The sequence below is a fragment of the Dryobates pubescens genome, chromosome 4, assembly GCF_014839835.1.
Source record: "Dryobates pubescens isolate bDryPub1 chromosome 4, bDryPub1.pri, whole genome shotgun sequence".
NCBI classification, from domain to species: domain Eukaryota; kingdom Metazoa; phylum Chordata; class Aves; order Piciformes; family Picidae; genus Dryobates; species Dryobates pubescens.
Window position 1 is genome coordinate 33,585,911 of NC_071615.1, and position 288,358 is coordinate 33,874,268.

The 288,358-nt window shown below is 44.1% G+C and overlaps 3 protein-coding genes across 4 annotated transcripts; 1 reads left to right on the forward strand and 2 right to left on the reverse strand.

The window, feature by feature from the left end:
- Positions 1-65,324: 65,324 nt before the first annotated feature.
- On the reverse strand, positions 65,325-76,790 carry HEPACAM2 (HEPACAM family member 2). The gene is made up of 9 exons (XM_054161385.1): positions 76,721-76,790; positions 73,458-73,808; positions 72,550-72,834; positions 69,383-69,679; positions 68,088-68,213; positions 67,967-67,991; positions 67,809-67,846; positions 66,407-66,480; positions 65,325-65,441 (listed from the first exon to the last, which is right to left on the reverse strand). Exons 1-9 carry the CDS (start codon positions 76,788-76,790, stop codon positions 65,325-65,327), a joined length of 1,383 nt encoding a protein of 460 aa, XP_054017360.1.
- A 3,264-nt stretch (positions 76,791-80,054) lies between these two features.
- VPS50 (VPS50 subunit of EARP/GARPII complex) lies at positions 80,055-129,578 on the forward strand. 2 transcript variants are annotated; one of them, XM_054161080.1, is made up of 29 exons: positions 80,055-80,185; positions 81,066-81,134; positions 85,109-85,231; positions 86,215-86,286; positions 87,109-87,162; positions 88,071-88,141; positions 89,049-89,166; positions 89,254-89,289; positions 91,209-91,291; positions 91,822-91,864; positions 92,331-92,429; positions 94,915-95,055; positions 96,577-96,712; positions 98,501-98,598; positions 99,584-99,678; positions 100,373-100,471; positions 102,138-102,228; positions 103,261-103,437; positions 104,713-104,831; positions 106,535-106,641; positions 110,439-110,560; positions 111,528-111,584; positions 113,417-113,497; positions 119,499-119,647; positions 121,803-121,899; positions 122,039-122,197; positions 123,206-123,327; positions 127,857-128,046; positions 129,282-129,578. In XM_054161080.1, exons 1-29 carry the CDS (start codon positions 80,153-80,155, stop codon positions 129,399-129,401), a joined length of 2,961 nt encoding a protein of 986 aa, XP_054017055.1. In that variant the 5' UTR covers positions 80,055-80,152; the 3' UTR covers positions 129,402-129,578. The 2 variants fall into 2 exon arrangements, with proteins under 2 accessions (XP_054017055.1, XP_009905737.2); XM_009907435.2 differs by lacking the exon at positions 111,528-111,584.
- A 9,741-nt stretch (positions 129,579-139,319) lies between these two features.
- Positions 139,320-185,031, reverse strand: CALCR (calcitonin receptor). The gene is made up of 12 exons (XM_009907455.2): positions 184,949-185,031; positions 175,520-175,673; positions 172,535-172,645; positions 166,652-166,764; positions 164,524-164,615; positions 160,910-161,036; positions 155,543-155,696; positions 151,949-152,009; positions 151,780-151,846; positions 149,211-149,429; positions 145,876-145,917; positions 139,320-140,937 (listed from the first exon to the last, which is right to left on the reverse strand). The coding sequence occupies exons 1-12, from the start codon at positions 184,994-184,996 to the stop codon at positions 140,716-140,718; spliced, it is 1,410 nt and encodes a 469-aa protein (XP_009905757.1). The 5' UTR covers positions 184,997-185,031; the 3' UTR covers positions 139,320-140,715.
- Positions 185,032-288,358: the final 103,327 nt, after the last annotated feature.

Below are 288,358 nucleotides of genomic sequence, written 5' to 3' on the forward strand. Positions count from 1 at the left end.
ATTACCAGTCCTTCCAGATAAGATCCTTCAGTACACACTTTTCTGGACCTCAAGGATGACTTCAGTTCACCTCCAGAAACAGCTCTTGTAGCGGTATAACTGGGAGGGAGTGAATCCAGATTCCCAGCTTGATAGGGTTCTCAAAGCCTGGAACAAGCTGCCCAGGGAGGTGGCTGAATTCCTATCCCTGGAGGTGTTTCCAAGAGGCAGAGATGTGGTGCTGAGGGACGTGATTTAGCATCAGCATTGATACAGTTAGAGAATGGTTGGACTCAGTGATCTTACTGTTTTTTTCCAATCAAAACCATTCTATGTTTCTGTGATAACCTCTTACAATGGAAAGCTAGGTAGGGTTATGACTCATAAAGTGTATATTGATGACTTGGCATCACACACTGAGAATAACTAAAAAAAAACCCCAAACCACAAATATATAGATAGAATACCATGCAAACAAAAATAATTCATAGCAGAAGTAATCATCTAATAGAATTTATCTAGATTCATAGTGCTACTGAGCAGACCTGAAATCCTATAGCTTAAATTAAGGAGGTTTTCTTTGCTTCACCACTGACCCCAGCAATTTTCTGTGCCCTTCCTATTTCTGAGAGGTCTGAGTAGCAGTACCTGAGGGTCTGGTGAGAGCAAGCTGGCTGACAGCAGAGGGGAGACCTCTGATTTCCCCTGGAGAAAAGAGAGAGCTGGTACCACTCATGCCTTCAAGGAAAAGGCTAGTGGCATGTGAGTATTTGAAGGACAACATGCATACTTGGCAAGAACTTAATTTATGGCCACGATACATTTTAGTTCAAATCACAAAAATTCTTCCACAACTTTTAAAGTCCATGATTGATCAGAAAAACAAGCTGCAATGAATGGCAGATCCCATAACCTTTAGATGTGAAAGTGCCAAAGATTCATATAGAGATGAAATCTTTTTCTTTAGATGTGAAAAATCACATTACATAAAAAAGTTCTATCTTCCCTTTGCTTCTCTGCTTTGTAACATTGATGTGTTTATCAAATACATCCTTCTCTCTTCCTCTTTTTCGTTTTTCACCTTTCTCCCTCGCTCCCTCCTCTCTTTCTCTCTATTTCTTTCTTTCTCTTTGCCTAATCTTTAGGCAGCTTGTAAGAAGCTTCCTACAGAACCCCCCTACTCAGGTTCCAGGGGCACTGTTTCACTTTACATGCAGACAGCTTCAATTTTGTGGAAGGAGAAGTGAAATATCTTGGTTGCTGTCTCCCCCTGAAGACCTCTAGAGCTTTAAACTCCAGTCGGGCTCTGCTAACTGAGCAGGGACTGAATGGCACAGGGTCCTTTGGCCAGCTGAATGTAGAGCTGCATGTTCACAATGAAGGTGGAAGGGAGTTCTCTGTAGTCCCCTGACATTGACCTCCATGCCCCAAGTGTGCTGATCTATCATTCTCCGAATGACAGAAGAGCCGACACAGCCTCACCCTCTCATCCCTTGCTCCCTAAACATCTTGAGCAGAGTACCTGCATCAGTCCTGTCCTGCTGGACTGTTGTGTCTGCCTTTCAGCAGACTGCCATGCTCAGGCTGTCAAACCGAATGCATTTAAAACATAAATGTGCCATGGGGTTAATGTGGTTTTATATGAGCCTATTTTTTTCCCCTATATTTTTTCCCCTCCCAAAATGATGTGACTATTTTTTAAAATTTCTTCTACACCTGAGGAATCAAAGTACTTTGTCTCCCATGGCACAAAGAAGCTATGCAACCCCCTAAAATTACCTAAACTAATTTTCTCCATTTTCTTTATATACAAGTGTTGTGGGGTTTATTGTGTTTTCCTTTCCCTTTCCCTTTCCCTTTCCCTTTCCCTTTCCCTTTCCCTTTCCCTTTCCCTTTCCCTTTCCCTTTCCCTTTCCCTTTCCCTTTCCTTTCCTTTCCTTTCCTTTTTTCTTTTTGGAATTTCCAAAAGTGATTAAATCTAAACAGCAGCTAATCCAGAGGATATGACAAAGAATTTGTTGTGGAAGCTGAAATTACTCACCTGAACTGTCAGGATTCTTTGAAAAGAGGAATTCTCCTAATTTGTTTTCAAGCTCAATTAATTTGTTTCCAAGCTCAAAGTCAAGAAGATGTTTCAAATAATTCCCATTTTAGAACAGCTCTAAATCGCCCTAAAACATACTTTAAATAAAGTGGTTTGTTTCTTTTCTTTCCTTACAACCTTTAAACTTTTTAATCTTTTGTTTTCATGGAAGCTTGTAACAGTTCTGATTGAAAATGGCTAAGTTGATAAGTGCATTTATTTTTTATCAACAACAGATGTTTTCCTGAGCAGAAATTAATAAATCCTTTATTTCCTTCAGAACCGAAAACATCTTTGGAGAAATGTGCAGCTCTTCGAAGAAATTAATTTTTCAAAGAAGCTTATTAAATGGGATTGTGAAACTAACTCTAATCAAATCTGTTGCTAATTCTAAACTCACTTAATTCTAAAGTGTGGGGGTTGTTTGGGGGTTTTTGTTTGGTTTGCTTTTTGTTCTGGAAAAATAGAAATTTGGGGATGTGTTGCAAAAGAGGAAGAAAAAAATATTTCTTTCTACAGAAACTATTTCAATTTTTTCTTTGTGAAAATAGGGGTTTCAATCTTTTTCAATTCTGATATTTTTAATTCTAGTGGTGGTGTTAAATCACAGGGAAAAACCCCACCAAAAATCCACCAAGAAAAAAAAAGCTTATAGTGAAATGCAGTCAGGAAGGAAAATCCTTCCTGTAAATTGGAATGAGATTCCTACCATAAACCCATGAAAACGAAAAAGTACTTTGCATAAATCATTTGGATACGCTGAGCACTGTAATGCTTTGCTGCAAATAATGAGTAAGGCAGTGGTGTGGGATAGGGTAGCAATCAATGACCAGAATGAGTCTGAAGGAGCTGATGAAAAGAAGCTGGTAGTGGTGGGCAACAGCAACAAGTGTGGTGAGCAGACTCAGACCTGCAGAGAGGATGAGGCACAGGGTGTTGTTTTGCTCTGCTTTATCTATGTTTTGGGAACAGCCGAAGCTCTGCTGGGCATTCAGAGTTTGATCTTACAAGCTGCAAAGCAGCACAAAACTCCCTTTTCAAAGGGCAGATTCTTTGCTTTCCAAAGCACATCAATTCTTTTGAAAGGAAACATTTTCATAAAGCTTTTGGAGGATGTTTTCCTTTGATTGGGGGGGATGTGTGTGCTGGCTTTGTTTTGCTTAGCATGTTGAGATTTTTTATTAACTTGTATCTTCAGCTGCAGTTCATATGATTTTTAACTAAATTTTCTGGGCATTTACCCTCAAGAAAACACCTGAACTGATGAGTCCAGCTAGAGACATTAGTCACTATTGGCAATATCAATATGAAGACTCTGCTGTAGGCAGAATTTGGTTTAAAACAGTAGCATAAACGATGGGGGTTTTAAAGTTCCCTTCAGCAAGCCAAAAGTGGCTTTAGAAACAAAACAATTAGGATTTACACTGGCAAAAAAAATTATTTCTCACAACACCTTTCAGGTATCACGTCTCATATGAACTTGGGAAAGAATTATTTTCACATCTCATTAGCTGTGTTAGAGGTGTGTGAAAATGAGCTGCACACAGTCAATATTTTAAAGCTTCTTTTAATGAAACTTGGGAATAATTTTCACCTCTCATTATCTGTGTTGGAAGTGTGTAAAAATGAGCTGCAAATGTATTTAAAAAATGAGCTGTAAATGTATTTTTTAAAATGAGCTTTAACTATATACTACAAATTTTCAAGCTTCTGTTAATGAAACTGGGGAAAGAATTATTTTCCCCAGTCATTATCTCTGTTAGAGACTATAAATGCATGCTAAGTATTTTTAAGGCTTCTTTTATCAGGCAGAATAAGAGATCTGATATAACTAAACACTAAGAATTAGTTCTAATATTAAAATATTTTCCAGAGTTGAACACCACCAAAAAACCCTAAATCAGAGACAGGAAAACAATTCATTAGCATTCCCATAAAATATTTTCCATGTGTAGCTTCACAGAGTTGAACACCACCAAAAAAAGAGAAAAATCTAAATTACAGAGACAGGAAAATAATCCATTAACATTCCATCATGTTTTAACTAATTCAGGTGAGAGAAAATACTGCCCAGTGTATGTAAAATGTGTGCAGCCACTGCATAATTGGCACTGATGAAAGTGTCTAAGCCTATTACTGGAATCTTGTTTAGTTTATGTTTCTTTCAGTCAGAGCTTTTGTTTCTAGCAGGTAATTTTGTGTTTTACAAGTTGTATCTTTCTGTTATTGCAGTAATAAATGGTGCTATGGGGCTTCTTGTTTCAAAGAACCAGAACATAGTGTTGGCATTGACTCACACAATCGTTTGGGCTGTAAAAGACCTTTAAGAGCATCCAGTCTAACCACTCTCTACCAAGGCGGAGGCTAAAGCACGTCCCTCAGCACCACGTCTCTGCCTCTTTGACACACCTCCAGGGATGGGGATTCAACCATCTTCATAGGGAGCCTGTTCCAGGGTTTGAAAACCCTTTCAGTCAAGAAATTTATTCTAATTTCCAGTTTCTTCTAAAGTCCAAGAACTTGCAGCCTGAGGGCAGTTCAGTTGTTTAAGCTTGCCAATATTTCCCTATATTTGTGGGTGCTTTAGATAATGACCAGTGGCAGAATGGCCAAGAAAGGTGCGGTGCCTCCAAATAAGGCAAGCTTGCTTGCACCAGAGTCTCTGAAGACTCCCAAGGAACACACCTGAGTGGATCCACCAGCTGGATTTTCTTATTCAGCTCTTAAAGCAGGAGCCGGTGAACCTCTCTGGCTTTCTTCAGGACCTTGATTTTGGGGAGTCTAGAAGTCTTTGCACCAAAGTGCTTGCAGGCACAGCCAGGGAGAAGGAAGCACAGAGAAAGGGGAACATTTACTGAAGATCATGCTGCAGATTGGTAGGGGAAAAGCAGAGTAAGAACATGGAGATTTATCGAGCCCCAATGCTGTGACCTAGCACAGGGGTAGCTGAACTTTGGCATGCATGCTGCAAACACTGCCCAAAGTGCTAGGGCCCTGGTGGCACATTTTACACCATGGGATTGGCAGTGGAATATGCTTGGTAATTCAAATCCCTAGCAGGAGTGACAGTGGGGAGGCAAGCCAGTGGGCTCTGCTGAGATGGGCACTGCCAGCTCATTCTGGGACCTCACAACATGCAGCATGAGGAGCTGGTGCCATCTCCCATCTGTGGTATCTTGCTGGCATTCCTCCTTTCAGCTCAGAGTGCTGAGCCAAGGTGTCTCTGTCTTGGGCTCACAATGAAGATTTTTTTGGAGTGGGGCTCTTGGGAGCAGGAATATTGGCCACCCTGAAGCTGGCAATAGCCAGAGGGACACAGTAGAGAAGGGATCTGTGTTTTGTTTTCTTTCAAGTGCTTTCCTTAATCTGCAGTCATTGTTCACTGGCATTGGATTCTATGCTTCTTGATAGTAATATTTGGCATGGGTGAGGTTCTCCCCTCTTCACCTTCTGCTCTCTTTACTAGAGTGGCTTTTTCATCTGCTTCAGTAGATATTCACACGCGTGTGTGCATATACTCAGTGCATGGATGTATCTGTTTCCTTCACACCTTTTGTGAACACTCATTCTTCATCACTCTTTTCCCTTCAATGTAGGAGAGAAGCAGAAACAGATCTTGAGTTGTCTGTGGAAGCTTCCAAAAAACCCTACTTGATTTGTACACCATAATCCTTGAGTCTTTCAGGACTTAAAACATGACTCACAGGCTGACTTTTAGAGTGTAGCTGTGATCAGGAAAGTTGGCAACAGAAAACAGGACTTTACTCAGCTGATCTGGCCCCAAGTAAACACAATTTTATCTGTTGGTAACAGGGACTAACACAAGATTTTGTAATTTATTTCTTCTGTTAGTGTTTCACAGAAAGAGAGCAGACTTCAAATGGAGATAATGCCTGGACCAAGTTCTCAAACATCTTCCAGTTATGGCTTTCCTTCTGTCATGCAGAAAGAACCTGCCTTATCCCAGATCCCACGTGACATTCATTCGGTGGGTGGCCAGCAAGCTTTTCTTGTGCTGCCCTTGGGAATGAAGCAAATTTGATATGGAAATTGCCAGCTCACCCAGAACCCCAGCATGCCATCCTCAGTGTCCCATTTTGGAGAGAAATGACATATTTGCTCCAGCTTAATGAAAATACAGCAACGTGTGCTAGAAAAGATGGCGCACGAGGTGGAAACCTGCCCAAAGTATTATATCACTGTAATCTAGTGAACAGATAGCAAGAAATCAAAGAGAAATGGAATCATGGCATCATAGAGTGGCTTAGGTTGGAAGGGACCTTACAGATCATCTACTCTGACCTCCCTGCCACATACAATCTCTGGTGTCAGTAAGAATAAATGCAATGAAAATTAAGTTGAAATGATGCAACATTTGCCTGTAGAAAACAAAAATGACTGGTGTGAGACTGCTGGGAGATGGTAAGAAACTGCTGTAAAGGAGCATGGTGTGATATCAGTCAAGGGATGAAGGGGCTGAGGAGTGGCTGCTATGCAGCAGCTCCAACAGGGAGCTGGTTTCATTATTCATAATTGAGGGTTTCGTCACATCATCGCTTGATTTACAGAGGTCTATCAGACCTGTGCTGTTTCTGATTCATATCAAGAAGCAATTGGCTGAATGTACAGTCTAGATCTTGGTTAGACATTAAACCCCACTTCCTAAAGACAAGCAGGTTGTGAAGTACAAGTATTCTAGCACAGAGTCAGGTGACCCGCAACAGATAACAGGCTTTTGGGAATGATCTAGTCCTGCTCCAGAGAACTGGGATGGACTAGAAGGATATTAGAAAAAAAAAGTCTTTCTGAAAAAGTGGTCAGGGATTGGAACAGGCTGCCCAGAGAGGAATCACCATCCCTGGAGGTGTTCAAGAAATGTGTTGACATGGCACTTTGGGACATGGTTTAATGGCCATGGTGGCCCATTGACCACCCATGGTGGTGGGTTGATGGCAGGACTCAATTTTAGAGGTATTTTTCCAACCTTAATTGTTCTATGATTCTATGATTCTGAGATCATCTCCCATCTAGCTGTATGAGTTTCTGATTCTCTGCTGCTCCTGAGCACAGAGCCAGTAGCAGTATATCAGCTATAGCCCTGACAGAATGCATAACGTTTTGGATAAGAAGAAATTTTTCCTAGTATCCAACCTAAACCTACCCTGGCACAATTTCAGGCCAGAAAGCTGGGATAAGAAGGAAGGCAAAAGTCTAAGAGTAGATGCAGCAACAAACTATACCATTCAGTATAATTCACCTGTATTTGGCATCCAGTGATGGCATTTGAGTGTAACCTGTCATAAGTGACAAGCACAATGCTGTGAGTCTTGGGAAGTGATGTCAGTAAGGCATGGAGTGACAGGACAAGGGTAGTGACTTCAAACTGGAAGATGGTGGATTGAGATAAGACATGAGGAAGCAATTCATCCCCATGAGGTTGGTGAGGCACTAGCATAGGCTGCCCAGGGAAGCTGTGACAGCTCCAAGCCTACAAGTGTTCAGTCAGGTTGGCTGGGGCCTTGAGCAACCTGATTTAGTAGGAGGTGTCCCTGCCCATGGTAGAAGGATTGGAACTAGATGATCTTTAAGGTCCCTTCAAATCCAGTCTATGATTTTATGAATATACTTACTTATCACACCATCTAAAATAGCCATGGACTTTAAATGAGAATTATTATTAGATAAAGATTTCCATTTCTACATTATCTATATCAGAGTACCTGCAAAACTGCCTATTGTGTTCTTATCTCTGTGAAGTTCTACCCATGTAATGTTGAAGGGATAGTTGCCTTTTCAACTGGTATGGAGGCTCACCCTAGTGCCACAGGGCAGGGACTGATGGCTTCTGGTAAATAGGTCTTTAATGATAGCCACAACATAGAATTGGAAATACAGATTCACAAGATTGCATCAGGTTGGAAGGGACCCTCAGAGGTCATCTTGCTCAACGCTTGAATCCAAACCGTTGCTGTTCTTGATTTTATTGTAGTGCACCTTTATGTAGAGCTCAATGGTTCCATAACAGGCACAAAATGCAATGTAGGCTGAAGTCATGTGGATGACAGTGGCTATCAAATCATAGAATCCTAGAATGGTTTGGGAGGGACCTTAAAGATCATCTACTTCCAACCACCCTGCCATGGGCAGGGACACATCCTGCTCAAAGCTTGCTCAAAGCCCTGTCCAACCTGTCTCTGAACACCTCCAGGGAGGGGGCATCCATGACCTCCCTGGGGAACCTGTTCCAATGTCTCCCGCCCTGCCCCCCACCCCGGTCAAGAATTTCTTCCTATTTCCAGTCCAAATCTTCCATCTTCCAGCCCAAAGACATTACCTCTTGTCCTATCACTACAAGCCCTTGTCAAAAGTCACTTCCCCAGCCATCTTGTAGCCCCCTTCAGATACTGGAAGACCACTATGAGATCTCCCCCAGAGCCTTTTCTTCTCCAGGCTGAACAGCCACAAGTCTCAACCTGTCCCTATAGCAGAGGTGCTCCAGCCCTCTGATCATCTTTGTGGCCTCCTCTGGATCTGTTCCAAAGGTTCCATGTCCTGTTGTTGTCTACTGTTTTTAAAGGGCAATGAACCATTGCTAAGGCAGGTGTGTCTTCAGGATGAAAGCACTGCTGCCAGTATTCTGCAGAGTACAAAGTGATCTCACTGCACATGGATGTACAGTCATAGCCTCTATGGCAATCAATCAGTGTAACTTCCATAAATGTCTTTGCTTGTCCCCAGGAGTAATGTATCCCCTCCAGGATGCAATGCAGTGCAATCTGGTTAGTAAATGTAGCACTGGAGTATGAAAGAGACTTGGGAAATTCATGTGGAGCATGCATGAACTCATTTTAGGAACATTCCAGATTCAGAAACACATAATCTGGGTCATATCCACACATACCAGAATGCTTCTATCAAATATAATTATGCAGTAGATTATCTACAGTGGATGCCTGCCAATATTCCATATTTCTATGATCACTGTTATGGGATGGTCAGTTCTGAGTGTGCAGTCTGCTCTTCATCAAGAGATCAGACAATCACAGAATGGTAGGGGTTGGAAGGGACCTTGAGGGGCCACCCAGTCCAATCCCTTTGTCAGAGCAGGATCACCTAGGGCAGGTCACACAGAAACACATCGAGGTGGGTTTTGAATGTCTCTAGAAAAGGAGACTCCACAACCTTTCTGGACAGCCTGCTCCAGGGCTCTGTCACTCTCACAGTGAAAAAGTTTTCCCTTCTGTTCATGTGGAACCTCCTCTGCTCCAGCTTGTACCCATTGCCCTTTGTCCTATTATTGGACATCCCTGAGCAGAGCCTGGCTCCATCCTTCTGACACTGCCCTGCACATCTTTATCAACATGAATGAGGGCACCCCTCAGGCTCCTCTGCTCCAAGCTAAAGAGCCCCAGCTCCCTCAGCCTGTCCTCAGCAGGAAGATGTTCCACTGCCTTCAGCATTTTTGTGGTGCTGCACCAGACTCTCTCCAGTAGTTCCCTATTCTCCTTAAGACCCTTTAGGAAATCAGGGTGTTGGTTTTTTCATGCTCGATGCAAGCAATGTGCAGTAGATATTAAAAGCCAATGTTGATGTCAGGATGTTGCATTTCTAATTTCTATAGCAAACAGAGGAGCTAAACATGGGATTTCAGGTACCTTAAAATAACAACAGTCAATTTTGATTAAGGGGAAAAAAAAAAGGTGGGGGGAGAGTGGATCAGAGGAAAGATCTCTGTAGTGCAATCTCTGACAGCATAATGTCTGGCTAGGAGAAGAGTTTAAGCACAGTACTATTAGTTCCCTGCTCTAATATGACTTCTTCAAGACAAAAGAAATTGTCTGAGGCTTAGAACTAAGGATTAAATTCCCAAAGTTCAAGTTCTTTATCTTGCCTCTGCTATTTGTGCATAAAGCTGAGCAAAGAAACAGTGTGAGCACCAGCCCAGCCATATCTAACATGACTTCTGTGGAAGGTCCTACACAAGGAAGCACTGGCATTATTTATGCCAGTGAAATAAAATCCTCATTTACCTCCTCCTATGTAAGAATATCCCAAAGTTTAAAGGGAAATTGCATCACCTCTCAAGCGTGGGTGTGCATAGGTACACATGCATGTACACACACAGCTCAACTATTTCCCTCTGAACAAGATCTAACACCGCTGGCAAATCCCCACAAGGGACTGGAAAGGGATGACATTAAAAGGCAAAATGATCACCTGGGGGTTAAGCTGTGTGATTGCATATTTGGGGATCATATAAATATATTGAAATCAGATTTAATAAAAGACAAAGGTATGCACAAAATTGTTCCAAATGCTTGGGCTCCTTCTAAGCTGAGAGACCTGAGAGTGCTGCAGAAATCCATGTCAGGGCAAGACCAGGGTGTGGACAACTCCCTCTTCCTCCTCCTTTCCCTATTAGCTGTGCCTCACTTTCTGCAGAAAGTCAACTCAGACTTCTGGGCTGGACAGGACCTTTGGCACCTTTCCCACTAGGACAGAAGCAGAACCCAACGAGTTACTGGGGTTCCTCACTGCAGATCAGTTCAGACGTCCTTCTGAGATTCCTACCACTCAGCTAACACAGCTATTTTATTGCTTTTTTATTTCCTGAAAGCTTTGCCATGACTAGATTTACTGCACACATTCTCAAAGTATTAAGGAAAAAGGAAACCAGAAAGGAGGAAAAGAAAGCAATCAAGGAGGTAGGTGTGCACAGCTTGCTTCATCCAGCCTGCCCATTATGGGCTCTCATTGAAATCCAAGTCTCTCTGCTTCACTGATTAAACTTCCCTGATCTGTTTTTATGTCACATCTGAAAACATCACCCAGACCTACCCTTTGGCACAGTGCAGAAGTGAACCTTTCCATACTAACTCTGTGCTTGAATGCTTCACAGAATCACAATTTCTTCTTATATATGTCTCAATGCCAGGAAAGACCAAAGCATCGCAATGTAACTCATCAGGCATTTGGATGTCCAGATTTATAATCACAAGCCCCAAAATTCCCACTCTGCTGCTGCCTAAACTGAAATACAGATTGCCCAGGGAGGTAATGGATTCTCCCTCCTTGGAGGTGTTCAAGGCCAGGTTGGATAAGGCCTTGAACAACCTGGTGTAGTGGAAGGTGACCCTGCCCATGGGAGGGGTGTTGGAACTGGATGATCTTGAAGGTCCTTTTCAACCCAAATCATTCTGTGAATCTATCAGTGGGGTTGGAGATCGAAGATCTCCAGAGGTCCCTTCCAATCCCTAACATCCTGTGATCCTGTGAACTCAGTAATTCAGGTTTCTGTGTTTGGGCATACAATTATTTCCAGGAATCACAGAATCACAGAAACAAATGTCCTTCTCTCTTCTGGTCTTAGTGATCTCTTGCTGCTGATTTAATACATCTCTAGCACATAGAAATCTTTCCCAGGACATGAGTGTGTTCTCATCCCCCCAAAAGTTATCCCTAAGGATCGGAATGACAAATAAAGCATTTTTCTGAGCGATGGAGAGAAAGGGAAAGCAGATTTGTGCATATCAAAGAGTCTTTCACTTCATACAAGGCCCATCCCAGAGTAAAAGGAATTATTCTTGAAGAGTTTGGGTTCAGCCTGCCACAAAAGTACACTCAGGGGAGCAAGGAGGGGTTGAACTGCCATTCACTGAAGGCAAAGAAAGTTCAAGGCTCTTGCACCACCAGAAGATGCTCAGTACCTTTTAGCACTGCACCAACAGTTAATTACTGGGGCTATTTTCACTCACAGTTCTGATGTTTAAAATGTTTGTCTTTTTTGTAAGTAAGCCCCATCATAACGAGGGCAGAAGGCACAGCTGGAAATCTGCAGACACCAGGATGCATCCAAAGTGACAGCTTTTTTGTATGGGATGTGACAGCTCCTTTAAAAAAAAAAGAAAACAAAACCAAAACTGTTTAAGGTTTGAGGGAGAAAAGCATGCAAATAGGATGCCTGGTTTTCAAAAGTCCATCCAGCAGTTTGCATGAGCTTCCAGGGGAGCTGCTGGGAACTCAGAGGCTTTCAAGGCCTCTAAAGATTTTTTAAAACAAGTCTATTATTTAGATGTCGAACTTGAGGCTCCTGCTTCCAAAGTCATGTTTTATATCTCCATAATGGATTGGGGGCTTATTCATGCACAGAAAGAAAGAGATCTGAAGGTAAAGATTATGGATTCATTTCACTTATTAACCATCAATGGCATTTTTGGTGCTCATCATCCAAAAGAACAAATAAAAAAGAGGGAAATTTAAGAGTGCCGCAGCAGCCTCACTGTTCAGTAATGTTCTAGCAACTCTTAACGATTCAGCACACAAAAAACCCTAGAGGAATGAAACCAGTAGCTGTGGTTATTGCTTATCAGCTACACAACAAGAAATTTGACTCAGCAAATGAGTTGTCTCTGCCATACACATCAGATCAAGCACACAACTGCCTTTTGCTGCAGGGGAATAACCAAGGTACAAAGTTAAAATGAAACTACAAAGTGGTTATTCTGAATGCCCATCATAGTACAAAAAGAGTAATAAAAATTACTGATGTGAAGTCTTTTTGTCTTCCCATGCACTGGGCTTTTGAAACTGATTTGCATTTAGTTGTTCAGTCATTTAGCAGAAAAGAAAATAAAGGTTGTTCTTGCAAAGATGGGGTTTAAGTGGGGTATTGCTAAGGCTGCCCATTATAATGAGTCTGTACAACGAAAATTTAAAGTAAATGAACAAGGTTGCTGTGAATTCAGGATTTCACTTGGCAGCAAAAGAAGCCTCAAAACTACTCCTGCAGTGTATCCACACCAGTTATTTGGAATATAGAAAGAGAGCAATTTGCTGTCTGTTTTCCAGTTGGGAACAGTATCACTGGAGACCTGAGTCACAGTGTGTGAAAGCCTGTCACTGTGAGCGCTGAACCCATGAGGCACTGGGATAGCTTGCCCAGAGCAGTTGTGGAGGCTCCAAGCCTGGAAGTGTTCGAGGCCAGGTTGGACAGGGCAATTAGCAAGCTGGTCTAGTGGAAGGTGTCTCTGCCCATGGAAGTGGGGTGGAACTGGTCCCTTGCAACCCAAATAATTCTATAATTTTATGACTCTGATTCTATGCTGTGAGCATCTCTCTTTCTAAACTTAACACCTATCTTTTAGATCACCAAATGTAGGTGAGACAAATGCCATCTTTGGTGTAGGGGACATATCTTTATGGTCCCTTCCTAAACCATCTATGAAAGCCTTGAACTATGGGACGTGGTACTTGGTGCCATGGTCTAGTCATGAGGTGTATGGTGATAGGTTGGACTTGATGATCTTTGAGGTCTCTTCCAACCTTGGTTATACTGTGATACTGTGAATGTGCCTTTCCTTAAGGGAACTGCTTCACCATGAATGCTCTGTGCCTTTCAAGTTGGAGGTGAGGGCAGTGGTGAAAAGCAACTCATCAATTTTTTGGGATGGCTAAACTATAAAACGGGAAACCAACCTAAGCAGTTCAGCTTTAGAACCTTATGACCAGATCACAGAATCACCGGATCATAGAATCACAGGATCATAGAATGGCAAGGGTTGGAAGAAACCTCTCAAGATCATCCAGTCCAACCCTCCTGATAAAGCAAGGTCACCTAAATGCTAGATCCTAAACCCCTAATACCTGAAGTCTCACAGAATGTTAGGGGTTGGAAGGGATGTTTAGAGATCGTCAAGTCCAGCTCCCACATGAATAGTAAGACTGTGCTTAGGAGCCTTAAGTGGAAGTTGAACCACTGGATGGTTTTGAAGAAAAAAAAAAAGAGACTTATTGTCACAGCGCAAACAGATTGTTATGCATGATCATAGATGAATTTTAAGTGCCTAAAATCAGGTTTATTGAGAGTAGCCTCTGGGATCCTGTGCTCAAAGCCTTCTGTGGCGTTCTGTTCCCTTCAGACATCTCTAAATTTTGGGCTGCTTCTGATTTTAATTAAAGAGGAATAATGATACAACATATCTTTTTTCATGGAGCCCAGAAGGGAGAATGAGAATTATAAAAAGTAAAGGAATACTTGAGAGTGAAGGAAGCAGGGATTATGAATGACAGGAAATATACTATTATATTAAACATTCTTTTAAATCAGCATGGTTTGTTTCTTATCAAAGGCTGGCTTTCAGCTCCTAGTTTCACTAACTACCTTTTGAAATGCATGCCAGGACTCTCTGTTGGGTTTGAGTTTGCTCATTTTATCCAGGGGTGGGAGATTAATGTTAGAAAACAGGAAAAAAAAACTTTGCCTCAAAGCATGCCAAAAAAAGGTAGCTGAATGGAATCATAGAATTGCCTGGTTGGAAAAGACCTTAAGATCACCAAGTCCAACCTTAACCTAACACCTCCCTGTACACAAGTGTTGGACCATGTCCCTGAGCACCTCATCCAAATGTCTTTTAAACAGGGATGGTGATTCCAACCACCTCCCTGGGCAGCCTGTTCCAGTGCCTGGTAAAGAACACTTTCATATGTAATCTCAATCCAATTACTAGCACTGTAGGAGGTGTCCTTGCCTATGGCAGGGGGATTGGAGCCAAATGATCTTGAAGGTCCCTTCCAACCCAAAGCAGTCCATACTCTACTTTAAGGGTAAAAAGCTGTACTGACTGCATTTTAAAGAGGTCCACTGACTGCTGTAAGAGTTGGAATTAGCACACTGAATATAAGAAGGGAACCTCTTTTGCTTAATATAAATTTCCAGTGAATTACAATAATCTGGGTCAAGTAATTTTAGCATTTTTGTTGGTATTTTTGTTTGGGGCAGGCTTTATCTAACTCAGCAGAGCTTTTAAACACAGTTCAAGCTTTTCATAGATGGTTTAGGTTGGAAGGGACCATAAAGATCATCTGGTTCCAACCTCCCTGCCATGGGCAGGGACACCTCTCAGCTGGAGTTGGATGCTCAAGGCCTTATCCAATCTGGCCTTGAACACCTCCAGGGAGGGAGCATCCATGACCTCCTGGGCAACCTTTTGTGTAGAAACCAGACTTTAATGAAAGTGATTCCTTCACCTTCCACCCCCCCTCAGCGCCCCCAGGCTTTTTTTTTAGTGAAAGTTACAGGGTAATGATTGGGAAGGAGAGATCTTGCCAAATGTGATGATATTGCAAGGTACCACAGTAGCACACAGATTATGAAATGCAAAACTTTTGTGTTAAACCGTGAATTCAATTACATTGAGCATTTGCTTTACTGTTGAAGTTGGTACCACATTTGATCTAGAAATCCCCCTGAAATGTGGAAGAAAAGATTTCTACATGTTTACATTTTCAGCTGGGTCAGAAATACCATCAGAGAATGGTTCTTGGGGCATATTGAGATCTGATATCTAAGGAAAATAAGAAGTAGAGAAGCTAAAACTAAACAAGAAGTGAGAGAAGGCTGAACATATTTTTCAAGAAAGTAAAGCCCATAAACCAACATGAGTCAGGAAGAACAATAATTACCTTTCCATTTCAATTAAATTCAAATGATGTCTACAAACTGCAGTTGGCTCTTTTTATAGCCACAGAATCACAGAATGGTTGAGGTTTGAAGATAGCTTTGGAGGTCATCTGTTAACAACTGCCTTGCTCAAGCAGGCTCACCTATGGCTAGCTGCTCAGGACCACACCCAGATGGCTTCTGAGTATCTCCAAAGATCACAGAATGGCTTTGGTTGGAAAGGACCTCAGAGATATCTACCCCCAACCTCCCTGCCATGAGAGGGATGCCTCTCAACTAGACTTGGCTGCTCAAGACCTCACCCAGTCTGGACCAAAACTCTACAACTTCTCCATGCATTTGTTCATGAAAAGGAACAAATGAGAAGACTTTGTTCTTGGTTCCTGCCAGGACTTGTAGAGGTACAACTCACTTCTGCAGGCTGCTTCTTCCCCTCTATTTTTTCACACTTGATTGATATTGATGATCTAATGATCCCAAGACACACAGAAAAGTGACTTTACTGAACTTCACATCTAGTCTAAAGGTTCTTGTTCCTTGAGAAGTGAACATTGGCTCGCACCACACAAAATAGCACTGAGTCTGTAGCTCTGGAGCCACAAATACAGTTTCACAGCATTGTGTGTGGCTCTGATGGAATCCAGAGGATGAGGGAATTCCTCCCTGTGGTTGGAGACTGTGGGAGGGCCGTGCTTGTTACAAAAGTGATCCCTGTGACCCAGATGAAAAAGGACAGGGACAGCTGAGAAAACATGGCACCAGGGAAGACCCTTCCCTGTTTCTTTAAATGGCCAAAATGGAAAAAGGGGCAAACCCCAAAACCCTGTGCTGTAATAAGGGTTTGGAGATGAGACCAGGGATATTGAAGATCATGAGTAGAGATGCTTTTTATTCTCTGCCAAGATCTAGAAAAGAAGGTGGGAGCATGATGAGTGGAGTGGCTGAGATCCACAATGTGCTGAGCTGTGCACTGCAGCAGCTGTGTGTCTTCTCCAAAGCCTGTGCTCAAGGGTCAATGCATTCTGCTCTTTCATGGTCAAGTGAAACTTGAGGAGGACAATTATTATCCCCATTTCTCTGCCCTTTTGCACATCTCTCATTGAACAATTATTAAAGAAATCAAACCAGGACAAGAAAAAAAACCCAACCCAGATTTGAAGTTGGTGGTAAACAAACAATAACAATGTTTTGCTCTCTAGGCTCCCTCTTCTGGCTCTGGTCTAGTAGTTTTCACATGAGCATTGCTCCTGGAATCTTATTTCTCCTAACTGAGGGATGACTTCAGTGCAGAAATAAAGAAATACTGAGGAAATGGGAAAAACTCCAACCTTGCCCAAGGAAAGAATGGAATCAGTAGCCCAGTGAAAGTTCAGCATTTTCAAGGTTGTATGTTAAACATGGTGAATGTTTTAGCTGGAATGCATTGAAGCCAGCAAAAGAATAAATCAATATCCCTCTGCAGCTTCCCTGACTCATCTGTCAACAACAAACCAAGATGATCAGAGGGCTGGAGCAACTCTCCTATGAGACTGGCTGTGAGACTTGGGGTTCTGCAGCCTGGGGAAGAGAAGGCTGCAGAGAGGCGTTAGAGCAGCATTTCAATATCTGAAGGGGACCCACAGGAATGCTAGGGAGGGACTGTTTGGAAGAGCCCATGGTGATAGGATGAGGGGCAATGGTTTGAAACTCAAGCAGGGTAGGTTTAGGTTGTACCTAAGAAGGAAGTTCTGCACAACGAGAGTGGTGAAATACTGGAACAGGCTGCCCAGAGGTGTGGTTGAAGCCCCATTCCTGGAGACATTCAAGATCAGACTTGATTTGATTCTGGGCAGCCTCCTCTAGTTGGAGGTGTTCCTGCTGACTGCAGGGGGTTGGACAAGAAGACCTTTGAGAGTCCCTTCCAACCCCACACAGTCTGTGATTCCTGCTCCAGTTGGGGATGTCCCTGCTTACTGCAGAGGGGCTGGACTAGATGACCTCTAGAAGTCCCTTCCAACCCAATCTATTCTATGATTTTATGACTCCATGACTCCCCAATTCCATGAAGGGTTGTACTAGGACTGAAATATTTCTGTAGCTCACATATGAGCTTTTCCACAGTGGCTTCAGCAGACCATAACAAACTCTTTTGAAGCCTAGAAGGTGTAACTCTGGTCTGAAGAGTTCAGAAAGAAATATGCTTCCATGGTTTATAAAATCCAATCAATCACCAAATATATTTTCAAGACAATCACAACTAAAAACCTAATGATACCAATGAGGGAATGGCACAGGTCTGCAGCAGAGCACAGGAGCATATTTGGGTCAAGGTGTGTCCATATATTTTTTTTCCTGTGGCCACAAAAACTAGGAAACAGGCAGTTGCTTGAAGAAAATATAAGGTTTGGGGTTTGAACATATTTCTCCCCTGCCCCCCCTAAAAGTACTTGATGTATGTACAGAAACAGAGGTAGAGACTCTCATAACAATATATCATTTTGGTTTTATGTTCACTTTTTCCACTTAACAGCAGCTAAACAATCAAGATTGCAGAGTTTGCGCCCCCCCCCCAACTCTTCTCTCATTGCAGGTTTTGTCCCCCAAAAGCTCTTTCCTGATTGCAGGTGTCTGCTCTCCTCCCCACCACCACCCTCCCCTACCCCCCAAATCTCTTTCCTGATGTGGTAAATCTTAAGGGGTGGGGGGGTGGGGGAAGAAAAGTGCCCCAGAAATAATTTTTAAAAGCTTCTTATAGTATGGGAAATTTTACAATTAATCACTGGCCAGGTTTTGGGAGGTGCTGTGTGACAACTGCTCCTCCAGGAGTCAGCAGGAGCTGACGGTAGCTCTGAAAAACAGGTCAGATCAGAATTCCTTCAAGGCCCAACTGCCAGATATCAGGTCCAGGATTCATTCCTGGTTCTTCATATTAAGGCACAATAAATAGCGTATAATGAGAGATTAATTTGGCCAACCTTTGTTGGTCTGTTTCAGCCCCATCATTATTGAATCCATCTTTCTAACCTGCAGGAGAACTTCTGTCCTGATTGGAATTGCCAAGCAGTTACAAAGCTATCCCAACCACTTGGCTTCCAGGCTGCTGGGCTCCCACTGGGAGAAATTGAAACCCATCCTGTCCTTTCAGGAGGAGGGGGGAAAGGGAGGACAATGACCTCTATAAAAGACATTGATTTCCAAATAAAAGAAAAGAGGGGACCCCTTCTTAAAGAGAACCATGAAATATAGACTGAAAGGGATCCTTTTCACTGCAAATTCCCTCGCCATCGCCTGATGTGCTTGCTGGTAACTATCTGAAAGCAAAATGTTCTTGACCTAAAGGAGTTTCATCCCTGAGATTTTAAGAGTTTGAGAATCTATCCTTTCACCTTCCCTCTCCACCTGTATCTTCCACTGCTGCACACAGTTACATATGAACAGCAGGGCTATACAAGAATATGTCTATCACAACATGCAAAAGGTTGGAATACTGGGTTGTTTACTCCTGGATTACAACACGGATACACCACCTGTTGAAAGGAAATCTAACTTTACTCTCCAAGGATCTCTGCTGGAGTTTTACAAGCAGTTGAACTGCAACACACGGGCGGTGTGAGCTCCCTTCATCCCCAGGATATTTTCAGGCCTGCTAAAATATAGTTTTTTAAAGAAATTTTGCTGTATCTCCATGGTTTTCCAACTGGCTTTGATACAGGACTGGAGAAAAAACAACAACAACCAAACCGACAATAAAATAATAATTTAAAACCAAAACACAACACAAAACAGAACCAAAAAAAGCTTTTTGTGGGAACTATGTAGATCTATTTACAACTAGCCAAAGTAAAAGCTGTCAAAATCCTGACTTTTCCTGTCTTTCAGATGGCTCAGCTTGGTTTTGGCTCTGTACCAGTGTTCCCAGAGATCTGCTAATGCTGAATGTGCACTTGGCCAACCCCTTAGCCTTGCTGTCAGTCCCCAGAACAGATACTCAAGATGGGACCACACTAAACAGATCTTTCCTCCTTCTCCTCCTCCTTCTCCTCCTCCTCCTCCTCCTCCTCCTTCTCCTTCTCCTTCTCCTTCTCCTTCCTTTCTCTCCTTTCTCCTTCTCCTTTCTCCTCCCTCTCCTCCTCCCATCATTTTCACATGCCTATCTATTTTTATCTTGTCCTAATGAAAAAAAAAAGGCTCAGAAAAATCAAAATTATTCCTTTCTCAGGTCTTATCAAACCCTTTGGAAAGCCAGGAGGCTTTCAAAGTAGCCAATTACACCTCCCATTCCTTCAGTTTGTGCACAACTTTGAATCTAACAATTTTTCTAAATGGAAATTTATTTCCTCTCCCATGGCATGAATTCTACGTCTATCAGGTAACACCACTGCCCATAGCAGCAACTGACATAGCTTATTAGCTGGGGTTGTTCAGCCTGGAGAAGTTCTGCACTATGAGTGTACTGCAACAGCTTGCCCCCAGGGAGGCAGTTGAGGCCCCATCCCTGGAGATATTCAAGGTGAGGCTGGAGAAGGCTCTGAGCAAGCTGCTCTAGTGGAGGATGTCCCTGCTGAGTGCAGGGGGTTGGACTGGAAGCCGTTTGGAGGTCCCTTCCAACCCAAACCATTTCATGATTATTATTTTTTCATCATCATTACTTCATTACTACTTTGATTTTATAGTTCAACAAATTTTGACTCCAGACAAGCTGTTTGCCTGATGATCCAGGATTATTTAACTTCCTTATTCATTTCTTATCAAACCTCTTTGAAATCCAAGGAAATTGCACCTCCCGGGTTGGTTTTATCTACAGATTTATAACGTACCTAAATCTTCTCAGGGGATCTGATGTTTACTTGCACTCTGCAGTTTCCATAGGACTGTGAGGAGGTTGGGGAATTTGTTTCAAACTTCTCCTCAGGTAATTTTTTTTAGCATGCATACTAATAGAGCAATAACAATGCACCAGCTTTTAAGAGTAAGGTAGGAAGAAATTATTTACAGAGAGGGTGGTGAGACACTGGAACAGGTTGCCCAGGCGGGCTGTGGATGCCTCCTCCCTGGAAACGTTCAAGGCCAGGATGGACAGCCCATTAAGCCAGCCTTGTGGAAGGTCTAGCTGATGTCATTTGCTTTTCAGAGTGGAGGTCATAGCTAGAATCATAGAATGGTTTGGTGGGAAGGGACCTTAAAGATCACCTAGTTTCATCCCTCCTTTTACTAGACCAGCTTGCTCAAGGTCTCAGCCACCCTGCCTTTGAACATTGCCAGGCTTGGAGCTTTGACAACTTCTCTGGGCAACTTACTCCAGTGCCTCACAACCTTGGTGGGCAAGAATTGCTTCCTAATGTCTCAATCCAGTTTCTTCCAGTTTGGAGCCATTATCCCTCATCCTCTCACTCCATATCTTTGTCAAAAGTCCATATTTCCCAAGGCCCTCTTGAAATCCTGGAAGGCTGTTCCAGGGTCTTCCCAGAGCCTTCTTTTCTCCAGGCTGAACAACCCAAATTCTCCCAGCCTGCCTCCAGCCCTCCAATCATATTTGTGGCCTCCTCTGCTCTAACAGTTCCATGTCCTTCTTGTGTTGGGGGGCTCTAGAGCTGGACACTCCATGTGGGGTCTCAGCAGAGTGGAGGAGAGGGGCAGATTCCCCTCCCTTGACCTCCTAGCCATGCAGCCTAGGTTTAACTTTAGCAAGGCCATTTGATGGCAATCAGTAGTTACTTAAACCTTTGTGAGTTTTCTAGCTCTTGTCAATTGAACCAGATAAGGGATTAATTTGACTAATTTAATAACATTGGTGAAAACCTGGGGCATATATTATCAGTTCCCTTAACAATTGCATGACACAGTACTTTTCTGTTTGAATTTTTTCTTTCTTTTCTTCCCTTATATTTTTCTCTTTCTCCTTCTCTTTCTCTCTGATTTTGTAATAAACTGGAGGTCTGAAAAGCATAAAAACTCCTCTGTAAGAAGCAAAAGAGTGAAAACTAAAGAAAAAAAAAAGAACAACAACACAGGACCTACAAACAGAGGTGAGATCTACAGAAGATTTTAGGAATACATTAGGGAAATTAATTAGAATAATTAAAAAAAAAAAAGATTTAAAATGTACTCAGAAATTCTCCCTTGACTGCAGTAGCTAATTGCCTGAGTCTCAACATTTGGCATCTAACTTTTATCTGGAAATGCTGATGCAATGTGTGGTGTAGTTACAGTAAGGCAGAACTAACATCTGAATTCCACAGTTACTCTCCCAGCTTTCTGGAGGGGAAGTTAATTAACAAATATCCTGGTTTATTTGATGTACTTTCAAGCATCTGAGCTTTAGAAGCACTTCCTGCTATTCACCCAAAGATCACTCTAATAAATAATCACTTTATAAAAAATTAATTAACTATTATATCCCCAGAAAATCAGCACATATTTCCAAAACCAATCTGATTCATGCATCTTATAGAGCCCCATGACATTGTGCATTGTGACCTGGAGCATGAGGGGTGTCACGCTTTAGGACCTTAAAGCAAACTTAGAGGCAAAATGATTGTAAGAGGCACCCATGTTCCAAACCCTAGGTTTAAATATGGAAATAATTATTTGTGAGCAAACACAGAGACCCTTGAGCCTAGTTCTGTGTTCAAGAAGGACAAGGACTTGTTGGAGAGGGTACAGCAAAGGGCTACAAAGATGCTGAGAGGACTTCTCTCTTATGAGGAAAGACTGAGAGAAATGGGGCTGTTTAGTCTGGAGAAGAGCAGACTGAGGGGGGAGCTCATAAATGATGATCAATACTTAAAGGGTGGGAGTCAGGATGGGACCAGGCTTTGTCCAGTGGTGCCCAGTGACAGGACAAGGGGTAACAGACATGAACTTGAACATAAGACGTTCCATCTAAACATGAGGAGGAACTTCTTTAATTTGAAGGTGCCAGAGCACTGGAACAGGCTGTCCAGAGAGATAGTGGGGTCTCCAGCTTTGGTGACATTCCAAACACACCTGGATGTGTTCCTCTGTGGCCTTCTCTAGGTGAACCTGCTTTGACAGGGGGCCTAGACTTGATGACCTCTAGAAATTCTTTCCGACCCCTACTATTTTGTGATTCTGTGAGAGTGAAAGCAATTGTTAAAACGTTGGTTTAAGTTATTAAACAGGTATGTGGGTAGAGATTTCCATCACAGTATATTATTTTCCACTTCACCTTTGAAGGGGATGTCCCACTCTAATTTGAAATAATAGAGTAGCTTGGTAAAGAGGTAAGTGACCTGATCTAATGATTGCAATCCAGATGGCTCCTACAAAGCTCTCAGAAGAAAATTTTGGCTGAAGTCAAAAGCACACTGCCTGTCATGCCAGCAGCTTGGGAGATTAGCTGTTATTAGCAATCATCAGGTTTTTGGCTTTCTTCAAATGAGTGACTGAACTGCATAATGATAACCAAATGGTGAGGCTCCTTTTTAATCATGATGCTCTTGTAAGAAATAATAATAAATGACCTAACTGGGGATTAAATGAAGGTCTTTTGGCTACTGTTCTTCTGCTGTTCTTCAACCAAACTGTTCAAGCCTCTGTGTGATCTAATGTTTGTTTTGTTGGTATCATTCACCAGGCCTATAACATCAGATGCAGTGTGCAGGAGACAGCCTGATGCCTCAGAATAGCCTAATTGGGTAAACAAAAGAAGCCCAAACAACATAAATAAACCCTTTAAAGAGAGGTAGGCCTCCCCTCCTACCTCATTTATTAAGTTCAGTTATTTCTTGGTATTAGGCAAAGATTCTCAAGGGCATCCACAGTTGAATGTTTGTTTGTGGTGCTGAGGGACATGGTTTAACTCCAGCCTTAGTAGAGTTGGAAAGTGGTTGGACCTGATGAACTTAAAAGTCTTTTCCAACCAAAATGTTTCTGTGAGTCTGTGAAAGTAGGATGTGAATGAAGGGGAACATTCTTTTTCCTCATGTTCTTGCCATTTGGACAGGAGTAAGTTTGACTCAAACTGCTCTATGCATGCCTGGAACCAATCTAAGCACTAAACACAATAAAATAAATACATTAAATTATATTTTATTTTGTGTCCAGGATTGGTAAGGAGCATTCGTGTGGGAGGTGTAGCAGATTCATTGATTAGCAGTGCCTTCCTACCTATGATAGCTTAGTTACCTGCTTGTACTACACAAGGTTCATCACAAAGTCACTGAGGCATAGCAGAGCTCTGTGTAGACCAACCCTGAGCAAAGAAAAAGACAAATCTTCCTCAAAAACCTTCTTTGAATGGGGCCTATCTGATGACCTGGACTAGAAGAAGGAAGGAACCAAAACTGTCAGTCAGCTGCTGACCTCCATCTCCTTAAATACTGACCAGCATGTCACATGCAGCTCATGGTGACTGTAAAATTGGGACTTCCTCCATACCTCATAAAGCTGGAGTTTGTTTTCCCATTATATTGCATCCTGGTACAAGCAGGTTCCACCATGGCCTTTTTCATGTGACACTAGAGGTTCGATTACCTGCTGATCATAGAAAGGTTTGGGCTGGAAAGGACCTTAAAGATCATCCAGTTCCAACCCTGTGCCAGGGGTAGGGTCTCCTTCCACTAGACCAGCTTGCTCAAAGTCCCATCCAACTTGACCTTGAACACCTCTAGGGATGGGGCATCCACAACTTCCCTGGGCAACTTGTTCCAGTTGGTCCTATGATCATAGAATTGTTTCAAATGTAGAAGACTTTTAAGATTGAATCATGATGACCTCAATCCTGTGTGGTGGAAAAGAAAGCAGCTCAGACTCCAGCTCTCTCTGGGTGAAGCTGAGTTTGAAATCAGCACTTACAACCCAAGCAGTCGGAGAGATGAACATCAATGTCTCATTTGTGTTGAACTCCATTATACTCTCTGCTGGTACTAGAGGATCTCAAATCCAAATGGCAATCAGACTCACTGTTTCTTTTTGCACCCTGCAGTACAACTTGTCCTGCTTCCTATTTAGATCTTATTTGCCCTTCCTTTTTTTTCTTCAGTGTCACAGGAGCTCGGATTAGTCAGCCAGGACAAACCTAATCTTGTGACGCTTTGCTGTGATTAGTTTGGCAAGCTCCAAACCATTCCTCAGCAGTGCAATCTTGGTTAATAAAACCCTCTCTGTTTTCCACAGACTAGCCAGAGGAAGGTAAGAACCAGCCAGCCTGGAAAGCCAGCAGAGGAAAGCTGGTGTCCAAAAATGGCCAAGGGGTTTTTGTGCCACGTTCTGTACCTGCAGACTTCCAGCAACTGCATTGTGGCATCAGGGTTCCAAATGACTTTTATTTACCTGTGGCTGTTCTTTTTGCTTGACCTGCATCATATCTTCAACTGAAAAACAGAGCTGGAAGGATCTCATCTAGTTTCTGGTAACATGCCACTATATTTGATTAAGGTTAAAAGAAAAAGAATCTATTTGTACTACTAGGACATGTCCAGCTGAGGTTATCACTCAGATGATTTATACAAATATTTGGAGGAGGAAGACAGCAACATGTGGAATAAATCAATGTCAAGCCAAACCCTGGTTTTTAAACATCTCTCCATGCATGAGCATTATTTATTGGACTATATAAAGCATCCCTTTTCCTCTGCTCTCTTCCCCTTAAGGGTTAAGTAATTTCCTCAAGGATTGTCAGGAAGATGCTTCCTTCCCTTTACAGCTGAACCCTCTATCAAAGGTGGCGTTGTTCTGAGAGAACATTGCTACAAATTTACTCACTCAACATCTCACACCCCTTCCTGACCAAACTCTACCTAGTTCTCTTTCACAGGCTTCATGACAACAGTCCCACAAGAAAACGACCTCCCTTGCAGAAGGGTCAGTACCTGGCTTCTGCAGCTATAGACAGAAAACCCAGGAGATCAGTGTTATCTTTTGCAGTACACATCTATTTTCTGCTTAACAGGAATATTGGAGAAAGCTTAAGACACAGATTAGGCAATTCTAACAGCAAGGCAGAGCCCTTGGCCAAGTGGACAAATTCCCTCTACCCACCACATACTTGCAAGATCTTCCAAATTTCAGAGACCCCAAGCCCAACCACCAGGAACCCACTTCCTTCCCTTCTAAAATGAACTAAGTTCACAAAAAGAATTTCCTTCCCTTCTAGTGTGACTCCCTATCCTCCAAGGCAAAGCCTTTTTATAGCAGCAGCTGCAATTGCATACAGCTGGTCAGCTTCCTGCCCCTCCGTGGGGCTGCACTTAACTCCCTCACTGCCTCTCTGTGGGCTGTGTCCAGCTCCTCATCCTCAGCCTCAGCCTGGTCTTCATAGCTCTCTGCACATTCACAAGCACTAGCTGCACCATCACATGCAACAATGACAGAACAAAAGGAAATTGCCTCAAGTTGTGCTAGGGGAGGTTCAGACTGGACATGAGGAAAAGTTTCTTTCCAGAAAGGGTTCCCAGACACTGGCACAGGTTGCCCAGGGAGGTGGTGGAGTCACTAACCCTGGAGATATTCAAAAGGCTCGTGGACATGGTGCTGAGAGACATGGATTAGTGGCAGTGGCTTAGCAGTAGTAGTGGAATTATGAACTCTAGGTGAGTGGTTGGACTTAATGATCTCAAAGCTCTCTTCCAACCTCAACAGTTTGATGGTTCTGTGATTCTATGATCACACTGCTATCTCCCAGCTAAAGACTACAAGTGTAACCCCTTGTATTTTAACATGGTGATTAAGAAAACATCTTTTCCCACTGAATTTTGCTCTTTGAGAACCCTTTCAGTGAAGACGTTTCTGCTAATGTCCGACCTAACCCTCCCCTGGTGCAACAGGGTCAGTTCAGTTCAGCCCAATCCCTGACACGCATGTGTATGCTGATGTACACATCTGCAACATCATTGCTCAAGGAACAGAGTATCTTCAGATGTGTTATTAGGGGTCATTAGAACCCAAGGCGTGGCAAGAGTGATGTTTTCAGGGGAGACTGTAAATGTGCTAAAGAAATGTCTTCATCTGTTAGGGAGGGAAATCTCCCCCCTGCCCATATCTTTTCATTCCGATTCTGCTTCAATCCCCAAACCCACCAGTTCACTCTGGGGGAGAAAATACTGGGAATTTCAGTCTGGTGAGCAACTGATTTTTAAAGGCAGAACTAAGTGGGAAAAGAAAAGAGCAGTAGGCATGGATTTAAAACTATAAAGCTATCAGTAGGAAAACAGCCAACCACTGTCACATCCTCACACTCATCCTGCAGTCTCTCACATCTGATAACTCTGATGAACACGAAGAGTGCAAACTCTCCCCCACAGTGCCCTTTGTGCTTGGGCAATTCCAGGAAGCCTGAGCTAATTTGTCACCCTAATATCTCCAAAAATCTAGACTTGAGTTTCTGCAAAATGGATGATTGTATTAAAATGGATAACTTCTCTTTATAAACACTTAGCATTTGAAGAAGCACTCTTAAAAGGAGGAATGAAATTTACACAATTACAGAATAAAGCCAAGTCAGTGTTTGCTAATGGACACTGAAATCTATGTTATTGCACCTAAAAGGGCAAAAATAACACTTAATTATCTGCTGGTTATTTCCAGACACCCCAAGTACGGAGGTTTTGTCCTTGTTAAGAAGATTATCTTCGCTTTTCCCTCTGGAATGCATGTAAACCAGCTCTTGCTTTGCTGCAAGCTCACTGCTAAATTACCTGTTGTCTGGGGACTCACATTTTGCCATGAGCTGCTGAAATTGTATTTTAATAAGGAGTCTTGACCTGTGCTGTGCATTTCCCTTCAAGGCTCCACAAGTAATTTTTTTTAGGGAGGTCCTGACCCTGAGAAGCTCAACCTGGATAACCAGAGCCAGAGTGGGATAACATGCAACACCTAGGAGATTTCAGTAAACAGTCAAACCATTCCCACTTAATCTGTGCTAAAATGCTTGGAATGTGGGAGCCACTGATGATGCCCCTTCTCTGTGTGTCTGACTGAATCCTTTCTTTTCTGGGAGGAAAGCAGAGCCTGGGAACTAGGCAAAAGGCCTGCCACTTACCTTAAATTGATCAGCCACTTTACGATTAAAAACACTGCAAGCTGCAACACCAGGAAAACAAGGCTGCCTTCACATTCAATGCAAAATGTATCATTGGGCTTGCAGGATCATTTTTCCATGTTACCCAGCAGACACTTTCTATTTTTTTCCATTGCTGCTCAAAGGTAGATGCCAATAGTTACAGTATCTTGGCCAAGTATTCATTAGGGTTTGTAAAAAAAATAAGGAAATTTATGGTTATTTAGGAGCTGGCACCAAAGCACGTTGTTGTTGGAGAAGAAATCTAGCTTTGAAGCAGCCTGAAACATTGGATGTCTTATTGCAAGTCAAAGGTATATTCTGCCTTTGCCTCTTACTTTTAGAGAAGTATTGAAGTAGGTGCTTGGGATAATTAGTAGGGAAACTTCATGGTTTTAAGTTCTCTAAATGGTCAATACAACAATTTACTTTGTTCTGCAAAAACCATTTTGTTGTTACAAAAAATCATAGAATCATTAAGATTGGAAAAGAGGGTGGTCAGACACTGGAACAAGTTGCTCAGAGAGGTTGTGAATGCCCCTGGAGGTGCTCAAGTCCAGGTTGGATGAGGCCTTAAGCAAGATGGGCTGGTGGGAGGTGTCCCTGCCCATGGCAGGGAGGTTGAAATTAGATGATGTTTAAGGTCCCTTCCAACCTAAACCATTCTATGAATCATCAAGTCCAACCACTAACTCAATACCAGCATAGCCACTAACCCATGTCCCAGAGGGCTATGCTTTTTGAACACTTCCAGGGATGGTAAGTCCATCACTTCCCTGGGCAGCTTGTTCCAATGTCTTACATAAAGATAAGTGCAGTGTAAAAGTAATGGACCAAAGTCATCTCTCATTGGAGCAGGTGCAACTACATGAAAGGAGGGGTTGGGGGTTGGGGTTTCTGTACCTGTCCTTCCTGGAAGAACCCAATGGTTGGCCTAATGATCTTAGAGATCTTTTCCAACCAAAATATTCTGCGACTCTATACCTGATGTACAGTATCAATGGCCTCTTTGACAGAAAGCAATCAGCCTGGATCCACACTCAAATAAGGGTATACCCAGACCATGGTACTGGCAAAATCTTCTGATAAAAAAAGTATCTTGGCTTGTAGATTGACTGTCACTTCCTCAAGCTAAACGAGTCAGTCAAGGAAAACACATTAAAGCGAAATTCCTGCGTCTATATTTGGGTTTTTCTTTGTGGGAGGGTAGCTGGAAATCCTTTCTTTCCAATACATGTTGGTAGCAGTGCCAGTGAAACCTGATGTCCTATAATTCCAGCTGTTCTCAGGGTGCAAAGCCTTCATGAAATTATTTGAACTGCTTCTTTCTGCTATTTCTTGATGCAGTCATAAAAAACACCATCACAAAATATGTCACTCATTCAGGTAACATCACAGGGTAGCTGCTGTGCATCCTCAGCCAGTTCTGTGGGCCTGCCAGTGAGCTCATGCTAAGTGAACTGTGGTGTCCATGCAAGCTCTGTGGGGACCACCCTGAGTGTTCACTCAGGGGCCCAGGATGAAGGCAAGGGGGAGCATACTCCTGCTCTGCTGCTGCTGTGTGCCTGCCAGCAGCTGGATTTTCTCCCTTCTCTCTTAGGAGAGTCATTTGCTTGTTTTTAATCCTTTTCTTCTCATTTTAAGGTCAGATCAAGCAGAAAAGACACATGACTTTCTGACTGTGCATGTCTTAGAAGCTATAAGATGCTGGAACTCCAATGGGTTAGTTTAATTAGGGGCAGGTCAGCCAGCAAAAGGCGGCCAAAAGTAAAACAGAGTAATATAGTCCCTTGGAGACAGATTAGATTGGTTGAAAGAGGAAAAGCTGATGGTAGATCTACAAAACCCAGCACTCAGCAGGCCCAGGAGAGCCGGTTCATAGTCACAGAATCATAGAATCACAGAATCCTTTTGTTTGTAAAAGATGTTTGAGATCATCAAGTCCAACCAATCTCTAACTCCACCAAGTCCAGTTAGGGGTACCACACTAGTACAGGTGAGGGCCTGACATGATGGAAGGTGGCACTGCAGAGAAGGACTTGAGAGTGCTTCTCAGCCAAGAAAGCTGATGCTGTCCTGGGGTGCACTAAGAGGGTTGTGGCCTGCAGGTTGTAGGAGGTTCTCTTCCCTCTCTATTCTGCCATTGTGAGGCCACATCTGAAGTCCTGGGTCAGTTCTGGGCTCCCCAGGACAAGAAAGACAGGGAACTACTGGAGAGAATCAGAGGCCCTAAAGATGCTGAGGGATGTGGAGCATCACTCTTATGTGGAAAGGCTGAGCAACCTGGGGCTGTTTAGCCTGGAGAAGAGCAGTCTGAGAGGGGATGTGATCAATGCTGATCAATAGGTACAGGGCAGGTCTCAAGAGGATTGGGCTGGACTCTTTTCAGGGGTGCTAGTGACAGGACAAGGGGCAAAAGGCACAAATTAGAACACAGGAGGTTCCATCTGAACATGAGAAAGAACTTCAAACCTTACAATATGCAGAAAACATGTCTTGTGATTTCTGCTGAGGTGCATTGTGGCAGTAGATCTCTCACCATCAATGCAAACAGGACAAGCAGAAACCTGAAGTTGCAGTACATGTAATAAAGGAAAGAAGGGATTGATTTATGAGGGAGAATGTTTGAATAAATAGAGCAGGAAGGATGAACTTCATGTAAACCAGCATGGAGTCAGGCTGCCGACACTAAAAATAGAAAAGGTCACGAGGAGACTTGTTAAGTTTGAGGGGAAGCTGGCAGGTGAGGTAGATGTTGGAATCCTCTAGATAGGCAGTCATCAAGCCCTGTATCCATGGATGAAAGATAGAGAAGAAGCTGAAACAGCTGCAGAAGGAAATGGTGAAGAACAGGTTCAAGTCTTATTTAAGCAGAGGGTGTAAAAGCAGCCAGGCAGCCTGGCAAGGACCTTTGGGTATGGATTAATAACAATTAATTATTTACTTAGAGATTTCAACATATATACTACAAGTCTCATTTTCTAAATTCTTAGCATCAGTGTTAGGACAGCAACCTTTTGCTCTTTCAAAAGAGAAGACTGAGAGGGGATCTTCTCAAAAAATACATTTATAGGGGGTGTGTGTGTGTGTAGAAAAAACAGAGTAACTGCTGAGGACTTGATATTTTTGTTATCAGTAAAGCCTGTATTTTACTAAGCTTCTCTCAAAAGAAACAAATGCTTAACCCTTGTGTTTAGCTGTGATGGATGTCCAGCACAGAGGACAAAGCTCATAATAAAAGCTATGCATTAAATAATTGAACATTTTCCTGTGCACAGCAGAGAAATAAAATTAATTCTAAAAAAACCCCAACCCCAAACAGTAGGCACCAACTTTCTTCTCCTACAGCATCACCCTCTTTGACTCCTGAAATTTGGAACAAAATGGCCTTTTCTACCTCAGAAATTAAAGAGATGGTTCTATGTCACAAACGTTTAACTGCCAAACTCCAGTAACTGTCACCTCTGATGGCTTCCCTGTGTGAGCTGTGGACAGGAAGGCAAGATGAATGTGGAAAGAGTCTAGCAGGCTGCTGAGTCCTCTTTGCTTTTATCCCTGTTCCAAGGTAGCTTTAAGAAAAGAAGTGCCCCGTACCTTCCAAGTTAGCTTTAAGAAAAGGATTGTCCTGTACCTGCCTCAAGGAGGTAAAGACAGCAAAAAGCAGATTTGCTTTACGCAGCAAACCACGATTTTTCATTAAACTCATCACTCTCTTACTAGTGATGAATCTAATTTTTTCCTACTTGGGGGAAAGAAGGACAGGAAACTAATAAAGGTAAGAAAGCTCCTTTGGCTTCCTTCAAAAACAAACTCCTCCAAAGAGAGTAAAGCTGAGGTTGTCCTGTGTTTTCCCAAACGTTTTGTTGACATATGTCTAGCCTGGTGTGATTATGCCATGTTTCACTGAATTAATCAGTAGGAATGACAGGAATCATAATGAGAATTGACAACCTGCTCTGTTGTCTTTGTGGAGGCTGCAGGATTCAGCAGTGAGTAGCACTCAGAAGCAGGGGGCTGAAATCACACACAGGTTTTGGGCAGTCATGAGCATGCACAATTGAACACACAGAATGAACTTTCAGAATGAATCTCAACAGTGAACCAATTCTTCCCATTTTCCCAACACCAAACAGAGCTCTAGACATGATGTGGATGCCATTCTCTAGTAAGGGTAAAACCAAGACCAGAGAGAAGTCTGAAAAACATTCTGTCTCCTTTCTAATTCATGCTTCTTCCAAAGGAATATGGAGGTAGGTCAGAGCAGATTCCAAACTGGATATAAGCAAATGTTTGCTTTAGAAAGGGCAGCACCTTGGATCCTGTGCATTTACGAATCTCCAAAATTATCTTAGTTACAGATAAGCTCTTAGAATCAAAATTTGACTGCTCTCAAATATTCTTATATGAAACAAACCAAAAGTTTTCGCTGATTTCTCCATTACAAAAATAGGTCTGAAATGGGTCCAGACAAGAAACAGTTCCACATCCAAGTCCCTTCATCATGTGACGGTGTTTAGTAAAGAACCATCCTCAAAGCAGTGTCAGTGAGACTTATCACTACCAGACATTGTCTAGCCTGTTACTTCATTCAACAACAGTGATTCCACACTTTCCCAGGACAATCCACACTAGTGCTTCCATAAATGCAGAATTTTTTAACTTCCCTTAAGTTAGATTTTTTGTTTGTTTCACTTCCCTTAAGGCAGATTTCCCCCCCAGATCTCTGTATGAAAATTATTCTTTAATTCCTTTTTATCATTTTTGTCCTTAACCATCCTTCTATCCTTTTGTCTCAAGACATCCTTCTGTCTTTAGATATGCTTTAGTCATCCTTCTACCCTTCTGTCTTTAGACATCCTTCATGAAGCAACTGGGATTGTTTAGTCTGGAGAAGAGGCGGCTGAGGGGAGACTTCATTGCTCTCTACAGCTCACTGAAAGGAGGTTGGAGTGAGGTGGAGGTTGGTCTCTTCTCTCTAGTATCACTTTGTAGGAGAGAAAATGGCCTGGAGAAATTTAGGTTGGAGATTAGGAAACACTTCCTAGCTGTAGGAGTGATCAGGGATTGGAAAAGGCTGCCCAGAGAGATGGTGGAGGCACCATCCCTCAGGTGTTCATGAAATCTGTGGCCATGGCACTTGGGGACATGGTTTAGTGGTCACAGTGGTGTTGAGTTGATGGTTGGACTCAATGACATTAGAGGGCTTTTCCAACCCAGACAATTCTATGATTCTATAAAGCCATGAGGCTCCACACTGAAACATTCCTCAAAACACAGCCCTAGCAGAGGTCCTCCCCAGGCCAGCTTGCTTCTCAAAACAGACTTGTTAACCAAAAATGAGACTAAACTAACAGTTAGGTGTAACAAAGCAAAACTAAAGGCTGCAGAATTAATGAGCTGTGCTGTTTAATTCTCCCTCTTTTCGTGATCCAGTGCTCATTACCTAGCTTGCCTGTAATCTCCAACATATATAAACACCTGCTCCAGGCTCCTGGCTGCTTTGGACAAGGACATGATTTTCTTCTCTGTAAATCCCTCGGTTATTGTTGGCACCTTCCGGTGACAGGAGTAATGAAAAATACATATTTTATTTGTATTGTGATGGGCTCCTTGTCCCTCCTCTGAAGCACTGCGGAATGTGACTTGAAAATGCAGAGAAGCAGCCTAGACAGCTGTACTGGAGGTGAGGCTGCCTGATCTGTGCTTTGAGGGTTTCTGACTGCACTCAGGGTGGTTGGATTTTTATTTCAAAGGTCCCAAGAGTTCCAAATTTTAGACAAAACCCCATGTTTTTATCTTTCCATGGTTAAAATAGAAACCCTGCAGGATGGCCCTGTCTACAACTCCCTGTAGAGAGGCTGGAGCCAGCTGGGGGTTGGTCCCCTTTCCCTAGTAACAGGTGATAGGAGGAGAGGAAATGGCCTCACATTCCACCAGGGGAAGTTTAGTTGGATACTAGAAGAAATTTCTTGACTGAAAGGATTCTCAAACACTGGAACAGGCTGCCCAAGGAGGTGGTTGAATCCCTATCCCTGGAAGTGTAAAGATGCAGAGATGGTGCTGAGGGACATGGTTTAGCCCCAGACTTGGTGCAGGTAGAGAATGATCTGAAAGGTTTTTCCGAACCAAAACGATTCTGTGATTGTATTCTATGGTTCTGTGACAATCAAATCACAGAGGGAAGTGAAAATACAATGTCCATTTCTGCCTGGAACCTTTTGGAAAAGCCTGTGACAACCTCTCTGCAATACAACACAACACAAGAGCTCTGAAAGTCCCACACTGGAAGAGGCTGTGAACAAGAACTACGTAAAAGCAAGGAAGATGTCTCTGCTGAGTAGATTTACTATGTTTAGTAAAGCAAATAGAATCATAGAATCACAAAATGGTTTGGGTTGGAAGGAACCTTGAAGGTCATCTAATTCCAGCCCTCCTACCATGGGCAGGGGCACCTTCCAGAGTTTGCTCAAGGCCCCATCCAACCTGCCTTTGAACACCTCCAGGCAACTCATCTTAAATTTTTTGATCCACTCGAGTAAGACTTGCTTGGATGGCTAATTGCTAATCTGAGCTAGAGAAGAACCATCAACAAGGCAGGAAGAATTGCATAGCAACAAAAGGTTTTGTTAATAATCTATCACTGACAGCACAATAACAGGCATGGGTTTAGTACTTGATTAAATAAGTGAACAATCAGAACCATTTTGATCTGGCACATTTGCTCGGTCCCAATCACCCCTTCAAAGGAACTCCGCCTGATAAAGTGGCAATAAAGTGCTGCTGTTCAAGCATATCAGATTGCACTTGATTATGTAGAAAAGATAAAATATGTATTTGCAGTTGGGGTTTGACACACAGTAAAGGGAAGTTACAAAGGAGACCGGTTTGCTGTTTGCTAGCAGCAGCTGCAGATATTAAACCAGCTGCTCCAAGAAGAGCAAAGCTCATAGAGCACTTGAGAATACCTCGTTTTTCTCCAACCATCTACAAAGTGTTTGAACCAACTAATTCAAAACCTTTCAGCTTTTTGCCATGGATAGAAAGGACAAGGAATGAGGTGAAGTTCAAAGTAGATCTGGGACCATAAAGGCTGAGAAAACAAAACTGTTTCAAGGTACTGTGCAATTAATAAACTGCGCCCCGGTCAGCTTCCTTCACTCTTGGAAAATAACAGTTTCCCCACCAACCTAAATTACTGCAGCGTGTGCTCTGTATGTGGCAAAGCATGTTTCTTTTGTTCAATCTGCAAACGCAGATTAAAATTCTCAATGCCTCATTTCTATGTGGTTTGTTCTCTACAACTCCCTGACAGGAGGCTGGAGTGAGGTGGGGGTTGGTCTATTCTCACTAGTATCAGGTGATAGAAGAAATGGCCTGAAACCAAGGGAGGTTTGTGTTGGAGATTAAGAAATATTTCTTTGCTGCAAGAATGGCCACAGATTGGAGCAAGCTGCCCAGGGAGGTGGTGGAGTCACCATCCCTGGAGGTGTTCAAGAAACGTTTGCATTTCCCTTTAATTTGTAACAAAATTACAGGTGGCTGGCTACGGAAAGAAGAACAAGTTGATTTGATGCCAAAGCAACAGTGATGCAAATAACTTAAACCACACACTTGTGCAGTTAACCACATGCAGTTTTTCAATTTCTTTTTCTTAGAATCATGGAACTGGTTTTGGTTGGAAAAGACTTTTAAGATCTGAGGCACTGGAACAGGTTGCCCAAAGCAGCTGTGGAGGCTCCAAACATGGAAGGATTGGCTGGGGCCCTGAGCAAGCTGGTCTGGTAGGAGGTGTCCCTGCCCATGGCAGGGGATTGAAACTAGAGGCTCTGTAAGGTCCCTTCCAACCCAAGCCATTCTATGAGTCTATGACTCTGATACTTTGTCACCTGTTGTAACCTGTGTTCACCCTTTAAATTAACAGTCATGGGGTTTGTATCAATTCCATGTGCACTGCTAATTTCCCGTGGTCAGTAATTTTATGCCTGTCTAAAAGCTGGCTATATAAAATAATAAGGAAGTGACATTTTTGGCATCTTCCTCTACAGAGACTAAAAGATTCAGTGTTAGCCCCTTTAGATATACACATGAATATGCTTGTTATATACAAGTCCAGTCCTATAAAAGAAGCTCTTGTGAGGAACTACTCACCAAAAGATGCTGGATCCACCGTAATGTGAAAAGACCGTAATGTGAAAAGCTGAGTCACTCAAATGCCTCTTCAGGTTCAGGAGACAACAGTTATGGGCTATGCATTTTTAATTTTTTTTTTTCTTTTTTAAAGTATTTCACATTATTACAGAAGAATCTACTATCAACTCAGGAAGGCCACAAAGGGGTGGAGCACCTCTGTTGTGAGGACAGGCTGAAGGAACCGGGGTTGTTCAGTCTAGAGAAGAGAAGACTCCGGGGGGCCCTTAGAGCTGCCTACCCGAAGGGAGCCTACAAGACAAAAGGGAGTTTGAAGCTGAGGGAGAGCAGGCTTAGTCTGTATCTTAGGAAGTTCTTCAGTATGAGGATGGTGCTAGTCTGGAACAGGTTGCCCAGGGAAGTTGTGGATGCCTCCTCCAAGACAGTGTTCAAGGCCAGGCTGGATGAGGCCTTGAGCAGCTGAGTCTAGTGGAGAGGTGTCCCTGCCCACGGTGGGGAGGTTGGAGGAGATGAGGTCTTTCCAACCTGAGCCATTCTAGGATTCTATGAATTCTGCTTAGCTGAGATGAATGAAGGCCCTGAGGATCATTTCAAAACTGTGAGATTATCTGCTGTGAAATTAGAGTCTGCATTTATTAATGACACTGGATATTTGCTTAAACAAATACCTTGAATGTACCTCTGGTACATTCTGGTACAGAATTCTTTTAAGAAGAGTTTTCTTAATTTAGCTTGTAAAGGTGCATCATCCAACACTGATTTGCTTATTTAAGACCATCCATTAGCACCAATTTGCAAACCTAATTAAAATTTGCCTGGGATCTCATACAGTCTGAAGTTTTCCTGACTTTCACAGAATGCTTTGGCTTGGAAGTTCCAACCTCTGCCATGGCCAGGGACAGCTCCTGCCAGACTAGCTTGCTCAAGCCCCATCCAACCTGCCTGTGAACTGCCAGCCTCCACAACTTCTTTGGACAACCGTTCCAGTGCCTCACCACCCTCATGGGGAAGAATTACTTCATGATGTCTAATCTTAATCTAGCATCTTGGAAGTAATATCATCCCTTATTTTTTCTGCAATGTTCTCATTGAAAATGTATTTTGAATCTCCTTCTAGACAAGGACACTGAACTGAAGTACAGCAACTGCAATATTCTGTAGACTTCACAGATAATGTCTTAATATTGATTTATTTTCTTATTTGTGATCAACTCAGTCCTATTAGGGCTGTGTTTATAATAACTCAGCTTTGACAAAACCTGGAAAGAGCTCAATTCTCTTACCACACTTTTGATATTAAGTTTTGACTGTACAGCTCCCCACACACATACACTAATTCCCCACTGATTTACACTGTTGACAGAATTTAAAGCAGAGTGTTGACTATCTGACCCAATGCCTCTTACTCTACCTGAGCAGTACAAACAATGGGCTAGAATGCCCTCTGGAGGAACTTTGCCAATCACTATCTACTTCAGCCATCATCTTTTCAAGAAGGGATCTGAAAAACCTCCAATTTTAGCTCATCTCACTTCTGACTGCAGTGTTAGTTGGTTAGAACAAGACACAGCCTGTTTGGAACAGGGACAATACAAGGAGGTAAGATGCAGATATCCAGGTCCCTGTTCATAGATTCATAGAATGGTTTGGGTTGGAAAGGACCTTCAATATCATCCAGTTCCAATCCTTCTGGCATTGGCAGGGACATGTTCTACTGGACTAACATGCTCAAGGCCTTGAGCACCTCCAGGAAGGGGGTATCCATAACCTCCCTGGGCAACCTCTTTCAGTGTCTCACCATCCTTACTTTCTTTCTAATCTGCAGTCTAAATCTGCCCTCCACAAGCTTCAACCCATTTCCCCTTGTCCTATCACTACAAGCCCTTGCAAAAAGTTGATCCCCAGCCTTCTTGCATTTCAAAAGGTGTCTGCTGGTTTTCTGTTTTGTGCAGGTAGGAAAGGTATCTAGAAGCTCAGATCAAGTGTGTTCATTGCTTGTGCAAATTCCCAGCTTTACAGCCCAGATTTCAGGCCCTCACCTCTCACAGATGTTAGTGAGGTTAGTGCTAGAGTGCAGTTTAGATAAGAAGGTCCCTCCTCTCCAAATACATTTTTTGTTGGCCACATGGCTGGCGCTGGACTCAAAAAGTTTCACCCTCTAATGGAATGGAAGAGGCAGGGCAAGTGTGATAGAGGTTGCCCCTGACATGGAGTAAAATGGGAATCAAGAAGGTTTGCGTAGATGGAGAAAGCATGACAGAAAGTTTATGTGTTATTTCTATTAATGGCACAGGGTTAGGAAAACACACTGGGGGCACTGGGAGATTAAAAAATTAACTTAAAAGAAGGGGAAAAACAAACCTGTGGTGACTGGACACTGTCCTTTGCTGATAGGACAAGGGCAATAGTTTTAAACTAAAGCAGAGCAGATTGAGATCAGACATTAGGACAAAGTTCTTTACTATGAAGGTGGTGAGACATTGGAACAGGGCACCCAGAGAAGTTGTGGACACCTCTGGAAGTGTTTTAGATCAGGCTGGATGAGGCTTTGAGCAACCTGATCTCGTAGGAGGTGTCCCTGCCCATGGCAGGGGATTTGGAACTAGATGATCTTTAAGGTCCCTTCCAACTCAAGCCATTCCAACTCAAGCCATTCCATGATTCTATGAACCAAACAATTAACAACTTTTTTAAAGCAAGGCTGCAGAATACAACGACCAAAAAGCAGCCTCACCTCAGCCCAGTATCTCCTAAGTGACCAGGACACCACCTGCTCCCCAGGTGCAGTGGAATTGAATTGCATTATTCAATAAGAAGGGTAGGATTATTCTTTGGAGGAACACTTAGGGCTGTTAGAAGTTTTTTTCTGACAGATCTTCACACTTTGTCATTAGAGAACAAAGAAAGGGTAGAGAAATGCTGAAAGTGGAGGGTTTGCCTTTCCTGTAGGCATTGGTGTCTCATTCCTGTGAAGCAGCAGAATAGTATCTCAGACTGTAGCCTACATCCTCAGCAGTCACCATCTGCTAGTAGAGACAACAACCTCCCTGTCTGCCTTCTTCTACCGATACCTGGCATGATTAATGATGCCATCAATGGAGAGAGCACTACAGTTCGGGGACACAGAATAGATTCTGATAGTGCTGATTTACACCAGAATAAGACTCAGCCCAGTGCTCCTTACTTAGGGAGCCAGCAGGAGATAACCTGGTCACTTCTGAAAACAAAATAATTTAATCCCCTGAATATTCTAATATGTGATTCCATATGACATAGCTGGATGAGGTAACCAGATTCCTAAAATGGATCAACCTACCCCAGCTGTCTCATTTAAGGATGATTTAAAACTAAGGAAATTAGCATTTTTTTAAACTTTAAACTAACTGTGACCATCCAGTGGCTGGTCACCAGTGGTGTTCCCCTGCACTCAGTACTGGGGCCGCTTCTCTTCAATATCTTTATTGATGATCTGGATGAGGGGATCAAGGGCACCCTCAGTAAGTTTGCAGAAGACACTACGTTGGGAAGGAGTGCTGATCTGCTGGAGGGTAGGAGGGCTCTGCAGAAGGGCATGGACAGGCTGGATCAATGGGCTGAGGCCAACTGTATGAGATTCAGCAAGGCAAAGTGTTGGATACTTCACTTGGGTCACAACAAATCCATGCAGTTTAATGAGCATGCACAATAATTTTTAGGAAACTGGTTAAAGTTGGTGATCTGAAAGCATTCAAAGGAATACTGAGTTCATAGTTCCCACCTGCCTTAAATTTAACTTGAGCTCTCATTTTGAACACAGGTGAAGGTGCTCAGACAATGCTTTATGGAAATGGTGGTGAGACACTGGACCAGGTTGCCCAGGGAGGTTGTGAATGCCCCCCTCTGGAGACATTCAAGGCCAGGTTGGATGAGGCCTTGAGCAAGCTGGGCTGGTGGAAGGTATCCCTGCCCATGGCAGAGGGTTGGAGCTGCATGATCTTCAAGATACCTTTCAACCCAAACCATTCTACAGCTCTATGAATCTATGATTTAAGGAGATTTTTAATCAGAAGGGAAGAAATACAGCTCACATCTCCCACTAAAAAGAGATGACTTGTTGAAACCTTTTAAAGGACACTGAATTCTCTTCTGGAGAGTCAGAGAGAAATGAACCCTGGCCAGTACAGATACTATTAGTTGTTTGAGCATTGTAGCCTTTCCTTTCACCTGTTTTTCACACAACGGTTTAGGTTGGAAGGGCCTTTAAAGACCATCTAGTTAACGTACTCCTGCCATGGGCAGGGACACCTCCCACTAGCCCAGCTTGCTCAAGGCCTCATCCAGCCTGGCCTTGAACACCTCCAGGGAAGGGGCATCCACAACCTCCCTGTTCTCCTTTAGAAGAGAAAATAGCAAAAAGATTGAATTCTTCAGATATTTCTCCACTATGGAACTTTCTCAACTATGGAACTTTCACTGCTTAAACTCTGAAGACAGTGAAGAAGAGAGGGCCAACATAACCCTGAAACACAGCATGAGGCAAAAAATATAGCTCAAACTAAAGCACCTGTGTTTTCTGGCTGGACAACACTGCATCAGCCAAAATAGATGCTCTAACAGTTCTGGCTGTGCTCAGCTAGCTCCCCATAACTCATTTCATAACTGGGAAAAAATGTAGCATTTTCTGACATCATCTCAGGGTAGTTTTGGACAGATTGTACTGCGGAGAATCCAACAATAACCACTTCTTTTTCCTCTCCATGATTTAAGAAGAATTCAATGAGCACAACTGCAGAGGTCACCCAAGGAGGCTATGGATGCCCCCTCCTTGGAGGTGTTCAAGGCCAGACTGGATGAGGCTTTGAGCAGGCTGGTCCAGTGGAAGGTGGCCCTGCCCATGGCAGGGGTGTTGGAATTGCATGATCTTTAAGGTCCCTTCCAACCCAAAACATTCTAGGATTCTGTGAATTCTATGGTGGCAATACTTGTTCTTCTGGACTTTTTTGGGGTTCAAAATCTCATCACTAATAATAATAATAATAACAACAACAACAATAAAATGTGCATTTGAATATAAGTTATGATCTTGGATTCTTTCTCTTTTCCTGCTATTAAACACGAGTCAAAGGATCAGACCTACAAGTTTCAGAAGCCAGATTCTGAAAACTAGATGTCAGAGTCTGTGGGAAAGGAGAAAGGTGTCATCTTTCCATTTTATAGCTTGGAGCTCTATTGAAATTTTATCACTCAGTGGTTCATTTTTTACTCTCCAGTTGCTATCTCAGTGGTAACTGACTCGTATCCTATTTATTGCTAATTTTAAACCACAGTCACACAATTGGGCTCAGAATTCCTGTCACTGATGAGTACAATCTGTGAACTTCAGCTGGCAGGTCTCCCTCTGCAGCTGAGCAGGTCGCTGCAGAAGGAATTGTTTTTGCAGAGGAAGTTGATCTTCCTACCAGAAACTGACAGCAATTCTAGGACAATAATCACAACAAAGATGGCAGTAAAATCCTGCTTCTGACCTTGGCCTTGATGCAAAGCCAGAGCATGACCCCTTGAGTTTGAATGTTTAGACCAAAGAACATCATCTGATTTTTTCTTTCTCAGGGCAACAGGGACCTGTTCTGAGAATGTGCTGCTAGTTTTCATCATAGAATCATAGAATTGTTTGGGTTAGAAAAGACCTCTATGGTCCCCAAGTCCATCCATCGACCTAACACCACCATGGACATTAAACTATGTCCCACAGTGAGCTTTCTGCTGAGAAAGTAGCAGGTAGCAGCCAGACTGCCATTTCTGGCTGATTTTGCTTAACTTAGCTGATTGAAGATCAGAGAGTGATGCAGATTGTCATCTCTCTGATTCTTAAAGGATCTACCCTTAACCCACAACACAGATGCATGCAGGTGAAGAGAGGGGAAGGGACAGGATGCGGCCAATGCAAAAAGGGCAGGAGAGTGCCCGTTCAGTTCCACCTAGGTGCCTGTCTCCAGGGTGTTTGTCATTACCAGGGAACAAAACCAAGCCCTGGTTTAACTGGAGTAGAAAAAGCAATTATCCTCTATCTTATATTGAAAACCAATCCACAGAGTCATGGAATCATAGAATGGTTTCAGTTGGAAAAGACCCTCAAGATCAACGAGTCCAAGCATTCCCTAACTCTCCAATTGAATAATAACTCCTGTTTGGGAGGGAATGTCTAAGATTCTGCACAATGGGCCTGTAGAGAATGACCCAAGAATTACAAAATCTAAACAAAACCTCACTTGTCTATTGCCATCAACCTTTCCAGACTCCTTCCAAGTCCCTCTGCCTAGTACCATTTAGAATTGAGTGGCAAGGGGATACGGAGACAGGAATGAAAAGGAAGGGAAGGGAAATGGACACAGAAAGGAGAAGCTAAAAGTAGAGAGCAGCAGAAAGAGGTGGACAAAACAAGTGCAAAATTCTGCTAAAAAAGATACTGAAAACTGCATGTCACATCCAATCCTTCAGCCATGACCCATGACAGAGCAGCAGGGAAAACTTTCTGAGGATCCAGCCTTCACTTTGCTCATGCACTGCATAAAGTGGAACATTCACAAAGGGATTAGAAAGACTCACAAGCGATTAAAAGCTATTCTAGATATGCTGCAGACCTGAGTGCTGTGTGCTACATCTGGTTTTAGGTACAGCACCAGATGTTGTAGACAGGTACAAGCCATCTTACAGACATAAAATCCTTCATCAGGAGCTTGCTTGATTTTGCAATTCAGCTTTCATGCTAATAAGGATGAAATAAAAATTGTCAGAGATGACAAGTCTCATTTGGAGAAGAGGCTAGAGAACAAGATCATTTAGGCTGGAGGAGGCTGAGGGGAGACCTCATTGCTTTCTACAACTACCTGAAAGGAGTTTGCAGTGAGGTGGGGGTCGGTCTTTTCTCACTAGTATCAGGTGATAGAACAGGAGGAAATGGCCTGAATTATGTCAGGGGAGGTTTAGGTTGCAAATTAGGAAAAATTTCTTTGCTGCAAGAGTGGTCAGGGATTGGAACAGGCTGCCCAGGGAGGTGGTGGAGTCACCATCCCTGGAGGTGTTCAAGAAACGTGTGGACGTGGCACCTGAGGACATGGTTTAGTGGCCATGGTGGTGTTACACTGAAGTGTGGACTTGATGATCTTGGAGGTCTTTTCCAACTGAAACAATTCTATGATTCTATGGTCTCTTATCATCAGCTCAGCAAGATTGCTCAGCACTGTAGGCAAAACCAGTAACATCCCCTACAGCTGAAGGATTCTGGTATTTTATAAAACTACAACTGCTGGTGTATAATTTTATAAAAATATGATTTCTGGAATTAAATTATCCATCTCCTCTGTCTCAGTCTGCTTATTCTGGGTTGCAACAGGAACATTTCAGGTGTTTCCAACAAACAGATCACCATCAGCACATAATCTTTCCATTAGAAACCTGTCAAAGTGCTTTTATGAGCAGGTCTAGTAGCAAATGACAACAGGAAACAGCCCCAAGTTTCAAGAGGGGAGGTTTGGGTTGGATGTCAGAAGAAACTTCACTGAAAGGGTTCTCAGAGCCTGGAACAGGATCTCCAGGAAGGTGCTTAAATCACCATCCCTGAAGGTGTGTTAAAGAAGCAGAGATGTGGTACTGAGGAACACACCGGACTGGGAAGTATTAGGATAATTGTTGGACTCAATGATCTTAAAGGGCTTTTCCAGCCTAAATAATTCTGTAGTTCTAAGATCTCTGAATGCTTGGGGTTTTTTTTAATACTGATATGTGTGATCAGTCAACAACTGGCAAGGAATAACATATGGAATAAGAAAGCCATCAATAAATGTTTCTCAAAGAAATTTTGTATAATAGAGTGTTTAGTAGAGGCTGTTCAACCTAGAGAAGACTCCACTGGGGAACCTTAGAGCTGCCTTCCAATACCTGAAGGGAGCCTACAGGAAGGCTGAAGAGGGACTTTCCATGAAGATGTCCAGAGACAGGACAAGGGGGTATGGTTTGAAGCTGAGGCAGAGCAGGGTTAGACTGGAGCTTAGGAAGAAGTTCTTCCATATGAAGGTGGCAAGACTCTGGAATAGGTTGCCCAGGGAGGTTGTGGCTGCCTCCTCCCTGAGGGTGTTCAAGGCCAGGCTGGATGAGGCCTTGAGCAGCTGAGACTAGTTGAGAGGTGTCCTTGCCCACAGCAGGGAGGTTGGAGTATCTACTTTGATGTCCCTTCCAACCTGAGCCATTCTGTGATTCTATGACAAACTCCACTATAGTAGTTTAATGATTTTTAAAGTCAGGCTATTTATAGAAGTCAACAGAATTAACTGGCATAAAATCCACAAAACACACTGTGCCTATATTTGGAAGGAGGAAATGTCAATGGTGAAAGAGCTGCCTTTGGAGGCTTCTGAACATGTATAACACAAATCCAAGACCTTTAACAGAGATTGTTAAGGTTTCTATCTTTTGTTCCAGACAGGCTAGGGCTACAGACACAGAGCCAACTGTGTATGTGGCCTAATTCCACTTATGAAATTTGGCCAAAGATAAGCTGTCATATTGATTTCAAGTTCAGATCCTGTGTGGTGCTCAAGGCTCTTCCAGAACAAATGGGAATACAGGAAATCTGTAAAACCACAGCTGGAACTCAAGGCTTTCAATTACTCTTCTTTCTATGACTTGCACAGAAATGACTGAGCTAGCATTTTTCCAGGGTAATTACAGCTGTCTGTTTCTCCATTTATCACAGCTATTTACAAAAACAAATCATCATTTTCTTTTCATGGCTATTATACAAACACCAGAAGTGTCCTGTTGTAAAGACTGCCTGGGCAGACTGAAGGAGGAAAAGGAAGTCCAAGTCAAGTCACACTGCAGCCAAACATACCTTGACAATGCTGATTTTGAGAATGTTTTTCTAAAACTAAAATTGAGGAGACTTCTAAATTCTCCTTCAAGTTTGCTACTGTCAATCCTTTAGTTTATTGCAGATAAACACCAAGTCTTGCAGAGTTAGAGAGCAGAAAATACAGGTCCTGTGACCCAGCTGAGCAATAAAGCTTATGAAGATTACATGTAGGAAACACCAGGGAGGAAAGCATGGCAAACAGATTTGAGAGAGGCAGATCAATAGAAAACAAAGGCTGGCATCTTTGATGCACCATATGGAGTCAGGGGGTGACATCAAAAGAGGCAAAATAGTCCAAAGAGTGTGGACTTGCTAGGAAAGGCCAACAAGTTTGTTTGCAGTGGTTATTTCAGAGATTCAGATTGGAAGGATGATAAATATTTATGAGGAGGCTTTTAAATTGCCATGGTGAAAGAACATGGTCAGGCTGTTAAAGGAATCAGTGTTTGGTGGCAGCCCTGGCCATAAGATACTCTGTTTAGCCTGAATTTTCTGCCAGATGGTATAAAGTGTTCTCTCATTGGAGGAAGAAAGATGTGATCTCTTCACAATTACCCATTCTCCAATTTTTAGTTACATCTTCTGAGTCTTTGACGGGTCCCACATATAATTAAGATCTCAGCAACAAACACAGTTGTGCAAAAGAGTGTGCAAGAGTCCTTTGTTTCTTGCTACTTAAATGTTTCTGCAAGGAAACAATGGAAATCTTTCAATTCGGTCCAGGGAAGGTACAAGCTGTAGAAACCCACCCCTGCAGAACTTCAGTTTAAGCTACTGCACATTATCTTTACAGCTCTGATAATGCTTTGTGTGAGGATCTGAAACACAGAATCACAGAATCATTTTGGTTGGAAAAGCCCTTTGAGATCATTGAGTCCAATCATTCTCTAACCAGGCTGGCGCTAACCCATGGCCCTCAGCAACACATCTACACAGCTTATACATACCTGCAGAGATGGGGATTCAACCACCTCAGAATCACAGAAACATTCAGGTTGGAAAAGACCCTCAGGATCACCAAGTCCAACTGATAACCCTACTCTACAAGGTTCACTCCTAAACCGTATCCCCAAGCATCATATTCAAATGACCTTTAAACATATCCAGCGTTGGTGACTCAACCACCTCCCTGGGGAGCCTGCTACACTGTCTGCAAACCCTTTCAGTCAAGAAGTTTCTCCTCATATTCAACCTAGAACTCCCCTGGTGCAACTTTAGGCCATCTCCTTCTTGGAGTGAGGGGCCCAAAACTGAACCCTGGACTCAAGGTGTGGCCTCACCAGTGCTGAGTCCAGGGAGACAATCACTTTCATGGTCCTGCTGGTCACACTATTGCTGATCCAGGTCAGGATGCTGGTGGCCTTCTTGACCACCTGAGCACACTACAGGTTCATCTTCAGCCAACCATCACCCAGCACCTCCAGGTCTTTCTCTACTGGGCAGCTTCCCAACCATTCTGCCCCAAGCCTGGAACATTCATGGGGCTGTTGAGACTGAAGTGCAGGACCAAGCACTTGGCTTTGTTGAACCTCATACAACCAACATCAGCCCGCTGATCCAGCCTATTCAGGTCCTTCTGCAGAGCCTTCCTACCCTCCAGGAGATGAACACTTTCCCTGAGCTTAGAGTCATTTGCAGACCTCTTACAGACTTTGCATTTGTTTTTTCACTGATATTAGTGGATTCTCTTCTGAGACACAGAGGTCTAAAGCCAGACTCAGCTCCTCTGATTCACAGAATGCCACAAAGCCTGCTCTGCAGAATGTGACAAACTGCTCACAGTTTGTTATTTGCTTCATTTCCAGCTATTAGGTATAAAATTATTTCAGCTCTAGTTGGCTCTTACACGTTGCATTTAAACTTGTCTTCGGTTTGCTGGACTTCCCCACACATTGCTTCAAAAACCAAAACCTACTATCAGAAGTGAAAAGAACATTTAAAGACATTTCTTTGGCCTGACTCTGATGAGTAATGAGGATACAGATTTCCCTCCAGACAGATTTGTAAGTTTAATGTTACCCTTGGGAATTGTATTTCAGAAATAAATGCATGAACTACTTCTACCAGCTGGACACAACAGACAGGCTGGGCAAGAAGGAGCATGAGGTTTAAGTCATGTACCTCTAAAATAATATCACTCAGAATCAAATAATAGTTTGGGTTGGAAGGGACCTAATGGATTCTCCCCTGCTTCACAGCCCTCAAAAGGCCTTCTAGCTCACTACAGCTCCCTGAAAGGAGGTTGGAACCAAGTGAAGGTTGGTCTCTCCTCCCTAATAAGTGATAAGATGAGAGGAAATGGCCTCAAGTTGCACCGGGAGAGTTTTAGGTTGGACATGAGAAGAAACGTCTTGACTGAAATGGTTCTCAAAGCCTGGAAGAGACTTCCAGGGAGGTGGTTGAATCCCCATCCCAGGAGGTGTTTGAAAGAGGCAGAGATGTGCTGAGGGCTGTGGCCAATGTGCTTGTGTTTGCCTGTATGGATTCTAACAAAACACCTTGCTTGCATGGCCTGTCCCCAACCAGGGAGGTGATATTATTTTTCTTTGGATTAAACACCCACCACAATGACCCATTAGATGAAAGGATCTTGTACTGCTAATAATGAACTGCCTGAAGGAGTATTGACCACTAACCATCATATTTGTCACTCTTTGTGGGGCTTTCTGGAGGACACTTCGTTCCCAGCTACACCAGTATCAAATGTGCATTGATGTGACTAAGTGCAGCTGCAACAGACTCATCTTCAGGCCAGCAATGAACCTGTCAAAGCCAGTGTTCAGACTTCTGCTCATCACAGATGCATGTTATTCTTGTCATAAGAAAGAACTGTCACCAGGAAGGCCTAGCTGTGCCATGAGGCCACTGGTGGTAGCTAAACAAGGGGCAAACTAGTAAGGGGAGATAGAGAAATATGTCTGAAGAACAATTCAATATCTTTTTAGTATACATAGATTAGCTGAAGACAAGAGGAGTGGAGAATGAGTGAAAAGCAATGGCCTGTGATGAGAGTGGATGATCTAATGATCCCTTGTGATCCTAACCTTGATGAGACAAAGAGCTTCTCAGTTTGACTGCAGGAAAGATAAGCTTCTGATGTAGAAATGCTCTCAATAGAAGCACAGAGGCATGTTTATTGCCAAATAAAGTTAGTTAAGACAAGCTGTAAATCTGTGATTTAAGGTTTATTATGTGTTAGTTAATAGCTGTTGCCTTTTTTTTTTTTTTCCAGAGAGTTAAGTTTCACAGCTTTTTGTGAGTCTGCTTGGTGCTAAAGCTATGGAACAAACAGGAGTTTATTATGGGGCTGGGACCATACAGAAGGAAAAGCACAATGATTATATGAGGTTTTTAGAATGTAGGTGGAAGACAAGTGATAAGAAAAGGCAGATAACACCCATGTGGGCTTGTCTTAACTGAATAGTTATGACTGTTAACCCCTTGCCTATATCCTGGAAATGTTTGGTTAAAGACAAGCAGTCTTCTGAACTGTTAATGCATCAAATAAAGCATTACCAAGGCACAGCTTTGACTCGTGTGCCTAGAGAGCTACAGCCATACCTCTTCAGCCTTCCTCATGGTGCAGTGTGTGTATGTCCATGCTGAAGCCTGCCCCAGGTTTTCCAACCTTAAAACGGGGCAGGTCAGCTGAGTTGGTTGCTTTACTGGTAGATGAACATCCTAAGGCTCAGCTCATTCTAAGACACTGAACCAAGCTGTATTCATATCCACAATGCTCACTAAGGTAGTAAGGAAATGTGTGGTGGGTAGAAAAAAGCGCAGAAAAGATCTGAAGAGGTACGTTTGGCTTTAACTTCATGCAACACATCAGGAAAGAAAGAAGCATCAGCACAGAGTGAACCACTTATCGCCATCAATTCCTAGAACATGAACAGAGGTCTGGGAAGAGGGAATAAAGATGTCAGCAGTGAGTGCAAAGATCAGCAGAAAACATATCTGAGTGTGATTGTAGAGTCATAGAATGGTCTGGGATGGAAAGAATCTTAAAGATCATCTGGTTGCAACCCACCATGGGCAGGGATACCTTCTCTTAGACCAGCTTGCTCAAGGCCCCAGCCAACCTGGCTTTCAACACTTCCAGGCTTGGAGCCTCCACAACTTCTCTGGACAACCTGTTCCAGTGTCTCATCACTCTCATGGGCAAGAATTGCTTCCTAATGTCTCATCTCAGTCCTCCTTCTTCCAGTGTGAACCCATCACCTCTCATCCTGTCACTCCATGTCTTTGTCAAAAGACCCTCTCCAGCTCTCATGGAGGCCCCTTCCAATACTGGAGGGCTGCTTTGAGGTCTCCCTGGAGCCTTCTCTTCTTCAGGATGAACAGCCCCAACTCTCTCAGCCTGTCTCCACAGAAGGGGTATTTCAGCCCTCTGATCATCTTTGTGTCCTTCTCTGGACCTTCTCTTACAGCTCCATCACCACAGCACTAACAATGTTCAAAAAGTGAGGGGGCCAACTGCTAATGCAACATTCACAAAAGCCTTTGCAGGTTTGATCCAAGCTGCATCCCTGTCCAGCCAGTGAAAATGCTGTAGCCTCCCATCCAAACACGCCCCTCTAACCCTTACTAATTCCCACATTTTTCTCATTCCTCTGCTGCAATGTGAGTTTGCTTACTGAAGTGTGGGCACCCAACTTGAGATCCAGCTGCTACTGTTTGTGAGCCAATCCATAGGCCTGTGCATATTTTTGAAACACTGAGGCTGCTGTTTGCCTGTGGAAAGTGTTTCACTGATAAGGCACAACCAGCTGGCTGAGCAGATTTTGCATGTGTATCGTCCAGGTTTATTGTTCTTCACTTTGCAGTGTTCTGAGAGATTCACCACTCAGTGTCCTTGCAGAAAATGCACCATCTCTTTCCATCCATTCACTCAGAATTCCCAACAAGCTTTAAATTCTTCATGCCCATCAGATCCTAAGAGAAAACAAGAGCAGGAGATGTATTCCTGCCTGGCCTAAATGGATTTACTAAAGATACTTTATGAAGGCTTTAAATAGATCATTATAAAGCAAACTATTTGAAAGCAGTGACTTTGTCACAGATAACTATGGGTAGATACATAAGGGAGAAGAAATAGCATAGCATAGCATAGCATAGCATAGCATAGCATAGCATAGCATAGCATAGCATAGCATAGCATAGAATAGAATAGAATAGAATAGAATAGACCGGGTTGGAAGAGACCTTCAAGATCATCGTGTCCAACCCCTCAACCAATCCAACCCACCTAAACAACTACCCCATGAACCACGATGATGAACTATGGTATGATGGTATGATGGTATGATGACGAACTATGGTATGCAATGCTCCAGCTTTCATTTAAGCTGAGTTTAATGCATTAAAAAGACATTTTTGTTGTGGTACGTTCCCTGGATTGAATATCTATGTTATATAAAGGCCACTGAAGTGCTCCCTTCCCCCTTCTGTTTAAAGCCTTTTTAGTTTAGATCGATCACCATCCACCTGAACACAAAAAGCCACTTCTGATCTTTTTTCCCCCTCAGTGTTTTCTACAGCAACCAATAAAAGACATTTAAAAAATGTGAAAAAGAAGAAATGACTGAAATTGTATCAAGCATGAAATGGTGTTTTAACAAAACAGGGGCTTTTGCTGAAGTAATGTTTCAGTGAGGAAGGAAATACCATTGACTTTATTACAGCTGCCTAATGTTTTCCACGAACTGCAGAAAATAATTCATTGTATCTTAGTGACCTACAATAACAGCTGACTGCTTGCACTTGATGGAAATGTGATTTGTGCCTACTAAAAATTAACTATTTAACTTCTCCACATTCTTCTCCCTGCTAATGAGATAGTTTCCTTTGCATTCTGTTTCATAGATTCATAGAATCATAGAATGGTTTCAGGTTGGAAAGGACCTTACAGACTATCCAGTTCCAACCCCACTGCCATGGGCAGGGACACCTCCCACCAGCCCAGCTTGATCAAGGCCACATCCAGCCTGCCCTTGAACACCTCCAGGGAGGGGGCATCCACGACCTCCCTTGGCAGCCTGTTCCCGTGTCTCACCACCCTCACTGTAAAGAATTTCTTCCTAGTCTCCAGTCTAAATCTGTCCTCCACAAGCTTCAATCCACTCCCTCTCCTCCTATCACTACAAGCACTTGTATAAAAAACCCCTTCCTGGCTTTCTTGTAGGCACCTTTCAAACTGCTTACTTCAATAAACACAAACAACAATGGTTGTGCAATATTTTGCCATGAGAGAAGGAAGATAGAGGCAGCCCTCATGTTTCTGTGACCTGTAAAACCTATGCTGGGCTCTAAAATACTGCACTTAGCTGAGGCCCCTTCTTTTTAACAGCAGTTTTATCACGATGGTTCAATAACATAACAAATATGAGGCACTGGAACAGGTTGCCCAGAGAAGCTTGTGGAGGCTCTAAGCCTGGAATTGTTCAAGGACAGGCTGGATGGGGCCTTGAGCAAGCTGATGTAGTAGGAGGTATCCTTGCCCATGGTCGGGGATTGATAGCAGATTATCTTTAAGGTCCCTTCTAACCCAAACCATTTTATGATTTAGGATGGTGTGCGCACTCTGTGTGTGTGCTGCTGTGTGGTACAGCAGATATGCTGGAGGGAAGGGAGGCCATCCAGAGGGACCTTGACAGGCTGGAGAGGTGGGCACAAGCCAAACTCATGAGGTTCAACAAGACCAAGTGCAAGGTCTTGCATCTGGGTCAGGGCAATCCCAAGCACTGATAGAGGCTGGGGAGGGACTGGCTTGTGAGCAGCAGAAAAGGATCTATGGTGCTGGTGCATGAGAAGCTCAACATGAGCCACCAGTGTGCACTTGCAGCCCAGAAGGCCAATCAGATCCTGGGCTGCATCAAGAGAAGCATAGCCAGCAGGTCAAGGGAGATGATCCTCCCCCTCTACTCCACTCTGATGAGACTGCTCCTGGAGTGCTGTGTCCAGTTCTGGAGCCCCTATTACAGGAAGGATCTGGAGGTGCTGGATCATGTCCACAGAAGGGCCATGAGGATGATCAGAGGGCTGGAGCTCCTCTCCTATGAGGACAGACTGAGGGAGTTGGGGCTGTTCAGTCTGGAGAAAAGAACGCCCCAAGGAGACCTAATTGTGGCTCTCCAGTATCTTCAGAAGGCCTACAAGAAAGATGGGGAAGGACTTTTTAGGGTGTCAAGTAGTGTCAGGACTAGGAGGAACAGAAGGAAAATAGAAATGGGTAGATTCAGATTGGATGTTAGGAAAAGGTTCTTCACCTTGAGGTGAACAGGTTGCTCAGGGAGGTGGTGGAAGCCCCAGCCCTGGAGGTTTTTAATGCCAGGCTGGATGTGGCTCTGGGCAAACTGATCTAGTGTGAGGTGTCCATGCCCACAGCAGGGGGGTTGGAACTAGATGATCCTTGAGGTCCCTTCCAACCCTAACAATTCTATGAATCCATATATTCCTAATGTAAATCTAACACTGCCAAGTCCAAGACCCCTTCCAATCCAAACCTCTGTGATTCTTTGGCTCTGTTTCTGTAGCCCAGTTAGATGCATGTAAGTGCAGTTGTGCCAACTGCAGTACTGTGGGTGTGCAGCAAAACACACCTCCAGAGTTCTGCTTGGCTGTCTTCAGTGAGATGCCGGCTTTCCAGACAAATGGGAAGGTCTAGAGGGGACTATAGCAGGGAAAGCACTATGGAACTGGACTCCAAAGGTCCTTTCCAACCAAAATGATTCTATGTTTATCACAGAATCATGGAATTGTTTCAGTCGGAAGAGATCTTTAAGATCATTGTGTCCAACCCTCGACCCAACAGCACCATGGCCATTCAATCATGCCCAAAGGTGCCACGTCTACATGCTTCTTGAACACCTGCAGACTCTGAATGCTACAATGAAAGAGTTAAGATCAGAAGCCCTATAAAATGGAAACCATTAATAATTATAGTACAAAAGGCAAAGATTGTATTGTAATCAGCTGTATTTTTGCATGCTACATTAAGTGACCTTCTGTGGAAGCAGATGCTTCTCTCACACTTGTTAAATCTCTCCAGACAATGAGACAGCTTACTTGCCAGATGCATTTTCCTTGTTGTTTTAATCTTGTGCAATAGCAGAGATGAATCCATACCTAAATCATCTCATTAACTGCAAGTCCATATAAGTAAAATATCTGCATTGCACTCTTCAGGGCCCTTAGCTAAAAGGAGCTTGAAGTACACACTTGACAGCGAAACTGGAGTTTTCCAAAGGGAATTGGAATTTGTCCCTCTCAAGAGTTCCGTGGATGGTGCCTTCCATGTATGACATCACAAGTGGGACACCTCCTTCTCATGTGCTAAGAGGTCTCAGAGTATGCATCTTGCCAGGAGCTGGTGCAGGCAAGCAGTTCCTGGAAGAATGAGACAGCTCATCTGTAAATTGCTTGTGCCTCAGTTCCACAGCTGCAAGAGCAGCAAGCTCTGGAGCCAGATGAGTCCAGAGAAGAGACTTTGCTAAAGGCTGGCCAGGAAGCCAACCCACAGGCAGAGACACTGGTACATAAAATGCATTCCAGTGGTTGGCATCTGGAGCCTGCAGCTGCCAAGCACACCCAGTGTGTGGCCGTGGGTGTTGGCTTCAATACTAGAACATTTTGAAGGAGGAGGCCAACAACCAGCAACCACAGAAGACAGGGCCAAGTTACTGCAGAAATTACATTCATCTGCCAATTTGCTTGCTATTTCAAAGGACAAAATTTTATCTCCTAAGCATTGTTTTGAACATACCCACATGACAGTTAAGAGAAAAATGCTGGTATTTGCTGGTGGGGGGAGGAGTAAACCCCTTACATAAGTGAAACAATGCTCCTTGGGGCACTGCTTAACAAAACAAAACCAGCCCCATTAGACTATTCCTTAATTAATGCACGAGTTTCCTTAGAGACCACAGCTCTGTTGGGGACACAAGCCTGGTGTATTTCTTTCCAAGAGACAGTGTGAAGAGAGTTACATAAAACAAAGATAGAGGTGAAATGAAAGATATGCAACAAGGCTGAGCAAGTTTCAGCTCCAAAGACAGGCTTTGTGCGCTGTGAATGTGGGAGGCAGGTCAGGGCATCCACAGCAAGGTTGTGTTAAAGCTTCAGAATAGAACAGAACTGAACACGTGGCTTGGAGCACAGGATATCTAATGGGTGCATGCCACACAGTCACAAGCTGTGTCAGGCTGTGTATCACAGAATGGTAAGGGTTGGAAGGGACCTCTGTAGATCATCAAGTCCAGCCCCTCTGCTAAAGCAGGGTTACCTAGAGCAGGTTGCAGAGGAACATGTCCAGGAGGGTTTTGAAAGTCTCCAGAGAAGAAGACTCAACAACCTCTCTGGGCAGCCTGCTCCAGGACTCCAGAAACCCTCACAGTGAAGAAGATTTTTACTATGCTTAAGTGAATCCTCCTGTGTACTAGTTTGTGCCTACTGCCCCTTGTCCTATCACTGGGCACCACTGCAAAGAGCCCTGTCCCCTTCTCTTGACCTCCACCCTTTAAATATTGATCATCATGGATAAGACCCCCTCTCAGTTTTCTCTTTTGCAGGCTAAATGGCCCCAGGTCTCTCAGCCTAAAATGCAGCACTCTTAGTAGAGATTCTGTCACAGCAGATAACTGCATGTAGGAATGTGTTAAGGGTCAATGTATAAACTGAATCTTTGCCTCCAACCTGGCAGATTTGTCTTTACAAAATAAAAGCCCTTCCACACTCAAAATACTTGAACTGTGGGAGCAAAAACTTCCTATCAGCTAATTAACCAATCAGACCCTGTTAATTATCTAGAGCAAGGACTGCTTTAAACGCAGTGCTCATTTTCATTTGAACCAGGCTTGAGCACACTGCTCCTGGATGTTTCTTTAGTCCCTGTTTCCCCAAACCTCAAAGCAACGCTGGAGTGCAGCTCTCCTCTGAAGAGAGCCCTCTGAAAATGTGAGGGCAAGAGCCCACCTCAAAGCCTCCCACAGACCTCCCACCAAATCTTCTCACTTCGCAGCATCTGCAAATTCAGTTAAGGATCTGAATGTCAATCAATGGTTTTCTCTGGCTCAGTAATCACTCACAATAATGATTTTGTTATTGAAACTTCAGCACCCAGCGCTGTTGAAGATTTACTGGCCAGAATGGAATCCAGCTCTCTGGCCTTTAATTATCCTAGCTCTATAGTGCTAAAAAACCTAGAGGAAAAAAGACCCAAATGATATCAAAAGCCACTGAATTAGACAGATACAACTTTACAAGCTCTTGGGACATATTAACTGAGACAGACAATGTGACCAGTTGAAATAAAATTTCCTAAGTTTCCAGCATATATGGACTTGAATAAAAATGAAAACCAACAACAAACAAACAAAAAACCCCAAACCAACCAACCAAAACAATAATAACAACACCCCCCCCCCCCCAAAACAGAACAAGAAACCACAAATTGCACCAGAAACCTGTCAACAACCTACTCTCATCATTTTCCTCCAAGATCTTGGCTTCAAAATGCCTACCTCATTCAGACTATAAATTAGTGGTGAACTCCTCAGCAGTTAAAATGGAAAGATGTAACAGTCAGCCCAGTGAAAAGGAATGTTTTCTTAACTCAGTTAAAGGCTACAAAATGGGAAACAACTGCCTCAACTCCCAGTTTAACTCTCTAATTATTTTGCCTTGAACATAGCTTACTGCATATCAAGCATTTGATTTTAATCCCTTTGTTGTAACCAGGAATTTACTCACCAACTTACCACCTTCCTGTCAATATAAAAAATATTGCCTGTGTATCACCGGAGAGATGGTGAATTCAAATGGTAATGAGAGCTTTTCTTTTCTCTTGCTGTGTTACTGGACTAGATTGTGCTGTACTGGGGCTTCTTAACAGTTTGATGTCTGTGGAACAGATGGCTGAAGAGAATGAGTTACTGATGCAGATGCAAAGTTGACACAGAACCATCTCCAGGCTGTGATAATAGAGATGGATGGCTCTGGGAGGGAAAGTTCACACACCAGTGTGTCTTAGAGGCACACTGTAGACCCTAAGTCCTTGACTTTTAAGCTCATTCTCACAAAAGATGATTTTTTTTCTTTGCTATTACACTATTTTTATATATATATATATATATATACACACACACACTTGCATTTTTATGACAAGAGCAGGCTGAAGAAATGGAAGCATGAAGATTAGTTGTATTTTCTTGTTCTTCGGTAGAAACCCAGATTGCAAGACTCATTGCAAACAGCTTACAAGGCAGGATTTTAAAACACTATTTTGTTTCTCCTTTCAACAAGATTCTCATTTCTGCTCTACAGAACCACAGAATTGTTTTATCACACTATCACAGTTTTGGTTGGAAAAGACCTCCAAGATCATTGAGTCCAACCATCAACCCAACAGCACCATGGCCATCAAAGTGTATCTTTACCTTCTACTTGGCCTTGTTGGATAGCACATCCATAGACCAACACATCACTCCCAAATGATCCCTGTGGCCACAATGATCATCATTACCTTGATATCTTCTATATGCTGATGCCAACACGAGTCTTACCAAGGATCTCAGCTCTTGTTTCTTGTGCTCTTCTGGTGTGCAGTCTACTGCTCAGTCCATCATGAGGTGGTAACTGCTGCAACATTGCATTTATAGTTTTGAGCATGTCTGAGGTGGTTTTTGCAACTTCCATGCAACCCATCACATGTGTAAACTGGATTCACCTTGACTTCTTGAACCAGAACAGTAAGTTTGTTCTCTTTTCTCATTTCCCTGAGGAACAAGAGAGGAATCTATCATGGGGACAGGTCTTCTTCATTCCCTTCTTTCTCATTTCTTCTCATTATCATTATTCATTCATAACTGATACTGCACTCTTTGCTATTGCAACTGTCTTCTTCAGTCTCCCATCTGCTGCAAAACCAGACCCCTCCCAGTGATAGAGTTAGGCTCAGCAAGAAGTCATGGAGACCTAAACTCCTTTCAGCTCCTGAGCAGCAAAGAATGTTTTTCATTTGAGCTTTTAAGCAACAGCCAGGAACAAGCAAGTGCCTGTGAAGAGGAAGTCAGAAGTTGTCTTATGACAAGCTACATAAACTGAAGGTTTGTGGTTCCAAGACGCAAAGGAAAGCCAGAAAATGAAAATGCTTTTTGCAGCAAAGAGTCCTCCAATTAAAGCAACACAGATCTGTCATAGCCAACACTCCCCTCACTGGAGGGTGGGTTGTTCTTCCAGATGGGATAAACCCAAAGTAAGAAATTCCCCATGGTGCTGGCTTGCCTCAATCCCCTTGGGCAAGGGTAAGTGCCTCCAGCTGAGCCTGGCCCCTCTCCTCCCATGCTTTTCACTCAGGATGCATTAACTCTTGACACACTGCTGGCTGGATTGTGCCCTGTGTGAGGCATACCAGCTTGGGTGTTCTGTGGTTAGACAAAGTCCAAGTTTCTCATTGCAGGCACATCAGTATCTGGTCCTTCTGTTCAGCATCTGCCAAAATGGTGGCAGTGAAAGGGAGGGCCTGCCAATGCCCTGGTACAGGTGACATCCTCACACAAATGCATGTCTCCTCATGACACCACTGGTGGTTACCCTTGCATGGGTTCACAGAATCATAGAAACACAGAATGGTAGGGGGTGGAAAGCACCTCTGGAGATCATCTAGTCCAACCCCACTGCTAAAGCAGGGTCACCTACATCGGGTTGCACAGGAATTTGTCCAGGAGAGTTTTAAAAGTCTTGAGAGAAGAAAACTGCACAATCTCTGTGGGCAGCCTGCTGCAGGACTCCAGCACCCTCACAGTGAAGAAGATTTTTATTGTAAGTGAAACCTGTGTTCTCGCTTGTGCCTCTCAGTGGGCACCACTGAGAAGAGCCCAGGCCCGTCCTCTTGACCTCCATCTTTCAGTTATCAATCAGCATGGAGAACGTCCCCTCTCAATTTGCTCTTTTGCAGACTAAACAGACCCAGGTCTCTCAGCCTCTCCTTGTAAGGTCAGTATTCCAGTCCCCCAACATCTTTGTAGCCCTCTCTTGGACCTTCTCCAGTAGTTTCCTGTCTTTCTTTAAGTAGGGAGCCCTGAACTGGCCCTGAGGGCCCACTGCTGGTTCATGACCAGCCTGTTGTCCTCCAGCACTCCCAGGACCTTCTCTGCAGAGCTGCTCTCCAGCAGGTCAGCCCCCAGCCTGTCCTGGTGCAGGGGGCGGCTCTTCCCCAGACACAGGACCCTACACTTGCCCTTGCTGAACTTCACGAGGTTTCTCCTCACCCAGCTCTCCAGCCTGGCCAGGTCTGGCTGAGAGGCAGCCCAGCCTGACAGGGCGTCAGCCACTGCTCCCAGTTCGGGATCATCGGCAAACTGGCTAAGGGTCTGCTCTGTCCCTTCAGCCAGGCCGCTGATAAATCAGTTGAGCAGGACTGGACACAGAGATGACCGCAGAAGACCCCCACTCGCCACGGGCCCGTGGCCGTAGCTCCTGGAGCAGCTCCCCACAGCTCCCGGGGCCTCAGGACGCCTCAGCCCCAGCTCCGGCGGAGCAACAGCGCCGCCTGCTGACCCCAGCCCGCGCTGCCTCACACAGACCTGAGCTCCCCCGCGGCTCCCTCCGCTGCCATTTTGTGTTCGGAGCTGGCACGGGCAGCAACTCTGCTTTCTTTGCTTTACCTCTTCTGTGATTGAGAAGGATCTGTGGCCCTGGTTTTTTTTTTATGAAGGAAACCAGGTCGTTTCGGTTACCAAAAGCTTCCAGATTCCTGCCTCCTCCCTGACAGTGTTCAAGGCCACTCTGTATAAGACAAGTTGAGAGATATCCCTGCCCATGGCAGGGAGATTGGAGTAGATCATCTATAAAGTCCCTTCCAACCTATATCCGTCTATGATTCTGGGTTCATCAGACACTACAGAGGAATCTGGCTGGATCAAAGGCTGGAGTCAAAGCCAATTGTGTGAGGTTTCAACAAGTCCAAGTGCTGGGTCCTGGCCTTGACTCACAACCCTGTAAAATGCTACCAGCTTGGGGCAGAGTGGTTGCAAAGCTGCCCAGTAGAGAAACACCTTAGGGTGTTGGCTGACAGCAGGCCAGTGTGCCATGAGCCAGTGTGTGCCTGGGTGGCCAAGGCCACTAGTATCATGGCCTGGATCAATAATAGTGCAGCCAGCAGGATCAGGGCATGGATTATCCTTGTAGATTCAGCACCGGTGAGGCCACACCTTGAGTGCTGTGTTCCGTATTGGAGCCCTCACCCCAAGAAAGATATTGAGGTGGTGGAGCAGGTCCAGGGATGGGCAACGAAGCTGGTGAAGTGTCTGGAGGATAGGTCTGATGAGGAGCGGCAGCTCCATCACAACTCAGACCTGCAACTTCTGGGGCTGTCATCTGTGTATAGACTGCAGTTGACACCCAAGTTTGCATCGCCCGTATACAAATGGGAGTCTTGTCAGGCTTTGCACCTTGAGAAAATAAGACCTGTGTACCAAATTTCCTCTCACACCCACCTTTTTTTCTCCTACTAGAGTAAACCCTTTATTAAACACTACTCTAAAGAATTCCTGAGTGTGCTGGAAAACAGCTAGTGGAGTTGTTTAACATAGGCAACGCTGCACTTTTTTTTCTTGACCTCACACTTGGATGCTACTGAGCCCTTTGGCTTTAATTAACACAAAATACATCTGAGGCAGTTATTTGGTATGGGAGAGCTTAGTTTTCAGAATACAAAGAGTAACAAAGTTATGAGCCATGAAAAAAATAATGGCCTTGCAAAATACTGGAAGGTAGGAAATAATCGTAAAAAGCATTTCTGTCAGCTTTTGCATCTGATGTGTAGCATCAAATACAGTTCCACTCTATGCAGTTAAAGATGTAATCAAAGATCTCCATTTATTAATGAGCTACTGCTGATGAAAATGCAATTTTGTAACAAACAGCTTGATATATGCAAACAATAAAATCTGTGTTTGTGTAAACTCATGCAGGCAGTGCAGTGTCTACCATAAAAACATAGATTCATAGACTGGTTTGGGTTGGAAGGCACCTTCAGGATCATCCAGTTCTGAGCCTTACACCATGGCCAAGGACACCTTCCACTAGAGCAGGTTGCTCAAGGCCTCACCCAACCTGGTCTTGAACACTTCCAGGGAGAGTGCCTCCCTGGGCAACCTGCTCCAGTATCTCACCACCATCACTGTAAAGAATTTCTTCCCAATCTCCAGTCTAAATCTGCCCTCTTCAAGCTTTAGTCCATTCGCTCTTCTCCTATTACAAGCAGAAAGCACAGGTGTGGGCACCATCCAATATGATAAAAAAGAATGAAAATTAGATAATGATAACTGAATGATGATAATAAATGATAACTGGAAAAGTTGTGATGGAGTAGGTCTTCAGGGGCATATTTGGCCCTTTGAAATTAAATCACAGAATCACAGAATCATAGAACTCCAGCTAAACCATGTCCCTCAGCACAACATCTCTGCCTCTTTGAAACACCTCCCAGGATGGGGATCCAGCCACCACCCTGAGTAGCCTGTTTCAAACATTGAGAACCCTTTCTGCTAATCTCCAGCCTAAACCTTTTCTGGTGCAACTTTAGGCCATTTCCTATCACTTTTTAGTAGGGAGAAGAAACCAACATCCACCTGGCTTCAGAGACCTTTCAGGGAGCTGCAGAGAGCCAGAAAGTCTCCCCTCAGCCTCCCTTTCTCCAGGCCCCTCAGTGGCTAATCTCAGTGTTAACATCAGGCAGTACTTTTCCTTACAAGAACATGTGCTTGGTTTTGGTCAGGGCATGCTATGGTATAGAAGTGCTGTAGTTTGGAAGCCCTGTGTTAAATTGTGTCTGAATTGTGAGATGCTCTGTGCTGGCCAGCAGCCCTGCACTTTGCCCTGGAACGCAGCACATCGCCTGCAGAGATCCATACATGTTATCTTTGTAGGTGGAGCAGGATTTCCACCACGCTGCTATTTGCATTGCTTAACTGAACTGGGATGCAAATTTAGACTTCAATGGACTTCTTAGATGTCTCATCTTTTATTTGTCTTCTACACTCCTTGTCTGTTGTTTATTGTAATAAAGAAATGATCCTTTGTTTTGTTCCTTGTGCTTTTAACAGCACCACACTGTCACTTTCCATCCCCTTGCTTACATTGTGATCCCTCTGGATCTCTCTGTGAAGTGTTGGGAAACTTCTGCTGCTCTCTAGGAAAGCCTAAAGGCCTCCACAGAAAGGCAGTGAGGAAGGAGGGCTTCTGCTCTGCAGGAGCTGGGCTCATTTCATACACTCAGGAGTCTTTCTGATCAATTACTCATTGAGTAAACATCTCTGTGATGACTAACATGGACTGTTGAATTGTCAGCCAGTGATAAAGATTGGATCCTGCACTTGGACTTCTCAAAAAATTGCTATGAACAACATTCTCTAGTTTTTCATGTGTTAGGAAGAAACCAAAGGATGACTTTACACCCTTCCAACCCAAACCAAGCAAACTAAAAGACATCATAAGGAGAACAGCCTAGCCTCCAAGATAAGGACTTTGCTTCTTGGAATCTCAAAAGCTGTCCATGAAGGGTAAAATATATCCCTGGCCAACCAAGATAAGGCCAGCACCCTAGCCCCTCTGACACATTTTTGAAACCCTCCCATTGTGTGTCATCATAGATAACCACAGCAAGACCATCTCCAGGGCCATCTGATCAGCAGAGGAGCAGGTGCATGATGACACCACAGAAATGCAGATGCTTTGCAGAGTTGTTTTCTGATTAGTAAATGGCAGTGTGTGTTTGATCAGTAGCAATTAGTCCTGCTGTGTTGCAGCAGAAAGCTTCAAACATTTGTGAAGCTACATCTGAGGCATCCCAGTTTGAGGGACACCTCCTGCCCATCAATAAAAGAATTACTCTTGCAATTCCAAGCCTCTGTCTTTAGTCAGCATGGTCCAGTTGTGAATTCTCGTAACAGAGGTCAGCTACAGTGGGTTGCTTGGGCCTGCATCCAGTTGAGTTTACAGTATCTCCAGGGATGGAGGTTCTACAGTCTCTCTGGGCAGGCAGTTCCAGTGTGTGACCTCCTTGACAGGAAAAAAAGATCTTTCTTATATTCATACAGAATTTGTTGTCTTCCAGTTTGTGCCCATTGCCTCCTGTCCTGTCACTGGGCACCACTGGAAAGAGTCTGGCTCCATCTTTCAGGTATTCCAGGGAGACCTTAGAGCAGCCTTCCGATACCTGAAGAGGGCTACAAAGAAGGTGGGGAGGGGCTTGTAGTGATAGGACAAGGGGCACTAGCTTTGAGTTGGAAGAGAAGAGATTTAGATGGGATATTACAAAGAAATTATTTGAAGTGTAAGAAAGACACTGAAATAGGCTGCCCAGGGAGGTTGTGGGTGTCCCCTCCCTGGAGGTATTCAAGGCCAGGTTGGATGGGGCCTTGAGCAAGCTGGGCGAGAGGAAGGTGTCCCTGCCCATGACACAGGGGTTGGAACTGGATGATCTTGAAGGTCAAACCCACACCATTCTATGGCTCTATGATTCACAAGCTGTAAGAATGTGTAAGATGAAGGATTTCCCACATTAGCAGTGGTCATATAATGCACTTGGGCACAGGCCAAAAATGCCTATAGCGAGCTTCAAAGAATGAGGAATGGAACTGATATTGAACTGATTTATTGTTGTTTGTCACAAACATACTGAGAACAATGAAGGCTCCTGGCAGTTTGAAATAGAGGCTCAAGAGATAAAGAAGCAGTTCTCTAAATCCACCTGTATTTTTGTCCTGTGGCCCTGCAGTGTCATCATGTGGTAAGATGGGAAATGGTGTTGAGCACTTCAGAAACCTGCCTGCTCATTTCACAGCTATTCAAATTTCCACTCCTGCAAGAACAGGAGGAAAGAGAGCGAAAATCCAGCACTGCGCATCCCAAATGACAGTCCCAGTTTGAAATACACACATGAAGCCAGCTTTGACAACAGTCAGCTTAAGGCAATGAAGCTGCTGAAGGGTCTGGAGAATCTTATGAGAAATGGCTGGGGAAACTGGGGTTGTTCAGCCTAGAGAAGAGGTGGCGGAGGGGAGACCTCATTGCTCTCTACAACTCCCTGAAAAGAGAGTGGAGTGAGGTGTGGGTGGGGGGTGTCTCTTCTCCTTAGTACCAGGTGATAGAACAAGAATTGGCCTCAAGTTGCTCCAGGGGAGGTTTAGATTGGACATCAGGAAAAAAATTTGTGCAAGAGTGGTCAGGCACTGGAACAGGCTGCTCAAGGAGGGGTGTTCCAGAAACATGTGGACATGGCTCTTTGGGACATGGTTTAATGGCCATGGTGGTGTTGGGTTGATGGTTTAACTCGATGATCTTAGAGGGCTTTTTCAACTGAAACAATCCTGTGATTCTATGAATGATGAGAGGCATTTGTGAGGATGGCCCCTGAAATTCTTGATCCTTCAGGACAACTTCAGTACTTCAGAGTTCTGCTCAAAGTTGTCCACTCATAGCTTCTGCCTGATGCCTTCATGCCAGAGTTTCTTAGGGAACAAATCTGGTGACTACATTATCTTTGAGATCACCCCAGCACTTCTCTCCAAGGTGGGCAGCACCGGCTGCCTCTGTGAGGTGCCAAGCCCTCTTTTCCTCACACACAACACTGAAATGGTCCTTTCCCCTTTTTTTCATCACCAAGAGAGGAGAATATGTTGGGTTTCCTCATCTTTGAAAGGAGGAGGCACAGAGATGTTTTAAATAAGATAGGATACTTGCTAAGAGTAGCTTTTGGAAGAGGACTCCTCTATTTGACGAAGGACTTGTAGCCTCCTGTCTGTTTAACCACAGTAAGATTGGTTTCATTTGCAGTGGAGAATTAGAAGTTTGGTGTATAAATGTCCTGAACATCCTGCAGCTTGCAGAAATTACTTGGATACTGACTTGCTCTTCTATTCAGTGAGAAACAGGCTCTTTGGTGGCAAACAGAAAACCAGTACAAATGCAAAGGGAGAAGAGAATTTAATGAAAACACATTTACACTATTATACATATGTACACTTCTAAACTGTAACTGCCTAGTAGAGCACTTTCTGGGTTTGCAAGATGAAATTGGTACATTAAAATAGTTTAAAAAATGACTTTCTATTAAACCCCAAATGTGTTTTGCAGTCTTGAGATTTTGCATTGATTACTTTTCACACCAGTATGGAGACCTTCTGTAAAAGCCAACCCAGTGAAAAACTCCCATACACATTTTTTTGCCATTTTGTAAATAAAACAAGAGTGGAAGGCATCTTGGACCTGACTTCTCCCATGCCTCTCTCCTGGCTGAGTTGAACCAGGACTAATTCTGGTCAATGATGTGACTTCCCAGCTCAGTCTCTGCTCACTGAGGCACTTTGTGCAGCTCAGGGGAGTTTGCACAGCCAGTGGCTGCTTCTGGCAGTGAAAGTGCTGATGGTTGGTTAGCACCAAGGATTGGGGTGCAGAACAAGGTCACTGCTAAATCTTGTGTGTGGTGTTGGGGGTGCAGTGAGTCAGAGGTGGCACCGATGAGGAGGAGAGGACAGCTCAGGGGACCCTAAACTGACCAACAAGGATGTCACATTTGGTATAAAGCTGAGGGATCACCAAGGTCAAGCCTCTTCTTTCATGGCTGGTGTCCAAGGAGGACTCTGTCCATTCTGCCTCTGATCCCAATCCATGAGTTCCTGAATCCAGCTTCTGAATCCAATTCCCATCTGCTGCTGAGTCCAGTTTGGGACTTTGGCCACAGCATCAGGGGTGATGGTGACCAACTGCCATCAGATGTTGCTTTGTATCTATTCCATTTTGTTATGATTATTTTAACTAAAGCAGTTTTAATTTTCTTTCCCAACCCATCAGTCTCTTTCCCTTATTCCCTTTCTCTTCCCTTTGGGAAGGCAGAGGGGTTTGTAGAAGGCGTCTGCCACTCATTTATTGACCATCTCAGCCCTAACCCTTGAGAGTCTCCCATCCATAATTTTAGTAAAACATACAATGTCATTTTTAAGCTGCCCCTTTGTCTTTTGTATTCATAAATAAGGGGCATAAAAAAAGGTGTAAGGAATGGAAAACACCATGTTTTTCAAGAAACCATTCATTTAAAAGAAGAAAAAATAATTAATTAGAAGATGGGCAATTTGGAGCACCCAGACTGCTCAGTGGGAAGTACTAGTGTCTCAGTGCCATGAAACTGTAGCCACCTTCTTAAAACTTTGAGGAATTTTCCATTGAAATCATGTTAGAAGATCTTAGCTTTTGTTTTCCCTCTTTAGACAAAACTGGCATGATGGAGTAACAGGCTGGAGTCTTGAGGAAAAGTGAGGGGCTGGGTGGGAATGGGTGGAGAGAGTGATGCAGCTTTATCCCTGTTTTTTCTTCCTCTACAACTACCTCTTCACCCAGGTAACAAGTGATAGGATGAGAGGAAATGGCCTCAAGTTGTACTGGGGGGTGTTCAGGTTGGATATTAGGAAAAATTTCCTCACCAAAAGGGTCATCTGGCTTTGGAGGAGGCTGCCCAGGGAAGTGGTGGAGTCACCATCCCTAGAGGTTTTTAAAAATTGTTTGGATGAGGAGCTTTAGGGACATGGTCTGAGAGTTGTGTACAGGGACATGGTAGATTATAGTTGGACTCCATGATCTTAAGGTCTCTTCCAACCAGGCGATTCTGTGCTCTGTGATTCACTGGAATCAAACATCCGTTCCCAAATGTAAATTATCCTGGATGCAAAAGTTTCCTTGAGTTCCTATGTGAGAGTACACAGCCTTTGACTTACTGTTGATGGTCTTGTTGTGGTTGCTCAGGAATATGATGAATAACTTCATAAATTGTAGTAAAAACATCCTGGCTTGGGCCAAAGTCAGAGCCAGAAGCAGACTGACTTGAAACCTAAAAGATGCAAAGAGTATTTCTATTGTAAGTACAATTGGGAAAGGATTCAACAGAAATGAAGCTGAGAATGTAACCTCTCCTTTTGGGGACTCTTTCTCTCAGTGATTTGTGTGTGGGTTTAACAGGTTGTCTTCTGGACAGACTAGAGATCTCGGCAAAGGAGTACCTAACGAGTTTCAACAAGAGTAAGTGTAGGGCCCTGCACCTGGGGAGGAACAACACCATGCACGAGTACAGATGAGTGGCTGGAAAAGGATCTTGGAGTCCTGCTTATGTCCTGCAGCAATGTGCCCTTGTGGCCAACAAGGCCAATGATATCATGGGGTGTATTTAGAACAGTGTGACCAGCAAGGGAGGTTGTCCTCTCTTCTACCCTGCCTTAGTGAGACCACACGTGGAGTATCATGTCCAGTTCTGGGCTCCAGTTCAAGAGGGACAGGGATAAACTAGGAGTCCAATGGAGGCTATGAGGGTGATGAAGGGACTTGGTACTTGGTAGATATAGTAGAATTTTTTCTGCTAGGAGAATTCCTGTGCTTAAGTCCTCCTTTGCAACACATGAAGATATAATAATTCTTTACAATGATGAATTTAGGTTTCCCTCTGAGGCTTGTCTGTGCTGCCAAAGTTGTGTTGCATGAGCAGCAATATTAGGGCCAAGGGCCACAATAAATAATTTGCTTGTGTGACACAAGTAGTTCAGTGCTACTCATCTACCCAACACTACCACTATTCTTTGAATATGGAGTGCTGAACTAAGATTGGTGTCTTCAGAGCTTGATTAGGTCTTTACTGCTCCATATTGACACAAGTCCTGGTGAACAACAGCCATGAGTATGGTGTCATAGAGGCAGCTGTAAACAGCAACAGGAGCAAACTGACAGAAGGGTCTCAGTACAGATATTTAGGGTACCTCAAGAAATAGAGGAGATACCATCAATTGATGATGTGAAATCACATACCCTGGGACCACCAGCAAGATCAGGAATAGCGACAAATTCATATATCCCAAAATCATCCAGAGCACTTTCGTGTCCTACAGGGAGAAGGGACAAACATGAGAAAGGTATTGAGGTGCAATTACAAGCTGAATAATAATGACTGACAAAGTAGTTTGGCCCAGTTTTTAAGACAACTGAATATTGCTTGGTTGATCAGCTTTGAACCACTTTCCTGCCAAACTCCCAAGCTGGTGTTGTGCAAGGCAGGAAAAGTTTCTCAGTGCTTGGCTACTTCCAACACCTTCCACCAAGTTCAAAATTTCTTGCTAACCCAGTGACAGTTTTGGTAGAGCCATGGAGACCCTCTTTGCTGGTTGAGACATAGGAAATGGAAGCCCAGCATATGCCCAGCACAACTGCATTGTAGTGAGGCAGCATCACCTGAAGCTTTTTTATACTGCTGAGAATAAAGAAAGGGAACACAACACTAAGAAGTGCCAGTTATAATAAACCAGTTGGCAGATTGTGTCAAGAACTTGAGATGCAACTTGTAGTTTAGAGTGGGAGTCTCCTTCTCTACCCTCCCACTGTCCAGGACTCTTGCTTGTCCTTTGGGCATTACTCCACAGCAAAGGCTACAGCACAAGAGACAGTGCTGAGATGCTCTGCTCCAATACCACTTGCTGGGGTGAAGGACCCTCTGAGCTGAAGTGATTTTCCTACATTATTCATCTTGATATAATTCTCTGTTCTCTCACATGTAGCAGCTCATGGCTTGCTCTGATGCTCTGCTAGAAAGGGATGGGAATAAAACTGCTGTCTTTTCAAAGGATGGCCACTCTTCTCACCAAGATGATGTGGGAAGAATTGTAGAGGGAAAAGGAGCAGTGACAAAAGCACACTGGGTACTGATGGCACAGAGAAAGGTGGTACAGAATGTGGTGGAGGTTAAAATGTCTGTAATGTCCTATTAACATCTCACACTTTTGTTACTGATTGGTGCTATCAACATACAGAAGTGTGATCCTGCCACGGTGTGTCACCTCTCACTGCTATCCTGTAGTAACACTGATTCATTTCATAGAGGTGAGAAGAGCAGAATGCAGGTGATGCTACCTGGAATTAGCAGCCAGAATCCAAGCCAAGAAGGTGCACACTCCAACCATGAGCTAAACCCCTGCTGAGCTGTTGTCAGTTTGGCTTTATCTTAAGTAAGCTAATGTAGAGGTAGGTCTGTGACCCAAGTGAACAACACTCTTCCCTCCCTTTCCTTCTTTCTTTTTGCAGTTTTGGTTTGTCTTTGGACACAGATTTGGACCTGATGAGATCATCTCTTCTGATACCACTTGCTGGAGTAAAGGACCCTCTGTGCTGAAGTATTGCTTACCTTCTTCAGCTTCTGAATTGCTTTCATTAGCATTACCTGAAAATGTTTGTGCCTTCCTGTAATCAGCCTCTGGCCTAGGAAATAGAAACATGTTTGTCACTTTGATGTTGTAAGCCAAGAAAAGAAAATTAATGATAAAATGTGGTTCTCTTCATGGGAAGGGCTTCAAGACTTAGAGTGATTTATTTTTATACCTGCTCTGCAGCTTCTGTTGTATCACTGAAAAGAATTGAAAAAAAAAAAAAAAAAGACAAATCATTCTTTCTGCTCTGATGGTCAAAAAGAAGAGCTGGGGTGTGCTTAACTTTTACCTACCTTTATGTGGCCGATACCTTTTCCATATGAATAAAAATGCCATAGCTAGGATCAGAAATAATGAAATTCCTGTTATTACAGCAAGAGATGACAAAGATTTTCCCTTCTGGGCCAGCTTTTCCAGTCCTGTGACAAAGAAGATGAGTATTGTAAGTTAACCTCTTGATCTCTATTCTGTGCTGACACTAAACAATAAATCTTTGGAAATTCACCTGAAGCAGAGAGATACAAAAGAGATACAAAATTTTGGTTCTTGGGAATTGCTAATATTTGATTACTTTATTTTCCCCCCATAACTGGTAATTTATTTACTCCCCACCCCCCAGCAAAATCTCCTGAACTAGAAGACCAATGCTTTTTGTATTAGAAATTAGTCCAGAATAAATTGGTAGTATCTAGAGCTAATTGAAGGTCAAGGAGTGGAACATCTCCCTTGTGAGGAAAGGCTGAGGGAGATGGGTATCTTTAACTTGGAACAGAGGAGCATGAAGGGTGACCCCATTCATGTTTATAAAGATGTGAAGGGCAGGAACCAGGCTCTGCTCAGGGATGTCCAGTGATAGGACAAGGGGCAATGGGTACAGGCTGGAGCAGAGGAGGTGCCATGGGAACAGAAGGGCAAACGTTTTCACTGTGCGGGTGACACAGCCCTAGAGCAGGCTGCCCAGAGAGGTTGTGGAGTATCCTCTGGGCAGCCTGTTCCAGTGTCTCACCACCCTCACTGGAAAGAATTTCTTCCTAGTGTCCAGTCTCAATCTCCCCTCTTGCAGCTTAAAGCCATTGCCCTTCATCCTATCACTACCATCCCTTGTAAAAAGTCCCTCCTCAGCTCTCCTGTAGCCCCTTTCAGGTACTGGATGGCTCCTCCAAGGTCTCCCTGGAGCCTTCTCTTCTCCAGGCTGAACAGTCCAAAGCCTGCCCTCACAGGGGAGGTCCTCCAGCCCCCCAGTCATCTTCATGGCCTTCTCTGACACTCTCCAACATTTTGATGTCCTTTTGTGTAGGGTCCCCAGAACTAGATGCAGTACTACAAATATTCAAATACTGAGCCCAACCTAACTCTACCAAGCTTGGTGCTAAATCACGTTCCTCAGCACCACACTTCTGTGTCTTTTCTTAATGACAGTCTTGTCTCACTGCAAATAAAACCTGGATTCCACCACATGTCCAAAATGCCCTTTAACACGTTATTAGCAGGACTTCACTTCTGATACATATTTTCTTTGTAAGAATTATTTCTTCTCCTGGAGCTGACACCCTGCTCACTCAATACAGGAATGACTTCGTGTCCTTACCTACAGAGGTAACGACCACTGTGAAGTGAGTTTCATCTCGCTTTCCTGTCACATTGTTGAAAGCACGACAAATGTAATCGATTGTCTTCTGGGCCACTTCATCACACACAACTTCCAGGTGGGGCCCATATTTGACGACATGAGTGGTGTTGTCAGCCCTTTGAATCCAGGAGTAAGTGTTTGGTGGGTTTGAATCCGCTGAGCAGTCAAACAGTATAACTTCCCCCATGTCCACTGTAAAGACTGCCCCTATGTTCACACCTTTATCTGACTTAACTCTAAGTCCATAAGGTCCATCTGCAAACAAAACCAGCAAAAACAGCAGAAAAAATATCAAAGGATATATTAATATAACTTGAAAGAGAAGCATATCCCTAGACTCAGATTTTTGAAGGTTGACTAGCCATTAGAATGCTGGCATTGGGTCAGTAATTTCAATTACAAGGCTTTCAGTTGAATGGTTTGCAAAGTTTGTGGAGGTTTATCTGGGTTTATCTCAGACTGTCCCCCACCCAATGCTGATCTAATCGCTGTTTAGGGAAAAAGCACGGCCCTGTGCATTGTCCAGTATGAGAAAAAGAAAGAAAACTGGAAGCAACTGGAAAAAGCCATGAAGGAGTAGGTGGTGGAATATTGCAACAGGTTGCCCAGGGAGGTGGCCCCATCCTTGGAGATATTCAAGGTCAGGCTTGATGAGTCTCTGAGCAACCTGATCGAGTTGGGGATGTCCCTGCGTACTGCAGACCTTTAGAGGCCCCTTCCAACCCAATGCATTCTATGATTCTATGATCCCACTTAGACTTTTAAACTCAACTCCATCACCACAGTACAATAGTTTCTGCTGCAGCCTCCATGACAGTATCTTGACAGTCTTGAAATAATTGGTTTCTGTGTCACACCACTGCAACAGCCACATTCTGGGGTGCATTATCACAGGGAATGGACAAGCAGGGTAATATTAATAAGAAATGAAGAAAAAACCACATTTGATTGTCAGCAAAAAACCTCCATCATGATAATCTTCATGGATCCCTCCACTCTACTTCTTCTTTCCAGTATTGTTCTCATACAGGAGCCTGCCTCTCGTCTCAGTGAAGCCAGTTAACTAAATGACTTGTAAAGTAATAAATCACCTGTTCTGAGCAACAATTTACTGCTCTGTGGGAATATTTCCAATTGCTCCTATCTCCAGGAGGCTGTAACAGTTTCCAAGCAGATGGCAGGTATTTGCTCTGAGTAACCTTTTCTTTATCACCTCTAGCAACTCCCTTGCAGCACTGACATATGGCACACAGAAATCCTGGGACCTGCTCTGGATTGTTATTGGCAAGTGGGAGCCAGGAGACAAACTATCCCTGCAGGCAGAGGGCGGACCAAATGATGTGACTTTGGACAGCTCAGGGAATCATAGAATCATAGAATATTTTAAAGTCATCTAGTCCAGCCTCTGCAGTGAGCAGGGACATGTTTAACTGGATCAGGTTGCTTAATACCCCATCCAATCTGACCTTGAATGTCTCTAGAGATGGGGTATCCACAATCTTTCTAGGCAACCTGTTCTAGTGTTTCATCACCAGTTATATAATGGTAGGGCCTGATGAGCTTAAAGTTCTTTTCCATTTGGAACAACTCTATGATTCTGTACTCAGAGATGGAAGGAGGAGGAAAATAAGACGTAGGTTCTGAATGTGCTGGTAGTGCAATCATACGAGGTCTAGGACATGGGCTGGCTACCAACTGCTAGATTACAGAGCCCAGGAAAGCAAGAGCAAGTACCAGCCCTTGGCTGGACAGGAATCCAGTTCCAGTCCTTGCACTGGTTATGCCTGAACAGGACTGGTGGCAAAGGAGATCCTAACCTGTCTGAAAAGGACACTTCTACCCCCAGGAATAAGAGGATCAGACCCTGCCAAGGTCATGTATGTAACATGTGCTGCTTGCAGATCTTGGAGGCACTGGGAGCTGATGTTGCAGGAAGGATAAGGAACAAAATGCAAATGTTCTTTCTAAGATTTAAGGTAGAATTGTCAAATGTTGACTAAACCAATCTTTTGTTTCCTCCAGCTTGTTTCATTCATGAACACAATCTATGCTCCCAGTTAGTTTCCCTCCACTATCATTTCCAGTCAATGTGGCTTGCTTGGGTCCGCTGCCAGCTGCTGCTGGTCTTTGTGCAACTCTTCTTGCTCCCTCACATTTCCCACTTGATGTGGAAAGCAAAGACTCCTTTCACTTCTGACTTACCTAAACCAGACTGGGGGGTCTTCTCCTCTATTTTAAACAATATTTTAATGTATACCCATCTGATTATTTTTTCTCTTTGAGTCATACAAAATCATAGAATGCACTGGGTTGGAAGGGAGCTCTATAGGTCATCTAGTCCAACCTACCTGCAGGAATCAGGGACATCCCCAACTAGATTAGGTTGCTCAGAGCCCCATCAAGCCTAACTTTGAATGTCTTCAGGGATATGTGGTCTCCTACCTCAACGGGCAACCTGTTCCAGTGTTCCACCACCCTCATAGTAAAGAAATTCTTCCTAATGTCCAATCTAAATCTACCCTGCTCTAATTAAAAGCCATTGCCCCTTGGCCTGGTGTTGCTCACTCTTGTAAACAGTGCCTCCCTAACCTTCTTAAAGGCCCCATTCAGCTACTGTAAGGCCACTATAAGGTATCCCTGGAGCCTTCTCTTCTCCAGGCTGAATTATTCTCTCAGCCTGTCTTTGTAGGAGAGGTGTTCCAGCCCTGTGGTTATTTCTGGGGCCCTCCTCTGGACCCTCTCTATCAGGTTCATGTCCTTCCTGTGTTGAGGGCCCTCCACACAGCACTCCAGGTGAGGCCTTACCAGAGCAGAGGGGCAAATTCACCTCTCTCCATTTGCTGGCCACACTGCTTTTGGTGCAGCCCAGGAGGAAGATGCCTGTAGTGTGGAAATTGTGACGTTCCTATTTGAATTCTGCAGTTCAGACTCATCTTCCTAACTACGTAACTCTGAGTAATTTTTTATTACACTGCTGTAAGTTACAGCTGTTAGAAACCAGCTCATTTTGAACCAAGCTCTTATCTAGTGTTAACTCAACAGTTCTGTCTCCTGTCATTGTTAGAGGGACTTCTTCCAGACAGACCCTTTAAACAAAGCTAATTATGAATATTTCATATACTCACAATATATGGTTGGTGCAATTATCTCACTTTCCATTGCACTGACAGGGTTAGATACAAGACAGCTGTAGTTCCCAATGTCTTCTTTTACCACAGGAACAATCAGAACTGTTGCATTGTTTGATGAAAAAGTATAATTAGGACCGGCATGGAGAGGCTTCCCATTTTTCATCCACTGGTAAACTACTCTCGTTCCTTTCTCCACAGTACATTTCAGTGTAATATTGCCTACAAACTCCACCACCCCTGAAGATGGTTCTGTATGTACAGCTGGCTTTGTGACAGGAACTGAAAAATAAAGACATACAAAGAGTTATTAGAGTGATGAACTGATGTATTACAGTCTTCATAGAATGGTTTTGGTTGGAAAAGCCCTTTAAGATTATCAAGTCCAACCATTCTCTAACTCTGTCAAGTCTGGTGCTAAATCATATGCCTCAGCACCATATTTCTGTGACAGATATGTTCATTGCCACATGATTCAAATAGCAGCCATCAACCTCTCTGGAAAGTACTCAGATTTCAAACTTAATTTATTAAATATGGATAAAGGTTGAAAAAAAGGAAAGCCCTGTGGCCAGGGAAAACATAGAATCTTAAAATGGTATGGGCTGAAAGGGACCTTCAAGATCATCTGCTTCCAACCCTCTACCATAGGCAAGGACACCTCCTACTAGACCAGCTTGCTCAAGGCCCCAGCCTGCCTTTGAACATGACCAGACTTGAAGCCTCCACAACCTCTCTGAGCAACCTGTTCCAGTGTCTCACCACCCTCATGGGGAATAATTGCTTCCAAATGTCTCATCTCACTTCAGTTTCTTCCAGTTTGAAAAGAAAGTGAAGCCAGACAGCACTTCAAAACTCTTGCCATTTTATTTTCAAAATGAAGATCCTCCATTTTACCAACTCACCATCAACAGCAACTTGAATCTTTTGACTGGCAGTTGTCGTTCCATTTCCACGGACATTGACTTTGACAATGTAATTGCCCTCATCGCTGGTATGCAATGGGTTGATTGTCAAAGATGCACTTGGAGGTATGAGGGTAAATTTGTGCTGATATTCCAAGTCTGGAACTACTGTTTGATTCACAGAGCCAAGCAGGTATTTTGGATTACTTTGAGGCCTCTCAAAAAGCCAAATTATCTGGATTTCTGACGCTGTAGTGTTGAAATTGTAGTCAACGGTAAGATGCAGTGGCTGTCCCTCAATACCATGGATGGTATGAGATGGCACTGTCAGCTTTAAGGCAGAACAAATACCTGCAGAAAAAATGGAAGAAGAAAAAAACTGTCAAAACCAAGCCATAAATGGAAACACTATGAAAATCAAATTGTGAGAAATTCTCACAAAGAAAAAAACCTCTGAGCTAGAGCTGACACTTGTTCTGTAAGATCGCTGGAGGTATTTTAAAGGTGTGTAGATGTGGTATTTAGAGACATGGTTTAGTGGTGGACTTGGCAGTGTCAGATTACAGGTGGAAATGATGATCTTTGGGGCTGTTCAGCCTGGAGAAGAGAAGGCTCCGAGGTGACCTAATTGTAGCCTTCCAGTATCTGAAGGGGGCCTCCAAGAAGGCTGGGGAGGGACTTCTCAGGATATCAGGTAGTGATAGGACTAGGGGGAATGGAATGAAGCTGGAGGTGGGGAGATTCAGGCTAGATGTGAGGAGGAAGTTCTTCACCATGACAGTGGTGAAGCCCTGGAATGGGTTGTCCAGGGAGGTGGTTGGGGCGCCGTCCCTGGAGTTGTTTAAGACCAGGCTGGACGAGGCTCTGGCCAGCCTGATCTAGTGTGGGGTGTCCCTGCCCATGGCAGGGGGGTTGGAACTAGATGATCCTTGTGGTCCCTTCCAACCCTGACTGATACTATGATACTGCTATGATCTTAAGGATCTTTTCCACCCTAAATCATGGAATCATAGAGTGGTTTAGGTTGGAAGGGACCTTAGAGATCACCTGCTTCCAATCCCCCCTGCCATGGGCAAGGACACCTCCTACTAGCCCAGCTTGCTCAAGGCCTCAGCCAACTTGCCTTTGAACACTGCCAGGCTTGGAGCCTCCACAACTGCTCTGTGCAACTTTTTCCAGTGCCTCACCACCCTCATGGGCAAGAATTGCTTCCTAATGTATCATCTCAGTCCAGCTTCTGCCAGTTTGAAGTAATTACCCCTTGTCCTGTTCTTTTCTATGAGACTAATTTTGATTTTTTAATTAAAACTGAAGACTGTTATGAATAATCCTTGAATTATTGTTAATGGTGAAATCAAATCAATGTGCCAAACTTTTACTTCATTCTCATCAGGCACAACTTCCATGTAATTTAAACTTATCTCTATAGCTTTCTAAATAAAATACACACTTTTCCAAGAGAATGGATTTCCCCAAACCATTTTTTAAAATATAATGACCATAAGGGTTCCACTAAAACGACCTCCAGTGATCTGTGCTTTGCTTACAGCTCACTTTGCTATCATCACCAGTATTAGCAAGAACAACAGAGTTGTTGTTGACATAAAACAAGGGCTGCAGCTTTAGTTTAAAGAAAAAACTCTGACATAACTTTGGAGTTTATGGCATAAACTGAAACCTGTTCAGCGAGGTTTTGTCACCGTCTGGGTTTAGCATGCACATCTCCTTGTCAAAGTATGGATTCTCAACTGCTTTTCACCCATGTGTTCATTTAGCTTTTCTGCTCCCTAAACCCCCTGAACTTGGAGTAAAATGTCATTAGATCACTGATAACAGTTTTGACACTTACAGCAAATAGGTTCAGTTATGAAAAAAAGAAAGATCTATAATGGACCAGAAAACCTGTGATTCCTCATTCCTGGAGTTAGAGCAGCAGAGACTGTCATACTCTTCCCTATTTGAGGGTTTGTGCCTAAGAACAAGTGCCACAGAGCTTCGTCATTTGACCTGATTCTTGTCTCTGCGGTTAGTATCTTCAGTGGGCTTCATGTCATACCCCAGTGCATCCCATTCTTGTCATGATAGAAAGTTCAAGCTGCACATTTCCCATTCTAGGAAATGTCTCCGAGCAAGAGTCTCAGGAGACTTCCTGGTGAGTGATTGTGCACAGTAAAGCTCTCTGCTTGCACACCAGTATCTCCTGCAGGGTTTTAATGAAAAATGTTGAACAAAATTAGATGTGGTGCTGAAGGACATGGTTTAGAGAGAGAGAGTGGTTGGAGTTGATCATCTTAAAGGTTTTTTCCAACCACAAGCATGCTATGAAAGCTGAAATTAGATCAAGGGAATATTCACTGTATGTTTTTTCTAATCAAAGAGTGATTTCATTTTAAAGAAGTAATCTGATAAACTTCCTATAAAACTGAAAATGGTATGAAGACAAAACTAACTCTTGACAAAGCATTTAGCTTCACATCAAGGAAACTACGTGACAGCATCTGAAGTTCTCAAATGAGATAAAAGAAAAAGTCTTCTTACACGTGGATGAGTAGAAGATGCACTACATTGGCATTAAAATCTATTCCCTGTGTTGATACAAACCCAAATCAATACAGGAAAAGTGAACAAGCAGAGTTTGTAGAATCAGAAGTTCGTCTAACTCTAGCACAGAATATTCCTGCCAATGCATCCAGAACATCTATTTTTTATCAGATGCATGGTTAACAAATGCATATTTCTGATAACAAGTAATGCCAAGCACATGTGCTGTTAATGGGAAGACATTCTCCAGTTGATTGAAAGCTTAAGTTAGTTTTAATAACAAGCATATTTAAATATTACATATAAATGTTATCTGTTAATTGTCAGGCATCACAATAAAGTGACAAATAATGCAGCAAGGCTGTCTGAAAGCGATGGATTTTTAGAGAGATGTGTCACAGCTGCTAAATAAACCTTTGTCCAGAATCTGCTCAGCTTTACTTAAGAATGTTCAAAGTGTACATCACTTCAGAAAATGTGACACTAAATATGCTATCAACCCAGGGTTTAGTTACAAATTATGTAGAGCACTAAATTTTGCCTGTTGCTAAATGTTTGTAGTTCCACTCCTAACCCAGGGTGATATTACCTGATTAAAAGCTTTCAGGCTACCTGAGGAGAAAACATCTGACAGTACAACAGAAATATCTTCACATTTAGAGCTCTAAAACTACTTCACATTTCCACAATGGCAATCAAACAGAACTCATATAATTTCTTACCTACTAGCAGAAAATATATTTTGCACTGCAAGTCCCAAAAGAATTTGGCTAAAGGGCTCCATGACAGCATCTTGCTCCACACCAATCCTGCCTTCTCCTCAGTGCAAAGCCAGGGCTGGATCCTGCAGCTGCTGGTTTATTTGCTAGGGAAATCAGCCCTGAGTTCCCAGGCCCTATCCTGTCCCCTGCCTTGTGTGATTTGAATATGTGTATACAAGGAACAAAGGAAGTGGAGCACCTGGTAGATGAGCACCCATCTCCATTGCCTCTGATTTTATTGTAACCCTTCCCCAGCAGCCACAGCAAATATGACACAGAATGTAATAAATGAGGTGCAGAATACAAAGTACAATCAATTAATAAAAATGCACAGGTTGTAGAAGTATTAACAGCCTGAGTTACTCTTTTTTAGCAAACCCTCTGCTGTTAGGTGGTTCTGCTTTTTTCAGAGGAGCATTCACAAGATTTTTCTTTTGGCTCTTTTCCACTTCTTTTCTGTTACATAAAAAAATATTATCAGCGAGAGCCTTGCTTTGTTTTTTCTCTAGCATTTTCAAGCCCACAGCTTTTGTCTACTTTTTTCCTTAACATAAGGCACGGATTTTGTTTCCCCTCTCTAAACATCTAACATGAAGTGTCTATCACACAGCTTCCAACAAAAAATCCTGTGGCTAGAGCAGACTGCTTACTGCAGTTGTTGAATTATCTGCTGATTAGTTTATTCTCCATTAACTTATATTGATCTAATTAATATTAGCATAAATGTATGACTTGGATTCTGTCCAAGGCTGTCACTCATTGTACAAACCTAATCATCATCAGCAAACCAGCCAACCTCCCACAGGTAACAGTTTGCAACAGCAAATATTTGCATAGACAGGAACGGCGCAGCCAGAGAAAAACACACCAAATTTTCACTCCACAGACTACTACAGATTAACAAAGATTAGGCTACGCTGCGTCCTACCCTGTGCAGGAGGGGCTGGCACCAATGAGTAGCCTCCCCACCACTGCAAGGGTCCTGACAGCTGCTAAACCACCACCAAAATGGCTGAACATTAATTTTTCACTTAAGGGTGGTGAACACAAACTCAGAGAGTCAGAGAATGGTAGAGGTTGGAAGGAACCTCTGGAGATTACCGAGTCCAACCCCGCTACAAAGGCAGGATCACCTAGGGCAGGTCACACAGGAATGTGTCCAGACTGGTCTTGAAAATCTCAAGAGAAGACCACCCTCTCTGGGCAGCCTGCTCCAGGGCTCCAGCACTCTCACAGTGAATTTTTCCCCTCATGCTGAGGTGGAACTTCCTGGGTTCCAGTTTGTGTCCATTGCCTATCACAGGAAACCACTGAAAAGAGCTTGGCCCCTTCTTCTGGATACCCACCCTTCAGATATTTATAAACATTACTAAGATCTCCTCTCAGTCTTCTCTGGACTAAACAGCCCCAGTTCTCTCAGCTTGTCCTTATCAGATGTTCCAGTCCTTTCATTGTCCTCATAGTTCTAACATGTCCAGATCTTTCCAGAACTCTTAGCAGCTCATTACAATCCAATGTAAGAAACATGAGTTTTACTTCAGGTTAATAAAAAGATCAATACAGTGATCTCAGCAGAAGTAATACCACCATGTGACATGAGCCAGGAGGTGAAGAGGGAATTTTGTATATTCCCAAAGGCTTTCTGGGTTCATTGTCCTGACTCTCCTGAATGCTGCTCTTTATAATCTTCTTAATCCACTTAACGTTAGGGCAGATATATCAACTTGTGGTTTGGTTTCAAAACATCATAAAATACTGGTTCCTATTAATTTCTAACTGAAATGAAGAAGTTTTTCACACAGGGATCAGTCTGTGCTGGTATTTTAAATACCAGAAGTGAGCAAAGAAAATAAAATTAATTAATTAGCCAAGGTCCTTTTCTTTCTTTCTTTTTTTTTGAGTGCATCCTGTTATTTCCAGCATTTGCATGCTGCTATTTTTAACACTGAATAACTTAGCAAGGTGCTGAGGGACATGGTTTAGCACCAGACTTGATGGAATTTGAGAATGGTTGGACTTGATGATTTTAAAAGATCTTTTCCAAGCAAAACCATTCTATGATTCTATAAAGTGGATGATGAAAAAGTGATGTTTCTGTAGAATTGTAGCTTGTGATGGTTCTAAAATGGCATCTCACTCATTTAATATAGCAAGTTCATTATAGCAACTTTATTTGCAGCAGTAACATCTGAATTACTTTCACTACTTCTGCAAATATTTGTTATTTTATTACTAACAATTAACACAGGAGTGTTAAGGAAAATAACTGAGACTGGCAGAGCACTACAGCAGGGTGCCCAGAGGTTGTGGAGTCTCCATCTCTGGAAGTATTAAAATCCCACCTGAATGTTATCCCGTGGGGATCCTGCTTTACCATGGGGATTGGACTACATGATCTCCAGAGGTCCTTTCCAATCCCATACCACGCTGTGATTCTGTGAACTTTGCCATGTGCTAAACTTGTTAGATATTTTCCACAGAAATAACTATGGGCAAAGGTAGCCAGAAGTAATGAATTCTTCCTAAAGAATGCAAAGAGGTGATGACTGACCTCAGAGCTTCATTTCGTTATCTAAAGGGGACCTACAGGAAGGCTGGGGAAGGCCTTTGGAAGGACCTGTGGATGAGGGGAAACTGAAACTGGAGCAGGGTACATTCAGATTGCACATAAGGAGGAAGTTCCTCACTGTGAGAATGGTGAAATACTGGAACAGGTTGCTCTGGGATCTGGAGACATTCAAGGTCCGCGCTCCATTTCCCTTCACAGCTCCCCGGCTCTGCCCGCACCCCGCTTCCCCTCACGGCTCCCCCAGCCCGCGCTCCATTTCCCTTCACAGCTCCCCGGCTCTGCCCGCACCCCGCTTCCCCTCACGGCTCCCCCAGCCCGCGCTCCATTTCCCTTCACAGCTCCCCGGCTCTGCCCGCACCCCGCTTCCCCTCACGGCTCCCCCAGCCCGCGCGCCATTTCCCTTCACAGCTCCCCGGCTCTGCCCGCACCCCGCTTCCCCTCACGGCTCCCCCAGCCCGCGCTCCATTTCCCTTCACAGCTCCCCGGCTCTGCCCGCACCCCGCTTCCCCCGGCCCGGCCGCCCCCGCCCCTCGCAGCGAGGAGGCAGCGCAGAGCTGCCGGCCGCCGCCAGCCACGCCGCGGCTGAAGGAGCCGCCTCTCCACGCCCCGTTACTGGGTGCTCGCTCGCTCGCTCGGCCGTGCTGCCGGGAGTTGTAGTTGGGCTGCGGCTCCCGAGAACTACCGGTCCCAGCGAGCAGCGGGAGCGCTCTGTCAGGTGGCGTCCAACATGGCTTCCCCGTGCGGGCCGGGGCAGCCGCCGGAGCCCGCGGCTGCGCGGGGCTGCTGAATGCTCTCGCGGCGGCAGTGGCTGTGTCAGTGGCATCATGCAGAAGATCAAGTCGCTGATGACCCGTCAGGTGAGCGGGTGGGTTCAGGAGAAGGGTCCCGCTGTGGGACGTCTCCGGCTCTCACCGTGTCTGGGCCCGCGGTGAGGGTGGTGCCGGGGCGAGGGGGCAAATGCCCGGGCACCCTGATGGGCCTCTGGGGCTCAGGCATCGCCCTCGGCCCTGCGTGTGGGAAGAGGGAAGTCCCTGCCTTAGCTCTTGCTGCGCATGGATCCGGCCTTGCTTTCTCTTTAAGTCAAGAAATGTAAGCGTGCAGAGATGCCAGCACCGATCTTGTGCGATAAGGGGCGACTTGCAGTTAAAGATGGCTCTTTGCTCTCTACAACTACCTGAAAGGAGGATGGAAGCCAGCTGCGGGTTGGCCTCTTCTTCCTAACAACAAGTGATAGGACATAAGGAAATGGCCTGAAATTGTGCTGGGGAAGGTTTAGACTGGATATGAGAAGGAACTTCTTGACTGAAAGGGTTCTCAAAGCCTGACACAGGCTGCCTAGGGAGGTGGTTAAATCCCCATCTTTGGAGGTGTTTCAAAGAGGCAGAGATGTGGTGCTGAGGGACATGGTTTAGCCCCAGCCTTGGCAGAGTTAGAGAATGGTTGGACTTAGTGACCTTAAATGCTTCCCATAAGGGTGGTGAGGCACTATAACAGGTTGCCCGGAGAAGCTGTGGAGACTTCAGCCCTGAGAGTGTTCAGAGGCAGGTTGGATGTGGCTTTGAGCAAGCTGGTCTAGGAGGAGGTGACCCTGGCTGTGGCAGGGGGTTGAAACTCAATGATCTTTAAGGTCTCTTCCAACTAAAACCAATCTGTGACTTGTAGGTCACCAGGTAAGACTTGCTCAATTTGCTTGCAAGCTAAAGTATCAATCTTAACTGACTTAACATTCTTTTAAAGGGTCTAAGAAGTCCTCAGGAGAGTGTTCATGACCTCAGTCCTATTGAAAGCTTTCGGATTCCTTGTAAGGTAAGAGACACAGTTCCTACATTCCAATCCCCTTCATTCTTAGGTTTTCATGACACTGAGTTGTTTGGTTTTAGTTTTTTGAGGGTTTCTAATATCAAGTTTTTAACAGCAGTTTTATTTCATGCTGCAAATCTTTCAAAATATTTTAATGAAAGAATTAAGAGCTGTAGGCAAAACAGTTCACTCGCTCAGAATGAACTTGTAGTAAAATTTCTTTCTTGGAACTTTAGAGTAGCCAGTGGAAGCTGTTCTTAATGTTATCTGGGTTTCCTCCTGGAAAAGTGAAAAAAAAAAAAAAAAAAAAGGAAAAAATGCCTGGTGGTTTTGGTTTTTTTCCCTTCCTTTAAAAATGAAATACTCTATGGGTGTCCTGTAGAGTTCTAGTCTTGATATTTAGACTTCTGCCTATGGTGCCTTAAGTATATTTTGACCATGCAATAGTCTTTATGTTCTTCATGACTCGTGGAACTGTTAGGGCAGGTCCAGAGGAGACCATGAATATGATTTAGGGACTGAAGCATCTCCTCTGTGGGGACAGGCTGAGAGAGCTGGGGTTGTTCAGCCTGTAGAAGAGAAGGCTCCAGGAAGAATTTCTAGTGGCCTTCCAGGATTTGAAGGGGCCTCCAGGAGAGCTGGAGAGGTACTTTCACAGAGGCATGGAGTGACAGAGTAAGGGGCAATGGCTTCAAACTGGAAGCAGCTCAGTTGAGCTGAGATCTTAGGAGGAAATTCTTGCCCATAAGGGTTTTTCCTTCCCAAATGTTTTTGATGGCTACTTCTCAAAGTTCTGAGGTGCTTACATTAACTTTTGCCTTTTTCAACCAGCTCTGTCAAATGAATCTCTCAAGTTGCATGACTGTGATTAAATAAAAGCTTTAGATCGCAAGAATCTTGAGGGAAAATACTGTGTTTTGATCAGTTTTACTCTTGGCTCCTGTCCCAAGCCATTTGTCACAGTAACTTCACTTCTAGCCCTTTAATTTTGGAAAAAGGATTTATATTGCATGCCTCCTTAACTTTGCTAAAACCTTTATTGTTGGATTTTATTTTCCACATGATGAGTCATCAGATTAGACACTGTAAGGTGCCTCCTGCCACTGTGAGCACAGATTTCAGATAATCTTTGTTGAAAGCAGAAGGTTTTGGAGTAGAAAGGGGGAGATATGGTATGAGAACCATGAAGAAATTAAGAGTTTAAGTACTGCACAGAAGTTGGAAGTCATTGAGCTCTTGGATATTGTTGTTTGTTTTGAACTGGAGCTATGTTCACTGCCATGGAAACCTACTGATGTCACAAGTCAGAATTACATTCTAATGACAGGATCAAGCAGCTTTGCTGGATATAAGCTGATGCCCCTCAAGAATTATTTACTAATGGGCAAGCTTCATAAAGGGAATTCACTTTTGTCACATGAAGGCAAATGAGCAGTGAACTTCTTGGAACCTTCTGTTGCAGTACAGGTTCATGCCTCCAACTTGGTCACACAGAGGAAAAAGTGTAGGATAGATGAGGTCTGTGATAGAATCTGGACAAGGCAAATCTGAACTGCAAGTGATATGATGAGAGGAAGTGGTTTTAAGCTCAGGGAGGGCAAATTTAGACTGAATATTAGGAAGAAATTCTTTACAGGATGATGAGACACTGGAACAGGTTGCCCAGGGAGGCTGTGGATGCCCCCTCCCTGGAGGTGTTCAGGGCCAGATTGAATGAGGCCTTGATCAAGCTGGGCTGGTGGGAGGTGTCCCTGCCCATGACAGGGGGTTAGAACTGGATGACCTTTAAGTCCCTTCCAAACTAAACCATTCTGTGGCTGTATGGATTTCTAAAAGAAGAAGCTGTCTGCAGATGGGGTTTGTATCTTTTTTTTTTTACTGTGATAGCTCCTCTCCTTGCTCTGATTGCCCTGGGCAACAGTGATTCTTTTTCAAGCATTCTCTTATTGCCAGCTTTGTTGTTTCCCAAGCTGATAACAGGTTTTAGTAGATTCTGTCACAAAAGGGTGAGGGAAGAATTTTGTACACTTGGAATTGAAGTCTGTGGCGTTAATAATGAGTTGATTTCAAATTAGATTATGTTTATCTTGATGATAATCAGTTCACACACAATATATTACTTGACTTTGTGGCTTGTGGTGGTAAACATATAGAAGGTAAAGATACAGAAGTGTGGCTTTCTTAGTTTGTGTGGGTTTCTGTTTCCCCAACAGTAGCTGAGGGCTTTTGAGGAGTGCATTAAGAGGTGATGTGACTAATAATCTCTTCCATGGATCACAGTTTGTTGTTCTCTCCACAAGGAGAATTATTTTCCCAGTGCCTTGTTTGTTTTGGTGGAGTGAGGGCTTCTATATAAGCACTTTGTATAAACATACTGAAGGAGGAAAGATCAAAAGAAGGTTCTCTGTGTTCATGTGAGAGGTAAGGGAATCCCACAAAGTTCCCTGTGGGATTGGCTGTCTTCCCTAGCTGTGGATTAACTGGGGGGAGAGAAAGGGGGGAAGGGGAAAAGAAAGTGTTGAGGTGAGATTACAGATGTGGTTATACATATTAATATTTTTATATAGATAAAATTAAAAGAGTGTGTGTGTGCAGATGTAAAAAATACTTTAGTAAGTTAATGATAAGTTTAATTAGGGGAGATGTGGACTGGAGATTAGTAAGAAATTCTTGACAGTGAGGGTGGGGAGACAGTGGAACAGGTAGCCCAGAGAGGTTGTGGATGTCCCCTCCCTGGAGGTGTTTTAAAGCCAGGCTGGATGAGGTCTTGAACCACCTGGTCTAATAGATGGTGCCCCTGCCTATGGCAGTGGGAGTGGAACTAGATGACCCTTCCAACCCAAAACATTTCATGGAGGCAGGATGCTGCAATGGAGCTGCTGATCGAATCTGCTGAGCAGGGCCCTCAGCTTTTAACATAGGTGTTATTCAGGCTAGGAATGGAAGGACATAGATTGCAGTATGTTCCCTGGTGTGCTTTTGGATCATTACAAAGAGAAGGAGGCTATGTCCAAATGAATTCAGCCACGGCTTGGCCCCTGGCGCTCTCTGGGTAGAGGTGCAGAGGGTATCGCTGACCTGCAGCTTTGAATTATGTTAGAGACTAAGTGCTACCAGTTAACTCTTTCCTATGTCTTTGCTTCCCGAGATTTTTCATAGAATCGTTTTGGTTGGAAAAGACCTCAAGTCAACTGTCAACCCAAGACCACCATCATCATTGAGCCATGTCCCAAAGTGCTATGGCCACACATTTCTTAAACATCTCCAGGGATGATGCCTCCACCCACCTCCCTTGGCAGTCTGTTCCAATCTCTGACCACTCTTTCAGGAAAGAAATTTTTCCTGATCTCCAACCTTAACCATCCCTGGCACAATTTCAGGTCATTTCTTCTCATTCTATCACATAATACTAGAGAAAAGAGACCAACCCCCACCTCACTATACCCTCACTCACTCACTCACTCACTCACTGCAACCTTTTGTTTGATAGTGACTGGAATGCAGAAGGTGTTTGCTCCAACTCTCTACTAGTAATGCTTCATTCAAGAGTGCAATGCTGGTGTTGGTGTTACAGGCAGTGTAGAACAACACCAAGTGTGACTCACTTGGGAAGTAGCTGGGGAAGTTATTGCAAACTTGCTGAACTGCCTTTCAGGTGAGTCTGCAAGGAAATGACTCTTCTGAAATATATTTCTTTTATAGTTGCTACAGGCTTTTAGACCTGTAAACTTCTAGCTCCATAGAACAGGAAGGAAAATATGTGGACAGAAGTATTGGTGTTGGTCCAGTTCTGGTTCCTGGAAAAGGTTTTAATGTCTTGTGGACAGAAGAAGCTGTAATGTACTGATGTTTCTGTTCATTGCCTTTTTTTTTGTGCTAATGTTGTAAATGGCTTTTGAAAAATACATATTTTTGGTGAAACATGCTTATTGTGGTGTGATATTGCATCATAGGAATAATTTTTGTTTTGTTTTGTGAAGGAGGAGCTAAGAGAACTACATGAAGAGCCAACTGATCCTCAAGCTCAGCAAGAAATAATTAACAGCATTGAAGAAGTTTATTTCTCCAATGATTCATTTGATATTGTGAAGTATGAGTTAGAGGTGAGCTGACTTCTTAAAAGAAAAGACAATAGTAGATCAGGAGGGGTTGTCCTCTGCCCTGGTAAGGCCACATCTGGAATATTGTGTCTAGTTCTGGGCCCCTCAGTTCAAGAAGGACCTCAGGGAACTACTTGAGAGAGTCCAGCGCAGAGCCACAAAGATGCTGAAGGCAGTGCTGAGGACAGGCTGAGGGAGCTGGAGCTCTTTAGCTTGGGACAGAGGAGCCTGAGGGGTGCCCTCATTCATGTTGATAAAGATGTGCAGGGCAGTGTCAGAAGGATGGAGCCAGGCTCTGTTCAGGGATGTCCAATGATAAGACAAGGGGCAATGGATGCAAGCTGGAGCAGAGGAGGTGTCATAGGAACAGAAAGAAAAACTTTTTCACTGTGAGGGTGCCAGAGCCCTGGAGCAGGCTACCCAGAGAGGTTGTGGAGTCTCCTTCTCTGGAGACATTCAAAACCTGCCTGGATGCCTTCCTGTGTGACCTGCCCTAGGAGATCCTCTTCTGGTAGTGGGGTTGGACCCAATCTTCAACCCCTCACATTGTGTGCTTCTGTGAACATAACAAAAAAATGAGGCTTCCTAGAATTAGTATCAGTTGTGCTAGCAGACAGTTCATAATTTAAACTAGATTGAAAAAGCTAAAAAAGCTGGAAACAAAAAAAAGCCTTTCTATGTTTTGGGTATTTTTATAGCAAACTGAGTGAGACACAATAATTTCACATATTGGGGGGATTGTGTGCATATATATATGACTTAAAATAAGCTTGGATGTAATGATGATATGATGTGATGTGGTGATGGTAATATATTGTTTAACACTGGTTTCTTCATCCACCATTTGAAAGAATGGATTAATTCTGCAGCTTAGATTGCAGAAGCAATAGGAATGTTTCTCTGAAGGAGCTGATTAGTTAACACTGCTTTTTATGTTTCAACAGCTTCTCATTTCTCACTGAATTTCATTTGTTGTTTACATACAGAGGCTTCCTCCAGTACTTAGTCTTCAAGAACTGGAAGAGTACAGAGACAAATTAAAACAACAGCAAGCTGCTGTAAGTAAAATGCTTTCCTCTGCACCCTCCATCAATTCTGGTCAGAAATCTAACTGAAAAAGATCTGATTTCTTAGACACATTAGATAGGAAGCATTTCTTTCTTTTAGTTGCGTGTGATGTGTTTTTATTGTGAACAATCATGAAGATGATCAGAGGACTGTAGCTGGGGCTGTTCAGCCTGGAGAAAAGAAGGTTCTGGGGAGACCTCAGAGCAGCCTTCCAGTACCTGAAGAGGGCTACAAGAAACCTGGGAAGGGACTTCTTTCAAGGGCTTGTAGTGATAGGATGAGGGGGAATGGATTTGAGCTGGAAGAGGGGAGAATTAGACTGGAGATTGTGAAGAAATTCTTTACAGTGAGGGTGGGGAGACACTAGATCAGGTTGCTCAGGGAGGTTGTGGATGCTCCCTCCCTGGAGATGTTCCAGGTCAGGTTGGATGAGGCCTTGAGCAAGCTGGGCTGGGGGGAGGTGTCCCTGCACATGGGAGGGGCTTGGAAATAGATGATCTTTAAGGTCCCTTCAACCCCAAACCATTCTGTTTTCTATTGTGACATGTTCCTTACAAGCAGAGAGGTAAGGAATTAATTACAGTAAGCCCACTAATTCCTAAATGGAACTGCAGATATTTCTCTTACCTTGTTCCTATGAAAGTTACTTGTCATTTAGCAATTTTTACATAGTAGTGGAACATTTATTCATCATTTTGAGAGCTACAGAACTAAATGATACAGAACCACAAACATGTTGTAGAAGTTTAGTATAGGGATGGCCTACTTAATTGAAATTGCTCTGTATCACATGGAATATCCTCCTTTTTAAGGTATCTAAGAAAGTGGCAGATTTGATTCTTGAAAAACAGCCTGCATATGTTCAGGTAAGACAACCAACAGTCACTTCCTAAGAGTGAACCACTCCATTTTGTGCTGTTAGGATGCTCCACTTGTTTCACTGGGGATTAAATGTAGTCATTTGTTAGTGCCTGATTTGAACTTGCTGTCTCTGCATGCTAAGCCTGTATCCATAGGATGAAAAGAACCAAGGGCATATTGAGCTAGAGGCCTTTAGTCATATGACATTTTAAGAAGGCTTCCTGAAAACATGGATTCATAGGATTGACTAATGGCTGTAATAGACCTGAAGAGGAGTTTTATTAGTGCTTGTCTTTAGGAGTGGTTTCAGATCTCTTTCCATAGGGAAAGCAGCAATGGCCTTTCTTAAGAGCACTTAATCAGAAACATGCCACTTATCTCAGGCAGTTGTGAGAAGAAAACCTCTAAGAGTAAGCTGGAAATAGGGCCTCAGCATGTCAAAGATCTCCAGGAGCAAAACAAAGCACTGCTTTAGCTGCTTGCAGTAGAATGTTGGCATGGCTTCTCTCCTTGCTTCCAAAACATCACTGGAACAGCTGCCCTAATGAGTCTCAAAAGGAGGCTGAGAGGAGACCTCTGGCTACAGCTCCTGGAAAGGAGGTTGGAGCTGGGAGGGTGTTGGTCTTGTCTAGTACCAAGTGATCAGATGAGAGGAAATGGCCTCAAGTTGCTCTAGGGCAGGTTTAGTTTGGAAGGATTCTCAAATTCTGGAACAGGCTGTTCAGGGAGGTTGTGGATGCCCCCTCCCTGGAGGTGTTCAAGGCCAGGTTGGAGGGGCTTTGAGCAAGCTGGGCTGGTGGAAGGTGTCCTTGCCCATGGCAGGGGCTTGGAACTGGATGATCTTTAAGGAACCTTCCAACCCCAGCCCATTCTATGATCTCTGATATTTGTGTAACCTGTTGTGTCTCTGTAGGAACTTGAACGTGTCACATCATTGCAGACTGGCCTTCAGATGGCAGCTGTTATCTGCACAAATGGAAGAAGGTATCCTGCTTAAATAGTGGCAGGGGGGGTAAAAGTGTGTAAGAAGAAACCTCACCAGTTTGCTTACTGTTGGTATTTTCTGTTGATGTGCTGAATGGAATTAGCCATTGTAGGTAAAAATACTGAAACAAATGCCACCTGCTTTCTGCCTTGCAGCTCTCACTTTGTCATTTGGGAGTTCTCTGCAAAACAAGCACCTTTTGGGATACATCAGTCATTGACAGACAGGTGCTGCAGAAAGGAAGACATCTTAGCGTAGTCTGTTGGGGTCATCCCAACTTCTGGGTTTTCCTGATGATTCTAACAACCTTATTTTCTAGCTTGAACTTATTGGGAGCCCCTAGCACAAGAGGGACATTGAACTGTTAGAGCACATCTAGAGGCCATGAAGATGATCAGAGGGCTGGAGCACCTCTGCTGTGGAGTCAGGCTGACAGATTTGGGGTTTTTCAGCCTGAAGAAGAGAAGGCTGTGGAGAGACCTTAGAGCAGCCTTGCAATATTTGAAGGGGGTCTTCAGGAGAGCTGGTGAAGGACTTTTGACAAAGGCATGGAGTGACAGGATGAGAGGTGATGGCTTCAAACTGTAAGAAGCCAGACTGAGTTGAGACATTAGGAAGCAATTATTCTTCATGAGACTGATGAGGCACTGGAACAGGTTAGCTAGAGAAGTTGTGGACGTTCCAAGCCTAGCAGTGTTCAAAGGCAGGCTGGCTGGGGCCTTGAGCAATCTGCTCTGGTGGTTAGTGTCCCTGCCCATGGCAGGGGGTTAGAACTCGATGATCTTCAAGATCCCTTCCAAGCCAACCCATTCTGTGATTCTACATTGATGGACAAGTTAGAATGTTGTAGCAGTAAGTTTTATTGTACATAGCACTGAAGACTCTGTTCATTTTTGTCTTTTGCAGACACCTCAACATAGCAAAGGAAGGCTTCACCCAGACGAGTTTGGGGCTTCTTGCCAATCAAAGGAAGCGACAGCTGCTTATTGGGCTGCTGAAGTCTCTGAGAACAATAAAGACACTGGTATGTCCAGTTGGCTTTGTTCAGTGGCAAGAGTTTTTTCTCAATTTCTGTGTAGTTTATTACTGTTTTTCTCTTGTTTCCTTTTAGCAAAGAACTGATGTGCGTTTGAGCGAGATGTTGGAGGTAAGGCCCTGCCAGACTATGAGAACTTGAAGCTTTTCTACATCAGCTGCTGTCACGCATCTTGATTTTGCCCCTTCATTCCTTCCTCTTGCAAACAGATCATGGGTGTGTGCATGTGGTGAAATATATGTTGGTTGTTTTTTTTTTAATGTTTGAAAAATAATTCACATCCAATGCAGTAGTCCCTGTGCTGGGGGAGGGGGAAGTATTTTCTGTCAAAGCCTCAGTGCTGCCATAGATCTGTGCACTGAGCCTTGAGTTAGTTCAGTAAAGGTGCAATGGAGTCTTCACTCCCCTCCCTACTCTCAAGTGATAAGGAGGAGGGGTGATGGCTTCAAACTGGAAGAAGATCAATTGAGGTGAGACATTAGGAAGATATTAGGAAGCAATTCTTGCCCATGGGGATGGTGAGGCACTAGAACAGTGCCTCCATAACAGAGAAGTTGTGGAGGCCCCAAGCCTGGAAGCGTTGAAAGCTTGGTTGGAGTCTCCAGGTTTTGGAGGTGGCCTCTAGGATGGCTGGAGAAGGACTTTTGACAAAGGCATGGAATGACAGGATGAGGGGTAATGGCTTCAAAATGGAAAAAACTGAATTAAGATGACACATGAGGAAGTGATTCTTCCTCATGGGGCTGGTAAGGCCCTGGAACAGGTTGCCCGGAGAAGTTGTGGAGGCTCCAAGCCTGGCAGTGTTCAAAGGCAGGTTGGATGGAGCCTTGAGCAAGCTGGTCCCTGCCCATAGCAGGGACTCTGTGAATCTATGACTCTATGAAAGATGCAGAGAGCTGTAAATGCAGCAATCATTTCAGAGCAATGGACTCTCCTGTTTTCATCTAATGGATAATGGATGTGGGGGCTTTTTGTGTTCTTAGCTGAACTTGATCTGCATTAGAATGCTGCTCTTCAAACCAATTTTTTTTTCAGAAACTCTTTTGTGGTAATAGCTGCATACAAATTGGTCTTGGCATTTTTGCTTCGATCTGTGACTTTGAAATTCCAGTAACAACTTTGTGTTTGAGCTCTCTGGAGCATGAAATGGAATGGGGATAGTTAGGACAAAACAGGGAAGCTCTTAGCTTCAGAGTGGGTTTTCCTTCCTCCAAGAGCCTTTCTGACCTCACTACTAATAGGATGCAAAAGGAGTAATTATACCAAAGGCACTGCCCATCTTCTGTTGGCAAGGTCCTGAGGTTTTACATTTTTGTATGTATGCTTTGTTTTGATTTTGTCCTGACATTCTCATGTACTTCTGTCACCTTATTTCCATAGCAGAGGTGCTCCAGCCCTCTGATCATCTTTGTGGCCTCCTCTGAACCCTCTCCATCAGGTCCATGCCCTTCTTGTGTTGGGGGCACCAGAGCTGGATGCAGTAATCCAGGAGGTGTGTCACCAGAGCAGTGTGGAGGGGCAGAGTCACCTCCCTTGCCCTGCTGGCCATGCTGCTTTGGATACAGCCCAGGATTTGGTTGGCTTTATGGGCTCCAAGTACACGTTGCCAACTCATGAGTACATCATGTTGTACTGAGCTGAAAAATCAAATCATTGACCAGAATTAGATCTGTTCTAACTCAGACCAGGGCATTTATTAACTAAGATTTGAAAGCTGATTGAGAACTTGTAAATTTTGTAGTAATAGCTTTCTGGTATGTTTCGTATGAGTGCATAAGAATGCAAACCAGCAAGTCCTTTGTGTAAGTGAATGTAACAATGTTGTTTTCAGATGTTGCTAATGTGTCTCTTATTAATTCTAAACTATTTACATTAAATTCTGCAGCAGACCCTCACTGATTTCCTTTAACTTTATATCTGTAAGAGGCAAAATGATTTGATTCTTAAGGTACAAATATGCAAGCAGAAATTGGTGTTGCAGTGTTTGCTTTAAAAAGCTGAACTAGCTTTCCTTTCTATTTTATTCTAAGGAAGAGGACTATCCAGGAGCTATTCAGCTGTGCTTGGAATGTCAGAAAGCTGCCAGCACTTTCAAACACTACAGCTGTATAAGGTAAGGTGACACTGTGGAGACTTCAGCTTCCCTACATGATAGTAGAACAGTGAGCTTTAATTCTCATTCTGTAAAGTAGCTTCAACTAGAACATTAATTATGTTCTAATTAATTAATTATAATTATTAATCTAATTAATTAATTATAATTATTAGAAAAGTAAAATTGAGGAATTTGTAAAAGCAGAATTCTCTCTCTCCATCTCTGGCTACTCTGCTTTTGATGCAGCCCAGGCTGCCATTGGCCTTCTGGGCTGCAAGAGCCCATTGCTGGCTCATGTCCAGCTTTTTGTCCACTAGAATTCCCAAGTCCTTTTCTGCAGGTCTGCTTTCTATCACCTTCATCCCCCAGGCTGTATTGATAATGAGAAATATTCCAACCCAGGTGCAGGACCCTGCCCTTGGTGTTGTTGAAGCTCATGAGGTTCACCTGGGCCCACCTCTCCTGTATTGTGGTTTTTTGCAAAGAACTTTGGTGTGAGATGTTAATATGATCAATAGTTTTAATCTTTTCCTTTCTTTCATTAATAGTGAATTGAATTCAAAACTGCAAGACACCTTGGAACAAATAGAGGTAAAAATGAATGTGTTGATGTTTAGTAGATGTTGGTATTTAACCTTTAGATGCAGGAGCTTTCTCAAACAGTGTTATTAGCAATCACAGAACCTGCACAGAACCCCGAGATCTGTGTGTCTCTTTGGGATGGGAACAGACCAAGTTAGAAATCCCTGCTTTCTCATATTGTGCTGCTTCTCAAAGTAAACATTGCTTTGGACTCGACCTCAGTGAAGTACTGGGCTTGTCCTTGGAAATGATGGCACTCTTTGGCTGACAAAAATTTCAGGCTCAAGTACTATAGGCAGCAACAAGTAATCTTTGAGCACCTCAGAGTAGCTGGGAAATTTCCACTCTTGGCTATTTTACAAGCATAGTTATCAGATTGTTTAAATAAATGTCATCTCCTCACTTGCTGTTGTTAAATGTGTTCCTTAGGCTGTTTTTATTTAGTGTTGAAGATGGTTTTTCTTCATTTATTTAGGAGCAGTTGGACGTGGCACTCTCCAAAATATGCAAGAACTTTGATATCAGCCATTACACAAAGGTTCAGCAGGCTTACAGGCTGCTTGGGAAAACACAGGTTGGTGCTCATCTTCTGAGGAAGTCCCAGCAAACAGTGGGGTAAAGGATTTAAAGCTTTGAGTACTCTGAAGAAAATTTCTTTTCCTTATTGTCATGGTTTAACCCCAGGTGTCCCTGTCCATGGCAGGAATTCGGAACCAGATGATCTTTAATGTCCCTTCCAACCCAAACCATCCTGTGATTCTGTATGATTATTGAAATGTCTTACATTTTCATCACAGAATCATAGCTTGGCTCAGGTTGGAAGGAACCTCAGAGGTTTTCAACTTCCCTGCCTTGGGCAGGAAAGCCTCTCAACTAGACTTGGTTGCCCAAAGCCTCATCCACCCTGGCCTTGAACACCCCCAGGGAGGAGGCATCCACAGCCTCCCTGGGCAGCCTGCTCCAGAGTCTCTCCACCTTTGTACTGAAGAACTTCTTCCTAAGATCCAGTCTAACCCTACTCTCCCTTAGCTTTTAACCATTCCCCCTTGTCTTATTGCAAGGCACCCTTATGAAAAGTCTCTCTGCAGCCTTCCTTCAGGTTCCCTTTGGGTACTGAAGTCTAAGATCCCCCCAGAGTCTTCTCTTTTCCAGGCGGAACCACCCCAGCGCCCTCAGCCTGTCTTCACAGCAGAGGTGCTCCAGCCCTTGGATCATGTTTGTGGCCTCCTCTGGACTCACTGCAACAGCTCTGTGTCCTTCTTATGTTGGGGACACCAGAATCGGAGGCAGTATTGGAGGTGGGGTCTCAGCAGAGCAGAGTCAAGGGACAAAATCCCCCTCTTGCCCTGCTGACCATACTCCTCTGAATGCAGCCTAGGATATGATTTGCTTCTGGGCTGCATTAAAGAAAATAAGAAGATAATTCAGTATCTTTAGTACTTTTCACGTTTCCATCTGTCATTCTCTTTTCTTTGACTAATCCAAGTTAGGGTTAGCTGCTGAAGATGGCTTCTTGGTGACAAGATTCAAGCAGGATTGCTTGTTCATTTCTTATGGGGTTGATAAGAGTCCTCAGCATTCTCAGGCTTTAAGCATGGCAAAGAGCAAGCAGTGAAACTGAACATTATCACACTTCAGGATCTGATGACTTCATTGTGGCATAACAAATAATTTTTTATCAGCTCTCGTGTACCACATAATCCAATTATCAGCATATCTTGAAACAGTGAGAAAATCCAATTTCTGAAATGAACTGAACTTATCTACACTTTAATGACAAAGGATCAATAAGATAATCAGTCTGGCCTGAAACTCAGGCATGGTTCTGGCAAAATTTCCATAGTCAGTAGCATTTAGTACCCCTGCTGATTCTTGTTTTTCTGGAAAAAGGGAGGTTAGTTAAAGAAATCTCTCTATTTATTTATTGTTATTGCACAGAGGAGTTTTGTAAGAGATTTATTGATGTGATGTGCATGCCTTCCTATGACACTGAATCCTACTTTATGTTCTCCAAGGAAGAAGCCAGAGTGGCAAAGTGGATGAAGGCTTTAGAATTTTGGATTTAGTTCTATTAATTAAATTGTATTCATGAAATTGCCTTAAATGGCATTAATTAAATGCTATTAAATTCTATTAATTCATTGCATCCAGTTCTGGAGGCCTCAATACAGGAAGGACATGGACTTGATGGATCAGGTCCAGAGGAGGGCTATGGAGATGATCTGGGGGCTGGGGCAGCTCTGCTATGAGGACAGGCTGAGGGAGCTGGTATTGTTCAGCCTGCAGAAGAGAAGGCTTCAGGGAGACCTAATAGCAGCCTGCCAGTACTTGAAGTGGGCTACAAGAAGGCTGCAGAGGGACTGTTTGCAAAGGCTGCAGGGACAGGAAGAGGAGCAGTGGTTTGAAATGAGAGCAGAGCAGATTTAGATTGGATGTGAGAAGTTTTTTACCACGAGGGTTCTGGAACACTGCTACAGTTTGCCCAGGGAGGGAGTTGAGGCTCCATGGCTGGAGCTATTCGAGGTGAGACTGGACAAGGCTCTGAGCAAGCTGCTCTAGTGGAGGATGTCCCTGCTGACTGCAGAGGGGTTGAACTGGATGAGCTTTGGAGGTCCCTTCCAACCCAAACCATTCTATGATTCTATGAATTGCAGAAGATCTGTTTTTAAATTAGATGAAATGGTTTCCCTTGAGAGCAGCGCTGGCCTCAACTAATTTCTTTTTGACACTTTAATCAATGTTTGGGAAGGTGAACGAATGTAAATCCTGTAATTCTGTGATAACACATGAAATGAATATTTGTTTTTAGTAAGGTAAAAAAAACACCTGCTGAGTTATAGATGGAAGATGATAGATAAGCTCATTTTACTGGTAATACCTGAACCCTTTAACATTACCATATTGTAATACTGCCAGCACCTTTGCTAGAGATTCTTGAGTCGAAGATTGGAGGCCTTGCTCACAGTCTCCTGTGCCCAGTACTGAATAAAACTAAGATTAAAAGGTGACATAGGACAGATTTGAATTACTGTTTGATTTTGTTACTCTCTTTTTTTCAGACAGCAATGGACCAGTTACACATGCACTTCACTCAAGCCATCCACAACACTGTGTTTCAAGTCGTGCTGGGATACGTAGAGCTGTGTGCAGGGAACACAGACACCAAGTTTCAGAAGTTACAGTACAAAGACCTCTGCACAGTATGGAATTCTTACTTATATCTGTATATTTGAAACTGAATTTTCCTACCCTTTTAAGTGTACCTTATCTAAGTAAGGTTATCAAAGTAACTCTGCTGCTACTATGGTTTCTTAATTTATAGGCTGATGGAGAGATTGGTTAGCTACAACTTGATGCTGGCTTTTTATTCACAACTTAATTCTGGTTTTTATTCACAACTTAATGCTGTTTTTTATTCATAACTTAATGCTGTTTTTTTATTCACAACTTAATGTGGGTTCTGACTGCACCAAACTTTAGCCCTTTGGGGTTAGCGTACACACCATCTAAATAAACATAAAGAAGGAATTTGTGGGATATAAACAGGAGACCAACATTTCATAGAGTCTGAATGGTTTGGGTTGGAAAAAACCTTTAAAATCATCGAGCTCAACCATTCTCTAAATCTGCCTAGGCTGGGGCTAAACAATATCCCTCAGCACCACATCTCTGCCTCTTTGAAATGGCTCCAGGGATGGGGATTCAGCCCCCCCTGGGCAGCCTGCGCCAGACTTTGAGAACCCTCTCAGTCAAGAATTTTCTTCTAATGTCCAAACTAAGCCTCCCCTGGTGCAGCTTGAGGCCATTTCCTCTCATCCTATCACTTGTTACTAGGGAGAAGAGATCAACCCTTACCTGGATCCAACCTCTTTTCAGGGACTTGTAGAGAGACAGAAGGTCTCCCCTCTGTCTCCTTTTCTTCAGACTAAACAACTCTAGGTCCCTCAGCTGCTCCTCACCAGCCCTGTTCTCCAGACCCTTCAGGAGTTTCATTGCCATCAGTTTGACTCAATGATCTCAAAGGTCTCTTCCACCCTCAACAATTTTGTGATTATAGTTGTGTTCTGACCCATTTCTGCTCTTCCACTTCTCCAATCTCCTGGGTTCATGTAGCATCAACTAGGAAACAGCATCTGCATGGAAAACAGCTTTATTTTAAAGAGGGGACCCTTTGATTTAAAGGGCTGACATAACCCAACAGCCTTTATATGAGCAAAAGTGGAGTGTGAGAAACTAATTTAATTGGAGTAATTGACATAAGGATTAATGAAGAGAATGAAATACCACCTATTTGCACTGCAGTGAGCAAATTTGAGTTGAAGAAAGCCAGCGAAGCCTGATCTCTGCTCTCTAGACTGTAGCCCTTGTCATCTTTCTGCTTTAAGTCTTCAGGGAGTGGTTTTCTTTTAATTTCTTAGTTCCTAATTCACTTTACTTCTGAGGTTGGTGTTGGGCTTTTTTTTTCCTTTCTACTCCTGCACATCTCTCAGTTTATTTCTCACTAAGAAATGCTCTTTGCACTTCAAGACAGCAGTTGCTTAGGTGACTAAAATCAGGCATTTGTCACCTCTGGGATATTTCAGAAAAGGAAATGGATAAATGTGAAGTCCTTGAGCTGCATGAATATGGAGGGGTTTGGATGGTTTGTTTTGCCTTTGCCAAAAATGAACACAACTGTTGAGTCTCACAGGGTTGGGTTTTTGTTTTGCTTTTTTCTGCAGCATATTACATCCGACAGCTATATTCCATGCCTTGCTGATCTCTGCAAAGCCCTCTGGGAAGTCATGCTCAGTTACTACAGAACCATGCAGTGGCATGAGAATCATGAGCAAGATGAGGAGGCAGCTGTTTCTTCTGGTAAGAAACCATTCTGGGAACAAAGCTCTCGATATTTGGAAATATCTTTTCTTTGATTCAGGTTGTTAATTTGTGTCTTGGAACCTCTGTGCTCTTGGCTCAGTGCCTTCACCAATTTGATGCTAGTGTGCAGTAAGGACTTAAGTACTCACTGGATTTTTGGAGTCTTCAGAATAAAGTTCACTTTGTAATGAATATCTGAATGTGCTGTTAGTGCAGACAGAAGCAGTGTGATTTTAAATAGACCTTATTGCTGAGTTGGAAGTTGGATGGGGTAGGTTGTAGACAGGGAGTTGCAGAGAGCCAGGTCTCCCCTCTGCCTCCTTTTCTCCAGACTGAAGAACCCCAGGTCCCTCAGCTGCTCTTCACCAGACCTATTCTCCAGACCCTTCAGCAGCTTCATTGCCCTTCTCTGGACCTGCTCCAGCACCTTAATGTCTTTCTTGGAGTGAAGGGCCCAAACCTAAATTCAGGACTCAAGGTGTGGCCTCACCAGTGCTGAGTCCAGAGAGACAATCACTTCCCTGCTTGTGCTGGTCACACCATTGCTGATCTCACAGAGTGATTGCCCATTGGAATGGGCTGCCTGGGGAGGTGGTGGAGTCACCATCATTGGAGGTGTTTAGGAGGAGACTTGATAGGGTGCTTGGTTGCATGGTTTAGTTGATTAGGGGGTGTTGGATGATAGGTTGGATGCGATGATTTTGAAGGTCTCTTCCAACCTGGTCCTATGCTATTCTATGCTATTCTATGCTATTCTATCCATGCCAGGATGCTAGTGGCCTTCTTGGCCACCTGGGCACACACTGGCTCATCATCAGCTGGCCATCGACCAACTTCCTCAGGTCTTTCTCTGCTGAGCACCTTCCAGCCACTCTGCCCCAAGCCTGCAGTGTTCATGGGGTTGTTGTGACCCAGGTGCAGGACCCACATTTGGCCTTGTTGAACCTTCTACAATTAGCCTCAGCCCATCAGTCCAGTCTGTCCAAATCCCTCCTTAGAGCCTTCCAGCAGATCAACACTGCCTGCCAGCTTAGTGTCATCTGCAAACTTACTGAGGTTGCATTCAATCCCCTCATCCAGATCATTGATAAAGATGTCAGAGAGAACTGTTGGACAGCCAGAATAAAATGTTCATATGGAGGAAGGTGATTGTCCCCCTCTACTCTGCTCTGCTGAGACTCCACCTGGAGTCCTATGTCCTTCTTGTGCTGGGGGCTCCAGAGCTGGACATAGAATTGTTAGCGCAGGGCTCTCATCAGTTGTTTCAAAGGAGAAGAGACCAACCCTCACCTGCCTCCAACCTCCTTTCAGGGAGTTGAAGAGAGCCAGAAGGTCTCCCCCTAGCCTGCTTTTCTCCAGGATAAACACTCCCAGTTCCCTCAGCTGCTCCTCACCAGCCCTGTTCTCCAGACCCTTCACCAGCTTCATTGCCCTTCTCTGGACCTGCTCCAGCCCCTTACTGTCCTTGGAGTGAGGGGCAAGAGCAGACCACACAGAGGAGCAGTTTGCTGTGCATTGCAGTGCTCTTTATTTCTTTTCTATTTGAAATACCTGCCTCTGTTCCTTTATCTTTCAGTTTTTATTGAATGTGGTACCTTGCCTATGTTGTGGCAGCCTTCCTGGTTGGCGTTAGCATCTAGTATTTATGTGTGTTTTATTTATCTCCTTTCAAAAGTTAGGAGCTATTGAGCTCTCCTGGAGTTTGCAGAATGGATAATGTGAGATTATTATGGGTAGAAAACTTGGATACATTTGGAGATAATCTGTGGTACCTTTCACTTTCAGCTTCAGATGGCAGCAATGTGATTGGAACTGAAGAGGACAGCTTTGACCGCAGCTACGTAAAAAAGAAACTGGAGCATGGGCTTTCAAGGATATGGCAGGTAGGGTTTGTTAATGGTTTTGCCAGATATTTCTCTCCCTTTGCCCAGTTTTAATTACAGTTTCACTGGTAGTTATTTCATCTTGGTTGGAAAAGAGCTTGAAAATCCTCGAGTCAAACCATTACATTGATCTTCTTTCTGGAGACTTTTTTTTATTGAAGTGATTTGTTTGAAGCTAAATATATCAAAACCTCAGCTGCTACTCACTTCCTCAGTTCCTCCTTGGTCACTGTGCTTACTACAGAATCACAGAATGGTAGGGGTTGGAAGGGACGTCTGGAGATTACTGAGTTCAAGCCCCCTGCCAAGGCAGGGTCAACTAGAGGAGTTCACACAGGAATGGGTTTTGAATATTTCCAGAGACGGAGACTCCACCACCTCTCTGGGCAGCCTGTTCCAGTGCTCCAGCACCCTTAAATTAAAAAAGTTCCTCCTCATCTTTAGATGGAACTTCTTATGTTCAAGTTTGTGCCCATTACCCCTTGTCCTGTCACTGAGCACCACTGAAAAGAGCCTGGTCCCATCCTCCTGGCACCCACCCTTTAAGTACTAATGAGCATTGATGAGGTTCCCCCTCAGTCTGCTCTTTTCCAGGCTAAAACCCCCAAATTGTCTATCCTCCTAAGAGAGATGTTCCACTTCCCTCAGCATCTTTGTACCCTTTGCTGTACCCACTCCAGCAGTTCCCTGCCCTTCTTGAACTGGCCAGTCCAAAACTGGACACAATACTCCAGATGTGGCCTCACCAGGGCACAATAGAGGGGGCGGAAAACCATCCTCAACCACACTCTTCTTGGTGCACTCCAGGATGCCATTGGCCTTCTTGGCCATGAGGGCATATTGCTGGCTTGTGGTAATCCTGTTGTCCACCAGGACTCCCAATCAGTCCATGATTCTATGAAGTTAGAGGCACAAACCTGAAGTACAAATGAAGCTTTTTGTCATTGGTGTGTTAAGGATACAAAAACTTCTTTGTGTTTTGTAGGATGTTCAACTGAAAGTGAAAACCTATCTTCTGGGAACAGATCTGTCTAGCTTCAAATATGATGACTTCATATTTGTACTTGATGTTACCAGCAGGTATGCTGATGTGGTCATAAGACCACTTGATATATGTGCACAAACCTGGATTCAGAAAAGACAGCAGAGTTAATTAAGGCTGATATTTACATTCTGATGCCAACTTTGTTCCTATCTACTCATACTTTGAAGAGTACTTCTTTATGTGGGAGTCTGAGTGAATGCCAACCTCTCTTTCTTGTTACCTTCTCCAAGGGAAAGAGGTGGAATAAGATGCTTTGCTGTTTAAGTAGTACTTAAGTGTAATATTATTTCAGTGTTGGCTACCTTTAAGATTTGAAATCTGCAGATTTCACAATTTTGATGTTTCTAAAAGTTTTTAAGGGGACTCTCAGTCCAGAGCAGTAAAACCTTGCAGTGCTGCTAACCTGTTCAATATGATGTCCTTCTGTCTGGGGAATAAAATGTCAGATTCAGGCTGTGATACAGTTTGCCTAGGGGGCAAGGGGATCTCAAAAAGACATTTATTTTGCTTAGACTTGTTATCTCTATGTGTATAAACATTGTGGTAGGATTTGGTGGGAAATGAGACAGGGAAATTATGGAGCGAGTGAAGTCTTTTCACCTTAACTTTGGTGCTCTGCTTTTATGGAGATAAATGGACACTCATGGTAATGATAAAGGATTTGTCATTCAGATTGGAACAGCAGTGTTAATAAAGCAAGAAATATTTAAACATGTTTCATTCTTACAGGCTAATGCAGGTTGGAGAGGAATTTTGTGGCAGTAAGTCTGAAGTTTTGCAAGAATCCATCAGAAAACAAAGTGTTAACTATTTCAAAACATACCACAGGTAAGATTGCTTTGGGTGCAGGGGGTGACTGCTCTGTGTGCAGGGAGTGACTCTAATGGCATTTAACTTCTGATGCTTTCCAAAGGAATTCCACTGCAGGCTGGTCCTGCATTCAGGTTAACAGGGGGTGGAAGGGGAGTGAAGCTTTTCCATCTGTTGCAGTTGTGGAAGACTAGTTCACAGAATGGCTGAAGTCAGAAGGGACCTCAGAGATCATCTACTCCAACCTCTTTGCCGTGGGCAGGGACACCTCTCAGCTAGACTTGGATGCTCAAGGCCTAATCCAGCCTGGCCCTGAACACCTCCAGGGAGGAGGCAGCCACAACCACTCTGGGCAACCCATTCCAGAGTCTCACCACCCTCATACTGAAGAACTTCTTAAGATCCAGTCTAAACTTACTCTCCCTCAGCTTCAAACCATTCCCCCTTGTCCTGTTGCTAGACACCCTTATGAAAAGTCCCTCTGCAGCCTTCCTCTAGGATCACTTCAGGTATTGGAAGGCAGTTCTAAGGTGCCCTCAGCTCCTTCAGCCTATCCTCATAGCAGAGTTGCAGAGTTCTGCAGCAGACAAGCTGTAGAACTTGACTGAGTTTTCAGGCTCCCTCTTAAGCTGTCTTATGGGATCCTGAGAGCAAATGCCTCTGCAGTCTGTACTTGTAGCAAAATTGTTTCTGCTTTTTCTATACCATTATATAAAAAAGCTGATTATCTGTGGCTGTGAAAAAGCTTTCTTAATATGCAGTTTTGTCTCACACCAAATGAGATGTTTAGAACTGAACTCATCCTTCTGAGTCATGTTCTCATAGGTTTTTCATTGGCAATTCATTAATTACATTTCAGTCTGCTGTCATATCTGAGGCCAGTCATATGTCCTGTCATGTGCAGGCTCAGATGTGATGCATGCTTATGACAGCTTCAAGACTTATCTGTCTGTATTAGTTGTCTTGATTTCCCAACTGTTTATGTTGGGGTGATTGACAACTCTTTCATTGCAGTTATCTTTCTGAGTGTAAACAGCTAGAAAGATAGGAGAAGAAATACAACATTCCTTGCTCTGAGAAGCTCTTATTTTGCCAGTCTTGATCTGTTGTACTTTGTTGTGTGTTGTCCAAGAAGGACCAGACAGAACACTGCATGGATTTTTATTGAACATTAGCAGCAATATGACTGGAACTAGATGATCTTTAAGATCCCTTCCAACCCAAACCATTCTCTGATTGTCTGATTAAGAAGGAAAGACACAACAATCCTGGTGAGGAATAAATGTTCACTGATGTTCTTTCCAATGAGGTCCTCCTAATGTGGCCACAGATTTTCTCTGAGGTATTTTTGCTTATGGCTGAATGGAAGCTTTTCTATAGATTCTAGAGGAAAGAACACCCAGGATTACTGCAGAATCATCCTCTGTGTTTTCTAATGATTTTGTCAAAACCCCTTGTTTCTTAAGTTTGGAGACTGACATTCTCTGAAAATTAATCTAGAGGTGAACATCCTCTTAGTAACTTCTAAGTGGTCTGTCAGTTGATACTATGAGTTAAAGATCTGCTTTCAAGCCTGACTTTTGATCCAGTTGTTCAAGCTGTTTTTCACTGTGTAAGTTAAATAATTGCCTGTGTTTGCTTTACTCTTGCTGATGCTTAAGAGGATCTGTTGCTTGTATTTCAGAACCCGCCTTGAAGAATTAAGAATGTTTCTGGAGAATGAGACCTGGGAGCTTTGTCCTGTTAAATCAAGCTTTAGCATTCTGCAGCTTCATGTAAGTTGTATGAATAACACACACAGATATATTCATGTTTTAGGAGCCCAGGTCTTTGGAGAAGTAGTAAGATCCATAAATTGCTCTTCTGCTATAACAACCTTACTGATTCTATGATTCTGTGATTCTAAGAGGCTACTGGGGTACTAATAGAAGAGAGGGAAAAGGAAGGAGATCCCTCAGTAGCATTTGGTAGCTAAAGAACTAGTATTTTTGGTAGAGAAATGGGATTATAAATCCACAGATACTGCACAAGGGGACTGGAGCAGCAGAAAATGGCAGAAAGTATCCAATTCATTTAAACAAGCAGAAGTCTAACACTGTTTAAACAAACAAGTCTAACAAGCTGCATACACTTTGATCTTTAAACCTTTAGATGAATAATAACAGACATTTAGCTACTTATGAAGAGCAATTGCAAGAGTTAAATAGATAAAAATGAGATATGTCAATGTTTTTAGGTAAAAGTGTCTGAAATCATACCCTTATGTGCCCTACTTAGACCATATATTTGCAAAAAAAAATCTGTGCTATTGCCCAGTTACAAGAAACTTCCTGTGCAAAGGATTTGGAAAGTAATAAATTTTGAGAAGAACTTTTAAAAAATAAAATGAAGACAAAATATTGAGCTTGATAAATTACTTCACACAAGTTTGTGTGGAAAAAAAACCCAAACAACAGGTTTTGGTAGAATCTAGCTCATTTTGTCTCCTAATTTCTATGAAATAAAAAAACCCACTTGGTTTTCACCTGGTTTTAGACAGTGAACACTTAGAAAGCAGGAGAAACCCTGTGCTAATGCTGGCAAGATAAGCACTGTGAGATTGCCAGTTTCAAGAGTAACTTGAGCCAGCACAAAAAGCACCTTTAAATAAGTATGAAAATATGCAGCAAGTTTTGGCTAAAAGTTTTCCTGTTAAGTTAGTTGTCTACAAGTTTGTGGTTGTGTTCTGTTATTTATGTAGCCAGAGTCATGATAACACTGAAGCTGCCTTGTTGGTAATTAAAATTGTCCTTTCTTCCTATTAATAGGAGTTTAAATTCATGGAGCAGTCACGTTCCCCTTCTGTGTCACCTAGTAAGCAGCCTGCTTCAGCAGCTTCAACTGCACTAACATTGTTTGAGCAGTACTGTAATGGAGGAAACCCCTTTGAAATTCAGGCTGAGAGCAAAGATGATGAGACAGAAGACGTCTTGGCTTCCAATGGGGTATGGAGTGCTTCAGGAAAACTTACTCTCAGTAAATAGAATCACTGAATGATGAAATTGTTTTCTTAGGAGAAGACCTCTAAGATCATTGACTGCATTGTCAAGATGTTTCTTTCAGCCTTCACTGGTTTCATAATCATTGTATAGCACAGCCTTCAAGACTAGATTACCTTTGGAGTTCCCTTCCAACCCAGACTGTTCTATGATTCTATGACACACAGATCTGCAAACACAACCCAAATCTCCCTTGCAACTTTCATTCTGAGGAGGTCCTCAGCTCCAGTAGCATGAGCCCTTAGATTTCTCATTTTGTTAATCAAATGGCTTTAGGTCTGAGCCAAAGTAATTGTATGTCCACAGATAATGGCCCCACTGTGACTGCAGAAGTGTTTGGAGCAGCAGAACAGAGCAGACAAAACCTATGGATCCATAGCTGGGGATGTCCCTGCTTATGCAGGGAGGTTGGACTAGATGATCTTTAGAGGTGCCTTCCAACCCAGTACTTTCTTTGATTCTTTGATCATGAAAATGACTGGGGGGCTGGAGCAGCTCTGCTATGAGGACAGGCTGAGGGAACTGGGGTGGTTCCGCCTGGAGAAGAGAAGGCTCCAGGGAGACCTAACAGCAGCCTGCCAGTACCTGAAGGGGGCTACAAGAAGGCTGCGGAAGGACTGTTTGCAAAGGCCTGCAGTGACAGGAAGAGGAGCAGTAGTTTGAAATGAGAGCAGAGCAGATTTAGATTGGATGTGAGGAACAAGTTCTGCACCATGAAGGTGCTGGAACACTGCTACAGTTTGTCCAGGGAGGTGGTTGAGGCCCCATGGCTGGATATATTCAAGGTGAGGCTGGCCAAGGCTCTGAGCAAGCTGCTCTAGTGGAGGATGTCCCTGCTGACTGCAGGGGGGTTGGATTAGATGACTTTTGGTGATCATTTCCATCCCAAACAATTCTATGATTCTGTTATATTTGTTCACACCTGGATTGTCTAATGGTAGGCAGCTTTTAATTGTATTTTAAATGCTGAGGACTCTGTTGTGAGATCTTCAATAAAACTGAACAAGAACTTTATCTATTTTTGTATTCAGAATTCTGTCAAACTCTAGTACTGGTCATTTATGTTTTAATGTATACTTTGTACCATTCTCTTAAAAGTTGTATTAGAATATTTTTGGTTTATCCCTTTGATGTATAATTCTTTCTTCAGGTTTTTTTCTCACTGTAAGGATTGGTTTAAATTTCTTTTTGCTGAATTTCTGGGTTTTTGTTTTTTAACAGTATGAATCAGATGAACAAGAAAAAAGTGCTTATCAAGAATATGACAGTGACAGTGATGTTCCTGAAGAGCTGAAAAGAGATTATGTGGATGAGCAGACAGGAGATGCCCCTGTGAAAAGGTACCCAGACTCTGTGAGCCCTTGGACTCATTGACATGCTTTTCATCTCAGTACTCTAATTAGTTCATTTTCTGTTTAATCTGTGCTCTGTCACAATGGGGTAATAACCAAATTATCTTTGTGCTACCTGCACAGTCAGAAAAGCTCAGCACTTTAGACCACCAGAATAGGGAGGGAGGATAAATTGGTCTTCATTATTGCAGAGAGAAACTTTAGAAAGTGTGAATTTGAAGGAGGATGAAGACTGACTGAAGCAGGTAGTGGAAAAATGATCAGCAAGCATTAAACAGTAGCTAAAGGTTCTTCTACAAGTGATGTTGTGCACATATATAATTTCTGTTGTGTCAAATGCAGTTGTTTGCAGACAGAAGCCTTTGCAGAACAACAGGAAACCTCTGCAGATTAACAAAGAATTGAATTACTCCATAGATTGAATGCAGTTATTTGAATTTTAAATCCTCTTTTCTTTACTAGTGTGTACATACAGTACACACACACAGAGATACACATGAATTTACATGCTCTGTTTTGAGGAAATGAATATTTGATTTATATATATTTATGCAAACAAAGCCAACTCTGTAGCCTTTAAAAGGATCTGTGGAGGGCACTCTAGTGCCTAGGTGTGCATTCAGATTTTGTGAAGCAGGTTGGCATTGTTTGCCCATAAAGGATTAGGAAGCCATCACTGGCCTCAAAGCAGGGGATCTTACATGTCTCTGAGGCAAACACTAAAGGGTACTGAGGGAGCTGCTGGTGTAATGGCCATGGTGGTGTTAGGTCGATGGGTGGACTCAATGATCTTGGAAGTCTTTTCCAACACCAATAATTCTGTGATTCTATGCATGGTTTTGAAGAAAATAATTATTTTGGGGGGGATAAAATATTGTTAGCATGTATTCATAAGACATAGATTCATTGAATGGTTTGGGTTGGAAGGGAGCATAAAGAGAGCATAAAGATCATCTTGTTCCAACCCCCCTGCCATGGGCAGGGATGCCTTCCACCAGCCCAGCTTGCTCAAGGCCTCATCCAGCATGGTCGTGAACAGCTCCAGGGAGGGGACATCCACAGCTTCCCTGGGCAACTACTTCATTTGAAGCAAGTGACAAAAATTAATGGAACAAACCACAGTCACTGTCCAAAGCTTTGTCCTGGGAAATGGAAGCATTCTGAATTTTTGGCAAGAGTATCATTTGGAAGGGTGGCACCTGGAATCATAGACTGTCTCACAGGATCACCTAAGGCAGATCACGCAGGAACACATCCACGCAGGTTTTGAATGGAACTCTACGGATCATTGAGTCCAGCTCCTCGCTTCTGACAGATAGCCTTTTGCAGCTGTATTTTGGGAGTCTGCTGCTGTGTTGTTGTGACCTGCACTGGTTTAATTTTCTTTATTTCCTAAACTATGACCTTGAGTCAGAGTGGTTAAAGTGATTACTGAAGCCAGACAGAGGCCTGCAGGCTACAACTCAGAAGCTCCTTTCTCTCGCACAATTTTATGTAGATTAGTTCAGGCTTCTTTCTTTAAATGTTAGAATCCTAACCCAATTATGCTCTGGCGTAAGTACTGTGCTGGAAGTCATACTTCTGTGTCAAAGCAGTTGGGGAGGAAGAATTTCTTTGCTGCTACATTTTAATTTATGTCCTTAAATATAAGAGGCTGTCACTTCTGCTGTGATTTGTTTTGTTTTCTTCAGTATTTCTCGAGAAACTCTGAAGAGCAGAAAGAGATCAGATTATAACCTCAACAAAGTCAATGCACCCATCCTAACAAACACTACACTGAATGTAATCAGGCTTGTTGGTATGTAGAACAGTTGCACTTTCTTTTATTTTAGTGATTCTGCTGTGAATGTTTTTTGGGTATCATAAAATCATAGAATATTAGGGGTTGGAAGTGACCTCCAGAGATTCATAGAGGGGTTTGGATTGGAAGGGACCTTCAGGATCATCTAGTTCCAACCTCCCTGCCATGGGCAGGGACACCTTCCACTGGACGAGGCTGCTCAAGGCCCCATCCAACCTGCCCTTGAACACCCTCATGGGAGGGGGCACCCACAACCTTCCTGGACAACCTGTTCCAGTGTCTCACCATCCTCACTCTAAAGAATTTCTTCCATATCTCCAGTCTGTTTTCCCTCTTCCATCTTAAGGCCATTCACACTCATTCTATGACTACAAACTATTGTAAACATCCCTCCTCAGTTTTCTTGTAGGTCACGTTCAGGTACTGGAAGGCTGCTATAAGGTCTTCCCAGAGGCTTCATCAAGTCCAACCCACTTGCCAAAGCAGGAAGAATCTTTTAAGCTTTTGCTTGCTTTCAGACCCATGAATGTTAAAAAAAAAATAATGGTGATGACAAATCTCCCAGCAGAAATCTTGTAGCTGAATGAAATGATGGGTTACATAGCACAGAATCATTGAATGGTTTGGGTTGGAAGGGACATTAAAGATCATCTAGTTCCAAACCCTCTGCCTCCAAACCCTCAAAAATCTTTCAAAATGATGTAATTACAATGAGCTTTTCACTTTTTCTTTGTAAATAGTGGTTTAGCTCCTAATGCCTGACAGAGAATACTCTCAACTTACTGTCTTTAAGGACAAAAGGAATGCTGGAAATTCTCAAAAGCAACCTGGCAAATGCTCAGCAATTTTAGCTATTAACAAAGAGCCTCTAGCAAGTCAAACTGTTTTGAGTTGCTCAAAATCTTTTAAGTGGTGTTTTCAAAAGTTTCTAGCACAGTGTGGATTTGGGCTGTTGTTGCTGTTTGGAAATGTTCTCCTATCCCCCCTTTTCACCCCAAACAGGAGCTTTAGTGCAACTAGGTAGCAGTGTGTAGAAGCTAGAAGTTGGCATCCTGCTAGAGCAACAAGGAGGAAATGTTCTTGGAACACGTGTTATGTTGTGTCAAGATGCTGAGTGATGTAGTAATAGAGAAATGTTCTTGGCATCAGAAGATCTTTGTAGGGACAATACTTGGGCAGTTTAGAGAATGTAGCCCTTTGGAAAAACATAAGATACTGCCTGAGGGATTACCTTGAATATTCCTACCAGCTGCACAGATACTTGGAAATCTAACAGTCCAAAATGTGACACATCACCCTTGTGTGATGCATGGGTTGCAGGCAAGCTTAAAAATGTGTTTACCACACCAGTAGGTGAAAAAACGCAGCTTGTGGCAATAGAGACTATTCAGATAGCACATAGGAAGGTGACAGCTGCTCTGATTTGGTTACCATCCTTTCCCAAACATCTGAAAATCTCCACCTTGGGCTGCACTGGAATTGGCTTCATTTGGCTTTCCCTTTTTGGAAGACAAACTGAATTTTTCAAGGCTACTTTTCAGTTTGCTTATAATGCTGTGGGTCAAAACATTAATAGTTAAGCCTAGAATTAACAGCTGGGCTTCAGTGCCAAAGATGTATTGCAACCTGTGTCAAATCTCCCAAAATAACAAAACAGATGCTTTTGTGTATCAGGGGCACAGATCCATAATATCCAAGCAGGGAATCTAAGCTGGATAGAAACCTGGAAAGGAGCAATGTCAGATTATTGCTTGATCGTTACCTTAATAATGCTCTATCATCTTCCCAGGTATGCAGCTGTAGCATTTATTTCATAAATTAAAGTTATTTTTACTGACCTACACAAGTAACTGCTTCAAAAAAATCCAAATAACTCCCTGATACCAAAAGCTGATTTTGTCCTTTTGTTATTCAGTTTCTCTGCTTAAAGCAACATTTTCTGTATCGACTAGGAAATTACTTTGCTGGGCACAGCATTAACTTGAAAAACAGTGTTGTTGACTACAGGAAAAGGGAATTACTTTAGCATCCTTCTGTCCTTTCCTCCCCTCCCCCCCAATCTATCACATCAAAACATGCCTAGAATATGACAATTTGTTAAATGATCTGGTAGCTCCTATTTGCTGGGTGGACTGCATTTACATTTTGGTTCCAAAATTGCTGGCTCTTACTATTAGCTATTCTTTTAGCTTTTAGAGATGCTAATAGCACCAGCAGTCTGTCAGGTTTGAGCTAACCAGCAGGATATTGGAGGATGTAACCCTGCAACAGCGGGGTTTCCATTAGGTCTACTTTTGGTATGGTCCTGTGAAAAGAGCTGTGCCTTATGTTCATAGATTCATAGAGGTTTGGGTTGGAAGACACCATAATGACCATCTAGTTCCAGCCCCTCTGCCACCTTTCATTAGGCCAGGCTAGTGGCCTTGAACACCTCCAGGGAGAGGGCATCCATGTCCTCCCTGGGCAACCTGTTCCAGTGTCTCACCACTCTCACTGTCAAGAATTTCTTCCTAATCTCCAGTCCCAGTCTGCCTTCCCCAGGCTTCAATCCATTCCCTCTTGTCCTGTCACAATGTTGGAAAACAAAATAACTAAAAGCTATAGGCTTTTAGGTATTAGACACATAAGGAAAAGTTTCTTTCCCGATCATATGATCAGTTTGACTCAGCTAACATAGACATCAAAGTCTTGAATTTGTTTTAAATCCTTTCAGTGTCTGGTGCCCATGATAAGAAATCACTAAATATTTTTTTTTTCTCAAGTCAAATGCAGAACAGCAGAGAACAGAAAGGAAGGGAAGGAATTTTCTTCTCCCTGGATGTGCCAGAGTCCTGACACCTTCTGCTGTCAGTCTGTCCCTCTAGGAACATTTCAAACATCCATATTAAAACTGTTTGGGTTTCTTACACTGGCATATAAAGGAAGGAGAGCAGGAAATGCTGTATCATTGACATGAAACACGTCCTTCCCAGAGTTGTTGGGTGTGTGTGATTTTTATCCTGTCTCTTTCTGGTGCTTGAATAATATCTATATGTGCATCTGTAAACACACACTGACCCTTAAAATCTTAAGTAGCTCTGTACAGCACTTACCAGAGACTGCTGAAGGGAACTACTTTGTTGTTGTTTTTTTGTTAAATGAAGCAGAAATACGTAGAGGATCCAGAAAGTTGTGTATCTTCAGTTTGGTACCAGGAGGCCGATGGCTCAAGACACTTTGGTACAGACTAACATCCACATTAGGGAGAAGTCTTGAGGCATTTGTGGTGTCTTAGTCATTCACAGATTGCTTTGGGTTAGAAGGGACCCTCAAAGTCACCTTGATCAACCCGCCCTGCAGTCAGCAGGGACAGCTCCAGCTAGATCAGGCTGCCTAGGGCCACATTGAGTCTGAACTCGAATGTTTCCAGTGATGAGGCCTCAACCACATCCTTGGGCAACCTGTTCCAGTGATCCACCACCCTCATTGTGCAGAACTTCCTCCTAATGTCCAGCCTAAATCTCCCCTGCCTCAGTTTCAAACCATTGCCCCTCATCCATTGCCCCTCATCCTGTACCTACAAGCCCTTCTAAAGTCTCTCCCCAGCCTTCCTGTAGGTGCCCTTCAGGTCCCCTTCATCACCTTTAGCTTTATTTGCACACCTCCCCATCTCTGAGAGGTTACTAAGTTGTTCTTAAGCAATATTCCAGACTAAAGAATAAACTTTGTAAAGCTGGTTTGGAGTTTGTCAGACTCAGCCTTCCCTTTGCAGCACTTGTGCTGAGGAAACTGATGTTGTCTGTTTGATTTTTCAGGGAAGTACATGCAGATGATGAATATTCTTAAGCCAATTGCATTTGATGTGATCCACTTCATGTCCCAGCTCTTTGATTACTACCTGTACGCAGTCTATACGTTTTTTGGCCGCAATGACACGGTAGGTAGAAACATTCTCCATTTCCAAATATCACTGCACACACAGAATGAGAGCACAGATGAGATCATTTGAGTTAAAATTTGCTGTCTGATAGGTAATCCCCAGAAAAATTAATGGCAATGGGATAGACCTGAATGCAGGAGGAAGAAAAGGCTGATTAAGTCAGCACTAAGGGGAATAACTACTGGGAGCATCATTATCACTGGGACATGGATCCTATCATGTTTTGAATAGCTTCTGTCCTCTCTTTCTGGCAGTGTTTTGAAAGGGAGGGAATACAACCTGAAATAGCTAAAAGTAGTGGCAGAAAGCGGAGAGCAAAGGAGCAGTCTGCAGGAGGAAGGAGGTGGTTTGAAGCCTAGGGAGTATGAGGTGACTGAATTTTCTGTGTGCATCTCTCTAACTCAGATAAGAATAGCAAAAAGGAAGAGGAGAAGCAGGGCAGAAAGGCTAGGTAGTAACTCAGGTTTAAGAGGTCTGAAGTACAGTTTTTCAGGTCTAGTATTCTGCTATCCAACTAATTGCATTCATGAAAACAAGGGGGTTGGGAGTGATCTTGTAATTGAAATCAATGCTTCTTGGCAATGTCTGTACATAGATCAGCTTCCAACAGAATTGTCTTAAAGCATTTAGGAAAAGCTGTGTGTGAAACCAATTTACTCTTCTCTTGGCCCTTAAATTACTCCGCAAGTAATAATATTGTGGGACTCCAAATTCCTCATCATCTGTTGGCAAATTGTAATGGATTTTCAGGCTCAACATATGGTTCTAAATGGGTTTGAGCTGTCCTCTTTGGCAGGACTAATGTATTTGCAATTTGTGTTTAGAAGATGGGCAAGTTTGGGATTCATTGTTTTGGGTTTTGTTAAGAGAATTGATTTCCATTGGCTGAATTTGCTGCTCTGGTATTCACATTATGTTGCATTTCTGCATTTATTTTCCACCTCCCCTTTTGTGTTTTTTAAAGCCCATCCTGAGTTCCTCCCTCTCTGCTTCTAACAGAGAACAGCCCAGTGCTAGGCAGGTAAATTTTACAGCAGATGGGGGGTCAAAGTTGTGATGTTTTTGTAGTGTGCCTAATTTTTGTTTCAGCAGATGATTTTCCACAGGAAACACTGATGCTTACAAAGGGTCTGTGAATGCAATACACCCTTTTGTAATGCTGCTGAAACATCCTCACTCCCCATAGTGGTTCTGAACTTTTAGAAAGTAGAGATGGGTGATGGTATGTGATTTAGACCACTGAGAGTGTTTCTGGTTGATTTTTATGTACAAAATAACATCAAATGGGAGCCTGAAAAAATATGTTGGTAATGTAACTTCCTTAAGTGGTTAAAATTCTTTGTGAATGTTGTGCTTATGTTGTATGTGTTAAGTTAGGACACACATAAAAAAGGTGATTCATTATAAAGAGCTCATTGCCAGTTCAGTTTAGGCTGCTTTTCCTCCTCTTAAATTATGCAGCAACATATCTTGAGGCAACCCTGGGCAGCAGGGGAGGTTGTGCTATGATTCAAAAAAGTGAACTGACACCAAACAGTTTATGAGCCTGGTTTGGTAGAGCCGATGAAAACTCTTGGTAATGGGCCAGAGCAGAGGGCAAATGGGAAGAAAAAGGAGTGGGGGAAAAAAGAGAGAGGGAGAGATAAGGAGTAAGAGGAAGACACTATCACCGCTCCTTGGATCCAGTGAGTGTACCTCCAGTGGGAATTCAGCTCAGATGTAAATTGTCATTGAGTTTGTAGGGCTGGGGGAGATGGACATCTTAAGGTTAGTTGCAGTAAATGGGGATTTAAATGATAACCACTTCATGTTGAAAAGGGGTGGAGGAGATGACTTGGCCTCCCTGATTTAGGGCCCTGAAGGAAGTCCAGTGAGACAGTGCACAACAATACTCTAAATATTCTTCAGTAAATTGCCTTTTGGTGTGAATCACATACCAGAACTGTGTTCAAACACTCCCAGATTCTTGACATAAATGTGTGTTTCTTAGCTGTCCCATTTCCACTGCCTTTTTTGTCTTACTTCTTGTTTGCTTTTCTTAAAACTGAAAGTGGAAGGTAAGTAGCCACAGTCATGATGCATGTGAAATCTGCCCCTCAGCTGGCTGGGATAATTCATTGCATTTACCAGGACATCAGTGGAGCTGTATTGATTTATTCCAGCTGAGCATCCACCCCATAATACTTTCTGCTGTGAACATGAAGATGGCACATTTCTTAAGGAGACCTTTCTAAGCAGTACTAAAAATGGCTGTTTTGTAAAGATCAGTGGATATCATTTTGCTTATTCAAATTAGTTAATAAAGAATTGTACAACTTGAGAGAGGAGTCAAGGCCATTTGGCTTGGTTGTGGTGTGCATGCAAGTCCTGGTGGGGACATCATGATACACCACTCTGGGCTCATCACCCAGATGAGAAATTCTGGAATCCTACACCCAAATACAGCTTTATAACAATCATAGACTGATTTTGGTTGGAAGAGACCTTTAAGAGTCCAACCATTCTCTAACTCTGCCAAGGCTGGGTCAGCACCACATCTCTGCCTCTTTGGAACACCTCCAGAGATGGGGATTCAACCACCTTCAGTGTTTGAGAACCCTGGATGCTGGCTGTTTATTGGTGTGAATGGTAAGCTGTCATCTTCATGCAACGTACTGGGGTCATTGTTCACACCAGTGCAGTCATGAGTGCCCTGACCACTGTTGATTTTGTATGGTTGTGTTTATGTGCTAAAATTTCAATGTAAGGAAAATGTAGCTGATGTTTACAAACTCAGGCTCTTGTTGCATCACTGTAAAGATTTAAACCAATGGATTTTCCCTTCCCAAATAAAACAGAACCTCTTTCTTCCAGTTTGAATCAACAGGCCTGGGCCTCAGTAGCAGCAGATTACGCACCACGCTGAACAGAATCCAGGAGAGTCTGATTGATCTGGTGAGTACCTGGATATTGTTAATGCTTAGTGGGACAGAGTTCTGGGGAGGACATCCAGGAATTGTATTGTGGCTTTCTGATTTTTAGCTTCATATACAGTGGAATGACAAAGGTTTAGCTTCATAGTGCATCATGATGTAGACATTACTGCATGAAATCACTTGTTTCTAATCTACAACAAAACTGCTTCACTGGGCTTTGCTAGATGTGACAACAGAATGATGCATTTAAATCAGGTTTAGGTTGGACATCAGGAGGGAGTTCTCCACAATGAGGGTGGTGAAATACTGGAACAGGTTGCCCAGGGATGTGGTTGAGGCCCCAGCCCGACCCCTGGAGACAATCAAGACTAGACTCAATGTGACCCTGGGCAGCCTGATGTAGTTGGAGTTGTCCCTGCTGACTGCAGGGGGGATTGGACATGATGACCTTTGAGGGTCCCTTCCAACCCAATGCAATCTGTGAATCTGGTTCATGTTATAGGGCCACTTACAATCTGATATTGTCCTCATTAAAGAAGGTGTTTTATTGAAATAATCCTAAGCAAAACACACAGCAGCCTTCTTCCTCATGAGGGTGGTGAGGCACTGGAACAGGTTGCCCAGAGAAGTTGTGGAGGCTCCAAGCCTGGAAGTGTTGAAAGGCAGGTTGGAGGGAGCTGTGATCATGTTGGTCTTACAAGATAATAGAAGTAATTTACCAAGTCCTTTGTTAAGTCATTTCTGAACTATGGGGAACATTTCCTCACTTATTTGATATCTTATATTCTGTTGACCACTTCTTGAGTTATTTTCAAACTGTGGAAAGTAAATATGGTGCTTGTGCCACCCTACTAGTAGATAACTGTCCTTCACATCACATCATTGAGAATGAACAGGAGACTGGGTAGATTTTTGGGTTCAGCTGAGCAGGAGAGCTTATAAAGACAGATTGCTAAGAACTGTGCAAAAATGGCAACATCTGGTTCTTTTTTCCACTTAAATATAAACCCCTTGAAACATTATGAAGAAATTTCCAGAGTAACAAATTCCATTGGGTAGGAAGGGACCCTCAAAGGTCATCTTGTCCAACCCTCTTGCAGTCAGCAGGGACACCTCCAACTAGATCAGGCCGCCCAGAGCCACACTGAACCTGACCTTGAATGTCTCCAGGCATGAGGCCTCAAACATATCCCTGGGCAACCTGTTCCAGTAGCTCCCCACACCCATTCTGAAGAACCTCCTCCTGGTGTCCAACCTGCATCTGCCCTGCTCCAGTTTCAGAGTATCATAAATGGTTTGTATAATAATTCCATATAATTAATTCCATGGATGTTGCAGGCAGGATTTGTTTTTAAGGATTCTCCCTTAGAATTAGTAGACACACCCTTTACTCTGACTTTCATAAGGATTTGGCCTTCCACAAAATTGTACTTTAATGCCTTTTTAATTCCTTCAGGTATTACATGGAATCCTAAACTTTCAGAGGAGCTTCTTGAGGGGCTTTGGGGACATTTCTCATAAAGTCAGTAGAGGGAGCCTGAGATAACTAATAACCCCAGGCCTCTGGGAAGCAGAAAAAAACAGTCCTATTGATATTCACCTCAAAGGCAGGGTACTCAGAAATAAATATTAATTCCAGGAAGATCTTACAAATGAATCAGTTAAAGGTTATGGAAAAATGGTAAGTGATGGAAATGATTCTTTAAACTTTACTCTGTGCTCTGAGTTCTTGGCAGTGCTTTCTAGTCTTGATTTTTTTACATTATTTTTTTAATCAGTCAAAATAATATTTAAAAGGTCATTTCTAGGAGTAAATTGGAATTCCTCAGTCATTTAACAATGCTGTTACAGGTAATGTGTCAGTTGAAATTAATAGCTGTTTTCCAGCTAAGATTTGAAAGGAGGAAGAAATCTTAGCTAACCGTTAATACTTAAAGACATTTCGTGAGGTTCATTAATCTCTCAGGAACTTTTGCTGATCTGCTGCTATAAATAGGATTTGTTCACTTTTTGATTCATGGTGAAAAAGTCTTCTGGGTATTTTTATTGTTTGCTTATTTTTAAGAGTTAATAAAAGTCAAGATGAATCTTTACTATGTCATCAAATGGGTGTTTCTCATGTATGGATTGTTGGTGGGCTACTCACAAAGTTCACAGAATCATAGAATGGTTTGGGTTGGAAGGGACCTCCAAAGGTCATCCAGCACCCTCATGGTGCAGAACTTGTTCCTCACATCCAATCTGAATCTGCTCTGCTCTCATTTCAAACCATTGTCCCTCGTCCTGTCCCTGCAGGCCTTTGCAAACAGTCCCTCTGCAGCCTTCTCATAGCCCCCTTCAGGTACTGGCAGGTTGCCATTAGGTCTTCCTGGAGCCTTCTCTTTTCCAGGCTGAACAACCTCAGCTCCCTCAGCCTGTCCTTGTAGCAAAGGTCCTCCAGACCCCTGATCATTTTCATAGCCTGCTCTGGACTTGCTCCATCATGTACATGTCCTTCCTGTGTGGGGTGCTCCAGAGATGGACACAGCACTGCAGGTGTGGTCTCCCCAGAGCAGAGGGGCAGCCTAGGATGCTCAGAGCCCTGTCCAACCTGGAACATTTCCAGGACTGAAGCATCCACCACTTTTCAGGGAAACCTGTGCCAGTGTTTCACCACCCTCAGCATAAAAAAATTTCTTCCCTATGTACAAACTTCCCAAGATGTAACTTAGCCATGGGTACTGCCATTACCTGGATGCTTGTAAACATGACATTTAGGCAAATAGCTGCCTTAAGTGATGCTGCTGCTTCTTCCCAAAATGAGAGTTTTGCAGCAAATAACCTTGGAATACTCCTTCAAGGGGAAAAAAATCCCCCAAAAAAAGAGAATTTGTGAGGGTTTTTTCCCTTCCTCTTTCTGCAAACATTTGTACAATATCCATAGTAGCAATGTTTGAGGTGTTGTGTGAACTGCTTGACAGTGGAAGAACTTTGGGTATGCAAAAGAAACTTCTGACATGACACTTTGAAAACCTGCTAGGACTTCTGCAGCTGTTTTCCTTCCTTCCATTATTCATGTGGAGCTCTTCACACCATTTTTTCTTTGTTGTTATTTGACTGTATTACCCCAGGAGATTGGAATGATTTCCTGATGTTTTCAGGCTTATTTAGTTGAAAACATTTACTGGGCTTTGGCAATTGCTTTGCCTCTCTTTGGCAGTCACTGAGCCATCTCCTTCTACTCACTTCAGGCTCTTCTTGCTGGGCACTCAAAACTTGGGCTGATTTGTAACCCCAGAGGTGTGCAAATGTCCACAGGGTGACAACTGAGCACCTGGGAAGCAACAGCAGGTCCTGCTGAAAATCACAGATTCATAGAATGGTTTGGATTGGAAGAGACCTTAAAGATCATCTGCTTGCCATCCCCCTGCCATGGACAGGGACACCTTCCACTAGACCGGGTTGCTCAAGGTCTCATCCAGCCTGGCCTTGAACACCTCCAGAGAGGGGACATCCACAACCTCCCTGTGCAACCTGTTGAAGTGTCTCACCACCCTCACTGGAAATAATGTTTTCCTAATCTCCAGTCTAAATCTGCCCTCCTCAATCCATTCCCCCTGGTCCTGTCACTACAAGCCCTTGTAAAAGGTCCCTTTCTGGCTTTCTTGTAGCCCCCTTCAGGTATTGGAAGGCCACTCCAAGTCTCCCCAGAGCCTTCTTTTCTCCAGGGTGAACGGCCCCCACTCTCGCAGCCTGAGGATCCTGTGAAGATCCTTCGAGGCTCCCTACTCAATCCACTCTCTACTCTGTTACTTATTAATTGATTTTTTTTTTCAGAAGGCTGAAGATTCCCTCACCCTTGGTAATGAGAACTTCTCTTTCTCAGTCTTCACTTCATTCCATCTGCTGTAACCAATTTTTCTGTTTGTGTTTGACATTTTTGGGAGCCGCAGAACAGAGTGAGCCATTCTGATTTAACAATTCCACCTCCCTGTTGCCTTGGGCTGTCATATCACAGGAGGCAACTGTCAACTAAAATCCAAAATAGTTAAAGTGGATCTTGTGATCTTTTTATTCCCTCACATCTCACATCATTTTTAACAGCTTGGACACTATTACCTTCCCAGTTGTCTTGTATTCTTAGTGTCACTTTTGGCTTGGCTTTCAGCCAAGCAGTGAAAACATTCTGGTGCTGCTTTGTCTGTAGCGACGAAGTTTTGATCGGTTCTGCTCACTCTGTGTCACTTAAATTCTCACCAAGGCCTCACACATTTGGACATAAACCATTTTCACCTGTCCTGCCTTTAATTGCTGCATTATATCCACAGTGGCCCTGTCAGATGGTTTCCTACCAGAATAAACCTCCCTGTCTGTCTTTGTTTTCACCTGATCATCCTTGCAGTGCCTTTTCTCTTGACATCTACAATGCATATTCTTCCTGGTCTTAGTTTTGATGTTTAGAATGAGTTCATAGAATGGTTTGGGTTGAAAGGGACCTTCAAAACCATCCAGTTCCAACCCCTCTGCCATTGGCAGGGACACCTTCTACCAGAGCAGCTTGCTCAAGGTCTTGCCCAACCTGCCTCCAGGGAGAAGGCACCACCACTTAGACCACCACTGAGTTCCATCAGTGTTTCTTGTGCTCACTGCTCTTTTCTTCTTAGGCAAAACTGCCTGTAGAACATGTGAAGCGCAATTATTGGACTTGATGATCTCTGAGGTCTTTTCCAACCTTATTGATTCTATGATTCTAAGCCATTTTCTGTCACTCCTCATAGCTTTTCTCTACTATGAAGCCTAGAAGAATCTCCTGGTGACTACTGTGGTCAGCTTGACTCTATTTTTCATCCTCCAGCTCCTGATTCTTCAGTTACTTCACTGCAATTTCCTTTTAGTTTATTTCTATCTCATCTTGGGGTGAAAAAACAACAGCAAACAACCTGCAAACAGCAAAGCAGCTTTATTTATTATCATGGTTTTGGCTTCATCTTTGCCCAGATTTACAACAACCTGAGAATTATGCCAATTTCTCTTTTGAGTCCAGCCATAAATGTCATATTTAAGCATTGAGCATGTTTAAGTATTGCCCAGTGACAGGACAAGAAGACAAGAAGACTGCATCCAAATCAGTGCGGGCAGCAGGTGGAGGGAGGTGATTGTGCCCCTCTGCTCTGCTGAGACCCCACTGCAGTGTTTGGGCCAGCTCTGGAGTCCCCAGCACAAGAAGGACATGGAACTGTTAGAGTGGGTTCAGAGAAGGCCATGAAGATGATCAGAGGGCTGGAGCACCTCAGCTATGAAGACAGGCTGAGGTTGTTCAGCCTGGAGAAGAGAAGGCTGTGTGGAGACCTTAGAGCTGCCTTCCAGGATTTGATAGAGGCCTGCAGGAGACCTGGAGAGGGACTTTTGACAAAGGCATGGAGTGGCAGGACGAGGGGTGATGGCTTCAGACTGGAAGTTCTATCTTTAATTTCATTTTTGCAACAGGGCACTGTTGTAACCTGTTCTTTAAGACAGATTCTTTTCCTGTGCTGTGAAGATTTCTGTGCTTTCTCCAGTGAAGATGCCAGCAGGATAGAAGCTTTGCTAGAATGATAACTCATTTAAAAACATAATTTCTATTTTACTTAAGTTAGTCACAGCTCACAGAAGCAGTAAAACCCATGCATAAATAATATTCCCTTGCCTTGCCTCCTTGTTTGCTTGCTGTCAGGTTGCAGATAACATTCCCAGGGTGGGAACTCGGTCTCCCAGTAGGCAGTTTGTTCTCAAGGTGTAGTAAGGAGTTTGTTCTCTGGTGTTTTGGCTTTCCTGAGGTAGATACTGATCTACATGATGTGATTTATTTTCTTTTCCACCTATTTGACCACCACCCTGTTCAAACAGAAAACTCTGTGGTTCTCTTTTGATTCAGGCTTCATTTAAATTACACTTCAGAATTATGAACATTCTTTCATCTTATCTGCCATTGGAAACTGCTTAGCTGGAGCCACACACAGCCTCTTGCTGTGGTTTTTCACTTGTTTCATTCTTTGTTTTAGGAGGTCTCTGCTGATCCCACAGGAACTCTCACAGCTGCTGAAGAGAGAAAGGAGAAGGTGCCAAGCCCACATCTCAGTCATCTCGTAGTCTTGACGTCTGGCAACTCGCTTTATGGTTTGGCAGAGAGAGTGGTGGCCACGGAATCTTTGTAGGTTATTTGCTGTACACTGCATTTTGTGGTCACTGTAAGCTATGTATTGTTTAATAGATTGTGTTCACATGGCAAAAACCTCCTCGAGAGGTCAAATAATTCTAATTCTCAATGTGGGTTTAAATAGATAGAAATAATTTCTTAATTAAAGGTAGCGGAGCTTAACCATCTGGTCTAAGCACCTGCAAGCAGAAGCAGTGCAAATTGACTGCAGCTGGCCCAGTAATTCATAACAGGACAAGGCCAAGTCTGACAGGGAAAAAAGTTCCATTTTAAAGGGGCTGCTGGGAGTGTTTAATCTGTATGGTTCATTTAAACCTTCTATTAAGCACTCAAAGGGTGATGGCTGAGACTCGAAGCTGCTCAGTTCATGTTGGGTTGGCTTGGGTTGTGATGTTCTTTGTGTGCCTGTGGAGACTGTACTGAGACAATAACCCCAAACTTACAAAGTGGGTTTGTTTGGTCTAAATAATAGTAGGAGGTGGGCTTTTTGCCCACAGAAGTTGACACTTAAAGATTCAAGGTTCAGTAAAAATTGTATCTGAAAGGAGCTTTTTTTAAAATTTATTTCATTTTGCCTTCACAAATGGTTAGTTAGACATTTATTTGTTTGTAAAGTTGTTATCAACAAATCCTACCTTTGGGGAAAAAAATTCATCTCATATGGAGGATGGAATGTCATCCAGGTGAACCTGGACAGGCTGGAGAGGTGGCTGAGGAGAGTCTCGTGGTTCTCGGGGCAGCCCTAGATATCACAAGAGGCTGGGGCTGATGAGATTGAGAGCAGCCCTGCAGAAAAGGACCTGGGGGTGCTGGTGGGTGAGAAGCTGGACAGGAGCCAGCAAGGGGCACTTGCAGCCCAGAAGGCCAATGGCAGCCTGGGCTGCATCAAAAGCAGTGTGGCCAGAGATGGAGAGAGATCCTGCCCCTCTGCTCTGCTCTGGGGAAACCTCACCTGCAGTGCTGTGTCCAGCTTTGCAGCCCTCAACACAGGAAGGACATGGAGTTGATGGAGAGGGTCCAGAGAGGCCATGAAAATGATCAGGGGGCGGGAGGACCTCTGCTACAAGGACAGGCTGAGGGAGCTGAGGTTGTTCAGCCTGCAGAAGAGAAGACTCCAGGCAGACCTAATAGCAGCCTCCCAGTACCTGAAGGGGGCTATGAGAAGGCTGCAGAGGGACTGTTTGCAAAGGCCTGCAGGGACAGGATGAGGGCAATGGTTTGAAATGAGAGCAGAGCAGATTTAGATTGGATGTGAGGAACAAACTCTGCACCATGAGGGTGCTGGAACACTGCAACAGGTAGGTAGCTGAGGTCCCATCCCTGGAGATTCAAGGTGAGGCTGGCTAAGGCTCTGAGCAAGCTGCTTTAGTAAAGGATGTCATAGGACTAGGGGGAATGGAATGAAGCTGGAGGTGGGGAGATTCAGGCTGGACGTGAGGAGGAAGTTCTTCCCCATGACAGTGGTGAAGCCCTGGAATGGGCTGTCCAGGGAGGTGGTTGGGGCCCCATCCCTGGATGTGTTTAAGACCAGGCTGGATGAGGCTCTGGCCAGCCTGATCTAGTGTGGGGTGTCCCTGCCCATGGCAGGGGGGTTGGAACTAGATGATCCTTGTGGTCCCTTCCAACCCTGACTGATACTATGATACTACATCCCTGCTGACTGCTGGGGGATTGGACTAGATGACCTTTGGAGGTCCCTTCCAACCCACACCATTCTATGATGTCTTTTAAAGATTCACTTCTATATAAGTAATCAGGAATGTTAGTTGGGAATTCTGCCAATAATACCAATGTTGACTGCCCAGCAGTATGGAAATGAGGGCACACTTCACTGATTTTACTAGCCATGGGCTCAGACTTTTGCAGTGTTTCTTGAGTAAAACAGGAATAGGAATTGTGGATATTCAAGACTCATTGTTGATAATCAAGTCCCTTTATTCAAGCATTTTCTTGTTTGCAGTCATATGTTAAAATTGGCAGAATGCAGACCACTTGTTGATGTTCTGGCACAGAATTCTTGGTCCTTCTCAACTGAATTTTTAGGGTTCCATATTGTTACTGCCATATATGTCAACTGTAGAGTAAAAGTTGTTCAGAGACCTGCCAAATGTTGCATTTAGTTCACACTTGGTTTTCTTTGCTTTCAAAGGGTATTTCTGGCTGAGCAGTTTGAGTTCCTTCAGCCTCATCTCGATGCGGTGATGCCAGCTGCTAAGAAGCCTTTTCTTCAGCAGTTCTATTCTCAGGTCAGGATTGCATCATTCCCAGCTGATTTTCAAACAGAAATTTGTACAATATGGTGCCAATACCTGTACAGCACAGTTAGATACTGCTCTTATTAGCCAGACATCTGCTGAACTCAGTTGTATTTCTGTTCTGTTTCAGACAGTGTCAACTGCCAGCGAACTTCGTAAGCCAGTTTATTGGATTGTTGCTGCTAAAGCCATTGACTATGAACAAATGCTGATACTCATGGCTAATGTGAAATGGGATGTGAAGGAAATCATGTCACAACACAACATCTATGTAGATGCTCTTTTAAAGGTGAGGGCAGGAAGCCTCTCAACTAGGCATCATCCAATCTGGCCTTGAACACCTCCAGGGAGAGGACATCCACAACCATTCTGAAAAACTTATTCCAGAGTCTCAGCACCCTCATACTGAAAAACTTCTTCCTAACATCCAGTCTAAATCTACTCTGCCTCAGCTTAAAACCATTCCTCCTAGTCCTGTTGCTAGACACCCTTGTGAAAAGTTTCTCTGCAGCCTGCCTGTGGGCTCCCTTCAGGTATTTTCTGGGAAATGGTGTGCTAGGGTTTATACAAACATTACAAGGTTTATATAAACTTTATACAAGAGCTTGTAGTGGCAGGAACAGGTTGCTCAGGGAGGTCATGGATGATCCCTCCCTGGAGGCTTTTAAGACCGGGGTGGACAGGACCTTGAGCAACCTGGTCTAGTAGAAGTTGTCCCTGCCCATGGCAAGGATCTTGGAAGTAGATGATCTTGCAGGTCCCTTCCAACACAAACCATTCTATGGTTAAGTTCTTGTAATATTTGACTAAAGCTGTTGCAGTAGCATGGTCAGAGCAGTGCAGCATCCTGACAAATGATTATGAGGTCTTACAAGGAGCTCTGCCCCAAGTTTTCAATATTCTTGCTGCCAGCAGATTGTTTTCAGTGAGGATTTTTTGTCTACATGGAGGGGGTGAAAGTGACCACAAAAGTTCAGTGAATTTCATGTCTAAGCCTTGAATGGTAGCTAAACACCTAGTAAGTAGAGTAAGTAGAGTTAGAGAATGGTTGGACTTGATCATAAAGGTCTTTTCTAACCGAAGTAATTCTGTGGTTCTATGCAGGAGGCAGTGAAATGCTTTCTGCTTTACACTTTACGCTTCTTTCTACAGTCTGTGCCTATTAAGCTTCTCTGCTTGGCTCTTATATTCCACTATTCTCTTTCATGCCCATTTATAATTTCTTGTTGTTGCCAGAGATGTGTAGGGAAGGATCCCTTTTGTGCAAAGGGAATAATGATCCTTTGTGTTTCCTCAGGAATTTGAAGAGTTTAACAGAAGGTTGACCGAGGTGTCCAAGAGGGTCCGCATTCCACTGCCAGTCTCCAACATCCTCTGGGACCACTGCATACGTTTGGCCAACAGAACTCTTGTGGAAGGGTAAGGAGTTCAGGAAAGCTTTGCTTTGATTTTTATGGAGCTGAAAGTTCTAATTTTGTAGTGCACTGGTAGGGCCTTATGTGTTTGGGAGCCTAAAAAAGCTACTAAGACTTACCAAAGATTTATAGATTCACAGAATGGTTTGGATCGGAAGGGAGCTTAAAAATCATCCAGTTCCAACCCCACCTGCCATGGGCAGGGACACCTTCCATTAGACCAGCTTGCCTAAGGCCTTGAACACCTCCAGGGAGGGGGCATCCACAACCTCGCTGGGCAACCTGTTCCAGTGTCTCACCACCCTTACTGTGAAGGATTTCTTCCTAATCTCCAGTCTATAAATTTCCCCTCCTCAAGCTTCAATCCATTCCCTCTCATCCTATCACTACAAACCCTTGTCAAATCCATTCCCTCTCATCCTATCACTACAAACCCTTGTCAAATCCATCCCCAGCTTTCTTGTACCCCCCTTCAGGTACTGGAAGGCTGCTCTACGGTGTCCCCAGAGCCTTTTCTCCAGGTTGAACAATGCCAGCTCCCTCAGCCTGTCCCCACAAAGGAGGTTATCCAGGCCTCTGATCATCTTCGTGACTTCCTCTGGAGCTGTTCCAGCAGTTCCATGTCCTTGTGTTGGGGGCACTGGAACTGGATGCAGTGCTCCAGGGGGGTCTCACAAGAGCAGCAGTCCTTAGCAGTCGTTTCACAGCGTCAGGAACAGCATTAAACCTAAAGGAGATGGTCTTGTACCCAAGATACTGCTGAAGAATCACAGAACTGTAGAGGTTGGAGGAAACCTTTGAGATCAAGTCCAGCTGCTGACCTAGAGCTCACAAACCCACCACTGCTGCTAAGCCACTGCCACCAAACCACATCTCTAAAATGATATTGAGTGTTTTATTGAAGCATTCAAATCAAATTTGTTCTCTTTCAAAGCACCTTCTGTCTGAAACGGATCATTTCCTGGCAGAGCTGCAGTGTAATTGTCAGCATCTCTGTGGTGATGCCATTTGTCTTTGCCAAGCAGAAAGATGGAGATGTCAACCCCAGCAGTTCTGTTAGAGGAGCCTGGAGCAGGATTTTTCCCAGCTGCACAGAAACAGACATTGCTTAGTTGGCTTAGTCAAAAGAGGCTCAAGCACCTGAGTCAGGAGCTGCTAAACCTTGCTCATCCCTCACCCTCTCTGAGTCACAGTGCTTTCAGAGGAAGTATTGTAGCCTGAGTGTTGTAGGCTTTTCATCCACTGCATTTCTTCTTCTGTTCTTGTCCCTTTGATACATCTCTTTGGGGTCTCATCACAACTTTGTGTGAATCACAGAATACATGCTGTCTCCCACTCCTTCTGCTTATGTTTCCATACTTATTTCCTAGTTATATTTACTATGCACTACCTATTTTACTCCTTCCCATCCCACTCTCCTGCTGTCTGCTCTAATTTAGGACCTCAACAATATCCTTCTTCTTTAAGTGTTAGCTGTCTCTTGAGGATCATCAGCTTCCACTGCTTCCCTCAAGTCCTCATTTTAAAACTCATGCCTATTTCTTCTTGTGCCATCATAATTTTATAATCTCCTAAGGGATCAATTTCATCTTTAGAGAGGCTAAAACCAGCCATGATCTCCCTCTGGCTTCCCAGTTCCTTCATGAGACACATGACCTATACATCTGTCTCTTCTTTCTGAAAGTTTTATTTTCCCCTTATCGTAGCTCAGCTCGAAAGAAGTGGAACAAAAGCATTTTTCTTCTTCTCCCCCTGTCCCCTTTTCCTTTCAAATGGATAACATTGTCATCCTCCTCTGCCTCAGTCCTTGTGCCTGTTCTGGACTTGTTTCCTTTTCCATCGTTGGTGACTTCAGTGTTCATGAACCACTTAACTCCTAGCACTGAAAATCATCATTTATATGCCTTTCTCCCTGCTGCAGTTTTGGTTCACACTTGTAACTTACCATGAAACTTTCACCCTTACTTTGACCTAAGCATTTCACTGACTGGTCAGAGTGGACTGGGAATACCTTGCCCTTAAGATGTGTCCTGTGCCCCTTCTTAGGACTGTAAAGAGTGCTCATTATCATCTCCTCCCAAGTGTCTGCCAAGTAATTTCTCATTCTTGCCCAATTCTGTTTTTTCTTGGAATTTCTTTTTCCACTAGGGAAAGGGAAGGAGGTTCCATCTTAACACGAGGAGGAACTTCTTTACTGTGAGGGTGATGGGGCACTGAAGCAGACTGCCCAGAGAAGTGGTGGAGTCTCCTTTTCTGGACCCTTTCAAGACCTGTCTGGATGTGTTCCTGTGTGACCTGCCCTGGGTGATCCTGCTTTGGCAGGGGGGTTTGACTAGATGATCTCTAGAGGTCCCTTCCAACCCCTACCATTCTATGATTCTGTGAAGGTGTTCTGAACAGCTGACTCTGAATCCCTTCATAACTTCTTTGGTCTCCGAATTTATGAAGGTATGGAATTAAAAGCCACGAAGGAGGTTGTTCTCCTCCAGTTAGCCAGAAATTGCTCTCATCAGGCTCTTTGTTGAGTGAAGAACCATCTCCAGTGCAGTCAGTTGTATCCTTCTTTACATTTTGCCCTAGTTCCATGTTCTTTCCTGTTTCCCATCTGACTTCTTGGAAAGCTTTAGTAGGTCCTATTGAGAATCACCACCCAATCATCTTTAAGGTCCCTTCCAACCCAAATCATGCTATGATTCAGCTCAGCTCCAGAGTGCTCGTGTCTTGGGCCCCTCTCTGTGTTATTTCTGCATTCTACATGTTCTTTCTGCACACTACCTGCAAGATGCAGCTTCTTCTTATCCTGGTACTGATCTTGCTCTGCATCCAGTTTCTAGATGTACGCTTCTGCTGCCTGCTTTGCATCGGACCCAAGAATCATAGAATCATTGAATGGTTTGGGTTGGAATGGACCTTCAGTAATCTGGGGCATGTATAATAATTAGAATCAACATCATCATGAGCCAGGGGCAGAGAAGCTTGCTTGGAATTTGGAGCAAGGGAAGAGGGGAAACAGTGGGACAGGATTGTTACTTGTGGCAGCAGCCTGTGAGTGGGGTGAATGAAGTCTATCAAGACACTGTGTCCCAGACCAAAGCTTTTTTATTCCCTGTACACAGCTGCAGTTGGCACTGTGAGGGGCACTGCAGTATCCTTTCCTTTTGATCTTGACAAATGCAACTTCTTACCCATCTGAAAAACAGCACAGATCATTTTCCTCATTTGTGATCTATCACCCTGCTGCAGGCCTTCCTGGTATTACCCTGCCCTAAGCTCATCCTCTCTCTTTTCTTCTTTGAACTCAAACCTCTCACTAGATTTCTGTCAAACTCCTCTCATTAAAACATTAACCTCTCACAGGGATTAACCAGAGACACCACCCTTTGTCCTCTGGCTGTTGTGGGTGGTTTAGAACAAACAGCTTTGTGCCTTCCACTGTTGGCTGAGCTCCTGCTGACCATTCCTAAAGCTGCCAGGTTACCTTTCAGACCTCAGTGGTTGTCATCACTTGACAAAAGCCACTGTCTAGTGTGCTGGTCAGCACTGACTGAATTTCCTTTATCCCACTTCTATTAAGCTATTCAGTGTATGGTGTTTAGTGGTTTTTGGCAGGGGGGCAGTGGGGTTTTAGGTATTACTGGGTAAAAGGAGGTTCTGTGCTGCATCTGGGGAAGAACAGCCCCCAACCTGCACTGATCCATGGGGCTTGTGTGTTGGAGAGCAGCTCCAGGGAAAAGGATCTGGGCATCCTGGTGGACAACAGGATGATCATGAGCTAGGAATGTGCCCTTGTGGCCAAGAAGGACAATGTCTTCTTGGGCTGCATCATGAAAGCTGTGGCCAGTAGGTCAAGAAAGTTTCTTCTCCTCTGCTCTGCTCTGGTGAGGGCACATGTGGAGTATTGTGTCCAGTTCTGGGCTGTGCAGTTCAAGAAGGACAGGAGATGGTACAGCAAAGGGCTACAAAGATGCTGAGGGAACTGGAACATCTCATATGAGCAAAGCCTGAGAGAATTCTGGGCTTTTTAGCTTGGAGAAGACTGAGCGGCGATTCCAGCAATGCTGATCAGTACCTAAAGGCTTTGTTCAGTGGTGCCCAGTGACAGGACAAGAGGTAATGGGCAGAAACATAAACATAAGAAGTTCCATCTGAAGATTAGGAGGAGCTTTTTACTTCAAGGGTTTCAGAGCACTAGAACAGGCTGCCCAGAGAGGTGGTGGAGTCTCCATCTCTGGAGACATTCAAAACCCATCTGGACGTGTTCCTGTGTGACTTTCTCTAGGTGACCTAGCATTGGCAGGGGGGTTGGACTTGATGATCTCCAGGCATCCCTTCCAACCCCTACCATTCTCTGATTTTGTTCTGTAAGTGGGGCTAAAACTCATTATGCTAATGAAAATAAAACTCTACATCTGATACCCTAAAACCATCATCACATTCCTCCTTAAGGTGTGAAGGACTGAAGTTAAACAACTGTGAGCAGATGAATTTTTATTCCCTTCTCATTTTTACTCTCCACTCTGTTTCCCTTTGCAGTTATGCCAATGTGAAAAAGTGCAGCAATGAAGGACGTGCCTTGATGCAGCTGGACTTCCAACAATTCCTGATGAAACTGGAGAAGTTAACAGACATCAGGCCAATTCCAGATAAGGAATTTGTGGAGACCTACATTAAAGCTTACTACCTGACAGAGAATGACATGGACCGCTGGATCAAAGAGCACAGGGTAAGAGTCCTAAGCCATGTCCCAAAGCACCATGTCTGCACATCCCTTAAACACCTCCAGGGATGGTCATGCAACCTCTTTCCCTGCACAGCCCCTGCCAGACTTTGAGAACTCCTTCAGTGAAGAAAATGTTCCTAATGTCCAACATAGAATCACAGAACTGTTTTGGTTGGAAAGACCTCTAGGATCAGAGTTCAACCATCAACCCAACACCACCATGGCCACTAAACCATGTGCCCAAGTGCCATGGCCACACGTTTCTCGAACATCTCCAGGGATGGTGACTCCACCACCTCCCCAGGCAGCCTGTTCCAAAGCTTGCCAACTCTTGCAGCAAAGAAATTTTTCCTGTCTCCAACCTCAACCTCCCCTGGCACAATTTCAGGCCATTGCCTCTTACTCTGTCACCTGATACTAGGGAGAAGAGACCAACCTCCACCTCACTGCAACCTTTTCTCTACTATAACATCAAGAAGTACAATTTGAAATCACACCATGAAGTTTTACTGTGCCTTTAGGAGTAGCTTAAGCTAAGTTGTAAGGCTACATGGATAACAGCCATTACTTTTTTCCTCCCCTTCATTTAGTAGTAGTGAATCAGGATCAGCCTTGTCCTCCAGCAGAAGTCTTCATTTGTGTTTGACTGGTGTTAGGTCTAAAGGTAGTGCTGGCAAATGTGGTGTTTTGACAGGTGTTAAGAATTCTCATGGTAGTTTTTGCCATTTTCTCCTCCTTTATCGTATTTTATCTCCCCTAGAGACCATGTATTCAGCTCCCTTTGTTTGGAGACCCTGTATTCAGAAGCATCTAGTAGCTTACTGGGAATGAGAAGTCAAACTAGAAAAGCTCATCATCATCTGAGATAGCATTTAGGAAAAGGATGTGTTAACAGCTTATCCTATTTGTATTTCCCATCACATCTCCCCAGGAATGGAAAATGCATTAAAAATTTATTTATATTCCCAGAATTACTTTCTATCAACTCAGTCCAACACTCCTAAAGTCACAAACATTTTCCATTTGGATCTGCCATGTAGCAAAACATACTTTTGTCCTCTGCCTCAATTATGGAAACTCTCCAGACCTGACTTCACTACCACTTTGTATCTCCCTGGTATGCTGACTGCTTCTGTCAGTTGAAAAGTCCCCAGTGTGGACTTGGTCTGGGCTGAATCATTTTCTCTCTTTGCTTGCTGTTTTGTTCTATCATAACATGATCTGCTTTCATTTGTCAGGAATATTCCACTAAGCAGTTGACCAACCTGGTGAATGTTTGTCTGGGCTCCCACATCAACAAAAAGTCAAGACAGAAGCTGCTGGCTGCTATTGATGACATAGACAGACCTAAAAGATAACTGGGGACAGCTGCTTTCCTTGTGACTTGTACCTTCTTCTGTTGATCTGAAGCATGTAGATGGATCTCTCATGGACTAATGACAATACTCTCTTCAAAAAAATTGTGCATGACCTTTCTTAGCAGTACTGGAGACACTCTGAAATGGTGTAATGTTCTAAAACACGGGCAAAATGTTCTAAAACATGGCATAATGTTCTAAAATGTGGGGAAAGGGTTCTAAAATGTGGGCATAACATTCATCAATATGGGCAAAATGTTCATCAGTATGGGCAAAATGTTCATCAGTATGGGCATAATGTTCTCAAACATGGGGAAAATGGTTCTCTATGGGCAGGATGTTCTAAAATATAGGCACAATGATCTAAAATATGGGCATCATGTTCTGTAATAGAGGCAAAATGTTCTAAAAGGTGGGTAAAATGTTCTGTGTGGGCATCATGATCTAAAATGTGGGATAAAGTAGGTAAAATGTTCTGAACTATGGGCATGGTGTTCTAAAATACAGGCAGAATGTTCATAAACATGGGCAGAACATTCATAAATATGGGCAAAACATTCTGAAGTATGGGCAAAATGTTGTGGATGGGCATCATGTTCTAAACCATGGGCAAAATGTTCCTTGTGGGCATAATGTTCTGCCACGTGGCCATGATGTTCTAAACCATGACTTCTCTAATTCTTGTCCCTTGTATTTCTTCTTCCATTTCCCCCTTGCCCTCAGCAGAGGGATGCTCCGTGTGTGGGTGGTGAGCTGTATATTTTGCAAAGCTGTATCCTGTAAGTAAAATCCAAAGCAGAGAGAAACACATTGGCTCAATATACAGGTGATGCTCTTCTTTTAAACAAGAGGACTACTTGATTTCTTGCCTCCTTGCTTCCACCCTCGGAAATTGTGCTTTATGATGGACCAGTGTGAGCCAGAAGTCAATGTCCAGTCTTTGATCGGTGTCTACTTTGCATGTGGTTTAAGAGTGCAGACCAACTCATCTTAAAGCCTCTCATCTTCATCTGTATTTCAGAATTAATTCAGTCATATCAAAACTGATCAACTTCAGATGAATAGAAGGTAATAAATACTGTACACTAATGTAGTTTCTTGGTGAGACTTTATTTTCTAATTCACCAATGCAAAAAATGTCATTAACAAGAGAAATTAGTCCTGGGCCTTTAGTATTACTTCCCTTTGGTTCCTCTGCCAAGTCTTCCATCTTCTCAAGCAATAATGCCAGGGAACAGGAATAATGGGGTTTAGGCTGAAGTTTTGAACTAATACTAAGATGATTTTACTATTTCCTCCTCTGCTGTAGACACCCTGAATCACACAGAGTCACAGGATGTTAGGGCTTGGAAGGGAATTCCAAAGATCATCCAGTCCAGCCTCCCTACCAGAGCAGGATCACCTGGAGAAGTTCACACAGGAAGGCATCCAGGTGGGTTTTGAATGTCTACAGGGAAGAAGACTCCACAACCCCTCTGGGCAGCCTGCTCCAGGGCTCTGGCACCTGCACAGTGAAAAAGTTTTCCCTTCTGTTCCAATGGAACCTCCTCTGCTCCAACTTGCATCCATTGCCCTTTGTCCTATCATTGGACATCCCTGAGCAGAGCCTGGCTCCGTCCTCCCAGCACATCTTTATCAACATGAATGAGGGCACCCTTCAGGCTCCTCTGTTCCAAGCTAAAGAGCCCCAGCTCCCTCAGCCTGTCCTCACAGGGAGATGTTCCACTGCCTTCAGCATCTTTGTGGCTCTGCGCTGGACTCTCTCAAGCAGTTCCCTGAGGTCCTTCTTGAACTGAGGGGCCCAGAACTGGACACGATATTCCAAATGTGGCCTCACCACAGCCCTTCTAATACACCCCAGGATGCCCTTGGCCTACTTGGCCACAAGGGCACATTGCTGGCTCTTGGTCATTCTTGTCTACATCAAGACAACTTATACTGGCCCATGGAATGTCCCTGAGCGTGGAATGATGCTGAACAAAGCTTAATTGCTTGCCTGCCTGTTTGTCCTAGAAGTGGGTTTGTCAGAGCGTCTCTGACTCCCTTGAAGTGTCCAGGCTTCCTTTGATTTTCAATATGGAATAGTTTTGAGTTTAATTTGATTTTTTTATTCCATGAGACACTTTTGGTCACGCTCTCTGAGCTTTTAGAAGGAAATATGTAAGCACTGAGGTGAAATAATGGGGAAAATCATAGAATCACAGTGTGGTTTGGGTTGGAGGGGACCTTCCTGTAGGAAAAACATCTCTGTAGGGATTTTCCTGTGCTTTATTCCCCAGCAATAGAAGAGGTGATGTTATCTATCATGGTTTAGAAAGTGAGATATGCTTTATTGGGAGACAGACTTCTGAAGAGCCACAAGCTGTAAGGAGGCAAGACACTCGCAGATGAGAGCTCATCTTTATGATGATGTTCAATATGATTTCTAAGTAAAGGGAAAAGTGTTTTGGGGACCTAGTCAAGGCATTTTTCACTCAGGATTCAAGCCTTTATCTTCTTCTACATCACAGACTTTGTGGTCTCAAAAGTGTCTTCCAACCTTGGCAGTTCTGTGGTCAGAGGGCTTCATTGCATCAGTTCCTCATCCTATTCACATGTACCTGGAGCCTGTATTTTCCTCTCTAGACATCCAGAAATCCTGGGTTCACACAGGGACCCGGTCCAGAGCAGGCTGATGTGGGGAAAGTCTGCCTAGAGGAGTCCGTGGCAGCACTGCTGGCAAAGCTGATGTTGGGAGAGGTGACAAGGCTGCCACAAAGGCACCAGGCTCTACATGGGACATCTCAGGCCAGTTGTAGATGATCTGCTGGCTTTCTGAACCAAATGTTTGCTCTTCTGCCAGCAGAATAGCTTACCTCTGGGAAGAAAACACAGGAAACTCCAGGGACCACATGGACTTTATTGTCCTTGAAGGCTAAGTTGTTTTTCTTAAGGCACTGAGGTATGATCCAAGTGCCAGAATCAAGACAGGAAGGAGCTAGACCAGGAGAGGCAAGAAGGAGAGAGACAAACCCTACAATCTTGTTTGTTTACAGAACCTACAAAGCCCCTAAACCTTCCTTGCTTTATAAATAACTTTTTAATATTTTTTTCCTTAAGCCCAAGTCTGAGACTGTTCCAAATACAAAACTCAGGTGAAGAGATATGGAAGGTTTCTCTCCAGTGCCTGGCCAACCTTTTAAGAAAGCTATCAGTTCAGTGGGAAGTGATGAGATAATATCTCTAGAGAGGTTTTAATTATTGCCTTGAAGGCACCGAATGGTTTGATCAGCTTCAGTTGTCTGGGTGAATGGTCAGCCCCTAAGCTGGTAGGCTCTGATTAAGATTCCAGGTGATAAGTGCACACAAGTTGATGGGAACTAATCTCCTGTCTTGGGGCTGAGATGAATTTGTCTTTCAAAGGAGTGAACTGCATGCATAATTAAAACACATTTATTCACCTCTAATGAATGGTCAGCCTGAGTGACATATATGAGGGAAGGTTGGAAGCCTGCTCTTTGTAGAAGTCCTAGAACCATAGCATTGTCTTGGTTGGAAAAGACCTCTGAGATCATCAAGTGCAACCATTCTCCAGCTCTGCCAAACCTGGCGCTAAACCTTGTCCCTCAGCACCACTTCTCTGCCTCTTTTAAATGCCTTCAGGGATAGGGATTCAACCACCTCCTTGGGCAGCCTTGTGCTAGGGTTTGAGAACAACCTTCCTGCCCAAGGCACCTAGAGAAGGTCTCACAGGAACATGTCCAGGTGGGTTTGGAATGACTCCAGAGATGGAGACTCCACCACCTCTCTGGGCAACCTGCTCCAGTGCTCTAGCACCTTTAAATTAAAGAAGTTCCTCCTCATTTTTAGATGGAACTTCCTATGTTCAAGTTTGTGTCTATCACCCTGTCACTGTACAGCACTGAAAAGAGCCTGGTCCCATCCTCCTGACATCCACCCTTTGAGTATCAGCATTGGTGAGATCCTTCCTGAGTCTCCTCCAGGCTAGAAAGCCCTGATTCTCTCAGTCTTTCCCCATCACAGAGATGTTCCACTCCCCTCAGCATCTTTGTAGCCCTTTGCTGTACCCTCTCCAGCAGGTTCCTGTCCTTGAAGTGGGAGCCCTTAACTGGACACAGTACTCCAGATGTGAGGGCAGAGCAGAGGGAGAGGAGAACCACCCTTGACCTGCTGGCCACATGCTTCTTGCTTTACCCCATTCTGCCAAACCAGCCCATACCAGCTCTTGGTATCTATCTCAGATCACTGACTCACATTCAGGTTTATGGAAATGGGAAGGAAGAACAGGTTGAGTGCTTCCTTCTGGAAGGTACAGCAGGTGTTGTGTTTACAGAATCCATCATTCTTCCCTGTGAAGGCTATACCCACCTGGGTGCCAGGGAAGAATCAGAAGGGCTGAATGTGCATTGTCTGCTCTTTAGGGTGCCTGTTGTAGTGAAAATGATGCTGCTCCAAATAATTAGGGTGTACCAAAGAAGAAATACACAGATGCTACAAAGTGCTACCAAAAAGCTACATTTGCTCTGGAAGAAGACGTCTCTGGAAGATGTCCTTCCAGCCACTGCCGTCTCTGGCAAGCAAAGGGGCTGCTTGGACAAATCCCTGGTATTTTGCTTCCTGCAGTAACTCAGGACAGAAGGCAGACTGGGTTTTCCATGCATTGTGTCACAGAATTCTCATTTCTGGCTCAGCTGCCCTCCCCCAGCCCCCAGCTGACTGAAGTGGCAGTGTGATTGTTGTCAAGGCTCAGGGCTGGGCTGGCCACTAAACGAGTGGCAGAGGCTCTCCATGAACGCCTCTGCCTTCCCACAGGGAAGAGAAAGGGAATAAGGGAGAGGGGCTGATGGGGTGGGGAAGAAACTAAACCAGCTTTATTGAAAATGACAACACTAAAATGAAAGGGCTACAAGAAAGCCAGGAAGAGACTATTGACAAGGGCCTGGAGTGATAGAATGAGAGGCAATGGATTGAAGCTTAAGGAGGGGAGATTGAGACTGGAGATTAGGAACAAATTCTTTACAGTGAGGGTGGTAAGACAAAGGCTGCCCAGGGAGGTGGTGTTCAAGGGCAGGCTGGATGGGGCCTTGAGCAAGCTCAGCTGGGGGGAGGTGTCCCTGCCCATGGCAGGGGGGTTGGAACTGGGTGGTCTTTAAGGCCCCTTCCAACCCAAACCATTCTGTGATTCTATGAACTAGATACGAATAGATACAAACTCAGTAGTGGACCCAAACCCTGATGGCAGCTAGTCACTGTCGTCACTGATGCTGTGGCAGAAGTGCCAGACTGCACTGAGCAGCAGATGGAGCTTCAGGAACTTGTGGATCAGGATTGAAAGCAGAATGGACAGAGTCCTTCTCTGCTGGATATGGTTTAGTCAAGGACTTAACCAGTGTTAGGCTAATGACTGGACTTAATTATGATAGTGGTTTGGGTTGGAAGGGACTTTAAAGATCATCCAGTTTAAAGCCATTGCCTCTTGTCCTGTCATAGAATCATAGAATTGTTAGGGTTGGACGGGACCTCAAAGATCATCTGGTTCCAACCCCACTGTCATGGGCAGAGACACCTCACACTAGATCAGGTTGCTCAGAGCCACTGAGCATCTAAGTGACCCAGAGCACTGAGCCACTGTGCCTGCAGGCCTTTGCAAACAGTCCCTCTGCAGCCTTCTTGTAGCCTCCTTCAGGTACTGGCAGGCTGCTCTAAGGTCTCCCTGGAGCATTCTCTTCTCCAGGCCGAACAATCCCAGCTCCCTGCTGTTCCCAGAGCAGAGGTGCTCCAGCCCCCTGATCTTTTTTAAGATCTCTGGACCTTCTCCAACAGATCCAGGTCCTCAGTGATGACTTAATGATCTTGGAAGTCTTTTCCAGACAATAATTCTGTGATTCTGTATCAATGTTCCCTATGTTTACTGCAGATGAATACAGGAAATCCTTGACAATAAAGTCTAAACCCTTCTAAAAGAAAATGTTCTTCCTGCTAGGTTTTTATGCTCCCCTTGCAATGGTCCTTTAGGTGCCAGGCCAAGTGTCAGTGTATGAACCTATGCAGGGGTCATGAGGAGCTCACAGAGCCCTGCCACCATCACTGGGGAAGAGAAGAATGTTTCATGCTCTTTAGTAAGTGTTCTTGCTCCAGTGCCTTCAAGCCATATCATAGCTTCCCTCATTATGTTATTAGAGGAGTATATTTTCCCCTCTCTTTCCATCCGATGAGGAAAAAAAATGTCTTGTGTGGAAAGGAGCAGCTCCAATGTCCACCAGCTGAGAAAGAGCACTTGTGAAATTCATGTGCACCTTGCTGGGAAGGGCTGGAGCTCCTGCTTCAGATATTTTAGCCTTATGATGAAAGACATGAGACCATTAAAGATGAAAGGAATTGACTGCAGGTGTTTGTTCAGGGACTTGGCTGAAACAGGGTATGGTTTAAGTGAGGAAAAGTTATCTAGTGACTGGTCTTCAGAAGGCTTCATTGCAAAAGCTGTTGATGCTGAGGCAGGAGGCAAAACTGAGCAGTGATGGCCCAGGTCATAGAATCATGGAATTGTTTCAGTTAGAAGAGACCTCTAGGATCATCGAGTTCAACCATCCACCCAACACCACCGTGGCCATTAAACTGTGTCCCAAAGTGCCATGTCCACACCTTCCTGAACACCACCACCTTCCTGGGCAGCCTGTTCCAGTGGCTGAATGCCATGGGCACTGCTGGGCAAAGCTGCTTCCTCAGTCCTGCTCTGTGGATTTGAATGCCATGTGGCACACACAGGATGCCTTAGAAGCCCACAGGGCTTGGCCAGGCAGGAGGGAAATGTCCTGGAAAAGGGCTGGACTCAGATGGTAAACCCAAGGACCAGCCTCTGCTGTCCTCTGCTTTTTACTGCTGTGGACCTGGGTCAGACTGGATGACCTTAAAAAGGCCTTTTCTGACCAAAATGATTCTATTTTTCTATGAGGAGCTCAAGAAGCTGGAAGGTGTTCACTTTTCCTGTTTGCTGGTAGAGCCATCAGTCTTGATCTGAGCTGGCAAACACACCAGGCCTTTGCACCACTGTCTGGAATGATTTTCCTCACTGACTGAGCAACGGAGCCTCTTGGGAGCATCTCTTGGAGACAAACCCAACAGCTTTTTCTCCTCAGCCTATTAATTAGAACTGCCACATTCTGCCTGTTGAGATGTCCTTTGAAGGCAGTGGGAACATGGACAGCTGATTTTGGCCTAAGGAGGTGTTAGATCCAGAAGCAACATGATGCTCCTCTTGCAGAGAGTTTGAGTCCTAAGGGTTTGTCCACCTGGCTGACAGCAGAGTCAGAAAACCAAAACATTTTTCCTACATCTTTCCACTGAGTTTATCTACAAATGATCCAAAGACAGTTAAACTTACTCTGCTCTTTGTAACTTCTCTGCAGTGCCTCAAATTTGCAAAGCTTCAGAGAAAACCAGAACTTGTCCTAAGATGCCCTTCTGGCTTACATCATTTGCTTACTGAAGGGACAGAGAGGACACTCAGCCAGTTTGCTGATAGCATAGAACTGGGGGCAGAGGCTGACACCCCACCAGGCTGTGCTCCCATCCAGAATGACCTGGGCAGGCTGGAGAAAAACCTCATGATGATCAACAAGGGCAAATGTAGAGTCCTGGACAGGGGGAAGAACAATCCCCTGCACCAGTACAGGCTGGGGGCAGGCCTGCTGGAGAGCAGCTTGTTCATTTACTTGTTCATTGCTCTTGAAAGCAGGGGGAGAAGACTAAGTGAGCTCCTGCAGCAACATTAAGTAGCCTCAGAAGATTTCTTTACTGGTGCAGATGTGGGGCTTCTCTTTGAGGTGGGGATTGGGCTTTTCTCCTAGTATCAGGAAATGCCCTGAAATTGTGCCAGGGGAGGGTTAGGTTGGAGATGAGGAAGAAGTTCTTTGCTGCAAGAGTGGTCAGGCATTGGAACAGGATGCCCAGAAAGGTGGTGGAGGCACCATCCCAGGAGCTGTTCAAGAAGTGTGTGGCCATGGCACTTGGGGACATGGTTTAATGGCTGTGGTGGGTTGATGGTTGGACTGGATGATCTTGGAGGGCTTTTCTAACTGAACCAATTCTGTATTTCTGCAATCAGCTTTAAAGCTGTTCTGCTGCAGGCAGGGCAGTGCCTGCTCCACAGCAGCATCCACATGGGGATGTTCTTGCTATGTCTGAAACAGAAACTGGTGCTGACAGTGTGATCATCTCATCCATCTGGTTGTCTGCTCCTGTATCAAACACCTGTGTGGCTGACTCCAAAAGCCCTGTCAGACTTATGAGGACATATTTGTTCAAAAGGTAGCCAAAAGATCTCTGGAGCCTTCAAGTGAAAGCACTGGGCTCCCATGGGGACCTTACACCTCCCAGATGTCTCTTACCTGCTGTCAGATGCCAGCTGGTATGTGTTTGGCATCTCAAACACAGCTACGAAGAACTGCAACACCAGGACAGGACTGAAAGGAGTTAACTGTTGTTTAGTTGACTCAGTTAATTCACTTCTATTGCTTATTTCTTGAAACCTCAGCTTTAAGCATTTTGGTTCAGGTGGCATGAAGGGGCAATGCTAGAGGGGCAATGAAACCAGTGAGGGGTCTAGAGAACAGGTCTAGTGAGGAGCAGCTGAGAGCCCTGGTGCTGTTTAGCCTGCAGAAGAGGAGCCTGAGAGGGGATCTTCTGAATGCTTATCAATATCTAAAGTGTGGAGGTCGGAGGAGGGGGCTGGGCTCTTTTGAGTTGTGCTCAAAGACAGGACAAGGGGCAGGGGGAACAAACTAGAACACAGGAGGTTTCACTTGAACTTAAGCAAAATCTTCTTGACTGTGAGGGTGACAGAGCCCTGGAGCAGGCTGCATGGAGAGGCTGTGGAGTCTCCTCCAGAGACTTTCAAAACCTGCCTGGACACATTCTTGTGCAGCCTGCTCTGGGTGACCCTGGTTTATCAGGGGGATTGGACTCAATGTTCTGCAGAGCTCACTTCCAACCACCACAATTCTGTGATTCCATGTATGCTAAACCAAAATTTTCATAGCCACAAACCTCCATCACTGTCCTGAAGCCAAAGCTGCTACCAGGACTGATGCAATGACAGCGTTTCTACCACCTGAAGTGCAAAGCAAGATCCTAAATCCCACATCCAAATGTGGCTTTTCAGAAGAACTGTACTGACCAGAACAAGAAAATCTCGCTAGTGAAGAAAGCAAACCACCACTGGAAGGGCGAAGTATTTCCATTTGGTACGTCCACATGAACAGAACAAACTTGAAAGGAGCTTGGACTGACATGTTGTAACCATGTAGATGTTAAACCAGCATGTTCCTTATTGAACTGTCTCTACTGTGCCCCCTTCTACAATCAGCTCATTTGTGTCTTTAAACAATAAGAATGCCTTCTGGAGCTCTCCAGGGAAGTGTGGTGTGCCCCAAAGCTCTTCAGAAACCAGCATTCACTGCAGAACTGCCAGTGATTGAATCCTCCTCTGCCCATTGTTTGCTGGCAAAAGTAGAAATAGGATAATGTAGATAAGTGATAAGTAGTGCTGTTGTCTGAAAAAAATACCTGCCTGTGTTCCTTGGAGGCTGAAAAACAGCTGGGTGGCTTCCACAAATGCACAGCATCCTGTCCTCTTGGCACTGACCCACTGGATTAACCACGCCATGATCTGTGCTGTTGGGGACAGTTAGTTCTTGTTCCCCAGATCCTTTCTTCTACTGTTGCAGCACCAGCAGCTCAGCCTTGGCCACATGGATGCATGCTCTTGTAAAGCTGGGTTTACACCTGTCCCTCATCTCCAGAGGTCCTTTCCAGCCCCTGCCTTTCTCTGATTCTGTCATCAGGTGCAGGTGTATTAGCAGGAAAACCAAATGGGGACTGACAACTTTCCAGCTTCCTTCAAAGACTGATGAAGATCTTGAAGCTGTTAGCATGTGAAATGGCCCACACACATCTCAGCCAAGGGCTGGAGTGGGAAAGCTGCTGGGAATTTTTTTCAGAGGGATGCAGGCAGGAATGGCATTAACTTCATCAGACAGCTTATGCATCAAACTCCATAGGAGTCACAGCCCTTCCAAAGCCTCCTTGGTGTTGCAGGTTTTTGCATTTAGCTTCCTGTGGGCCAAGCCAGATATTCCATTTATTCCGTGAGCTGCAGAACCTCTGCAGGGACAGCTTTGTAACTTCTCACTGCAGATTAGCTTCTCTCTGACCTGATTTCTGCCTCAGTAATCACAGACTAACTATGCTTTGAACATGTGCTCAAAGGTGCTTATTACTCACAAAACTCTGCATCGTGTTTTGCTGATGACAGCCTCACACATGAGATCATCACCATCAACAACCAGGGACTCAGAGCAGCAATCAGACTCTAAAGATAGCTGCTTCCCGTGCGCAGACATCAGCTTCTCCCTTCTTCCCTGGGATTCTTTACTGCCTTGATCATAATTTTATCCCAGCATCCATCTCAGAATGGCCAGGAAAGAAAAATCACCGTTTCCAAACTAATGTCCCAGTTCATTCAGAGTGAAAGAATTGTGCCTTGGTGATGAGCTTCTGGGTGCAGCAGCAGGTTGACAATTTTCTCTATAAGTATTCAGGAGCCACCAATATTGTTAAAAACTCTTCTGAGATGCCTTCAGGACTTGTGTGAAGCAGCCTAAAGATCCAGCTTGTTTCTCTGGGGGTGTTGTGATCCTGGTATGCAATGACCTCTTCACCTTGATTTCCTTACGTGCTTGCTGATAGGATGGTAACATTTTGGGATAGCCTTTGGGGATAGCAAATTTTTGGTCTGTCCTTTGGAGACCATCAAGATTTGACTACTTAGGAGTGACTCTCCTCTTTGATTTGTCTTGCAGCATGCAAAATCTTTTGAGGTGTTACCAAGCTCATTAAAAGGGGACAAGTGAAAGACTCCAAGCCAGTTACATCTTCTGAAAGCTGATAGGTCAAAATCTGCTGTTGAAGAAAAGAACCAAAAGCAAAACTTGCTGGAAGTTTCCAGTTGCCACTTCCTGGTTCTTCCTTTGCTGTTTGCTACCTGGCACTGTTGTCCCTTCACACAGTTGGTATCAGGAGGTACGGAGATAACACAGCCTGGTGGGCAGGCCCACGTTTCCTCCCTGCTGCACAGCACAGGAAGAAATGCTGTTCACAGGTCATTACTTGCAGAGGCTGATGTGGTTTGAGCAAGGTGTACCTTTCAGCTGGTCTTGCCCTCTCCCATGTGGCTTGGATTTCCACTCCTACCCTTCTTCCTACTTTGTTCACAAGCAGAACATGAAATGGTGTGTTTACAGTGGATGGTGCTGAGCTAGGCAGATGTCTCTCCAGATTTTAGTGCAACGAGTTCAGAGTCCTCTGTGTATCTCCCATTGAACTGTTCATTGTTGGAGTCATGGTGGTAGAGGTAAACTGGGACCTCTGAGATGGATGTGGCAGTGCAGGAGGTAGATCGCGTGGAGCAGTGCTCTCGGCGCCTTTGGCCCCACTGGGTTTTGTATTGTGTCCATTGCCTCTTCAGAGCTCCTTGTACCTGGGAAAGATACACAGAGGTGGGCTGAGGCAGGATCATCACAGCCATTTGAAAATATGCTGCATGAAATAGAACAACATAAGAAAGGGGAAGAGGGCAAGGAGGAGAGGAGAAGAGGGCAGGGAAAGGAAAAGAACAACAAGAAGAAAAGGAAAATGAGCAAGAATAGAAAATAAAAAGACAAAAAGAAGAAAAAGACAAAGAAGGAAACAAAAAAGAAAAAGGAACAAGTACCCCATGAGGCAGCAATGTTCCCTTGTGATCAAGAAGGACAGTGGTGTCCTGTGATGTATCAAGAAGAGTGTAGTCAGCAGGTTAGGGAGGTTTTCCCCCTCTGCTCTGTCCTGGTGAGATTGCACCTGGAGTCTGCACCCAGTCCTGGGCTGCCAGTTCAAGAGGGACAAGGGAACTACTGAAAGAGGCCAATGGAGGCCCAGGAAGATGCTGAGGGGACTGAAGCATCTCTCTGATGAGGAGAGGCTGAAAGACATGGGGCTTTTCAGCCTGGAAAAGAGCAGCCTGAGAGGGGTTCAAGTTTCACTTGAACTTAAGGAGAAACTTCTTTGGTGTGAGGGTGTTGGAGCCCTGGAGCAGGCTGCCCAGAGAGGTTGCGGAGTCTCCTTCTCTAGAGACTTTCAAAACCTGTCTGGACATGCTCCTGTGTGACCTGCTCTAGGCAAACCTGCTTTAGCAGAGGGGCTGGATTAGGTGATCTCCAGAGGTCCCTCCCAACCCTTCCCTCTTAAGTTTCAATGACTTTTGCCCAAGGACCAGTCTGAAATCACTCTCCAGGCCCCGTGCAGCACAATGTCTTTGACTCCTGCAGATGAACCAGGAAGACTTTGATCTTTACCAAGCCTCTGCAGCTCAAATCACTCTCAACAGGTATGGAACAAAATGGCATCTATTCCCCACCCACAGCTGCCTGCAGGAAAGCTGCTTCATGTCACGTAAGGACAAAGCTCCATAGGAGCTGCTATGAACCCGAGATGCTCAGTTTCCAGCAGGCTCATGCAGCATGCCAGGAGTGGATATTTCAATGGCTTTGGCCTTTTGTTTTTAATGCAAGATGCAAGCCAAGGTTTGAGGGTTGATACTATAAATCCTAACTCTTGCAAGTAGCTGCACTGCCTTTGGTATGACTGCTGCCTTGAATAAACAAACCTTGGCTGGACTAGGCCTTTGAAACTAACTCAAAATGATGTCCATGCACTTTTCCCATCAGTAGCTCTTTTTTTGCTATTGGTTAGCTCAAGACAAAGTGAAGAGTTCTTTTCCTAGTCACTTTCTAACCCATAAAGAAGGAAAAAAAAAATCTGAGTGTAGGCTCATTGGGTACCAAGAACACAAAAGGCTTCTGATTACAACAAAGGTAACAAAGGTTTCATTACTGGGGCTGGGAGGAAAGCTTGTGATGTCAATATTCAGATGTAAAGTCAAACAGCTTCATGCTGGGATGGACTCACAGAGTCATTTAGGTTGGAAAAGCCATTTAAGGTCATCAAGTCCAACCATTCTCTATCTCTATGAGGTCTGCTCTTGCATCTGCTGTGAAGGTGATGAGCTGCTACTGAGCTCTCAAACTGCTCTCAGTTGAACTGGAGTCTGATGGGCCACCAAGGCAACCATGAGTCAGAAGATGATAACATGGTTAAGTGCAGAGGGAGGAATAATGTCCCTGAGCCTTACAAAAGCTTCACTGAAGAGTTTATTTTTCTTTTAAAGTAGAGCGGGGTAGATTGAGATGAGACATTAGGAAGAAGTGGTGAGACCCTGGAAGGAGTTGGCCAGAGCAGGTGTGGAGGCTTTATGCCTGGAAGTGTTTAAGACCAGACTGGATGAAGCTTTGAGCAGCTGGTCTAGTAGGAGGTGTCCCTACCCATGGCAGGGGGTTGGAACGAGATGATCTCTAAGGTCCCTTCCAACCCAAATCATTCTGTGATTCTTCTCAGAAGACAGTGATACTTGAATTGTCTGTATGGTCAGGGGGACAACAGGCACATCTCTCCCAGTTCAGCCCATGGTTGGAAGTGGCATTAGTCAGGTTTAGAAGGCTCCATGGACCAGTAAGAGCAGGTGGTGGAAGTAGCTGTGTTTTCATTCTCCCCTGAACTGCTGGCCTGTACAGAACCCAGCCACAAAGAGATGATGGATGGCAGAAGCTACTGCATTTGAATGAAGCAAGGTGCTGACCTAGATTTCTGCCATGATGCCAAGGACCTCAGATGATCACAGGTCAGTGCCAACTAAAACTCTTCAGGCATGCATTTGAACTGTGTAAGCAGCATTGCTGACAATCACATGCAAAACCACAAGGTCTTAATGACCAAGGAGGCTCCTGGGGACCAGGAGAGGTAGGGTGGTGCCTGTCACACTTTCTGCTGTGGCAGCAGATGGAAGAAAGGCCAAAGAGATGAAGAGCTTGTGGTTGGTTGCTCTCCAGGACTTTCCAGTTTTCCTGTTCTCTGTCAGCCATTCACACCTCCTTGGCACACAAGAGAGCTGACTGATTCTTTTCCAAACAGACTTTCCAATTTGTTGGCCAGTCTTGCAGTCTAGAAGAAACCTCAAGCCTGGAAACATGGTCTGGTGAGTAGGCTATGGCAGAGACCTTGTACTATCTGTACAACACTGTTGTTGTTGGCCAGAGAATTCACTGAAGTTCTACATGAAAACAGAGCAGATCTATCATCTTAGAAGTCCAGACCCAATGCATTGTTGATGTCTTCTTCCACATGAGCACAGGCATCAAAACTGCTTCTTAGTACTCTGTTTACATCTGTGTCTCTAAGATGGGCTCATGGTTCTGAAGTGATGGTGGTGAGGCAGTAGGTGATGAATGCAACATAAACCACTGCCTACTGGTACTGACCTTACCACTGTTTGTCCTGGCTAAGCTTCATGGATTTTAGCCTTCAAGTTAAAGGAAAAAGTACACCCCAAAGTATCCAACCACTTGTGGTACTAAAATTAATCTGCTTGCCCCACATTGAATTTTTCTCATGAGGAATAAATTTTGAGCTCCATGGCAGGAGATGTATACACCAGCTTGGAAACAATGTCCTACCATGACTAAAGACCAGGCTGGGGCTTTGGTCCATGTCCTACCACACACAGGAAGACTGGGGCAAGTTATCTCAGTTTACATCTCTTGAGCAGCCAAACTCACCAAGGTTCTCCCAAAGAGGGAGAATCAAAAGCCTTTCTGAGATTCCAGGCAATGGAGACTGGACTTTTTTGGAAAGTGATGACAGTAAGGGAGATGGAGAAAGGTGGTGGTAGCCTGCAGATCCTGGGGACAGAAATGTGGTAGGAAAAGAGAGCTGGACATCTCTCCAACATTGATTAATTAGACCCATGACACCACAAAAGATGCAGGTGCTGAGAGACGTGGTTGAGCACCAGCCTTGGAGGACTTAGAGAATAGTTGGACTGGATGACCTTAAAGGGCTTTTCCAGCCAAAATGATTCACAGAATCACAGAATGTCAGGGGCTGGAAGGGACCTCTAGAGATCATCTAGTCCACCCCCCCTGCCAAAGCAGGATCACCTATACCAAATGACACAGGAACTCATCCAGGCAGTTCTTGAATATCTCCAGAGAGGGAGACTCCACAACCCCCCTGAATGGCCTGCTCCAGTGTTCTGTCACCCTCACAGTGAAATAATTCTTCCTCCTGTTTCCATGCCTCAACTTTCACCCACTGCCCCTTGTCTTGTCACTGGGCATCACCAAGCAGAGCCTGGCTCCATCCTCTTGGCACTCACCCTTTACATATTTATAAACATTAGTGAGGTCACCCCTCAGTCTCCTCTTCTTCAAGCTAAAGAGCCCCAGCTCCCTCAGTCTCTCCCTGTAGGGAAGATGTTCCATTCCCTTAATAATGTTCATGGCTTTGCACTGGACTCTCTCAAGCAGTCCCCTGAAGTTCTTCCTGTATTAAGGGTCCCACAGCTGAATACTCCAGATACTCCAGATGTGGCCTCACCAGGGCAGATCAGAGAATGAATAGAACCTCTCCCAACCTACTGACCACACCCCTTCTAATCCACCCCAGGATACCATTGCCCCCCCTGGCCACAAGAGCACATTGATGGCTCATGGTCAGCCTTCCATCCAGTAGGACCCCAAGTACTTTTCCCCGTCACTGTTCTCCAGCAGGTCAGTCCCCAACCTATACTGGTAGAGAAAGCCGAGAAGGTGATCTGATCAACTTCTAAAAACACTTGAGGGGTAGGTGTCAAGATGAAGGTGCCAGGCTCTTCTCAGTGATGGCCAGTATCATTCTATGCTTCTATCTCATTTGGTGCCATCTGAGACAGGGATCTGCTGGAGAAAGTCCAGCAAAGGCTAAGAGGATGATTGGGGGACTAAAACATCTCTGCTATGAAGAAAGACTGAGAGCCCTGGGGCTGTTTAGCCTGCAGAGAAGGCTGAGAGGGGATCCATTCAATGTCTGTAAATATCTGAGGGGTGGATGTCAAGATGTAAGTGACAGGCTCTTTTCAGTGGTGCTCAGTGATAGCACAAGGAACAACAGATGCAAGCTGGAACACAGGAGGTTCCATCTCAACATGAGGAGAAGCTTTACTGCGAGGGTGGCAGAACACTGGTGCAGGCTGCCTAGAGAGGTTGTAGAGTCTTCTGCAGACTGTCAGAACCTAGCTGATCCTGCTCTGGCTGGGGGGTTGGACTGGATGACCTCTGAAGGTCCCTTCCAACCCCTTCCATTCTGTGATCTGCTTTGTAATGGCAACACTCCTGATTCACCTGCACAAAGCTTTCAGAAATGCACACTGCTGCTTTTATGTAGAGAGTAAGAAGTGGGCTAGTGTGGTTGGAAAGCCTGCAGCACAGCACGCTTTATTTCTGCGATAGTGCCCAGCACAGTGACTACTCATCAGGTCCTCATCCTGTGCTCCATTTCAGGTACTCACCTCACCATTGAAGAAGCAGAATATAGTTGCCACAAGTAAGCCCTAAGAGAAAGGAAAAGAATTTAGAGATCAGAATATACAAATTGATTGGAAATTTGGACTTGATGGATAGTAAAGAACAGCATTCAAATCATGGAATTGTTTGGGTTGGAAAAGCCATTTTAAGATCATTGAGCCCAACCATTATCAAACTTGACCAAGCCTGGTACTAAACCATGTCCTTCAGCACCACATCTCTGCCTCTTTGAAACATCTCCAAGGATGGAGCTTCAACCACCTCCCTGGGGAGCCTGTTCCAGGCTTTGAGAACCCTTTTGGTCAAGAAGTTTATTCTAATATCCAACCTAGACCTCCCTTGGTGCAACCTGTGGCCATTTCCTCTCATCACTTGTCACTAGGGAGAAGAGACTAACCCCCAGCTCACTCCAACTCAACCAGGTCCGTAGAGCTATAACACAGCTCTGTTGCTACGCCATGGAGGTCCAGTTGGTGTGGTGGAGAAGTAGCCCCTATAGCCCCCAAATCATTAACTGATGATCTAAAACATCTTTTCCAGCCTAAACAATTTGAAAATGGACTTAGCAAAGTTAGACTTCATGATTGCAAAGGTCTTTGCCAGCCTAAGTAACTCAAATACTTTTGCTTAAAATGCACTTGGTAGCGTTAAGCTCATGGTTGGACTTGAGGATCTCAAAGGTCTTTTCCAACCAAAATGATTCTGTGATTCATAGAATGGTTTGGGTTGGAAGATCATCCAGTTTCACCCCTGCTGCCATGGGTAGGGACACGTCCCTCTAGACCAGGTTGCTCAGGACCTCATAGTGCAAAAAGAGCAAGACAATTCTACAGCAGACTGGCTCCTACTATTCAAAAATGACTTCAAGCAGAGGAAGATTTCCCAGTAAGATCTCAAAGAGTTGCTTTTCAAAAGGGGAAAACCACTCTCTGAGTGAAATAACCACCAGACAGCTCTGTGTAGGAGCAAGTGCTCTCTCATTCAGCATCTTAAGTCTCTGATGTTCACTGTGGACTGCAGTGCTTGTTTGCACCTTTTTGTGTACATGGATGGTGTAGCTAATACAGCAAACCACGATGCTCACTTACAGCAGCTTCAGTTCTAGAAGATGCATGAAGGAAACAAATCTTTTCATTTTGGCAGGAATGGAGAATGTATTTTATTTCCTACCAAAAAAAAAACCAACCAACAAACAAAAACCCCCAAACACACACACTCCTCCCCGCCCCCATAAGTGTACCCAAGATGCCTGCTTGTATATGATGGACATGCCCTGGGATGCAAAAACTAATAGGCTGCTGCTAGTTGCTGGAGATTCAATCTGTGCTGTATAGTAGCTGGTGGGGAAATAGAGCCATGACACAAACTAATAGAACATCAGCTAATTGCTTCATCATCCCTAGAAGAAAATGAGCACCAGAGGAGTGCTTGGAGAGCTGGAGCTGGCTGCCTTAAGTATGAATACAAGTAATGTTTGGGAAGGCATTAAGAAAGCTAAGGACTAAAAAAATCTGCTCTGAGTAGAAAAAGAAGCATCACAGTGGGCTGCAGGGAGCAGGTCAACTTCACAACCCTCCTGAAAGGACCAAATTGATGTTCTGGTGGGGATGACATTGAACCAGTGTATTCAAGAAGCCCAACAGCATCCTGGTCTGGATGAGGAATAGTGTGGCCAGCAGGACCAGGGAAAGGATTGTCCTCAGGTACTCAGCACTGATGAGGCAACACCTTGAGTCCAAGATTCAGTTTTGGGGCCCTCACTCCAAGAAAGACATTGAGGGGCTGGAGCAAGTCCAGAGAAGTGCAATGAAGCTGGTGAAGGGTTTGGAGAACAGGGCTGGTGTGGAGCAGCTGAGGGAACTGGGGTTGGTTAGTCTGGAGAAAAGGAGGCTGAGGGGAGCCCTTCTGGCTCTCTGTAAGTCCCTAAAGGATGTTGGAGTGAAGTGTGGGTTGGTCTCTTCTCCCTGGTAACAAGTGACAGGAGAAAAGGAAATGGCCTCAAGTTGCACTGGGGCAGGGTTAGGTTGTATATTAGGAAAAACATCTTTGCTGCAAGAGTGGTCAGGCACTGGAACAGGCTGCCCAGGGAGGTGGTGGAGTCACCATCCCCAGCAGTGTTCAAGAAACACGTGGATAGGCACTGGGGGACATGTTTGGTAGGTGTGGTGGTGTTGGGTCAATGGTTGGACTCGATGTTAAGGGTCTTTTCCAACCAAAGCTATTCTGTGATTCCACACATTAATTTAATTTCAGCATTTAGCTTCTGTCTGAAACAAAACTGTCAGTTTTATCTTTTCATTTAAACTGCCTAATAATGGAATTTTAATTTCTAGAAGAAGCTTCATTATCTCAGCCTTCTCCTCCATGTGTTGACATTCCATCTCTACAAGTTTGCCTACACAGCTTCATCATCTTATTAAACTCCCAGCACCAGCTGCAGTCGATTGGAGCACTTCACCAGAAACTGTTGGAGCACAAAAGCCCTCTGTGATCTCAGTTTTCCCTCCTTAATTTAGAAATCTGATCAGTTTTGCTACATTTTTCATTCTTTCCCCTATCTTGTGGTTGCTCTTTAGGCAGCGGCACTCCTCGTGCAAAGGCAGCTAAGACAACAATGTTTAAGTGGTGGGAAGAGAGCTGGACAGCCATGGTCACACTCAGTTTTCACTGGTCACAGACTGCACTGGGTTAGAAGGGTCATCATGGCCAACCCCCCCCCCCCCCCCCGCCATGCTGTGAGCATGGGTAAGGGAAGAGCAACTGATATCATCTACCTGGATGTGGTGGGTTGGTGGGTGGGTGGTGTTCAAGGCTGAGTTGGACAGGGTCTTGAGCAACCTGGTCTAGTGGAAGGTGGCCCTACCCATGGCAGGGGATTGGAACTAGACACTGCTTTACAGTGAGGGTGCTGGAACACTGGAGCAGGCTGCCCAGACAGGTTGTGGAGTCTCCTTCTCTGAAGACTTTCAAGACCCATCTGGACATGCTCCTGTGTGACCTGCCCTAGGTGATCCTGCTTTGGCAGGGGCATTGAACTGGATGATCTCTGGAGGTGCCTTCCAACCCCTACCATCCTGTGATTCTGTGATGTTTAAGGTCCCTTCCAAGCCAAACCATTTGATGATTCTATGATGTTCCACTAGACCAGGTTGCTCAGGGCTCCATCAAGTTTGACCTTGAATGTCTCCAGGGATGGAGCCTCAACCACATCTCTCAGCAACCTGTTCCAGTTTTAGGGTAAAACAAGTGGCCACAGCATCTTTGGCTAAATTAACAACAAGCAACTCACCAAAGCTGCAGTTGCTGGTTCACAACATACCTGGTAATGCATTAATATATGCATGATGTAATCATAGATCTCTCCAGCAAGTCTGTTTTCTGGTCTCCAGGGTATGATAACAAACTGAATTCCTAGCAAGGGCACCAGGATTAAAGTGGCTCTGACAGCTTTCATATACATGTTGGACTCAGCACGGTGGGTGTCTCTCAGCTTCGTCACCAACACGCGCACGATGTTAAGAAGAAAGAAAAAATTGACCTGCAAAAGCAAAGCTGCTATGGGTGAAGGCAATCAGAGTCAACAGGCATCCAAAATAATACAGAGGGCATCAATGTCTTCATCACTGTGACTTGCCAGCTTTATTGTAGCTCAAAATATCACTGAATCACAGAATGGCTTTGCTTGGAAAAGACCCTTAACATCATTGAGTCCAACCATTGACCCAACCCCACCATGGCTATTAAACCAGGTCTCCAAGTGCCATGGCCACACGTTTCCTGAACGCCTGCAGAGATAGTGACTCCACCACCTCCCTGGGCAGCCTGTTCCAATCTCTGACCACTCTCACAGCAAAGAAAGTTTTCCATATCTCCAACCTAAACCTTCCCTGGTGGAACTTGAGGCCATTTCTTCTTGTCCTATTACCTGATACTAGGCAAAGAAGACCAACCCCCACCTGGCTCCAACCTCCTTTCAGGGACTTGGGAGGGAGCCAGAAGGTCTCCTCTCAAGCTCCTTTTCGCCAGACTAACCCCAGGTTCCTCAGCTGCTTCTCACCAGATCCATTGCCCAGACCTTTTACCAGCTTCACTGCCCTTCTCTGGAAGGGTACTTGAATGTCCTTATAGTGAGGGACCCAACCCAAGCTATGAGAGAGCTGCGCTCTCTCTCTCTCTCTCCAGTACAGCCAGCTCACTCTTTCCTCCTCTGTTACTGGACTATTAAGCACCAAATTCTTTGGAGCTTCAATGGATTCCTTTCTCAGATGATTTTCTGGAAGAAGTATGTAAATTGTACACCTTACACAGATTTTAGTAACCGAAATTCCAGAGTTATGAGGGAAATTTCATCTGGACCTCTCAGAACACTTAAACCTGTCTCAATAAGCTTCAGCAGAGCATTTCAGCACTTCTTAACTACTTAAGAGACCTTTCAACTGTTTTACATTTGTGCTCTGCTGGGAGGAAAAGAAAAAAAAGGAATAATAAATGACTTCTGAGGTCCTATCCTGCATTAAATCCAAGCCCTATTCTCCAGCCTGCTCTGACTTCACTCACTCCGCTTAACCTCCGCTTTCAGAATTTCTGAAACTAACAGTGGCAAGTGGGAAAAAGGCTTTGCAGAGGTAAAACTCCTCAGCTCTTCTGAGTCAGTCTGTCACTGGGGGATTTTGATAGCAAATCATGCAGGGTATTTTGTAGACATTGACATTTTCACATGAAAATAGAACTGGAAGGCATGAGTGCAAGGCAGAAATGAGAATGCTTTGTTTGGAAAGCAGGTAAAGATTGGTCTTCTTCCATAAAACACAGCCCCCCCCCTTTTCCTTTGTGGCTAATATGCAGAGTCTTGGAGCATGGTGATAAAAATAAAGGTTGAATCCTCTTCTACAAGTTAGTTGGCACTACAACAGCAGAAGTGATCAAGATTGAACCAGTGAACCCACCATAGATGTGATGGTATGGGAACAGCAGAGCAGCTGTATGGAACATCTGTCTGAGGAGGAAAGGCTGAGAGACCTGGGGCTGTTCAGTCTGGAGAGGGCTGAGAGGGGATTTGATCAATGTCTATAAATATCCAGTGGGTGGCTGTCAAGAAGCTGGTGCCACTTTTCAGTGGCGTCCTGTGATAGGACAAAGGGCAATGGATACAAACTGCAACACAGGAGGTTCCACCTCAACTACTGGAAAAAGTTCATTGCTGTGAGGGTGCTGGAGCCCTGGAGCAGGCTGCCTAGAGAGGTTGTGGAGTCTTCTTCTCTAGAGACTTTAAAGACCCAGTCTTTCAAGACCTATCCTGGACAGGACAAGGAGTGATGGCTTCAAACTGGGAGAAGCTGGATTGAGATGAGACATTGGGAAGCAATTCTTGCCCATTTGGGTGGTGAGGCACTGGAACAGGATGGCCAGAGGTGTTGTGGGGGCTCCAAGTGTTCAAAGGCAGGTTGGCTGGGGCCTTGAGCAAGCTGGGCTGGTAGGAGTAGATGATCTTTAAGGTCTTTTCCAACCCAAACCATCCTATGATTCTGTCTTCTCTGAAATACTGTACATCTGTACAAAAATCATTATTCTGGGAAAGAGTGACCATCCTTATTCTCCAAAGCTGTCAGTGATTTGTTTGCCACAAAATCTCATTCTTAATTGTGAGGTTTCTTTACAGGACTCCTTTTTGAAAAGCACTGAGAACTTGGCATTGTAACTCTGAGTAGAGAAACCCCTCAGCTGTTCCTGACTTTTGACCAAAGGAATGGTTGATCTCAATAACTTTAGACTAGTCTTTTTCACCAGAAATGACTCTATGATTCTCCTTAAAAACCCAGAAGAAAAATCCTTCTGTACAGGTTAGCAGCATTTCTGAACTAATTATTAATAGCATATAAGATTCTTACCAGTAAAGCTGCCATTACAGGTCCATGAACAATGTAGAGCAAGTGAGTGTCAACACTCATCCAGCAGCTGGAGGGGAAATAAACCATTACAGATGGTTAACAACTGAAAGAAAATGTGTCCCACAGCTGAAGAAGGGCAAGTGCCTTCCAAACCAGCTGTGCTACTTACTTGTCATTGAAGTATTTGGCTCTGGCAACAGCATGGATAGATGCTGGTACTAAAGGGAATCCTGGAATAACCAAAGTTAGAGATCAGGCTTGGTATTTTGTTAGTTTGAATTTCATTTCACACACACTACTCGGAGAATCACAGAACAGAAAGGTAGCAGTTGGAAAGGACCACCAAAGATCATCGAGTCCAACCCCCCTGCCAAAGCAGGTTCACCTGCATCAATTTGCACAGGAATGTGTCCAGGCAGGTTTTGAAAGCCTCCAGAGGAGGAGACCTCACAACCTCTTTAGGCAGCCTGTTCCAGGACTCTAGCACCCCCACAGCAATGAACCTTTTCTTTAAGTTCAAGTGAAACCTCCTGTTTTCCAGTTTGTGCCCACTGCCCCTTGTCCTGTCACCAGGCACCACTGGAAAGAGCCCAGCCTCCTCCTCACAACCTCTACCCTTTAAATGTTGCTCAGCACCAAGAAGATCCTCTCTGTCTACTCTTCTCCAGGATAAACAGCCCCAAGCCCCTCAGGCAGATGTTCTAAACTCCTGAGTATCTTTGTAGCCCTTTTTACCCACTCAAGCATTTCCCTGACCTCTTGAACTAGGGACCCAGAACTGGACTCAATACTCCAGATGAAGCCTCATCACCTTCAGGGACCTCTTGTGTCCCTGTCTAATAGGCTTCAAACCTGGACCTGAGGAGTGTGTACTAAAACACTGACCCTACCTTGTAGATACAGACAGCAAGCCAGTGGGGAGCTGATCTACTGCCCTGTGTGTCCTGAGCAGGGAGCTTTATGGGCACCTTTGATGTTACTGCTGCCTGTCCCCCTATAAGCCACAGACATTTCTTCTGAGCTTTGGATATTCTTTAGCCATAAATAAAACATGTGCTGATCCCATGATCAGTCACAGAGGGAAAGACTTGGCTCCTTGTTTCTTTTGGTCTTGGTGATTCCATCAACACTTTTAGAAGAGACAGAGAATCCTTAGCCAAGTTCTGGAGAAGCCTTACCTCAGAGCAGAGGCCAGCCAATGCTGGAACATTCTGATGTCTTTAACCAACAGCCAAAAAAAGTTCTTACTGCAGGTCAGCTTGGGAGGAAGGAAATGCAGCTGTGGGACAACCACCTGGGTTGTCTTCTCTGTTATAGGTTGTTAGAAAATGATTACTTGGCCTCTGGCTGCAGAATGTTGGGGTTTTCTGGGGTGATGATGCACAGTAGAACAACAAAAAAGCTCAGAGCAGAAAGAAAGGAACTTCCAACCTCAGGGTAACCTTTTGAAACTGACAGTTTGAGAAAATCCTTCTGATTTAGAACCAGAGGCAACCTGGGCCAGTTTTGATGACAGATTGAAGGGCAGTTTTTTGGGGGCCTTTCTGTAACAGCAAAAAATCTTCATCTGAAAGCTCTGGCCTGGAGCATCATGAGTAGAGAGCCAAAGGATCTAATTTTCTTCTGCTAGATGCATTAGCCTAGAATATTTGGCTCAACAAACTCCCAAGCAAATCTTAAGGACACCACAGAAAGTTTTCATTAGTCAGAGGGTAAGGAGCTCATGCCTGTCTACAGCTCCAGTTTCCAGCTGCAGGCTCTGCTAGGGCTAGATGTTGCTCTTCTCTTGTGAGGGACCAAAAGAAAGAAGTGGAACAGCAAGGTCTGTTGGATCTTAATGGTACAACATGGGTCACTCCAGGTGTCCCCCACCAACACATAATGAGCAGTGGGTAAGGTAGCAAAGATCTCACTCCAGGAAAAGGTAAGGCATAGCCCTTGAGGTCATGCCAGGTCTTTTCTGGCACAGACTGGCAATTATGTTTAGTTGTATTTCCAACTGAAGTCACTATTTCACACTGTCCAAAAAGATTACTCCTTTTGCACCTCTTATGTGGATGAAGCTGCCTGAAGCAGCCAGACAGCTGTGTACACACATCTGAAATTCCTGCCTTGCCCTGGACGAGGGCGAGTTCCTGACCCAGGGCAGCAGCAAGTGAGAAATGGCATCCCCAGCAGCAGTTCCCAGAGAAGGGCTCACCCGAAGGCATCAGCCTTGCAGAACATCTGTCCATGTCAGACTCCATTCAGCCACCTCAAACCTTTCACAGAAGTCATTTACAGTTGCTCAGGTGTTTTATCAAACAGATTTGTAACAATGTCAGCACTGATTTTCCCAGATAAAATAATCTAGACCTTCTTGCTCAGGGATTGGTTATAAAAATGAATAATGACTCACTTCATCTCCTGTTGTGCCTTTACCTTGATCTTTTGAGTTTTAATTTACTGCACAATGCAGAATTCTAAACCAGAGCAGAGTTCAGAATTCTAAAGCAGGGCACAAGGCAGAATTCTAAAGCAGAATACAATTCACAATCAGAATTGTATTGCAGAGCACAACTGCTTAACTTAACTGACTCTTTAAAGTCAGCCTGTGCGATTGCTTCCAGAATCAGTGGAATACCACTGATTTATGCAAGGTGAATCAGAGGGTCCCACTTAGATCACTCTGCTCTTAATGACTTCTGCCTTAGTTAGGAGATGCTGAAGATAGATTCTGTTTTCTTTTTTGTGTGTGCAAGCCTTCCTCTAGTTTCCCTAAAAAGGCTGCAGATTTCAGTCAGGAGCTGTGGCCAGATTTATTAACCTTTTCCTCCTCAAGATACCATCATGCCATTACCACAGCCCACATGCTATTTACTTTTGGGCAGTGCTGCAGGTGCTGGTAACTATCTTATCAGGTAACTACTCAGTACGATTCTGGTGCTGATCTCAGCACCATTTGAGCTGCTCACAAGCTTTCTCTGCTGGCCAGCTGTCCCAGTTGCATTCCATTGCACTGCCTAAGTTGACTGTCACCTAAACAAACACACACTTATGACTGCTTGGCTCTTGCATAATGGGATGTGGAATGACTCTATTTTGGGAAGGCTTGTGTGGCAAGATGTGTTCAGTCTGGAGCAGAGAAGGCTCAGAGGAGCCCTCATTGCTCTCTACAACTCCCTGAAAGGAGGCTGGAGTCAGGTGGGTGTTGGTCTCTTCTCTGAAGTAACTAGTGATAGGACAATCCCAAGGCAATGCAAAAAGTACCTACCGACTCCTGCTGAGTTTTCTAAGTCTCCAGGTCCATCCACCTAAATGAATCCACATCTAGGACCCAAGAAATCAGTTTTAAGCTGTGATCTAGTGGTATAAATGCATATAAATATCTAAAGGATCAGGAGGATGGGTCTGGGCTCTGTTCAGTGGTGCCCAGTTCTAGGACAAGGGGCAGGGGGTACAAACTGGAACACAAGAGGTTTCACTTAAAACTTAAGGAAGAACTTCTTTTCTGTGAAGGTGCTGGAGCCCTGGAGCAGACTGCTCAGACAGTTTGGGGGGTCTCCTTCTCTGGTGACTTCCAAAACCCACCTGGACGTGTTTCTGCACAACCTGCTCTAGGTGAACCTGTTCTATCAGCAGGGTTGGACTAGATGATCTCCAAAAGTCCCTTCCAACCCCCAGAATTCTGTGTACCAATACAAGAATTCAGGTGTACAAGTGCTAGAAGAATTCAAACATCTGAAACAATTGTCCATCTTTCTGCAAATCATAAGATACATACCCCAGCCCAGCAGGTAATACCAGTGCAAACGCTGCTCCTCAGCAAAGACTGCCACCACAATCAGGGTGTGAAGATAAATGCCTTCACACAGCATCCAGAAGTAGTTGCAGCCCAGCATGTACTGATGAAAGAATTGCAGCACTTTGCAGCTCACCTGTTAAGACAAATGAGATGATGCCACACACTTGAGCAGCACTCTGCATTCAAAGAGAGACAATTACTCTAGGCTGCAAGAAAGTGAAGTGGAAGAAAAGTTCTCCATCTCTTGCTGGGTTTGTTCAGCACCTAGCAGTGACAAGGACTTAAAACTTTCATAAATGAGATGGAAGGAACAAAGAGCCTTCACAAAGCAGAAGAAATATGTGATAACAGCACTCCAAAAAGTACTGTGTAAGAAAAAAATCTCTCAAAGCCAGTCAGCATGTGTTAGAACTGAAACAACCAACTTGTTCTTGATGCAGGGTGGAGTGAGGTGGGGTCGGTGAAAGAAGAGGAAATGTCCTCAAGCTGTGCCAGGGGAGGTTCAGGTTGGATATTAGGAACAATTTCTTTCCAGAAGGGGTTCTCAGGTACTGTCCCAGCCTGCCCAGGGACATGGTGGTAGAGTCACCATTCCTGGAGGGATTTCAAAGGCATGTGCATGTGGTGCTGAGGGATGTGGTTTAGTGGTAATAGCTCAGCAGCAGTGGTGGGACTGTGAGCTCTAGGTGAGTGGTTGGACTTGCTGATCTCAAAGGGCTCTTCCAACCTCAGCAGCTTTATGGTTCTATGTACAGGACAGGCTGTGAAAAGACAGTAACTGAGGGCTCTATCTAGGTGACTTACTTCACTTTTGATCAAACTGTCCTAAGGTTTGCTCAGCTCTCCCATCTGAGCTGGAGCCACTTGCTCTTTAAACTCCAAAGTCCCTCCTTCATGGAGGACAAGTGCTGCTGGCAGTGGAGATGGTTGTGGTCAGGTGCCAGAGATACTGGCCTCATGTCTTTGTGAGAAGACAGCTTTAGCTTATTTTGTCCAAATAACAAAGTGAGATGTGGAGCTAAAGGGAGTTGGCAAAGCTGGGAAGGGGTTCCCAGTGGTTCACATGAGACTGCAGACATAGACCTGGACAAAAGTCTGTGGCTTTGAGACACTGGGAAGAGGCAAGCAGATGGTGATGTGTGTTGTGTCTGCTACCGGGGTGCCAGCTGATGAGGGACAATGCTGTTCACCTTCTGAGAGGATCTCATGTCCATTCACCCCCTTGGAGAGGGCAGTGAGGTCCTCCACATGGGCTTCCATGCCACCAGCAGTGAGGAGGGCCAGGAGGAGTGGAAGGGCATTGCTGTACCAGCAGAGACCCACTGCTCCTGGGGAAGCACCAGAGGCTACTCAGAAATCTGAGGTCACAGCAATGATTGCAAAGCAACAGCCACCATCTGTGGCTGCAGGAAAATCCTGCTTAACTTCTCCAGATGTTTTCCAAGCTGAATACCAGGACTGTAAGATGCCTTCAGGATTTCTTGTCTCTAAATAGACATTTTGACAGTTCAGCAGGTAGAGGACTTCATGTTCTCCATCTGTTTGGACTGCCCCTTTGGACCAGAAAAGCTTGTTAGCCATGCAGTGCAGCACCTTCTGCTGCTGGAAAATACTCCCAAAGTGCCTACCCAAACATGTGCATTCAGATCTCTTTCAATATTTGCAGTGCAGCTTGGTGCCCATGAAAATACAGGAGTATTGACAAGCTGGAATGCAGGATCCTGACAGGATTAACTTCAAATTCTGATCTTTATTTTTGGTGATTTGTTTTTTCTGTTCACCACACAGGGCAGAGCAGACAGCCCCATCTTTTATCATAGATTCATAGAATGGGTTGGGTTAGAAGGACCCTTAAAGATCCTCCAGTTCCAACCCCCCCTGCTATGATTTCATTTTTAAAGCCACAAGAGTTAGTTGATAGACTCATAGAATCATTTTGGTTGGAAAAGACTTCGAAGATCATCAAGTCCAACCACAGAATGGTTTGGAAAGGACCTTAAAGATCATCTAGTTCCAGCCCCCCCACCATGGGCAGGGACACCTCCTGCTAGCCCAGCTTGCTCAAGGCCTTGTCCAACCTGCCCACCATCAACCCAACAGCATCGTGGCCATGAAACCATGTCCCAGAGTGCCATGTCCACGCATTTTTTGCCAGGAATGGTGACTCCACTACCTCTCTGGGCAGCCTGTTCCAATGCCTGACCACTTCTCAGTAAAGAGACAAATTTTTCCTAATCTCCAACCTAAACGTCCCCTGGCACAACTTGAGGCCATTTCCTCTCATTCTATCACCCGATAGTAGGGGAGACACCAACCCCCACTTCTCTACAGCCTCCTTTGAGGTAGAGAGCAAGAAGGTCTCCCCTCAGCCTCCTCTTCCTCTTCACCTCTTGAACCTCCCCACTGCACAGCATAAAAGAACCCTCCTCAAGGAGAGTTTTTAGTTCTTGTCATGGATGCCAGACTTAAAATTCATCTGGTTCGCAATAAAGCCTGTTCTCAGACACCCTTCACTTTGCATTTCAAAGCAGTACCTTGAAGTCTGATTACTGCTCTGCCTTACATATTTGTTTGTTTGGCTTTCTCCAGATATTAGAAGGCTACTCTATGAACATATTCTTTCAAATTCCAAGCATCCCTGTGTTGCACAAAAAGAAATAAAAGGATTTTCCAAAGCAAGGCAGGACTGTGGCTGTAAATCACTGCCTGTCAGAACCTCACACCGCTCTACAATTGATCTACAATGAGTCATCCATTAAACTGTGCTCCAGTCAGAAGGCTGGCACAGAGGGGCTTGGGCTGAGATTAATGTTTTAATATACTTTTAACCCATTTACAGAACAGAATGTACACAGGTGCTCAGAGGGATCCCATGTCTGTGTTACAGGAAAGCAAAAGATGGAATTAAAGAACAAGGGGGAATGATTTTAACAGCCTTTGTGCCCATGGCGACACTGCAGCAAAGCAGCCAGCCCAGAATCAGGCCCACTGGACAGGAATGCTGGGTTCAGTTGTGGGGACCTCACTTCAAGAAGTACAGTGAGGTGCTGGAGTCCAGAGAAGCACAACAAAGCCAGTGAAGGGTCTGGAGAACAGGGCTAGTGAGGAGTGGCTGAAGGAACTGTGGGTGTTGAGTGTGGAGAAGAGGAACCTGAGGGGAGACCTCACTGCTTTCTACAACTCCCTGAAAAGAGGCTGAAGCCAGGTGGGGGTTGGTCTCTTCTCCCTAGCGACGAGTGCTAGAGTAAGAGGAAATGGCCTCGAGTTGCACCAGGGGGGGTTAGGTTGGACATGAGAAGAAACTTCTTCACTGAAAGGGTTCTTGAACCCTGGGACAGGCTGCCCAGGGAGGGGGTTGAATTCCCATCCCTGGAGGTGTTTCCAACAGGAGGCAGAGATGTGGTACTGAGGGACATGGTTTAGCCCTAGCCCTGGTAAAGTACTTGGTACTAGGGATATTAGGAAAATTTTCTTTCCTGCAAGAGTGGTCAGGCATTGGAATCAGCTGCCCAGGGAGGTGGTGGAGTCACCATCCCTGGAGATGTTAAAAAAAAGTGTAGACCTGGCACCTGAAGACATGGTTGAGTGGGCATGCTGCTGTTGGGTTGAGGATTCAATTGATGCAGGTTTCTTATAGAATCATAAAATTATTTTGGTTGGAAAAGACCTCTAAGATGAGATAAGATGTCTTTTCCAACCAAAATGATTCTATGATTCTAAGTCAGTGCTTCCCCAACAGCCAGGTTTCTAAACATAAGCTGCTTGATACTCCCAAAGGAATATCCAAACTGCAACTGCTTTAATGCTCTCTTCATGTGGGAAGGCTGGTGGAGAAGCACAGGAGCAGGAGTTCATTAGAGGACACCACATCCATAGAGCATGGCACAAAAGCCTCCAAAAAGGCAACTGTTAGCATTTGTACTTGTGGCTCTGACATTTAAGAAGTCACCAGGTGACATTTTTCCATGCCTGTGTTTTTAGGGGCTAATGACATCTCCTCTGTTTACTTTTCAGTCTCTCAGCTGCAGAGGAGACTCTACAATTAACAGAAATTTATGGTCACCCAGGTCCCACACTATGCTTTCAGGTCATGTTCACTTTGTAGTTACAAACCTGTCCTGTCTCTTGAGGAACATCAAAGGGGAAAAAGCCAATAAAAAGCTTCAGTAAAGCATGGAATATTGAATTGGTGTCAGAACTGAAGGACAACTCCAGGCCATGGAAGACCAACAGCCTTCCAGGGACTGCTGTAGCTCAGTTCTGAGGATAAAATAAGAACACCTGACTTGAGCAGCACATCTAGAGGCAGGGCATGAATTTCAGCAAATCTGGAGTGTATTCTCTCATTTTGCATTTACAACCAGTGTTGCTTTGCTATGACAGCCTCAGAAGAAAATGCCAATGGTTCCAAACAGCCACTGTGGCCAAACGGGAGAGCTGGAGTTGATGACAACCATGCACAAGGCTGCTGAGGTTTTGCTCACATTGTAAACAGCTGTCCTGAGGGGGTGCACTTCTCACTGCCACAATGGCAGAGACTGAGGGTCCAGAGATGGCGCAGATTCACCAAGGATAGGTTAAACCAGGCTTTTCAGAGACATTTAATTCTGCAGTTTGCTCTGTGTGGTGGGCATTCATACTCCAACCTTCCTGTGGCTCAGAGTGCAGATCTTCCTCACCTGAGCAGAATAGATGCAACCTGAAAACTTGGGAACAAGCCCCAGGACCTGACTGAATATTAGGAAACGTTTCTTTACTGATGGTGTGGTCAGGCACTGGCACAGGCTGCCCAGGGAGGTGGTGGAGTCACCATCCCTGGAGGTGTTCAAGAAGAAACGTGTGGCCATGGGACTTTGAGACATGGTTTAATGGCCATGGTGGTGTTGGGTAGACAGTGGGACTTGATGATATTAGAGGGCTTTTGCAATTTTAATGGTTCTGTGATTCTGTATCTCTTCATCCTTGCCCCCTCACCCCTGTCCCTTGAGAGGTTTTGTTGGGAAAAGGCAGTAGTTAGTGCTGAGAGTGGTGGAGAACTGGCACAAGAGCGGTGAGAAACTGGAACAAGAGTGGTTAAGGATCTGGCATGAGAGCGGTAAGCACACAGGTGTGTGTGGACGGTCTGTCTGGAGTAAGTCTGAGGCTTCTCCTTCTTGGAACAGGTTCAAAGTTTTTTATTGCTTGTGAAAGATCTGAGCAAGCTTCAGGGAGATTCTCAGCATGTTCACTCCATGCCTGTTCTACCAGATGGCCACCATTACCTGGTGAATGGGGCTGTGTGGTGTCAGCAGGGCTGTAGCAGCTTTACTCAGGTGATGAGATGGAGAGGACTCATGCAGTACTTACAGGATCCCTTTTCACCAGGCCTGGGTTGGGGACGACAGCGATGAGGTGGGCAATGGTGAAGACAGAGTTCAGCACGTAAGAAAAGAACAAATTCTTGTGCAGAGTTATCCTCTGACAGCTGAGGCTCCTGAAAAATATGCAGCACACATCATAAATCAGGATTGCTCTTCTGCTGTCACTTGAACAAGCTCTCTCTGGCAGCAGTCTCTGGAATGCCTTTTGGCAAGGCGTGGTTGGAAAATCCACGCCTTGCTTTGCAGCCATAACCTCTGCCAAATCTGGGGGGTTGTTTTGACACCTGTTCAGCACCACACACTGTTTAGACCATGTTTTACGGAGCCATCCTGCCACATTCTCAGCCCTTGATGCTTTTCTTTATGTCATGGTCATTGAGATATGAAGTGGCTGCATTCTCAGCCTTTGATGCCTTTCATTATTTCACAGTGATTGAGATACAGAGTGGTGAAGCAGAACCCTGAGAATTAGGAGATGTGGATGCTGCAAGTGCTGGACATCAGGAATACCACTGGGTGAGGAACTTGTTCCCTGGAGACTCAATTTCTTGACTACTCAGATGAAAATGATTTGCTGCTTTAGGAATTAGCTGTGAGACAGGATGGGAACTTTGGGCAGGAATCTCCTGAAATTACAGGGGGATTTGGGTTGGTATCCTGCATGTTTCTAACTCCATCTGAGATCCCAAAGCTGGAGAGGTTGTTTTCCTGCTCAGAAGGAGCAGCAATCTCTTCTGAATGTCTGGTTTTGGAGGGGGTGGGATTTCTGATGTTGTGAGGACCAAAATTTCGTAGATTCATAAAATGGTTTAGGTTGGAAGGGACCTTCAAGATCATCTAGTTCCAATGACCCTGCCATGGGCAGGGACACCTCCCACCAGCCCAGCCTGCTCAAGGCCTCATCCAGCCTGGCCTTGAACACCCCCAGGGAGGGGGCATCCACAACATCCCTGGGAAACCTGTTCCAGTGTCTCCCCACCCTCACTGTCAAGAATTTCTTCCTAATCTCCAGTCTAAATCTGCCCTCCTCAAGCTTCAATCCGCCCCTCTCATCCTGTCACTACAATCCCATGTAAAAGAGAAAAGTTCCCAGCATTCTTATGACACCAAACCATGGCTGCAGTTTCAGACTTTCACCATCTCCCCTTTCTCAATTATGCCCAAATCCTCATGGCACATCCCCAGCTATTCCTGACACAGGGAACAACACTCCCCAGAGCTCCATGCCCCACGGCACTGCCTGAGGCTGGCAGGAGGGGAATGCACAAAGGCAACCTGGAGTATGCTGTCTGTATGCAGTGATCAGTAGGAGCAAGCAGGCAAACCCAGCAGGCAAACACCTTTTCCAGTCTGGGAAGGAGCACAAGCTGAGTTTCTGATCTGTGCGTGTGGAGGTCAATGCAGGATGCACTTCCTTCAAAAACCCAGAGCTAATCTAACCATCCTTTCATCTGGGCTGCTTTGGCTTCCAAGGAGCTGTTAGCACTGTTTTCTTCCTAGATCTGCAGTATGAACCTCTCACTTCTTCCCCCTCATGAATACAGACAACAGCAATCTTCACTCCCAGCCAGTTATTTTCCACCTCCTACCCACTCATTTAGTTTGCAAGTTATTTTCATGCTTTCTGTCATGTTCTCCCTTACATCTGGGGACAATCCCCAACAAACTTCCACCAATGATTCTGCTGCTCTGCTCTGGTGAGACCTCACCTGCAGTGCTGACTCCAGCTATGGAGTCCCCAACACAAGAAGGACGTGGTCCTGCTAGAGCAGGACCAGAGGAGGGCCATGATGATGATCAGAGGGCTGGAGAACCTCTTCTACAAAGACAGGCTGAGAGAGCTGGGGTTCTTCAACCTGAAGAAGAGAAGGCTCAGGGGAGGCCTGTGGGAATAGGACGAGGGGCAATGATTTTAAACTAGAGCAGGGTCGATTTAGGTTGGACATCAGGAGGAAGTTCTTCACAGTGAGAGTGGTGGAACACTGCAACAGGTTGCCCAGAGATGTGGTGGAGGCCCCATCCCTGGAGACATTCAAGGTCAAACTTGACAGGGCTCTGAGCAACCTGATCTAGTTGGAGGTTTCCCTGCTGACTGCAGGGGGGTTGAAGGGGCCATTAGAGGGCCCCTTCCAATCTGATGCATGCTATGATTTTAGCATTATCCTTTCACCCATTATCCTTCTTCAACTCCCTTTAGAAGCCTTGGCAGCAACAAGATTTTGCAGGTACACACAACACACTCATGTTCTTCTTGTACTCCCCATCTGCCCTTATACAAATGCCTTTGTTTTAATGATTCAGTTAGAAGTGATTTAAAGCTAGGTGTCCCTTTTTGCTTCTGTGCTTTGTCATATGAGATACTATAAAAATACTGCAATAATGTGATGATGCCTGCCACTGCTCAACATTCTGCAGATACTTTGTCTCCTGTTGTCACTATTGCTTCCTGATGCTCATCACCACTGATCCCCTATCCCCTTCCAAAAGTACTGCAGTATCTGTGATGCCAGGTTGTCATGAATCTTGATACCCCAAGCTGAAAGGAAAAGACTTCTGCCAAGGAAGACTTACACGTGGCAAACAGCAAACTCTGCAGGCTGCTTCTTGCTGCCTCTACAGCCAAAGGCTATTCTACATTCCCCAAATCACCCCTTCCTAGCTGACTGACTGGCTGATGGACAGCTTGTCTTTCGCTGAAGGTCAAATAATATATTGCTGTCATAGCCAGATGACAGGAGGTAACATGAACCCTGCTCCCACACAGCTTTATCCTCACTCTCTTCTGTGTCCTCCTGTTTTGCAGCACTTTGTTTTAATTCCTTTCTCTGCTTCTTCCTCTAACCTTTATGTCACGGATTAGTCATGGAAGGTGAAGGAGAAGTGGAGGAGGAAAGCGAGGAGGAGGTGTGTTACTGTCTGGAAGGCTGCTGCAAAGATGAGTCTTTCAGCATGACCTGGGACTGGTCAGGATCGTGCATTGCCCATGACTCAGAGATAAGAGTGAGTCAGCCTGATCCTGCCTCGCTCACTGCAAGGAATCACCTTCCTGGACCATTTGGGTAGCAAATTTAACCAGATCCAGTCTTTACTATCCCAAAGAACTCTGGAGCCTGGGGTTAGGATTCCAAATCAAATTCAGTTGTGGTCTTCCCAGTTTTCTCTTCCCAATATCTGAAGGGGAACCCACAGGAAGGCTGGGGAGGGACTGTTTAGAAGGACCTGCAGCGATAGAATAAGGGGCAATGGTTTGAAACTGGAGCAGGGGAGATTTAGGTTGGACATTAGGAGGAAGTTCTGCACAATGAGAGTGGTGGAACACTGAAACAGGTTGCCCAGGGATGTGCCCTGAAGACATTTAAGGTCAAACTTGATGGGACTCTAAGCAACCTGATCTAGTTGGGGACGTTTATGATCACTACAGGGGGGTTGGATTAGATGACATCTTGAGGTCCCTTCCAGCCCAGTGTGTTCTCTGGTTCTATAAAAAGGCACTCGAGAAGAGCTGCTTCTCCCTGCCATGTCCCCTTCCAAGCTTTTTCTTTGTTCCCCACTTGAGATCCTTCAGGGGAAGAACAGAGAGTGTCTGTAAGAAAGACTTACTTGAAATAGAAGAATATTGCTAAGGAGATCAAGAGGGATGTGATAGACAAGGCATGGCCAACGATTGCCATGTAATAAAGGATGAACGCCATCTGCAAGTGAACAGAGAGAAAAGGCAAGGGTCAGCAGCTTGCAGGCACACAGGTTGTTTTTTTTCCTCATAGCAGAAGGATCTACAAAATCAACCTCCCATTTTGTATTTTTCTTTCAAATGTTCTTCTCCAATACACTTTTAATATCAGCAATCCATTAAATGGCAGGACTCATGGCCTCAAGATGAGCATTTCTGACATGAAATCATCTCCTGTTTCAATTACATTATCCACAGGTACATGGAAGCAGGATACAAATGAATCATAGAATCACTGAATGGGTTGGGTTGGAAGGAACCTTGAAGATATCTAGTTCCAACCTCCCTGCCATGGGCAGGGACACCTCCCACTAGACCAGCTTGCTCAAGGCCCCATCCAACCTGCCTTTGAACACTTCCAGGCTCGGAGCCTCCACAACTGTTCTGAGCAACCTGTTCCAGTGCCTCAGCACCCTCATGGGCAAGAACTGCTTCCCATGTCTAATGTAAACCCAGCTTCTGTTAGAAGCCCTTATTCCTCATCTTCTCACTCCATGCCTTTGTCAAAAGTCCTTCTCTAGCTGTTCTGGAGGCCCCATTCAGCAGAAATACAGCTCTAAGGTGTGCCTACAGTCTTCTTTTCTCCAGGCTGAACAACTCCAACTCTCTCAGCCTGTCTCCACAACAGAGGCATTTAAACCCTGGGATCATCTTGGATTCTCTGGACCTGCTCTAATAGGTCCATGTCCTTCTTGTGTTGCGGGCTCCAAAACTGGACACAATATCCAGGTGGGGTCGCACCAGAGCTTGGATTAAAGGGTCAGACCCTATCTTGTCATTTCTGTAGATGGTTTCTTTCTGTCTTTTCCATTCTTTATTGTTTCAGAAGAACCTCAAGGTACGTAGGATTTTCCTCTGTGTTCTTTGCTTGAATCGTGTTCAGAATTGTTCTTCTGCAAGGCATGGATAATAAGGAACAGAAGTACATTTTTTTGCCTCCTGACATGGGCCAACATCTGGAAGCATTGTATTTTTATGGCACTTCCATTTAATGTGAAGTCAGATCTGCTACTCTTATTCTCTCTTTGTCACATAGGTGAGCTCTATTTTCCCATGCTGCAACACCTTTTAGAATTCGCCCCCCTCCTAGTCCAGTAAAATTTTCCATGGCCTTCTGGGCTGGATCATTACTAAAGAACAACCACATACTGCGTTTTTGGCTGCATAAAAAAAGATCCTCCAACACAAAGCCCAAATCAAATAACTCTTTTTTGGACTCTTTTCATTCCGCAATTCCAAACAGTCACAAATTATTCTGTCACAAACCTGTAACCAGATTTTCCTGGAGCTCCACATGCATTTGAGAAATACTTCTTTTCATGAGCTTCTCTAAATTGATTTTGTTTTTTTAAAGCTTTGCTCAGATTTCTCTTTGTTTCTTCCAGTGCTTTTATATTTAGCTCTCCTCTTTCAGCCTAGCAACTTGATTTTGGAAATAGTGATGCAACTGCTTAATTCAATCTTGTAAACAGTCTCAATGACTTGGGTCACACTGTTAAATGTGGTCAGGCTTGTAGAATTTGCTTGGTACCTTCAGACATGTTTCCTTTCAAAGGGACTGAGCACAGGGTGATCTACTTTTCCTTGCAAAAAATGTTTTGACCGTGTTTATATTTCTAGCCCTGCAGGGAAGACATCAACAACCTGGAAGATCCTTATTACAGAAAGTTAAATGGAATTTCCAAAGGATCATTTTATAACTATTGGGCAATCAGGGAAAATCATAGGAATTACAAAATGCATTTGAAAAATAGTGCAAAGCTTGTTGCATGAATTGCTACTGAATTATTCACCTTGCAGCAAACCTACACTTAGGCTTGAGCGCCCATCAAGTAATTTTAATAATCTGAAATCCTAAGGAAAATGCTATTCAATTCTTGTGCAACAAATTAAGCTAAAAGATAAGGATTATTCTGACCTCCTTTTTTGTGTCTTACTGCCAGCCCAGCCCAAAGCCATTCCCAACCAACCACTGCCTTTTTAAACCTGGTAGCATACCTTCAGCTTTTCAGAGGTGAAAGAGTTGCACAGGGTATAGTTGGACCAAGTTCGGTTGCTCTCAGGATGGCGGAACCAGTTCCCAGTCTCATCACAGTATTTTGAGGCCCTTTCTGATGAGAAATTGCAGTAATCATTTATTGTAGCATAGGCACATTACACAGTGAGAAATCAATTGAAAAGAATCACAGAATCATAGACTTGTTTCAGTTGGAAAAAGGCCTCTAAGATCATTGAGTCCAACCATCAGCCTAACACCACCATGGCCATTACACCAAAGTGCCGTTAATTTCTATGTTTGGAGTTAAAATGTCTGTGCAACACAGTCCAGTTTCCTTAGATCGAGACACGGCTCTTTATTTATGGAAAACAGTCTTTTCAAGTCTGACTTTTAAAATAGCCTCATAAAATACCCTAAAATAGACTAAAAGCTTTAAAAATAAGGTTTAAAACTAAAAGCTCTCTTGACTTCCCTTTGCCTATTCTAGCTTTGTAACTTTATTGGCTTTGTACCCTGATTATCAGCATTTCCAGTCACAGAATCACAGAACCATTCAGGTTGGAAAAGACCATCAGGTCCAACCATGAACCCTCCTCTACCAAGCCCACCACTTTCACAGGGCCAATTACCATTTGAACACACCGATCTTCATGTTTGTGTTTAACACTTGCATTTCTTTTTCTTAACTTTGATGATTAATGATTCTGTTAATTTGGAAGGTTCATATTCCCTCCACAGAGCCTAAGAAAAGCAATCAATCACTCTGGAAGAGAGGGTTTGCATAGCCTGAGCTACCTTCCTCTGGCTCGAGATACACTTTCTATAGTGCTATTGCAATCCTCCAGAGCACAGCAGAGTTCCAAAATTCTTGAGAGCTTCAAATCACTGTTTTGGGAGACTTACTGAAAATCAATCTTTGCATCAACAGCATCAAGAAGAGCAGTACATGTTATCTCAACCTCCACCACTGCAGCTTGCAGATCATCTCAGCCTGCCTGTGCAGCAATGTTCCTCTTGTATTCTCTGCCAGATATTATCTAAAGCTGGAAAAAGTCTTCTGTCACAGATAAAAGATTAATGGTTATGCTACCACGGAACACAGTGTAAAAATATTGTACCTGCTATTCCGTGCACTCTGCAAAGTAGGAAGGTTTGGTTCATGTGTTGGAGAGAATGCTGCTGGTATCATCTACCATCTATCATCTATCTACTATCTGTGTCTCTGTGGTTTACTACCTAGCTGGGTACCCTACTGAAGTTTAACAAGGCCTCTGTAGGTTAGAGACAAACCCTCTTACCTCCTCCTTTTCCATGAAGCCAGACAAACACAACTGATTTTGTTCTGGAAGCAGCCACAGCCTAGATTTCTTGCTGTGATGTTGTCAGAAGATGGGACTGGGGGATAAGGAACTCAAACACAGAATCACAGAATGCTAAGGGTTGGAAAGGACCTCCAGAGATCATTGAGTCCACCCCCCTGCCAGAGCAGGATCACTTAGGACAGACTGCACAGGAACACATCCAGATGGGTCTTGAAAGTCTCCAGAGAAGATGACTCCTCAGCCTCTCTGGACAGGCTGTTCCAGGGCTCTGTCACCCTCACAGTAAAGAAGTTTCTCCTCATGTTGAGGTGGAACCTCCTCTGTTCCAGCTTGTATCTATTATGGGACATCACTAAAAAGAGCCTGGCTCTGTCCTGTGTTCCAGTTTGTGTCCATCTTCTCTCATCCTGTCACTGGGCACCACTGAAAAGAGCCTGGCCCCTTCTTCTTGACACACACCCTTCGGGTATTAATAAACATTAGTAAGATTGCCCTCTCAGCCTTCTCTTCAGGCTAAACAGCCCCAGGTCTCTCAGCCTCTCCTCCTCAGAGAGATGCTTTAGTCCCCTCAGCATCTTCATGGCCTCCCCTGGTCTCTCTCCAATAGTTTCCTGTCTCTCTTAAACCAGGAATCCCAGAACTGGACACAATACTCCGGATGCTGCTTCACTGGGACAGAGTAAAGTTGGAGGAGAACCTCCTTTGATCTGCTGGTCACACTCTTCCTCATGCACCTTGGGATATCACTGGCCCTCCTGGCCACAAAGGCATATTTTTCTTTCATGGTCACCTTACTGCCCACCAGGACTTCTTCATGGAGATGCTTTCCAGCAGGTCAACCCCTAACCTGTACTGGTGTAAGGGGTCATTCTTGCCCAGGTGAAGGACTCCACACTCGTCCTTTTTGAACTTCATTAGGTTCTTCTCGGCCCTACTCTCCTGTCTGTCCAGACCTCACTGATTGGCAGCACAGCCTCCTGTGTTTTCAATTTACTTTTGAGTTATAAACTGGAAGAAGAAGGAAGTTTTGCTGTGTTGCAGTCTGTGCTCAGCACACACCACATACTGGGCTCCTCATGAACTGTTTGGGGTAGTTGTATAGCACTTGGTTTTGCAGGTGAGGGACCACCTCATGTAGCAACATCTGACTGACTTCTAGAAGAAAATGTTTGAAAAATGAAAAATTCCTTTTTCAAACATTCTTCTGCTATAATACCATGGAGACCCTAGAAAACATTCCAGTGTCCTAAGAAAGAGTTATCACCATCATCAGAGTGCCTCAGTCAGCAGAACTGGGATCTGTAGAATAAAGTAATTTTGTCACCATGGGGATAAGGATTGATTTTTAAAACACAGCTGTCAAACCTGCTAAGAAGCAGGAGAGAAGTATACAGAAGGGGAGGAAGAAAAGAAGCAGCTGGACAAAGAGGTCAGTTTATACACTGCTTTTGAAATGGAATCACTTCAACACAGGAAAATAGGACCTGCAGAGAGTCCTGGAGAGGCCATGAAGATGCTGAGGGTAGTGGAGCATCTCTCTGATGAGGGGAGGCTGAGAGCTCTGGGGCTGTTTAGCCTGGAGAAGAGCAGCCTGAGAGGGAATCTGATCAATACTTAAGCAAGAGCTAAAGGGTGGATGGAGCTGAGGTCTTTTCAGTGGTTGCCAGTGATAGGTCAAGGGGCAACAGGTGCAAGCTGGAAACCAGGAGGCTTCACTTAAACATAGAGTCAAAAATCTTTTCCTTTGAGGGTGCTGGAGCCCTGGAGAAGGCTGCCCAGAGAGGTTGTGGAGTCTCTTCTGGAGAGCATGTTCCTGTGCAACCTGACCTAGATGATCCTGCTTTAGCAGAGGGGTTGGACTAGATGGCCTTCAGAGGTCCCTTCCAACCCCCACCATTCTCTGATTCTGTGACATACAGAGCTGACTTTTTAGCCAGTCGGGAAATCTGTGTCTGTGGCAGCAGGAGAAGGGCTCTGCCATGCCCAGTCCTCCCAAAGCCTGTCCCTCCCTATGCTGTTCTTTGAGGCTTTTCCCAACTGAAACAATTCTATGTCTCTATTCTGTGGCTGACATGATTTTATTCCAGGACTCAAAACTATACATGGCCTCAAATAAAAGTAACTTAGCCATCAGTGAGCTGATACACAGTGGTTCTGCAGATCTCAGTGCAAGCCCAAAGCAGCACAACATGACATCCTCACCTGAGAAGTCTGTGGATCTAACTGCATGCCTAAGATACCTGCTCATTTAACATCACAGAAGGAAACTGGACAGGCACTGAATTTTTCATGGTGTCAATCACCCCCTTTCAGATGAATTTTCTGTTTCCCAGCAGTAAATCTGTCTGTATTGTGTTTAGCAGACAGAAGTTACCAAAGGAAATAACTTGTGACACAAAACCTGACAGACTTCTCAGGACAGCTGAAGCTGTGCTTTTGCCCCCCTGTAAGTGTCAGCCACTTCCATTAGCAGCTATAAGGCTTCTAAGTCACCCCCACTATTTCTTGTCTCCCTCATACTTTGTCTTAATACAGACTAAAGATATTTTCCTGGTGTGACAATCAGCAGCTGAAGCTGGTGACCTGCTGGTTTGATGCTGCAGCTGGGCAATTCTAGGGAAGTGGCTCTGGCTCAACCAGGAGATGCTGATCTGCTGCTGAGCCAGGGAAATGGATGTGGGTCTCTTCTCCCTTGTGACAGAATGGGAGAAAATGACCTCATGGTGCACCAGGGCAGGTGTAGGTTGGATGTTGGAAGAAAATTCTTGACTGGAACAGTTCTCAAACACTGAACAGACACCCCAGGGAGGTGGTGGAATGCCCATCACTGGAGGTGTTTCAAAGAGGCAGAGATATGGTGCTGATGGACATGGTTTAGCACAAGACTTGGTAGAGTTAGAGAATAATTGGACTCAGTGATCTTAAAGGTAATTTCCCACCAAGTGATGCTATGGTTCTGTGGCACTCTGGGTCTCTGATGGATTTAGCACACTGTGGCATCAAGAATCACCTACAAGCAACATGTCCTCAGCATGGAGCACACAACTCCATGTGACAGGATGAGAAGGAATGAATTGAAGCTTGAGAAGGGCAGACTTAGACTGGAGATTAGGAAGAAATTCTTGACAGTGAGGGTGAGGAGACACTGGAACAGGTTTCCCAGGGAGGTTGTGGATGCCCCCTCCCTGGAGGTGTTCAAGGCCAAGCTGGATGAGGCCTTGAGCAGGCTGGGCTGGTGGGAGGTGTCCCTGCCCATGGTAGGGGGGGTTGTGAATAGATGATTTTCAAGGTTCCATCTAACCCAAACCATTCTATGAATCTAGGAACTGTATTTTTCTTCAAAAAATATTCTTTATGGAGTTACAGTTGTGTCTAATATATCCTCAGGTCTATTTAGCAGTATCTCTCTCCTTCATTTCTCCTTCCATTTGTCCTTTTAAAGATTCTTGATTTACTTCTCTTAGTCTGCATGGATGCTGGTATTTGTATGAGGACTTCAATGGACAGCTGAAACTTGGAGACTGAAAGAACATTATTTCTGCTCCTCTCATTCCATAAAATGACATTTTTCCAATAAAAAAAATGAACAAAGAACATGCTGATGCATATTTCATGCACATAAGCATTTTTATCTTCCTTACAAAAACTGAGAATGAGGTGGTAAAAATGCTTTGATATGATAATTAAGTAGTTTATATTTTCATAAAGTTGGTTCCATAAACCTGTGGGCTGTATTCACAGAAATAGAAATACATAGAATATATTTGACCAAGGCAAACAGATAAATTAGGCAACCCAAAAGGTTGATTTACTTTAATTTCAGCCAAACTGTCTGAGATTTTACAGTGCTGCAAAAATGCCACTGGAAACATGCTGCCACCCAATGTCATTCATGGTCTGAAGACTTTCACAGAACCATACAATTATTTTGGTTGGAAAAGACCTCTAAGATCATCAAGTCCTAACAGTACTATGACCATCTTTCTACAAGAGAGATCACAGGATGTTAGGGATTGGAAGGGACCTCTGGAGATCTTTGAGTCTACCCCCACTGCCACAGCAGTATCACAGAATCGAGTGCAGGTCACACAGGAACATATCCAGACAGGGCTTGAAAGTCTTCAGAGAAGGAGACTCCAAAACCTCTCTGGGTAGCCTGTTCCAGTGCTGTGACCCTTACAGCAAAGCAGTTCTTCCTCATGTTGAGGTGGAACTTCCTGTCCTGTAGTTTATATCCATTGCCCCTTGTCCTATCACAGGGCACAAGTGAGCAGAGGCTGTCCCTTCCTTCCTGACACCCAGCCCTCAGATATTACCCAGCCCTCAGATATTTGTAGACATTTATTACATCCCATCCCAGTCTCCTCTCCAGACTAAACAGCCCCAGGTCTCAGCCTTTCCTCATAAGGCAGTGCTCCAGTCCCTTAATCATCCTTGTAGCCCTCCATTAGAGTCTCTCAAGTAGACCCCTGTCCCTCTTGAACAGGGCAGTCCAGAACTGGATGCAATATGACAATATGATGGTAAATGATGATAAAATGACATAAAGAAACACAATACCAGTTGGATCAAAGTCTGGGAAATAATCTGGACAGTTTTGAGCAGTGGTTCTTCCAGCAGGAGTATCATCCCAGCACAACCAGCCATCCCACGTTCGGTTGCAGAACAGACCTGGAGATTTAAGAGGAATGCAGTAGTTAAGTCAACACAGAATCCATCCTGAACCTGCTCTGCTGAAACCTCTCAAGGAATATTGCTGTCTGCAGATAATCATCTTTTCTTTTTAGCAGTGTAAACCCTTTGAGTGACATTCAGGTGCTCCAAGGTAGGTATTTTTGCTGACCTGATGTTAGTGGTGGTGTCAGAAGGTATTAGCAAGGTGGAGGTTGGTCTATTCAACCAAGCAACAAGAGAGAGAACAAGAGGAAATGGCTTCATGTTGCATCAAGGGAAGTTTAGATTGGATATTAGGAAGAATTTCTGTACTGAAAGGGTTAACAGGCTGCCCAGAGCAGTGATGGAGTCCCCCCTCGGAGGTATTTAGAAGTCATGTAGATGTAGTGCTTGGAGAAGTGGTTTAGTCCAGGAGCTGTCAGTGTTAGGCTGATGATTGACTCAGTGATCTTAAAGGGCTTTTTCAGTCTAGGCAATTCTGTGATCCTGTGTGATTCTGTGTTCATTTTACTGGAAAGTAATGTTCCAAAGCCTGTTTAGCTTTGAACATAGGGTCTGATCCTACAAATTCCTCATTTTGATCATCCTCCCATCCTTACCCATATCCATGTGCATTAGTGGTACCCAAATACACTATAGACACCCCATTTTCATTTCACCTTCTGCTGGACAGCAGGTCTGAAAATCAAATCCTTGAAATGTAAAGCCAGGAAGGGCTTGCAGGGATGTCCCAGTTCAAAGCAGCATCGGCAGAAACAGTTCCTTGTAAGGTTGCTGCATTGCTCAACACCAGTGAAGCAGGTGCAAGACCAATTTGTAACGGGTCAGTTCTGCTGATGCTGTCTGGGCAGATATGCTGTGACCCTGTCCTTATCATGCCCCTTTTGGGAAGGTAGCACTGCTAAGGCTGTGTTCCCTGCAAGGACCATTCCTAGCCCCAGAAATGATGGTCCTAGCAGGAGGGCAGAACACAGCTCACTCCTGATTCCCATTACAGAGGTGTGACATGCTATAGTCCACAGAAACTGTACTTGCTGGAACACCTTGTCCTGATCCACTGTGGATTTAGTCAAGTAACATATTAAAAAACTCTACTTCTTAGTTATTTTGTCTTTTAAATCAGTTTATGTAGGGAAAGAAGTATCTATCTTCATAACTATCAGGTTAAAGGGAAAAGCAGTGCGGGGTGGTGCTGAGGGACATGGTTTAGCACCAGACTTGGTAGAGTTAGAGAATGGTTGGACTCAATGATCTTAAAGGTCTTCTGCAACCACAGTGATTCTGTGATTCTATAAGATACATGTTGCCTTTTTTGGCTTTGGTCCCAAGGGAGTTTCCGAATGGCTGCTATGACCATACAGGTTGGTTTTGAAAGCATCATATGGAAAGCACCTAATAATCACTGGCAGTTAATAAAATATGGGCAGCTAATTGCTTCTGGTGTTTTTGAAATTATCCACAGGTAAGCTTTATCCCAAAGCAAGAAAGCTGCAAAAATCCATCTGAATTGTTCCAGTTTGCACCAAGAATTTTGTAGTCAAAAGGGTTGAGGATTAAAAACTGAAAGCATAAAATGTTCCAAATTATTTTTTTCCAGATTGCATATCTAGCAACCCCCCCTATTTTTATAACCCCTTTTTCTCCATTAGCTGAGATTTTATGCACATCTATTTTTCCCCTGCCAAGTTAGCTAATGCTAATTATCCACATAATTAACCAGCCATCACATTAGCAGTTTGTTCTCTTTCCTTCAGGCACTCTCATGTTCTTCTGTAGTTTGAAGATGCATCTAAAAGACTTTTAGGAATCATTTTGTAATATCATAGAATCAAAGAGCAGACTCATTAAGGTTGGAAAAGACCTCCAAGATCATCAAGTCCAATTGTCAACCCAACATCACCATGGCCACTAAACCATGTCCTGAAGTGCCATGTCCACACATTTCTTGAACACCGCCAGGGGTGGTGACTCCACCATCACCCTGGGCAGTTTGTTTCAATACAGGAGCGAGAGAAAAATGGCAGAGCAATGCAAACAGAATGACATTTATATTTAAGAGATCACTGCTCACAACCAGGTCTTTGTGTGAGCTTGCTGGAAGGACCTGGAGAATGCCAATTCCTAAGCAAGCACAAGATACTCAAGTAGCAAAGCACTGAGGCAGAAACATCAATGACCAACATACTGTCTGTGTGGGGAGGAAGGGCTGTGACTGGATGACCTTTAAAGGTCCCTTCCAACCCAATGCATCCTATGATTCTATGATGCCCTGGGATCATTGCAGGCTCTTTTTATTTCTTAGCACTTAGGATGCCAAGTTAGTGTCAATTTGACAACTGCTTACAGGGAGGAGGCTGCACTCCAAGGAAGGACCGTGAGTTAGTAAACTGAAGAAAACAAGACAAAGTGCAAGGTGCTGCATCTGGGTTGGGCCAGTCCCAGCAATAAATCCCATGTGGGTGCAGAGTGGGTTGAGAGCAGCTCTGAAGAAAGAGACTTGGGGGTGCTGGTTGCTGAGCGGCTCCCCATGAGCCATCAGTACGCTCATGCAGCCCAGAAGGCAGCTGTGTGCTGGGCTGCATCCAGAGAAGTGTGGCCAGCAGGGCAAGAGAGGGGATTCTGCCCCTGGACTCTGCTCTGCTGAGACCTCACCTCCAATACTGCCTCCAGTTCTGGTGTCCCCAACACAAGAAGGACACAGCCCTTAAAACCAAAGGGGTCCAGGAGAGCTGAGCTATTCTATTCTATTCTATTCTATTCTATTCTATTCTATTCTATTCTATGATCTACTCTGATTCCATGACAAAACCTTTAGAGCCATATAAGCATGCATGCCAATACACAAACAGGTGCTTTTTAGAGCTTTCTTACCTTTTTTCTTATATGGAGGAGCTCTGTTCATCCTCTCATAGCATTTGAACTGCGAATCTATGATCTTCTGCCGTATGACTGAATTCTCAGTTACTAGAGGCTCTAAGGTAGTATCAGTGTAATTTACAGTAGAAGAAAGACTTGGAACCATTCTCTGCACAGAAAGGAAAAGCTGTTAGTAAAAGTAAATAAACCAGGGGGATAAAATGACAAAGTGAGGATCAGAAATCACCATTATCCATGCTTCAAAAGCCTTTTATTTGCACCTGTGTAGCATTCTGGTAGAACTTCCACTGCTTGCCCAGGAAATGCTGATTTTTTCACTAGTTTGACTTACTATAAATGTAAGATTTTAACCAAGCCCTTTTTTTCTTGGCACAACAGAGGACCATTAAATACTTAAGCATTTGTAGCTGTTCAAACGGAAAATACAACAGGTTTGGAAGTTACATTTTGCTTCGCTTTTTTCCCCCTTCTTGAACATCACAAGCAGTTGTATCTCCTTAATACATTATTTTTACTTCTTTTCCCCCATTTGCATGACTAAAACACCTTGGTAAATTCCACAGCAAAAACAGAGTATGTTTGACTTGGCTGAAAAAAAACCCCAATTACCTTCTCCCGATAATTCTGTGTCAAACCATCTCAGTTTAATCTGTTTTATGCTCTTATAACCACAGAAACTGTTTGTTCTCAATCTCTTTTGATCCAAGCATTATCATTTTCAACTGTATACAGCTACCACCTGAAAGCTGGAGGATTGTGAAGGCATTTTATTTTGTTGCAGCCAAATAGGTAATTGAAATAAAATGGGAGGACTTAAGAAGGAAGATATCTTCTGGCAGAAATAACTTTATAAAAGTAATTGAATTAATTAAAATATGTGGTTTAATTGGTTATTTAATTTGCATATATGTATAGGCATACACCTAAAGATATACTTGATCAGGGAAGCCATCTGGAATGTTTCATCTGGCCAGCCAAGTGAAAAACTAAGCACCTAAGAAAGCCAGAACTGGAAATACAGAAGCAAAGCCAATTGTAGACCCCTTGCTTAGGAAAATAATCAAGGGAGCAGCTGGAGCCCATGGGGATCATTCAAAACCCAAGCAATATCCTAACTGCAGTATGTAGTGTAGGAAAGCACAGATGAGGTTCTTCAGATACTCTCAGGTCTGTCTTTGTGTCCATGTGCTGCCACAGAGTTTGGTCCTTCTCTGAAGTAACTCTCACAGATACTCCATGCTCCCTTCTAATCTAATGCTCCTTTCTAATCCTGAGTAATTCCTCAGTGCCAAGATCTTGGCTTTCAACAGAGGATTAATGGTATCATCAAAGCAAGCTAGGAGGAATTCCATGGCATTGCCTACGTTCTTGATGATTCCTCTGTTACTCTGGGTCAGCTTGGGATCCCACCCAGGGTTTGGAAGCATAACCATTAGAGATGTACTTTTAATAGATACTCTGGATGTAATCATCTAGCTTGTATGTGAAATCAAGTCAAGGGGTTACAGGTAAGTGTGGTAGTGGCATTGTTCTTCTGTGATAGACCTTTTAATGTACTCTTCCCTTTGTGTCTGTAATGAAACAGACTAATTCTCAGTGAGGTATCTCCAAGCCTGGCAGTGTTCAGATGCAGGTTGGATGGGACCTTGAGCAAGCAGTGTCCCTGCCCACGGCAGGGGGGTTGGAACTAGATGAGCTTTAAGGTCCTTTCCAACCCAAACCATTCCTTGATTCTATGATTGCTATTTCTCATTTCCTGCCATGGAATTTTGACCAATATTTTCTTCTCCCTTAGAATCAGCTGACCTTCAGCACACTACTGAAAAATGGATTTGTTGGATTGCTGGAGGCTGAGCAGTCACACCTCTGCTTGTAATTCTCATGTTCTCTATCATGTGTAGTCACTCTTGGACTTGGAGCCTAAAGCCTGATCTCCCCAAAGTCAGCCCAGTGGGCTGATGATTCCAGGGGCTCAGTCAGACAAAAATTTGGTACAGTTTGTGATGTCAAATATTATTATTTTGTTCAGTCTTCCTGTGCTCCTTACTGCAGGTGTCAGGAAAGGGCAAACAGGGCAGAAAGAAATCTCTGAGTCATGATTCTTTCATCAGAAGCAGCAGGGACCTGCAGTGATAGAACAAGGGGCAATGGTTTTAAACTAAGGCAGGGGGAGATATAGATTGAACATTAGGAAGAATTCTTTACTATGAGGGTGGTGAGACACTGGAATAGGTTGCCCAGAGAAGTTGTGGATGCTTCATTCCTGGAAATGTTTAAGACCACCTTGGATAAGGCCTTGAGCAAGCTGTCTAGTAGAAGGTGTCCCTACCCATGGCAGGGGGTTGGAACTAGACGGTCCCTTTCAACTCAAGCCATTCTGTGATGATGATTCTCTGATGGCAACAAGAGGGGGAAGGCTTAGCATGCGTTGAGGTAATGGGAGACACTGGGAATGTCCCAGGAGGCTCTGCATGTCTCTGTGTGTATTCTTATGGAATCATCCATTAGGAATCACCTCGGCTACTAGGATATAATGATTGCATCTAGATATTTTAGGAGTTAAGTTACAAACCATGTTTTCACCATGTAAAATCCAAGATGAAATAATTTCCACAATGTTACTACCTCTGGTATTTGCAAAGTTCAAATGTTCAGAGCCCATCACTGCACATTAAAAACCCTTCCCATCCATCCATCAGTTACTTCAGATGGAAATAGAAACGGTATGGGTACAATAAAGGAATGCCTCACTTACTTATAAATATTCTTTATTAAAGAGAAATAAATAATACACAGCTTAATCATCAGGGTGTGTTCACAGCCTGAAAAAGGACTGTCATGATTTCTTCAGAAGCAAACTGTTTAAGTGATGTCCCATGCAGCAGTTTAGCAGCCGTACATATGATGTCACTCCTAAAAGTCCAAGTAAATGACGTCATACATACGACCACCAAGCCACCACCTGACAAATGACTGTGATAAGAAAATGAATTATCATTGCAAAGAGAAAAAAAAACCAAAAACCAAACACAAGCAAAACACACCAACAGGCTGCTGGGAAAGCTGAAGTTCATTTTATACCTAGAATTAACAGAAGAATCCAGAGAAAGCAGCTTGGCTTCATTATTAAACTGCAGGGAAATGAACAAATCATGCCCTGCATTCTGCCAGACAAACACCAGCTATCAACTCTGCCCATTTCTGCAAGAGAGAATCCAGATAAACAAGCATAAAATAATTTCTTTTTATTGGGTTTTCTACAAAATATTGGACATGATGAACCAACAGCCCCACTTTTCTTCCATCAAGAAGTTTGAAGTATAGTCAACCGTGGGGAAAAGAAGGCATTTGGAGCTTGCTTTCCTTTTGATTTTCCCCTCCATCCACTGCATACAGTAATTCTGCAATGTTTATTGTTGAGCTCAGTCAAAATGTATTCAAATTCTGGATGCTCTAACTGATTGTTATTGATTTCATTTGGCACAATATTCATTTGGCACAATCCCCTTAAAAGTGCTGTGTATAGTCACTGCTTTGTGGGTCACTAACCTGTCCTTCACTACATCACATTTCTCAGTGAGAGCTCAGCATCCTTTAGTCTGGCTGCAGAGCTCCTCTTCCAATACTTCACTTACAATGGAACTACTTTGCACAGCTTTTAGTGTTAGGACAGAGAGAAAAATGACTGCGATATCCTGGGATGCTCATTAGTGCATAGTAATCAGGAAGCAACAATAACTTCTTATCCACCGTAAATGTTCTAAGAAGCAGTGGACAATTTCTTTGGGGAAATACCTCCCCAGGACATGTTTTAATAACCACAGAATGTTCAAATCTTCCAATGCTCAACTGCTGTTGAAGCAAGATGGAAATTATCTCACAGTGAGATCACTTCAGAGCATGCTTTAGTGGCTATGGCAGTGTAGGGCTGATGGTTGGACTTGCTCTCAGAGGTCTTTTCCAGCCTTAATGATTTTATGATCCCGTATGACTTAGATGGTAGGCTTTGGCAGTTTTTTAAACAAGCATTATTTTTTTAAACAAGCAGATTATCAGCCTCAGCAGATGAAGACAAGGCATGTGTCATGGAAAGCAGTATGTGAATCTCACACTTCTTTAACACCGCTGCAGGATTTGCTCACAGGATGAAGCTTTACTCCCAGAGCAGCCTGAAGCAAACTGCAGCCTTCAAGGAAGGCTGCAGAACACCTCATGGATTTTTGCCTGCAGCTCTGATTATCATTTTGCAAGAGGCCTCTTTAGCAAATCAGCTGCTCTTTTATTTCTTTAAAAAGCAAAGAGAGAGACAAAAAGTCCTGACCACCCCTGAAACTGAGTTGAACAGATCAGAATGCAGCATTCCTCCCCCGAGTCTCAAGTTCTCACACTAATTCTCACCACCTTCAATCAGCAGCAGCTTGTCTCACTGAGCTTTCCTTAGGTGAGAAGAGCTCCAGAACTCGAAAGCCCACATCCTTACATCTTGAAGCAACCCACAGTTACAAAGGGAAATGTGCACTTCAGAACAACAGCTTTCAAAGGCATCATCTCAGGTGATGAGACCCAGGGGAATCTCATCACCCAAGGCTTGGGAAGCCCCAGGGCTCCCAGTGGTGCCAGATAGCAGACAAGGCTCTTGACATAGCACGACAGAGGAGGCTGGGAGAGGAGGCTGGGAGAGATCTTCAGCAGCTTTTTTGGCTCACTGAAGTGGGGGAGCTGCTCTGGACCAGATGCTGTAAGAGCTGCTATCTAAACAGGAAAAGGCTTGTGCTTACAGACACAGGTTTGGAGACTCTTACTGAAAGCTGCTGAGCTGGGAAGGTGGCAGGAGCCCAAGGGAGCCCACAGCCACCCCCACCCCACCAGTTCATATTCTGCTCCCAGCTGGGAGGATCAAATGGTGGAAAGCATCCAATGGATGTTCAAATGGTGGATCACGGTGAAAAATATTTTACTAATTGGCTTCTGGAGACTTAAACCTACCACAGCTGTGCTGCAGAAAAGCCCAGTTTGTGCAGATAATGAGAATTCAATTTAGGCTTTCACAGAACTATTTCTCCATGTTTTGTGAATGGAGCTGACAGCAGGTAGCAGATTCTTTACAGCTTAGTGGCTGAGGTTTGGTAACAATTTGACAGATCAGGACTCAATGAACTTGTACAATTTGGTGGGTTTTTTTACTCAAAATGAATTAATTTTAAAATGTAGTCTTAATCTAATGGACCTAATTGAATAATAGTGTGGTCCTCAGCTGGAGCATCCCTTTTGTTTTCAGTGTGCACTTTGTGGTTGGCTCAGAACAATAAAATTGGAATGTGTGAGAAAAGCTGCTCCATCAATCCTCATTTACAGGATAAGATCAAACTCCCATTTGTAGGCACTAGATGACAGTTGCTACCTGACAAAATCATGCAGAGAATTCTTTTCTCAATGTCCTGCAAAATTGATTGTTCACACAGGAAAGAGACTCATGCATATTTCTTCTTCCTCCTCCTCCTCTGCAGCTTGTTGCCCCGGACACAGTGTGCTGATGCTCCATCTTTCTTGGGGAGAGAAATGTGCACTTAGGAGATGCTCCAGCATCCAGGGCCTCGTGTATTGGAGGAAACAAATCTCAGTCACATTCTGTTGCTCAACAACTAGAGAGCACCAGGAATAAAATGAACTAAGAAATGATGAAGAGCTTAAATTTTCTGATGGAATTCGCTTTGAATTGCAGAGGACAATCTGGTGATGCATTCAAAAGCAAGGGAAGCCATCAAAGAGAAAGACAATAAGGAATTAGTTTTATTTCTAAATGAGGTTTTGGAACAACTGGTGCTTTGGTTTTTGTTTGGTGAAGGTGATTTATTATGGGGTTGTCAAAAAAAGAGGTGGTTTCTATCAGAAGGTATCAAAACTCCTTTGTGACAAGTTCAAAGGATGTTTATGGACACCATGTAACTAGGGTCTTGACAACACATTCAAGGACAGGTATGGGATGAATCTGAGGAAGTGACTCCATGACCTTAAAGGTCATTTCCAACCAAAATCATAGAATCGTAGAATTGGTTTGGTTGGAAAAGCCCTCTAAGATCATCGACTTCAGTCATCAACCTAAGACCACCATGGCCATTAAACCATGTCCTGAAGTGCCATGTCCACAAACTCTAAGCCTTCTGCAAAGCACAGGCACTCCATACAGGGCAGGAAGTGCTCCAGCACTGAGAGTGTGTTAGGGAATCACAGCTACCCCAAGAAAAGAGATTTCAGGTAAAACCCATGCCCTTCTCAGCAGTGGTGACCACCAGAGTAGACTGGCACCTACAGTGGGACAAATGGCATGACCTCAGTAGGTTGTGTCATTTTGCATCAGCTTGCAGTCACCAGCTGGGAGTGGAGGACAGAGATGAGAGGATGACAACAAACCATCAAAGATGTCAAAGGAGGAAGATCTGGAGGCTGGTTTGTGGGGCCGGTGGAGTACAGGAATGGAACATCACCCCTGTGTCACAAATCACTTTAGTCACTCTACCTTCCTCAACCTCAGACACTGGCTGAGACAAAGTCCTAGGGGCTCATAGCTCTGGGATCAAGAAGTGATTAGAAGAACCAACAGAGGGGCATCAGTCCTTTTGGAAGAGAAAGAAAGACACTCTTTCCTTGTTCCAATTCACAAATAAAATGAACAAAAATGGAAGTTTTCCACCAGCTGCAGATGGGAAAACTCTTGGAAAAATGACAGATACCAGGTGCCATCAAGAAACCAGAACCTATTCATAGTCTACTTCTATGACCATGGCTTAACACTTACCAGAAGAGAAATTAATCTTGGAAGGGTTTAAGTAGGCCCCAGTATGGCCACTGCAGTGGGGAAGGAACCAATCTAGAGATTGAAACAGTGACAATGTGAGGCAATTTGTGCTTAAGCACCGAGGGCAGAAGTTGGAGAGCACACTGGTGCAAAGATACCAAGAAGGAAGGGGGTGCAGATCTCACTGCAGAGTTTGCTAAATAAATCCTGCTCCTGGAGTCCTGCAGGAATGAGCAGAGCTGACACACATGATACCAGGAGTGGGAGAGTTCAAAGGTTTGTAGACAGCAGGGCAAAGATCAGCCCAGTCCTTCTAGGCTGACCTGCAAATTTATGCTGTAGGCCAGAGCAGTGAATGCTCAGAAATGCTGATGACAGTTTTAGTTACCACAACATTTACAGTCCTGTCACTTAACTGGAGAAGAAAAAGCAGCTGGAACTGCTCCTTCAGTCAGGAAGAGTTGCTAGTCTTTGCCAAGGCCCCTGTCAGGCTCTGCAGACCATTTGAGACTCACACCCAGAAGAAAGCTGGTCTCTGTCAGGCTGGTTTGTAAGACAGATGTCTGACCATGGGTGATTGCACAGCCAGTGTATTGTTATGTGCATCCCTTGCAGGGCTGTGTAGAGCAGTCACAAAAGGTCACAAATACCAGAATACTCCAAAATACCTCAAGGCAGAAGACTTCTGCCAAGCACAAGGATGATTCCTCAAAACATTAACTGCTCTGGACAATTTTGAAGAGACCAAGTTAGCAAAAATACATTAACTCTTCTCTGCTCCTTCTCCTGATCTCCAGCTCTTTGGCTGAGGGTGTTCTTTCCTCTTCTTCTCTGTTCTCCGTGATCTCACGGTTCCATTTTTACTTCCTTCTATCAAGCTTTCTCTTGAGCTTCTTTATTTTCCTTCCCTCCTTTTTATCCATATGAATTTAAGTGGTAAACAGCACTGTGGGAAAGTTATGCTAAGCTGAGAGAAAAGGAAGTGTGGCCTGCAGATGGAGAGAGGCGATTCTGCCCCTCTACTGTGCTCTGGTGAGACCTCAACTGGAGTGCTGTGTCCAGCTCTGAGGCCCCCAACACAAGAAGGACATGGACCAAATGGAGCAGCTCTAGAGGAGGACCACAAAAATTATCAGGGCCGGAGCACCTCCCTTATGAAGACAGGCTGGGAGAGTTGGGGTTCAGCTCCAAGGAGACTGTAGAGCAGCCTTCCAGTACCTGAAAGGGGCCTCCAGAAAAGCTGGAGAGGGACTGTTTACAAAGGAATGGAATGATAGGATGAGGGACAATGGTTTGAAACTAGAGCAGGGAAGATTTAGACTGAACATTAGGAAGATGTTCTTTACTAAGAGCGTGGTGGAACACTGGAAGAGGTTGCCCAGAGATGTGGTGGAGACCTCATCCCTGGAGACATTCAAGATCAGGCTTGATGGGGCTCTGATAAACCTGATCTAGCTGGGGATGCCCCTGCTTACTGCAGGGGGGTTGGACTAGATGACCTTTAAAGGCCCTTCTATGATTCTATGACCCAACAAGCAAACCAAGGAGAGCAGTCTCTCTCCCAACGTGTCTTCCAGCCTTGTTTCTGTAACTGTTTCTATAATTATGTACAAGTCCATAGAGCCAGAAAGGATGAGAATTGATGAACAACTGCTCCATGTTCAGGTGTTGGAAGATGGGAAGCAGAGAGGCATGATGAGCTAACCAACAAAACAGAAGAAGGGTAAGAACCAATGCTTTCTTCAGGAACACAGAGATAAACGGTTTGGGAAGAAGGTGGCATCCAGCATGCAAGTAAGTTACTCACACCAGGGCAGAGAGGGGCCTGTTCCCAACAGCATCACTTGGACACATTCTGACCCTATTGTCACTGAGGCTCTGGGCTGTATTCTCCCTTCTGACTACCTGTGATGTCTATGATTTTATTACAATTGCTAATAACTGTAGTTTTCACAAGTACAGATTCAACTTTCTTAAGAGGTATTCAGTCAGGCAGAATTTAGAATAGAATAGAATAGAATAGACCGGGTTGGAAGAGACCTTTGAGATCATCACGTCCAACCCATCATCCAACCTACCCGATCAACTAAACCATGTAACCAAGCACCCTATCAAGTCTCCTCCTAAACAGTATTTAGAACACCAGTTACTCAGACACTCTGCAAACATTGAAATAACTCTTAATATTGATATAAAACAGTTGAGAATAGAATTGGAACTGAATAATTAAGCTTTATACTGTTATTTTTCTCTTTCAGTTGCTTTCTTAAGAGCTATAAACAGTGAAAATCCACAATTACTTCAAAAATGTTAGATGAAGTTTTCAAACACAGTTTCCACATCACTGGTATGTTGTGGCCTGTACAACACAAGAAGGAACAATCACATGCACCAACTTCTTCAGACTTGCAGTTCTGTCCCACCAAGAAACAACGGTTTCAAGTTCAAACTTGTAGGAGATATCTTATTTAGAAGTTTATTAACCTCACTTTGAAGATTTATCAGTTAAAAAATTGGTTTCTTCACCTGTCTAGTGTAACAAACATCAGCCACTCCTCATTTTCCTGACCTTCAGCAGAGGTTAAATTTGGCAGGGGTCATGAGCAGCTCAGTTTTCTCATACTTACAATTAGAAGGATGACCAGTAGGAAGCAACCATGGGTTGTTTTTTTCATTGTGGATTCTTCCTGGAGTCACACGTTGGAGCTGAGCCTTCTGGGAATTAAAGAAAACCAAAAGCAGTATTAGACTTAATCTGCTGCGATGAATTCCTTGTGTTTGTGTATGAGCACCTTTTGAGACTCACTACAAGAAAGATATTGAGGTGCAAGGTAGCACATGTGGATTTGCATCTCCTACCAGATCCTTACAGGAGAGCTGCAGTGGTGTCACTGAGATTACACAAAAACCCAAGTGATGGAGAAGAGAGCTCAGAAATTTTACTTTTAAAAAGAAGCAGCCTCATTACTGTCTGAGCCTTGTCAGAACCATTCTGGTGTGCCAGGGGTAATGGGACAGGCAAATGACACAGAAATAAGATGTAATTACACTCACAGCTATGTATTTGTATTTGATCAGCAGTGGCAGAAAACTCCACTGAAGCAAAAATTGGACAGCCAGATCAGAGGGAAATGCCTGCAATTGTCTGCATTTTCTCCAGGTTATTCACTGCACTGTCGGGTTCAGAACTGCCAACAGGACTCAGGAAGAAATAAACAATGGATCTTGCTCACCTGTGCTGTGAGCAGACACATGATCTCAAGTATACTGGAGGTGTTTCAAAGAGGCAGAGGTGTGGTGCTGAGAAATGTGGTTTAGCTCCAGCCCTGGGAGAGTTAGAGAATGGTTGGACACAATGATCTTAAAGGGCTTTTCTAATTGAAATGATTCAGTGATTCTGTGGTGTTCATACAGTTACACCCTGTGCTGTGGGATGTAAAGCCAGTCTGGTGAGTGCCTCCATTCTTCTTGCTAGCCTCATTATTTCTGCTGCATCTATAGGGATTGGGTAAAAAATGGGCACAGGAAGACATTGAGGTGCTGAAGCAGGTCCAGGGAAGGGCAATGAAGCTGGTGAACATTCTGGAGAACAGGGCTGTTGAGGAGCAGCTGAGGGAACTGGGGTTGCTCAGCCTAGAGAAAGGGAGGCTGGGGGGAGACCATCTGACTCTCTACAAGTCCCTGAAAGGAAGCCAGAGCCAAGTGGGGGTTGGTCTCTTCCACCTAGAAACAAGGAATGGGGTGAGAAGAAATGGCCTCAAGTTTCACCAGGGGAGGTTTAGGTTGTGTATTTGAAACAACTCCATGACTCAAAGGGCTCTCAAAGCCTGGCACAGGCTGCCCAAGGAGGTGGTTGAATCCCCATCCCTGGAGGTTTTTCAAAGAGGCAGATGTGGTGCTGCTAAGTGACATGGTTTAGCATCAGCCTTAGTAGAGGTGGATAGTGGTTGGGCTGGATGATCTAAAAGGGCTTTTCCGACCAGAACAATCCAATGATTTTATGAAGGACTTTGCCTTGTAAACTGTTGACAGGCTTCAAATACACATTGCTTCCCACAAATGGCAGAGAGGTCAACCCAGTATTGTCAGCTAGAGAGCATAAGCAAAATCAATAGCAGCTGAAGCTGGCTGTGATACATCTACTTCTATACTCTGCGCTGGGAGTGTTTGCGGCACTATGCTGGGTTATACTGGAGCTGCAGGTGAACCTTATCCTCAGCAGATGTTGTGAACATTTGTTACTGTGTCCTGAAAGAGTGACTGAAGGTGTTTCTTGCTCTTAAGCCCTCCTCATCAAACAAAACAAAACAACACAACACCATCTATAAAATATTTAATACATTATTTTCCCTTCCATTAGTTGTGATGACTCTGCCATATGATGCTACATATGAGTAAGAATTATTTCCCACACTAAATCTCACACAGTCTTGACATTTCTAATCTTTGATCTTCTAGCCAGCTCTAACCACAGGCATGGCTGGCATGCTGCAGAAAATCCTGCTCCTCTTTTGCCTTCCTCTTTCACAGGAGTCTTTCCCAGTGACAATGACTTCAATGACGTTTTAACAATCCAAGTACAAAGCACCTGACTAAGAGGTGACTTTTCTCCACTTGAACAGTATCTTGGAGATTATTTCACTCTCAGGGAAGCAAATCCTCAATTGTTACTCAAGCAGACCACCATTAATTTCCATTAGCTTGCCTGGTAGAGACGGTGAACTGTGTCCTGTAGAGCTGAGTGTGTGCTGTGTTAACAAATTGAAACCATTAGCTGTTGCAAATAGGCAATCTGAGAGCTACACAGATCAAGTGACCAAATAAATCTCCTTTCATTTGGATTCATTTAAATTCAATAAATCGATTCATTTGGGTTAGGTGGGAGCTGCAATGTTAGATGATTCATTCTCCCCCTGAAAACCCGTCAGCAAGAAAGGGCTGGTTTACCTCAGGCTTCCTTTTAACCAAATCCTTGCCAATAAACTGGACAAAATTAGAAGGAAACAGAAAGTAGCTACAAAATTTTCTGTGTTTACTTTTAAGGTGACCACAAAGATTTGAGAAGCCACCACACTAAATCTGGGAGCAGCCAACAGGATGATACACACCACAGAGAGACCTGAAGGTGGTTGTCATTAGATTGGGCAATGTGACAGATCAAACAAACAAACAAAACCCCAGCAAAACAAACAAACAAAAAACCAAACAACAAATCAACCAAGAAATGAGCTTTCAATGACAATTATTCACCTGAGGCTTGAATCATTGCTCCTGGAAGTCCTGCTAAGGCAGATGAAAAACAATGAGGGGACTGCTAGCAGTCAGCATGGTTTCACCAAGGGCAAATGGTGCCTGACAAATTTGGTGGCCTCCTCTGATGGGCTAGCAGTGCTTACAGACAGTGGAAGAGAAACTGATGTTGTCTACCTGGAGTTGTGCAAAGCATTTGACACTGTTCCCTGTGACAAGAAAGTCATGGATTTGATGGGTGGACCACTCAGTGGATAAGGAACTGGCTTAATGATCACATTCAGTGATGATCAATCTTTTGAGGTCTAAGTGGAGACAAGTGACGAATCCTTGGAGCTCACTACTGGCACTGGTGATGTTACCTTTATTATATGCAATGAAGCTGGTGAGGGGTCTGGAGAACAGGGCTGGTGAGGAGCAGCTGAGGGACTTGGGTTGTTTGGTCTGGAGAAGAGGAGGACAAGGAGAGACCTCCTGGCTCTACAGCTCCCTGAAAGAAGGCTGGAGCCAGGTGGGACTTGGTCTCTTCTCCCTATTAACAAGTGATAGGGTGAGAGGAAATGGCCTCAAATTGCACCAGAAGAAGTTTAGGTTGGATTTTTGAAGAAACTTCTTGACTGAAAGGGTTCTCAAAGCCTGGCACAGGCTGCCCAGGGAGGTGTCAGAATCCTCATCCTTAGAGGTGTTTCCAAGAGGCAGAGGTGAGGTGCTGAGGGACAAGGTTGAGCCCCAGCTTTGGTATAGTTAGAGAATGATTGGACTGGATGATCTTAAAGGGCTTTTTCAACTAAAAGTATCTGAGGACTATATGAAAATGTCCAGACAGCTAACCCAGCAGAACCTGAGCTCTGTAGTGCATGAGGTTTTCTGCCTCTGCAACTCTCTGAGCTTACTGCAGGTTCTTGTGGTACAAGCCATAGTACTGAAGAAGTTTCTTCCAATACCCAGCTAAACCAAATCTAAACCTCCCGTGGTGCAACTTGAAGGCTGCTTCCTCTCATCCCAGTGTTGATATCTAATGTTAACATCCATATCTAACATTAAATACCAACCTTGCATTTCTGAAGTATCACTCAAGGTTTTACTAGTTCTGCTTTCAGTAATGGATAAAAGATAAAACCAGCAGTACTTCAGAACAAAGTTACAACATGGCACTAAAAGTTCTCATGTTTAAGTCAAACGTTTACAAGCTATTGAACAAGGAGGATGTAGTGAGGTGGGGTTGGTCTCTTCTCCTTAGTATCAGGTGACAAAACAAGAGGAAATGGCCTGAAATTGTGTCAGGGGAGGTTTAGGTTGAATAGCAGAGAGGTGATGGAGTCACCATGCCTGAAGGAGTTCAAGAAATGTGTGGACACACTCTGGGGACATGGTTTGATGGCTGAAATTTGGACTCAATGACCTATATAGTATCTTCTAACTGAAACAATTCTATGATTTTAACAAAGCAGCACACAGCTGTGGAACAAAGCAGAGGAGTCAAACCTACAGCAGAGCATTACTGCTATTCTAGGAGGGCTGGAATAACAGGGTTAAATGAAACAGCTTTGACGAGTGCTCTGCCACGAGAGATGAAAGCAAGCAGACTGCAGGAATGTCATGTTCATCCCTGAACATCCTCAAAGTGGAAGGCTTCTATGTGGTTTTGCTGCACTGTGAGGCTGTGGTTAACATCTCACACAGGAGAACAAGAGCATTTTAGCCTTGAAAAGCCTTTTGGAAAGCACTTGCTGGTTTTGGAGGGCTTTGCAGCAGTGCTTGAAAAAGGAACAAGCGTGGAATTATCTGTTCTGGGTGACACTGCAGCTTCAACCCATCCAGAAGGTTGGGATGAACGTTACTCTGCTACAGAGCAAAGACTTCAGAGGAGCTGCAGACATTTCTGTATGCACACATACAGAATCCCAAGCACAAATACAGAACTTGGAGGTGTTTGTGGATGAGCAGCTCAGTATGAGCCAGCAATGGGCACTTTCAGCTCAGAAAGCCCTGGGAATGAAGGGAGATGGCATCCAACTGGAAGAAGCCGGATTGAGATCAGCCATTAGGAAGCATTTTTTTCCCAAGAGGGTGGTTAGGCAGTGAAATAGGCTTCCCAGAGAAGCTGTGGAGGCTCAGAGCCTGAAAGCATTGAAAGGCAGATTGGATGGGGCCTTCAGCAAGCTGGGCCAGTACAAGATGTCCCTGCCCATGGCAGGATAGCTGGAACTAGATGATGTCTAAGGTCCCTTTGAACCCAAACCAATCCATCATTCTGTGATTCCATGACTTTAACTGGGCCAGCATCATGACTGGCCTCACTCTGACGGACACTACATGCTCAGCAATGCATTAAAAACTATCCTAACAAGTATTTGAGCTCAGTGGAACAAGGACATAATGACAAAGCAGATCTGGGTGAACTTTGAAAGCACACATGAAGAGTTAGGGAGCAGCAAGGGAAAAAATGCAGGATGGAGGCTGACTATCAGGGCGTTCCTTTTTCCAGTTCCCAAATTCCTTCTGCATCACACAGGAAGAATCTTCACCTAACTGTACAGATGCCACCTCATACCTTACATTCTTCCCTCTTGGAGCAATACTTTTTTGGCTCAGTACTTTTTTGATTCTTTATATTAAGACTCTGTATATTGTTAACATTTTTCTGTCGACTGCAGCACATACTGGAAAGAAACATAGTTATTTCATATGTACTTGTGGCCAGTTTCCTCTCAGTTTTCCATCTGATCCCTCCCCAGACAAACTCCCACTGGTCTTTTTTTTGTTTTGTAATCATACATTCCTATAGATTTTTTGAATCAAGTGAGTATTTTATGGGGTGGGCAAAACTTCAAGCAAAATAAAATACTTTCTTAATCTGTCACTGGTTTTCTATCAATCATAAAAAGTGCGAACAATCCTGGGAGTGGATTGTTATAAATCGAATGTACACGACGCACATTGAAAGCATTTTGTTCCTATCTGGCAACAGAAGAGGCCATGCTACAGCTGGATGTAGGTTTCGTTCCTGCTCTGGCAAAACTGAGGCTGTTTTGGAATTCTGACATTTCTTCTTTTTTTTTTTCCTTCCTGATTTTGTTTCTAATTTTATAGCAGCTCTGCTAATAATGAACAGAAATTCTGATTAGGGTTTGAAGTGAGAATATGGCACAATCCATCTGGAAGGGTTGTATCTAAATGTCCTAATACCGCGATTGAGAGATGGAGACGAAGCTTGATGCAAGCAAAGTGTCTACTTTATTGTACAAAGTCATTTCTTTATATAGGCTAACAGATCAGAAGGCTACTTGTGATTGGTAATTAGATGTGTCCGTGCGGCAGTTACAGAATCGTGGTTGGCTGCCGAGGAAATGCCAGGGAACACACATCCCTGAGCAAGATTCAGACAGATGTTAGACAAATGGCAAACGGTCAAGCATCTCTTATCTAAGTTCACAGTATCACAGTATCACAGTAACTAAGGTTGGAAGAGACCCCAAGGATCATCAAGTCCAACCTGTTCCAACAGACCTCACAACTAGATCATAGCACCAAGTGCCACGTCCAATCTCCCCTTGAACACCTCCAGGGACGGCGACTCCACCACCTCCCTGGGCAGCCCATTCCAATGACGAATGACTCGCTCAGTGAAGAACTTTTTCCTCACCTCGAGTCTAAACCTCCCCTGACACAACTTGAGACTGTGTCCCCTTGTTCTGGTGCTGGTTGCCTGGGAGAAGAGACCAACCCCCTCCTGTCTACAACCACCCTTCAGGTAGTTGTAGAGGGCAATGAGGTCGCCTCTGATCCTTCTCTTCTCCAGGCTAAACAATCCCAGTTCAGAGAAAGAACAAAAGACTTTCTTGCAATGTTTACCCGCACTCATTAACAGGTAGTTGTGTGCTCCTTCCTGAGTCACAATGGCCGTTGGTAATTGCTAAATACTTTTTTCTCTTCTACATAATTGCAGTTTGCTCACAGGGTTTGTGGCCCACAAGAGTAAAAACTTTTCCTTCTATCAGTTGACCATTGCTTGAGATTATTCCCTAAATTCAGTGCATTATCCTAACAGAGAGAGACAAGCTTTGGGACATACAAGCCCACCTGTGGCAGCCCCTGAAGAGGACTTTGTGTGTCTGAGGTCTTGGATAATCTTTACAGACACAGCAGCTGTTCTACTTCAAGAATAAATCCTGCTTTATTCATTCTGTTACACTGCTGTATTTTTGTTGCCACACCTACACCGCAACAGCTAGAAAAGTGACCCACAGCTGCCACTGCATTTTATCATTTTTACAACTGATGCTTCACACAGCTACAAGGAAAAGAAAAAGCAATGTGGAGAAGAAAAAGCAATGCTTCAGTAGTTGTGGTGGTTTTAAGCTATGCCTTTAAAAGTTAGTTACAGATTTTGAGTAGAAAAATATAAATAAATGACGCTTGGGTATAAGAAGGAAAACTAAAGATTATTCTAAACAAATTCATTGGAGCAATATCTGCTATAGAATAGAATAGAATAGAATAGAATAGAATAGAATAGAATAGAATAGAATAGAATAGAATAGACCAGGTTGGAAGAGACCTTCAAGATCATCGCATCCAACCTATCAACCAATCCAACACCACCTAATCAACTAAACCATGGCACCAAGCACCCCATCAAGTCTCCTCCTGAACACCTCCAATGATGGTGACTCCACCACCTCCCTGGGCAGCCCATTCCAATGGGCAATCACTCTCTCTGTGTAGAACTTCTTCCTAACCTCCAGCCTAAACCTCCCCTGGTGCAGCCTGAGACTGTATCCTCTTGTTCTGGTGCTGGTTGCCTGGGAGAAGAGACCAACATCTGCCTGTCTACAACCTCCCTTAAGGTAGTTGTAGAGAGCAATGAGGTCACCCCTGAGCCTCCTCTTCTCCAGGCTAAGCAACCCCAGCTCCCTCAGCCTCTCCTCATACATAGGGCTTGTGTTCCAAGCCCCTCACCAACTTTGTTGCCCTTCTCTGGACACGTTCCAGCAAGTCAACATCCTTCCTAAACTGAGGGGCCCAGAACTGGACACAGTACTCAAGGTGTGGCCTAACCAGTGCAGCGTACAGGGGGAGCATGACCTCCCTGCTCCTGCTGTCCACACTGTTCCTGATGCAGCCTAGGCTGCCATTGGCCCTCTTGGCTGCCTGGGCACACTGCAGGCTCATGTTCAGGTCCCTCTCTACCTGGTTGCTCTCCAGCCACTCTGACCCCAGCCTGTAGCTCTGCATGGGGTTGCTGTGGCCAATGTGCAGAACCCGGCACTTGGATGTGTTAAATCTCATGCCTTTGGACTCTGCCCATCTGTCCAGCCTGTCGAGGTCCCTCTGCAGAGCCTCTCTACCCTCCAGCAGATCAACTCCTGCCCCCAGCTTGGTGTCGTCAGCAAACTTACTGATGATGGACTCACTGCCCTCATCCAGATCATCAGTAAAGATGTTAAAGAGCACAGGGCCCAGCACTGATCCTTGGGGCACACCACTAGTGACTGGCTGCCAGCTGGATGTGGCACCATTCACCACCACTCTCTGGGCTCGGCCCTCCAGCCAGTTCCTAACCCATCGCAGTGTGCTCCTGTCCAAGCCATGGGCTGATAGCTTGGCCAGGAGTTTGCAGTGGGGGACAGTGTCAAAGGCCTTGCTGAAGTCCAGGTAGACTACATCCACAGCCTGCCCCACATCCACCAGGCAGGTTACCTGATCATAGAAGGAGATCAAGTTGGTCAGGCAGGACCTGCCCTTCCTAAATCCATGCTGGCTGGGCCTGCTCCCTTGGCCATCCTCTAAGTGCTGTGTGATTGCCCTCAAGATGACCTGTTCCATAATCTTGCCTGGCACTGAGGTCAGGCTGACAGGCTGGAGAGGAGGAGACTCAGGGGTGACCTTATTGCTCTCTACAACTACCTGAAGGGGGGTTGTAGTGAGGCAGAGGTTGGTCTCTTCTCCCAGGCAACCAGTACCACAACAAGAGGGCACAGTCTCAGGCTGTGTCAGGGGAGGTTTAGGCTGGAAGTTAGGAGGAAGTTTTACACAGAGAGAGTGATTGCCCATTGGAATGGGCTGCCTGAGGAGGTGGTGGGGTCGCCGTCGCTGGGGGTGTTCAGGGCGAGGCTTGACAGGATGCTTGGTTCCATGGTTTAGTTGATTGGGTAGTGTTGGATGATAGGTTGGACACGATGATCTTGAAGGTCTCTTCCAACATGGTTTATTCTATTCTATTCTATTCTATAATTCCCTGGCTCATCCAGCCGGCCCTTCTTGTGGATGGGCACCACGTTGGCCAGCTTCCAGTCTTCTGGGATCTCTCCATTGAGCCAGGACTGCTGAAAAATGATGGAGAGTGGCTTGGCCAGCTCATCTGACAGCTCTCTCACTGAACCACATCCCCAAACAGCGCATCTACATGTCTTTTAAACACCTCCAGGGATGGTGACTCCTCCACCTCCATTGGCAGCCTGTTTCAGTGCCTGAGAACCCTTTCTATATCCAACCTGAACCTCCCCTGGCACAACTTGAAGCTGTTTCCTCTTGTCCTGTCCCTTGTTGCATGTAGAAGAGACCAACCCCACCGCCTCTTTTGAGGTAGTTGTAGAGGGTGGTGAGGTCTCCCAAACTCATTTCAAACTCATTTATCTGGTGTTGCTCTCCTTTCATGCCTTACTTGGCATGTGACATTCTAGTCAGGCAGATAATACATTGCCTAATTTTGTGCTGGGGGAAGCAGGGCTGGCTCTGAAGCACCTCTACCATGCTGAGGGTAGGACATCAAGTGGTCTGGCTCCCACCTGCTCCATCCTTAGGACTGAAAGCCTCTGGGGCCATCACAATTCTTAAGCAAGCCAGTTAAAGTCCATTTAAGATCACTTTTAACATAATGTATTTCTTAAGGCTGCCAAAACTAACTCTGAACACTTACTTATGCCAAGCAAGGCTGGCTTTTGGTAAAATTTTGACACTCACTGCCTAAAGCCTAAAGCCTGTCTTTAGCAGGGTTTTATTTTTGATGAATTGAATTACTAGCTCATTACCCAAGGAATTCAGACCCAAGCCCAAAATGACAGCTGAAGTCACTAATGAGGACAAGTGTCCAAGGTTTGAGTCAGCTGAATATTTTATAGAGTCAGTTTAGCTTTCCTGAGCAAAGCCCAGACCCATGCAGGTGTCATGGGATTGTTCTTCAGTTTAGAGCTAAAACTTGGACACTTCTATCACTGCTAGGCTTAGGGTTGCCCCTAATCTTCTGACCAAATCCAGTTGCCAAGACAAAGGATAATCTGGACCAGAAGTGAGAAAGTTAAACAGGAAAAGAAAACACAGCAGCCTATTTCTAAGGCTTTTCAAAATAAAAAGCTGGAATTAGTTTGTAATTCTCAGCAAGATTTTTCCTGTTACACCAGAAGCTGCCAGCTTCAGTATTTATTTCACTGGCAATGAGTAAAAAGACCTGAAACTTGAGCCTGTCTGTGCTGTTAATAACTTCAAATATCCATCCTTGATCAAAGCTTCATGTGCAAAAATAATAGCTGGTCTCTTCCATGAATTCTGTTGCCAGACAAATTGCTTTTGTATGGAAACTACTTTCTAGAGCAGCTGGAGGACAAGAGGAAAACCTGTTTGGATGAGTACTGAGATTCAGAAAAGATTTCTAGAGGCTTTGGGAATAAGTCAGCAGAGTCTAGTCAACAGCAGCTAGGGCTGACCTTGCTTGACATCTTGTGTGTCTCACTGAATCCAAGCATGTGTGCATGCCTGAATGTGTGTCTGCTTCTGCAGAGCTGTGGAATTCAGACACCCATAGATTCACAGAAGCGTTTGGGTCGGAAGGTACCTTCAAGATCATCCAGTTTCAACCTTCTTGCCATGGACAGGGACCCTTTCCACTAGCCCAGGTTGCTTAATGTGTCATCCAGCCTGGCCTTGAACACCTCCATGGGTGAGGCATCCATGACCTCCCTGGACAATCTCTTTCAGTGTCTGCCCACCCTCACTCTAAAGAATTTCTTCCTAATCTGTAGTCTTAATCTGCCCTCCTCAAACTTCAATCCATTCCCTCTCATCCTGTCACTACAAGCCCTTGCAAAAAGTCCCTTCACGACTTTCTTGTAGCCCCCTTCAGGTACTGGAAGGCCACTCTAAGGTTTCCCCAGAGCCTTCTCTTCTCCAGGCTGAACAGCCCCAACTCCCTCAGCCTGTCCCCATAGGAGAGGTTCTCCAGCTCCCTGCTAATCTTTGTGTTCTCCTCTGGACCTGCTCCAGCAGTTCCTTGTTTCTCTTATACTGAGGGCACCAGAACTGGATACAGTGCTCCAGGTGGGGTCTCAGGATCTCAAGACATAGGGAACTGACAACAGCCTAGCTCTGATGGTGCCTGCAGAGGTTGTAGCTTGAGCTTTTTTTGCCACCCTTCTGGTATTGATGTGGCCTTCAGGTGATGCAAAGAGTTCAGGCTTTTATTTGCCATTAAGCAACTTGCAGCTTTTGCCTAAAGCTTGCCAAGCATTCACCCTGATGAAGCACTTGACCTTTCTGTCATTCATGCATAATTTTCATGCACCACCAAATTAGAAAGCACCTAAGGAATATTTTTTCTCAAACAAGCTATTTTTTTTCTAATTATGGCTGGATTTTGAATCTTCTGCACTGTACTTCAATAGCTGCCTTCACCAAGGTTCTTCTGGTTTCTTGGAGTAAGCTCAAGTTTTGCATATCAGACAGCTCAAATACTTCTCTCTCTGCAAGCACCTGGAAGGAGGTTGGCGCCAGGTGGGGGCTGGTCTCTTCTCCCTAGTATCAGGTTACAGGACAATAAGAAATGTCCTCAAGTTGCACCAGAGGAGGTTTAGGTTGGAAATTAGGAAAAATTCCTTTGCTGCAAGAGTGGTCAGGCATTGGAACAGGCTGCGCAGGGAGGAGTCACCATCGCTGGAGGTGTCCAACAAATGTGCAGACATGGCACTTCAGGATATCTTTAATGGCCATGGTGGTGTTGGGTTGATGGTTGGACTTGATGACCTTTGAGGTCTTTTCCAACCGAAACAATTCTATGACTCTCCAACATAACACACCACTGATGAAATAAGAATAAACAGGTGGCCCAATGATGGTACATGAAATGTAACAACTCTTAACTACTATCAGTTTTGAAGTTGTAAGAAATACTTTTTCTGGTTTAACCTTGGCCTTAATTTGGGCCAATGTTGCCATCCAAAGCAAGCCAACGTTTGGTATCAATCTTGAATAAAAGAAGTTTGGAGCTCAGAGAGGAAAAGAATGCTGCTGGAAAGAGAAGGGCAGGCTCCTGTGGTGAGCAAAGCTGACAAAGAGACAAAACACTTTTACTCATCACAGATCCTCATTAAAACATCCTCCCTGGTAACAGCAGTTCCAAGCTGGTGCACACAACGCTGGCCACACAACCTTCCATGACTTGCTTGAACCACATTTAAAAACGAGGGCTTGGGAAAAAGCTAACTACCCTGTTTCGTCATAAGTCTTCCAGACCTTCACAAAATCTCTGTACAGACTTGTTACTGTTGGTCTCTACAACTCCCTGAAAGGATGGTTGGAAACAGTTGGGACTTGGTGTCTTTGCCCTAGTGTTAACTGATAGAATGCGAGGAAATGGCCTGAAATTGTGACAGCGGAGGGTTAGGTTGGAGATTAGGAAAAACTTCTCTACTGAAAGAGTGGTCAGAGATTGGAACAGGCTGCCCAGGGAGGTGATGGGGTCCACATCCCTGGAGGTATTCAACATCTAAAGTTATCAGCAGAGTACAGGAATGTGCATCTATGGAACCCAAGGCAGTACCATGAGAGGAGCTTAGTTCCCAGAAATAAACCCCTGCTTTTTCTGTAAGCAATTCACAGTCTGTTTACTGATTCTTTTTTACTTTTTAGCTCATTTTTTCAACTGATATTTAAAAACACGATCAAAAGTGAGTCCCCTTCCATCTGCAATGTTAAGGGTTCACAGTGCTACACACAGAGTTAGCCATGCTTCAAATTAAAACTTCTCCTGTCATGCTTCTCTGATGATGTGGATGGTCGTTACTTACATAGAATACATAGAATACATAGAATAAACCAGGTTGGAAGAGACCTTCAAGATCATCGCGTCCAACCCATCAACCAATCCAACACCGCCCAAACAACTAACCCACGGCACCAAGCACCCCATCAAGTCTTCTCCTGAAAACCTCCAGTGATGGCGACTCCACCACCTCCCCAGGCAGCCCATTCCAATGTGCAATCACTCTTTCTGTATAGAACTTTTTTCTAACATCCAGCCTGAACCTCCCCTGGCGCAGCCTGAGACTGTGTCCTCTTGTTCTGGTACTGCTTGCCTGGGAGAAGAGACCAACATCTGTCTGTCTACAACCTCCCTTCAGGTAGTTGTAGAGAGTAATAAGGTCACCCCTGAGTCTCCTCTTCTCCAGGCTAAGCAACCCCAGCTCCCTCAGCCTCTCCTCGTAGGGCTTATGTTCCAAACCCCTCACCAACTTTGTTGCCCTTCTCTGGACTCGTTCCAGCAAGTCAACATCCTTCCTAAACTGAGGGGCCCAGAACTGGACACAGTACTCAAGGTGCTTAGGTGACTGTACTTAGTGCTTAGGTGACTGCTGACTCTCCTCATTTGTACATAGTGCTTAGGTGACTGCTGACTCTCCTCATTTGATTTTATTTACTCACACTACACAGAACATTATTTTTTGTTTGGTAAGGCTGGGGAAGGCACAGCCTGTAAAAAGAGATTCATTTGGGGCTCATCTGAGAGAAACAGACCCAGCTGATATTCTGCATACACAAGCTGCAGGGCAAGGGATGGAAGCTGGCAAACTCCTGCCCTTTTGGACACAGTGTGAACAAAACCAGTGCCAGGTTTCCTACATGTCTCTGGTCCATATTGAACTCTGTTCTGGAGGACAGCAGCCATTGCTTCCTCAAAAATGTCAGCTGCTGGTAAAAGCTGCAGACAAGTCACCAAACTAGAGGAAACATGGCTCTGAGCTAGGGCAGCAGGTTCTGAATTACTGATTCTTGGACATTAGGAGGGAGCTTTGGACATTAAGAGAAAGTTTGGACATTAGGAGGACGTTTGGACATTAGCAAGAAGTTTGTTACAATAAGGGCAGTGAAATACTGCAAAAGATTGCCAGAAAGGCTCCAGGGAGACCTTGGAGCAGCCTTCCAGTATCTGAAGGGGGCTACAGGAGAGCTGGAGAAGGACTTTTTACAAAGGCTTGTAGTGATAGGATGAGAGGGAATGGATTGAAGCTTGAGGAGGGGAGATTGAGACTGGGCATTAGGAAGAAATTCTTGACAGTGAGGATGGGGAGACACTGGAACAGGTTGCCCAGGGAGATTGTGGATGCCTGGAGGTGTTCAAGGCCAGGCTGGATGAGGCTTTGAACAAGCTGGGCTGGTAGAAGGTATCCCTGCCCATGGCAGTGGGTTTGAAAGCGGATGATCTTGAAGGTCCCTTCCAACCCATCTATGGATCTATGATTTCCTTTTGGCAGCAGATCCAACAGAGCTAAAGAGAGCTCCTCAAAGCACTCACTTCCTATTGAGCTGTAAAATATGTCTATGCTCCTTCTCCCTAACATTTCTTTCTGATTCATCTGTCAGACCCTCAAGATCTGTTTGTTTAGAAACACAGTTACACAGCTCTGAACTGAGTAACTCTATTTTCTGTACACCCAAGCTAAAGTGAATTGCCGGCACAGAAATCTTACCCCCGTGGGTTTATGAAATGCATCAACTGATGTGCTTGATTCAATTTCCTGCCAGTGCTATCCCACCAAACTGTGAGATCAGAAGCCACCACAGTTCAGTGCCAAAGCCTTTTTACACAAACGAGCACCACAACCTTTAATAAAGTAACTGCCCCTCAGCCCCAGACAGAATCTTTGCCTTGGGGACACAGGATATGAACAACTTAAAATAAAATGGGAAAGACCCTCAGCCTTTATTGTAGGTAAATGGGAGATAATCCCACACATCCCAGTGCTACCACTGCACACAGAAATACCCTTTTTACAAGGACATGAAGCAACAGAAAAAGCAGCAATGGCTCTAAACTAGAGCAGGGTAGATTTAGGTTGGACATTAGGAGGAAGTTATTCACAGTGAAGGAATTCTGCAACAGATTGCTCAGAAACATGGTGGAGACCCAATCCCTGGAGATATTCAAGGTCAGCCTTGATGGGGCTCTGAGCAACCTGATCTAGTTGGGGATATCCCTGGTCACTGCAGGGGGGGTTGGACTAGATGACCTCTAGAGGTCCCTTCCCACCCAGTGCATTCTACGAGTTCATTGAAAGCAGCTTGCTTTATTTACTTGCAATATCATTTGCCAGTGATGTCAGGCCACTTCTAGGAAGGGGTCTTATTGAAGGGAATTTTGCTCCTGCTAGTATCTGATTATTCTGGCTGTCTGAAATAGCTAATGGTTGGACTCAATGATCTGGAACAATTCTATGATTCTACAATTGATTCTATGATGGTGGGATGCCACTGAACAGAGTAAGAGCAATAAATGACCTGCATAAGCAGGCAAAAAGCAGTGGACAAATCTTGATGATTCATAGAGGTGGGAACATAGATATGAAAAATCACAGTCCCTGTCCAATTCCAAAAGGTATGAGCAGGCCAACCCAATACTGATGAAGGTTTCCACACGCAATAAAGTGTAGGTGTCTTCTTTGTGCTCTTCTTTGTAGTCTCCTTATCTGGAGACTTTCAAAACCCACCTGGATGCATTCCTGTGCAGCCTGCTCTAGGCAATCCTGCTCTGACAGAGATCCCTTTGGAGGTCCCTTCCATCCCCTATCATTCTGTGATTCTGTTTTTGTGCCCTGTCTGACTCAGATTAGACCCTTCCAATCTCCCCTCAACCCAGCCTTGGCAAAGACATATGGGATTTTTACCTTTTTCTGTTTGATTGCAAATGGTCTACCCTGAACCTGATAAACTTGTCCATATAAGAAAATTATTGTCACATGTATGCTCTTGCAGGGGTTTTATTTCAATAAATTGGCATTGCCCAGCAGAATAATGAGGCAGAAAAATACATTTTGATACAAACAAGGCAGGCAACATGAGAAAGGCCAGAATGGCTCATTATCAGCTATGCCTGATTCGCAACACATTTACGTTCTCTTGTAGTACCCCCAGTTATTTAGGACACATCCAATAAACCAGAGAAATTTACTATAATGCAATTTTATGAGATTGAATCCCTCAAATGAGCTACCTGTAGGATCCCACATGAAAGAAATGATTGCATTGTGCCACCAGCCTATTGTCAAAGTGGCTGGTGACAATTTGTTTGTTGGTTACAGCAAAAATGTCCGTTTCATGTTCTAAAAAGACTCCCCACCACAGAAGCTGGATTTCTATCAGACACTTCCAATACCCTTTAGACCTATTTTGAACTGAGCTTTTACTCATTCCTTTCACCTGGCCCATTATGTTCCTAGTGGAAACAATTTCCATTAGAATTACTTTTTTTCAGGAGTGTTGCAGACAAGAATCTCTAATAAGCAAGCAGCACTCCAGAGTTCTCAGTATTAATTCACAAGGCCTCCCATTTCCATATTTTACAAATAATTCTAAGAAATGCAAAGAAATGCACAACCTGGCAATGTTCTTACTTAGTAAGGGTAGGCTGAGGGAGTTGGGGTTGTTCACCTTGGAGAAGAGAAGATTCCACGAGGACCTCAGAGCTGCCTTCCAGTACCTGAAGGGATCCTACAGGAAGGCTGCAGAGAGACTTTTCCTGAGGGTGTCTAGAGACAGGACAAGGGGGAATGGTTTGAAGCTGAGGCAGAGCAGGGTTAGACTGGATCTTAGGAAGACGTTCTTCAGTATGAGGGTGGAGAAACTCTGGAATAGGCTGCCCAGAGAGGTTGTGGATGCCTCCTCCCTGGGGGTGTTGAAGGCCAGGCTGGATGAAGCCTTGAGCATCTGACTCTGGTTGAGAGGTGTCCCTGCCCATGGCAGGGAGGGTGGAGCAGATGATCTCTCACGTCCCTTCCAAACTGAGCCGTGTTGTGATCCTTTGATTCTCTGTCATTCAACACTCAGGGCAGAGTTCAAGCCTTTGGGACAGAGTTTAACCTTCTGTTTCATGGATAGGTTTACTTTAAGCTTTTCAGTGTGTTAAAGAGTGGGATGTGTAACACTAAAACCCAGAGATGGTGGCAATGATGGCATTAAGTTTCCCAGGAAGACCAAAATGTGCAAAGGAGTGAAAATGACAGGACCTAAGACAATCAGCATCACAGGATCATAGAATGATTTGGGTTGGAAAGGACCTCAAAGATCATCTAGTTCCAACTCCCTGGACATGGGGAGGGATACCTTCCACTAGACCAGGCTGCTCAAAGCCTCATCCAACCTGGCCTTGAACATCTCCAGGGAGGGGGAGTCCACAACCTCCCCAGGCAACCTCCCACTACCCTCTTTGTTGTTGCTGCTCCTTGCTGCTCCTTTTTTAAAAATCAGAATATTGGTTTCAAGCTCTCTTTGCTGCTGCTGAAGAAGACAAAAGACAGAACAACAATGGCTGTTCAAATAGTTGTACATAAAGATATTGGCAGCCTTAACGTTTGCTTTCATCTCCTGCTTGATAGGTGGAAGTGCATGGCATGCAGCACATCCTTTCAAGTGAACTTATGAAATGTAGCTGCAAATAGAATGGTTTGTGAACAGCTCTTTTCACTCTGTCAGATCAGATTGAGAGCAAAGGTAAAGATTCTGCTGCTAATTTGTGGTGAAACAACCCTGCAATAAAACTGCACCCCCTGTGTATTGTCTCCCAGGCATTTGGATTGTTTTGGGCACACTGCAGATCTCTGCAGAACCATGGAATTATTGCAGTTGGAAAAGACCTTTAAGATGATCCAGTCCAACCATCATCCAAATCTTCTATGTCTAGTGCTAAACCATGTCCCTCATCACCACATCTCTGCCTCTTTCAAACACCTATAGGAATGGGGATTCAGCCACCTCTGTGGGCAGCCTGTGCCAGGCTTTGAAAACCCTTTCAGTCAAGAAATTTCTTCTAATATCCAACCTAAACTTCTGCTGGTGCAACTTGAGGCCATTTCCTTTCATCCTATCACTTGTTACTAGGGAAAAGAGACCAACCGCCACCTGGCTCCAGCCTCCTTTCAGGGATCTGTAAAGAGCCTGAAGGTCTCCCCTCAGCCTGATTTTCTCTAAACTAAACAAGCCCAGTTCCCTCAGCTGCTCCTCACCAGCCCTGTTCTCCAGATCCTTCAGCAGCTTTGTCACCCTTTTCTGGCCCCACTCCAGCACCTCAATGTCTTTCTTGGGATGAGGGCCCCAAAAGTGAGCACAGTACTCAGGTAATATAGGTACTCACAAACCTGTAACATTTGAGTCACAGACAGAACTCTCTAGATACACAAACACACAGAGAAGCAGTGTGCCACAAGCTACCACACACAGATGGCAAACTCCATGTTTTGGATTTGGATATGAAATACTCACATATTTCCTTTTTTGGATTCATGTATTTATAACAGATGTTTGTTCTCACTGCTCAAAGGTATGAACAGAGGTTTGGGCTGCCCCAACTTCAGCACCATTGCGATGATGCTGTCTTTACCCAGATGTCACTCAGAATCCCAGTGGAAAAGTTGTCTCTTAGGCAAAGACAAAAGTGGATGAATGATCTGCAGTCAAAACAAGGCTATGAAGAGGAAAATTTTGCAAGACAGAGCTGGTGTGAGGCCCTGTTAACAAGGGAGCATTCAAGACCATGAGTCTGGAGCCATCAGTGTCAATTCTTCTTTTGCCACAAAGCTAGGCTGCAAAACGTAGCATTTCCCCACCAAGACACGTAACTTATCTCAGCATTCAGTGAAATCTGGTTCCATCTTCCCAGTTTTTCTCCCACAGATGCTTGGAGAGCCATGCATGACACAGGACAACATGATGTCCTTTGTGGGATCAGCTGTGAATCTCTCAAGACACATTTCAAGAAGGACTGGGGTGCGGGCTTCCAATTAGTAACTTCCTTGTTTATGTGTATTTGTGTCAGCTGGAGAATATTTGCGGGACATCTGCTCTACCCAGCTTATTGACCTAATGTCAAATAATTATCTAGTTACTTCAATCAGTCATTCTCCTTCACTGGGATTGGGACAGTGAAGGTTACAATGAGAGAGGTGAGACAATTTAGAGAGGGGAAAGGCTTCTTGAATCCCCAGAGAGAAGACAGCTTTATCAGAACTTCTTCTTGGTTACTTCAAGCTTTGTCTTAGAGTCAGCAGTGCATAGTGTACATGGATATCAGAGACATGCCCCCAGCCTTATCCCCAGGGAGCAGTGCTTGCTTTTATCCTGCTAGAATTTAATTAGGTGAAACACTAGATTAGAATCCTCTAGAGCAAAAAAATCAGCAGTTGTTTCCTCTGTAATTGGCTCCATCTCAGGAGAATTACAGGAACCCAGTAAGATAAAGCAATTCTTTTTGCCTGCTAATAAGAGTGCATAAAGCTGAACTACCACCCCCAAAATCAGTAAGCCACTTCTAACCTTCTTTCATTTTCTTAGTCTTTCTTTTTCTCTTGCAGTCCAACCTCTGCCTTTCAGCTGTTAAGATGTGAGGAGTGAAAGGCAAACAGTACTAAGTGACAGCTGCACTCCAGAGAACAGCAACATTCCTGCTGGCATCAACTGCTGCATTTCATGAATCAGTTGAGTGTCCTCCTAGGAGCCCTCACTGCAGCCCAGGCTTGGGTATATTTATTTTGAAGTAAACAAGAGAACATATGTTGGGATACTGAACAGCAGCATTTGGTGGCTAACAGACTGTAATAGAATACTCTTGTTCTGCACCTGCACTTTCACAGGGGACTGAGCAGTGGTAGGAAGCCTGCAGACTCTCCTTGGGATGCTGCACAACCAGGTTGCCTTGAACTACATCAGCAGAGTGCTTGGCTCAGCCCAAGAACATCGGGTCTCTGCTTTGCTAGCAGGTAAATGAGAGATCAGAAATAATCACAGAATATTTTCTGTTGGAAAAGACCTTTAAGATCAAGTCCAACCATTCTCTAACTCTGCCAAGGCTGGGGCTAAACGATGTCCCTCAGGAGCACATCTCTGACTCTTTCAAACACCTCCAGGGATGGGGATTCAATCACCTCCCTAGGCATACTGTGCCAGGTTTTGGAAACCCTTTCAGTCAAAAAGTTTCTTCTCATATCCAACCTAAACCTTCCCCGGTGCAACCTGAGGCTATTTCCTCTCATCCAGTCACTTGTTACTAGGCAGAAGAGACCAACCCCAACTTGCCTCGAACCTCCTTTTCAGGGAGCTATTGAGAACCAGAACCTCTCCCCTCAGCCTCCTTTTATCCAGGCTAAACAACTCCAGGTCTCTCAGCTGCTCCTCACCAGCCTTGTTCTCCAGGCCCTTCACCAACTTTGTTGCCCTGCTCTGGATCAGCTCCAGCCTCTCAATGTCCTTTTTGGAGTGAGGATCCCCAAACTGAACCCGCACTCAATGTGTGGCCTCACCAGTACTGAGTTCAGGGGGGCAACCTTTCCCTGGTCCTGCTGGCCATGCTATTGATGATCCAGAGCAGGATGCTGGTGGCCTTCATGACCACCTGAGCACACACTGGCCAGCTTTTGACCAACATCTCTGTATCTTTCTCTGCTGAGCAGTTTCTAGCTACTTCGCCCCAAGCCTGGTGCATTTGTGGGGTTGTTGTGACTGAATTAATTGCAACTATGGTTTGACTGAACAATCTGAAGTTCAAGAAAACCACACTTCTACCAACAGTGCATAACAAATTTCTTGTGGATAATGCCAACAGGAGTTCCACTCGTTAAGACTACCTCTGTTCTGGGTCCTTGACATCACAGATGAACCTGTGCCTGAAGCAAGAGCCCTCCAATCCTAAGGGTTCTGCAGGAATAAGGAACATTCTCTGCTTCTTTCAGGAGAACAAATGTTGTAATGAAGCCCTACTCTAGCTTTTGCATCCTGATTATCAGCAAGCAACTACTCCTAATGCCACTTTGTGTTCCGACAAAGAAGATTGGAAGACAACGGCCAAATCCTAATGTCTTTACTTAATCTTGAAGCCAATCTCAGCAGGAGTTCAGTGAAATCTGTAAAGGCTGAACAGAATCTAGCCAGGAGCATTTGCAGGCACCAAATCTGTGAGTACTTTGCTATTGAATATTAGGAAGGTGAATAATCATGGAGACTGCCCAAGTTAGCTGGAGTGGGGTTTTGGTCCACCTCTTTTTTTTTTTTCCTTTTCTTGCTTATAAATTCAAGCTGCCTATTTTAACTGAAAAAGCCTTGAGCTGCTAAAGGGGACAGAAAAACAGAACGCTGCCAAGTATGATCACAAGAATTCAGAACAAGCCAGAAGCAGCGCATGGGCTTTCTTGGATTATGTTTCTAACATAATACATGACCTATGTTCCCTTTGCACAGCAAGTCTTCAGAAAGTTGACCTTTTCTTGGTTGCAAAAGGACTGAAATACTTTCAAAAGTCTAATGAAAGAAATAAATATTCAGTAGTGACAAAATAACCTGTTCATTTTTTGAGCCCTTACTCCAAGAAAGACATTGAGTTGCCGGAGCAGGTCCAGAGAAGGGCAACAAAGATGGTGAAGGATCTGGAGAAGATAGACCCTTCCAGACTTGTTGCTGTTCTGTGGACCTGCTCCAGCACCTCAATGTTTCTTGGAATGAGGGTCCCAAAACTAAATGAAGCTCTCAAGGTGTGGCCTCCCCAGTGCTGAGTCCAGAGACACAATCACTTCCTCAGTCCTGCAGGCCACACTATTCCTGATCCAGGCCAGGGTGCTGGTGGTTTTCTCGGTGACCTGGGCACACACTGGCTCGTCTTCAGCCTGCTGTCAACCAACATCCCAAGGTCTTTCTTTGTTGGGCAGCTGTCCCAAGCCTGAGGCAGTCACAGGTTTGTTGTGATTCAAGTGCAGGACCCAGCACTTGGCCTTGTTGAGTCTCATAGCAAGACATAGTACCAAAATAAGTTCAGCTAGCTGATATATGCTGGGTGCATTCAACATGAACACTCTCCAAAACCTTGGTGAGAGGCAGAGTGGTTTGCAAAAAGAGAGGAAGCCCTTCCTGATGGGCTTTGTGGGGCTCAAACCCTGTATGAAGACAGTGAAAGGGATTTGCTGACCTCTGGAAAACCATCACTTGGATGTGAGTGTGTGCACTGCCCTGACAGATACTTTCCTTGCATTCATGCATTCAGCTTACCTCATAAAAAATTAGAATTCATGCCTTGTCCCAAAACTACAGCCAAAGCCAGGTCTGAGTCACCTGTTCCAGGGAACAATCTTATAAAAGTAATGGCTAACAGGATTAAAAACATTTACTTGTGCCAGACCTTCCATCCTTTTCTTTGAGGTTGCTTTCCATAAAAAGCCCATGATGATAGCACTTAGCCTACTCCCTAGAAGAGCACTGGAGCAGACATGGGAAGAAGGTCAGAGAAATCAAATGAGATTTGTTTAGCACATTACCCTCCTTTTAACACTTTAGGGAACTTAGTGAGAACCTGTAGAGAGAGGAGTAACATCAGCAAAACATGGCAGTGAGCAGAGTTTTCAACAGCTATTGATCTGTGCCTCCAGAGTTCAGCACTGAAGTTTCTATTTTGAAAACATCCTGCTTCTTAAGGACTTTTTCCCAGCACCTGAACACTCATGCAAAAACGAAGAGAAGTGTCTCAGCAGCAGGTTAAGATGAGGTTTCAAGGGAAAAGGGATGGATGAGAGCCCTCAAAATAGGTACAAACAGGTGAAATAGAAGCAATCAGTCTGGTTGCTCATGCTTAAAATGCTGAAATCCTCTTTCCAGAGCCAGCCCTCCCAACTTAGCCGACTGAAGTCAATGGCGTTTTGCATTGATTTGTCTCAGTTTGCACTGACAAAGTCTAGCCCAGCAGGAAATATGTCTCCTTCACAGGTCAAAACAGCCCTTCAGCTACACAACTCCTGTCTTTCACCATGCACTGATCCAACATCCATCCATTCCCCAAGCCCAGCACAGCCTCAATTCAGTCCTGTGCCAACGGGAACATTTAAGGAACTGAATCACTGCAGTATGTTGCAGCTCAGTAGATGTAGATTGATATCTTCTAAGTCTGGTATTCTGTGATTTTTCCAGTGTAAAAATGCCTTGCTCTACCACTCAGTGTGTCATTTTCCTGCTAAACATGACAGCAGTAATTCTAGGAATCAGAGAGGTATTTGCTATAAACAAACTCAAAGAATAATAACATGCAGCACCCACTGCAATCCCCTCTTCCATCACTTATACACATATTATTCACATAGCATAACCAGAAGCCATAGGGCCTTCACTCCATGAAAGACACCGAGGTGCTGCAGCACGTCCAGAAAAGGGCAATGAAGATGGTGAAGGGTCTGGAAAACAAGGCTGGTGAGGAGCAGCTGAGGGAACTGAAGTGGTTTAGCCTGGAGGAAAGGAGGCAGAAGGGAGACCTCGTTGCTCTCTGCAACTCCCTGAAAGAAGTGGGGATCCAGGTGCAGATTGGTCTCTTCTCCCTAGGAACCAGTGACAGGATAAGAGGAAATGGCCCCAAGTTGCATGAGGGGAGATTTAGGTTGGACATTTGAAGAAACTTTTTCCCTGAAAGAGTTCTCAAAGTCTGGCACAAGATGCCCAGGGAGGTGGTTGAATCCCATTCTCTGGATGTGTTTCAAAGAAGCAGAGATGTGGTGCTGAGGGACATGGTTTAGCCCAGCTTTGGTAGACTGAAAATGGTTGGCCTGGATGTCTTAAAGTTTTTTCCCAACCTAAACAATTCTATGATTCCATGATTTAAAAAGCTGGAGGTGATGCCTCTGGCAAATCAGAGTTGTAGAGCAGCATTTAGTTACTCAAAGCAGCTGCACCCATCCACATTTTGAGCTACAGGGAGAACCCAGGGTCTTGCTGGGACTGGAGGAATGGTGGTCTCAACAGTGGGAAGTCAACCCTTCTTGATCTTCTGAGCTGCCAGAGAAATGAGCTGGGGCAGGTGAGCAGTACCAATGGTACCAGCAAGTTTGCACCAGAGACTGACAAAGTTCTGCAGAGATCAAAGCTCCAGCCCCACCTTGCACAAAAGGCATGGCCAGGGGCTGAGAAAAGGGCGTTGTAACACGATGGGAGCTGAAATCTGTGACTCCTGGAAGAAAGGATGCTCCCTTTCCAGCGGCAGTTGATTACTGCAAAGCTGTTGAAGACAAAAGGAAAACATTACTAAAGGGGAGAAGGTGATTGGAAGAGGAAAGGACCATGCTCATCATTTATGAACTGGAAAAGGCAAGAGTTAGAGATATTAAGATTATAAGGGGCAGAAAAATATTTCCTGTTTTCAAATTGTGATTAAAAAGAGCTCTGGCACAGGATTCAAGTACAGCTCTTGACCCAGGTTTTTCATAACCCTCTGTATTATTCACAGATTCACAGAAGCTGGAAGGGACCTTGAAGATCATTTAGTTCCAGGCCCACTGACATTGGATGAGATTTAGACTGGATGTGAGGAGCAAGTTGTGCACCATGAGGGTGCTGGAACACTGCAACAGGTTGCCCAGGGAGGCAGTTGAGGCCCCATCCCTGGAGATACTCAAGGTGAGGCTGGCCAAAGCTCTGAGCAAGCTGCTCTAGTGGAGGATGTCCCTGCTGACTACAGGGGGGTTAGACTGGATGACATTTGCAGGGCCTTCTATTATTCTGTGATTCTGGCAAGGTAAGATCTACTTCTCCTCCTTCTAAGAAAATAACTGACCCATTTTCATATTTATTCCTCTTACCAGCCTACTAAATGCAATATTTTGGTCTTCTATATGCTATTTAGATGTTTCCTCAAGATTTAGTTGGTTGGTTTTCTGTCCCAGTTGGTTACTGGGCTAGAGAGTGAACTAGGAACAGTGTCCAGTCAATGCCACATGCTGTAGGATATTTTTCTAATTTCTGTTTTCATATTCCTTTATGTTATTATCTTTATGAATTTTCTTTCTACTACCAAATGGTAAAGTTGTGCACAAAGGTCTCACTGAGGGATCTGCATCTCCAAAAACAAATTTATAGCCAAAGAAATATGTGTCACAGAATCACAGAATCATAAAATGGCTGGGTTGGAAGGGACTTCCAAAGGTCATTTAGTCCAACCCCTTCTGCAGTAAGCAGGGACATCAATATATCAGAAAGGCAATAAACAGATTTTGGGTCATTTTGGTTTGGATATGCCCAGAAACAAATATTTCCTTTTATTAGTGCTAAAGCTAACTGATGAAGAAAGCTTCCTTCCAACTAGACATCAGTTGTCTTTAAATGTGATATACTCAGTGCCCACAGCACTGTAATAAATGATACATTCAGAAAGGGCTAAAACATGCCAGGAGGCTGAAGGAATGGTTGTTGACAAAGCACTTGCAGAGATTTGCATGATCTTATCACAGCTGAGAGCACTTGAACCACATGAGGAACTACAAAGTCCATTAAAAACTTCAAACTGACTTAATCTGCAGCAAATACCGATGCTAAATGACATTAGTGAGTCCACGTGGAAAGAAGGGAGGGACGTGAAGGGCATGGCTTTAATACCTTCTACCTGCTGGCACCTTGAAATCAGAAGGGTGAATAAATTCTGGAGGAAAAAGCTGTCATTCTCATCAGGTGAAGAACCAGGAGGAGCTCAGATGATAACCTGCTTCTGTATTTTTCATGCCACATCACCTCCTCAACCTAACATGCTATGCTTGCAAGGCTTACACCTCCCCATGTGCCAGTTCACCCACGGTCCCGGCGCTGGAACTGAGTTCTGTCCATTAGGGGTGGAGTCAGCTGTGGCACACATGGCTGAGTGACAGCTCCAGCACTAAGCAGTCTGTCACTGCTCATACAGTCAAAGAGAGCAACTAACCTGCCCCATACACTTGTTTTTGACGTGTTCAGTCATACCTTCTTATTAAAACTGCATAAATTATTTTCTTGTTTCTTAGGAAGAAAATGACCATGTTGGAATTGTTCTGACAGATCACTGGAAAGAGTAAAACCTTCTCATTGTTTTACATACAGTCCAAAGATCTTCCAAAACATGTTTAAAAGAGGCAGAGATGTGGTGCTGAGGGACACAATTTAGCACCAGACTTGGCAGAGTTAGATAAGGGATGGACTGGATGATCTTAAAGGTCTTTGCCAACAGATAGGATTCTACTTCTCCTTTCAGGGAGTTGTAGAGAGCAATGAGGTCTCACCTCAGCTTCCTTTTCTCCAGATTAAACACCCCCAGTTCCCTCAGCCACTCCTCATAGGACTTGTTCTCCAGACCCTTCACCAGCTTCATTGCCTTTCTCTAGACACGCTCCAGCACCTCAACATCCTCCCTATGGTGAAGGGCCCAAACCACAACATTCAAGGTGCAGCCTCACCAATGCCAAGTACATGGACAAAATGATGACTGACTCATTTCAGCCATTCCTGATGCCTTCCATGGAGCACTGACCTGAATGAGAATTGCTACATCCTGACAGGCAGCCCCTGGGGAAGCAAAAGTGAAAAACTCACAGTTTTTCCATGAAAAGAATTAAAACTTTTAACATGGGTTTTAAGATATTACTTCTGATTTGGAGTGACTCAGTCTCTAGACAACAAATGTAGGCAGCTGACTAATGTCAGCCATGGATGCAGAGCTTGGGAACACACACTTGATTGAAAATGGAAATCCTGCCTAAAGCACTGTCCTAAAACCTGCAATGAAGAGCCTTCAGTGATTTGAAAAACTCCTCCTCTTCTCCCTCCCCTCCTCCCTCCCCACCGAGTCACAGGCACTCTTTTTTTTTTTTTTTTAATCTCTTTAATTTGTTGTGGAGATGGAAAGAAGGCTTCTTAGCACTGCCATGCCAGTGCATTCAAATCAGTTGTCAACAAGGCCACTTTCATTCAGAAGCAAATTTGCATGCTATTTGGAGTTGCTCCACACACAGCAATCTGAAGACTCTAATCCATGTTTCTCTATTCCCAGGAAGGAAGAACATATTTCTCAGATCACAACAAAATAAGCAAAGCTAAAAACCAACCAACCAAACAACTCCTGGAACATACTGGGGTTTGAAATGCAAATCCCTGAGCCAGGTAGTAAATTCAAGTGTTGACGAATAATTTCCAGCTGAGTATTTTTTAATTACATGAAGAACACTCTGCAGTTTCCATAAAGAGGGAGGTCAAGTTTCACAAGGGATAATCAAGAAATTGGTTGTGGATTGGCCAGGCCAAAGTAGTCACTGTCCACATACCCACACACATTTAGAAGATGAGAGTGAATGAAACTTTGAGGATGTTTGGCAAATCCCAATTAACTCTATCTAGAGAATAGAGAATGCTCTATCTAGCATTCCATGAAGATTTTGATCCTAAGGAAGTAAAATGTTCTTAGCAGAGAAGGGTTCCATCAAAAACTGTTTGAGACATTTCATCCAACTGTTTCTTACAAGCATGCGGTTCACAATCTTTTCTAAACCTAACCTAAACACTTTGATTACAGGTTTTTAAATCTTTAAAAGAACCAGTACAGGTTAGGAATTGCCCTGCTGGAAAGTAGCTCCATGGAGAAAGACCTTGGAGTCCTAGAGGAGAACAAGTTCTCCATGGGACAGCAATGTGCCCTAGTGGCCAAGAGGGCCAATGGTATACTGAGGTGCATCACAAAAAGTGTGTCCAGCAGGTCTAAGGAGGTTCCTCTACTCTGCCCTGGAGAGACCACACTTGGAATACTGTGTCCAGTTTTGGTCTCCCCAGTTCAAGAAAGAAAGGGATCTGCTTGCGAGTCCAACAGAGAGCCATGACGATGATTAGGGGTCTAGTGAATCTCCTCTGTGAAGAGAGACTGAGAGACCTGGGGCTGTTTAGTCTGGAGAAGGCTGAGATAGGATCTGATCAATGTCTATAGCTATATGAGGGGTGGGTGTGAAGTGGAGGGGAGCAATCTCTTTTCAGTGGTGTGCAGTAATAAGACAAGGAACAATGGATATAAACTTGAACATGGAAGTTGAGAAGAAACTTCTTCACAGTGAGGGTGACGAAGCACTGCAACAGGTTGCCCAGCGAGGTAGTTGAGGCCCCATCCCTGGAGATATTCAAGGTCAGGCTCGACAGGGCTCTAAGCAACCTGATCTATTTGCAAATGTCCCTGCTAACTGCAGAGGGGGTTGGACTAAATGACCTTTGGTGGTCCCTCCCAACCCAGACCATTCTGTGATTCTCTGATTCTCTGTCACAATCATTGTGGAAAGCAAGAGTACATACAGGGAATGAGATTAAATAGAAATGCCAGAAGAGGGGCACATGGTAAGAAGTTTGTTCTCTGCTGAATAAAATGTTTTTCTACTTGGCACTTGATAGATCACACCTGGAATACTGCATGGTTTCAGGCTTCTTCCAAAAAAAATAGGTGTTCATGAGCTGAAGGGAGTTCAGCAGAGAGCCACCAAGATGGTAGGAGAAGAGATTATGTTCATATAAACTGAAACGAGAGAGTTTCTGACAGGAGAAACTTTCAGCATGAGAATAGTTAAAACAGGTTGCCCAGAGAAGTTGTGGAGGCTCCACACATGGAGGCATTCAAGGCCAGGCTGGATGGGGCATTGAGCAAGCTGGTCTAGAAGGAGGTCTTTGTGCATATGGCAGGGGGTTGGAACTAGATGATCTTGAAGGTCCCTTCCAACCCAAACCATTCCATGATTCTGTGACTGTAAAGGATCTAGTCTTTTTACTGGCCTCCTGTAAAGATTTGTAGTCTCCATCCTTGCAAACTGGATGATCTTTGAGGTCTCTTCCAAGCAGATATATTCTGTGATTTTCAAGCTGAAGAAAGCCCCAAGCAACCTGGCTTGATCTCCTACCTATCACTAATTTAAGTAAGATGTTGGACTGGAAACCTCCTGACATCTCCATTCTCAACTAAGCTGTGATTCTGTGTCTGTGTGACTCTTGATTGCTTTGAAGCTAAAGTTTTACAATATAATTTTGTGGGTGTTACTGACATAATTCAACATTCTTCAGGTTTCTTTCAGGTCATGCAGCTGGAATTAGAATTACCTTATTGTTCCAAGGCTCAGTTGAATTGCTCTTTTCACAAAGGGGACTGGAAGTGCTAATTAAGTTGATGCATTATGAATTGTTAGTTTGGATGTCTCAGCTGTCACAGTCATGTTGAAATAAATTATATGCATTATTAAAGGATGAATATCATCACACCTGTGTTATAACTCAGGAAGTCTCCAAAGAAAAAATTTCATTTTCTCATTCACCTGAAGAAAAGGAGCTGTGTTCCCATACCACAAAACATGAATTTTAAACCACTAACCCAATTCATCCAACTTAAATACTTAAAAAGGGTAGTTTGAAAGAGCATAGGAATGTGTGCTTAGAAGTTTTAAGACAGGAAAATCTGCTAATATTAGCAAATGTGCTGATGCAGACAAATTATGTCACTTAAAAATCAGCATCTAGGGAAGAAAAAGATGAGTCTCATGGCAGTGGAAAGATGACAGGCATCATGACATCTAGGCAATAAAAGGATTCAGGTTTATGCTTTTTGTTACTGGATTCAGTATGAAAACATCCACTGCTGGCCACATGAACAGAATTCGTAGAATTGAAGAATTATATAATGGTTTGGGTTGGAAGGGGCCTTAAAGGGACCAACTCCCCTGCCATGGACAGGGACACCTTCCACTAGACCAGCTTGCTCAAGGCCTTGTCCAGCCTGGCTTTGAACACCCTCAGGGAGGGGGCATCCACAACCTCCCTGGGCAACCTGTTCCAGTGTCTTACCACCATCATTGTAAAGAGTTTCTTTCCAATGTCCAATATAAACTGCCTCTCATCCAGATTAAAGCCATTCTTCCTCATCCTATCACAAGAAGTACCTCTGCAGGCTTCTTGCACCTTCAGGTACTGGGAAGCTGCATTAAGGTCTCCCCAGAGCCTTCTCTTCTCCAGGCTGAACAGCCCCATCTCACTCAGCCTGTCCCTGTAGGCGAGGTGCTCCAGCCCTCTGATCATCTTCAGGGCCCTCTTCTGTATCTGCTCCAACAGTTCAATGTGCTGTTGTTTCTGTTGAATTGGTTAGAATTGATAATCTTAAAGGGCTTTTCCAACCATAATGATTCTGTGTCCAAGGTTATCACTTTCTTAATTGTGATGCTATTGGTATTATTTCCCTACTAAAAAAGCAGCAGGTCCAGCACCACAAAAGAGCTTCTCCCCAACTTTGCAGCTCATTCAACCAGTATTACAGCCACAGGAGGGTCCAAAAAACCCCATCAAATTCCAAAGCATCAACAGAGACTTGTACCTGCACTGGACTAGTTTGTGCTAAAAAAAGAACTGTCCTCAGGGTTTGTTCAGATTGCAGGGTAGAACCATAGAATGGTCTGGGTTGGAAGGGACCTCCAAAGGTCATCCGGTCAAACCCCTCTGCAGTAAGCAGGGAGATCCTCAACTAGACCAGGTTGCCCAAAGCCTTGTCTGGCCTGACCTTGAATATCTCCAGGGATGAGGCCCTAAACACCTCCCCAGGCAACCTGTTCCAGCGTTCCAGAATTCTCATGGTAAAGAATTTGTTCCTCATATCCAATCTGAATTTACTCTTCTCTAGTTTGAAGCCACTGCCCCTCGTTCTGTCCCTGCAGGCCTTTGCAAACAGCCCCTCTGTAGCCTTCTTGTAGCCCCCTTCAGGTACTGGCAGGCTTCTATTAGGTCTGCCTGGAGTCTTCTGCAGGCTGAACAACACCAGCTCCCTCAGCCTGTCCTTTTAGCAGAGGTGCTCCAACTCCTGATTATTTTTGTGGCCCTCCTCTGGACCTGCTCCATCAGCTCCATGTTCTTCCTGCATTGAGAGCTCCAGAGCTGGACACAACACTGCAGGTGAGGTCTCAGCAGAGCAGAGGGGCAGAATCCCCTCTCTCCCTCTCTGGCCACACTGCTTTTTATGCAGCCCAGCCTGCCATTGGCCTTCTGGGCTGCAAGCTCACAATGTCTGCTCATGTCCAGCTTCTCATCCATCAGCACCCCTAAGTCCTTTTCCACAGGGCTGCTTTCTATCACCTCATCCTGTAGTCTGTATTGATAGTGACAATTATTCCAGTAGATGGTGGGGAGAACTCTGAGACTTCAGTGTTGCACACAGAGACAAGGCCCTACAGGTAAAAGATTCTAAAAAAATCCAATAAACCTCACTGCTTGAACACAGCAAGCAACCAGTTAACTGTCAAGTCCAAATGAAGGAGCCAAGCTGTCCTACAAAGAATGTTTAGAACAGCAAGCAGACACTGTGTGTTGAACCCCTTAAAGAGAGGGCAGTAAAGAGAGACATGTTTAACATCATTCTTTTCTTTAAAAGATTGAGATGGGGAAGAAAAGATAATGTCAGCTAAGGTAGCAGCAGATGAGACCAAATAATTGCAGATGGTTGAATATAGAAGGTGCAGGATGCACTTTACCATCAAGTGGGTACTTGATAGGAGCTATTTATGCATGAAGTGTTGCCTGAGAGAACCCACAGGAAAATAATTGCCTGAGTGCTAGAGATGCAGCTGGAAATCATGATGGAATTCAGGCAGGATCTGAGGGCAGGATGAAGGGAGCAAGATGGTTCAGCATAGAAGGATACCTGACAAACATGGCTGAATACCATCATGAGGAAGAAGAGACAGGCTGTGAGGAAGGAATAAAAAATAATAAAAACCTGCAGAAATAGTTTGTTGCTCCAGAAAACAAAGAAAAGAAAAAGAAAGAAATAGAAGATGGATAAGATGGCGAGAAGGAGTGGAAAGGGATACTGGGAGACTAGAAAACTAGTTGGGAAAAGGATAATTCATTGAAAACTGTGCAGGAGCATTGAAAAAAACAAGGGAAAGAGGTGCAGAGATCCACAGCAGCAGCAGATAAGGCAGCTTAGGAACTCACTGGCCAAATCTGCATTACTGTTTCAGTTTAGAGCAGCAGAAGAGCTTGGAAACAAATCCTTTGATTATTTCCACCCAGTGCATGGCAGTTTTGTTGGCAGAGCTGCTTGGGTTTCCCCTTCAGGACAAAGCTGTGCCCTGTAAATGACAGGCACATCTGCACCTAAGAGGATTTGAAGGTCCAAGCTGCACCATCGCAAAGCTCTACCCCAACATGCATGAACATCCAAAACCTCTGAAACCGTCAAGTGGGTCTGCCACAATCTGAGGTCCTTCAAGTGCTACAAAATGAACCCAATGCTGCATATCTGCTGCCACCTGTATGACCAACTGCCACTCATTGAATCTCTGGTGCTGCCTCCTCCTCCACTTTCTGTGCCTAATGAAGACGCAACAAACATAAGCCCCAACTGCTTTGATTTCCTGATTTATTCCTGTTGTAACAAATTACCTGTTAGGATAGACACAGTGTGAGAACTCTGCAGATGCAGCAAATGGAGAGAGAGGTTTGTTGTGTGTCAGAAGCCAAGAGAAAAAACCAGGCTTGTCAGTGAAAGTTCCTACAGCTGTGCAACACAGCAGGCAGGAAAAGCAGCTCGAACTGCTGTTCTTCAGAATGCATCACAAAGAGAGTCTCCTTATCTGTTTACTTAGACAGAAAGAAAACACAGATCTACACCTGGTATCCTCCGCAAACACAAAAAAGAATGAAAGTCAGCACAGTTTTATGGAGGTACATCAGTTGTCCAGTGTCAGCATTCCTGTCAGAAGCACCTAAAAACATGGCCTGGATGAGAGAATTGAGTGCACCCTCAGTAAGTCTGTAGATGACACTAAATCAGGTGGAAGAGTTGATCTGCTTGAGGGTAGGAGGGCTCTGCAAAGAGGTCTGGACAAGCTGGATATATGGCTATGGCTGGCTGTGTGAGGTTTAACAAGGCCAAGTGCTGGGTCCTGCACTTGGGTCACACTGACCCTATGCAACACAACAGGCTTGGAGCAGAGTGGTTGGAAAGTTGCCTGGAGGCAAAGGACCTGGGGATTTTGACTGACAGATACCTGAACGTGAACCAGCGTGTGCCCAGATGTCCAAGAGGGCCAACAGCATTCTCGCTAGGATTAGCAATGGTGTGGGCAGGAGAACCAGGGAAGTGATTGTGCCCCTGTAGTCACCACTGGTGAGGCTGCACTTCAAATACTGGGTTCAGTTTTGGGGCCCTCACTTCAAGAAGGACATTGAGGGGCTGGAGCAGCTCCGGAGAAGGGCAACAATGCTGGTGAAGGGTCTGGAGAACAGGTCTGGTGAGAAGCAGCTGAGTGACCTAGGGTTGTTTAGTGTGGAGAAGAGGAGGCTGAGGAAAGAGCTCATTGCTCTCTACAACTCCCTGAAAGAAGGTTTCAGTGAGGTGCAGGTAGGTCTCTTCTCTCTAGTATCAGGTGATGGAACAAGGTTTCAGTTGGATATTAGGAAAACTTTCTTTGCTGCAAAAGTGGTCAGGCATTGGAACAGGCTGCCCAGGGAAGCAGTGGAGTCACCATCCCTGGAGGTGTTCAAGATGTGTGGACATGGCACTTGGGGACATGGTTTAATGGCCGTGGTGGTTTTCAGTTGATGGCTGGACTTAATGATCTTAGAGGCCTTTTCCAACCAAAACAATTCTATGATGCTATGGAAGATCTTTTCTATAACTGTGCTGGGAATGATCAAATCCAATTTCTGTGCAAATACCAGGAAGAAATAAAGGATGTGTGGATCAAGGGAAGCAAAGGCTGGCATAGGGTGCTGAAATGCCAGCTGGAACTACAAAAAGAAAAAATAACCAACAATTTTCACATGCATTTCAGGGTTTAGTCACAGAGCTAAGTGCATCTTTATTTTATGAGCTCCCCTATTATCAGCCTGTGCAACGGCGCCATGAAATTAACAGTCAAATACAGACGTTAATCCCCACATAAATAACATTCCCACAGGCAGTGCTGGGAGATTTGTTCAGAATTTGTGTGTTCAGAACTTGACCTCTAAAAATGAACACAGTGTTAGTGGGTCCCTAATTATAGTACCTGGTTTAGCTACCACAGCAAGGCAGCTGAAGCAGCAAGAAGCTTAAAGGAGTCAATCTCTGCCAGATGTCTCAGCCTTTGCAGGCATTACTCACAGAAATAATATTTGCTCACACAAGAAGCTCCACAGAATTCACTGGAGTGTAACAGAAGTATGGGAGGAATTCAAGCTCCATGATAAATCTTCTTATAAACAAGTAGTGGTAGAGAATCCATCTATTTTTTTCCAAGCACAAAGTTTTTGGGGGCAAATTCACTACTTTTCACAACAGTTATCATGGAAAAATGATTTGTTTCAGCACATTGAAGAGTCGGTGATTAATTTATGACTCAGGAAAACTTTAAAGAGTCCTTTAAAACTAAACAGCTGGTTTGCAATCAGTAGTTGATGTACCATTAAATATCTTCTTCCAACTCATCAACAACAAAAGTTCCCTAAAACAGGAGTCTCCAGACAAATACTACCTTGATTATTGTCAAATGAGGTGTTACACTTTGTAAGCAGTTTCCAGACATAAGTGGATGTTGTTACCTGGCTTTACTCTAGAAGTGCTCAAAACTGATTTGAAGCTCAAATCTTTTATCTGGCTTTACTAGCCTTCGGATTACTCCTAGAAGAGATCTGAACCAGTCAGTACTCCTGTGGGAATAATGAAACAATTATTTTTGTTGGAAATGACCTTTAAGATCATCAAGTCCAACCATTCTCTAACTCTGCCAAGTCTGGTGCTAAACCATGGCCCTCAACACAACAGCTCTGCTTTTTGGAAACAACTCCAGAGATGGGGATTCAACCACCTCTGTGGGCAGTCTGTGACAGGCTTTGAGAACCCTTTCAGTTAAGAACTTTCCTCTAGTATACAACCTATACCTCATTTTTCATTACTGTTTGCTGTACCCTACATTGTACTTTCAAAAGCAAGATATCAGAGGCTGCTGATATCTTGTGAAATAGTTTTCAGTATTGGGGCCCTCACTCCAAGAAAGACATTGAGGTGCTGCAGCAGGTCCAGAGAAGAGCAACAAAGCTGGTGAAGGGTCTGGAGAACACATCTGGTGAGAAGCAGCTGAGAGAACTGGGGTTGCTTAGTCTGGAGAAAAAGAGGCTGAGGGGAGACTTCAGTACTCCAAAATTCCCTGAAAGGAGGCTGAAGCCAGGTAGGGGTTGGTCTCTTCTCCCTAGAAACAAGTAATAGGATGAGAAGAAACGGCCGTAAGTTTCACCAGGGGAGGCTTAGGTTGGGTTTTAGAACTGAAAGTGGGTTTTGACTGAAAGGGTTCTCAAAGCTTGGCACAGGCTGCCCAGACAGGTGGTTGAATCCCCATCTCTGGAGGCGTTTCAAAGAGGCAGAGCTGTTGTGTTGAGGGCCATGGTTTAGCACCAGCCTTGGTAGAGTTAGAGAGTGGTTGGACTTGATGATGCTAAAGGGCTTTTCCAATAAAATAATTCTGCAATTCTTTTTTTTATTACTAGGCACACAGAAATCCATGGCACTTTATTGCATGGCCACTTTTGCAGAACCAGAGAATCGCAGTATGTTAGGGGCTGGAAGGGACCTCCAGAGATCATCCAGTCCACCCCCCCTGCCAAAGCAGGGCAGGCCACACAGGAATACATTCAGGTTGGCTTTGATGTCTCCAGAGAAGGAGATTCCACTTTCTGAGGTGCTGTTGTAACTGATACCAAACAAACTAAAGCCAGCCAGTGGAAGGAACTGTAATTGATTAAGAAATCACCCACTCACAGGAAGGCTTTATTTGTCCCAGAAAATTAATTATGTGTATTCAGTGGAACAGTAAACAAAAAGCTGCCATTCCATGAGTAGTAAAGGCAACCCATGAGTGCAGCAGCTTCACTAACTACAAACGTGAGGCACATTTCTTTCTCATTAGGTTTGAACACAAACTACTGCACAGTAAACTTGGGATTTAAGCATTCTTACTTCTCTTTGCTGGAGAACTATCCAATTCAACATCAGTACAAAAGGCAAGACCTCTCTCTTCTCTCCAGTGAGATTGTGAATCTAACAAAGTAATTGCAAACCTGCTGAACCGATACACAAGCAATGCAATTCATTAGACACAAGGATCTCTTGAAGCAGGAATAGGCTGGAAAGGCAAAAGTTACCATTCCAAATCTCACTGCCCCATTGCACATTCAGGTATTTTAATTTCTTGTTTACAGCCAAATTTAGAGCATAACATCAGAGTTAGGTTGCAAACCCGGATTCTGCACTGGTACCATTAGAATTCAGCAGCACTGCATCTTGTCCTGATGCCTCTGTAATTGCTGGAGGAAGATATTTTATTTACACAGCTGTGATATTTTTGTAAAACAGGTGGATTCTGACCCTGAAAGTTCATGGAGAATTATTGGAAAGGAGAAGAAAAATGAAAGCAAATAGAAGTTCTCACATGTTTGTCTTCTAGCCATGTTTACAAACAGGACCACAAACTACTGCTTTTGGCTAGTTTCTCTGGAGGGGACAAAGCTTTTTACAGACAAGAAACCAAACAGGTCCCTATCTGAGCACGGCTGCACCAATCACTGCTCTGTGGTCAGTATTTGGGAACTCCAGACTGCAAGAAAGACATTGAGGTGCTGGAACAGGTCCAGAGAAGGGTAACAAAGTCGGTGAAGGGTCTGGAGTACAGGGCTGGTGAGGAGCAGATGAGGGACCTGGGGTTTTTAAGCCTGGGGAAAAGGAGGCTGAAGGGAGACCTCAGAACTCTACAATTCCCTGAAAGGAGGCTAGAGCCAAGTGTGGGTTGGTCTCCTCTCCCTAGTAACAAGAGACAGGACAAGAGGAAATGGCCTCAAGTTACACTAGGGGAGGTTCAGGTTGGATATTAGAAGAACCTTCTTCAGTGTTCAGTGGAAGCGTTCTGAAACCATGGGACAGGCTGCCCATTCCTGGAGGTATTTTAAAGAGGTTGAGATGTGGTGCTGAGGGATGTGGTTGAGCACCAGCCCTGACAGAGAATGATTTGACTTGATAATCTTAAAGGTCTTTTCCAACCAAAATGATTCCATGGTTCTGCAGTCTTGCAGTCCAAAGCAATTGGAGCAATCCCAAAGCAGTATGGTTTGACCTGTAACTACCACACCCCCATTACTGGAATAACACAGCTCTTGTGTTAAAAAATAAGCCAATTTCATTTGCAACGCAGAAGCAACTTCTCCACCACTTTTCTCACAGCACAGGTATGACAGATACTGCTGTCATCACTTCTGTTGCCAACACAGCTTCCAAGAAGGATTTTAATCTCAAGCAGCATTTGTTTTCCAGATACCACCACCCCCCCCCCCCCTTTATTTTTAACCAGAAATGCTTTCCCTCCATCATGCCTTATCAATAATGTTACACTAGACTCACCTCACAGCAGCTTATGCACACCCAATGATCCGCTCTAACAAAATCCCTACGCACATTTGTTTAGCTCATTGCACCAGTGGAAAGTTTTAACGCAATCTGTTATCTGAAGGCCTTTGGGGCTGCTGAGTCACACACAATTTATTTGAACAATATCATAATTTCCTTCATGATTAGATAACTAATGATTTGAAATGGGATTGGGTCTTCTAAACCAAATCAGAATTAATATTCTTTTTTTTTTCTTTGATGAATTAATTACAATTGATTTATGAAGTGGCACTCTCTAGGGGCTTGACATTGCAGAGCTTACAGATGAGGCTAAATTCCCATTGAAACCAACGAGCAATTTTCCTCAACAAGCAGTGAAGGATCTGCTCTTAAGACCTAGAAGCTATAACCAGTGCCAGCTTCTAAGACACTCTTAGGATTGAAATTACAAATACTTTCGAGCTATAACACTAAAAATACATTTTGCTAAGAACCACAGCAGCATTTCTGAGTAATGTGCACATGGAGTCATCCCAAGAGTTTTCTGTCTTTCCATAAACATAGTAATTTACTAGCACAAGAAATGCAGCAATCTTGAGTTGGAAGGACATGGGTAGTAGACTCCTAAAGTCAAAACAACTGTGGATAACCCACACGGATGCAAATCATTTATCTCTATAACATCTATTCCTCTTTTTCCCTCCTGATTTCTCTCACACAGAATCACAGCATGGTTTGGGTTGGAAGGGACCTGAAGGATCATCTAGATCCAGCCCCCCTGCCATGGACTGGGACACTTTCCACTAGATAAGGTTTCCCAGAGCCACATCCAGCCTAGTCTTAAAAAATTCCAGGGATGGGGATTTGACCACCTCTTTGGGCAACCAGTTCCAGTGTCTCACCACCCTTATGGTGAAGAACTTCTTCCTAAAGTCTAATCTAAATTTACCCTCCTCTAGCTTGGATGTCTTTCCCCTCACAATCAAGATTAAGAAGCTGACTGCTTTTGATGGTCTAGGAAGGGATTCAAAGTCACACCCATGCAGTGTTTTGGTGTAACTGAAGCTTCCCACTATTAAATAAAGCTATTCGTTGGTTTGGTTTTGTTTGTTTGTTTTTATTCTGGAGTAGATGGGTAAATGTTTGCAATTAAATATTTTGTGACTGCTCCACAGCAGCTCTGGGAAAAAGGGAGTCCTGGAGGACAAGAGGCTGACTTCCAGGCCAAGACGGACAATGGTATCCTGGGGTGAATGAAGAAGAGTGTGGCCAGCAGCTTGCAGGAGGTTCTTCTCCCCCTCTACTCTACCTTGGTGAGGCTGCACCTGGAATACTGAGTCAAATTCTGGGCTCCCCAGTTCAAGGACAAGGAACTACGGGAGAGTCCAGTAGGCAACCACTAAGATGCTGAGGTGACTGGAATACCTACTTGATGGGGAAAGGCTGAGAGAGCTGGGGCTCTTTAGCCTAGAGAAGACTGAGAAGGGGATCCCATTAATACTGATCAATAGCTAAAGGCTGAGTGTTAGGAAGATGGAGCCAGATGACTTTCAGTGGTGTCCAGTGACAGGACAAGAGGCAATGGGCACAAACTGGAACACAGGAGGTTCCACACAAAGAAAAAAGTCTTCCCTTTGAGGGTGGCTGAGCACTTCCCAGAGAGGTTTTGGAATCTCCATTTCTGAAACATTCAAACCCACCTGGACCTGTTCCTGTGGGATTTACTCTGGTGACCTTGTCACCAGAGCAGGGGGCTAGACTAGATGATCTTTGGAGGACCCTTCCAACCCCCATTATTCTGCGAGTCTTTCCTCTGGTGGTTTTCTTCTTTCCCTTTCAGGAACATCTTTGGAGACTTATTTCTCAAGAAGCAAGTGTCTCAAAAATAAACATGTTTTAGATAATTCCATATTGCTTTTTAAAGCTATTTGGCAAAAGTTTTGGTTGGTTTGTTTTGCTTTGTTTGTTTGTGTGGTTTTTTTAATGTAAAAGCTCCTAACCAGAAGCATCTGCACTTTTACCACCCTATTTTGAGAACAACTTTAAAAGGTAGTTCATCAGATATTAGTGCATCTTCATTTTGGAACCAGCTGCTTGATTAAAGCTGCACATGAGTTACAGCAGCTGTCACCTTCTGATGTCATGAGGCTGCTATGTAAGGATTTGAATGGACTTCTCTCCACTGGCATTAGTACTGAATAAGCCCTGAAGCTTTTGGACTGCAAGAGATGAGGTTCTGCAGACTAAGAATGACCCCTGATGACTGAACACAACCTCAGTTTGAGTTTCAAAGCTTTAAGAGGTTTTCACTTTTGTAAGATTTTGCAGGGAGAGAAGCAGAGTTTGCACTGGCATTTCATAAAAGTGTCTCAGGGAGTTTTAGGAAAAGATGGACTATCTGATAATCCTTGGCAAAAAGCAATTAATTCAATAGTGGTCTTTAAAATAGAAATAGAGAAGTATCTCATTGAGCTGAAGTAGCCACATGGAGAAGACAAGGGGTAATGTGTACAATCACCTGGGGAGATTCCCATTGGACTCCAGAAGACAGTCATCACAGAATCACAGAATGGCCAAGGTTGGAAGGTACCTCAAATCATCTACTCCAACCACCCTGCCATGGGCAGGGAAGCCTCTCAGCTAGACTTGGTTACCTAAGACCTCATTCAGCCTGGCCTTGAACACCCCCAGGGAGTAGGCATCCACAAACCACCCTGGGCAGCCTATTCCAGAGTCTCACCACTCTCATCCTGAAGAACTTCCTAAGATCCAGTCTAAACCTACACTCCCTCAGCTTCAAACCAACTCCCTTGTCCTATTGCTAGACACCCTTATGAAAAGTCCCTCTGCAGTCTTCCTGTAGGATCTTCTTAGCTATTGGAAGGCAGCTTCAGATACTTGAAGGTTCCAGTTCCAGTGCTCACGATGAGAACAGATGGACATTGGAATCATCTCCCAAGGCAAGCATTGCATTCCCCTACACTGGATGGTTTTAGACTCAGCTCGACATGGTGCTGGGCCAGCTCAATTCAAATAGACTATAACCTAGAAAGGTTGGACCAGATGATCCATGGGGTCCCTTCCAACCTTGCATTCTGTAATTATGTGAATCTCTGAAGTGGGAAAGTACCTGAAGCTGGCAAAGATTTATTTCTCTGTTTTCTTCAGCAAACTATACTTATAGCTGTTCATTTCTACAGACCCACTCACATATCACAGAGCAGAACATGGCTCTGCAACCACTGCTGAGGTAATTTTATAGTGTTACAGTCTCAAACAGAATATTTCAAAGATACATTAGCTATATTCTGTGATTCAAATATTGTTATGTCACATTAAAAATGTCACTGCACAATCCTCTGGAATATATCAGATAACTACGAAGTTGAGTCCATTAAAGACTCTGTTATAGAATGGTTTTGCTTGGAAAAGACCTTTAAAATCATCCAGTCCTATAATTCTCTAACTTGACCAAGCCTGGCGCTAAACCAAGTCCCTCAGCACCACATCTCTGCCTCTTTCAAACACCTCCAGGGATGGGAAATCAACCACCTCCTTGGGCAGCCTGTGCCAGGCTTTGAGAACCCTTTCAGTGAAGAAGTTTCTTCTATTATCCAACCTAGACCTCTTCCGGTGCAACTTGAGGCTATTTCCTCTCATCTCATCACTTGTTACTAGAAAGAAGAGACTGTCCTCCTTTTTTAACCACAATAACTCCAGCCCACTCTCTGAAGTTATCTAAGAATCCTTTATTGTATCCTTCTGGATGGTGCTGACTGATTGCCACCTTCCAGCAAGCGATGTATATATAGAAAAATCTTCTGACCCTTCACTTGTGGAAGAAGTGTTTTATTTTTATGCTCTTTTGTCAGAATCTACCCCCAAATAAAGCAGGTTACCAAGGAGCACAGGCCGGCTAAAGGAACCTCTTCAAGCCAGATATTACTAGTTTGGGGTTAAATTAGTTGTGTTATCTTCTGCCTGAAGCCAGTGGCACTTGAACAAAGCAACACTACTCAGTAAGTACTCAGGGGTCTAGGAAAACCACAAGTAGCTCTGTAAGCTCTGCCTGGTGTGAGCCTACATTAACCACAGCTCCCAAGCCTCCAGCCTTGTCACCAAAGACCACAGGCAGAGTGACCTGCAGAGATGAGGACACCAGAGTTCACCTTCCCAACCTACTTGGTCCCTTACTTGGAATGAATCAGGAACTCATTTGCTATCTCACTGCAGCTGAGAAGGTTCATTCAGGCGAACTTTATTTACTACTCAGTTCCTCACTGCAACAGGACTTTGCTAGCTGGTTTCTCCACACTAATCTAAAATCATGTAATCCACTCTAAGAGGCTTGTGCCACTTGCCCCGAGCTGCTAGTCTTTCAAGTGTGACTACAGTGATTGGACTCGGTGCTCTTAAATGTCTTTTCCAACCAAATCGATTCTATGATACTGTCCTGATTGTGACACAGGACTGAGCTGAGACCTCAGGAACCAGATGCAAATTTTTTTGCAGGGGACTGTAATGAGCCACATTCTCTGTACATCAGACTCCAACAAACCTTCTATGGCATACTGATGAGGCCCAGACAAGCTCCTACTGATGGGAATGCCTGTTTTCTTGGCCAACACATCAGGCATTGAACTAGGGATGGTCAAGGTCAAGAATATAACCACAAGTTTAAAAATTAATCCAGAGTAGTAAATGCAAACAGCCTTGCCAGAAAAGCTCTGAAGATGGTCACAGAATCACAGATTGTTAGGGGTTGGAATGGACCTTTGAAGGTCATCCAGTCCAACCACCCTGCCAGAGCAGGACCACCTAGGGTAGGTCATAAAGGAATACACCTGGTTTCTCCCCAAAAAAACATTGTTGTGGTTTCTGACACATGATGAAAGCAGGCCTCCATCACTTGGATGCCTCCTTTGCTTGGGTTTCATGTGGTTTAGATATTACTCTGTGTACTGACATTTAACATCTCCAGTGTGAGCTGTGTTCTACTATTCCAGGCATTCAGGGAATAGGTATCAGGCTCTCTAATCCAAATGTTAATTTGGTTTTCTGAAGAGCATTGGGATGAATTCTGATCAGCACTTCTGCATCAGTTTCTGAGCTGAGTTTTAATACCATATGTGAAGATGAACAAGCTGATCCTATGTAGAAACTACCAGCTGATTTACAAGATCAGTATTACAATGGGCAAGCTGACGAAGATCAGATTGTCATTTCCAACCTTCTGTTGGCCTGCAAATCTGGATTTCAAACTAAGCATGAATAAAATGCATTCTTCCAGGAGACTCTGGTCTGTTTGTTGAGTGAAGTTGGCTGAACAGTGGGATTTCTGATTTGTGAAGAAGGTTTGGGGGAAACAGGAACAGTTAGTTGATTTTACTCTGAATCAGACCAAAAAATAGTTTTTTTCAATTTCCCACGAACTGGAAACTGAGAGAAAATTTATTCTGACAATCCCAGCACATGAAACTTCCTCCAGGAAATAACCTCACTGCACCCAGCAGCTGGTGGGTGAAATCAACATTCTTGGTACTTTCACGCTTGCTAATTGTCCACTTCGGTTCCATCAGCAGCTGCAAGGGCTTCCCAGCCCTGCCTCCCCATTCCTGCTCCTGCCCCAGCAGCTACACCCCAGCTGACCCAAACTCCCCATTGTCACAGGTGTGTCCAGGGCTCTCAGGCTCCAGACTATGGAGACTGAGCCTTTTGGCCCAATGCTCTAGAGGAGACACACGGCCTTCTTAGGGCCTCAGCTCTTGGGTGCCCTGATGCACCACCAGGGGGTCAGGCAATTCAGTGCATCTGACTATGTTTATTAAACATAAATGTCTGAAGGGATACATTTGATTCAGTGAAAAAACATTAGCTCTCACATTTCTGGCATGCACAGGTTGTTCCCACTGAGAATATAAAGTATGAGAAACCATAGTGGCAGGCAGACCTCCTGTATGGCCCATTTCTTTTACCAACTCTGTCTCATCATATCTCTTCCCCGAAGGGAGATATCCAAATGGACACGGAGAAGAGAAATGGATCCTCCTCCTTACAGAATAGAGTCTGTATCTTGTGATTCTAAAGCAGTACTACAATTGTGACAGGACAATACTGCACGAGTGACAAGAGAAGGGGCTGCCCAGAGAAGTTGTGGAGACTCTAACCCTGGAAGTGTCCAAAGGCTGGTTGGATGGGGCTTTGAGAAAGCTGGTCCAGTAGGAGGTATCCCTGCCCATGGCAGGGGGTTTGGAATGAGATGAACTTGAAGGCCCCTTCCCACCCATTCCATGCTTCTGTGACTTGTTCTAGAGCACAGAGGTGATTATTAATGAAACTTCTGAATGAGCATAATACAAAACACAGCATATTCAAAACACCAAGACTACATTGATACCACTAATCCCAACGCATCCTAAACACTATCCTGGCATTAGGGTTGGAAATAACCAGCTCTCATATTAAACTGTCTTCTCTTTCAAAACAAGGTACCTGCAGGAGTGTGCCAGAGGCTGTTCCAGCAGTTTTGAGGTATGATGACACTGCAGTGACTGGGGTTGTAGTCTGAGATGTAGCCACACTTTAAAAAACCTGAAAAGCTCTGATCTCCTTAATTGTCAGAACTGTACAAACAGGAATCAAGGCTGCAATCTTTGTATGGTAGCAGAAAGCCAGCAGAGTGTGGTACCTGTGTTCTGGGTGACTTTAATGAGGATGAGCCAAATGAGAGCCTTGCTGAAGTGTGGCATGCTGACTAGGAGCCTTCATTTCACTCTGCCAAATTCTGCTACCCTCTGGGTTGCTTTTTGTTCTATGCAGAAATCAAGCAGAACCCTGCACAGAAGCCTTATTGTCTATGCTGTCCAAGATCCATACATAAAGAGATGGAAAGAAAAATCTTTCCCCATGGCAAATTTGGCAAGAAGTATTTTCATTAATTAAAATGTGTTCATTTCACTGATGCTATGATGGACAATGCAAATCTTTTGTAAAGCCTGCAGACTCATCACAATCAGAATCATTTCGATTGGAAAAGACCTTGAAGATCATCACTGTGATGATCTTCAAGGTCTTTTCATCAAGTCAAACTATTCTCTACCAAGACTGATGCTAAACCATGTCCCTCAGCACCCTCTGCCTCTTTCAAACACCTCCAGGGCTGGGGATTCAACCACCTCCCTGGTTAGCCTGTGCCAGGCTTCGAGAACCTTTTCAGTCAAGAAGTTTATTCCAATATCCAACCTAAACCCCCCCTGGTGCAACTTGAAGCTGTTTCCTCTTGTCCTGTCACTTGTTCCTAGGGAGAAGAGACCAACGCTCACCTGTCTCCAATCTCCTTGCAGGGAGTTGTAGAGGGCAATGAGGTCTCCCCTCAGCCTCCTTTTCCCCAAAGTAACCAACCCCAATTCCCTCAGCTGCTCCTCACAAGAGTCTATTCTCTAGACCCTTCACCAGTTTTGTTGCCCTTCTCTGCACGCCAGCACCTCAGTGCCCTTCTTAGTGTAAGGGCCCCAAAACTGAACCCAGTTCTCATTATGTGAGGTATTCTTGGCAGAGAAAATATATAATTACATAATAAAAGTCATGAGAATGATGGCAGACAAAAACTTTACTCTAGTATCACTCAGTAGAGAATTATGAGCCACGAGGACTCTTTTTAGTCCATTTTTTTACCCTCAGTACAAAAGGTCAAAGATTTTGTAACTTGTTCCCTAGAGTACCTTCTTAAAATCAGGCTATGTTAGATATTCTGCATCTATTAATTTTGCCTTCCTGGTTTTTATATTCTCCTTACACATTTTTCTTTTCATCCCTTTCTCCCTATAATGGGATTTTAGGAAACTATTGCCACATTTTATTAATGCCATTTCACATAATTAGCTTGCAAGACATCATCCTGTCCAACCTGAATGTAAATGCTACTAGAGAGAAATCTCTATCACAACCAAATTAAATTTAACCTGCACAGTTTGATGAGAGGGGAATATAGTTCTTATTGTCAAACTGAAAATGAAGAATTCAGTCAAATTATCAGCAAGTATTAATTATAATCCTTCTACAGAACTGCTTAAGCTAGACCATTGCTCATCTGTAATTCACAATTTTGGGACACAAACCCAGTAATATTTTTCTCTATAAGGCCATTAAACTAGTAGCCAGTATTATAGCCAAACATTAAACAAGCTTAATTCTGACCTGAAATGCTAAACTACTTATCCCTTAATTATTCTATCACATAATATTCATTGATTGGTAAGTTAATACATTGTTTTAAGATTAAGTTTTAATGCACAATGAAAAGGAAGTGAAGGATAGTATGAAATATTTTCATTCTAATGTTACTGTTTCTAATTTGGGATGTGGTCAAGCTCCCATTTCCAGCTTGCATTAATAACAAAATCTCATTTTTTCAAAGCCAGTGATGTCACATTTAATTAGCACAGAAACATGATTACAGGAGCAACTTTGTAGCAGCTTTTCCAGACGAGAGTTCACTCAAAACCCAGATGTGACAACAGTAACTAGGACAGCCTTATCCTCCAAGACACTAAGGGTCAATAAGATCAACAAGGGTCTGAACTCTTCAGCACTAGCACCAGGCATGCTGCTCTCTGGCATTGTGGATAGTGTGGGGGACCATGGCTACCTCATTGATATTGGAGTCCGTGAGACTCATGCTTTTCTGCCTCATCAGAAAGCCCAAAACAACACGTAAGCAGCCAAGAAAGGGCCTGCCTGGAAAATAGGCCAGAAGCTGAACTGGGGAATTTCTTTTGTGGTAAGAATTATCATCAAAGTTATATCCTTGCAAGTGTGGATTTTTTTTGTGGTAAGTATTATCAAAGTTATGTCCTTGAAAGTGTGAGATTGCAAACAGGTTAAAAATCCACTGAAACATTCCAAGTATACTTTTGTTGATTCTAAGAGGTCAGTGTGGACTTATTCTGGAATTATACTGTAGTAACCAGCAAATATTGGGGGCTTGTCATGATTTATACCAGGAAAGTACATCACAGTGTAGATGAGATGCATTGCTTTACAATGGAGCTAACAAATAAGAGAATAATGGGGAAAGAATCTAGGATAGAGAGTGGAGTCAGAAAAATATCACTGAGTCACAGAATGGTATGGGTTGAAAGGGACCTCTAGAGATCATCCAGTCCAACCCCACTGTCAAAGCAGGACCACTCAGGGCAGGTCACACAGCAATGTATCCAGGCGGGTTTTGATACTCTCCATAGGAAACTCCACAAGCTCTCTGTGCAGCCTGTTCCAGCACCCTCACAGTAAAGAAGGTTCTCCTCGTGTTGAGGGGGAACTTCCTGTGTTCTAGATTATATCCATTGTTTCTTGTCCTATCACTGGGCAACACCAAAAAGAGCCTGGCACCTTCATCCTGACACCCACCTCTCAGGCTCTGCATGCCATGTAGTTTCTGTTGTGACAGCTTCCTCACAGAAGCTGTGGGAGATACTGCAGGCCAGGTCATCTGTCAGTGCTGATGCAAGACACAGAAGTCTTGCACTTCACTATAAATTTATTTTTAAAATCATTAATTACTTTCTGCAGAGAATAAAGAGACTCTGCTTACAACTGTTTGAAACCAACCCTGCATGTAACACTTTCAGTATGCAGTTACCTTAATGCTTTTTAAATCTCTGATCTTCTAAGCTTCTTTCCACTTAACTAGAGAGAAAAATGAAGACTTTTATTTATTTTTTCATTTTTATTGGTGCCACAGGGTTTCTAGCAGCATTTCTTAACCTGTGTTAAACCTACCTTAAATTCAGAGAATCAGAGAATTGTTTGGGATGGGAAAGATGAAATAATGGACTCATTCTGGTGACAATAAGACCCAGAGAAGTTTCAGGAAACAACCTGAAGTCTATGTAAAGCCAAGTACATCAAGCTAACCATTTTAGCAGAACATGCAGTCATATTTCAAGCTTGTATCACTGCACTGGAAAGCTAAAGAGCCTATTAACTTCTCTCCAGTGATCCTAATTTTATTTTCCACTGCTTTTCTCATTTGAAATTTGCAATTCAATGCAATCAATTTCACTTTGCTTAAACACTTTAATGTGCTCTAATAAAAACAGGCAATTGATATTCTAATTCTCTTGTATTGAAGCTAACACTGTGTTATGAACACACATGACAAAACCATAGAATCAGCATCATAGAAAGATTTGGGTTGGAAGGGACCTTCAACATCATCTATTATCAACACCTCTGCCATGGGTCCCAGCTTGCCCAAGGCCCCAGCCAACCTACTTTTCAACACTTTCAGGCTTGGAGCCTCCATAACTCCTCTGGGCAACCTGTTTGGGTTAGCACCTCTCCACCCTCAAGGGGAAGAATTTCTAATCTCAGCCTGGCTTCTTCCAGTTTGAAGCCGTCACCCCTTGTTCTGTCACTCCACACCTTTGTCAAAAGGTCCTTGCCAGATCTCCTGGCAGCCCTTTTCAAATCCTGGAAGGCTTCTCTGAGGTCTTCCTGGAGCTTTCTCTTCTCCAAGCTGAACAACCCTAACTCTCTCAGCCTGTCTCCATAGGACAGCATAATAACAGCCTAAAAATAGTATCATAAAACCCACATAGGAAGCAAGTAATTCACCAATAAGCTTGGCTTTGTGCAAGATAATTGATCTGACCTTAATTCTGAAATAAAATTGATTAAAACAGTGCCAGTACGTAGTGTAAGACCAATAATTATGTCTTGTGTGTTGCAGTATCTCATCAATGCAAATCCCTTAATCCTTCCAAAGGTGATCCTGCTGACATTTCATAACGTCATGCAAAATATCTTTGCCTTGAATATGATAATCTGCTGGAAAAAAAAAAAAACACAAAAAACCCAAACCAAGCAAACTGACTCTACACCTACTCCTATTTGACATTTCCAGGAGCTTTCATTGCTTCTGAGAATAAAGGTATGCATCAGAAAATTAGAAAATCAGAATCAGAGTGGGAGTCAAGCTCTAGATGCTCAGAAGAATCATAGAATCACCTGGTTGGAAAAGACCTTAAGATCTTTGACTCCAACCATAACCTAACATCTTCCTGTACACACCTGTTATACCATGTGCCTCAGATCCTTCTCCAAAGGTCTTTTAATCACCTCCAGGGATGGTGACTCCACCACATCCCTGGGCAGTCTGGTCCAGTTGCCAGGTGACCCTTTTGGTGAAGGAATTTTTCCTAACATCCAACCTAAACTTCTCCTGGTGCAACTTGAGACCATTTCCTCCTCTCCTATCACTTGTTTCTAGGGAGAGGAGACCAATCACCACCTGGCTTCTACCTCCTTTCAGGGAGCTGTAGGGAGCAATGAGGTCTCCCCTCAGCTTCCTTTTCTCCAGGCTGAACACCCCCAACTCCCTCATCTGTGTGTACACTCATCCAGCTGTCCATTTGGCACTCTAATGGTTGCAGGTTTCTTCAGCCTTTCACCTTTTTACAAGCAGAATTGCCCTTGCCATTCATAAAAGTTACATCTGAGGTCAAGCCTGAGAAGGTGAAGTGTTGATGCGTCACATGGTGATTTCAGCAGATTTCAAGGGTCTGTTTCCTTGAGAATTACTGGAACCATTATGGAAAGCCATCAAAGAATACAAGAGGGCAATGAGTGACTCCTTATATGATAGTCTTTATTCAAAGTCCATACTGAAGAGATGTTTGACAACTAAATACAGACAGCAGTCAATGTGCTCATTAGTCAACAGTAATGAAGGACACTACTTAGTTTTCCTGTTTGTTTATTTCTTTACAAGATTATTGGTAGTAACTAAGATGCCTAAAAATAATTCCCAGCAAGGCAACTCCCAGCAAGAACTTGCAAAATGTCTCCTTCCTCCTCTGATCCAGTCAGCAGAAGGCAGGAAGTTTTTGAGACTTTCTCAGAAAAGATTGATGAAAAATGGTAGACTCCATCTCTTGTAACTCCATTTTACCTCTACAGAATACTTTCCCCATGAAGTGCCAAGAAAATGTGAACTGCAACCTTTCTCTGCTAGCCTAGATTCTAGCCCAGTGAAGTATTTTGTGTATTTGAGTGGTCCTATTTGAAGCATGCACAAAATAGATTTGCAAGAGTGGTCCTAAAATTATGTTATGTTAATCATAATCATGGGTTGGAAGGGACCTCCAAAGGTCGTCCAGTTCAAACCCCTGCAGTGATCAGGTTGCTCAGAGCCTTGTTGAGTGAAGTATTAAAAGTCTACCCTGATGAATCTCATAAAGAGTCGATAGAAATGAAGTTGACTCGGTATTTAAAGGTGTAAACTCTTTGCAGTGAGAAGTGCCACACAGGCACTGGTGTTGCATCTCTACTAACAAGTGAGGAAGACACTTGCTCTACACAACTGTCATGCTGCTTGCTGTGTTTTCACCATGAGGGAGGCGAAGCACTGGAACAGGTTGCCCAGAGGAGTTGTGGAGGCTCCAAGCCTGGAAGTGTTAAAAGGCAGTATAGGGCCTTCAGCAAGCTGGTCTAGTAGAAGGTGTCCTTGCCCACAGCAGGGGGCTAGCTCTTTAAGGTCTTTTCCAACTCAAACCATTCTATGATTTTTTTCACTCTTTCTTGATCAATGAGAAGCTGTTACATTTGGACAAGTGTTTTTATAACACAGTTGGTAGGCAAGCAACAAAAACAACAATATTGCAGTATTTCCACAGAAATGAGCTCATTACCTCTGGTCTGTTTGTGGGTTTTGTCTCTGTGTTGCCAGTCTGGTAGGCATAGATAGCTGCAGAGAATGCAATTAAAAGACAAGACAAATAGATCACAAAGAATGGGAGGTTGTATTCTGAACTGCTCAGGTCTGTCTTTAACTTAGACCTTGTGTAATTCCTGATCAATAAATCAATAATGAAACCAATAATTCCTTCTCAGAATTATTCACTCTGCACATGGCAGGGAGTTCTTCAGGACTTGCCTGACCTGCTCTAGCTGTGTTGGTCTTAGTGGCGATTTCATGTGAAGGACAATTAGATTGACCTGTGCCAAATTATCAAGTCAGGTATATAAGCAACAACCACAAAAAGCATGCCTAAAGCAGAGAATAGGGCATCCCTAAATTGGTCTACCTAGTAGTAATTATTAAATATTCAGATTGCTTCACATCAATCAAAATAAACATGTACAAGCTCAGGTAAATATTTGCCTCTTCAAACCATACATTGCTTTGCAGCTGCACCATCAGGAGCTCTCCTATGCAAGTCCTGACCACACCAAGCAGCTTGGAGGTGTTTCAATTTACCAGGTTCAGACACAACACAGGATCAAACACTTATTACAAAGCAGATGCTGCTACACTCGTAAATTTGTTTCCTTTTACAAAGTTTGCATTTTAAGGCATATAAAGCAGGAGACAAATCTGGGAGACAAGCAAACTAGAAACAAAACCAGTAAGCTCCTATGTAACCAAACACAAATCCAACAATCCAACCACAGCCTCTCTAGGTGATTATCAAATACTGATGTGTTTCTAAAGAAATAATGTCATCAAGTGAGAAAAAAATACTACTGGACTAGAGCCATAAAAGTCACTATTGCCTATCTTTTCCTGTCAGTTTACTCAATGTAAATATTCACTGCAACCCCTTTCAAGATCCACTCTCCAGAATTTGGATGTCTGAAGAGACTTTTTTGCCATGACACATCTTAAAGACTCATACTTTTTTTAATGACCCATAACCTCCCTTAAAGACCCATAACTTTCCTTAAACACCCATAATCTCCTTTAAAGACCCACATCCCCCTTAATTTCATGGACTTACAATTATTTTCTGGAGCCTTTCTAGAATTACTTTTCTTGCTTCAGACTTTCCATGCACCTGCTCCACTCTATCTTCTGCATCTCTTCTGTATTTTCTAATATTGGGATTTCTTTCAAACCCATGTTTGCTAGCCTCCAGCATCTAAATCTCTGCCATGTCTTCTTTTATCTTGATCCAGTCCCTGCTCACTGCAAGGGGGTTGGACAAAATGATCTTTAAGGGTACTTTCCGACCTGATGCATTCTATGATTCTCTTCATCCTGGCCAATGTTGTGTCAAAAGCCTATTTGGTTCATCCTACTGTCTTTTTTTAACCTCCTTCTTGTCTCTCAGCTTTACTCACACTTCTGTTTTCAACACTGATCTATAAAAACCTTTTCCTTCCTGATTACAGTTCCTAATTACATTCAGTGCCTGCTATAATTTCTTAATTAACTCTGTAACCATATAATTAAACTTTGTCTCATTTTCTGAAACATCTGGCAGGAAAGAAGCACTCCAAATAAACTTGTAGTATTATTGAATAGCTTGCTGTTAACTACAGCCTCTCATACTGACTAGCTCAGTTACTATCAATATTGACTACATCTTTCTCTTGGCTTAGCCAGTAAATCTTCTGGGACAGAAACAGTGTTTTAGTTTGATGTTTGAAGAGCCCTGAAGAGTAGTCTCCAACTACTCTGAGACTGACAAGAGTATAATTTACAGAGACTGCAATAATACATAGGGATAAAGGTTTCTAGGTTTCTTATAGAAGTTGACATTATTAATGCACTGAAGTGCTTCAAAACCTTTTTTTTCTTCCAACAGGACCTCAGTTTGCCTAAATATAGAATCACAGAACCATATCATTGAGATCATTGAATCCAACCATTGAGACATGAGAGAAGACTCAGAGAACAGGGTTTGTTCAGCCTTGAGAAGAGAAGGTTTAGGGGAGACCATATTACCGCATACCTGTACATAAAGGGTGGCTACCAGGATGATGGAGACTCTCTTTTTATGAGGACTCCCATGGAAAAGACAAGGGGTGAGGGGACAAGTTCCCACTGGGAAGGTTCCCACTGGACTCCAGAAAAAAATGTTTCCCCATGAGAACAGCTGGATATTGGGATCATCTCCCAGGGGAAGCAGTGGATTCCTCTACATGGGACAGTATATAAGACTCAGCTTGACAGGGTGCTGGGCCAGCTCATTTCATCTAGAAAGGTTGGACCCCAAAGATCTCTTCCAACCTGGCATTCTGTGATTATAAATGTGGAGTGTCCTGCAGACCACTTAGTAGCACAACAATAAAGGGTGCCTTTTATTGGAAAGAAACTTTCTGATGTGGCCCTCCTTAGGTACCTCCTTAGCAGTGTTTGGTTCTGCAAGCTTCAACGCACAAAGACTTGACACAACCCTGGGGGTTCCTGTGTCAGCACAGCTCTCCATGCTCGCCCATCAGGTGCCCTGACAAGGCTTCCAAACGTGGTAAGCAATTGCCACAGATCTTGAGTTATGATTGCAGGCAGTCCTCGTTAGCAGACACCCAATGCTTCAACACCAACAATGAAGATGAGTCATTAAAGCAGATTTAGAGTATCAGTGAGCAAGTGCTGAGATAAATACATCTGTCTGCTGTGACATGCAAGACAGCACTGCCTCAGCATTATTCTCTGTCTCTCTCCAATGTCTACCTCAAATATTGAAACTCCACCTCTGCTGTAATCTCAAACAGAAAGGAATTTTGCTCATTCACTTTCCTCCAGCATCCTGCTTATTTTAGAAGCCTTTATCAGTCCATCCAAGCCTGCAAGTTGGTTTATTGGGGTCTTTCCTCTGACCCTACTAATACAGCTTCTCTGAGCTTTCTCCAAAGAGCAGTAGCAGTTCTACAAATTGGGGTGATTCTTCATACACTGCCCACACACTCTGAAGGGTGGCTATGAAGCTATCATGGGAATTTCAGTCCAATACAACCTGGGAAAGTTATCACTGGCATCAGATGAACAGAGAAGGGTTGTCTGCAGACTCAGCAAGAAGATTTTGCAGTTCACACTTGGTTAGATAATCCTTGTAACACTCACACACATTCACTTAATGTGGTATTGCTTTTTGACACCTCCACCAGAAAACATTTCCCCATTCTCTTGCTGTGAAAGGGCTCGTCCTAGCCCTAAAAATATTATTTCACTTTAAATATTTAACAGCCAACAATCTACCATTTTATTTTCCTTTTCTCTTTTGGGGAGTTTTGTCTCTGTAAAGATGGATTGTCCCAGGCAGAGCAGAAAGGAATGGTGGAACTGTGGAACAGATTGCCCAGGGAGGTGATTGAGGCCCCCTCTCTGAGGATATTCAAGGTGAGGCTCAACAGGTCTCTGGGCAACCTGATCTAGTCAAGGATGACCCTGCTGACTGCAGAGGGTGACCTTTGGAGGTCCCCTCCAATCCAGAATATTCTATGATTCTCAGTTACAGAGATGAAATTTTTGTTCACTCTATATGTAAGAAGCACAACAGTGAGCAAGCACATTTAGAACACTGAGAGCTGTATGTCCCTTAAAACAACATCCTCAACACAGTTTGGAATTAAATGTATATGCAGAATAAATTTCACTTAAATACCAGAAAGAATGAAAATAGGTCAGTATCTCAACCTCATTTTTAAAATGTTACTTCTCAGGGTGACCTGGCAATTTGATTGAAATTAGCTGGATAATTGACTTATTACAGTATTAAGCCTTGGAGATATAATCTGATCTACTGCAGATCTGTCAATCCCATTCTGTGCAAAGAGGGCTTTAGAACTACTGGGACTTTCTCAGCTACCAAATATGTTTACTGTTTGTTTCAGATCCTGCATTATTAGACAGTGGCTGTGATTTTCAGAGGTTGTTTCCAGCCATGACAAACTGCAGCAGACTTCTGTTACTTTTCTTCCCCAAGAAAGGTGAACCTGGAAGTAGCTGCTCGATTAGAAGAACAGATGTCTGGAAATGCTGTCTCAAGACATCCCTCGCTGCTCAGTATCCTGATCCCCTACACATTTCCAAACACTTTAAGCACATTTGTTTCCTACCTGCAGTCAGTCTGGGAAGCCTCTGTGTGCTTTCTGATGGGGCACTGGTTTTACTGTATGGAGAGCTGCTACCTGATAGTGATGTCCTGTGCCAAATACTAACAGCTTGAAGCATGCATCTATTCAAACTACCTCCAATGACGTAATTTGTGTGTAGAATTATGTGCAACAGAGGTAAAACCAATTTTCACAGATATCATCAGGATTATTTCTTTGAAATAAAACAATGAACACGTTTCACAGAATTGTCAGGATTTGAAGAGACTTCAAGGATCATCTAGTTCCAACACCCCTGCCATTGGCAGGGACACTTTCCACTAGATCAGGTTGCCCAGAGCCACATCCAACCTGGCCTTAAAACCATCCATTTAAAAAAATTAACAAGATGTAAGAGATAAATGCAGATAGTAAGATCAAAGAATCAGAGAATGGTAGGGGTTGGAAGGAATCTCAGGAGATCACTAAGTCCAAACTCCACGCCAAGGAAGGTTCATCTAGAGAATGTCACACAGGAACATGTTGAAGCAGGTTTTGAATATCCCCAGAGATGAAGACTCCACTACTCTGGGCAGCCTGCTCTAGTGCTCTGCCACCCTTAAATTAAAGAAGCTCCTCTTCATGTTTAGATGGAACTTCTGATGTTCCAGTTTGTGCCTGTTACCCCTTGTCCTGTCACTGGGCATCACTGAAAAAAGATTGGTTCCATCCTCCTGACAATCACCTGTAAGTATTGATCATCATTGATGAAACCCTCCCTTAGTCTTCCCTTTTCCAGACTAAAAAGACCCAATTCTTTTAGCTTTTCCTCACCACAGAGATGTTCCAGACCCCTCAGCATCTTTGTAGCCCTTTGCTGTACACGCTCCAGCAATTTCCAGTCCTTGAACCAGACAGCCCAGAACTGGACACAGTATTCCAGATGTGGCCCCACCAGGGCAGGGCAGAACAGAGTAGGAGGAAAACCTCTATTGTCAATTGCTCTAATGTAAATGTTCAAATCACCTGTTCCAGAAATTAATCTTTCAGTTAGAACAGAGATTTTGTTAGAAACCACAGAAGTGGTTTCAGTAGGTGCTGTGAAGCTGTATCTTGTTGTAAAGCTCCTCAGGAATGTACTCTGAACCAAAGAGGGAAAACTCTGCTGACTGCAGGGAGGGTTGATCATCATCTTTGGAGGTCTCTTCCAACTCAAACCATGCCATGATTCTATGATTCTCTCTCTCTTCCATTTAGATTCCCAAGCACAGGTGTTTTGGAAGTTTGAGGATTCCAAATTTGAGAGCTTTCACCTGAAGTCATAGAATCTTAGAAAAATAAAAGAATCAATAAGGTTGGAAGAGACCTCAAAGATCATCAAGTCCAACCTGTCACCACAGACCTCATGACTAGACCACGGCACCAAGTGCCACATCCAATCCCCTCTTGGACACCTCCAGGGACGGTGACTCCACCACCTCCCTGGGCAGCACATTCCAATGACGAATGACTCTCTCCATGAAGAACTTTCTCCTTACCTCGAGCCTAAACTTCCCCTGGTGCAGCTTGAGACTGTGTCCCCTTGTTCTGGTGCTGGTTGCTAGAGAGAAGAGACCAACACCGTCCTGGCTACAACCACCCTTCAGGTAGTTGTAGAGAGCAATGAGGTCTCCCCTGAGCCTCCTCTTCTCCAGGGTAAACAATCCCAGCTCCCTCAGCCTCTCCCCATAGGGCTTTTGCTTAAGGCCTCTCACCAGCCTTGTTGCCCCTCTCTGGACACGTTCAAGAGTCTCCATGTCCTTCTTAAATTGAGGGGCCCAGAACTGGACACATTACTGAAGGTACTTGCAGGAATATAACCTGTGCATGGGCCAATTTGGTGATCATCAATTTCAGTTCTGCAGAAAAATTGCTTTTAAGAAAGAGAAGATGGGGAAAAAAATCCAAACCTCTTTTTAAACACCGTGTTAAAAGGTTGCCACCTACTGGGCATCGTATCATCCTCCAGTAAGAGACCTGGAGAGGTCTGAGAAAACTGCAGAAGTCTGCTTTTCAGGAAAGCTCCCTAGAACTGAAATAAAAGAAAAAACTTCATAGCTCACTGTCCCACTTAAGCTCAGGGCTCCCCAAAAGCGCAGGGTTTTCTTTATTTTCTTCCAGACTTCTCATGCATTCTCTTTTTTTTCAGTCTTGTAGCAGCAGCAACAGCCATGTTTCATCAGCGTTAATTCTGTGTGTTTTCCTCTTAGTTCTCCTTCTGGTGCATAGATTCCTGCTGAGAAGGTTGTGCCTTAAAAATCTGTTCACCAGTTTATTTCCATTCTCCACCCTTTGGCTAACAGGCATTGTCCAGGCTTCCCAATGAAAACAAATATGCAATCTATGTGGACATGCAGCAAATATGATGGAATAAATATCATGTTTCAGGGGAAAATGAGGCTCTGCTTTAGGTTCTCCTTAGTATGAGGTCAAAACCAAATATTAAAAATTAGGTTTAAGCTTTCAGTTTATATTTCCTGATTTTCTGAAATTACAGCATCATAATTCTACTGGCCTCAAATTGCACCAGCAGAGGTTTAGGTTGGATATCAGAAGAAACTTCTTGACTGAAAGGGTTCTCAAACACTGAAACAGGCTGCCCAAGGAGTTGGTTGAATCCCCATCCCTGGAGGTGTTTCAAAGACGCAGCGATGTGGTGCTGAGGGACATGTTTAGCCCCAGCTTTGTTAGAGAATGGTTGGACTTGAGGATCTTAAATGTCTTTTCTGACTAAAATGATTCTATGATTCTAAATTATGGGAAGAAAAATGCAAAAGAGAGGATTTTTTTTCAGTAGTAGCCAATCAGACTGGCTCTAAGCGGGATGGCAAAACAAGATCTGTAAGCAGATAGGACAGAGACCCTGCTCAGCTACAGAAAATCCTGATTCTCCCTACCTTCAAGTGTCTGGCAGATTTTTCTTTTTCCTTTTCTTGTGAAAAGTCACATGGCAGAAGTGGGCTTGCACAGGACTTTGAGAAGTCTGTGTGGCAGTTCTTCTTGCTATGTTTGCCTGCAGAGTCAAGTTCACTCAGGATGAAGATACCATCATAGAATCATGATAGGTAAGCTTAAGATGAAAATACTACTGAGATTCTATGGAAGAAATAGATAGAAAAATGCTGCTTTATAATAAGAAAAATCTCAGTCATCAACTTTGAAGAAGACCAAAGCCACCTTCTCACCCTTTCCACCCCCATGCTTTGACCATACCCAGGGATTTCAGATAATACCTGGCCTTCCTGGCTACCAGAGCACACACTAGCTCATCTTCAGCTATCTCTGGATCAACACCCCCTAGTCTTTCTCGACTGGGCAACTTTCCAGCCACTACCCTTAAAGCCTGGATTACTCCTATCCAGACCACAACAATTTATAGATTCACAGAATGGTTTAGGTGTGAAATGACCTTAAAAATCATCTAGTTCCTAGCCCCCTGCCATGGGCAGGGACAGCTTCCATTGTACCAGGCTGAACACCTCCAGAGAGGGGGCATCCAGGACCTTCCTGGACAACCTGTTCCAGAGTCTCCCTGATGCACAGAAAAAAAACCCACCAGGCTGGAATGGACCTCTGGAGAAAAACTACTAAAGCAGAGCTAAATTCCAAGCTGGATCTGGTTATTCAAGGTCATATCTAGGCTAATTCTGAGTTTCCCCATAGCCTCTGGGCAATCTTCTTCAGTTCTCAACTGTTCTCATTCATCTGCTCACTAATGATCTGGATCTGACTGTGATTTAGAAATCACCCCAGCATCGTGTGATTAACACTATTGGCATTTAGTGGAATTCACTCAGTGGTAAGAGGGTGACATTTTCTGCTGTTTCACGACCTCTCTTCTTCAATGTATCTTGTGCAGATGATTTATCAGCAGGCATTTTTGAAATGCTGCCTTCTGGATGAAGTGTTGGAAGGCATTAATTAGCTGCCCTCCTTGTCCTATCTAACTTTCCAAGACCAAATTGTACATCTAACATAATGAATATGCCTGGTAGAGAGGGCTTGGAAGTGATGCCATTTAGCATGAGTGGGTTGTTTTGTTCCTGTAGCGTTGCATGATTGTGCTTGTGTTGATTTGTTCCTGATTCATTGCCTTCAAGGTCTTTAATACCTATGCCTACACAGAACATGTTCTCCCTTCTCTTCTCTGCTGCCACCATCAAGTGCACCTTTTCCCATGGATTCTTCACTTTTCTAATTAATACATTTATTGCCAAAGGGCTTGGAGTGGAAATAGTTGTATCACAGGGCAGTGTGCACTTTTGGTACTGTCTTATAATTGGATTTTCTAACAAGCAGCTGACACCCTCTGTCTTCAAACACACACACACAAACTTCAGACTACAGAGGCCTGCCAGGCTACAGGCTTTTCCAGTTTTTGCTGAACTTACTGTATTTTCCAAATGTCACGAACAGATAAACTTTACATCCAAAATTAATTCTGCAGAGGTGTGTCTTATAGAGATATCTGGATGGTTAGTTGTATCCTTGGACTTTTATCTACCCAGAATACATGTTCTCATATCCTACTAGCACTGTTTTGTGCCACAAAACAGTTGTCAGTCCCAAAAATTGTGCTCCAATGCTGATGTTCATTTTCATGACTATTTCAAGGTCAAGGGAGGTTCTCCTCCCTCTCCACTCTGCCTCGGCAAGGCCACATCTGGAGTATTGTGGGATGGCAACTCTTCCATCATAAACTAGTGTATACCACGTCAAAAGTGACTGCAAACCAAAGCTCTAGGAAAATCAGGGCTATACGTGTGTGGGTGTGTTCTTACACAAATGGTAGAAGGTTCAGCCCTGACTCAGAAACCATCTACTGCCAAGTCCATTTTCTACCACATGGTGGAAAGCACTAGAACTTCTCAGAGAAAAAGAGCAACCGGAACTTGTAGACATCAGACAAAACAATATATCCTACACTAGAAGAGATTGTCAGAGGCCATGAAAAGTATCTAGCTGAAGACTTCCAAATTAACTTGATTCATAACAGAGACAATCAACTTTTATTTCTTCATAAGTATGCCCTGTGAATAGAGCTGGATTGCCTCGCGGTATCTCCTCCAGGCTATTGCATCCTTGTCCATCCAACCCATGCACACTGCAGAGCATGAAACATTTATTATATTATGGTGCTTTAAAAAAAATAAAATAAAATAGCATTTTACTATAAATAAAACACTCCACTCATTTGCAAAAGTGTGCAACTGCAATGCAGAAGGACAATGGCAGCCTGGGCTGCATTGAAAGCAGTGTGGCCAGCAGATGGGGAGAGGGGATTCTGCTGCTCTGCTCTACTCTACTGAGACCTCACCTAGAGTATTGTGTTCAGCTCTGGAGCCCTCAACACAGGAAAGACATGGGCCTGACAGGGTAGGTCCAGGGGAAGGCCACAAAAATGATGAGGGGGCTGAAATGAGAGCAGAGCAGATTTAGGTTGGATGTTAGGAACAGGTTCTGCACCAAATGCAACAGGTTGCCCAGGGAAGGAGTTGAAGCCCCATGGCTGGAGATATTCAAGGTGAGACTGGCCAAGGCACTGAGCAAGCTGCTCTAGCAGAGGATGTCCCTGCTGAATGCAGGGGTGTAGGACTAGATAACCTTTGGAGGTCCCTTCCAACCCAAACCATTCTATGATCCTACTAATAGTATAGTCCAGATTTAATTTAAAAACCCCTGCAATTCATTAACAGGTTTCATGTATCAAAGGGAACATTTTCAACAGTGAGATTAGCTCTGAAATATATCTTCTAAAATTCCACACTGAACTATCTTTAAATGTTATACCTGTGTGATTTCTCCATGTGGAATGACACACAAGTTGAAACCCCCACTTCATCCCTTCAAGCAGCCTCTTATCAAACATGTTCTATGATGAGGCATAGCTGTAACCTATTTGATGACTCACATTATAATAAGATACTGACAATGTTGCATGTTATTTATGTACATGGAGAAATTCTAATCAAATACTGTCCCAATATTTTGTGAGAGTATGAAGATAATTTCAGTTAGTATGAACTTGCACAGGACTCTTGCACAGTGCATACATACTTCCTTCTGGCTTAACCATGCTGATTTCTCAGGCCATTAGGTAGCATTTCTTTCCTCCTTTTTAAAGGAGATGCTGCTACATTGTTCACTATGGACTAGTTGAAATACAAAGATTTGCATCATTTCTGTCTCTCTGTAGACAACTCTAACAGTACAGAAATGACAAAATGCTGGAGGAGGGTTGGATTTTGTGTTTGCATGCATAGAATCAATTGCAGGGTCACAGAATGGTAGGGGTTGGAAGGGACAGCTGGAGATCACTGCATCCAGCCCCCCTGCCAAAGCAGCATCACCCAGGGCAGGTCATACAGGAACGCATCAAGACAAGTCTTGAAAGTCTCCAGGGGAGACTCCACAACCTCTCTGGGCAGCCTGCTACAGGGCTCCAGCACCCTCACAGTAAATACAGGTTTCCTCATGTTGAGGGGGAACTTCCTGTGTTCCACTTTGTATTTGTTGTCCCTCCTCCCATCACAGGGCACCACTGAAAAGGGACTGGCCCTTTCTTCTTCACACCCACCCTTCAGATATTTGTAAACATTAATAAGATCCTCTCTCAATCTTCTCTTCTCCAAACTAAACAGCCCCAGGTCTTTCAGCCTTTCCTCATCAGGCAGATGTTCCAGTCCCTTTTTCATCTTCATTGCCTCCATTGGAATCTCTCGAGTACATCCCTATCCCTCTTGAACTGGGGAGCCCAGTATTAGACACAATACTCCATATGTGGTCTCACCAAGGCATGCCTCAGGTGTGAACTTTTTGGACAGTGGGTGAAAGAGAAATCATACAGTTCGATGGTGACTTCCTACAGGTTTTTCCACTGATGACCTCCTATTACATCAGGCATTTCATGAGATAAACCCATTTCCTTCAAAACATGCAGATCTGATTGCCAATAAAGTCAGCAGGAAAGAAGCTTTCCTTTCAGTGCACATACTATCAAATACCATGTGACTAAATGAAAAACATGATAAAAACCATCAGAGTAGAAAATACTGTGTCTGCTTTATCTGTGAGAACACATGGTAACAATTATTATTATTTACTCCTTGGTCCTGCTTCAACCCAAAATGTACCCAGCAAGATGTCAACACAGAGGATAATATTGTACTGTAACACAACCAGCTCAAGGGCTTAAATGGGTCAAGCCCTTGTCCAGTGTTCAGTAGAGGAAGTAGCCCTCAGAAAATTAAAGGAAGTCTTCTCTCACCCCATTTGTTCCCTATCAGTGAGTCTCCCTCAAGAGCAAAGCTTAAAGGATTTGTTTAACTCCAGGCATCGCAACTCTGCATGTTCAGGAGCACACAATCAGCTGTCTACAGGTTACTCTTTCAGTTTCTCAGTGAATGTTCTTAAACAGCCTGAAGCAAAGCCGAAGAATTACCAGAGGTGCTCTAAATCTCTCAGACTAAGCCACCCTTTGAATCAGCCTCACGTTAATCCTGTTTGCCATTTTCCTCTATAAGAAGCAGAGTTCCTGGAAGAGCTGCAATGTAAAACATTCAGATTTCCTAATCTCAAACATCTGTAGAATCAGCTAAGACACTCTTAATGATCTGTCTTAACAACAGATCACACGTGCAACATTAAATATTGCAGTGGAACTTAAATTTTGCATGCATCACCATCCCTGGAGGTGTCTAAAAAATGTGTGGACGTGGCACTTTGGCATATAGTTTAATGGCCAGGGTGGTGTTAGGTCAGTGGTTGGAATCAATGATCTTAAAGGTCTTTTCGAACTGATACGATTCTATGATTGTACGTAAACGAAGACAGAACAGACTATTAGTTAATTAGGCATTTCAAAAGGTAACTTTCAGGGGGTCACTTCTACCACAAAAAGCACAGCTGCATGTAGTCTTCAAGGCATCTCTTTCTTCTGAGTTCTCTCTACTCTTCAAAACACTTCCCTATTTTTTTTTTTTTTTTTTTGGGGGGGTGTAAATTTTTGTCATCATTGTCATTTCACAGAATCACAGAATCACCAAGGTTGGAAGAGACCTCAAAGATCATCAAGTCCAACCTGTCACCACAGACCTCATGACTAGACCATGGCAACAAGTGCCACGTCCAATCCCCTCTTGAACATCTCCAGGGACGGTGACTCCACCACCTTCCTGGGCAGCACATTCCAATGACGAATGACTCTCTCCATGAAGAACTTTCTCCTCACCTTGAGCCTAAAATTCCCCTGGTGCAGCTTGAGACTGTGTCCTCTTGTTCTGGTGCTGGTTGCTAGAGAGAAGAGACCAACCCCTTCCTGGCTACAACTACCTTTCAGGTAGTTGTACAGAGCAATGAGGTCTGACCTGAGCCTCCTCTTCTCCAGGGTAAACAATCCCAGCCCCCTCAGCCTCTCCTCATAGGGCTTTTGCTCAAGGCCTCTCCCCAGCCTTGTTGCCCTTCTATGGACACGTTCAAGTGTCTCGATGTCCTTAAAATGAGGGGCCCAGAACTGGACACAGTACTCAAGGTGTGAGGGACTTTTTACAAGGGCTTGTAGTGATAGGATGAGAGAGAATAGATTGAAGATTGAGGATGGGATATACAGGCTGAAGATTAGGAAGAAATTCTTCACAGTGATGGTGGTGAGACACTGGAACCAGTTGCCCAGGGAAGTTTGGATGCCCCTTCCCTGGAAGTGGTCAAGGCCAGGTTGAACAGCATCAAAAAAATACAACTGCAGAGCTACCTGGGATTTTTCTAAGGAGTTGACACTCACTACTGATAACGGTTGGAGAGAAATTCAAACTTCCAGAAAAGGAGTCATCCACCTGCATACATCCCAGCTGAAATTCCACAGTCACACAAGCTTCTGCATGTCAGAACAAGCCTCAGTGCTGACTGAAAGAACAAGAAGTGGCTAATTCACTCCAGGAGCTAATTCAGTCTTTGATTATCTTTCTCACTCTTCCATCAAGCTCTGCAGAGTGCCATGAATTTTTGTTGTGTGGGCACTAAAAATTAAGTATTTCACCATTAAAAAAAAAAAAGGCAGAAAATTCAGCTGAGTGCCAAAGGTGCAGTCACTATCAAAAAAGTATCATTCCAGTCACTATCAAAAAAGTAAAACAGAAGTTTAGTTTCTTTTTATTTTATGAGTCTATCTCAGCACAATCTTAACCATGGAGCCTTGGCATCTTTGTAATAGCAACACTGTGCTTTCAGAAGCATTTCACATATTTAAAAGAGAGATTTTTAATTGTCATCTTAGCTCTAAGAAGACAGTTCAGAAGGTAAGATACAATTCATTTTGACTCAAGTAGCCTCCAAATACGTCTGTGAACTCACTTGGCAATGCCTGCAGGAGTGTCCAATTTCTAGGACAAACCAACAGAATAAAAATCTGCTTTTCTAATTCCAGAGGGGTACATCAGCACTTTGCAGCACATCCAGGAAGAGAAAGGCATTTCAAGCACCGGCTTTTGAGTAACAGCAGTTTTCTAACCTGTACTTCAAACTAAGAAGAACATCAAAAACTGAAATTAACATGTCAAACAGAGCACACTACCAGAGGGTTACTATCACTCTCAGATCCTCCCCACCATTATGGTAAGCTGTTGACGACAGAGTGCAGAATCAATATGGACAACCAGTAAGATCTAAGTATTGTTCATTTATTAAGGAACCTCTACAGCTTGTATAGACTCACAGAGCATCGTTGTCATAGCTTCATTGGCTCCCCACGACTGACCAGTTCTGGGCCCCTCCGTTTAGGAAGGACATCGAAACTCTTGAACGTGTCCAGAGAAGGGCAACAAGGCTGGGGAGAGGCCTTGAGCAAAAGCCCTATGAGGAGAGGCTGAGGGAGCTGGGATTGTTTACCCTGGAGAAGAGGAGGCTCAGGGGAGACCTCATTGCTCTCTACAACTACCTGAAAGGTGGTTGTAGCCAGGAAGGGGTTGGTCTCTTCTCTCTAGCAACCAGCACCAGAACAAGAGGACACAGTCTTAAGCTGCACAAGGGGAAGTTTAGGCTCAAGGTGAGGAGAAAGTTCTTCATGGAGAGAGTCATTCATCATTGGAATGTGCTGCCCAGGAAGGTGGTGGAGTCACCGTCCCTGGAGGTGTTCAAGAGGGGATTGGATGTGGCACTTGGTGCCGTGGTCTAGTCATGAGGTCTGTGGTGACAGGTTGGACTTGATGATCTTTGAGGTCTCTTCCAACCCTGGTGATACTGTGATACCCTACATCGTACTATTATAGATTATTGGTTAAACTACTAATATTACACAAGGTTGTTGATCAACGTACGCATCCTGTTATTCCAAGATAACTCTCTGTGCTTATAGCTACCAGTACCTTGTTTTAATTGCTTGCTGCAGGCACAGCACTGTTTTGCTAAACTGCTAGCTACTTCTACACTTATGCTAAGCATGGCCTACTACCATGTCAAGCTCTAAGCTTATACTGCCAGATTGCTCACGCTGCTTATTGCTACCATTGCCACAGTAAGTTACCTGAAAAACATGGAGTCAACAGAATGCCTCTCAAACTCACTGAAAGGCCCACAGATGATCCGTGCTAGTACTGATAAAAATTTCAGTATTGGCTTCAATAGCAAGTGAGGACCTAGAGATCAGTTACCAGAAATAAAACAACACTGACCTTACTAATAGGAAGAACCAATGGGCATTTCATGGTACTTTCTAGCACAACCTTCAGTCAAAGTGAAACTCAGTTCTTTGGTTGCTCATTTTGCCCAAAATTGCATTTGGAAGCAGAATCTTTAAAATAAATACAGAAGAGTCTCCTTTCTATCTAATGATTTCTATGAATCATGGAATAGTTTAGGTTGGATGGGACCTTCAAGATCATAGAAGCATAGAATCATAGAATCAATAAGATTGGAAGAGACCTCAAAGATCATCAAGTCCAACCTGTCACCACAGACCTCTTGACTACTGGACCATGGTACCAAGTGCCACGTCCAATCCCCTCTTGAACGCCTCCAGGAATTGTGACTCTACCACCTCCCTGGGCAGCCTATTCCAATGGCTAACAACTCTCTCTGTGAAGAACTTTATCCTCATCTCAAGTCTAAACTTCTCCTGGCTCAGCCTGAGACTGTGTCCCCTTGTTCTGGTGCTGGTTGCATGGGAAAAGAGACCAACCCCCACCTGGCTACAACCACCCTTCAGGAAGTTGTAGACAGCAATAAGGTCTTCCCTGAGCCTCCTTTTCTCCAGGCTAAACAATCCCAGCTCCTTCAGCCTCTCCTCATAGGACTTGTGCTTGAGGCCTCTCATCAGCCTCATTGCCCTTCTCTGGACACATTCAAGAGTCTTGATGTCCTTCTTAAACTGAGGGGCCCAGAACTGGACACAGGACTCAAGGTGTGGCCCAACCAGTGCTGAGTACAGGGGCAGAATGACTTCCCTGCTCCTGCTGGCCACACTATTCTTGATGCAAGCCAGGATGCCATTGGCCTTCTTGGCCACCTGGGCACACTGCTGGCTCATGTTCAGTCAGCTGTCAATCAGTACCCCCAGGTCCCTCTCTGTTTGGCAGCTCTCCAGCCACTCTGACCCAAGCCTGTTGCTCTGCATGGGGTTGTTGTGGCCAAAGTGCAGCATGTGACACTTGGACTTGTTAAATGCCTTCATGTTGGACTCTGCCCATCTGTCCTGCCGGTCAAGGTCCCTCTGGTCAAGATCACCTAGTTCCAACCTCCCTGCCATGGGCAGGACACATTTAGATTCTTTCAAGTCTATAGATAGAGATTTAAAATTAAAATATAAGACTAACTGGCTAGCTTTTAAGCATTGTTCCACTCTACTACTATCTGTAGCTGACAGTTGGAAGAAAACCAATTCAGCAAACACTCTGTAGACCTGCTGCAGACATGAAGGAAGAATGTTTGCTAACCTGGATTCAGTCAGTTTATTAAGATAATCCTTGTGAATATATCATTCAGCAATATTTCAAAAAGGATTTTAGGAAAGATTCTTCTGTTCCTTCATCTCCCTTTAAAACTTAAGAGCTGAAGAGAACTCAACTGTAACACAGCTTGAATGTTTGCTGAGGTTTTTACAGTAAATCAAATATTTAGCAGTTTATTTGTGAACTGCTTTGACATGAAATGATAATCTGATGACATTATAATCTGATTCCCCCCAACACTATTTGAATACCTCTGTTAAAATATGGTGCATATGCAAACTGCAGACTAACTTGCTCATGATCTATTCTGAGGGAACTGCTCCTAAAAAATGTGAGTATAAGACAAACTTAAACTCCCTAATCCTCTTGAAAGCACAACAGTTCATTTTAGAAAATATTAAGACCTGTATGACTCTTGAAGGAGTGCTATGGAGAGCTGTTAGAAGAGCCATTACCAGCCAAATTCAAACATTATCTCTTGACTTTCTAACCAAATTTGGTTGGCACTCACTACAAATGATAATGAAGACCTACAGTGAAGCTCACCCTTTGGAGAGGTTAATTGTGACTTTGCTACTGATCTTAACAGGGTCAATATTTACTCAATATTTATAAAGTTAGCATAGTTTACTATATGCTGACAGGGACTGAACACAATGTTTTAGTTGATGCTGGCTGCCATGAAATTACTCCAAATATGACAGCTACATTAAGCACCAAAGCAGGAACTAAGCAAAGCTTGTCAGATGTTTGAAGAAATTAAAAAGAAATATTGGCTCTCCTGTATTTAATTTACCTATTTGAAAATTCAGCTTAGAATTAGGAGTAGCTCCACAGCACCTGCAGTTTGAGCTGTTGGTAGCAAAGAAACATTAACCTGATACCTTCAGCCCTAGAGCTGTGTAGGGACCCTTCCACTGACCAAATACAAAGGTTTCCCACCTGAATACCATCCTACAAACACTGGAGGCAAAAAGATGCAGAAGCAAGAGCTTGATTTCATTCAGTGCCTACAAAAAGACTATGGTATCTTGACGTGATGGCTTAATTAATTTATTCTGAATTCCCTTTAGCCAGTCTGCTTAACTCTTGTGAGAGCATACAGTCCTACAAAGAGTAACACATGCTGCATTACCCTTCAGAAGTTCAAGTGGTAGCCAAGGTATGCAAAAACAAAATAACCTGCCAGGAAGGCATCTGTTAGATGATATTGACTTCAGGACATCTCGTGATACACATCCTTCTTTTTATGAATGATTTTTTTTTTTCATTCATCATTTTGGTTACCACTGTCATTTTGTAACTAAAAGCAGAAGTTTTTTCCTCTTTTCCTTACAAATTGTCAACAATGTTAACCTCATCAAAAAGCCCGTACGAATAAAATCAACATGGCAACTTAAAGACTAATATTGGCAGGTGTTTACGTTGCACTTGGATACATTCCATAAACAGTCTCATACATCATTCACCATCATACAACCATCTACCCTCATCACACGTAAACCTTATCATCAATGGCAGTACTCTGAAATCTGCTAATGTTTTTCTCATTTGCATTGTGAAACGCCAGGGGAAGTGCAGATACCGGTCCAGCAGATTAAAAACATCAGGGAAATAATAACTGCCATGAATAAGAAGCATGGACTAATGACTCAGGTGTCATTTAAACGCCCTGTGCCCCACGCTTTCCAGCACGGAGAGCCGCTACTCTCTTGTCAGCTGTACCCTTATCAGCAGCGACCGGCTCGACAGTGCCAAAGCCGCAGGGGAAACTCCGGGATTCACCGATCCCCGCCACTCTCCGCCCTGACCGACAGCACCGGGCAGCAGCAGCCCCCCGCCCGCATCCAGCGCCGCACCGCACAATCTACACCCCCCTTCCCTCTTCCCGCTCTCCCCTAGTTTTGCCTGCAATGCCAGCTGAGTTCTGCCTACTCCGGGTACCCCGCACCCCCGCTCCTGCCTCGGTCTCCCCGGAAAGGGCAGCCGGTGAAGTTGCCGAGACTTACGGTGGCAGCGCTCCCGGGCCTGGCGCAGAATCTCTCCCGGCTTCCAGAGGTTCACCTCGGGCCACCTCCGCGGCGGTTCGGTGTCCTCACCGGTGCAGCCCGGACGGTCCTTCAGTGCGCGGAGGGGAGCATGGCGCGGTCTGCTCCTTCACACCCAGCTAGCCACCTGGTGAGTCCCCGCGCCCCGAGCACTTCAGCCGGCACACGGACAGGCACTGATTAGGGCTGAACCTCTCCAGCAGGGCTGTGCCTCGACAAACATCTGCCTCCTCTCGCCTGCAACGCCTCCAGCCCCCGCTCCCCCCCGGGCGCCGGCGGGGCTTCGAGCCGACGTCGGTGCGGGGCGGACGGAGATCACCCGGCGGCGGTGGCGGCAGCAGCGCCTCCCCCGCTCCCGCCTCCCCGCCGGTTCCCGGCCGCTTGCTGCCGGCGGGGCGGCCGCGCAGGAGCCGGCGCTGCGCTGGTGGGGCGGAGCGGGGGCGGTGAGGCGAGAGGGGAGTCGCGCGCTGTTCCCGCCACACCGCCTCAGGCGGGGACCTGCTCCGCGGTGGGGACGCTCACCCTAGCTTGGCCCTGCGGTGGGGGAGGAGGGAGCTGCAGCACTGCTTGCCGCGGCCAAAACGCTTTCTGCCGGCTGTGCCTCCTTTGTGATGTCCCCGGGCCGCAGCCGAACGGACCTGCAGCCGGGCCTGGCGCGCTGTGTGTGCGTCGCCTCAGGGTACCCCGCTCGCTCCCCTCAGCGCACCCCGCTCGCTCCCTTCAGCGCCGGCTCCTCGCAGGCGCGCGGCTACCGCGCGCCCACCGCGCGCCCACCACCCTCCTTCCTTCCCTCAGAGAAGTTCCTCTGACCCCAACCAGCGTTTCGGTCTCATTGTGGCCCGAGGAATTGGAGTGCGAGACCTCAGTGCCAGGACTGTCCCGGCCCTGAGGAGGGCAACAGAGCCCGAGCTGCTGGGGGCAGACCCTGCCCGCCCCAGGGACGTAGCTCCGCGTCCTCCCTTCTGCTCTTTTTTCCTCTGCTGCTGCTCTTGGAGCTTGCGTGAACCATTTACCTACCGTTTGTCGAGCCGGCGAGGACAACAAAGTCATTTAAATTCCCGGGTTTGCTCCAGAAGTTATGTAAGCGTTTGAAACAAAAGGAGAGGCTGAGGAGGATTCTGTTCCGAACCCTTCTGGTCTGAAGAAGAGCAGCCCACTGCTCTTCAGGCGTCCAGAGGCAACGAACACCCCTCACATTGCGAGACAGCATCTAGTGATTGTGTATCAAGGTTTGGAGAGGAAAAGACTTCTCTTGCTGTGACACAGTATTTAAATACGGACTGTAAGGCTGGGCCCGTGAGCGGATGGATGGACGGTGGTCCACTGTGCCAAACGTGCGAGGCAGGGCAGACAGCAGGTAGTAGTTGGGTGTCTTCCCAGCAGATGGAGTCTGGAGGCAAACAAACTTGCTCAGAAGGTATCACTACCCGGCTAAGACTAGCTCTTCTCTTTCTGTACAAAGGACCTTGCTGCTGTCAAGTGAAACGAGCTTTGATACTGGCTTTTGAGTCTTTTGGCTTGCTTCTGAATGGAAAGTTAGCTCCTACTGAAGTGGTTCCTAAGTGGTTTTCTTCCACCTACCGCTTACTCTTACAGACTGCAGTCAAATTCGACAGCTTGCCCTTGTCACAGAAGCCTGTGTGCAAACCCAGCTGATGATTTTGGAGGCTCCAACCGAAACAATTCTAGGCTTCTATGACTGCCTTTCTGCTTGTTGCCACATAGCTTTGGCCATGGTGAGGAAGGAGGGAGAGGACCAAGGGAGCTGAGGGCTGAGAAGGAGGAACTGGGCTGGGCATGTACCAGTTTCCCAGGAAATTTCCCTCATGCTACTTTCTACAACAACTGTCTGTCAAAGAAATTCATCCTCCTTAGGATATTGGGAGGACACCATGTGCAGGGAGAAACATAATTAGAGATGAGACACTCGAGGTATGCTGATGTAAATCACCATCCCTTTGAGATTTACATTTTCCCTATATGTTTCACCCTTTGCCTTTGCAAAGATGGCAAGGAGAATCAGTAGGAACTGCCTTTATGAGCTCTATAATGCCATAAATACTTCTCATCCTTCTCTGGCAGGAATGGTGAAGTTAAGGGGGGTTTTCACTAAGTTTGGAGCCATGGAGCAGCACCTCTACTACAGACCAGCTGCAGTTGTGGCCTTCTCATTCTCCAGCTCAGGTGAGATGTTTGTGGAAGAGAAATTGCTGAGAAGCAAAGCCCTAAGATGAAGCTTAGGGAGCATAGGAGAATGCAGCAGTAAGTTGAAAGAGGAAAACCAGAAAGCTTTTAGCTGACATCTTGGAATATTTTCACACAAAGGTTTTGGATGCAGGGGGAGTGGGCTGAGTGAGTAGCTCACCAAATGAGTACAGATTGCTTTAAAAGACAGAGAAAGCAACTAAACTACAGGTGGTAGGATGTTCATCAGTAGTCCCTTCCATAGTCCATTCCTCTTAGTTTTTTGTGTGTTGTCTGGCTTGATGCTGTTAATTCTAGGACTGGAAAGCATCACATTCTCAATGACTGTTTTTATACTTCTTTCAAAACAAATTTTATGTGGCTCCGTTTTCTTACTGAGCAGTGTTCAGCTGCTGAAGTATAAATCTGTCATCCCATAATCTGGAAATAGCTTTTCTAAGGTTCAGGGTTTTTTTTATAAACTCCCATTTTGTTAACCATTACCTTGCACACAGAAGCAACACTTTCTGATTTGTTCTGCTGCGAGCAATTCCCTTGTGCCCTGTGGGACTGCAAGCATGAGTAGCTACCATTTGGCATAAGGGGGAAATACTGACCAGGCCCATAAATAACCACTGGAAAACTATTATTAACTGTACCTTAATGGCTTTATTTCTGTTTGTGCTCTGGAGTCATTATTCTGAATAAAAGAGGTGGCTGAGCTACTGGTTTACGTTGTGACATTACAATGTTGCTTTGTATGTGGTGAGATAAAGTCAAAACTTGGTTCCAGGATTTCACAGAATATCTTTGGTTGGAAGAGCTCATCTCATCCAAAGCATGACTTTGTAGTCCTAGAAGTGGCTTGACTGAAAACTAAAAATAGTTGTAGCACTACTACAGGTTTCCTAACCCTGCCTGCCTGTAAATAAGGCAGCTCTGCAAGAAGGACTTGGTACATGTATACTGCTGCAAATGCTGTCCAGCACCTCAATGTCTTTATTGGAGTGAGGACCTCAAAACTGCACCTGGTACTCAGGGTGTGACCTCATCAGTGCTGAAGTCAGAGGGACAATCACCTCTACTTTTTCTGGCCACACTATTCCTGATCCAGGCCAGGATACTGTTGGTCTTTTTGGCTACCTGAGCACACTGCTGGATCGTGTTCAGACAGCAGTTGGCCAACACCCACAGGTCTTTCTTTGCTGGGCAGCTTTCCAGCCACTCTGCACCAAGCTGGGAGAATTGTGGGGTTTCTGACCCAAAACCAGGACTCAGCACTTAGCCTTGTTGAATCTCATACAACTGACCTCATCCTATCAATCCAGTCTGTCCAGATCCCTATAGTGGATCCTATAGTGGATCAACACTCCCTCCCTACTCGGGCTGACTCAGGTATCCTCAGTTGAATTATGAGAACCAAATGTTCTCACTTCAATTATGAGAACCACAGTGCTTGGGGCAAGGGTTAATTCTGATTATGCTACACTGTGGATGTTATTTCTCCTGCCACTGTAGCTTCTGTGATTCTTTTAAGCAGCCTGGAGAAGAGAAGGCTCAGGGGAGACCTTATTGTTCTCTACAACTACCTGAAGGGAGGATGTAGCCAGGTGGGGGTTGGTCTCTTCTCCCAGGCAATCATCTCCAGAACAAGAGGACACAGTCTCAAGCTGCACCAGGGGAGGTTTAGGCTGGATGTTAGGAAAAAAATTTTCACAGAAAGAGAGATTGGCCATTGGAATGGGCTGCCCAGGGAGGCAGTGGAGTCACCATCACTGGAGGTGTTTAGAAAGAGGCTTGATAGGGTGCTTGATTTAGTTGATTAGATAGTGTTGGATGATAGGTTGGACTCGATGAACCTCAAAGGTCTCTTCCAACCTGGGTAATTCTATTCTATTTTCCCTGAGGCCCTTCTTGGCCACAAAGGCACATTGCTGGCTCATGGTCGTCCTGTTCTCCCCCACAACTCTCAGGTCCTTTTCTTCAGAACTGATGGATTGTGTTTAAATTTATGTAAGCTTTGTTTGTAGAAACCTGAAAATCAAGACTTATGTGTTTATCCAACATCAAACAATTGTCTTCATGTCACAATAGATTTATTTCAACCAGATTCTTAATGTACAATAATTTCAATTAGTCCCTTAACGTACAGAAAAGCATGGGCAATTACATTTGCCTCCTTGGTTAAATTTCTAGTTTTAATTTATGTTATTTAATCTATCCAAGGATTGATTCTTCAGTTCACCTCTTGGGACATTATTAGAGGATATGAAAAATGTTTTGGAGTGATAGAAAAAAAGAGACACATACACAGAATCCCAGAATGCTAGGGGTTGGAAGGGACCTCTGGAGATCATTGAGTTCAACTTCCTTGCCAAGGTAGGGTCACCTAGAGAAGGTCACACAGGAACGCATCCAGGCAGGTTTTGAATGTCTGCAGAGATGGAGACTCCACCAGGTCTCTGGGCAGCCTGCTCCCTTAAATTAAAGAAGTTCCTCTGAAAGAGGAGAATTTCTTTAAAGAAGAAAAAGAATCTTTCAGTCAGTAGTTAGGAAACACAAAAGGAAAAAAGAGGAATTGAAAAATACAGGTTTGTGTTCATGGTCGCTAGTATTTATCATGGAATCACAGAATGGGTTGGCTTGGAGCCTCCACAACTTCTCTGGACAACTTGTTTCAGTGCCTCACCACCTTCATGGGGAAGAATTTCATCCTGCTATCTAGTATCCATCTAGCTTCTTCCAGAAGCAAAAGTACCGTGTAAGAATCTTGCTCACTTTCATCTGAACCTAATGATTCATTTTGCATGGCAGCCCTAGCTGTGCCTCTGAGGTCTATCTTAATCACATCTCTTTTTCTTCTGCTACATAAGTGAAATCACGTGCAGAGCTCCTAAATGGGTCTTATATTTCTGAACAAGCACTGTAAGGCTTGTCCTTCCCCAGCCTATTAAAACAAGTATAGAGAGACAGCATAGAAGGTGCCTAGCCCTGGGGCTTCTATCAATGTAAGAACAGCTCCTAGAGGAACCTAATTTTCTCTGGCCCTTTTTCTATTCCCATTCTAGATATATTTTGTAGCTTTTAAGCGCAGCCCTCTCCTTAGTTCTTACCATCATAAAGGCTTTGCAGGTAGTCATGTCTGGAAGACTCCTCCATGCCTGTCTTTGAACACACAAAGGGGGGGTGAGGGGAGGGGGAAGGAAAAAAAAAAGCAGGAGCTGTCACATTTTTAAGTCCAAACCGCTCATTGTAGCTACATATTGAGAAGCAAGAGTACTGGAAGTTTTCAATGAAAGGGCTGCCAATGCATGTCAGCCTTGCCCTACAACATCTCTTGAAGTTCTGAACCTTGGCTGTAATAGAAATTTGGGGGAAAAGTGTTTTTTCCTCAGATGCCAGTAAGTGAAAACTCTGACATTTGTACCTGAGTAATAAATGTCACAGGCAGTAAGCTGCAATTGGAAAATAAGTCTGCTGACATAACTTCCTGTGTGATGTGGTTTTAATATTTTTTTTTTCCTAACTGAGATCTCTCTCAGACTGGTACTTCTTGCTGTCCTGTACTAAAAATAAAGAGCATGGCATGGTTCTCAGGACTGTTGTGTTCTGAGTTGTGCTTCACCTCATAGGTGTTTAACAAGGTTCATCTTTTCTAATTCATTGTAACCTGATTTCTATCACTTCTATCACAGTTTGACAAGAGTGTGAAAGTCACTCAAATTCTGGTAGCAAGTGTACCAGGGACTCTCACCTCCCTCCGCACTGCTCTGCCATACACATGTACCCATCTACATCTTCATTCTAGCAATATTATTGATCCACTTGTGGTCCAGTTAAATCTCACCTACTGAACTGTGAGCGCAAGCTAGAGGTGGTAAGTGATAGCTGGATCCTCAAACGAGAGTGCAAAGCACGGAAGAAAACAGACTACAAAGAGAGATGATCAGAGGGCTGGAGCACCTCACCTCTGAGGAGAGGCTGAGAGAATTGGGGTTGTTCAGCCTGGAGAAGACAAGGCTCCAGGGAGACCTTAGAGCAGCCTTAATACATTGGCTCCAGGAGAGCTGGGTAGAGACTTTTGACAAAGGCATGCAGTGACAGGATGAGAGGTGATGGCTCCAAACTGGAAAAAGGCAGATTTGGATCAGATTTAGATGTAAGGAAGCAATTCTTCCCCATGAGGGTGCTGAGGCACTGGAACAAGTTGCGCAGAGAAGTTGTGGAGGCTCCAAGCCTGGCAGTGTTCAAAGGCAGGTTAGCTGGGGCTTTGAGCAAGCTGGAGGTGTCCACTGCCTGTGGCAGGGGACTTTGAACCAGATGGTCTTGAAGGTCCCTTCCAACTCAGACCGTTCTGTGATTCTGTGCTATTCAAAGATTTCCAAGTCACTTTATAAATTCACTGTTGCTTTAGAAGTGTGTATTCTAAAAGGAATCAACATTTTTGAAGCCTGATGAAGAACTAGTGCACGATGAAAGGTCATTTAGTTGAATTAAATGATGCTTCTGTTTTTCTTAAAAGAATAGGGGACTGTATCAGTGCTGATGCTTGTAACTTACTACTGGATTGCAAACTAAGGTTATAGAGTCTCTGCAGTCCTGATTCTCCTGAAGTCCATGCCCAGTCTGACACTGGCTGCACTGGGATCAGAATATGGTCATCGGTCACCATTTTGTTGTTTTGTAAATTCAGGATGAAGTCAAACCAGTTGTTTTTCATAATTTCTGAGAGACATGATGATGGCAATTGTTCAGCCCAGAGAAGACTCTGGAGAGACCTTAGAGCTGCCTTCCAATACCTGAAGGGATCCTGCTGCAGAGGGACATTTCATTAGGGTGTCTAGCAATAGGACAAGGGAGAATGGTTTGCAGCTGAGGGAAAGGAGATCAATACTGGATCATGGGAAGAAGTTCCTCAGTACAAGAGTGATGAGACTCTGGAATAGGCTGACCAGAGAGGTTGTGGATGCCTCCTTGATGGGGGTGTTCAAGGCCAAGTTGGATGAGGCCTCGAGCAGACTAGTCTGGTTGATAGGTGTCTCTGACCATGGCAGGGAGATTGAAGTAGATAATCTCAAAGGTCCCTTCCAACCTAAGCCACTCTATGATTATGCAGCTTTTCAGAAGCAGAAGATTACTTTCATCTATATCTTAGACTCATAAGTTTAAGTCTGTTGCAGGGCATGATTTTTCCAGCATCCAAAGGTGCCCAGGAAACAGGAAGGTTGGAAATAAGTCTTACTGCCAGGTGTGTCCTCCAAAGTGAGTCCTTTCCTCCAATCCTTCACAGTTCACAGTTCAATGAACTGCACCCATTCCTTTCAGAGCCCAGAGGAAATCTCTTTCTTTGTGTCACTTTAGCACCTTTCTGCTGACTTGCTACTGCCCTTCTGCTTCCAGTCTTTCCTGATCCCTCTCTGTCTCAATCTGGAAACCTGCCCAAGCTCAGCATGCTCAATTACTTCTGGGGACTCCTCTGCTGTCCACGGGGGTTATGCTGGGCTCAGAATACCTGTAAGTCTTCCTTGCTGCTTCTGTAGCAGGACATAGGATACGGTGCATTTATGCAGCACATCTGAGTCAATGTTGTGGTGTCATTGCAGATGGTCATGTAAGCCAATGTTTTGAAATGCCTTTAATTCTCCACACAACTTTAAGACCACTGGATGTACTTTTTACAACTCAATTCATTCTTGCAACTACTCATATTTTATTTTTCCCCCTTTCCCACATTTGTTGCCAGGTTTGGGAGAACGTCTTTTTTTCTGTTTATAAAAGCAGCCTCTTCTACTCCACGCTGCCAAATTTCTGCAACATGTAGATCTCTATTAAAGATGTTTTCTGCTGCCTCTGGAGAATGACAGATTCTCCCTGCTGCTCTCAGGAAGTTTCTAGATAATGCTTAACAATCTATTTAAAGACCATTTTGCACATTGTCCCCTTGTGCTCTGTTCCATGTGTTCATGAACCATCTGGGATCTGAATAGCACAAAATCTGAGCATTAATTGCAATGCTGTATGCAGTTGTAGTTGATTGTAGCTGGACAGTTGAGTGCATCAAGAGCTCTGTAAAGAAAATGTCTTGAAAAATGAGGCTCCTCCTAGGTTCTACCCCATGTATTCATTATTCTTGGAAACTAGGTAAATAACTGCTACAGTTTTAAATACCATTTACTCCTTAGAGCATCGAGAAAGACACAAATTTTTCCGTGGAGTCCCTGGTGTTCTAGGAATGTGATGCTTCCTGATTCAATAACTGAGCAGAGACTAAAAGTGATGCCATACAGGGGTTTTAAAGGTCTCAGAAAATGTGTGAACTTAAGCTAAGAACTGGACACATGATCACAGAATCACAGGATGTTAGGAGTTGGAAGGGACCTCCGGAGATCATCAAGTCCAACCCCCATGCCAGAGCAGGACCATATAATCTAGGGCAGCTCATTTTTTCCCATTTGGCACTCAGGTTGGAAACCTTTCACATTTTTTTTTTGTAAGATGCCTCTAGCATCTCTTTGTCATTGTATTTGAATTATTTTCTTCTTAATTGCTTTTATGAACTTTACTTTCCCTAATGTTCTTTGGAGCTATTTGAGATCACCCACAACTGTGGTAGCAATGTAAGAGAAGCTCTCGAGAAAGTTCAGACTTGAGAGAGAAAAACTTCTTTGTTCATGACTAAAGTCTTTTTTTCCCCTACATGATGATAATTTGTGATTCCTGACCCACAACTACTCTGTGTCCTGATAGAGACAAAGATAATATGGAAACCAGCAGGGAGAGCACAACTAAATCAAGGAGAACCCAAGGCATGCTTCAAGTCAGCTTCTATTTGCCTCTAGATGTCTCTCAATTCTTCTTACATTTAAAACACTTGGCGCCTCTGTTGGCTGTCTTCAGCATGTTCTCTCTCCCTTCCTGGCCTTCCCCTCATGCCCTGTCCCTCAAAATGAGCTGTGTACCTTTTTGTGGTTCCCAAATGCTATTCTTTCTCATCTCTGTCTGACATTATCACAACCTGCCAGCTGAACTCAATGCAGGGAGATTTGCTGTTACACTTACAGGAGCTATTTTGGAGAAAAACACTGGCTAATGTAGACAGCTTGTGTCATAATGGGTCATTCTGGGGACTGGAAATGAACATTTAATAGTTGTACTCCTCAAGCATGTTTCCAGGCAAAGCATATGCAGAACTGAGTGATTTTTGAACTGTCTTTGCAGAAAAATTGAATTCTCATAAAAATTTCTAGAATCACAGACTCATAGGATGCATCATGTTGGGAGGGACCCTTGAAGGTCATCTTGTGCAATCACCCTGCAATGAGCAGGGACATTTCCAGCTACATCAGGTTGCTCAGGGCCCTGCTAAGTCTGGCCTTGCATATGTCCAAGAATGGGGCCTCAACCACTTCTCTGGGCAATCTGTTTTGATGTCAACAGCTGAGGAAAAGGCTGAGGTACTCACTAATGGTTTTGCTCTGCTCCTTGTAGCATCTCAGAATGTCTCAGCTGGAAAAGCATCTCTGCCAGTTTTCTTTCTTTCTCAGTGCTGATGGGTGCCTGAGCCCACCCAGTGACTGCAGATGGGATTCAGGAGATGTTTCATTTAGTCAGCCTGCTTCATATTGTTGTTTTATTTAGGTGTCGTGACTTCAAAGAGGCTTTGTTTAATTCACATCAGCGTGGTGAGGAGATGGATTCAGCCAGTGAATCAGTGCAGTACAACACTTTTCTGTTAGTGTGATCCACGTGCAGGCTGGAGCACAAGAAGCCTGGCACACTATAACCACCCCTTTCGGGGTGAATTTAGACCTATTATGCCACTCTGGGAGAGGGAAAAGTGGCTGTATTCAGAATGCCAGCAGGAACTCAGCAGGAGCTGTTGCTTCTCAGGCACAAGATAGAGGCAATCAGGTGCTTCCTGCAGGTCCTGTGGAGCTGCTTGGGTTAGATTGCTTCCTCTGCACCGACAGGATGCTGTCAGTCCTGCTCTGAGGGAAGGCAGCAGGTCCTGGCCTGCAGCCAGCAGCCTGGCAGCAGCTAGGCTCTCTCACACACTTTGTCCCTGGGAAAGAAAGGTTTGTTCTCACTCTGTCATTTTAAGCACCAAATCTACAATGGTAAATTGGCCAGACTTCTTTAAACCAGGAGATTCTGAGGCATACAAGCAACACCAAAAAATGTGGGAAAGTAAAATTAAAGGGCTGTTAGCTAGGGGAACAGCCATGGCTTTTTGTTTTAGTGAAAAGAAATCAAGCAGGAGCATGGAAGTGATCATGTCTCTGGACTCAGCACTGGTGAGGCCACACCTTGAGTACTGGGTTCAGTTTTGGGCTCTCACTCCAAGAAGGACATTGAGGTGCTGGAACAGGTCCAGAAAAGGGTGACAAAGCTGGTGAGCAGTCTGGAGAACAGGGTGGGTGATGAGCACCTGAGGGAACTGGGATTGGTTAGTCTGGAGAAGAGACTGAGGGGGAGACCTTCTGGCTTCAGGTGGGGGTTGGTCTCTTCTCCTTAGTGTCAGGTGGTAGGACAAGAGGAAATGGCCTGAAATTGTGCCAGGGGAGGTTTAGGTTGGAGATTAGGAAAAATTTCTTTGCTGCAAGGGTAGTCAGGGATTGGAACAGGCTGCCCAGGGAGGTGGTGGAGTCACCATCCCTGGAGGTGTTCAAGAAGCATGCAGACATGGCACTTCGGGACATGGTTTAGTGGTCATGGTGATGGTAGGTTTACAGTTAGATTCAATGGTCTTGGAGGTCTTTTCCAGCTGAAACAATTCTGTGATCCTATGATTTCCTGGCATACAATGTTGGTTGTCGACTGGGTTTTAAAAGCGGAGGGGTTTTTTGTTGGTGAATGGATTTGAGTTGGAGTATTGAGCTTTTTTTGAGGCCCCTTAAAATTTGTAGTATTTGTTTTAATTTGGAGCAAGTTTCATTAAGATGATTCCAACCTTTCTGCAACAGTGGGAAGAGACTGCTTAGCCCTTATTAGGAAGCTCACTGTATTGAGGAATTATCTTATCTGCACATTCATTTAGCTTTCAGATGTTCTGACCCAGAGAAAAAGCAAGAAGGACCATGGCTGTGACTTTTAATGAGACAGCTGCTGCTTTTTGAGGAACTGTATTCAACCATCAAACAGCAGCTGGATAAAAACAGACCAACAAAGAGCTGTAAGAGTGATGAGCAGCCAAACAAGCTTGGGTTAAGAAGGTTTAAGGAAATTTCTTCATTCTAAAGTGTACTGGGAGAAGACCTAAGAGATCATCAAAAAGAAAAGCAGATTGTGATCACTCTCAGGTCATGGCCTTACCTTAATGCACCCAAAATTTAGGGATGGGTATCAGGAAGAATTTTTTGATGGCAAGCAGGATGAAGTACTTGTAGAGGTGTCCCCTCTTTCTCACTGGAAGATCTAAAGAATTGGTTATATAGTCCAAAATGGTTTCTACTACAGGACTCTCTCAGCTCCAAGGTCTGGATAAATCCCTGCTGTGCCCCAGCATTATCAGAAGAAAATTATCATCATCCCCTTCCTTTTCTGTGCATATTTTCCAGGCGAAGTAAAATGAAGCATGCAGGCTACAAAGGAGATAAAAAGACTTCCAGCAGATCCCTGGTCTGGCTGATATGAGGGGTACAGCTGTGAATTGCATCATGAATTGCAGCTATTTGACAGCCACCATCATGGGTTAGAATCATAGAATTGTAGAATAGTTTGGGTTGGAAGGGACCTGGTCTAATTAGGCAGAGAGAAGTGGGCTGAGTCCTGTCCAGATTTCTTTCAGTCTTATATTTTGGTGATCTGCTGCAGGTAATAATTAGAGACAAGTTTGAGCTGGCAGCTGAACTGGTTGGTCATCTAGTTATGCTCTTTCATAGAGACTGAGTGGAAAACCCCACAACCTAGCACAAGGTTTGTACCCCATAATGTAACTGTGGAGGTGGCGATTTATTATCAGTAGTAGGATTAAGGATCTGGTACCATGAGGACATCACAGCAGTACGTTCAGAAGGTAAAAATACTATGTGAGGCTGTAATAGGAACAAAAGGCAGGGAACAGTGAGCTTTTGCGGGTGCTTGCCTGAGTAAGGAGACAGTAAAAAACATCTCAGATTCTCCTGTTACAATCCTGCTTCTCAAATGTGAAATGAATTCATTTTTACAGTTCCAGTGGAGATGCAAAGATATGCACTGAGCTGCTTAACTCTTTTCTTTTTGCTTCCTTTCTTCACCTTACAGAATCATAGAATTGTTTGGGTTGGAAAAGACCTCTCAGATCATTGAGTTAAGCATCAACCTAACACCACCATGGCCATTAAACCATGTCCCAAAGTGCCATGTCCACACGTTTCCACGCATGCCTGCCCACCAGCTTAGAGGGGTGAATATTATAAAGTATTTGGATACTTCAGCAATGGCCTTTGTTCCCTAGGTTCCTTGGAAACATCTCCAAGGACTTTCTTCTTCATTGTCCTCTTTCCTTCAAGAGCTCTCTCCAAACCTAGGGAAATCTTTGACATCTACACTGAAAAAGAATGAAATGTTATCTTCGGAACTGCTACCACAGGTTCAAAATGAGGCACTGAAGAAACACTGAGAAGGCTCAGAATAATTTTTTCATTCCTCAGCTTTCCTTTTAAAAATAGCTCCCAGACTATTGTGAACTGCATCTTAGACAAAAGAAAAAATAAACCACAAAATGCAAAACCCAGTCTGCCGGCCCCATTTTGCAAAACTGATGGCTTTAAAGACCTTTAACCCAGAAAGAGCTGCCCCTGGTAAAAACTTGCTGTGACTCAGCCATGCTTTGCGTGAGAGGGAGTCATTTTGCTACTTAAAGCTGATTACTGAATTTGAAACCCTCTGAGGTCTTCCAAAGGTCTGAGCACTGTTAAGGAGTGAATACTAAGATTGGGATCTGCTACTGAAAAAAAAAAAAAAAAGTGGTTTCCAGGGAAAGAGTGAAAAGATTTAAAATACAAGTAAAGAGGCTTAGGTCCATGTACATAATAAATGGCCCATTTCTTATCTTATTCTACTGTAAAGCACTCAAGGGTAAAAACAGGTGAAAAGTGTTGATTCGCTTGAGGCTATAAAAGCTTTACCCACTTCTGTGTACAAAGCAGCAGAGTTCATCTGCTTTTCTGTTCAGTCTTACACCAAAAAGTAAAGCAAGAATTGTAACTGACTAAAGTGATAAGAAAGCACCAGGGAAAAAAGAAAAAAAAATTGGTTAAAATCAGTGTGTGCATAAACATACATATGACAAATATAGTAACTATTAAAATGTATGTAAATAAAATAAATAGCAAACATAATAATAATAATAATAAAATATAAAGATATCTAAAGTAAAATTTAACTATATATAAAGACTATTCTACTATTCCATTATATATATATACCCATTATCTATATCCATATATATACACACATATGTGTGTGTGTGTATAAAATTATTAAATAACTATATATTCCTTTAGTAGGTCCAGAGAAGGGCAATGACTTAGAGAATCACAGAATCATGGAATGGTAGGGGTTAGAAGGGACCTCAGGAGATCATCAAGTCCAACCCCCCTGCCAAGACAGGGTCACCTAGAGAAGGTCACACAGGAACATGTCCAGGTGGGTTTGGAATGGCTCCAGAAATGGAGACTCCACCATCTCTCTGGGCAGGCTGCTCCAGTGCTCTGTCATCCTTAAAGAAGTACCTCCTCATGCTTAGATGGAACTTCTTATATTCAACTTAGTGCCTACTGCCCCTTGTCCGGTCACGGGGCACCACTGAACAAAGACTGGTCCCATCCTCCTGATGCCCACTCTTTAAGTTCTGATCAACATTTATGATAACCCTCTCAGTCTACTCTTCTCCAGAGTAAAAAGCCCAAATTCACAGATTCACTGATTGCATGGGTTGGAAGAGATACTCAAAAGTCATCTTGTCCAACGCCCTGCAGTGAATTCTCAGTCTTTCCATATGAGAGAGATGTTCCAGACCCCTAATCATCTTTCTAGCCCTTTGCTGTACCCTCTCCAGTAAGTCCTTGTCCTTCTTAAGCTGGGCAGCCCGGAATTAGACACAACACTCTAGATGTGGTCTCACCAGGGCAGAGCAGAGGAAGTGGGGAATACCACTTTCTTGGTGCAGCCCAGGATGCCATTGAATGAGGCTGATGAAGGGTTAAGGCTGTTTTTTCATAAAGCGGTTGGAGAATGGAGCCCCTTTGGCAGCAGCCCTATTTAGATTTATGGCCTTTTGTTCAGAGCTGATTTAAAACTTCAAGCTGTGTCTCAGCCTTGCTTACTCTGCTGTGTATGTTCTCTCTCCTCTCAGCTTTATGTGCTGATTCACCCCTTAGCATCTCCAGCTTTAACAGCTGGACTAAAAAGCTTAACTGAAAGATTTGGATTGATTTCAGCTTCGTGTGACTTCAGTAAGGCAGAAGCAGCACTTGAGCTGTGGCAGTATCTCAAAGGCATCTGTAGAATTGAACAACACAGCTCAGAGTCATGCTCCCACAGACTGTGGCTTGTCACTAAAATGCTTAGGTGTATCAACAGGGATGTGACTGCTCTGGCAGCAAAAATCTCCTTCTCCTATCCAAAATCATAGAATCATAGAATGATAGGGGTTGAAAGGGACCACTGAAGGTTGTCTTGTACAACCCCCTTGCCAAAGCAGGATCACCGAGGACAGGTCACACAGGAAAGCATCCAGTCAGGTTGTGAAAGTCTCCAGAAAAGGAGACTCTACAACCTCTCTGGGCAGCCTGCTCCACAGCTCCAGCACCCTCACAGTAAAGAGGTTTCTCCTCATGTTGAGGTGGAACTTCTGTGTTCCAGTTTGTATCTGTTGCCCCTCCTCATATCACAGGACACCTCTGAAAAGGAACTGGCCCCTTCTTCTTGACACCCACACTTCAGATATTTATAGACACTGATAAGATTCCCTCTTGGCCTTCCCCTCTCCAGACTAAACAGCCCCAGGTCTCAGCCTTTCCTCATCAGACAGATGTTCCAGTCCCTTCATCAGCCTTACAAAATGCTAAAATAATTCTCTGTATTGCATGATAGAAGCTTGTAGCTGGCCTGCAGCAGTCAAACATCCATCTGGTCCTGCAGAAACCCTATTGCTCCTAACTGTCACCAGTAACACAAGGCACAAAGTCTGACCCATTGGTACTTGTGATGCTACAGGAGACATTGAGAGCATGAAGCCTCCTGGTCAGTGATCTTTTCACAGCCCTGGCTCTGCCTAAGTACTTTCAGTCACCTTCGGTTTGTGCTTTATAATTTAATTTCACACATAGAATTATAGAATGGTTTGGGTTGGAAGGGACCTTGAAAGATCATCTAGTCCAATCCCCCTGCAGTAAGCAGGGACATCCCCAACTAGAGAGGTTGCTCAGAGCCTCATCAAGCCTGACTTGTCATCTTTCCTTTACCCACAGGTTACTTCTGAGGTTTTCTCCACACCTCTGTCATCTAATGAACCCTCTGCTATTAGTTTCCATTCTGTCCTTCAAAATATTTTCATCAAACCACGTTTATCACTTCTTTTTTTTTCTGTTCAGGACATGCTACTCTCTTGTGTTAATAAGAAACAAAAGTAGGATCATCAAGAAAATATTATGGAAAAAAGCCTCTGTACAAATCTGTAAACATCACTGTATCTTACCTGCTTTGGAAGTGTTACCTCCAGCTGGTGCTCTCCATTACTGCCATTACAGAGTGTCCTGAGACACCAGGACCTGTCCTTGCTGTGTCAGTAAATCATCTTATACATCTGGACCTTGGTCCTGTAAAGGACCTTTAGGAGCTTGACACTCAGTCAGCTTTGGGATTTATCACACTTTAGACATTCAGTCAGTGAAGAATTGTTTTGAAAGATCAGTAATGTCTAGATAACAACTAAAGCTGCCCAGCGCTCAGCCTTAGCAACCCAAAGTTGCTTTAAAGGCTAAATACTGGATATAGGATGAATATGGGGGAAATGTTGATGCATGAATTAGTCTGGTGGACAGCAAAGGATGCTTCTATCTTGTTTCACAGAATCACAGAATGACAGAATGAGATTACCAAGTCCAGCCTATGGCCTAACACCACCACATTGACTAGATCATGTCACTAAGGAGGTCTTTTGTTTGAGGTATGTTGTCCTGCTGGAAAACTGCAGTTACAGTCAGAGGAGGTGAATTGTAACAGGAAAGAGGACAAGATGTCCTAGCCTACTTTGTATAACCTCTCTGCCTGGTTAAAAGAACAAGGCTTCAGTGGTTGTACTCTCACTTGGCTACCCTGCTTATCCACTTTGTAGGGTATTTAATTAATTAATGTAACCCTAGAATGACAATGGATAATCAAACATTGGAACCATCTGCCCAGGGAAGTGATGGAGTCACCAGCCCTGGAGGTGTTCATAAAAGGTGTAGAAATGGCAGCTTGGGCCATGGTTTGGTGGGCATGGTGGTGTTGGGTTGGTGGTTGGACTTGATGATCTTAGAGAGCTTTTCCAAACTTAATGATTCTCTGACTCCAAAATGCTGAATTCTAAAAACTGTGTTGAAGATCAGTGACTGAGTAGACAGGAAAGGTCCAGGTTGGTCATACCACTGAAGAAAAGGATCATAGAGTCATAGAATGCTAGGGGCTGGAAAGGACCTCTGGGGATCATTGAGTCCAGCCCGGTTTGGTTCTATCCAATTAACACCCCAAAGAGGAGCAGCAGGACATGTAGAGATATAACAAGGGGTAATGGCCTTGAACTGGAAGAAGCTGGATTGAGATGAGAAATTAGGAAGAAATTCTTCCCCATGACAGTGGTGAGGCTCTGGGAAAGGTTGCCCAGAGAGATTAAGGATGCCCCATTCCTGGATGTATTCAAGTCTGGGTTGGATGGGGCCTTGAGCAACCTGGTCAAGTGGAAGTTGAACCTACCCATGGCAAAGGGATTAGAACTAGATGGTTTTTAAAGGTCCTTCCAACTCAAACCATTGCATATTTTTTGAAAAATCAATAAAACAAGGTGAAAATGAAGTCTGTGACTCTCTGGCTGATAGAGTCAGAAGAGTAACACTGCCCAGTGCATTCTTTTTAAAATGACTACTTGAAAATCCATTGTGATTTGGTTCAGATTTGATCTTTCCACAGCTCTAGAATCCTGCTGACATTGTCATAGGGAAATCCTTTCAAACCAGCAGCCCTGGAGCAGAATGCCATCTTGTTTCTTTGCTCAGATTTTGACTGCATTTCCATCACTGGAGTCTTCAGATGTTGCACGCTGACACTAATATCTGAGAAGTGGGAGCCTCTCTAAGCTCTGGAAGTTCAGTCTCCTCCAGTATATTTCCTTCTGCCGAGGGGAGGTGTGTTGGACCTGGGGGACTTCTGGATGAAGTGATGGTGCCTGCCTGCTCCATCAACCCACCTGCAGTGCTGCAGGGGCAATGCTTGCTCATTTTAGAAGTCCCAGACATACTTGGGCTGGGTTTAATATGGATGAGTTTGTTGCTTGTCTTCCCGTGGGGTGATGAGTAATTTAATTTGCTTTTTCTTTTCCTCCAGTTGTTAAAATGAAATGCATATTTTATGGTGAGGCTATGGAGTACTTTCAGAATTGGTGTTTTTCATCACAGCTCATCTAGATGCAGATTACTCCTAATAAAACATTAACATTTTACCTGCCACAGTGTTTGCAGCCTTCCAAAAGGCAGACTCGGTGTCTCTTGGCCTCTCTTTAGCATAGCACATCCTGCCCTTAGATTGGTATGATGCAGAGCATTGCTGCTGTTATCTTACATGATTATTGCTGCTTGGACTTGAGACTGACCAGATTATAGAGCAGCTGTATGAAGGACCATATCTCACAGCCTAATGTAAGGTCTCTGCCTCCAAAGATTCTGCAGGAATTAAGACATTTCAACCAAAATTGTTCTACATCATTCTCTTAACCTATTAATGAACTATGGATGTTTCTACTCCTGCCCTGATGTCTTACAAAGTCTTCTCCTTTCTGTTTCCTTGATCTCATTTCTAGCCTCAGAAAAACTATTTCCTCCTCATGATTTCCAGTTGAAGGTGAACTATTTCCTGATGTGTGTGTCTTGTTCCACAAGTTTGTTCCACCACTCACAGTGATTTTGTACAGGAAGCAACAAGGCTTCCTGTAATTTCTCAACTTTTGCTGTAATGAAGTTGATTACCAATCAAGAATGTAAGGAGTATAGGCTATGATTAGACACGTGGAGATCACACCCACAGAAATATAAGTGTACTTAGACTACACTTGTATAATCAAGATACTCTGTGAAACATCAAGTTGATCTTAGAGCATCAGTGGCAATTCCTGTGAGAAACATTATACGAACCCTTCAAAAGGCTACAAAGCAGAGTCTGATGGAACACAGCAGCTGCTCCATTCACAGAATTATAGTCACACAGAGTGATGAGGGATGGAAAGGACCTCTGAAGATTATCTAGTCTGATAAGAGGAGGATCACCTAGTGTAAATCACACAAAACACATCCAGGTAGGTTTGAATTCATTCAGAGGTGGAGACCCCACAACCTCTCTGGACAGCCTGTTCCAGTGCTCTGCCACCCTCAAAGTGAAGATTTTTTTCCCCTTATGTTTCTTTGGAACCTCCTGTGTTCCATTTTGTGTCCATTGCCCCTTGTCCTGCTACTGGACACCACTGAGAAGATTCTGGCTTCATCCTCTTGACACTCAGCCCTCAGCTATTGATCAGCTATTTCAATCTCCTCTTCTCCAGACACCACTGAGTATGAGCCAGAGTGTGCCCACATGGCCAAGGTGGCCAACAGCATCCTGGCCTGGATCAGCAATAGTGTGACCAGCAGCAGCAGGGAAGTAATTCTTCCCCATGATTCAGCACTGGTGTGGCCATATCTTGAGTATTGGGTTCAGTTTTGGGCCCTCACTCCAAGAAGGACATTAAGGTGCTGGAGCAGGTCCAGAGAAAGGCAAGGAAGCTGGTGAAGAGTCTAGAGACTAGGGTTTGTAAGGTCCCTCAGCTGAGGGACTTGGGGTTCTTTAGTCTGGAGAAAGGGAGGCTGAGAGGAGACCTTCTGGCTCTCTGCAACTAGCTGAAAGAAAGTTGTAGCCATGTGGGGTGTTGGTCTCTTCTCCCTACTAACCAGTGATAGAATGAGAGGAAATGGCCTCAAGTTGCACCAGGAGGGGTTTAGTTTGGACATTAGAAGAAACTTCTTGACTGAAAGGGTTCTTGAAGCCTAGAACAGGCTGCCCAGGGAGGTGGTTAAACCCCCATCCCTGGAGGTGTTTCAAAGGGGCAGAGATGGGGTGCTGAGGGACATGGTTTAGCACTAGCCTTGGTAGAGCTAGAAATGGTTGGACTTGATGATCTTCAAGCACTTTCCCAACCAAAATGATTCTGTGATTTATGAAATACAAGCTAACTGCAGGTTCCTGCTGTAGTTGCAGTGTCAGCTAGTTACAGTTTGTTCTCAGAGTGATTCAGTTTGTAAGAAGTATTCAAATGCTGATTGTCAAAAAATCATCTGGTTTGTCAAGCTCTTGTGTGCTCTGTGTCTCTTACTGATTGATGCTGGCATTCAAGTATGTTGTGAGGCTCAAGCCTTGGTTTCAGTGAGAGCTGGCAGTGTGTGCACATATTAGAGGCAACACGGAAACCCAACAAAAAGAAATTACAGATCAGTATGTCTGAATGCTTCTGCCTGTAAGTTGTGCATAGCTTATCAGAGACTGACTTCTCCAAGTAACCATCCAGTGAGTCATATGATTTTCTTACAGTTAATGAGTTTATACAATATTTTTTTACTCACCAAATAGAGCCAGAGAATTGTTCTGTTTTGATAAAGCCTCATACCTCTCCAGACCTCATATCATTTCCAGACACACTCAAGAAAACTTTATTGCAAGGGTTTAATTCAGTTTGAGCAGTTTAGCAGATCCCACTTTGTGCTTTGTAATCCATTTCATCTATGTGTGAATTAAAGAAGACCATGAGCAAGATCTCCATCTGTGCACAAGGTTACTAGCAAGGACAAACACTCAAAACATTGGTACCAATTTCTGCTTGTGAAATCTATGTGCCTTCTTTTGACCTGTAAGCTTTTCTCCAGGTGTCACTTGTATTCTCACCATAGGATCTCTTGGCAGGGTTCTCAGTTTGGGTTTTCCAATCCTTGTATTTTGATGCATGGTATTATGTAACCATATCTGTAGGTTATTGCAATGTAGAAAGGCAGCAGTAGGCATCTACAAGTTTTGATTTCAAATCATTTCTCAACCCATTACATATTGTTACTAGCAGAACTTACTACTATCTGTGTCATTGTCTTTTAGAATTATAGAACCATAGAATGGTTTGGGTTAAAAGAGATCCTAAAGATCATCTGGTTCCAAGCCCAGTGCTGTAAGCAGGGATACCTTCTACCAGACCAGCTTACTCAGGGCCCCAGCCAACCTGCCTTTGAATACTTCTAGGCTTGGAGCCTCTACAACTTCTCTGGGCACCCTGGTCCAGTGCCTCACCACTCTCATGTGAAAGAAGTCCTTCCTAATGTCTCATTTAAATCCAGCTTCTTCAGTTTAAAGCCATTGCCACTTGCCCAGTCATTCCATACCTTTGTCAAAAGTCTTTCTCCAGCTCTCCTGGAGGCCCCCTTCAAATATTGTAAGTCTGCTCTAAGGTCTCCCTGCAGCCTTCTTTTGTCCAGACTGAATAACCCAAACTTCCTCATCCTGTCTTCACATCAGAGGTGCTCCAGCCCTTGCATCATCTTTGTGACCCTCCTCTGGATCCACTCAAACAGTTCCATACACTGCATTTTTAATTGGTCATATTCCTGCTGCTCAGTGCTCATTTACAGTCAGGAGCTTCAGAGCCAGTGTCTAGAATGTGCCTGAAAATATGGAAGAGAAATCTGAAATTACCCACCTATATGCTCTATGACTTCCAACTAAGAAGTGAAACTCAGTCTAGTTTTAATTGGTTGACCTTTTGCTGTACCCACTTATAAGGCAAATATTCTAGTGTAAAGATTTGATTAATAATGACCAAGCTGATGCTGAGCTCACTGGGAGTGCATAAAAGACTTTTTATCTGAATGTATTTCATCCTCACTCCAGATGTTTATGGCTGGTTGCCTACAGCTAGAAGAAATATTTTTCCTTTTGAGCTTTTATTAGCTTTGGCAACTAAAGGCACTTTGCAGATTTACCATAAATATTGCTCCCATTTATCAGAGAAGCCCACACTCATCTCTTACTCTTTCTGATAAGGGTTTTGAGAGTTACTGACCAAGTAAGAACCAAGTTTTTGGAAAGTACTGGGAAATGTAAAGGCCTGACAAATGTTTTTCTCCATGCAGGGAACCTTTGACCAAAGCGTGAGAAGTCCCTGCTCCACTTAAATGTATGTAAAGAAAATGGATGGCTTTTCTGTTTTTTTTAGCAGGTAATTTAATGAATCATAGAATTGTTTCTGTTGGAAAAGACCTCCACGATCATTGAGTCCAATCATCAACCTAAGACCACCATGGCTGTTGTGCCTTTAAGTGCCATGTCCACGCATTTTTTATAACACCTCCAGGGGTGGTGGCTCCACCACCTCCTTGGGCAGCCTGTTCCAATGGCTGACCACTCTTGAAGCAAAGAACTTTCTCCCAATATCCAACCAATTGTTCTTAATATCCTCCCCTGGCACAATTTCAGATTATTTCCTCTCATTCTGCCACCTGATACTAGAGCAAAGAGACTGACTCCCATGTCAGTGCAACCTCCTTTCAGAGAGTTGGAGAGGGCAATGAGGTCTCTCCTCAGTCTCCTCCAGACTAAACAACCTCAGTTCCTTCAACCTCTCCACATAAGTCCTGTTCTTCAAATCCTTCACCTTGTTGCCCTGGAGGTACTACCGGTAACATTAGAAGCACATGATGCAGAATTCTTTGACAAAGATTCCAGTCAATTTCTTAGGGACATGGGTTAGTGGACTTGGCAGTGTCAGTTTGATGGGTGGACTCAATGATCTTAGGTGTCGTTTCCAACCCAAATGATTCTATGATTGTCTGACTCTATGGGAACCGATTTAAATCACTACAAGCTTTGGATACTCCCTTTGGGACTTAAAAAAGTGAAGGCTGCTAGCAGCAGATTATTGCATATGGTCCTTATACTGTTAGTGACAGAAAGGCTCTTTCCTTCATAGAACCATTTCAGCAGCATCTATGAGAATATATAAAATTCATTTCCTGGTGTGAATGGGCTGCAAGATCAGTTTTCAAATCATAGAATCCTTAGGGTTGGAAGGGACCTCAAGGATCATCCAGTTCCAACCCCCCTGCCATGGGCAGGGACACCTCACACTAGATCAGATTGCCCAGAGCCACATCCAGCCTTGCCTTAAAAACCTCCATTGATGGGGTCTCCACCACCTCCCTGAGCAACCTGTTCCAGTGCCTTACCACGATCATGGTGAAGAACTTCTTCCTAACATCCAATCTAAATCTACCCATTTCTATTTTTTTTCCATCCCCCCTAGTCCTATCACTACCTGACACTCTAAAAAGTCCCTCCCCAGCTTTCTTGTAGGCCCCCTCAAGATACTGGAAGGCCACAATGAGGTCTCCTTGGAGCCTTCTCTTCTGCAGACCAAATAGTCCCAACTCCCTCAGTCTGTCCTCATAGGAGAGGAGCTCCAGCCTTCTAATCACCCTCATGGCCCTCATCTGGACACGCTCCAGCAGGTCCAGATCCTTCCTGTAATAGGAGCTCCAGAACTGGATGCAGTACTCCAGGTGGGGTCTCACCAGAGTGTATTAGGCATGTTAATGCCTAACCTCTGCACAGATAGAATAATGTGCAAGCTAGCCATGCTTTTATGCACTTAACATAGAGAATTCCAAGTAGAAAGTACATATTTCAAACACAGAATGTCTGCAAGAAGCCATTAACGTCAGCATTGATATATTTTCTGAGTCTCCCAACTCTGAAGCTGCAGCTGAGCTGCTCCATGACAGCAGTAAATGGATAGTTTTGTTAACAAACGTGAAGTTCATTCAGATCAAGCTGTGGAATCCTGGGATGGTTTGGGCTGGAAAGGATCTTAAAGATCACCTAGTTCCAACTCCCCTGCCTTGGGCAGGCACACTTCCTAATATTGAATCTAAACCTTCCCTGGCACTTCTTTATTCTCATCCCATGATTTCAAACTGATGTGATATCTTCTATCACACCAAGCTGAAAAGAAGCTCTTTGTATTGCTGTATTTTATTAGCTCATTATATTTATTAGCCTCCAGGCATTTGAAGTAATTAAAGGAAAAAGCTGCTTTTAGAAGAGCTTTTTCATCAAGGTGTAGTGACTGTGGGCTTCTTGGCAAAGAAGCTGCTGCACATTTATCATAGTCCACACAGTCACAGCCACAGAAGTCACACTGCTCCTACAAGAGTGGTCAGGCATTGGAACAAGCTGCCCAGGGAGGTGGTGGAGTCACCATCCCTTGTGGTGTTGACGAAATGTATGGAGATAGAACTTGGTTTAATGCCCATGATGGTGTTAGGTTAATGGTTGGACTCAATGGTCTGAGAGGTATTTTCCAACCTTGATGATTCTATGAGAAAGTCATGTAGGTACTAACAGCATTAGCAGACTTAGCTGCTCAAGGCCTCATCCAACCTGGCCTTGAACACCCCCAGGGAGAAGGCAGCCACAACCTCCCTGGGCAGCCTATTCCAGAGTCTCACCACCTTTGTACTGAAGAGCTTTTTCCTAAGATCCAGTCTAACCCTGCTCTGCCTCAGCTTCAAACCATTCCCCCTTGAGCAGTGTACCGTTTCTGTTTCATTTGTTACTTTCATGATGGCAACTGGGAAAGAATATTGTATTTTAAAATAATAATTTCCCTAAAGTAATAGCAAAATGTGGAAAAGAAAAGAAGTATTTTCCTGTAAGTAAAGAGAATTGCAACTCTCATCCACATGCAGTTATAAATGGGGAAAACTTAATAATGAATAAGCATAATTCTTTACTAAATTTCATTTATTTATAAACCCAGCCTAAAATAAAATGAGAACCTTTGGGAGATATGGGTTGCTGCTATTTAAATCAGGGAAAAGCAAATAACTGTGTTGTACACATATACAGATTTTCAGCTACTCAGTGGCACAGCATAGCGTGGTCACAGGAAAGCTTCTGCAAAGGGATTTGTGGAAACAGTTACAGCTTTGTGAGCTTGGATTTAAGGCTTGGCTTGTAAAGGAAGGAAAACAAAAGGGAGTTGCTCCTTTTAGCATTCATCTTTCTAGGTACCTTTGGAGACATTTTGAAGTGGATAAAATAACCTCATAGATTGTCTTTTCTTCCTTTGGCATGGGTTAGGGCTGGGCCGACCACTAAATGAGTGCCAGGTGCCTTCTATAAACCTCTCTGCATTCCCAAGAGGAAGAGAAAGAGAAAAAGAGAGAGAAACTGATGGGTTGGGAAAGAAACTAAACCAGCTTAAATGACAATAACAACATGTGGTTCCCTGTAAAATACATGGGCTAAGACTGATGCCTTAAGATTGGAGCAGAAGATCCATCCCCCCATCCTGTGGGGGACTTAGATGATGCAGCATCAGCTATGAGGTAGGCTGCAAGATGGTCTGACTAGGGATGTTTTGGGTACATGGAGAGCAGACTGAGGCACCTGAAGGCAGATCTAGGCACCTAGCGAGCCTTAGTCAGGGAGGAATCCTGGGAGTTATTTTCTTAACTGCATGGTGTCTGTTTGGGATGACAATTTATCTTTCAGAGGCCTTGAATTTCCCTTCTACCCTCTTCCAGTCACAGATGTGGAACCTAAACCTGAGACTTGCTTACTGTTTCAGCATCATGTCATGCAAGTTGAGACTGACAGGTGCCTGCTACCATCATTCAGAAACTTTTGATTAGTATTCCTGATTGAATTCCCAACTATGCAGTCATGAGATGTAGCTGGGGATTCAGATGTGCTCTTCAACCAACAGAGACACACTTGAGTGAATTACTAATCTCCCCAGACACCTGGAATGTAGATAACAGCTTCTGTATGTACAGCCTGAGCATCCATCTGGGCAAATTGGATCAGCCCTTGCTCTGCAACGGCAGGAGGATTTGGAAGCTACTGTTCTGAAACTCCCCTCTTGGTATTGGCATGGCTAGATACTCCAGAGCACTCACAGCTGTGCTCTCCTTCTAAAAGGGAGAATTGATGGATTCAGCAACACAAGGTTAAGCTGATAAAACACAGAGGCATCAATGGCATTCCAGAAAGATTCTTTAAAGCAGCAGCTGACTTATGATTAATATGAAGCCTGGTGGCTTGGCTGCATGAGGTTTTGAATTGTGATTTTGGCCCGCTCTCCCAGCTATGGGCCGGCATTGCTGCTTAATCTGGAACACTCAGCTCTCAGTAAAAGGAGCACTTCAGCAACATCAATATTACCAGATAAGCGATATCATGTTCTTCCAGGGCTGCCAGCGGCCTGCTCTCCTTTCATTGTCTTTGCCAGGAGCACCCTCTGCCTCCAGCAGCAGCCAGTGCTTTGCTGAGATTTGCTTCCAGATGTTCACCATCCTGTCCTCAAACAGCACTACTGGGTCCTGCAGGTGTTTTAATGTTGTGTTTATAGAGAAGCAAATTCTGGCTTTGACTAAAGCCATCTCCAACAAGCACATACTACTAGGAAGGGCTGTCATAGAATCATAGAATGCTCTGGGTTGGAAGAGATGTCTAGAGGTCATCTGGTCCAATCCCCCTGGAGTGAGCAGGGACATATAATCGTAGAATCATACAACTGTTTTGGTTAGAAAATACCTCAAAGTTCATAAACATTCCCAGCTGAATCAAGTTGTTCAGAACCTCAAACATTAAGGTTGGAAAAGACCTCTAAGATAATAAAGTCCAAGCATCACTGTATCATAGAATCATAGAGCAGGTTCAGAGCTCTGATCATCAGGATCAGAGCCCTGTCAAGCCATCAGAAATGAGGGATCATGCAGCTGAAGTTGTGGGCAGTCTCCTTCGCTTTGAAGAGCTAACCCTCACAGTTTTGTGTTTCTCATCCCTGCTTTCTGTTTCTCGTTGCTCATGTGTCCGTTGGCAAGGCAAGAATATTGTGTGGGTTACCCGTCAGGTGTATGAAAGCAAGGGAGAGGTATAATCAGGAGTGGTTTGTTTTCCTTAGACTTCAATGAACTTAATTTCTGCTAAAGCTCAGGCAAAGACCCAGGGGTGAAAATGAATGAGAGACAATTAATAAGTAACCTTAATAACTATTTTATGTTTACCTTTCAAGTAACCAGGAAAACACTTCACACAGAACTCTTTCAGGCTTTCCTTAAACCAGCCAGTGTTCATCGTAGCCCTGCTGCTGTCCTTGGTGTGTGAAATGATTTTTACAACCTTGTGCAGGAAAGGTCCATCCTAGTGCTACCTTTGTCTTTTCAAAGCTGCAAAGCCCATCCGTCCTCTGCTTTGTGTACATCACTCGAAGCAGAAGAGGGTTTCTTTGCTTTCCCACTTCTAGAAGATCTTACACCAGCTTTTCTTTTCAAGTTGCTTATTGAAGAGGAGGTCATCTTTGGGGAGTTCTGTAGGAGCTTTATTTTATGTTTGTTTGTTAGATGTTTTCTGTAAAAGAAACTGCTAATTAATTGCTAATTAATAAAACTGCAATAGGCTGCCAGAATTGCCTGAAGCAGCAGCAGCAGAAGCGGAAGCTGGTGCTTTGGGGAAGAAGCTTTTCCAGGGACTGTTGGTTTAATGAATACATTGACACAAAAGGTCAATTGCCTCTTCTGTGGAGGGTTTTGTACCTTCTTAGAATCACAGAACCATACAACTGTTGAGGTTGGAAGACCTCTCTCCCAGAGCTCACAATCCCACCACTACTGCTAAGGCATAAACACTAAAACATGTTCCTCAGTATCACATCTACACAGCTTTCAAACCATTTCAGGGATGGAGACTCCACCACTTCCCTGGGTGGCCTGTTCCAGGGCTTGACAACTCTTTGGGGTAAAAAAATTGTTCCTCATATCCAACCAAAACCTGTCCTAGTGCAACATAATGGCGATTTTTTCTTGTCATAATGCTTGTTTATGTGTTAAAGGTGCAGGCAACTTCCTGCGTGTTCTTAACCCCTGATGTTGCTGTTCTAATTGACTCAAGTAGTTTGCTGCTGAGGAAATCAGACTTTTAGTGAAAGGCAAGATTTTGATGGGATTTGGTTTTGATGGCATCTTTTGGGCTATTTGATCCCATTGACCAAATAGGGCTAGTAACAGACAGGCAGATACTTCAATGGCTGGTCTCTACCCTGTGGCAAAAGCCCTTCCAAAGGTACAAAGTTCACTTATTAATAATGTGGTGGGTTTTTTGGGTTGTTTTTTCTTTTATGGAGTCTCTTTCCCTCTCCAGCAGAATCAAATGGCACAAAGCCATTCCTATAAGTCAGTCTCCAGAGGGATCAAAACCCTTCCAAGAACAGCTGTTCCTTCAGCACAGAAACATCTGCCAAAGAACATAATGGGCTCAGCCTTTTGTGTTTTAATAGGAGTAAAATCAGTGCCATGCTGAATTGTCACAGGTTCGTCAGCTCTCCTGGAAATAAATCCTGCCTCTCAGTCAGGGTTCATTTTCTGTCTTAGGAAGCATTTTGAGCTTTTAGGATAACACTGGGAGGCCACTGCTTGGCGATACTTCATCAGTATTCAGATTCAAGTGACAAGAGGATCTAGTCATGTCCTGAGAGTGTGCAGGTCCATTGTGAACAGCTGAAGGTGGAATTATGCACATGTTGAAGTATTCATTGGATCAGGGCCAAAGCTTTCTGGGGAAGAGTGGATGGAGAGCTGCTTGGCAGAGAAGAACCTGGGGGTGTTGATTGATGGCTGAATATGAGCCAGCAGTGTGCTCAGGTGGCCAAGAAGGCCAACAGCATCCTAGCTTCCACCAGGAATAGTGTGGCCAGCAGGTCTAGGGATCTGATTGTCCCCTTCTTCTTGGTATTGGTGAGTCCAGACCTCAAATACTGGATTCATTTTTGGGCCCCTCTCTACCAGAAAGACATTGAGGTGCTGGAGCATGTCCAAAGTGCAGCTGGTGAAGGGCCTTGAACACAAATATTAAGAGGAACAGCTGAGGGAACTGGAGCTACTTAATCTTCAGAAGAGGAGGCTGAGGGGAGACTTTCTGTCTCTCTACTGCTCCCTGAAAGGAGGGTGAAGCCAGGTGGGATCAGTCTCTTCTCACAAGTGAGAGGACAAGAGTAAATGACCTCAAGTTGTGCTATGGGAGGTTCAGGTTGGATATTAGGAACAATTTCTTCCCAGAAAGGGTTCTCAGGCACTGGAACAGGCTGCCCGGGATCACAGGATCACAGGATGTCAGGGGGGCCCAATGAGATCATCAAGTCCAACCCCCCTGCCAGAGCAGGACCATACAATCTAGCTCAGGTCACAGAGGAACACATCCAGGTGGGTCTTTAAAGTCTCCAGTGAAGGAGACTCCACAACCTCTCTGGGGAACCTGTTCCAGTGATCTGTGAGAAGTTCCCCCTTGTGTTGAGGTGGAACCTCCTGTACTGCAGCTTACATCCATTGCTCCTTGTCCTATCACAGGGAGCAAGTGAGAAGAATCTGTCCCCTCCCTCCTGATGCCCAGCCCTCAGATATCTATAAATATTTATTAAATCCCCTCTAAGTCTTCTCTTCTCCAGACTAAAAAGCCCCAGGTCCCTCAGCCTCTCCTTGTAAGTCACGTGCTGCTCCACCATCCAGGGAGGTGGTGGAGTTCCCATCCCTGGAGATATTTAACAGACATGTGGATGCAGTGCTGGGGGACATGGTCATGTGGCAGTGGCAGGATTGTGAGCTCTAGGTGAACAGTTGGATTTGATGCTTTCAAAGGTTTCTTCCAACCTCAACAGTTCTATAGTTCTGTTCACTTTTTAAATCAAAGTGGAGAACTGAGGGAATGATGAGGCATGACATTTTTAGGGATGGATGGGTGATTTTTTTCTGATTTGGTAAACAGGCAAAAGGCATAATTCCCGAAGATCTGACCTGTAAATAAACCTCTACACTTTCAGTCCTGAAATGGAAAGGTAAACTTCTTCCAACATATTTCTTTTTGCTTTTCTTTTCTTTCCTTTTTTTTTTTTAACTTTCAAATGTAGGCAAATTGCTTGTCAAAATGTCACATCAAGAGGAGAAAAAAAATTATTAAAAGGGCTAAAAAAGCCTCCTGAACGTCTTCGCAAAGCTTTTGTGTGTGTGTGTGTGTGTGTGATATGAAAGATCAAAATACAGCATGAATTTAGAAATAATTTTCATAAACCCGTATCTGAACTCTCTGGCAAAAATAAAAAAAGTAGCTGGGTGCAATTTTTATTTCCAGATCAAATTTTATTTTAAAACTACTTAATATTTCTCACTACTAGTCCCTTTTTTGTTGTTGTTTCAGTTATATAACTTTGCTGGAATTTAAGAACTTTAACTGAAATTCTCTTTTTGAGCATCTACCAGACACTAAATATCATAGAATGATAGAATGATTTGGTTGGGAAGGGACCTTAAAGATCATCTAGTTCCATTCCCCCTGCCATGGGCAGTGGACACCTCCTACTGGACCAGCTTGCTCAAGGCCCCAGCCAACCTGCCTTTGAACACTGCCAGGCTTGGAGTCTCCACAGCTTCTCTGGACAGCCTGTTCCAGTGCCTCACCACCCTCATGGGGAAGAATTGCTTCCTTACGTCTAATGTAAATCTGTCTTCTTCCAGTTTGAAGCTATCGCCCTTTTCCCTGTCACTCCATGCCTCCCTCCCCAGCTCTCCTATATCCCTCTTAAGGTACTAGATAGAAAAGGGATAATAAGCAGAGGATTGGGCAGGTGATTAAAGGAAGAGGTGTCTACATATGACAGTGAACAATGACCTATATCTGATTTTTCCACAGGAGTTCTGTGTAGGCCTGGACAGTTCAGGTAAACCAAAGTCATCACAGGCAGTCTCTGTGTTACCCTTTTTCCAGCTGTCTGACTTGGGAGCTGGGATGATAAAAGCACAGAGAATTCACAGCTGCAGCTGGAGTCTCTGCAATTTGTCTTTTGAGCAGATATATTTCTAAATAGCAAAAAAGTCTCTGGAAATTCAGACTCTATTGCTTCAGGCAGGACATTCAAATTAATAAATATTTATCTTTAATCTCTCCCTGCCTAAATTCTCTCTTTTTATAGTGGGAATAATAGCATCTGTTCTCCCCTCCCTGCCAACACACAGACACACAAACACACAAAGTAGGCAAAGAATTATCCTGTTGTGAGAACAAGGCTCAAATTACATCTGTAAAATCTAAACCATGTTTTTGACATGCTAAGGAGCTTCTGGCCCTCCTTGTCTTCAAAGATAAGGTTGCAGTTGCTCTCTAGGATAGCAGTTTGGAGAAGCTGAAGAGAAGAACAGTTCATTAGGCTGTAGGGTTGATTCTCCTGGCAGGTTCTGGACCACTTGAGTCTGTTGAAATTAATACAAATGTGCTGACTTCAGTAGACCTGGGTTCAGAGAAGGGAAGTTTCTTTCTAAGGCTCTTTCTCTCTTGTTCATTGACCTCATTTTTCTCCACAACTCCCTGAAGGGAGGTTGGAGTGAGGTGGGGGTTGGTCTCTTCTCCCTATTATCAGATGATAGAACAAGAGGAAATGGCCTGAAATTATGCCAAGGGAGGTTTAGGTTGGATATTAGGAAAAATTTCTTTGCTGCAAGAGTGGTCAGGGATTGGAACAGGCTGCCCAGGGAAGTGGTGAAGTCACCTTACATGCAGGTGTTGAAGAAATGTGTGGACATGGCACTTTTGGACACAGTTTAATGGCCATAGTGGTTGGGCTGGATGATCTTAGAGGTCTTTTCCAACCAAAACAATTATATGATTCATTTTGGACTCTGAATTATCTAGTTGGGGTTTGTCACAACAGTGCAAGGAAAAGGTTTTTAAGCTGCTTCTGGACAGGCAGAAGTTATTCTGCTGTCCTTACCAAAGTTTCATGACACTTCACTCTGAGGCTCTAATTATTTGCAGAATAAAAAGGGGATTAAATAAAGCTCTAGAGAAACACTTTACCTGTTTTAGAAGAGAGCGCCTGTGTGTGGGTTTTGATTAATGAGCATACTTTATAAAGATGGGCTTGAAATCCTTCATCGACTACCCTGGAGGTCAAAGCCTCTGCTTAATCAACAGAACAGGCATTAGGGTAACAGCCACACAGATCTTTAGAAAACTGAAGCTAGTAAAGAGGATTAAAGGTTTATAGAGTTTTTCCATTTGGAAAAGACCTCTGAGATCATCAGGTCCGATCATCAACCTAACACCACCATGGCCATTAAACTGTGTCCCAAAGTACCATGTCTACATGATTTTTGAACACTACAAGGGGTGGTGACTCTACCACCTCCCTCGGGCAGCCTTTTCCAATGCCTGACCACTGTTGTAGCAAAGAAATTTTTCCTAGTATCTAACCTAAACCTTCCCTGCTGACACTCAAGGCCATTTCCTTTTGTTCTGTCACTAGAACAATAGAATCATTTTGTTTGTAAAAGATCCTTAAAATTGAGTCCAACTAGTCTGTAACTCTGCCACATCTGGTGTTAAACCATGTCTCTAATTACTGCATCTCTGCCTCTTTCAAACACTTCCAGGCTTGGGGATTCAACCATCTCCCTGAGGAGCCTGTTCCAGGGTCTGAGAAGCCTTTCAGTGAAGAAGTTTCTTCTAATCTCCAATCTAAACCTCTCTGGTGCAACCCGAGGCTATTTCCTCTCATCCTATCAGTTATTACCAGGGAGAAGAGACCAACCCCTACCTGGCTCCAGCCTCCTCTCGTGAACTAGTAGAGAGCCAGAAGGTCTCCTCTCAGCCTCTTTTTCTGCAGACTAAACAACCCCACTTCCTTCACCTGCTCCTCACATTCATCAGGTTTGATCCCTGTGGCCCAAGCAGCATTCCAAAGGTTGCATAATTGCAGGAATGGCAGCTTTGCAAGGTCTGCAAAGGATGTGCAAGGTGCAGAAGCTTCACTCAGCTTCACTCATATTGCCAACTGTAAACAATGAGTGTTGATATTAACTTCTGGCTGAGCTATCACCCAAAGTGCTCTGTGGTTTCTCTTAGTAAAACACCTGTTTGATGCTATATTTTATTTTTTTAAAGTCTTCAACACTGTGTTGTTTCATAGACTGCCTTGGAACAAACTGTGCTTGGGATATTTAATGCGGTATAGAGTTTGTCCTGATGTTTGATGTTCTGTTTACAACCAATCCATGACTATCAAAGCATTTAATGAAAACAAAGTCAGATTTTCTGCTTTTATCGTGTGTGACATTGGTTTCCATATGCTTGAGTGTGCTGTGTCTGCTCCCTTCCCTCTGTGAGTGGCAGTTTTACAGTGCACAGAGCTGCTGATAAAAGGTTATTGTCCACAGCTCACTCACAACAGAAAGTTCTTCCAGCTTTTAAATGTGTATAGATGTTTAATTTGTTTTTAATTAGCATTTTGGTGCTTAGCTTGTAATGGGATTTTGGAAGATGTGTTGTCTTGTAAAGCAAGCTGCAATAATGAGCTTTAATTGTGGATGTTTTGGGTGCTAGAAGGGTCATCAGTGCTGCTGTGCAGCTACTGGCTTGTTCTTTTAGGAGTACTGCCAAAGAGTTGCTCTGCACTGAATGACCTTTGGAGGTCCCTTCCAACCCAAACCATTCTGTAGTTCTGTGATTCTGTGAAAAGAGGTTGGGGTGAGGTGGGTGTTGTTCATTGCTCCCTAGTAAGTAGTGATAAGACAAGAAAAAGAAAATGCCTCAAGTTGTGCCAGAAGATGTTTAGGCTGGTTATTAGGAAAAATTTCTTTCCTGCAAGAGTGGTCAGGCATTGGAACAGGCTGCCCAGGGAGGTGGTGGAGTCACCATCCCTGGAGGTGTTCAAGAAATGTGTGGACATGGCACTTCAGGACATGGTTTAATGGCTGTGGTGGTGTTAGGTTGACAGTTGGACTTGATAATCTTCAAGGTCTTTTCCAACCTTAATGATTCTATGAGAAATTTGTATAGGAACAAAAAGCATCAGCTAGCACAAGAGTGAAATAACACAGTAAAAGTAAAACATCTGTAAAAAAGCAATCCTGCAGTAGCAGAAGCAGCAATGGACAAAGTTGGGTTTAAAATTTAGGCAGGACATGCCCCTAACTAGACTCATCCAATCAGATGTGACACCAGAGTTTTGTCTTGTTCATGTGTCTAGCCACTGAAGAAAAAGAAATAGACCAGAGATCTTGGTGTGACCTTCTGCAGCTCTCCACATAATGTCAGTGCCCAGGGCTGGCATCACTGTTCTGCAGCTGTGCTGTTCTTCATCCACTCAGCACATGTGGCACATCCAAGAGCAGCCCTGACCTGCCTGTCTCATCCCTACACTGTGCTAGGGACACAGCAGGGGCAAGTTTCCTCCTGGCTCTAGGGGCACAGCGGGGGCAAGTTTCCTCCTGGCTTTTGTCCCCATTGTTTACTTTGCCATTCAGGTCATTGTACCACATTTCTGAGCATCTGCCTATCTTTCTGCTTCAGCCTGCATCTGTATTTCATGTAAGCCATCTAATGAACTGTTACTGGTTATTTGCTTTCTGCCCAGATGGTTGTAAATTGGGACATGTGGTGGAATGCTGCATCCAACATTTTCTTTATCCTGGTGGAATGCAGGCCCATCGTTTTTCCACTAAACTCTTTTTCTTTGTCATAAAACACTGGACTCCCACTCCCTGTTTAACCTAAAGGTGCATAAATAGGGATCATCAGTGACAAAGCAGATAAGGATAGCTTTCAAAAGAGACATGCTCTGAGAAGTAAAGGACATGCTTAAAGGAGGTCAGTAATTAAAAGCAGATTTGAGACATCACAAAGTGAAATGACAACATGGCAAGGAGCAAGCAAGGTGTAAATCAGTGCGTGGCTCATCAGAGAGAGGGAACTTTTGCTTGGGTACTTTTTTTGTTGACTGACAGGTCAGCATGAGCTAAATTCTTTGTGTAGGCTGGAAATGTTCAAACCCTCATTCAGAAATGTAAATCAGAACCTCGTTTGTTTGTTTGTTTTTAATTGTGTAAACAGAACATTTAAAGTTGTGGCAATTGTTACTTTTTACCCCAAAATATTTGACTGTTTTCTTTCTGGACTCCTGAGTAGTTTTGGTTGAAGCTAAAACAATGATTTTAGTTTAATTATTTTAAAAACAGTTCCAGTATTTGTACACAGAATACATGATGGTAGGGGTCAGAAGGGACCTCAAAAGATCATCCAGTTCAACCCCCCCCCTGCCAAAGCAGGATCACCCAGGGCAGGTCACACAGGAAAGCATCCAAGTGGTTTTGAATGTCTCCAGAGAAGGAGACTCCAAAGCCTCTCTGGGCTTCCTGCTCCAGGGCTGTGTCACCCTCACAGTGAAAAAGTTTTTCCTTCTGCTCCAGCTTGCACCCATTGTCCCTTGTCCTATCATTGGACATCCATGAGCAGAGCCTGACTTCATCCTCCAGAGACTGCCCTGTACATCTTTATCAACATGAATGAGGGCACCCCTCAGGCTCCTCTGTTCCAAGCTAAAGAGCCCCAGCTCCCTCAGCCTGTCCTCAGCAGGAAGATGTTCCACTGCCTTCCGCATCTTTGTGGCTCTGTGCTGGAGTCTCTCAAGCAGTTCCCTAATAGTCTTCTTGAGCCTCCAGAATTTCTCGGGGCAACCTGTTCCAGTGCCTAATCACCCTTGTGAGGTAAAATGTCATGCTAATGTCTCATCTCAATCCAGCTTCTTCCATTTTGAAGCCGTTCCCCCTTGTCACTCCATGCCTTTGTCAAAAGGTCCTCTCCAGCCCTCCTGGAGGCCCTTTCAAATCCTGGAAAGATGCCTGAAGGTCTCCATGCAGTCTTCTCCAGGCTGAACAAGTGCAACTCTCTCAGCTTGTCTCCATAGCAGAGGTGCTCCAGCTCTCCAGCCCTGTACCTGTTCTAATATTTCCATGTCCTTCTTGTGTTGGGGGCTCCAGAGCTGGACACAGGATTCCAGGTGGGGTCTCAGCAGAGCAGAACAGAGGGGCAGAATCTCCTCCCTGCCCCTGCTGCCCCCTCTGCTTTGCATGCAGCCCAACACAGGGCTGGTTTCTGGGCTGCCAGCACACATTGCCAGTTCATGTTGAGTTTCTCCTCACCCAGCACCCCCAAGTCCTTCTCCAATGTTATTACAAAACATAA

What these genes read in the sequence shown, in the direction of transcription:
- HEPACAM2 (XM_054161385.1), bottom strand. Translation starts at nt 76,790, where the DNA reads ATGCTGTCATGGAGCCCTTTAGCCAAATTCTTTTGGGACTTGCAGTGC. An exon ending in CAACAGAAGCTGCAGAGCAG is followed by an intron (nt 67,847 to 67,966) that starts GTATAAAAATAA and finishes TCTATTTCCTAG; the next exon opens with GCCAGAGGCTGATTACAGGA. An exon ending in ATCTTGCTGGTGGTCCCAGG is followed by an intron (nt 65,442 to 66,406) that starts GTATGTGATTTC and finishes TGCATCTTTTAG; the next exon opens with GTTTCAAGTCAGTCTGCTTC.
- VPS50 (XM_054161080.1), top strand. Translation starts at nt 80,153, where the DNA reads ATGCAGAAGATCAAGTCGCTGATGACCCGTCAG. An exon ending in AACAGCCTGCATATGTTCAG is followed by an intron (nt 87,163 to 88,070) that starts GTAAGACAACCA and finishes GTGTCTCTGTAG; the next exon opens with GAACTTGAACGTGTCACATC. An exon ending in AAACACTACAGCTGTATAAG is followed by an intron (nt 91,292 to 91,821) that starts GTAAGGTGACAC and finishes TTTCATTAATAG; the next exon opens with TGAATTGAATTCAAAACTGC.
- CALCR (XM_009907455.2), bottom strand. Translation starts at nt 184,996, where the DNA reads ATGAAAAAAACAACCCATGGTTGCTTCCTACTGGTCATCCTTCTAATT. An exon ending in CCCAGACTTTGATCCAACTG is followed by an intron (nt 166,765 to 172,534) that starts GTATTGTGTTTC and finishes ATTTCTCATCAG; the next exon opens with AAAGGGCCTCAAAATACTGT. An exon ending in TCTGCTTCTTCAATGGTGAG is followed by an intron (nt 140,938 to 145,875) that starts GTGAGTACCTGA and finishes TATCTTTCCCAG; the next exon opens with GTACAAGGAGCTCTGAAGAG.